The sequence below is a fragment of the Rana temporaria genome, chromosome 1 (assembly GCF_905171775.1).
Source record: "Rana temporaria chromosome 1, aRanTem1.1, whole genome shotgun sequence".
Taxonomy (NCBI): Eukaryota; Metazoa; Chordata; class Amphibia; order Anura; family Ranidae; genus Rana; species Rana temporaria.
Window position 1 is genome coordinate 179514475 of NC_053489.1, and position 254374 is coordinate 179768848.

A 254374-nucleotide genomic window follows, 5' to 3' on the forward strand; every position below is an offset into this window, starting at 1 on the left:
TGATTCGTACAAAACCGGTTTATTGATTCGAGGATGATTAGAACCCCAAACTAACTGCAAAAGCTTGCGTTGATGTATTCATAAAATATTTGAAGGGACTAAAACAGGCAAGACCCGGAAGAAATGAAGCAATTTCGGGGAGATGGGACATACGAATTGCGGTTATTTTGCCAAACCAAGACAATGGTAAATGGAACCAGGAAGACGATGTGTCAGACAATCCTTTTCAATAAGGATGGGAAATTGGCCTGGTGCAATCCTGTGTATGTTTGGGTAAGGCGAATTCCTAGGTAAGGCAACGAGGAATACCACTGGGTTTCTCCGTGAGTACGTTATGTCGAGTACGCAATGTAATAGGGGTGGGTTTAGGAGTAAAAGTGCAGAGTCTGTTGGCCAACATTTTGTTCGGTTTGTTTGCTTTAGCGTACCACTTCTGACGAGACCAGCATAAGACACGCTCAGCGATATCGGTGAGACAGATGTCCAACTCTGAGCGGGCCTGATCCAAGAGTTTATGGTTGGCAGAGGTGGGAGATTGTTTAAACTCATTTGAAAGTACTTCTAGGTGGGTCTCTAATGCCGCGTACACGAGATCATTTTTCGGCATGTAAAAAACAACGTTTTTCAGCATCTAGAAAAAACTAATTTTATTCCAACTTCATCATTAAAACGCCGTTGCCACACACCATCGTTTTAAAAAAAATGCTCTAGCAAAGCGCGGTGACGTACAACACGTACAACGGCATTAAAAAGGGGAACTTCTATGCGGATGATGCCACCCTTGGGGCTGCTTTAGCTGATTTTGTGTTAGTAAAAGACGATTCGCGCTTTTCTGTCTTTTACAGCGTGATGAATGTGCTTACTCCATTATGAACGGTAGTTTTACCAGAACGAGCGCTCCGTCTCATAACTTGCTTCTGAGCATGCGCGTGTTTTTAACGTCGTTTTAGCCTACACTCGATAATTTTTTACAACCCGAAAAACGACAGTGTTTAAAACATCGTTAAATGCAGCATGTTCGACCTGAAAAATGATGTGAAGCTAACACACGATCATTTTAAATGACATTTTTTAAAAACTTTTTTTTTTTTTTTTGCCGAAAAATTATCGTGTGTACGCGGCATTAGTCTCGCTGTTTTAAACAGCGTTCCTTTTTACGTTTCAAAGCCAGCTGTATGATGTGTCCCTTAAACGCCTTGTATGCCCCCCAGAGAGTTACAGGAGATGAGACCGAACCTGCGTTAATGTGGAAATAGTCCGTAGAGACTTTCAGAATTTCAGCTTGGCCCTCTTGGAGGGATAAGAGCGAATCATTCATCACCCAGGGCGAGTGTTGAGGTTTAGCAAGAATGGAGCGACAGAACACCAAAACAGGATCATGATCTCTCTGACCATGGTGTGGCAAGGATGGAAGTAGAAACCACAAGGGGGAGATGTTTCCTCAGCATAAACAAATGTTCTATTCTGAAGTGAGAATGATGGGGATGCGAGTAGTGTGTGTAGTCTCTACCCAGGGAATGAAATTCCCTCCAGAGGTTTACCAGATCATGGGTTTGCAGAGACCGAACAAATTTCTTGGCATCAAGGAAAGGGGCCCGCACGTTCTGAAGGGATATTTGTCCAGAGAACGGTTCTATGCCAAATTAGAGTCTTCCGCAAGAAGGAGAGTACCCTTTTGATGGTATGCTAGCAGGCTGCAGATATGGGTTAAAAAAGGTCCTGGAGCATAAGTCATAATTGTGATTTTTGTATCTTGGCTACTACCTTGCAATAATTAGTACCTACCGTCTGGATCTGCTATCTGTTTAGTGCAACTGAAAGGAACTAACTTGTGGGAGGTAATGAGCACCCCCCTTTTGCTTGGTCGGGGCATTGGCCAAGAATACCTGAGGATATTGAGAGTCAAAATATTTAGGACAAGAGGCAGTTGAAAAATGTGTCTCTTGCAGGCATGCTATATCGATCTGTTGCCTCTTGAGATATTTAAAAATGTTCACTCTTTTTCGAGGGGAGTTCATGCCCTGAACATTCAGGGACAGCCAATTTAGTATCCTCTTAAATTTAAGGAGAAAGTTGATTTGGCTCCCCCAAGCTCAAACTCCGCAGACTCGGAAAAGGGAAGGAAGGTTGAAAGGAGAAAGGGCTCAAGTGTGAGGTGAGAAAAGGAGATCATGTAGAAAAATGTACAGACACCGAATAATATTCGAAGAAAAAAAAAATCCATACAACATACAGTAGTGGGACAAAGGGCCCACTAAGGGGGGGTCGGAGATTGGTCAGGACAATCGCCCAGACCAAGTTCTGGCACAACTAGGGGAGCAGTGGCCCGACGGAACCACTCTGCATTTTTTCCATATTAAGATCATCATCATCATTACCGTATTTATCGGCGTATACCGCGCACTTTTTTTTGCCCTTAAAATCAGGGCAAAATTGTGGATGCGTGATATATGCTAATACCTGCGCCGTGTTTGAACCACTGTGCCGACATATACCGAGCGCAGTACACTCGGGTATACTCGGGCAGGCTCGGCTCCTCTCGCGGTCACGTCCTGTGCTTCCTTTACACGAGAGGAGCCGAGCCTGCACGAGTATACCCGAGTGGACTGCGCTCGGTATATGTCGGCACAGTGGTTCAAACACAGCGCGGGATTCGGCTAAGGAACACAGCAGGGAGGACACCACGATGGCCGCAGAAGAATGCCGGACCGGACAAGGCCGCCGATGGACGCCAGGCAAGACACCGACGAGGGGCATCCAAACTGTAAGTATTTATTTTTTTCCAGGAATTTTTCTTCTAGGTTGGGGGTGCGCGCTATACGCCGGGGCGCGGTATAGGAAGATAAATACGGTATATAAAAGGAAATTGGGCACATAAAACATTGAAAACATTTAAAGGCACAACTGAAAAGATAAAGAACTTCATAACCTAAACATAACTGTTATACTGAAGTCAGTCACCATTGCCCAGGCACCCACGTACGAGTGAGAATAACCGGGGCCGGGAACCAACGGAAAGCAAATAAACCTGCATTGATAACCAGATTAGGTATAGGCAATCATATCACACAGGGGAATACTTTACGTTAAATATAGCCTTGAACTCTGAAGCCCAGGTTTACTGAACCTCAGCTGTAAATGTTGGGGGTCGCAACCTGTAGCCCACTGTGGGCGGGGGCTTCCTCCAAAAGTCTTTGCCTCACAGTGCGTGCAGATGCAGTAGCATCTGCCTGCTGCCATTCCTTTTTTAAACCACATCAGACTCAACCACAGCAAGAGACTTGCTCATGATTTCATTAATTCAATAATATCGTCTCTTCTTTAGTTTCGCATCACTTGTGGTTTTCCGAATACTATTTTATATATTTATCTCTTACTTCATTTTTTTTTTCCTTCTCTTATTAGTTTACGTATCCAATTTAATTATAAACCACACCCTCCCACCCCTGTCCCCTAATGGTTTGTTCCTTCCTCTTATCCTCTTTTTTTTTTTTTTTTTCTTTTCTTTTCTTCTATTATCCTCTATTATTTTTCCAAAATATTCCTACGATGATTTAAAGTCTTTCCACTGTCTCCATCTTTTATTATATTTATTTAGTTGGCCCGCATCACTACTACATAGATATTTCATTTTAGTATAGTTTTCCACTCTTTCGAACCATTCTTTTCGAATTTTTGTACTTGGCCAGTTTTTTGGTATTAATCCTTTTGCGGCATCCTGCTGCCATTCCTGATCAAGCTCTGCACTGGTGATTCCCCAATCCTGCAGCTGAATCAACTGTAAGAGATGGTCCTGGCGCTTGCTGGACTTTATTGGGCGCCCTGAAGCCACCTTCACAATTGAACGTCTCTCCTAAGTGCAATCCTTTTTTTTTTCTTTTTTTTTTAAGTGCAATCTTAGTAGCAGCAATATCCTTGCCTGTAAATCCCTTTTGTGCAAAGCAATGATGACTGCACGTGTTTCCTTGCAGGTAACCATGGTTAACAGAGGAAGAACAATGATTTCATGCACCACCCTCCTTTTTTAAATCTTCCAGTCTGTTATTCTAACTCAATCAGCATTACAGAGTGATTTCCAGCCTTGTTCTTGTCAACACTGAAATGCAGTGGGAATGTTGTGTTTTGGGGGGATTTAAAATTACATTTTCATGGCAAAGAGGGACTTTGTAATTAATAGTATTTAATCTGATCACTCTTCATAACATTCTGGAGTATATGCAAATTGCCATCATAAAAAATAAGGCAGCAGACTTTTGTTCTCAAAACTTTTGGACAGGGCTGTAGTCCCTCAGAGCAAAAAGTCCGATCACAGAAGCAAAACAAAGGAATTTGGAGATCCAAAGGTTGAGAGCATAGAAGATTTTATTTATTCATTGATTTATTTAAGAATACATGGGGGAATTTTTTTTTATTAATATATATATTAAAAGAAAATTGCCAGAAAAATTGCCAGAGTTTTTAATGTCACGTTTAAAGCAGCATGGAATGAATTACAAACTAACTTTTTTTTTTTTTGTTGTTACTCCTTTTCATTTCTGTTTAGGCCACTGTGTTATGTGATATCATTGTCTTCCACTTCTTTAAGAAAAGGCATTACTACAGAGAGAAGAAATACAAACATGTAGAGGATTACGAGGAGTTGGTAAGAACCTTCCTTTTCATAACTTTTTTTTTTTTTTTTTTTCTTTTGACTTGATATTTGATCATACTTCTAATGATCTCATACTACCATAGAAACACTGCTCCCTAGTCATTACTACCCGAGACCCCACACTTTCTTACTGACCAAAGGCTTAGCTGATAACAGACACTGTGTTCATCAGTCCTAATATACACTCATCAGCCACTTTATTATGTACACCTGTTCAATTGTTTTGTAAAAAAAAAAATGCTAATCGGCCAATCGCATGGCATCAACTCAATGCATTTAGGCAGCTAGACATGGTGAAGACAACTTGCTGAAGTTCAAACCAAGCATCAGAATTGGGAAGAAAGGGGATTTAAGTGACTTTGAACGGAGCATTTTTGTTGGTGCCAGATGGGTATTTTAAAAACTGCTGATCTACTGGGATTTTCACGCACAACAATCTCTAGGGTTTGCAGAGAACATATCCAGTGAGTGGCAGTTGTGTGGACGAAAATGCCTTGTTGATGTCAGAGGAGAATGGGCAGACTGGTTTGAGATGATAGAAAGGCAACAGTAACTCAAATAACCATTCGTTACAACCAAGTTATGCAGAATACCATCTCCTGAGCTCACAACACATGGAACCTTGAAGCTAAAATGGGCTACAGCAGCAGAAGACCACACCCGGGTGCCACCCCTATCAGCTAAGAACAGGAAACTGAGGCTACAATTCGCGCAGGCTCACCAAAATTGGACAATAGAAGATTGGCAAAACATTGCCTGGTCTGATGAGTCTCAATTTCAGCTACGACATTCCAATTGTAGGGTCAGAATTTTGTGTAAACATGAAAGCGTGGATCCATCCTGCATTGTATCAACCGTTCAGGCTTCTGGTGGTGGTGTAAATGTGTGAGGGATATTTCTCTTCCGTTCATGGACGGACACAGCATCCTTTGACAATAGGGTTATATCCGCTTCCTTTAGGAGAGTTTAGGCAGAAAAAAAGCACTTTAAGTGTTAACACATTCCTCAGTGCAGCCCCTCCCAGGGGGCGTGGCCCTCCCGGGGTATAACCCACACCCTGCTCTAGCAGCCTCAGTTTTTTCCTGCCTAACGACAGGAGAGGTCAGGCACTTCTGGAGTCCTGTACTCTGGAGATTTTTTTTCGGTGGCTGGTCCTACAATAGGGCCTGGCAGTCTCGTCGGCCACCATTTCTAGGTGGATCCGACGGATTGTGCTTCAGGCCGATGCCCTGAAGGGGCGGGCGCCTCCCTTTCGGGTTACGACGCATTCGACCAGGGCGATCGGGGCCTCTTGGGCTTTCCGGCATCATGCCTCTGTGTTACAGGGGTGTAAGGCAGCGACCTGGTCGTCGATCCACTCTTCTTTTTTTTTTAAGTTTTACAAGGTGGATGTGAGTGCATCTTCTGATGCCTCCTTCGGCCGCAGGTGTTACAGGCGGCAGTCTATGGTTGGAGTTCCTCCGTTGAGCAACTCCGGTTTTGTTTGGGGTGTAACCTGGTTTGCTGTGTTGTTTTCCCACCCCTTGAAATTTTTTGACACTGCTTGGGGACATCCCTACTGTCAAAGGATACTGTGTCCGTCCATGAACGGAAGAGAAAATATGATTTTTGTACTCACCGTAAAATCCATTTCTCTGAGTTCATGGACGGACACAGCACCCACCCCTCTTTTGTTTGTACTGCTTGTTACAAACTGAGGCTGCTAGAGCAGGGTGTGGGTTATACCCGGGGTCCACGCCCCCTGGGAGGAGCTGCACTGAGGAATGTGTTGTTAACACTTAAAGTGCTTTTTTTCTGCCTAAACTCTCCTAAAGGAAGCGGATATAACCCTACTGTCAAAGGATGCTGTGTCCGTCCATGAACTCAGAGAAATGGATTTTACGGTGAGTACAAAAATCCGATTTTTCTTGGCATGCTTTAGCCACCTTTGTACCAATTGAGCATTGTTTAAACACCACGGCCTACCTGAGTATTGTTACTGACCATGTCCATCCCTTTATGACTACAGTGTACCCATCTTCTTATGGCTACTTCCAGCAGGATAATGCACCATCTTAAACTGATATCGTGAACATGACCATGTACTCCAATGGCCTCCACAGGCACCAGATCTCAATCCAATAGAGCACGTTTGGGATGTGATGGAATGGGAGATTTGCATCATAGATGTGCAGCCAACAAATCTGCTGCAACTGCTTGATGCTATCATGTCAGTATGGGCCAAAATCTGAGGAATGTTTCCAACACCTTGTTGAATCTATGCCCCAAGGAATAAGGCAGTTCTGAAGGTAAAAGGGGTCCAACCCATTACTTGTAAGGGTGTACCTAATAAAGTGTCTGGTGGGTGTATATTCCTATGGAGAATCATCTGGAACTGTACAGAAATATTTCATCATGCTCCCACTTGTTAGTTCTTCATAAGAACATATAAACAATGGCACAAGTACCTTAACAATGCATTCCATGCAACATGGAGAAGTCTGCTTGGGTGATGTAGCTGAATGACCATGAAACTCTACATTTTGAAATTTGGAGATAAAATCCTATTTGTTACTCTAGTGCACCCTTGTTTGCCATTACGCAAAAATTATTTTGTAGTATTTTGGCATTCTGGGAACACCATTTTGAAATCAAATAGAAGGTTTCCAGTGATTTAAATATAGCGGTTCCACCCTCAGCAGTGTCCTTCTGTCTGTTTGACATTTCACCACCCCTGACATCCTTTACTCTCCCTAGCACCGCACACACTCTCCCCTCGACCCCTCCACTGGCTGTCTTTCCTCCTGCAATCGGTCAAAAAAACAGCTAAGACCTCTGACTGACAGCTGGTCCACCCCAAGCATGAAACTGGTCAGAGGCAGCAGCTGGGGCTGCAGATATCGGGAAAGGTAAATGGAGTAAAACTCCATCTTAAATAAGAAGTGCAGTCACTCTTGGGTGGCATTATCAGAGCGCTGGTTGTTTGTACACTTGAAGTTACTATTTCAGGTCGAACTTCAGGCATGTGTTGGTAAAAAGAAAACCATTTAACCACTTCAATACCAGGCACTTACACCCCCTTCCTGCCCAAGCCAATTTTCAGCTTTCAGCGCTGTCGCTGTTTAAATGACAATTGCGTGCTCATGCTACACTGTACCCAAACAAAAATGTTATTTTGTTCCCACAAATAGAGCTTTCTTTTGTTGGTATTTGATCGCCTCTGCAGTTTTTATTTTTTGCGAAACAAATAAGAAGACCAAAAATGTTGAAAAAGTTTAGTTTAGTTTTGTTTCTGATTGCCAGGCCCCCCTAGACCAGGGAATGCCAATCCAGGGTGGTGGCCATCCTGATGGTCCTGGGTGGGAATCTGAGGGGGGCTGCGCTGATAAACTATCAGCACAGACCCCTCCCCCTTCAGGAGAGCAGCCAATCGTCTCTCCTCGCGTCTGTCAGACGCAAGTGAGGAAAAGCCAATCAGCGGCTCTTCCTGGTTACATCGTGAACGGCCGTAATTGGACACGGCTGATCACGTGGTAAAGAGTCTCCGTTGGACTGACACACCCCTGGGGGCGAGCATCGGCTTGTTAACCTGCCAACGTCATATGACGTCCGGTCAGGATAATAGAACCACTTTGCTGATGTAATTTTGCTATATGGCGGGTGGCAAGTGGTTAAGCAAGCTATACACTTAACAATGGTCCTCCAATATAAGTTGAAGTTGGCAACCAGGTAAGTATTGATAAAGTTCATCTTTATTCAGTTCAAAAGAGTACATACGTTCCAAAATAGAACCAACACTGACATGTTTCAGCCCACAAGTGCCTTAAAGGTTGATTAAGGCCCTTGTGGGCTAAAATATGTCAGTGTTGGTTCTATTTTGGAACATTAAAATGGATAAAATAATTATTGAACATACCGATTTTCTAGGTAAATACAGTGCCTTGCAAAAGTATTCGGCCCCCTTGAACTTTGCGAACTTTTGCCACATTTCAGGCTTCAAACATAAAGATATAAAACTGTAATTTTTTTTGAAGAATCAACAAGTGGGACACAATCATGAAGTGGAACGAAATTGGATATTTCAAACTTTTTTAACAAATAAAAAACTGAAAAATTGGGCGTGCAAAAATATTCAGCCCCTTTACTTTCAGTGCAGCAAACTCTCTCCAGAAGTTCAGTGAGGATCTCTGAATGATCCAATGTTGACCTAAATGACTAATGATGATAAATAGAATCCACCTGTGTGTAATCAAGTCTCTGTATAAATGCACCTGCACTGTGATAGTCTCAGAGGTCCGTTTAAAGCGCAGAGAGCATCATGAAGAACAAGGAACACACCAGGCAGGTCCGAGATACTGTTGTGGAGAAGTTTAAAGCCGGATTCGGATACAAAAAGATTTCCCAAGCTTTAAACCTCCCAAGGAGCACTGTGCAAGTGATAATATTGAAATGGAAGGAGTATCAGTCCACTGCAAATCTACGAAGACCTGGCCGTCCCTCTAAACTTTCAGCTCATACAAGGAGAAGACTGATCAGAGATCCAGCCAAGAGGCCCATGATCACTCTGGATGAACTGCAGAGATCTACAGCTGAGGTGGTAGACTCTGTCCATAGGACAACAATCAGTCGTATATCGCACAAATCTGGCCTTTATGGAAGAGTGGCAAGAAGAAAGCCATTTCTTAAAGATATCCATAAAAAGTGTTGTTTAAAGTTTGCCACAAGCCACCTGGGAGACACACCAAACATGTGGAAGAAGGTGCTGTGGTCAGATGAAACCAAAATCGAACTTTTTGGCAACAATGCAAAACGTTATGTTTGGCGTAAAAGCAACACAGATCAATCACCCTGAACACACCATCCCCACTGTGAAACATGGTGGTGGCAGCATCATGGTTTGGGCCTGCTTTTCTTCATCAGGGACAGGGAAGATGGTTAAAATTGATGGGAAGATGGATGGAGCCAAATACAGGACCATTCTGGAAGAAAACCTGATGGAGTCTGCCAAAGACCTGAGACTGGGACGGAGATTTGTCTTCCAACAAGACAATGATCCAAAACATAAGGCAAAATCTACAATGGAATGGTTCACAAATAAACATATCCAGGTGTTAGAATGGCCAAGTCAAAGTCCAATGAATCTAATCGAGAATCTGTGGAAAGAACTGAACACTGCTGTTCACAAACGCTCTCCATCCAACCTCACTGAGCTCGAGCTGTTTTGCAAGGAGGAATGGGCAAAAATGTCTCTTGATGTGCAAAACTGATAGAGACATACCCCAAGCGACTTACAGCTGTAATCGCAGCAAAAGGTGGCGCTACAAAGTATTAACTTAAGGGGGCTGAATAATCTTGCACGCCCAATTTTTCAGTTTTTTATTTGTTAAAGTTTGAAATATCCAATAAATTTCGTTCCACTTCATGATTGTGTCCCACTTGTTGTTGATTCTTCAAAAAAAATTACAGTTTTATATCTTTGTTTGAAGCCTGAAATGTGGCAAAAGGTCGCAAAGTTCAAGGGGGCCGAATACTTTCGCAAGGCACTGTATATTTCTAAAGGTGCTATTGACATGAAATGTTCACCACATGTTGGTAACAATCCATACATACACAGAAGCCAAAACCAATAGTTCAAAAATGAAGTTATGTGTAATAAACTGGAATAACACAAGAAAAAGTATTGCATACATGAAGAAAGGGAGGTGCAAAATGGCATGGGAAGCCAAGACACCAGCTGAAATCTAACTGTAATTAGAAAACAATCCTGCCCCTTGTTAGTGCAAATAATATCAGCTGGTTCAGTCTCAACTGATAGCTGTCTCTTCATAGCCACATGTTTCTTGTCAGCACGTGAACTGATCGACTGTTTGTGCTGCTTTCCCTTCTCCAGTCTGAGCACTGCTAAACAGGGACTGCTAGAGGCCAATACCAGGTCAAATTTGGGTACCTACACTGCTTGCATGTAAATAATACATTTTAAAGCTATTTTGCAGCTTATTTTATATTAAAATGATGAACTTGGTATACTTCCTTGCAATGCCATTGCACAGAGTGGCCCCGAACTTCCTCTTCTCAAGTCCACTGCTGGTGCTCCTTGCTCCTCCTCTTCTCAGTGTGTCACCATGGGAAGCCACACCTCCTGACCTGGGTTATGTGCATCTATTGACAAGCACAGTGTGGCTCGGCCCTCTCTCTGCTCAAAAGATTTGATTGACGGCAGCAGGAGCTAGTGGCACACGCTGCTGCCTCTGTGAGCAGAGAGAAAATAGCCACTGCAGACAGGCATAGCGCTGGATCGAGGTCAGGCTCAGGTGAGTATACAGGTGGGTGAGGGGATGATAAACACTGGGACATTTTTTTTTTTTTTAAATGCAGGAAATGCATTGAGGTAAATGTACATTCTTTAGAACTATTTTAATAAGATACAAATGAACTTCCTTATTTGTAGCTTTTATAGCTGCCTAGATTTATGCCTCAGATTTAAAGTATCTTGCAAAGTCACTTTTATATCATATGTAAGTTAATCACTATTTTTATTTCAGGGAAATGATGGATCACATGGATCAGACCATTGAAACAAAGTAAAGGAATGGGTCACAGTTTGGAACACAGGAGTGATTTTGAGTATTTCCTTCATTACAGCTCCTGAACAAAGCATTCCAGTTAGGGGGTCACCTTTGACCTGATCGGGTGGCAGTGGTTTTACCACCAGCCTGTGTGCACATGGTCTAATGTAATTCTGACATTTTCTAAATGGTCCAAATTGTATTTCATTATATTTGTCACTGTTTGCACTTTTTCGAATGTATTCTTAAAAAGGGCTAGATCTAAGGTTTTTACTATTTTTGTAAGCTAAAATGTGAATCTGTTTTTGGAGAGATGAGCACTTAGTTAAAAGCACTTTGTCACAATAGAAAACACCTGTGTGAGAAGACAGATGGACGCAGCCATTCTCTACTTGTCCTTAGTCCTCAGTACTGACACTGGTTTACCTTCATAGCAGATTGCCTGACTTTACTACACTGAATGTACATTATTCTGGACTTTTACTGATGTCTGAACCTTGAGTGTACCTGTTTTTACTTGATACTTTCATTAGTTTTAGCTATGCTTTGAAACAACCTTTCCATAAGCGCACCCTTACTCTCCCCATATCGTGCATACGCCTGTGTACATACATCTGATCAATAGGAGAGGAGCCACTGCCTACACCAGGCGTCGCTCTAGTCATCCAATTGCTGTTCTACAGAGAGATGGCTTCTAATTTTGGACCTTTGGAGAACAGGTCCTACATGCATAGTATCTTGTAATCCCATCAGCTTAAAGGAGGAGAAAAGCATCACCCAGCATGGTTGATGTTCTTGCACCCAGTTGTCTGCTCAACTGGTGGATGTAGGAGTAGATATAGCTACTAAATTTTTTTAAGAGTTTTTTGACATCTGCTGTCATTGACCACTAATAGAAATAATGTCACCTATTATAACATTGATTGTGGAGCAGTAAGACAACATTACTAGCCATTCAAGATTTATTTATTTTTTCAGCACCTTTTGGATGAATGAGAAATCGGCCATCGGCAGCTCTCATTATACCTGAGCCATTCTTACATCTGGTTGGATTCAGGCCCTGCTTGGTTGAGAATTTTTGGCACAGCTTTTTTTTTTTATCGACTTTTGTCAAGCCAGGTGGTGGCAACACAGCCACCAATGAAATGAATTTGGCCACTTCTACCGTAATTGGCAGAAATGTGATCTGTGTATGGCCATCTTTAGTTTTGTACGAATCGTCATTTTTTTTCTCCCTGTACTCCTCTAAAGAAGCATTGTGAAAGATTAAAACCTGTCCTTGACCACTTCTTCATTATGGGTTTTTCGGGAGTCAAAATCTGTCTCCTTGAGTGCTAAATCTATCTTATACTTTTGCAAATCTGCCAATTGCCCGTTAAGCATTGTATGTCCAAGGGTCACAAATGCAACAAGATGTTGCCAAACACGAGGCAGTTTCAATTGTGTATAATTGTGCTGCCAATATTCTTGATAAATATCTCCTTGAGTGTTCTGTTTTGATGCCTCTAATGCAGACTAAACACAATACTGCACTTGTGTTCATAGTAAGAATTATCTTTAAACTGCCCCAGGCCCAAGCACTTTGATAAAACAACAAAATATGAATGTGTGGAAACTTGCCCAGTTATGCACCTATATTGTTAAAACGTATTTATAAAGGCTGAAAATTTTTGTGGTGACCCTTTTTAATGCACCGCCATCACACCATGACAAGCCTCTGTGTACTGGTCCCCTGGTCACACGAACAATTCATGTATTGTGTCACTGGGCTATAAGGGTCTATTGCATTACTTGAATATTGGCTCAGCCAAAAATCGAATGTTGAATCATTTTCTTAAAGAAGGGAATGTCAAATGTTTACAGATATAGCCAGTAAAATAAAGAACTAAATGCTGTAATTGACATTGCACTAGATGGTATGGTGCTAATGGTAGCTGTATTTTAATAACTGAGATAATGCCAGCAAGGACCAAAGATATAACTTTATATAGTGGCAGCTCTGTGTTACAGTTACATTTATTATGTGGTATTTTCCCCTGGGGTAGGCATTTGATCACCCCTATAATGTGACAAACTTATTAACGTTGCTGTATTCTTTATAGGCCCAAGCGTATATATATAAATGTTACCATGTGTTTGCAAACGGCTCCCATCCCAACACTCACCTACACTTCTTTTCATATATTCTCTGTTCTGAAATGGCCACAACACGTTTTTATTACAAAGAATAATTTCAGGCATTTTTTGGGGGGGTGGATTAGGGAAAAGTTAACACTCTGGTTTTTAATTTTGTCTCTATGGCAGTTTTTTATTTTACTTTCTGCCCCTGTGACACCCTTACAAGAAATGGGGGGGAGTCATTTTCACGGAAACAGGAGACACAGAAAGCAATATAAATATTGTCCGAGGTCTTAACCCCACTTCTCCACTGAAGAGATTTCCCCTTACTTCCTGTCCTTGCAGAAAGTCAGGCAAAATCTTGAACAGGGACATGTACAGCAATAAAAGCTGCTGAGAGGCTCTAACCCAACCCATCTCAACATTTAACCCCAAGGGAAACCCCTAAACCAAATGTCCAGTCTTGGGGGAACCCACAGTAAAACCAGTTGATCAGGGGTCAATGAGAAAAATGGCCCTTACATTGGTAGTAAGGGCTACTACTCTTATAGATGGCTACAAAGATCATTGGTGTCATGCCGTTTGCCTTGCCATGGCATTGGCCCTTGAACCATACAGACACGGTCGGGTAGGAAGTCAGTCAGCTACAACTCCATGAACCCGTAACACCCTCGGGAGGACACAATGTTTGCACAGAACCCTGGTTGAAGAATGACTGCTCTAACCCTTCTCTGCTCTATATAAAATGAAAAAAAAAGTTTTGGTTGGAGTTTGATATCCTGAGTGTTCTTCACAATATGAAAAGGTGTACAGGCCTCCTTAAAAGTAGAAGTGACAAATGGTGATATAAAGAACTTAGAAGATTTTATATGTAAACGTTGTGTTTTTCTGTCACTATCAAGGTTACCTGTCTCCTATTGTTCAATAATTGCAATCAGTCAATGCAGATATGTAGAAAAAAAAGTCTGAATTCTGAGGGAATGATGGTTCATTTAATTGATCATGATAATCTGGTCAACTGATGATATACCACCTTCCAGAGCTCATAAGGGTATTCCATGTCATGAGCAATTGTCTCATGGACTTGGTGTATAATAAACTGTGTGGCTCCTCTCAGCTCATGTTGTTGCTATTGAGTACAGGTGACATATTTGCTGGTTTACAAGTTGTTGGTCCTCCTGCAATGCAGGTAAGGGGTGCCCTTGGTGTTGAAAACAATTTTCTGCATGTATGCACTGAGTGATTAAACAAACTTGTTGCATTTTTGTGTTGATAGCCAAAGTTTGAATACAGTGTCATCATAGTATTTATTCTTGTCACTGTATAAAAACAGATGGGAGACGTGGTAAGATTCCTATGGGACCGGTTCCTTGCATTGACAGATACAGTGTACATTGTATCAGCCATCTGCTGATCTCTACTCGTTAAGGGAAAGTATACACAAAGTCTGGAGGCTGGTGGATCACCAGTAGAGGAGGACTGCAGAACCATCAAGGAATGCATGCAATTTCATTTTATATGCCAAAAAAAATGCTCCACCGTAGTGTCCATGAGGTTTAACAGGAATGTATAATGGTTTGCACATATTTACTTGAATTATTAGCACTAAGGAAATATATTTAATAAAATACTGAAATTTTTTGATGAGCTGTCTCTTTAGCTAATCCTTATGCTCTGTGGATCCTTTATTAACTGTTTGTAAAATAGAGATTGTGTACACATAGTTAATCGGATATAAAACAGCAGGTAAAAAGCTTATAAAGTACAGTTGCCATTTAATCGTTCTATAATGTTACATAAACACTTATTTTTTAAGGAAAAATGTGTTTTGTATTCATTTTGAATTGCTGAGTGTTCCTTCTGGAGAGAAAAACTTTGATGGGGGTTGGGCTTTTAACATTTTTGTTTTGGTTTACACTTAAACTTTCTATGAACAAGACACCTGTATAGTAAGTATGACATCTAGTCAGGTATACTCTATGCCAGGGATCTCCAAACTTTCTAAATAAAGGGCCGGTTTACAGTTCTTCACACTTTAGGGGGGCTGGACTGTGGCCAGTGGGAGTAGAAAATGCCCTGTGTCAAAGGGAGGAAAAGAAAAATGCATAACACCTGTGGCAGTGGGAGGACTATTACCCCATTGTTGGTGCAAGTGGAAGGAACGGTGCCTTATGTGTCAGTGGGAGGAGTAGTGCTCCAAGGGCTGGAAAAAGGCCACAGTTTGGAGACCATTGCTCCTGCTCCATACTTTCAGCAAACCTGCAAAATGCCTTTATGTTCAGGATTCCATGTTGTATATAGTAAAAGTCCACCATACAATGGTGTTTTTGTTGTTGTTGGGTAATAGACATGTATTGAGGTGCAAACACCTTGAAGAACTAAAGCCATTGATTTAACTGTTTCTCAGAACTGTTACATTCAAGGCATGCTGTGAATTACAACTGTCACAGCTGCTTCTGCTCCAAACCAAATGCTCAAGCCATCAAATGACTGGGGTCATAACTGATGACATGTGCAGCACCAGGTCTACTGCAGATCAAACCGAGGCTAAAATTGCAGCTTCCTTGGCTATGCAACATAGATCCCAGTGTATTTCTCCTGCCAAGGAAGCCTGTGTACAACCACCTATGTACACGAATGACTGTACTTGGGTATACAGCAGTACTTCCATTTGGTAAGTCTATATATGTAATATGCCTATACCAACGTCTACCTAAGTACACCTGTGCATAGCCATTTATATATTTGGGTGGCTGTATGCAGCTCCTGGGTGGGGGAAATAGAATTTACATTGCGCATGCTCAGATTTCCATGTGCAGGAAGGCTAATGGGGAGGTCATGATATGCAGATCTGTATATTAGCTCAAAAGAAGTATGTTCAGGTGTTAGATGGTTTTTGGTAAAATAAAAAAAAATCATTTGTGTGTGTGTGTGTGTGCAGAGATCTGTAATTATAGCTGTTGTGCTAAGTGCTGTCTTCTCTGGTTTTGGATTTTGACCTTAAACCATTAGAGAAGCAGGCTAGTAATTGCATGTCCAAAATCTGGGAGGTGGCATCCATCCATTGTTCTGTATGGAGGAATATAATTCCAATACAGGGTTTTTTATTGAGATTTTCTTTTACTTCCTATTAACCACTATATTGAATACTTTGCTATATTAAATGAAAACCCTGTATGACATTATAATCATATAAAATGCCCCCAAATCATTGAGAAAAGTGTTCTTTTACAATAAAATGTGACTATTCCTGTGAACATGTGGAACTGGGGAATATGCATAGGTGATATTTACTTCTCATCATAAAGCCTTGTAAAATGGATAACTGATGTTGTTGTTTGTTTTTGTTTTACCAAAGGGGATATTGAAGTCCAAGGAGTTGTATGTGGGATGGAAAAAGGGGCTAAAATCTTTGTAATAAAATATACTTATGCTGACTGTTTGGTTTATAGTGATTTTTTTTTTTTTTTTTTTTTTTTGCATCAGATTTTTGTAATCCTGATTACGCACAGCGTTTGCTTTAACAAATGCTGGCCAAAGACTGCAGCTTTGACATCTTTAACACTGTGGTGCCAGCTCTAAATGTGAGCATCAGGGACATCATGGCAACCTGCATAACTGGATTCTACCACCAATACCTGTGCATGTGTCCAGATAACAGAATTGTGCATGGCTGAGCGGCTTGTGCAGAAGCCGGTGTCTTGCAGTGCAAATGTACATGAATCCTTATTGATCATAGTGCCACCAAACAGGTTATTTAAAGTGGAATTACAAGTTTATTTTCACTAGAATTGAATGGATTAATCAATCCCAGCATAGGTGATACCTCTGTACCATGTTGCTCTGTTGTCTACAGATCCTCTGATATTCTGGGTTTAGTTGTGGCTTTCTTACCATATGACACTGTGTATCCTGCTCGTGGACTCTGCCCCTTCCACAGCAGCTAAAGTCTATACCACTCCCCTTTGTAGTCTTTCAGACTCTGCAAATGTTGTAACTTCCTTCATCGTTGGATCAAAACGAAAAAGGGGAAAGGGGGGGAGCACTCACATTTGCCACATAAATTTAAAAGACAAAAAAAAAAAAAGAACAGTTACTTGAAAAAAACAGTAATTGATGGTCGGATTTTGGAGGCAAGACGGGAATATCAAAAATATAAATTTTATTACAAAAATAGAGCATTGACATCAATTACCATTTTTTTTTTTTCGAGTAACTGTTTTTTTTTTTTTGTCTTCCTTAACATTTCTGGTGGGGGGTGGGATTGAAAGCATCCTACTTAGCACTCAGTCCCGCGCAGTCACACCTACAGGAAGAAACCAAACCTTCCAAGTCCCGCCTCACTGATCACAGCATTATTTAAGGAAGCCCCTCGATACTAGAGCTGCACGATTCTGGCCAAAATGAGAATCACAATTTTATTGCTTAGAATGAAGATCACGATTCTCACGGCGTAAAATTTTACATTTCTACAAAAAAAAAATGGGCTAACTTTACTGGCTAGTTTTTTTTTTTTTTTTTTATTCATTAATTTTTTTCAAAAAAATTGCATTTAAAAAGACTGCTGCGCAAATACAGTGCAACATAAAATATTGCAACAACCGCCATTTTATTCTCTAGGGTCTCTACTAAAAAAAAATTATATAATGTTTGGGGGTTCTAAGTAATTTTCTAGCAAAAAAAAATATTGATTTTAACTTTAAAAGAGCGGTCAGAAAAAGGTTTGGTGTTTAAGTGGTTAAACTTCCTAATTTACATACAGAAGTTTATTCCTTTGATATACAAGTCAATGTGACACAATGTTTAGACTTAACTTTCCACTGATAAAGAATGTTTTCAAAATTTGGCAGATTGCCCAGACTTTGACTTTTGGCTGAGAGCAGAGAGGAAATTCTTTGCATACCAAAGTGCAAAGAGAAAATTATTTTCATGTCAAAGATCGTGAAACCCTGTGTCAAGAATCGCAACGGGAAAAAGATTGCGATAACGATTAGAATTCAATTCTGAACCGTGAACCGGGGAGGGGGGGTGCTGACGAAAAAAAAGTGTAATGTCTTCTCTCCTGATGCGAGATAAGCGGGTGTAATGCAAAAAAAAACGGGAGGGGGGCCAGCCGGGCCCTGGGGATCATTGGGCCCCTTACAGGTGTAATGCAAAAAAAAAAGGGAGGGGGGGGGCCAGTCGGGCCCCTTACAGGTGTAATACCTGTACCCCCCTGATGGCAGACCTGAGTGTGACCCCTCAGATCCTGCCCTGCCAGAGTCCTGCTCTCTGTGATCGGATTTGTTTACATATGAAGAAAACCTCTTCAAAACCTCCCTTAGCCCTTCTGCTGTAGTCTTGCAGTAAGCCATTATTATTTGGCATAATGCAAGACAGGAATGACACAGGAGGTGGTACGTCACACTTTCACTTTTCCCCACCTACATGAAGGCCCATAACACCCACAGTAACCCTAGGACCCACCTACTTCAATTTCCATAACTTGTACAAATGACTCCCATAGCCCGCCCTGAGCTACAGAGGCTCAAAAGATCAAGGGGAGTGTAGTATCAGCACCGGAGAAGGAAAGAAACGGGAAGTCAGAAAACATTAAAATTCAGCCAGGAGGGGTGACATCAGACACAGAAACCTGCTGTATACTGCTAACGGGGGTAAGCCCACATATAAACTGACAGTGGGGTCGTGATTCATTTACATGCACAATGCATCTGTTGTTTTGTGGAGGAAAAGCCGGAGTTCCTTCTTAAAGCTGACCCCTGCCATGGCTCAATGCTGAGATGTCTTCATCTGTTATCCTGTTTCTAGCCCTACCCTCCAGGCAGGTATGGTGGTAAGCATGGAAGGGGTCCGTTCATAAGGGGGCTCATGGTCCTCTGTAAACCAGAAATGTAAGCACCTCTAAGAACCCCACTACTGCAGCCTCCAAAATTGTGGACGAGTTAAACAGATCAGGACTCAGCTACCCAGCCACAGTCACTAATTGGGCAGCCAAAATATATTTGTGGCAATCTGGAAAGGCCATACCACCCCTGCATACATGGTTGCATCAAGGTGCTCAGTCTGTATCTGTGTGGCTTGGGACCCCAAAAGGAGGACGAAAAAATTTGGTTCAACTTTGTAAAGAAATATTTGGGCAACCACTGTGGAGAATGTCGGAATAAGTAAGTGAGCTTGGGGATCATTTTCATTTTGATCAGGTTAATGCTTCCAAACTGGGACAATAAGCTCTCCCATGCCTTCAGTTTGACCCTCACCTCTAGCAAAGCTGGAGTAAATTTAGGGGAAGGCAGTCTGAGGCCGATAAGGAACCAGTACTCCTAAATACTTGAAGGTATCTACTCACTGTAAAGGAGTAATTAGAGGAGCTGCAGTCCTGGCTGCCTGATCAATAGGGAATAATAAAGACTTGGATCAATTGACCTTGAGCCCAGTGACCATAGCAAAATAATTTAGAACCTGCAGGGACAGACCTGCATCATTCAGAAAGAGCAGCATGTCGTCTGCGTACAGGGCAACCCTCTCCTCCAGCAAGCCAATATAAAGACCCCTGACTGGTTCAATGGCTATAGCAAATAATGCAGACGAGAGAGGGCAGCCCTGCCTAGTTCTCCTGTAGAGCTTAAAGGGAGAAGAAAGACTGCCTCTCAATTGTACCGATGAAGTGCATCATGAATGAGCCATTTAATAAAAACCATAGGAAACCCCATTCTACAGAGCGTTTCCCACAGAAAAGGCCACTTATTGGTGTCAAAGGCCTTCTCTATATCTAGCGAGGCCACAGCTTGCAAACCTGTGTTGAGATGCTGCACATGTATGTTGGTGTACAATCTGCGGAGATTGACATCTTTGGCTCTATGAGGCATGAATCCCGAAAGTCTGAAGCTATCGCAGAAGCTAAGGGCGAGTAACTTCGTAAGGATTTTAAAATCATTATTTAACAAAGCAATAGGTCTATACAAGGCACAGGATTTGGGATCCTTAGGGGATTTGTAAATAAGGTTTAAATAGGCATGTTACATAGAAGCAGGTAACCTCCCCTCCATGAGGCACTGAGTGTATGGAGAAAGTAAAAAGTGGTGCCAAGAACTCGCCATGCAACCTGTAGAAGTCAATCGAAAGACCATCTGGGCCCGATGGTTTCCCAGGACAGAAGAATTAAATTGCTTTAAGGACCTCCAAAGCTGTAAAGGGCTGTACCAGCACCTCTCGCTCCCGTCCGAGAACCAACCAAGGGATCTAAAAGAGTGTTCAAAGCACTCAACTGAAAATTGGAGGGCAGAGAAGTAGAATATCTCATAGAACATCTAGGAGAGATACAATATTTTTTTTATAATGTAAAATTCTAGTCTGCATTGAATAATCTTGAACAGATTCTTTCTGTCATCTGTCTTGTACCTCTTGTCCAACACCCTTGTTAGTGACAGAAGGTGTGAGAACACAGAGTGGCGCAGGGGCAGGTGCAACAGGCAGCGCGGCTGATGTTTGTAGGCAGCAGATGACCATAGCTCACCAGGCAGGAACCAGAAAATGGAACACAGTGACACTTGATCGGCAGGCAGGAGCATAGCTAGGGCACAAGCCAAAAGGTCATCAACAGCCAGGCAGCGAGGTACAGGAACATCAGGCATACAGGCCAGGATTGGTACATAGTCGGACAGTGAGATACAGGAGCATAAGACAGGGGCGGAGTCAGAGTAAAAGTCAAAGTCACAGCAGGAAGGCAGGAATCAAGAGACTGGTCAGGGGCAAGCCAGATCATACATGTGCAGGCAGGTATCTTTAACCACTTGCCGCCCGCCAATGACAAATTGACGTCGGCAAAGTGGTTGTAGAATCCTGACTGGACGTCATATGACGTCCTCAGGATTCTCAGCCGCTGTGCGCCCCCGGGGGCGCGCATCGCGGCGATCGTTGTTGCGGGGTGTCAGTCTGACACCCCGCAACACCGATCTCGGTAAAGTCTCTCACGGAGACTCTTTACCACGTGATCAGCCGTGTCCAACCACGGCTGATCACGATGTAAACAGGAAGAGCCGTCGATGGCTCTTCCTCACTTGCGTCTGACAGACGCGAGTAGAGGAGAGCTGATCGGCGGCTCTCCTGACAAGGGGGGTTCGCGCTGATTGTTTATCAGCGCAGCCCCCCCTCGGATCGCCACATGGACCACCAGGGATGCCCACCAGGGAAGGGCAAAACAAAAAAAATGGGAAAAAAAAGTCCAAAAAATAAAAATAAAAGTCAAAAAAAAAAAAAAAAAATGCAAAAAAAAAAAAAAGATGCAAAAAAAAAAAGATGCCAATCAGTGCCCACAAATTGGCACTGACTGGCAACAAGTAAATCAGTGCCGCCCCACAGTGTCCATCAGTGACGCCCCACAGTGTCCATCAGTGCCACCTCACAGTGCCCATCAGTGCCACCCCACAGTGCCCATCTGTGCCACCCCACAGTGCCCATCTGTGCCGCCCATGAGTGCCCATCTGTGCCGCCCATGAGTGCCCAGTGCCACCCATGAGTGCCCATCAGTGCCGCCCATGAGTGCCCATCAGTGCCGCCTATGTGTGCCCATGAGTGCCGCCTATGTGTGCCCATCAGTGCCGCATACCAGCGCCGCCAATCAGTGCCACCTCATCTGTGCCCGTCAGTACTACCTTGTCGATGTCCATCAGTGCCATCTCATCTGTGCCCATCAGTGCCACCATATCAGTGCCCGTAATTGAAAGAGAAAACGTACTTATTTACAAAAAAATTACAGAAAAACATAAAAACGTAATTTTTTTCAAAATTTTCGGTCTTTTTTTAGTTGTTGCTCAAAAAAAAAAAGTCGCAGAGGTGATCAAATACCACTAAAAGAAAGCTCTATTTGTGGGTAAAAAAGGACGCCAATTTTGTTTGGGTACATTGTAGCATGACCGCGCAATTGCCATTCAAATTGCGACAGTGCTGAAAGCTGAAAATTGGCTTGGGCGGGAAGGTGTATACGTGCCCTGTATGGAAGTGGTTAAACATGAACTAGCTGAGAACCACTCAAAAATCTGTCCATGTCTTTGTCAGAATTATGAGAGTGCGCATGAACACAAGTCTTCTGGTTCCAAAGCGTACTGAGCTTCTCTTACATCAACTAATACCAAGGAAAGTATATTGCCTTTCGGGTCTCCTTTCTTTTTTTGTTTCAATCAATTTAATGGGTTTTGACAAACGTGGGTTTCATATGTAATGGTACTATCGTATGGGCTGCTGAGTGCCTGGCTGGGCAGGATGACGGATGGACCACAACAGACAGTTCTCATTTACCCTCAGGGAGAAAACCAGTCCTTGAACTTTGTATTTTTATTGAGGAAATTCAACTTGGATGGGAATAGGATAGTCATGAGATGCCCAACTGATTGCAGAAAAATATAGGGGACTAACTATATACACCCCCAATACATATACCTCCACACTTCAGCTCGAGCACAACAGACTATCTCTCCTTAACACCTCTAGCACATCACTTGCTTGCAGACTTCAAGGACCAGCTAGCACTGAGATTTAGACCTGACACTGGCACAGCCAGGCCTTAGCAAATGCCCTTTGCAGGCTGGGACCACGTGCCATTTTGGTGTAGCACCAAATGTAAATAGGTAGTCCTGGTGCTAGCTGTCAAGGTGGCTACTGAGCCCAGTATCACATCTTCAGGCCCTGCCAGTTCCCCTGGCTGCAGCTCTCCACTGCCCTTGTCACCACAGTGCACTCCACTGGCTCTGCACCCATCCCAGACTGCAATCTCCCAGTTCTCTCAGGCATGCCTCCTCAGTCCTCTCAGGCATGCCTCCCCAGTGCTCTCCTAAATGTGTGTCACTTACCAGTCCTCTTGGCTGCAACCTGTTGTTTCTCCCTGGAGACTTGACTGGCAGTGCTCTCTCTTGCTGTCCTCCCTTGCTCCTCTTGTCCAGGACACCTCCACATGTTCTTAGAGAGTCCCGTCTGCAACCGAGCCGAGGCCCAAGGTCACCCCCCCCCCCCAGACTGGGGAGCTTCCTCAAAGGCAATGACAGCCTAGCACCCCATCTCCAGCTTTTGACCCGAACAACTTCTACCCAGCTGGGTTGACCCTGGGTATTTAAGGAGGCCTGCCCCCTGCCAATCCAAGTTGGGGATTGGTCAGGGCTCCTCAGAATACCCCAGACAGCTCCACCTTTACTCTCCCTTCTTTCTGGAAGATGCTATAAAAATTATGGAAAGAGGTGGGAGGTCTTGGTGATGTTGCCTGTCAGTTGCCAGCTCTGCTCTGAGTTATTACCAACCCAGAACAAATTTACCTAATCTCACAAAACTCTAGCCAAACTACTTCTAGCACACTAGAGGGTGCTACACATAGCTAAAGAAAAAACATAAGATTAAAATGGTTGTAAAGGCTGAAGTTTATTTTACCTTCATGCAAATCCTTCTGTGTGCTGCTCCCCCCACAGGCCCCCCTAATACTCACTTGAGCTCCCTTTTAATCCAGAGATGTGCACGAGAGCCTTGGCTGTCCCAGGACTTCCTCTCTTCATTGGCTGAAACAGCAGCGGGAGCCATTGGCTCCCATTGCTGTCAATCACAGGTATATACAACATTCGTATGTAGGATGAAAGTATAAATGAGGAAGACAGATCAGGAAAAGCCCTGAATGGTTACATATTATGGAGAAAAAAAAATTGTTTATAATCATATAAGGGGGATTGGGGATTCCTGGCTGGATATCATGTCAATGTAAAAACATAAATTAATAGAGAGTAATGGGTAGGCAAGGTTAAGAGCAGCATTATATTGCAACGATGGTGTCTAAATTTGAAGACATTTTGAGTGTCATCTAAAATAGAAGTAATTTTTGGTAAACTATAGTGCCCATGCTGTGTTTCACTTCTGCAAAACTCAGGGATGGTTCTCTCCAAGCTTTCATAATAATCTGACATGTAGCCAAAAATATGAAGCATATTTATTTCCTTTCTGATTTAGTAAAACCAGAAATTGGTCTGTAAAAAGAGCATCCATGGTGAACAGATCAAAGCCTTTTTTTTAAAGAGCATTTATCAAATTATATGAGCGCAGCCATAGTGGTTAAACAATATGGCAATGTCACTATATACAGTATCTCACAAAAGTGAGTACACCCCTCACTTTTTTGTAAATATTTTATTATATCTTTTTTTTTAAAATAAATTCTTTATTTAAGTTTTTATTTTTCACAAAGATATTAATACACCAATCATAAAATAAATCTACACAACAGTTCTGTTATTTTAACCACTTTACTACCGGCCGCCGTCACCATAATCTTCTAGTTCTGGGAGGACGTCATATGACGTCCTCGCCTTCCCGAGCCACTAAGGGGCGCGCACCCGCCACGTTACTGGGAATCCGATGTGTGTGCCCGGCGGCCGCGATGTCCGCCGGCCACCCGCGATTGCCCAGTAACTGAGCAGGACCGTGGATCTCTGTGTGTAAATACAGAGATCCACGTCCTGTCAGATGCTTTGTCCCTTGTACATAGGAACACAGATCGGTCACCTCCCCCAGTCAGTCCCCTCCCCCTACAGTTAGAATCACTCACTAGGGTACACATTTAACCCCTTGATCGCCCCCTAGTGGTTAACCCCTTCCCTGCCAGTCACATTTACACAGTAATCAGTGCATATTTATAGCACTGTTCACTGTATAAATGTGAATGTTCCCAAAATAGTGTCAAAAGTGTCTGGTGTGTCCGCCGCAATATCACAGTCACGATAAAAATTGCCATTACTAGTAAAATAAAAAAATGCTATAAATCTATCCCCTATTTTGTATAACTTTTGCGCAAACCAATCAATATACGCTTATTGTGATTCTTTTTTACCAAAAATATGTAGAAGAATACGTATCAGCCAAAACTGAGGGAAAATTTTTTTTAATATATTTTTGGGGATATTTATTATAGCAAAAAGTAAAAAATATTGCTTTTTTTTCAAAATTGTCACTCTTCTTTTCTTTATAGCGAAAAAAATAGAAACCACAGAGGTGATCAAATACCACCAAAAGAAAGCTCTATTTGTGGGAGGAAAATTATTAAAATTTCATTTGGGTAAAGTGTTGCATGACTGCGCAAATGTCATTCAAATTGTGACAGCGCTGAAAGCTCAAAATGGCTTGGGCAGGAAGGGGGTGAAAGTGCCCAGTATTGAGGTAGTTAAGCATAACATCTTCTTTTCCTTAACATTAGTTCCTCTTTCACCGACAATAACAGTTTTTCAGTTCTATTTCAACTCATCATTTTAATCACACTTATATATAGGTCTACTATAGTCCCATATCTTTGTTCTATTTTTATTACCCTGTTCCCCACCCTGGTTATCCCCCAATACAAGAATATCTAAAAGTAAATATTTTATTATATCTTTTCATGTGACAACACTGATGAAATTACACTTTGCTACAATGTAATGTAGTGAGTGTACAGCTTGTATAACAGCGTAAATTTGCTGTCCCCTCAAAATAACTCAACACACAGCCATTAATATCTAAACTGCTGGCAACAAAAGTGAGTACACCCCTAAGTAAAAATGTCCAAATTGGGCCCAAAGTGTGGCCACCATTATTTTCCAGCACTGCCTTAACCCTCTTGAGCATGGAGTTCACCAGAGCTTCACAGGTTGCCACTGGAGTCCTCTTGAAGGCCGCCATCATGGAGCTGGTGGATGTTAGAGACATTGTGCTCCTCCACCTTCCATTTGAGGATGCCCCACATGTGCTCAATAGGATTTAGGTCTAGAGACATGCTTGGACAGTCCATCACCTTTACCCTCAGCTTCCTGAGGCTGGGTTCACACTACGGTTTTCCCGTCCGTCAGCCGCATACGATTTATATGAAAAACCGTATGCGGCTGAAACGGACGGGAACGTATGGAACCGCACATATGTGCGTTTTCCATTGACATTAATGTTAAAGGAAAACGTATGCGTTTGCCATACTGTTTTAAAAACGACCGCAAAACCGTGGTTGAACACGGTTTTGCGTACGTTTAAAAAACGTTTTGCCAGCAAATCGTACGCACCCGGATGCATCTGAGTGCATACGATTTGCAATGCATTGTCTATCCATACGTTTTCCCGTCCGGGCCCGTACCTTTTCAATACTGAAATCGTATGCGGCTGACGGACGGGAAAACCGTAGTGTGAACCCAGCCTTAGCAAGACAGTGATCATCTTGGAGGTGTGTTTGGGGTCGTTATGTTTGAATACTGCCCTGCGACCCAGTCTCTGAAGGGAGGGGATAATGCCAGTATGTCACAGTACATGTTGGCATTCATAATTCCCTCAATGAACGATAGCTCCCCAGTGCTGTAGCACTTATGCAGCCCCAGACCATGACACACTCACCACCATGCTTGACTGTAGGCAAGACATACTTGTCTTTGTACTCCTCATCTGGTTTTTGCCGCACCATCTAAACCAAATAAGCTTATCTTGGTCTCATCAGACATGATTGCAGTAATCCATGTCCTTATTTTGCTTGTCTTCAGCAAACTGTTTGTGGGCTTTCTTGTGCATCAACTTTAGAAGAGGCTTCCTTCTGGGATGACAGCCATGCAGACCAATTTGATTCAGTGTATGGTCTGAGCACTGACAGGCTGACCCCCCCTTCAACCTCTGCAGCAATGCTGACGGCACTGATACATCTATTTCCAAAATAAATGTCCTGTTAGACCGCTGTATGGTCTTGACCACCGTGCTGCAGCTCAGTTTCAGGGACTTGGCAATCATAGACGATAGAAACACCCAAAGTGCACCTTCCACCATGATAATAAAAGATGTGCCCTTACCGAATAACTAGACTCCACATTATAGGAGCCTAGTAAGGCATAGATTCACACAGGAAGAGAAAGATCGCCACATAGTGTAAAACCGTGGCAGGTTATTAAAATTATCCACAAGTTCAACAAAATATAGATTGAAAAGTCCTGGGTTAAAGAACCTGCAGATCAAAAACAAACAAGCATGGTGTATTGAGCATAGACCCCACCCTACTAGTTTCATCATACATGATGTCATCGGGGGTGTGGAGTCTATGTGGAGAGCCAAGCTCAAAAGGGGTTGTAAACCTTCGTATTTTTTCACCTTAACCACTTCCCGACCTCCTCATGTACATTTACGTCGGCAGAATGGCACGGACAGGCACAATCACGTACCTGTACGTCCTCTGCTAGACGTGGGTGGGGGGTCTGATCGGGACCCCCCCCCCGGTACATGCGGAGGTCGGGTCCGCTCGGGGAGCGATCCGGGACGACGGCGCGGCTATTTGTTTATAGCCGCTCCGTCGCGATCGCTCCCCGGAGCTGAAGAACGGGGAGAGCCGTATGTAAACACGGCTTCCCCGTGCTTCACTGTGGCGGCGCATCGATCGGGTGATCCCCTTTATAGGGGAGACTCGATCGATGACGTCATTCCTACAGCCACACCCCCCTACACTAGTAAACACATACACAGTGATCCCTAAATGTTACAGCGCCCCCTGTGTTTAACTCCCAAACTGCAACTGTCATTTTCACAATAAACAATGCAATTTAAATGCATTTTTTGCTGTGAAAATGACAATGGTCCAAAAAATGTGTCAAAAGTGTCCGCCATAATGTCGCAGTCACGAAAAAAAATCGATGATCGCCGCCATTACTAGTAAAAAAAATTAAAATGCAAAAAAACTATCCCCTATTTTGTAAACGCTATAAATTTTGCGCAAACCAACCGATAAACAATTATTGCGATTTTTTTTACCAAAAATAGGTAGAAGAATACGTATCGGCCTAAACTGAGGAAAAAAAAATTTTTATATATGTTTTTGGGGGATATTTATTACAGCAAAAAGTAAAAAATATTGAATTTTTTTCAAAATTGTTGCTCTATTTTTGTTTATAGCGCAAAAAATAAAAACCGCAGAGGTGATCAAATACCACCAAAAGAAAGCTCTATTTATGGGGAAAAAAGGACGCCAATTTTGTTTAGGAGCCACGTCGCACGACCGCGCAATTGTCTGTTAAAGCGACGCAGTCCCGAACTGTAAAAACCCCTTGGGTCTTTAGCCAGCATATTGGTCCGGGGCTTAAGTGGTTAATGCATCCTATGCATTAAGCTGAAAATAAACTTGTCACTCAGCAGCTCTCCCGTTTTAATTAATCTGAGCCCGTTCGTTCCCCCGCTGGAGACACGCTCTACCTCTCTGGCCGAGGTTCTCGGCTCTTGATTGTATAGATTGATAGCAGCGCAGCCATTGGCTCCCGCTTCTGTTAACCAAATCCAATGACGTGGGTTCCCGGGGGCCGGGTCCGGCATTCTGTGTCATGGATGCAAATGCTGGACTCAGGAGCGTGCCCGCACAGTAACCCCCTGAGAAAGTGCTTCTCCTAGGGGGTTTGCAGATGCCAGGAGAAGCCGCGACCGCCGCCGGGGGACCACAGAAGATGAGGTTCAGGCCCACAAACTGCACAGTGGAGGTAAGTATGATATGTTTGTTAGTTTGAAATAAAATGAGGGTTTAGTAACACTTTAATATAGGGTCCAGGGCAGAAAGAGCACAGCTGATCTAGTGCAACAATTATTGCTAAATGTGACCACCAGTAACATAAGGTGGATATCCCAACCTTATTTGAATAAAATAGGTTGTCCCGCATATGTATAATCCAAACCTCATTTGTAGAAAAAAAGATGGTCACTCATGGTATCGCATTGGATGGCCAAGCCTCGTTCTCAGTTAAAGGAAAAAAGGGCCAGGCCACGCTTGCAGTTTAACATGGCCGCAACAATGGGTAAAAAAACAGACGTCAATTTGGATAACCAAGCCTTGTTCTGGGCAGAAAAACGAACTACAAGTTAAGAACGCAAAAAGGAAACCAAGCCTCATCTCCAAAATGGAAAATCCGCTGGGTCACCCGGAATATAGATATATGAGATCACGCCAGAAAGAATTACACATCGAGCGTGTATATGCTACAGAGTCCAAAAAATAAAAACAGAAAAATATGTATATAATAAGTAAAAAACTAAGACGAGCTGTTCAAAACACATTGAAAGCAACATAAAAAGAACATAGATGGGGTAACTGTGTGTAATAAAAAATAGCGTATTTAATAAAAAAAAATATTGTCCTCTTTCCGCAAAGGGCCAACAAAAAATAAAGTATACAATTAAATAAACAACAGATAACAACCTGCATATGTCAAAAATGAATAGTATACATACTAGGAAACTATAAAAAGAGGACAATGAACATATCAAGCATTATTATTGAAAACGTTGATATCCCAGTGTTTATACCAAAAGGGCCATAAGATTTTAGTTCATAAATCCACCTAACTTCCATTTGGGAAATAACTTTTTTGGCAGACCCTCCTCTCCAATGTGGTATATATTTATTTATTGCCACAAAAGAGGTACTCGTAGAGTTCCTGTAGTGGCCCCATTCAAAATGTTTAGGAACCGTATGTTACTTATTATCTTTCCGATTTTCCTGATGTTATTGATGTGCTTATTGGCTCATATAGAAAAAGTCCTAATTGTTCATCCCACATACTGTTTGCCACATGGACATGTAATAAGGTCAACTACATTTTTAGTAGTACATGTAATGAAGTGTTTAATCGGGTATGTTTTACCTGTAGTAGTGGAAGAGAAAGTACATGTCTTACTTTCGCCATTTTTATTAATACGACACACTGCACATTTTTTACAAGGGTAAAAACCTTTTAATTGTTAAAAATATGTTAGGTGCCACACTCGCCTGTAAGGAAGGCAATCCTCTAAAGAGAACCCCTGGTTTATCAGGAAGTATGGGGCCCAAAACCTGATAATTTTTTTTAAACAGACCAATGTTTTTTTTAAAATCTTTTAAATTTTATAATGTTGTCTGGAAAAGGTTGTGAAAAATGACCACGTGAATCTTTCGACAATATTGGAATTATTTTGATCAATCAATAAAGAATTCCTGTCAAGGCTCCTAACATGACCGATCTCCTTGTCCACAGGCATAGCTGACATACTCCTCCCATTTGGCCATAAACAAATTGGCCAGACTGGGGGCAGATGTTGCCCCCAAGGCCACACCCATTTCTTGAATATAAAACTGGTCCTTGAATTAAAAATATTTATGGGTAGTGGCAAAAACAAGTAGGTCAAGAATAAACTATTTTTGTGTGTTCAACAAGTCCATCTCTCTGGACAAAAAGTGGTTAACTGCCTTTAACTCCAAATCATGAGATATGGATGTGTAGAGAGATGCAACATCGGCTGTAACCATCAACCCCTCACCATTCCATTTAATATGATCTAGTAATCGGAGAGTATCTTTTAAGTAGGAGGGTGTCTTTTTAACAACTGGTTGTAGATGGTAATCAATATACTTGCCAATCCTGGCAGTAATGGAGTCAATCCCACTAATAATGGGGCAGCCAGGAGGACAGTTAATGTCCTTGTGTATTTTATGCAAATAATACATTGTGGGAATACGGGGGGCCACCGATACCAAAAAGGCCTTTTCCTTCTTATCCAAAATTTGGGCATTGAAACCCTTATTGATACGAGTAGTTTATTCCTTTTTGTATGAAAATGTAGGATTATTATTAGTAAGTAACCCATAAGTTTCCGATTTCCCAGGATCCTAGACATCTCCTGAAGATAATCTTGTCTATAACAACAATACGGCCCCCTTTATCAGCTGGACGGATAACAAGGACCTTGTTTTCACAAAGTCCTTTGATGCCTAAATCAAAGGCTGGGTTTAAAGGGGGTCTTTTTAAATTTAGTTCATCCAAATCTCCCAAAACAAGGTCTCTAAAAATATTGATAGATGGGGGCAAAAGTCCTGGTGGATTGAACATAGAGGCATTAGTGAGGCCTGAATGTTTTATGTGACCTGTCTTAACCACTTGACCACTGGGCACGAAAACCCCCTTAATCACCAGACCAATTTTCAGCTTTCGGTGCTCTCACAATTTGAATGACAATTACTCAGTCATACAACATTGTACCCATCTGAAATTTTTGTCCTTTTTTTCACACAAATAGAGCTTTCTTTTGGTGGTATTTGATCACCTCTGCGGTTTTTATTTTTTGCGCTATAAAAGAAAAAAGACTGAAAATTCTGTAAAAATAAAAAAAAAATTCTAGTTTCTGTCATATTAGCAGGTTATTTCTCACACACATCATATGCATACTACAAATTACACCCCAAAACACATTCTGCTATTCCTCCCGAGTATGGCGATACCACATGTGTGAGACTTTTACACAGCGTGGCCACATACAGAGGCCCGACATGCAGGGAGCACCATCAGGCGTTCTGGAGCACCCAGGCCAATTTTGACATTTCTCTCCTACATGTAAAAATCATCATTTATTTGCTAAAAAATTACATAGAACCCCAAAACATTATATATGTTTTTTTTTCAAATACCCTAGAGAATACAATGGCGGTTGTTGCAACTTTTTATCTTGCACGGTATTTTCGCAGCAATTTTTTGAACGCGTGTTTTTAAAAAAAAAACTGTTTTGTGCTTAAAAAAAAAAAACAGTAAAGTTAGCCCAATGTTTTTGCATAATATGAAAGATGAAGTTACGCCGAGTAAATAGATACCCAACATGTCACCCTTCAAAATTGCACACGCCCGTGAAATTGCGCCAAACGTTGCTACTTAAAAATCCCCATAGGCGACGTATTGCAAGGTATTGGAGTATTGCGGAGTATTGGGGGGGTATTGCAGAGTATGGGGGGGTATTGCAGAGTATGGGGGGGTATTGCAGAGTATGGGGTGGTATTGCAGAGTATGGGGTGGTATTGCAGAGTATGGGGGGGTATTGCAGAGTATGGGGGGGTATTGCAGAGTATGGGGGGGGGTGGTATTGCAGAGTATGGGGGGGGGTATTGCAGAGTATGGGGGGGTATTGCAGAGTATGGGGGGGTATTGCAAAGTATGGGGGGGGTATTGCAGAGTATGGGGGGGTATTGCAGAGTATGGGGGGGGTATTGCAGAGTATGGGGTGGTATTGCAGAGTATGGGGGGGTATTGCAGAGTATGGGGGGGGGGTATTGCAGAGTATGGGGGGGGTATTGCAGAGTATGGGGGGGTATTGCAGAGTATGGGGGGGGGGTATTGTAGAGTATGGGGGGGGGGTATTGCAGAGTATGGGGGGTATTGCAGAGTATTGCACTTTACTTTACTTTATCTTTTTTTTTTTACTGCAGAGTATTGCGCAGGGATGGCTGGATCTGTGACTGCAATTGTCACAGATCCAGCCCACAGTGCGGCGGCTGCTGCTGCCGCCCGATCCCCCCCCCCCCTCTCCTCTCACACTGTACCGAACGGTACAGAGAGGAGAGGGAGGAACCGGCGTCATTACATGACGCCGGTTTGTTTACAAGTGATCGCGCCGTCATTGGACGGCGCGATCACGTGGTAAGGAGCCGCTTCCATTGGCTCCTTACCGCGATCCGTGTTGCTGCGGGTCCCGTGGACCCAGCGAGCGCCGGTGATCGCGTGTGCGCGCCCGCTCGGGCGCGCAATTCCGACTCTCTGGGAGGACGTATATTGACGCCCTCCTAGAGTTAGGGAACCGCCTTGTAGCCGTATTTCGGCTATAGGGCGGTTACCAAGTAGTTAATAGCCCTTTTAACCAGAATGGGATTGGACAAGATATATCTTTTTATATTAATTTTATGAATATATTTATGGATGTCTATGAAGGTATTGACATGGTTCATCTGTTTGGGTGGAACCAGTTTTAGACCTTTATCCAACACTAAAGTCTCCTCATGTGTAAGGACAGTCTTAGACCCCATACACACTATTAGATTTTCTGCAGATTTTTGTCTTCAGATTTACCAAAACCATATAGTATGAGGTCAAACCTTAACAGTTTCAATTTGTATGCAATTAAGCAGGCCCTTGCACTACATGGTTTTGGTAAATCTGAAAACAAAAATCTGCAGAAAATCTAATGGTGTGTATGGGGCCTTACTCAAATTGAAAATGCCTTTCCCTTTTATATCCTTCTCCTTTTTCCTTCGTAATCGCTTCCCCCCTCTAGTGCCTCTCCTTGGTTGGGCCCCATTTTTATTCCCCTGGAGTCTTTGGGAAAACCCCACTCATTTGGTGGGGAGAAGTCCTGATTATAATTGTAAGGGGGTTTGTTGTGAGTGTCTCTATCATAGGACATATAGGGATAGGGACCATGTCCTGTTCTGGATTATAGCCCCTCAAAGGAGAGTATCTATTGGCTGTGGACACTCTTTGATTTTGAGGGGTTCCATATGGTCCTCTAGGATAATAATTAGACGATCTCTCATGGGGGACGTGGGGTGTGGATTTGGTTGTTTTGAACGACCTACCTCCCCTGTTCCCACCTTTTCCCCTACCAGAATATATATGATGACCTTTACCAGATGGATGATGGTCTGTCTGAAATGAACCCTGACATGTATGGATGGTGTACCGAGCTGTATGTGTGCTACACTTAATCAATTAGTTGTTTCGGCCCTAATTTCAATAAACCACCACGGTTTTACACTATGTGGCAATCTTTCTCTTCCTTTATATTACATCCATGAGAGTAAAAAGGGAATAGAGTAACCAGCAAGGTTGGCTTTAACACCATTTTCATTTATATCCAATGGATGGATCCTCCAGGATGTGTGAATCTATGCTTTACTAGGCTCCTATAACGTGGAGTCTAGTTATCCGGTAGGGGCACATCTTTTATTATTCTGATTCACACCTATGCAGGTTGCAGTTTGCATATTGCAGGTGCATTTTGCATTTTTCAATACAAGCCTTTGATCCATTGAAGTCTCTGGAATAAAAAAAAAAGAAAAAAGTCACTGACACGTTCAATAAAATGCACAGATGTGAACTACATCCTAAGGAAACCATGTTAAATAGACTGTAGTGTGTTACCGGTATTTTAAAACGGAAAATACACAGGTGTGAACAATTGAATTTTTTTTAAAGCTGCAGTGTGCATGAGCCCTTGAACAGCAGAACCGCAGTGTAGGATATGTTTGTCCTGTGCTTTCCTATGGACTTTTACATTTTGGAATAAACGTTTTGGGATTTTATCAGAAACACTCTGTGGTCTTCGTATGGTTATGAGCTTTGGGGCTTGAATTAATGGTGTAGTGATGTATAGTTTTGTTGGGTAGTTATGATAGCCTTAGTTGCCCACAGCTATAACATTAGGAAGAGAGGATGCACTTTACAAAGTGCGACAATTTAATACCCTGAATAAAGTGTAAAAAAAAAAAAAAAATCAAATGCCTCTGCATTCTTCAAGAGATCGGATGAGATTTGAAGACAATGTTCTTTCTGATCTTCTTTCAAGATTCGAGACACCATCTTTGCAGAAATCGTTCTCATTCCCATATCCTCCATTACAATTCTGCTATCATTTGCACACTCAATTTTCGATCTGAGCATACAAGGGGGTTTGCATTCGTCCTTTGCGTTGTTGGCTGCCCACTTCTTGTCCCATCATCGACATCTTTCCACCCCTCTGTATAACTGTACAATCATATACAGCAGTAGTTGTGCATGCAATCTATATATATATAAATAAAAAAGCAAGTACAATCATATATCAGACCGCACCTATGTACAACCATTAATATCTGTGGATGGCTGTATGCAGTACATGGGCTTCCCAGGTGAGGGAAAAATCGTTGGAATTTACATTGCAATTATGCATGTTGCACTCAGTGGTGTCTTCAGTGGTATCTTCTCTGGTATTGGCGCTTGACCCCTAAACATTAGGAAAGCAGACCGGGGACTGTAATCCAATACAGGCTGTCAAAAGTCTGCAGCTTTGGCATTGTCAACAGTGTGGTGCCAACTCTGGATATGAGCATCGGGGCAATCGTGCCAACCTGCATAACTTGATTTTAGCACCTAGCATTTGTGCAAGTGTTCTGCTAATAGAATTGTGCATGGCTTAGCATCTTGTGTAGAAGCATGTGTCTTGCAGGGTGAGTGTACATGCATGTTTATTGCTCATAGTGGCACCAAGCAGGTTATTTAACCCTCCTGGCGGTATCCCCGAGCGTGACTCGGGGTTGATTTTTTCTACCAAAATCGGTATCCCCAAGTCACGCTCGGGGTAGATATGCAGAGCCTGCAGCGCGCGCTGGCTTACCTTCTCCTGGATCCAGCGATGTCACCACGCTGTGTGAGCGAGCGGGAACTAGCTCGATTCACACAGTGTCCTCCTGTGCCGTCGATCTCCGTTCCCTGCGACGTTACGACGCACGGGAGCGGAGATCGGCGCCAAATTCAAAAAAGTAAACAAACACTATACATACAGTATACTGTAATCTTATAGATTACAGTACTGTATGTAAAAAAACACACCCCCCCTTGTCCCTAGTGGTCTGCCCAGTGTTCTACATGTCATTTTATATAATAAAAACCTTTCTTTCTGCCTGAAAACTGTAGATTGTCCATAGCAACCAAAAGTGTCTTTTTATGTCAAAAATGGTTTTAGATCAGCTAGAAAACAGCAATAATAAATTATAATCACTTGCAGAATTGTGCGATAGCGATTTGCGGGGAAATTCGTCATAAAAAAAATAATAATTACAGCAACAATTCTGCAACTGAGCAAATTTCAGTGATTTTGAGTTGATTACATTATTGAATAATTTTTATTTTAATTATATTATTACTTGCTATAATTATTTATAATTATTTATTATATTATAATTAAAATTTTGTTTTTAAAAAAATGTCATACCTGGGATGCCTATTAGATTCTTGTTTGGTCAGATTTAAGTGAGTTATTCCTAAAAATCACAGGCCTACAGTATAAAACACCAAATTTCCTTGCAAATAATTGTACCGCTTTCAGCATGTTTTTTCAGAAAGAATCATACCGCCAGGGAGGTTAAAGCTGAGCCCTGCCAGGACTCAATGCCGAGAGGTCTTCAGCTGTACTCCTGTTTCAAGTGATTATGTGATCTCATCCAGATTCCTAATAATGGCCCAGCTATCTCTTTGACCCCTCTGGGATTCTTCCTCTCCTGAGACTAGGTGTCAAAAGGGAGACCCCCACAGGCCATACCTGTCTTTATAAAAAAGGCTGGGTACATCCACAAGCCACTGAAATTTACACTGTGTTATACCAGTGGAAGATGCATAAGAGCCTAGTGGTCACTAGGAAAAGCCTCTGCGCAATGCTGTATACCTTGCATAGTACATTGAAAGTATCTAATCTTGGGATGCTTTAGTGTACATACACGATCGGAAATTCAGACAAGAAAAGTTCGATGTGATCTTTTGGTCGGAAATTCCGACTGTGTGTAGGCCCCATCGGATTTTTTCTGTCGGAAATTCCGACAACAAAAATTTGAGAGCTGGTTCTCAAATATTCCGACGGGAAAAGATCGTCTGTATGCAATTCTGACCACAAAAAAACATGCATGCTTGGAATCAAGTCGACGCATGCTCGGAATCATTGAACTTAATTTTTCTCAGCACGTCGTAGTGTTGTACGCCACTGCGTTCTTGATGGTTGGAATTTTGTGTGACAGTGTGTATGCAACTCAAGTTTCAGGCAAAATTCAGTCGGAAAAAAATCCACAGTTTTGACGGAATTTCTGACCGTGTGTATGTGGCATAACTCTAGTTCCTAATGTCAAGGTTAGGCTTGCCCTTGTTTTTCTATGCCTCCCTACCATCATTGGTGATTCCTACCTTAATTATGGGTAACAGGAAGGAGCAGAGCAGGATTTTACTTCAGGAACTGATGTTGATTTTTATATAATACAGCAGCCTAATTTTTGTGGCTTTTGTAGAACTGTGAAAAATATGTTCTAACATATACACCACCTATAGATGTTTATTTCCGTTATAATGGCATAGGAAAGCTTGAGTATAAACTAGCAGCTAGTCTAAAAGGTTTTATTTTGCCTTCCTCAGTATCAACAATTTTACATAGATATGTGTACAACTTGAACTTACCTGTAAAAATGATGTTACCACGGTTCAAGTGAAACATAATATACAGCAGTACCATACAGTAGCTAGTCAAAACACAAAAGTTAGGTTATTTATTTTAATAGTGATAAATACACAGTATTTAAACATACAACTTGGTAAAATGAAATGCATAGTAAAAGATAAGCTTAATGCAAGCAAAAAGTAAACCAATAAAAAAGCTACAGTCAATTATATTTTAAAATATATACAACTTCAACCAAATTGTAGACACCTAAAACCACATCAGCATTAAACACATGGTGCAAAATTGTATTCTGTATTTTACGTATAGTTTGAAAACAGTGGTGCAACCCATACAAAAAGCATATAGAAAACATGTAAGTAAATAGATATTTTAGCAGCTATTTGTGGGTTTTATACCCTTAATACATATCCGCAGAGTTTATTTTTCCATGCAACAACAGATGTTTATTAAAGTACATATTCTGGAATCTCCAAATGTCATAACCATACTTAAATACAACAGCTATTTTGTTTATACTAATATGAATATATATATTTATCCCTTTTTATGTTTTTTTTCCCCCAATTCTTTTTTTTTTCATCTAAAATATACCAACCAGAAAAGCAAGGATTTCTGGATGTCGCAAGAATAAATCTTTGGCTTTTGGCCAAAAAACAAAAACAAACGCACGATACATCAAACATTTTATCTGTAAATAGGAGAGTAATATGTGCTCAACATCAAAAGAGCAATTTTCAGGTACAAAATGTTTTGTAATCATTTTTGTAAAAAAGCACAAAATTTGAAAATGGCTTGAAAGGATGTGGCGTTCATAAATGTTGTCTCTGCAAATGTACAATGTTTTGCAGGACCCTGGCACTGGAAGGGTTATTGGTACTTGTTACTTGAGAGTAAGGGCTGACGTATAGTAAATACACAATGCAGCTCTGCAGCCAGTTTGAAGCCTCTCCACTCACTCATAAAGCACATTACAGGTCAATACCAGCTAGTATAAAACAACTTGCCCTTTAAAAAAAATGGCATATGTGAAAAGTAGCTTTCCGCTGATCATAAACTGTGTTTATAAGGGGTTTTTAAGAAGTGTCACCTGAAATGTATTGAAAAAGAGAAAATACATGCATTAACTATTGCACTTAATTGATATGTATGAGTTACTGATCCAGAAAAAGCATATACTTATCAGGCTTTGGGATACCTAACATGCACATACTTGTTTTGGGTCATGGCTGCTCTGTTCAAAACCATTGGACAAGGCAGATAAGTATGACATTTTTATTATTTTAAAGGGAAAAAAATCTGAACCTTTAATGTTATCATGGTTGCCTCTACTGAATAATGGCATTCGTTTCTGTTGCATCTTCAATCTGTTTCTGAACATTGCTTCACTCTACAAATCAATACCTCAACGCAGACCAGGATGGAGAGTAATTGAATGTAAATAATAGCATTGCTTAAAGCGGAGCTTCACCCAAAAGGGGAAGCTTGGATTGTCTGCCTCCTCCCCCCACTCCACATCATTTGGCACCTCTTTTGACCGGTACGCGCTCCCACTTCCATCTGAGTTCGCTCCCACAACCGGGAGTTCGGCCTCTGCAGCCAGCCCAATCAGAGCGCAGCCTGCAGTAGGGAACCATCTGTGAAGCCGCAAGGCTTCACTGTCAGTTTCCCTTAGTGAATATAGCGTTGGCAGAACCCAATTAAAAAAAATCGGCTTGGTTGAAGACTTCTTCTCATCAGCAGTATATAGCAGTCTTGTAACTTCTATCTGTATCTGGTTAAAGCTTGTAGGAGGAGTTTTCATGCTCCCCTGATTGTCCTATGAGACTGCAGGACCCCTGACCCTCTGTCTGAACAGTGCTGATTGTCCCTGTGCTGATCACATGCACTCCCCCAAGAAAAATAAAACTTTCTAGCAATACACACCAAATTGAGCATGTGCAGCTTTCCCCCAAGGCTTTGTTCTATCAGCAGATAGATTGGGAACTGTGGAAAAAAGTGAGGATCAGAGAAGGCAGGATCAAACAGTCTTTTAACACAATGCAGAGAATTGACCCCTTCCACATGTTCCACAGTGAGTATAACAAGCATGCTTGCATTACAGACTGATTTTACGGCTGTGGGTTAAGTAACACTTTAAAATGCATGCGTTTCCAATATGCATAATGCAGGGCCGGATAGGTGGCAGGGTTGCCAGGAGTAGCACATGGCCACCAAACATTATAGTGCTGACTGTCAATAATACAGTTTTGTATATAAAACAATTCCAGACTCACATCCTCATCCTTGGTGTTGCTGTTCTTGCACATTCTGGGCTGTACAAGCTGAACTGAACTTTTAGCAGATTCAGAGTTTGTTTGCCTTGATCTTCTAGCTGCCAGCTCTAGCTGTATTTCTAGTGTGTGAACAAATTACCTGTCATACTCTCCATACAACATGTAAGACTATGACTTCCGATCTTATTATTGTGATACCACACTAATAAACTGGAGTAGGAGGGAGGAGGCACAAAACAATAGCCAAAAGAGGGCAGGAAGAATAATCTGCCCTGACCACAATGTCATCTCAAAATTATGCCATTAATAGAGAGACAATAAAATAAGCAGAATTTATTTACCATGTTCCACTTAAAAATGCATTAACTGCCAAAAAATAATTGTTACAAATGATTTATTTCCCAATATGCAGAAAAATGTATAATGTACAAATTATGGTCAGCTGACAACAGGGAAACATTGTTTCTTCTGTTATGGAAGGAGAAGTATAGTTTTAAATCGCTAGCAAAATATCTTCAGCTCCTAAAAAATAACAGCACTGGGAGCAGTATTAACTACTGAAATACAATTTCTTAAACGTGAATCACCTAGTTTATTCAACTGATCATTTCCATGTCAGTTCTATCTTCTCAGGTCAGAATGACTATGCCTGCAAGACCTACAAGACCTCTGAACAAGCACAGGATATTTTCCTTTATGTACAGAAATTGCCATGATGTATGAATTATACTATGGGGCCATATGAGGTATGAATTATACTATGGGGCCATATGAGGTATGAATTATACTATGGGGCCATATGATGTATGAATTATACTATGGGGCCATATGATGTATGAATTATAATATGGGGCCATATGAGGTATGAATTATAATATGGGGCCATATGATGTATGAATTATACTATGGGGCCATATGATGTATGAATTATACTATGGGGCCATATGAGGTATGAATTATAATATGGGGCCATATGATGTATGAATTATACTATGGGGCCATATGAGGTATGAATTATACTGTGGGGCCATATGAGGTATGAATTATACTGTTGGGCCATATGAGGTATGAATTATACTATGGGGCCATATGAGGTATGAATTATACTATGGGGCCATATGATGTATGAATTATACTATGGGGCCATATGATGTATGAATTATACTATGGGGCCATATGATGTATGAATTATAATATGGGGCCATATGAGGTATGAATTATACTATGGGGCCATATGAGGTATGAATTATACTATGGGGCCATATGAGGTATGAATTATACTATGGGGCTATATGATGTATGAATTATACTATGGGGCCATATGAGGTATGAATTATACTATGGGGCCATATGATGTATGAATTATACTATGGGACCATATGATGTATGAATTATACTATGGGGCCATATGATGTATGAATTATACTATGGGGCCATATGATGTATGAATTATACTGTGGGGCCATATGAGGTATGAATTATACTATGGGGCCATATGAGGTATGAATTATACTGTGGGGCCATATGAGGTATGAATTATACTGTGGGGCCATATGAGGTATGAATTATACTATGGGGCCATATGATGTATGAATTATAATATGGGGCCATATGATGTATGAATTATAATATGGGGCCATATGAGGTATGAATTATACTATGGGGCTATATGAGGTATGAATTATACTATGGGGCCATATGATGTATGAATTATAATATGGGGCCATATGAAGTATGAATTATACTGTGGGGCCATATGAGGTATGAATTATACTGTGGGGCCATATGATGTATGAATTATACTGTGGGGCCATATGATGTATGAATTATACTATGGGGCTATATGATGTATGAATTATACTATGGGGCTATATGATGTATGAATTATACTATGGGGCCATATGATGTATGAATTATAATATGGGGCCATATGAGGTATGAATTATAATATGGGGCCATATGAGTTATGAATTATACTATGGGGCTATATGATGTATGAATTATACTATGGGGCCATATGATGTATGAATTATAATATGGGGCCATATGAGGTATGAATTATAATATGGGGCCATACGAGATATGAATTATACTATGGGGCCATATGAGGTATGAATTATACTATGGGGCTATATGATGTATGAATTATACTATGGGGCCATATGAGGTATGAATTATACTATGGGGCTATATGATGTATGAATTATACTATGGGGCTATATGAGGTATGAATTATACTATGGGGCTATATGATGTATGAATTATACTATGGGGCCATATGAGGTATGAATTATACTATGGGGCCATATGAGGTATGAATTATACTATGGGGCCATATGAGGTATGAAGTATACTATGGGGACATATGATGTATAAATTATACTACCAAAGAGAAAGGGTAGAAGTGTTGCTAAAGCAAAACCCAAAAGACTTTCTACCATTTCCAAATATTCATTAGAAATACATTATTCTCTGACACAAGGTAAATGTGTCCATTGAACTTCACTTTACCTTTTCACTCAGTTTTACGGCTTCACACATATTTTACCTAAAGTGGTTGTAAACCCTTGCATATTCCCAGTGAAGTGATTGGCCAGAGATGAAAAAATCCTCCTACATCAATTATACCTCTTTATCTGCAGCAGTCTTTCCCCTACATTCATTCAAAGTGCAGAATTTACACAGGATCTCTGAGCTCTGAAAAGCAGGGGCAGAGAGCTGAAGTTACATCAGGGAGGAGAGCTCTGATAGCTGATTGGAGAGAAGGGACCCCCCCCCCCCCTTCACACATGAACAGAGCTGAGGCTGTTAATCAGCGGGAGGTCCCTCCCCTGTCACAATTGTTCTCTTGGTGTCAGGAAAACTTGTCAGAAGTGGCTCAAGCTGATAACAGAGGAATGAGGCAGCAGACAGAAATGACTCTTAGTGCACTTGAGACAAGTACACACTATGGAGGGATATGCTTTGTTCAGATTTCATGACTGATGTTTACAACCACGTTCATCAGTTTATACTTCACTCACACGTGGAAGTCAAATATACAAACTGTATTAATAATCACATTTTGGTCAATGTGTTTCCTTTTGAAATACTGACCTACAACACATGAACATATAATCTTGCCTGTCCACTCACACAATACTATAAGACATATGTTCAACAGGTTTGTTATGAATATAGTTAATTCACTACTAGCACTAAATTCTCAATGTTTTGGAGGTAGATGTGTTATATGGCAAACTATTGTCTTTTATACACAATAAGTGGCAAGGGACTTACTGCATCACTACTGAGATTGGCTTGATTCTAATGGTTTCCTGAAACCATACAAGCACTTTCGGAAGTACCAGGTCTAAACAGCTTAAAGCGGTTCTCCACCCTGAAGTGAAGTCCCGCTGATCGGAACCCTCCCCCCCTCCGGTGTCACATTTGACACCTTTCAGGGGGGAGGGGGGTGCAGATACCTGTCTAAAGACAGGTATTTGCACCCACTTCCGGCCCGGAATTCACGGGCAAAAGACGGGCATTGCGTCACATCCCGTCGCCCCCCTGTTGTGTGCTGGGAACACTCGGCTCCCAGCACGGGCGCCGCGCGACTCGCGCATGCGCCGTAGGGAACCGGGCAGTGAAGCCGCAGCGCTTCACTTCCTGGTTCCCTCAGCGTGGATGGAGGGGGGAGTAGCAGGGTGACAAGCGATCGCTCGTCAACTGCTGCGGACGCCGCTGGACTCCAGGACAGGTAAGTGTCCTAATATTAAAAGTCAGCAGCTGCAGTATTTGTAGCTGCTGGCTTTTAATAATTTTTTTTGGCGGAACATCCGCTTTAATGCAAATGCATAAAAACGTACAGTATATGAAGATGACCTTTATCCAACAAGTGCCCAATTGTAGAGGTTTGGAAAAAAGTATCAGTGAGGGCTCCAGGAGCAATGATCACTGGACTTTTCCACTTGGGATAAAGACTTTTTTAACTGAAACTTGTGTGTGGCATTTGCTCCTTATTGTTTGGTGAAACAAAAACTTCACCAGAGTTAACTTTTTTTATATATATATATAAAGAAGTGGCCTGTGTTACTTCTTTAAATAAGGCCGCGGAAATATACTGATCTGAGAGTATGAAGATCTATGTCCATTATATGTTATTTCAATGGCAGTGAGTAGTAGCAGAGTGAAGAAAAAAAATGTACAATATACACATGAATATCAACAAAAAGTACAATTTCAGGACCAAAATGTGTTAGTTTGAGAACATAGAAAATATTCAGGCTCGTCACATCATATCACTGTTCTTTTACTGTAAATTCAACTGAGAACTAATCAGTCTTCTGTGAGATTAGGGCACCCTTGGCACTCAAGTACAATATGTCATTTACTATACCATTGTTGAGCCTTTCCAGGCCAACAGGTTACACTACTGCAGCAGCACAGGCATATACACTGATCAGCCATAACATTATAACCACCCACCTAATACTGAGTAAGTGCCCTTTTGCCACCAAAACAGCCCTGACCTGTCGAGGCACGGATTCCACAAAATCTCTGAAGATATGCTATGTATCTGGCACCAAGCTGTCAGTAGCAGATCCTAAGTCGGAAGGTGGGGCCTTCGTTAATAGGACTTGTTTTTTTAGCACATCCCATAGATGTTCAATTGGATTGAGGACTGGTGAATTTGGAGGCCAAGTCAACACCTCAAACATGTTGTGTTCCTCAAACCATTCTTGAACCTTTTTGCAATGTTCACAGGGCACATTATCCTGCTGAAAGACGCCATTGCCATCAGTGAATACCGTTTCATTGGTCAACAATGTTTGGGTAGGTGGTACATGTCAAGTAACATCCACATGAATGGCAGGACCTAAAGTTTTCCAGTATAACATTGCCAAAAGCATCACACTGCCTCCATTGGCTTGCCTTCTTCCCATAGTGCATCCTGGCACCATCTTTTCCCCAGTTAAGCGAAGTGTCACCCAGTCATCCAAATGATGTAAAAGGAAATGGGATACATCAGACCAGGCCACTTTCATTGCTCTATGGTCCCGTTATGATGCCCATTGTCGGTGCTTTGGGCTGTTGACACGGGTTTTGCACAGATCAATACAATCTGGCCCTTGTCAAAGTCGCTCAAATCCTTACGCTTGCCCATCTTTTCTGCTTTCAACACATCAACTTTGACAACATGTTCACTTCCTGACTAATAATCCTATCTTTCAGATGCCATTGTAACGAGAAAACTAATGTTATTCACCTTACTAATCAGCAGTCATAACATAATGGGTGATCAGTGTATACTCTCCTGTATGTTCTGGATCGACCCCAGAATCTCTGCTTGGTTACAGAGAAATCTAATACCAAGTCTCAACTAAGTATTCATATACTCAGAAAATACTATAGCTGTAATTGGTGTTGAGCTTTAATTCATAAGCTGGGCAAATCTGCAAATCACATTTTTGTTTTTGACAACAAACATGCAGATTTGTCTACTCTGCGGAGAACCATGCAATAAAACCATGCTATGAATACTAAAACTTTACTTTGTAGGGTCACTATATAAAAACTGCAGAAAGGAAACATAAAGGTGTTGCTTACTGCAACCAACCACGTGTCATCTGGCCTTTGTACCTTACAAAATTTGCAGTGTCAGCAATTTTCCTTTGGTCATTTATACATCCTCTACTTACATGGCTAAATATGTTGTGTCCTGAGGAGGAGTAATTGTGGTTAGTATTATCGAAGAACTGATTAGGCATGTACCACCATAGCAGATTTTGTGTTAATTTGGTACCACCTGTACCTGAAGTCTATACTGTTCATATCTGTACCAACACTGTCTTCCAAGGGCTTTAGACCTAACTGTCCCTGAAAGCTATACAGTAGAGAAAGTACTGGTATATCCTCCTGTTGGGCTGTAAGGATTGCTCACAACACCAGTACACAAATCATACACATCAGGAAACCATCCAGTAATAGGAGGCACAATGCACGGAAAGCCACTATAGGGAAGACTATAACTGTACAATTTGTTGCTATAGAAGCAATGACATGGCTTGAACCAGGGAAGCCTGAGGATGGATATATTCCTCACTAGAACCTCAATTTTCAATCTGTATTTCAGCCTGCCAACACATCTGCAGCACATATCACTAAAATAAGTGGTTATAGCCCATTGCTGCTTGCTATGGAGGCTGATGTAAGTACACATGTAAGTTTGGTGTCCATATCTATTTTCTGGATCATACCTAAATATTATCTGAAATGTAATCAGGGTTCTGTATACATTTCCTGGATCATTCAGAGAAATACCTAAAAATGAATCTAAATCTTAAATAGGAAATACAAGATATCATTACAATCTTTCAAAGACTGATCTGTACACCAAATATACATTTTTAGACAGCACTTCTACAGTTACATAACTCTTTTCAAAAATTGGAGTAAAAGAAAGTTTAGGTGCGGCGTACGGCAAACAATCATTCTCCAGCCGACAGCTTTCTTGTGTAGGTCAGGTAATAAAAGCTAGCACATGCTTCTTGTAGTACTTTCCCTTTGTCCCAGCTTGTGAGAGGTATCTGCTAACCAGTACTGATTCAAAATGATTGGCACTGATCCACTAACTTATACACTAGCACTGTGATAAAACTGGCAGTACAATATATAATGAGGATAATTTGGATTTGTCACAGAACTGCATGTACCACATGATGTTCGCAGATAGTGTTGGCTGTAGTCTTGGAAATCATATTCATAGCTCCTTTTGTACTTGCGCCATGCAATTTAAATCAGTATATTAATAATGAGCTTATATACAGAATAAAGGAAGAGTGGGCTGATAAGTAAATAGTATTGGCAGCAGAAAATGCATTTGTGAATTATAAGGAAAAACATCAAGGCATGTTATAGATTCAAGAATTCCCCTAGTGGTTGCACAACCACGCTGCTGCTAGCTCTATATAAAAACTATTGGCAAAAAGCCAGGAGGATGGACAGCTGCCCTCTGACATGCGCCATTCAACATATCCAAGAGCCAACACGGATTAACTTTTAATGGCACACAAAACACTTTGGTTAGTGTTAAAATATTACTATGAAAATCCTTACAGCAATCCCTCAAAGGGCATTTCAACAAGCCTGTATCTTTCAAGAACCCCTTATGATGGGGCATAAAGTACATTAAAGTAATGTCAGACCACTGTCTGTGTACATTTTAATGTCCTGAAAGCCTTAGATATGTACACTTTATGTCGTATTTGGCATCATTATGACATGCTACAAGCCACTTTGAGTTGTTTTTTTGCAATATGTACAATACAAGCACCGTCTCTGGATCATTCTCCACTCTCCAGCAGTCACTTGAAGAATGAGCCAATAGCAAAAAATGTTAAGGTAGGACATTAAGGTCATGAGCGCATGCAGCAACATAATGTGTTCTTGAGCACATAGCATGCACATTTCATTTTATACATGATGTGTTATACACACGCCCGTCATAGATGGTATTCTCAAACCACAGCACCTCCGCTTAGGGATCCTCAGGAAAGGACTTCATCCTCCCCTACCTCTTGTAAGCCGCTATCTCTCAAGCTTTCATCGCTGCCTTGGATCCTGTGAATTAAAGACAACATTACAAAGATTCCAGAAGGTAATGCAGATTCTATATAAGCAGATTATAATGTAAAAAAGCATTCCATAACAGCCTTATTTTGCAGGAAAACAGCATGACAGATGGTACTAGTAAACATCCGATAATAAAAGTCAGGTCAGGCAAGTTAGTTGCAGATTGAGAAGCAAATTTAATAATTTAAAAAAAATATACAGTATTTAAAAAAATGAGTACACCCCTCACATTATTGTAAATATTTTATTATATCTTTTCATGTGACAACACTGAAGAAATGACACTTTGCTACAATGTAGTGAGTGTACAGCTTGTATAACAGTGTAAATTTGCTGTCCCCTCAAAATAACTCAACACACAGCCATTAATGTCTAAACTGCTGACAACAAAAGTGAGTACACCCCTCAGTGAAAATGTCAAAATTCGGCACAAAGTGTCAATAATTTTGTGGCCACCATTATTTTTCAGCACTGCCTTAACCCTCTTGTGCATGGAATTCACCAGAGCTTCACAGGTTGCCACTGGAGTCTTCTTCCACTCCTCCATGATGACATCACAGAGCTGGTGGATGTTAACCACTTGCCGACCAGCCACCGCAGTTTTACGGCCGCAGGTCGGCTCTCCTGCGTGAGATCACGTAAATCGACGTCGCGTGCGTGAACGGCGAGGGGGTGCACGTGCGCCCCCCCCGACGTTCAAGACAATCCGATTCTGGCAGCACTCATAAGTCTATTTCCCAAAGACAACCTCTGGATATGACACTGCGGATGTGCACTCAACTTTTTTGGTCGACCATGGCGAGACCTGTTCTGAATGGAACATGTCTTGGTAAACCGCTGTATGCAGCTCAGTTTCAGGATCTTGGCAAGCTTCTTATAGCCTAGACCAGTGATGGCGAACCTTTTTGAGCCCGAGTGCCCAAACCGCGACACAAGAGCAATTTATTTCTTGCAAAGTGCCAACACAGAATTAAACCTGCCAGCGTCTCTGTACAGAGGATGGGACTTATCTAAATGAGCCCTAAGGGACTAGAAATGTACGATTCTGCCAGATTCGCTCAGACTGCAGGGATTAGGAATGCATTGTGCTTAGAATGCACTGTGCAACATACACTGACCATTACACTCACCTACCTGACCAGTACACTAACCTACCTGACCATTACACTCACCTACCTGACCATTACACTCACCTACCTGACCATTACACTCACCTACCTGACCATTACACTCACCTACCTGACCATTACACTCACCTACCTGACCATTACACTCACCTACCTAACCATTACACTCACCTACCTAACCATTACACTCACCTACCTAACCATTACACTCACCTACCTAACCATTACACTCACCTACCTAACCATTACACTCACCTACCTGACCATTACACTCACCTACCTGACCATTACACTCACCTACCTGACCATTACACTCACCTACCTGACCATTACACTCACTTACCTGACCATTGCACTCACTTACCTGACCATTACACTCACCTACCTGACCATTACACTCACTTACCTGACCATTACACTCACTTACCTGACCATTACACTCAATTACCTGACCATTACACTCACTTACCTGACCATTGCACTTACTTACCTGACCATTAAACTCACTTACCTGACCATTGCACTCACCTACCTGACCATTACACTCACTTACCTGACCATTACACTCACCTACCTGACCATTGCACTCACCTACCTGACCATTACATTCACTTACCTGACCATTACACTCACCTGACCATTATACACTCACCTACCTGACCATTACACCCACCTACCTGACCATTACACTCACTTACCTGACCATTGCACTCACCTACCTGACACATGCAATGACACCAATAATGAGGCACAATGACACCAATAATGAGGCACAATGTTCCCTAATGACACCAATAATGAGGCACAATGACACCAATAATGAGGAACAATGACACCAATAATGAGGCACAATGTTTTCCAATGACACCAATAATGAGGCACAATGACACCAATAATGAGGCACAATGACACCAATGATGACAAAAAATAGGGGAGCACAATGTTTCCCAATGACACCAATAATGAGGCACAATGTTTTCCAATGACACCAATAATGAGGCAATGGCACCAATAATGAGGCACAATGTTCCCTAAGGACACCAATAATGAGGCACAATGTTCCCTAAGGACACCAATAATGAGGCACAATGACACCAATAATGAGGCAATGGCACCAATAATGAGGCACAATGTTCCCTAAGGACACCAATAATGAGGCACAATGACACCAATAATGACAAAAAATAGGGGAGCACAATGTTTCCCAATGACACCAATAATGAGGCTGAATAACACCAATGATGGGGCACAATGTTTCCCAATGACAGTAATGAGGCTGTTCTTTTTGCACAATTGATTATTTGCTGAGCTAGCGCCTGATATCTGAGAGTGGGGCAGGCTTAGGACTAACAAGATAACTGTACCATACACTGCACATTAACTCCTGTCTCCCAGTGTCTGACCTTGCTCCAGCAGCTTATTATTCCCGCCGAAAGGCTCCTCTGATTCCAGCCGTGTGTGCTCCCAGTCACGTCACCGCTGATTTGTGCGGTGTGGATGAGACAGCTTCTTTGATTGGATCAGCGTGCGTACGCACACACGCACGCACGTCACCCCCGGGAGTTTCTTCTTTGTCACTCCCACTCAGACACGTCATCAATAGCCCTAGAGAACTGTGGGAGTTGTAGTTTGGGGTGTGGTGGGGACAAATGGATTTTAGTGTGTTCTTTGAAATTTTTCATGGCGTGTGGCGTGCCCACCGAAACAGCTTGCCGTGCCGGGAGCGGCACGCGTGCCACGCGTTCGCCATCACTGGCCTAGACCATCTTTGTGTAGAGCAACAATTCTTTTTTTCAGATCCTCAGAGAGTTCTTTGCCGTGGAGGTGCCATGTTGAACTTCCAGTGACCAGTATGAGAGAGTGAGAGCGATAACACCAAATTTAACACACCTGCTACCCATTCACACCTGAGACCTTGTAACACTAACGAGTCACATGACTGCGGGGAGAGAAAATGGCTAATTGGGCCCAATTTGGACATTTTCACTGAGGGGTGTACTCACTTTTGTTGCCAGAGGTTTAGACATTAATGGCTGTGTCTTGAGTTATTAGCTGTGCACTCACTACTTTACATTGTAGCAAAGTGTCATTTCTTTAGCGTTGTCACATGAAAAGATACAATAAAATATTTACAAAAATGTGAGGGGGTGTACTCATATTTGTGAGATACTGTATATTCTATACATAGGCAGTAGCAAAAAAGATAAGAGCTCATTCACATGGAAACAAAGGTATATGCAGTGTTAGGAGCGGTTTATGTTTTGCAGAGCATCCTGTGTTAGTCAATAGGGAAACAGCTAATGTATGGACTCGCATGTGAGTTTGACAGATGTGCAGGGATAGGTTCACAGCCCTGAAAGCACCCTGACTGTGGTATGGGCCTTGAAAAAGGATTCAGAAACAAGTCAAATGCATTATACTCTTAGGCCCCGTACACACGCCAAACACATCGAGTTCCTCGTCGAGTTCAGTGTTGAAGCCGCCGAGGATCTCGGCGGGCCGACTTTTCCCATTGACTAACGAGAAAATAGAGAACATGTTCTCTTTTCGGCCCGATGAGTTCCTCGACGGGTTCCTCGCTGAAAAGTGTACACACGACCGAGTTTCTCGGCAGAATCCGGCTCCGACCGAGTTTCTCGCTGAATTCTGTCGAGAAACTCGGTCGTGTGTACGGGGCCTTAGACCTGGAGCTCCCAGATTCCCTGTTGGAATCCTTACTGCATTTTCCCACCACTCCTCTCAGCCAGTACCACAAATTGATACTGCCTCATCTGCTTAATGCAGCTCAGAGGTTAATCACGATACATTGGAAGAAGCCACAGGTCCCTACACGCACCGAGTGGATAGCCTTAGTGAATAATATCATGGCTGCAGAGGAGTGGATGGCGAAATGTAAAGACAGGTATGAGAAGTTTTACTCTCTATAGGCTACTTGGATAAACGACTCCAGTACATACAGGCCAGACGCCCAGGGGCCCTCGGAGGCAGAGGCCCCTCCTGATCGATGGGGCTGGGCTGTGGAGGTCCCGGGATCCCACTGGACGGAGAGCGGGCGAGAGGAGGAGCATTGACAAGCCTACTTCAGCTCAAGTCGGTTTACCATGCTTGCAGGTGTTTTACCTTTTACTTTTTTTTAAAACATTTTTCATTTCTATTTTTATTCAGATTTGTATTCACGTTTTATTCCTTTCCCTCTGCTCTGGTACCTTGGGTTACTTCCAGTCCCCTGTCCCTGATTGAGGGTCTGAACCCTCATCAATGGTATACCAACCAGGGGGAGACAGTAGAGGTGATTCATTGATGTTTGAATTCATATGACATGGTTGTAATATGATGTTCCTTACTCCCCTGATACGATCCCCCTGGTTTGTATGTCTCTGAGTAACTCCCCAGACGGATATAAGGGACCCAAATGAGGGCTCTCTATGTGTTGTCTTGATTACCTGTATGCTCTGTTTCATGTGTTTGTTTCTGTTTTTTTTTTTTTTGTATGTTGTTATATGCAAATATCTTTAAAATAAAGATTACATTAAAAATGCATTTTACTCCCATAGAAGAAAGCTGGGAGAAACCTAAGCGCTCAAATTGTGAATGTCCTCTGAAAATGTGAGTTGCCTGTCAGAAATGCCAATCCCCTGACTTCAATAGATTTTCAGCCAACAAGTCAGTGATTCACATTTAAGACATTAGATCAGCATGCCTGCTATACAACTAGAATTTTTAGGAGCTGACAGTCTTGGCCTTCAAATTTCACTCTGCACAAGTTTTTTTTTTTTCCTTGACTTGCTTCTAAGTTGCTTTTGATTGACTTCATGAGCTGCCTTTGAATTGCTTTTGTTTTCATACTGATTTGTATGGGGATTGTAACGGAATGACCCGGGACAAACAGAGACTTTGTGAGGATGGAGGATACTCCTGTGTCAGCGTCACTGATAACTCTTGGGTCTGAGTCCACTCTGTGCCCTTTGGGCATGGAGTGGCAAGTGAATCGTAATTCATGGATTACATGAGATTTGACATCACGGACAGTTCATATTGCAGGATCTTGAGAGACTACAAGATGTTGGTTAATTGTGACCCCAACCAGTCAATAATCTATGACTCATTTCTATGATTAGTCTAGTGACATGCTAATTGCATCAGGGCTTGGAGGACATTCCATTGTCCTTGTGTAAAGGTGTTGTAACGGACAGGTGTTAATCCCAGGTCTGCTCCCAGAACTCTAATTATGCATACTAAAGACTGCTTATGTGTGATAACCCTGTCTACAATCTATTGATGCTCAGAGGTGTCGAGCGGTATGCAGAGACGGAGTGGGTGAAGGCTTTTGTTGTTAGTAATTGAGGAATGTTTAGTAATTAGCCTTAGTGTGTGATTGGGGGGGGGGGGCAGTTTGATTGTTCCTGTAAATTCTGTGACCTGTTGTACTATATAAAAAGACTGAGAGAAATCATTAAAGTATCATTACATTTGGAACAAGTACAGAGCTGCGTGTCTCGTCTTGATTCTGGGAAAATGGGATGCCTGCTGGTCTGTCTGTGTGTCAGATGAGCTGTTGTCATGGATGGAAGGTCGTAAACGGTGGTGACCGTTACAGTGGTGGCAGCGGTGGGATAATTCCATCGCTTAAAGGACGGCGACAAGGACACAGGACGATGGAGACGCTGTATGAACGGCTGAAGCTCTCTTCCCTCAAGGACTTACTGGAGAGCCGGGGCAGATCGGCCTGCAACCGTAAGAGAAGGGACATTATCGCACAACTTGTCGAAATGGATAGAGCTGAGAGGCCCAGCGTAACAGACAGGACACCCGATGAAGAGTTTTGGGACCGGGCTGTTAGACGTGGACTGGCACAGTATGGACCTAATCCTCCACCGGAGATCATAGACCGGGTTATAGCGGCTGTGGATGCCACTTGGCTAGAGCAAAGAGGTGCTGCAGCAGCAGAAGTCACAGCAGCACCAACTGAAGAGAGGGGAGAGGTACAGATGCCAGTCACCATGGAAGTGGAGTTCCAGGGAGCCGGGGCAATTGGCCCCTCTCCCCAGCAACAAGCTGTGGTGGTAAAGCATTTACTCCCAGCTGAATCTCTGGCGGCAGGGCAGGATGATACTGGCTGCTGCACACAACTGCAGCTTGAGCTGACATCGGGGGATGGGACTGTGGTCTCCCCCCAAAGCGACCCAGCAGAAGAGCTGGCAACAGAGCAGAGCGCCACAAGCCTCTGCTCTCACCTAGCAGGAGAGGGAGTTCCTGTGGGAGTGGATGGGACTGTGGTCTCCACTCCAAGCGACCCAGCAGAAGAGCTGGCAACAGAGCAGAGTGCCACAAGCCTCTGCTCTCTACTAATGGAAGAGGGAGTTCCTGGGGCAGTGGATGGGACTGTGGTCTCCACTGACACAACCCCAGAAAATGGTGCGTCACCGAGACAGGAGGATGTCGGCTTGGCTTTGCAAGCATCAGGGGATTTTCTACCACCAGTGGATGGGACTTCAGTCTCCACTGGTATACCCCAGGGATGGGGGGCAGTTGGCCCAGATCCCCAGCAGCATGAGGAACTGAGCCCAGTCACCCTGTCTTCTCTCCAGCGGCTGAAAGGACTCCAGGGAAAAGGGCCAGTCCAGGCCTCTCCCCAGCGGCAGGCAGATTCTCTGAGAGAGACAGAGGTTGGTTGGGTGAGTAATGCTCTGTTTGGAGCCATTTATTTGGGGTACGGTATGGATACCAGCATTGGAGGACTGGATCTACTGACTGACTTCGGAGTCAACCCGTTCGGGGTCTCCTCCTGTGTCAGTCTCCCACCGAAAGGGGAGAGATGTAACGGAATGACCCGGGACAAACAGAGACTTTGTGAGGATGGAGGATACTCCTGTGTCAGCGTCACTGATAACTCTTGGGTCTGAGTCCACTCTGTGCCCTTTGGGCACGGAGTGGCAAGTGAATCGTAATTCATGGATTACATGAGATTTGACATCACGGACAGTTCATATTGCAGGATCTTGAGAGACTACAAGATGTTGGTTAATTGTGACCCCAACCAGTCAATAATCTATGACTCATTTCTATGATTAGTCTAGTGACATGCTAATTGCATCAGGGCTTGGAGGACATTCCATTGTCCTTGTGTAAAGGTGTTGTAACGGACAGGTGTTAATCCCAGGTCTGCTCCCAGAACTCTAATTATGCATACTAAAGACTGCTTATGTGTGATAACCCTGTCTACAATCTATTGATGCTCAGAGGTGTCGAGCGGTATGCAGAGACGGAGTGGGTGAAGGCTTTTGTTGTTAGTAATTGAGGAATGTTTAGTAATTAGCCTTAGTGTGTGATTGGGGGGGGGGGCAGTTTGATTGTTCCTGTAAATTCTGTGACCTGTTGTACTATATAAAAAGACTGAGAGAAATCATTAAAGTATCATTACATTTGGAACAAGTACAGAGCTGCGTGTCTCGTCTTGATTCTGGGAAAATGGGATGCCTGCTGGTCTGTCTGTGTGTCAGATGAGCTGTTGTCATGGATGGAAGGTCGTAAACGGTGGTGACCGTTACAGGGATGAAAAAGCATATTAGATGTAAATAAATCCCTGTGTATGATTCCTTAGGGTGGCAGTTTTAGTAAAGAAGGATCTATAAGAGAAGCATGCTTTTATATAAAAGAACAGCAGGCAAAACTGCAGTTTTGTGTGCCCCAGTATGCTTCATTCTGCAGTCACCTAATGTAGTTTGTGGTACTTGGAGATACAGGGAGGGAAAACGAGACAAGATAATAAGGCCCGACTAGAGATTTAAGGAGTTCTTCAATAAAAACAGTATCGGCCCAAATCTGTTCATATAGCAAAATGTTGTTTTGCCTAGAGGAGCAATATGGTTTATGAAATGGTTCAGTTGCACAGTATTGGTAAAGAAGGTCCACATATTGCTTTATTCACGTTTAACAGGTCTGAGCCATCCAGGAGATAGATCTCACACCAACTATCAAATACATTTAGGCACACCAGCCCTTCTGGCAAACTCCAGAGCTGTGGGGGTGGGCAATGCCTCGGCCGCCTTTGATTGGCCGTGCAAAGTGACAGCTTCCTGGCAGGATATTCAGGTGGGTTTGGATTAGGATCTGAACATGCCTGACCTCATCCCTACTTCAAAGTGTACACTCTTCTGCCTGTCTGGGTTTGAAGATAACGGCCAGATACAAGGCGTTTTTTATCACACAAGAAACAGTCCTGAATATAAGACACAAACTACTACAGCAACCAGTTCATTACATTGTCTTTTAAAGCCCAACTCCAGGAATTTTAAACATTCCACCCTTGCAGTGGGGTTAAATGCTTGTTATGTCTGGGGGATTGCAGAAGAGGTTGTTTCACTTACCTGATTCCTTGCTCCAGTTCTTTCCTACTCCGTCCACAGCTCCCGTCTGTGAGAGGACCCACCATCACGTACAATACAGGGACATTAAGGGCCCTTTCACACGTACGGACCGTATGTCTGCATTTTCATCCGTCCGTTGCGGATGAAAACGGGACATACATGGGTCCCTATGTGATTACGGGTGTCAGCGGATGACTATCCGCTGACACCCGTAATTTGTCCGCCTCCGCAAAGATCCGCATTTTCGGATGGAAGAAAACCCTACATACGGTCCGTGTTCATCCGATTCCCCATAGGGGAGAGCGGAGGAAAGACAGGGCGGTCCCTGCACAGTGTGCGGGGACCGCCCTGTCAGTGGGGATTTTACGGAGGACCCCCGCTGAGCTGTACGGACACACGGAGGCGGATCATTACTGATCCGCCCTGTGTGAAAGGGCCCTAACTCTGTATGGTATGCTGAGGTGGCTGGAGTATGATAAGAACCGGTCACAGCTTATAGAGCAGCTGCAGGGAAAGGATTGCAGTGCTGGAGAGATCTTGCTAGAACAAGGAATATTTATAATGTATTTACAGCCCCTAGACCTCATGATCTATTAACTTTTGCAGTGTGTGTGTGTAGGGGGGGGGGGGGGGCATTATAAGGATGGATTTTTAGATTATTCTAAAATTTGGCCTCAAGCCTAATGTGACCAGCTAGGAGGACATTCAAACTGTTGTCTATTTTGGTCCGTACAATGCAGGTAGTATGTGGTCAATCTACGCCTGTTGTTAGATCCTGTGATTCTATTTTTATACAGACCTTTTCCTCTATGAATATAAACACAGTGATATCAAATTCCCTGCTGGTAAAACATGTGAGGTGAACTAAAGGCCTTCTCTTGTACATTTATAAATTATTCATGGACCTGAAACAAGTGTTCTGAATTGACCCCAGAGCCCATTTTCAGCGAAGAAACATTTCCTTTAACATCACAGCTGTCATAAAATGTACCACAATCTAAATAAGGATCATACACCTCACATTAAGCTAGTTCTTGAGCTACCATTGAGATAAAAAAGCATATTGATCATCGGTATGGTGAAAAAAAATCCTTAAGGTTGGCAACACCAATTACAAGAAGCTCTTCTACATTCATTACAACTACTCACTGGCAGTTCTCTGCTTGGCATCACTAATGTATCCCTCAGACTTCAGGTGTATGTGCTCTTTATGATCTGGCACTTCACAGTACAAGACTAGATGTGGACAGGTAATACCTGCCTTGTGTAAGGTTGTGTGTAAGAACATCATGCAAAGCTGTGTTAGGTTAGGGCACAGGCCATCAAGTGGACAGAGAGATTGCTTTCGAAGCTTTACACAAGTTACCTTTTCCTGATATTTTGCCTGATTTGTTTTTTCTACAATGAAAAAAGAAATTAATCTGAACACTTTATTCACACTAACAATGGTTCATATTCAATATACAGTTCCTGCTATGTAAAAAGATATGTTATGCACACATGGTGGCAGCCATTTTACCTGCTGAATGTGCATTATTAATCCAATTGCTTCTCAGTAAACCAAAAGGCAGATTTATTATGAATGCTGTATTAGCTACCTCCACTAAATGCAGGTCAAAGTACAAATATCTTAAAGTGGTTCTAAAGGCAGAGGGCCAGATCCACAAAGAAGTTACGCTGGCGTATCTATTGATACGCCGCGTAACTTCTAGTTTGCTCCGGCGTATCTTTGTTTTGTATCCACAAAACAAGATACGCCTGAAGCTGGGCTAGATCCGACTGGAGTACGTCTTAGTACGCCGTCGGATCTAAGGTGCATATTTACGCTGGCCGCTAGGTGGCATTTCCGCGTTGAGTATGCAAATTAGCTAGATAAGGCGATCCACGAACGTACGTCCGGCGCATTTTTTTACGTCGTTTCCGTAAGGCTTTTTTCGGCGTATAGTTACCCCTGCTATATGAGACGTATCCTATGTTAAGTATGGACGTCGTTCCCGCGTCAAATTTTAAAAATGTTACATTGTTTGCGTAAGTCGTTCCTGAATAGGGCTTTGCGTAGAATGACGTTCACGTCGTAAGCATTGGCTTGTTGCGGGTTAATTTCGAGCATGCGCACTGGGATACCCCCACGGACTGCGCATGCGCTGTTCAGAAAAAACTTCATTTACCTCGGGTCAAGTAAAATTAACATAAAACACGCCCACATCTTTAACATTTGAATTCTGCGCCCATACGCCAGCAGATTTACGCTACGCCGCCGTAACTTTAGAGGCAAGTGCTTTGTGAATACAGCACTTGCCTCTCAAAGTTGCGGCGGCGTAGCGTTACTACGATACGCTACGCCGGAATAAAATTACGATCCGCTATGTGGATCTGGCCCAGAATGTTTTTTTTACCTTTTTGCATTAGGATAAAAAAATCTTTCTTATCCTTACCTGAGCCCCATCTCAATTCAGCGATGTGCATGAGAGCCTTGGCTCACCCTGACTCTAAATGGACTCTCCTATCTCACTGGCTGAAACAGTAGCAGGTGACATTAGCTCCTGCTGCTGTCAATAACAGCCAGTGAGCCAATGAGGAGAGGGGGGGGGGGGGGGGGCTTGAGCCGCGACTGTGTGTGAATGGATACATAGATCAGCGGCTCGGGAGCAAGCTTTCTCTGGGAGGCACTCAGCAGGAGGGAGGGGCCTGTGAAAAACGACTGCAGAGAGCAAGTAATTTCACGTTTGTTTAATTATTTGTTAAATTATTTATTTATAAAAGTCAAGCCTTTAATTTCATTCAAAAAAGTATACTTGTCATGAGTGAAATGTAGGCTGCTGATTTTGTTCTAACAAGGCTGACTTACAGGCTGCAAGTCAGAAGTCCTTATTTGCAAAGTATAGAAGCCAGAGCCAGTATTAATGCCAACGTATGAAAGCCAGGCTTGTAAAGTAAAAAAAAAAAAAAAAAAAGAACAGGACGCCTAGTAATGCCATCACTAATATAAAACTAGCTTTAATATACTAAGTAGAGGATTCACAACACACATACTCTCACCTGTCCACCTACAATATACTAAGTAGAGGATTCACAACACACATACTCTCACCTGTCCACCTACTGAGCCATTGTGTTTTCCCCTACAAAGGCCTTAATCATGTCTCCATGAACTTAGGGCCAGGTATAGACAAAAATATTGTGCTAAAGAAGAATGTTGTCAGAATTAGTCCCAGGTACTCCGGACAGTAAATGGACAGTGGGATTTCATTGATGTATAAATAGGGAGTATAACCCTTTACATTGCATTTTCTAATAAAACGAGGAAAATCTCCCATATGAGAAATATAGTGGCAGGTTTACAGGAGACCAGGCAGAAGCAAAGCTATTGCAGTAGACATCATGGCAGGTCTACAGGAGACCTTTCAGGAGCCTTGCTACTGGAGCAAATGTCAGAAGACTTGTCAGAAGGGTCTGCCATGAAAGGATAGACCTACATTAGATGATGACACCTGGCCAGGGCTAACAGGTTGTACATATATGGTAGAGGAGGAAGATTCAATAGGGAGGTGTGATTAGGGATAGTGGGGTAGGAACCTCCTTTCCTCCATAACCATCTTAATGTATTCCTCAAGGGATTTTCCAAAGAGGATCTCGCCTTCTAAGGTATTTCCAAAAGGCACCCTTTCTCCAGTAGGGTCAGCAGACCAAGTTCTAAGCCATAAAATGCTGTGCATACGCAAAGAAAGTAAGGACGTTTTGAAGAATGGCGTCTATGCAAAATAGTAGGGCTGAGGGCAAGAGCTATAATCTAGCAGAAAGATTAGGATCTCATCAGGAGAAAGTTCTCTATTGCATTCTCCTGTCCATTTTGCCATAGTCTAGGCAAATAAACAAAGTGGCAAAAGCCAGGGCTGGACGAACCAGAGCAAAGGATGTCTTCAAAAGAGTCTCTAACTTAATCCTTAAAGAAGGGAATAACCGCAATTGGAACAGCAGATTGATTATTTAGTGCAAAAATGGCCAGGCCCACAGTGGGGACAGTCCATCCTTTTTTTATTTTTCTTCCATAGGGTAGAAAAAAATGGCAGAAGAAGTGAATAACCTCTCAGGGTTAGGACACTCATTATATAAAGCCCAGTTGGCTTGGTCAAGAGTAGGGAAAGTCATTATAGGAATGTGCCTTCTTTTTTGTTTCTACTGGAATATTTAGATGCTGTGAAGAACTAATTGTATGTAACCAGAAATGAGTATGCACTGTCAATCAATAAGCCTGCTTGCATGATGGAAAGCTTTTGCAGGCGCGCTCCCGTGATACAGCGGCGGGCATAGCCGCCGACTGTATCAATCGGCCCCGCCCCCAGCGCGCTGCGTCATCGGATGTGATATTGACAGCAGCGCCAGACAATGGCTGCGCTGCTATCAATCTGTCCAGCCTAGCCAATCAACGGGCAGGCTGGGAACCAAAGAGGATCACGAGGATGCGTGCGGGACTTTCGAGGGGTGAGAAAAGTAAAACGGGGGTTCGGGGGTGCACCGTCGGATGTTTTTTCACTTTAATGCATAGGATGCATTAAGGTGAAAAAACATTTACCTTTACAACCCCTTTAATTTCTCCACTGCTATATGTGCTCCAACTTGGAGACTTTCAGATACAGAGTAAGGACCACAGTATACAGAGGATCCTTGGAAGGGCACTGCAGCTTTCTCATATATTCGCAAATGTGTACAACTAAACCCTCGGTTTCTAACGTGAATTGGGAATTTTTTGGTTTGTGATAAGAATTTATGGCTGTTGGCACCTGCGGACAGACAATGGAAGGACGCATGTTGTGTGTCTGTGAGGGAGCCCAATTCAGAGGGTGGGTGCAGTGTCAGTATCAGAGCCTTGCTCTGAACAAGAGGAAAGCTATCACCCTGAGAGAAATCTAGGTTTGGGTTTCCTCAGAGCCTGAAATGGAATTCTCAATATTTGTCCCATGGGCTCCCACTCCCAAATGCCTGTAATCTGCCATTGCCTTGTGAGGATTTTCCCCTGCAGGAACTCACAAGTTGGATGTGGATTCATGGGGTTCAGTGTGTCCAGTTTAAAGCAATTACAATAACCCATTGGCTAACCTAAATTCTGTGGCTCTGTCTTTGATGTAGGCAACAGGTAAGACACCCATCATCTTGCGTTGCTGGAGGATGATGTTCTACTTTTTTTTCTGGAACTGGAACACACTGGAACTGTAAGCACTGGTGTGAGCTATGCCATTGAAAACCATATAACCTACTTTCCATGCATTTTTGATGCAGAAAAAACGAAGTTACTTACTGGTAACGTTCTTTCCCGTAGTCTTTCAGGACAGCCACCTGAGAGACCTTGGCTCCTCCCCTCTGTTGGAAACACCGCGCCAGCCCATAAATTTCCTCCTCCCCTGCTGGTCCTCAGTTCTTTTAGAGCACCTCCAGTTGCTGGGGAGACACAAGAAAACATGATACACATCGTTAACCATATCACAATTCCTGTAAGGAAATCTTATACATACCTTTGGGTGGGTTACCCGGCTGTCCTGAAAGACTACGGGAAAGAACGTTACCAGTAAGTAACTTCGTTTTTCCCCTAATCGTCTTTCAGGACAGCCACCTGAGAGGATAACCGAGCACTTACCCTAGGGCGGGACCACAGCTTGTAAGACCTTACGTCCAAAGGTCTGATCCTTAGCTGACCAAAGATCCACCCTATAGTGTCTTACGAAGGTGGCAAAACTGGACAATGTCGCCGCTTTACAGATCTGCTCCGGCGTTGCTCCAGCTCTCTCTGCCTGTGAGGCTGTGATACCCTCTGGGATCGGTATGCCTCCTAAACTGTAAGCTTTTTCAATGGCTTCTTTTAACCATCTAGCTATAGTGCGCCTGGTAGCTCTATGTCCTTGTCTAGCTCCAGAATGCAAAATAAATAAAGAGTCCGTTTTCCTTAAAGTTTTAGTCACTTTTAAATAATGCAAGACGCATCTCCTGACGTCTAAGCTATGGAATTTCACTTCCTGTTCTCTGGAAGGGTTCGGACAAAATGAAGGTAATATAATTTCTTGTTCTCTATGGAACCTTGAGATTACTTTAGGCAGGAATCCCGGATCCAATTTAAAAATTATACGATCTGCGAAGATCTGAAAAAAGGGGGGTCTGATTGATAGGGCCTCTAACTCACAGACCCGTCTTGCAGTGGTGATTGCCACCAAAAAGACTGCTTTTAGTGTCAGCGTCTTTAGATTGCAATCTTCCAAAGGCTCAAAAGGTTTGGCTGTCAAAGCTTGTAGTACCAAGGACAGGTCCCATTTCGGGAAGACCGAGGTTTGAATAGGTCTCTGTCGGCTCAAGGATCTGAAGAATCTGACTATCCATGGGTCAGATGCTAGCCTTTCCTCTAAGAACACTGACAGTGCGGATACTTGACCTTTTAGCGTACTAAGGCTTAGTCCTTTTTCTACTCCCTTTTGTAAAAATTCTAGGACGGCCACTGAACTCTGTGTATTAAAAGAGTTTTCTGTGCACCATTTGCCAAAGCACTTCCATACCTTTTCATAAATTTTGCGTGTCTCTAACTTTCTGCTTTTCAGTAGAGTCGCAATTAAGTGGTTTGAAAAACCCTTTGCTTTCAGCAGTTGCTCCTCAGAAACCACGCGGCCAAGTTCCACTTTTCCACTTGGGGGCAATATACTGGGCCTTGGGAGAGTAGATCCTCCTGGACTGGCAACAACCAGGGGGGTTCTATAGCTAGCTCTTTCAGTAAAGAGAACCATGGTCTCTTGGGCCAGTGAGGTGCTATGAGAATCAGGTTGGTTTTCTCTGCACGCAGTTTCCGTAATACTTGTGGAATTAATACGGGTGGAGGAAAGGCATAACATGTCCTGAAAGTCCACCTTTGTGCTAAAGCATCCACTCCTATTGCTCCGTCCTCTCTGTTTAGTGAGAAGAAGGTCTTGACCTTTTTGTTCTTCTTGGATGCGAATAAATCCACTTGAGGTGTTCCCCATTTTAGTGTGATCTGCCTGAACACCTCCTGATTTAGTTCCCAGTCGCTTTCCTTCAGCTGAGGAAATCCGCTACTGTGTTTAAATCCCCTTTTAGGTGGATTGCTGATAGCGAGAGAATATTCCTTTCTCCCCATGTCAGGATTTCTTTCGCTAATGCCCACAGGGTTCCGCTCCTTGTTCCACCCTGCTTGTTTACATAGGCAATAACTGAAGCGTTGTCGGATCTTATTTGAACATGATGTCCCTTCAGTTGTCCCTGGAAGAATTGAAGTGCAAGCCCCACTGCCTTCAACTCTTTCCAATTGGAGGATCTCCTCCTCTCTTCCCCTTTCCAAATCCCTTGGGTTACTTGGGAGCCTAGATGTGCTCCCCATCCTATCCCACTTGCGTCCGTGGTAAGGATTTGGGAAATGGGAAGTGTCCACAGCCGACCTATGGTCAAGTTTTCCACCGTCCTCCACCACCAAAGGGTTCTTTTTACCTGTGTCGGTATTCGAACCTGGGTGTCTAAGGACTCCTGCCTATGGTCCCAAACCTCTAGAAGGAACACTTGCAGTGGTCGGAAATGTAAGGCTGCCCATTGAACAGCTGGGATTGCCGATGTTAGCAGCCCCAGTGTTGACATGATCTGTCTGATGGTACATGGTGAATTCACCTGAATTGCCTTTGTTTCTTTTTGGATCTTTTCTATCTTCTCTTTGGGTAGAAAAATCCTTTGCTGTACAGAGTCTATCACGTACCCCAAGTATGTTATCTGTTGTGTGGGCTTTAGATTTGATTTTTCCACATTTATTAACCACCCTAGATCTTTCAAAAAGATCTGTGTGGTCTCGAGGTTCTTTTGCAACCTCTATGGGGTTTCTGCGAACAGCAGCAGATCGTCCAGATATGCAATGATGGAAATGCCTTGGACTCGCAAGGGTGCCAGGGCTTCCGCCAGAATCTTGGTGAAGACTCTGGGTGAGGAAGAGAGGCCGAAGGGTAAGGCCTGGAATTGTAAATGTAAGGTTCTGTTTCCCGTCTCTATCGCCAATCTCAGGAACTGTTGGTGGTCCCTGTGTATTGGAACGTGTAAGTAGGCGTCCTTTAGATCTAAGGAGACCAGGAAACAGTTTGGAGGTAGTAGGGCTTTCACTGAGTAAATTGAGTCCATTCTGAACCTCTTGTAGGTTATGGATAGGTTGAGGGGTTTTAGGTTTAAGATTGGTCTGACCTTCCCCGTGGGTTTTAGTACTCCAAAAATGTGGGAGTAGAACCCAAGTCCCCTTTCTTTTTTGGGGACCTCCACTACTACCTCTTGTTTCTTGAGATCCTCCAGGGCTCTCATTAACCCTTCGGCCTTTCTTCTGTCCTTCGGAAGTTTTGTTAAATAAAACTTTTTTGGGGGTGTTCTGGAGAATTCTAGATGATAACCTTCCTTTATGATCCTCAATATGAATCGATTGGAAGTCACCTTTTCCCACTGAGGGAGGAAGTCCCCCAGTCTTCCTCCCACTGTGAGCAATCTGTCATTTCTTATCATAGGCTTGTTCAGGAGCACGAAAAATAGCTCCTGCTTTGCCTTTCCCTCTCTGGGCCCAGGGTCTTTTCTGATTGTCTACCTTGGGTGTGAAGCGGGGGCCCTTAGGTACCCAATTAAATTTGTTCTGTCTCTTTTTGGTCTGCTGTGGCTGACTCCAGGGTGCTTTGCGTTTCAGCGGAAACGCTTTTTTCTTGTCCGCTGTATGGTCCAGCACTTTTTCTAATCCCGGCCCAAAGAGCAGGTCCCCTGTGAATGGGATGCCGCATAATTTGGTTTTAGACGCGCAGTCCCCCTGCCACGTCTTTAACCATAAGGCCCTCCTGGTTGAGTTAGCTAATGCAGACGATCTAGCTGCCATCCGTACCAGTTCAGCTGAGGCGTCTGCAATATAAGCTATGCCTCTCAACAATGTGGGAAATGAGGCTAGGATTTGGTCTTTTGCCGTCTCCTCCTCAATGTGCTCCTGAATCTGGTTCAGCCAAAATTCCATGTTCCTGGCTACCACGGTGACTGCCATTGCTGGTTTTAAACTACCCAGCGTGGAGTCCCAGGACTTTTTTAGTAATGAATCCATTTTCTTATCCATTGGTTCGGATAGAATGCCCATGTCCTCAAAGGCTAGGTCTGTGTGCCTTGAAACTTGAGAAAAGGCAGCATCCAGCTTTGGCGTTTTATTCCAAATTGAGGATGGGTCATCCGAAAATGGAAATCGTCTTTTCAAAGCTTTGGAAAAGAATGGTTTCCTTTCTGGTTCCTGCCATTCTTTTTTAATTGCTTCGATCAAGACATCATGGACTGGGAAATTTTTACTTTCCTGGTCGCCTAAACCCTCATACATTTGGTCATGCAATGATAATGGTTTTTTCTCTGTTTGAATACCCAGAGTGGCATAAATAGCTTCCAATAGGTGGTCTACATCCTCCAAGGAGAGCTTGTAGCGGGAGGGCTTCCTGGAATCACCTTCCCGAGCCTCCTCCTCTGATTCCTGTGAACCGGACACTGCGCTGTCAGGTTCCTCTTCTAGCTCCTCACTAGGAACTCTTGAAGGGCCTGCACTAGTGGAAGGTCTTACTCCCGGGACTGATGTTGTTGCCTGTACAGGAGGAGCTGACTGAAGCTGCGGGATCTGGAAGTTTTCAAAAACTGTTTTGAATGACCCAAAGGTATTAGAAAGTTCTTTAACTGATGATGCCAAATCACTTTGTTCCGCAGTGTGCTCCTGTACTAACTTATCAATACAGTCGCTACAAATAGCCTTTTTCCATGACTCCCTAAGTGTGACTTTACAGGATGGACATCTTTTCTTTGTACTGTGGGTATTCTTGTCTTTGTCAGTTTTCTGAAAGACACAAGCGAAAAATATATACCCCATGATTAGTACCGTAGCCTTCCCCCTGCTCACGGCAGGTGCGCAGTGTCTTCATATGGGCTTACCACACTAGGGGCCCTATGAATCACCCTCTGACACTGAGGGGTTAACCCACCTCCCCCTCCCTATTACCCTGGGGGGTGTAGAGGGATGGTAGGCTATTTTTTAGGAGAGGGGAAATCCACCCTAGGTTCCCCTTACCTTGCTGTGGCTGGAGCTGGTCTCTGCTGGAGCAACATCTTTCCCCTCTGCTTCCGACATGTCTGTGTCACCAGCGCCGCGTGTGCTGTCTCTACAGCGTCTATGCAGCTCCCTCCAGCCATTGCCTGGCTCCGTTTTTGAGTTTCGCGCCCGGAACCGGAAGCCGCGAACCCGGAAGTACCCGCCCCCGTGCCTGAATGACGTCACCCGCCATCGGCTCCGAGCGGTCCTAGTACACAGCGTGGCTTGCGCGTCTGGAATCCCCATTCCTCCGGCAGCCACACACGCTGGTCTAGGACGCTGGCTGTAACTCCTCACACCGCACTCGGTGCATACAAAAAACCGGAGCCCCCCCCGACTTACACCTGCGCTCAGGGATGTGAGGGTGGCTCCCTTTCAGGTTAGTACCTGTCTCTTTTGTCCAGAGAGCCCCTGCTCCCTTTCAGGACCGTCTTGCCTGAGCCTCCCTTGGCTCTCCTGGCTTGTTCCTATGGTGTCTCCCCTCTGGAGGAAACACAAATAACTGAGGACCAGCAGGGGAGGAGGAAATTTATGGGCTGGCGCGGTGTTTCCAACAGAGGGGAGGAGCCAAGGTCTCTCAGGTGGCTGTCCTGAAAGACGATTAGGGGAAAAAAACACACTGGACTGCATGTGATGTGAACTGGCCCTGAATTATCCCATAGCCAGTCTTCAAAGGTCATGAGTCCCCCTGGTTGCTAAAGTCACAATGCATTTAAATTTTTTTTGTGAGGGCCAGTTCACACCATAGAAATGCAGTCCAGATGCATTTCTGCATGCTCGTTTTTTGTGCATTTTTGATGCATTCCAGTGCTTTTTTCCCCCCTTCTTCTTTTTTCTTAACTTTAAATAAGGACAAGTGTGTTCTCATGTGCGTTTTGTGCATTCCGGTGTGTTTTTGATGCATTTTACAGCGTTTCAGTACAGCATGTTCTACTTTTTTTTACTGGAACTGGAACGCACTGGAACTGCAAGCACTGGTGTGAACTATGCCATTGAAAACCATATAACATACTTTCCATGCAATCTGATGTAGAAAGAAAAAAAACACACTGGACTGCATGTGGTGTGAACTGGCCCTCAGTCTTATTAAAAAAAATATATATATATATATTTGACTGATATTTTGTCGGTACATATTTTGTTTTTTTAATTATACATTGGTATCATTTTAGGGATGCACTATTAAGCTACCATTAAGAAATATTGGATGTACATTTTCATGCTACTTTACTACCAAATCACAATGTCTCAACGAGAATCAAAGTTATGCTCACTTTTTAAGGTATCTGAATATACTACCATTGTAAAGGCCAATTCTTTCTAAGTATAAAAAACAGCAGCCACTACTGAACTAGTTGGCACACATAAAATCTACAGCCCTTTATAATTATAAATGACAAAACATTGTCATGACTGGAAAATGTTCACCTCTCTACTGAAGTGAGGGAAAGGCAGTGGCACCATACCGCTGCCGAGATTGTGCAGGAGAACATTGGAAATTTGTTGTAGCATTTTTCAGGGCTTAGATGTGGTTTCAGTAATCAGCCAGTACAGAAATATTGAAGCTGTGCCATTATAGACTTTCTTTCAAAAGGTGAATGTTCCAGAGCCATCAACTTCATCCTTATTTGAGTGCCTATTGAGTCACTGACCTGGAATGAGCATTTGTCAGAAGCTGCAGCTTTACTGGTCACATTCTAGTTCTCCATATGCTGGGGAAAGAAGCAGCTTTCCCCTCTTTTTTTTCTCTATTATCAGTACATACACAAGCATCATCATTTTCTACTAAGCCAGGTAAGAACCAAGAAAATAGCTAATGTTTTACACAAAAAAAGGTGTCTCAACAGAGAGGTAATACCTCGTACACGCGGCCGGACTTTCCGAGAAAAAAAGTCAGATGGGCTTTTTTTCCTCGGAAAGTCTGGCTGTGTGTAGCCTCCATCTGACTTTTTTTGTCGGATGTCCGACGGACCTTAGATAGAGAATGTGTTCCCTTTCTGTCCGTCAGACTTCCGACGGGCTCACAGTGGACTTTTGCATGGTCAAAAGTCCAGCCATGTGTACGAGCCATTAGGGTGCCAAAAGTTGTGTGCCTACAGGCTTCTGTAATGAAAAGCTGGCCCTGCACACAAGTAACTTCCTAGACAGTGAAGAAAATATTGTATCAGGATGATGGCCAACAACCATGCAAGTTGCCAAAGGCAAACTCTGGATTTCTATTCAGGCAAAACCATACTTCAACCTGCTACTGGGGACCTATAAACAAATGGATCACAATAATGGTCCACTTACGTTTGTAGATTTCCAGGGGAGGACAAGGATCTCTCTTCTTTCCTGCTTCCATCAAACGGATTCCCAAAAGATCGCTTCCTAAGCATCGTTTTTACCAATATCTGTGAGGGCATAATGAACATTTTAAAAGGTTTTAATACTGTAAACAGAGCTTTTCTTATCATTTTCTAATGAGCGTTATGCCACATACTATATGTACAGTATTACCCATATCAGTTACTCTCATATACTGTATTTATTGGCGTATAAAACTCACTTTATTACACTGAAAATAGAGGGTAAACTGTGCCTGCGTGTTATACGCAGGGGGCTGTGGAAAGTTTTTTTCCTGAAACTTCCCTCTAGTTAGGGTGCGTGTTATACGCCTGTGCATGTTATACGCCGATAAATATGGGAATTCAAACACAATGCTAATATACTGGCGAGGCTACGACTGAGTACAGCATCTTATTTAACATTGTACACATTTCAATAAATGATTATCAATGAATATAATTTTAAAATAGATCTAAACCCTAAGAGGCGATTCATATTTAAGCACTGCAGTAACGCACACGTAATTTCAATGCACAGTTAGGGCATTGCATGGCTATTCATTTTCAATGGTATTCTAACACATTAAAGGAATGCACTTGCATTGCATCACACAGTAACATACTACCAAGAGTCGTGGTGCGCGGCATAGAAAAAACTGTGTAGGTCTGATGTTTGGTGCGTTGATAGCCTTATTATTTATTAGGAAGAGGGCAAGGATGGAGATGGAGATGAACCCTACGTGCTTTCTCTACAATAGATATACATAGAAAGATAAAATAGGGAATAAAACAGTTGTTGCTGGTACAAAACAACTAGGTTTCAAAGAGACAATACAAAATGTAAGAGTTATGGATGTGGAGGTATGCTCAGCATATGTTGCAGGAGACCTGGAAATGTCATTGGGCTCAGTAATAAATGGACCAGCGTCTCTATACTATCATGATTGCTTTGTCAGAACTGGTAATCAAGTATGGATGACATAAGTAATCATCATGGACAGCAACCTGACATTTGCCAAAAAGGCCAGTGTTAATGTAAGGATTTGTGGGCTGCTGTTAGAAAGCTCATGTAAAGTAAACCTTCATTCAAAAATGTTTCTTTATAATTTTGGATTGAGTAGGGAAGGGTTAAAAACACATTTGTTTTGCTGTATGTGCCATTGTGGAGATTTTCCGGGGACATGATCCATGAGAGTAAAGCTGAATGTACACAAGAGCCCTTCTATAATACTGACAAAAAAACAGAAGTGTACTTCCTTTTATCTATTAGGCTGCTTTCACACTGGGGCTGCGGGCGTTGATGGTAAAACGCTGCTAGTTTTAGCAGTGCTTTACCGTCATTTTAGCTGTGCTATACGGCCGCTAGCGGCGCACCTTTAACCCCCGCTAGCGGCTGAATAAAGGGTTAAATGTGCCCGTGTATCGCCGCTGCCGGCAGCGGTGCCCATTCATTCCAATGGGCAGGAGCAGTGTATATACCGCTCCTTCACCGCCCCAGAGATGCTGCTTGCAGGATATTTTTTTAACGTTCTGCTAGCGCATCGCCCCAGTGTGAAAGCACTCAGCCTTTCACACTGCAACTGCAGGGGAGATGTTTTTAAGGCGCTTTACAGGCACTATTTTTAGCCCAAAAGTGCCTGAAAAACTTCCCAGTGTGAGCCTAGGTTCACACTGCTGCGAATTCAAAATCGCGGTAAAATGCGCGATTTTACCGCGATTTCGCCCGCAATTTAATGTAAATCGCGGCCCAAAATCGCAAAAAGTAGTGCAGGAACTACTTTTTGAAATCGCAGATGCAGCGTCGCACTGATTAGGACAGTGCCATTGCCGACAATTGCCGCCGATTTGAGATGCGATTTGACATGTCAAATCGCATCTCAAATCGTTCCAAATCGTACCCAGTGTGAACCAGGGCTGAAAGAGGTCTTATACAGAACTGGGGAAAAGAAAATAGTGCACTAGTCACTATGGGCAATAACTCTACTACTACATTTTTTTCATTATTATATAGTATTTATATAGGGCCAGTTTATGCAGCGCTTTACAACTTGAGGGTAGACAGTACAAACACAATACACTTTAATACACAAGGAATCAGAGGGCCCTGCTCATTAGTGCTTACTATCTAAGAGGGAGGGTCAAGAGATACAGGAGGTAATAACTGTGGGGGGTGTGCTGATGGAGAAAATAAATGTACAGTTGTTAGATGGGGACCAGATAGGCTTCTCTGAAGTGATGACTTATCAGGGAGATAGTCGGACAGATTGGGGTAGAGCATTCCAGAAGATAGGAGAGGCTCAGAAGAAGTCCTGGAGGAGAGCATGGGAGGGGGTGACAAGGGAGATAGAGAGCAGGAGGTCTTGGGAGGAGTGATGCCTTAACCCCTGCTGAGTGATATGAACTGTATATCAAACAAGCTGTGCAGTGTGGCCTGATTAAGGCTGGCCATACATTATACAATTTTGATTTACATTTACCAAAACCATACCTAAACACTTTCAAGATGTATGCAATCTGGCAGGCCCATGCACTACGTAGTTTAGGGTAAATCTAAAGGAAACAGGTTGGCCAAACAATATACGATTTTCTTATTCTGATGCCGCGTACACACGACTGTTTTTAATGTCATGGAAAAAAAGAAGTTTTTCTCGATGTGATTCTTGTCAAGCCTGCCTTGCATACAAAAAAATGCTCGAGCAAAGCACGGTGACGTACAACGGCACTATAAAGGGGAAGTTCCATTCGAATGGCGCTACACTTTGGGCTGATTGTGCAAATTTCCCATCTCATAACTTGCTTGTGAGCATGCACGTTTTTTTTCCCAAGTCGTTAAAGCTTACACACGACCATTTTTCACGACGAGAAAAACGACGACGTGAAAAACATAGAGAAAAAATAGGTTCTAAATTTTTAATGCCCATTTTCTCGTCTAGAAAAATGCTCTGGGGCCTACACACAATCGTTTTTAATGACCAATTTAAAAAATAGAATTTTTCTCGTCATGAAAAACGGTCGTGTGTACGCGGCATAACAGTGAACAGGAGACAATGCAAACAATAATAGCACAAAGCAGTCTGTAGACATACCACTGTAGCCAAGCTGGGGATGTGCTTTACTGAGTTCTCCACTTCTTCCTCAGTGACCTCTATCAGAGTGCAGTTCTCATCCTCACTTGGAAGAGGCTCTGCGCCATGCTTGGTGACCCATGGGTGCAGCTTAAAATAGAAAAAGATGTAGCATTTAAGCATTGTAAAAATAACACACTATAAATACTTGTAGGGCTTTAACATTTACCTGGCATGCATGCACAGAAACTTGTACATATGTTTAAGATGTATAGCTTTACCATGTTTTATTTTATTACACATGTCCAAAATACAATTTTTTTTTTATGTAATTCCTTTATTTTTCAAAAGAAAGTTACAGTCAAAAGCAAAGCTATGCAATAATAACAATATCACAGACAGATAATACAGAAAGGGTCTCATAAGCAAAGTCAGACAAACATGCCCAGCGCTGCACATTAGTTGGTCATGAAAGAAAAGACTATCACTGTTGCAAAGATAATGGACAGTGCATCACACTGGGGTGCCCAGCAAGCAATCATATGAAAGACCCAGGACATATGTACTTAAATGCAAAAACAGTATAGAAAGATATAATAAAGTTAAGGAACTTAAAATGAGAACTTTTTAAACTTAACGGGAGATAGTACTTGAAGGTCCTGTAGGGTCAATGTTTGCCTGGAGACTTCAGGGTAGATCCGAATCATGGCTCTGTCAAAGTCAATGGGGCCCCTTGACCAAGCCAACAGGATCTCTTTTTTGATAGCGAAAAAATGCACCCTACAGATCGCGTCTCGTGGTAGGTCCGAAGGAGCACGGCCATGGGAGGCGCCCTGGGACCCAGCACTCTGAGGACCTTGTCCAGCTTTAGCTCCGAAGTAGGAGGTTTGCCCAGGACCTGGTTTAAAATGGCTATCAATGTGGTGCGTAGGTCCGGGCCCATAGTAGCCTCCGGAATGCTGCGAAGTCGCAGATTATTGCGTCTACTTTAATTTTCCCCACCATCAAGCGGCAGTTGGACTTCAACACGATGGCGGCGAAAGGCCTGTTGTTCCTTCTCCAGGGTGGTGATGCGGGCATCTGTGGCACTTGTGAATGACTCCAGGTCCGTCACCTGCTTCTCAACAGTGTCCACCTGATGGCAGAGGTCATGGAGCTCCCGTGTGAGGGCATTCACAATTGAGGCAGCCATGGCCTGGAGGTCTTCTTTGGTAGGCAGTCCAGCAACAATGTCCCAGAGTGCCTACCTGACCTCACCATGCTCTCCAATGCAGGCTGTGAATCTGAGCAGGCAGGCCTGGGAATAATATAGGGGAGTGTGGCCGATCCCTGGAAAGGTGTGAGAGAGAGTCCCCAGCCGCTGCCTGTGTGCCTCTCTTACTGTTGCGAATAGTGGCGGTGCTTTCCGGAGTGTATCGCAGTGGGGCCATCTTGGCTGGAGCCATGGGAGAAGAGACAGCGTGCTGCCACAAAAAATAATGGGTGATCTCTGGTCCCCTCAGCTCCCCAGTGGCCAGTGGGCGTTTACAGTCCCCCGGCATTAAAGAAAGGCTCGCCTGATCAATCCGACGGGTGATTACCAGTCTCAGCCCCAGTCAGCATGTCCCCACGCTGCCATCAATAAGCCACCCCCCAATTGTTAGGATTTGAATGAAAACTCGAATAATGAACAACAAAAATATAATGAGGCTCCCTGCAGGTTTAAGTCATAATGCACTAGTATGCACTGCATATTAGCACATTATGACAGCCATACCTACACACAGAGCCCTGCAGCACAGTGCTGTCACAGCTCCCGAAGCTTCTATCTTCACCTGGTCTTCCTTCCAGGTTCGCGGGCACCGGTACAGCACATGTATGCCATCCCTTCAGAGCGCATGTGCCAGTGACTTCACTAGCTGTATCCCGTACAAACAGTGCAAGTTTAGGAGATATTCACTCTACCTACAGGTAAGCCTTATTATAGGCTTATCTGTAGGTACAGGTTAAAAAGTGGACCTCCACTTTAAGCTAGTCACAGATGGCTCAAGAGGGACAAGCCGAATTTCGATCCATCTATACATGGTACTGTTCGAGAGCAGTCAATCTACTGATTGACTGCTCATGAATGGGCTTGCTGGAAAGTTTTAGTTTGACCAGTGCTGCAGCCAATAGACTGCAACACTGGTCAGTGTATTCTGACAGCACAGAAGTCCAGCTGACTCAGCTGTCATAGTACAATGACACAACAGGGAGGGTCCCTGCATTCACCTCAAATGTGTGATGGGGGAATATGGCCAGGGTCATCTATCTTTATATATCGTTTTTGGTCTGTTAACTATACTATTGAAATTGTTTTATTATATCTACCGTATTTATCGGTGTATAACACGCACGGGGGTATAACACGCACCCTAACTTTAAGGGGGAAGTTTCAGGAAAAAAACGTTCCACAACCCTCTGTGTATAACACGCAGGCACAGTTTACCCTCTATTTTCAGGGTAAAAAAGTGAGTGTTATACGCCAATAAATACAGTATTTGAAAAGTGCAAAAATACTTGTTGATCTTGCCAAAAATGTTGATGTCTGATAAATTCCTGTGCTCTCAGCCTGTGATGTTCATGTGAACTACAGGATCCCACTCATCTATGTTATGGACAAGAGTACAGTGAGCGTAGAGATACCAGGACCGGAAGTACATTACTGGCAGAGTCACCATGTGGAATTAAAGGAGACAAGCCTGAAAAAAGAAAAAGAAAGCAGCCACCACATTTAAGGTAAGCTAAAATATATTAACATTTTTGGGTTTTGCTTTAAACACACAGCTAGTTTCCTTAGCAACATTTTTGACAAAAGGAAGAAATGTTTATTCTAGATGTGATACTAACCACCTCAGCTCCTTTATCTCTATGCCCCTTATCTATTCAAACGTTTACATTTCCTCAGGGGCCAATTATTTCTGCAATCATTCTTTTCTTCCTATTGTCTTGTAAAAATAATTTTAGTCTCTGAGCTATCTAAAGACATAAAAAGGTAGTTCATAGTTTTAAATAAGATAACTGTGTATAAAAATTTTTTTTTTTTTCTTCTGAGAGTTGTACTGTTTTTAATGACACTCAAATTAAATTCTGATAAAAAGCTTGGTATGTAATTTACATATGAAATAAAGGACCTTTTTAAACATTCTGTTTTTTAAATTCAATGTGATGCAAAAAAAGCAAACAAACCACAGCATAAAAAAAGTTTAAGAAATGAATCAAGAAAAAAAAAAGGAAAAATTACATTATGTGCAGAACAAAATACACTCCGTTGATCTGTACACAGAAGAACAGGTCTAACTACAATGTAACACTAACAATGTTACAACATTTTTAACAAAGAGCCTCCAAACATAATTAGCCACTTGCATTTACATAGCAGCTGTCTGCAGTTCAGCAGCAGAGAGTGGGACCAGGTGGCCAAACTGACTGTTGGTCCTGGTGACTCTGTGGAGTAAAAGCAGCTGCGGTAAGAAAAGATTATTCTAGGGTGTACCATGTACAAGTGGTTTGTTATAAGGTATACTGTTTTAGTATACTGGGATATCTGAAGTATCATTTATGAATTGGCTCACTGGTTACAGCTCAGCTTTGAAATGCATGCACACGTCAGTTGCATGTGTAATCCTCTCCTTGCTATACAGGCAGTTCCTGGGTTACAAACACGATAGGTTCTGTAGGTTTGAAAGAGAAAGTACCACTCCAAACCTCCAATCCCCTGTGATAGGTGAAGCAGGACGCAATGAAAGAGAAAGTACCGCTCTTTTATTATAGATGCGCTAAACGACAAATGTCATTACCAGTTATTCAACAACTATGTTTATTAATATAACAATTTTAACATTACATTATTTTTAATTTTCTTTAATTGAACGTAATCTTCTTTGATCAGACTGAAAATTCGACGCTGTCCCGACGTCCATACTTAACATTGCGTACGCCTCATAGAGGCAGGGGTAACGTTACGCCGAAAAAAGCCTTACGTAAACGATGTCAAAAAATGCGCCGGGCGGACGTACATTTGAGGATCGGCGTATCTAGCTAATTTGCATACTCGACGCGGAAGCACCACCTAGTGGCCAGCGTAAATATGCACCTTAGATCCGACGGCGTACTAAGACGTACATCAGTCGGATCTAGCCCAGATTCAGGCGTATCTTGTTTTGTGGATACAAAACAAAGATACGACTGCGCATCGTAGAACTTACGCGGCGTATCAATAGATACGCCGCTGTAAGTTCTTTGTGGATCTGGCCCATTAAGTATTTTTATAGAACAGGGATATGCAATTAGCGGACCTCCAGCTGTTGCAGAACTACAAGTCCATGAGGCATAGCAAGACTGACAGCCACAAGCATGACACCCAGAGGCAGAGGCATGATGGAACTTGTAGTTTTGCAACAGCTGGAGGTCCGCTAATTGCATATCCCTGTTATAGACCCTCCTTTATCCTTATTTTTACTTTTTAATGTATTTGTAGTTTAATCTTGTATTGTGTGATTTAGTTTATATTGTTTACTACACAGGTGCTTTCTGACCTTGAAGTGTGCTGGATCCAATTATGTGTCTACTTAACGTTGTGAACAATAGCTTAGATTGGTGGAGAATAATCCTATGTTCCCTTTATATACACACTTTGGTTCCTACACACTCCAGCTATGAGTAAGCATCGAATAATAATGTGAAACGTGTCAGCCATTGATCCCTGCATGTATACTTTCTGTCACTGATTGCTTTTGGATTGTTTTGGATTACTTTTTTGGATTTTATCTCCTGGAACAGAGTGCGGCAGTCCAGGATGTCTTTTCTCTCCACAGGTTCTGTAGGTTTGTTCTTAGGTTGAGTTCGTATGTAAGTTGAAACAGGTATATTTAAGTGTAAAAATGTTTAAGTTATTTGATAACATAGGGAAGGGTTAACACCCCAGTACAGTTTGTTTTGCTGTCTGTAACCCTGTTCTGAAGATTTCACCTCAGTTTCTGTCCCTGTGACAATGGGTTTTTGGACATTTTGGGTTGTTGTGGAAATAAGGATTGGTGATAAAGCTTCAGTGGAGACACCTTTTTCCCATGATAACTCTATTGGCGCGTACACACGATCATTTTTCAGCATGAAAAAAAAACTTTGTTTTTCAGGATGTTGAAAAAAACAAAATGTTTCCAACTTCATCATTAAAACGGCGTTGCCCACACACCATCGTTTTGAAAAATGATCTAGCAAAGCACGTACGACGGCACTTTAAAGGGGAAGTTGCATTCGCCTTTGGGCTGCTTTAGCTGATTATCCATTATGAACGGTAGTTTTACCAGAATGAGCGCTCCCGTCTAATAACTTCCTTCTAAACATGCGCAGGTTTTTAACATCGCTTTAGCCCACACACGATCATTTTTTACAACCCGAAAAACGACATTGTTTAAAACGACGTTAAAAAATGCAGCATGTTCAATTTTTTTTTTTTTTCGTTTTTCAGAACCTGAAAAATGATGTGAAGTCCACACACGATCATTTAAAATTACATTTTATAAAAACAACGTTTTTTTTTCATGCCGAAAAATGATCGTGTGTACGCGGCATAAAGCAGGAAAACTGCCAGAAAAGCTTTTGGTCAGGAAAACCGAACGTGTGTATGTTTCCTCGCAGTTTTCCCGACAGGAATACAGCCAGGAATCCCGTCTGGAAAATAGAGAACCTGCTCTCTATTTTCCTGTCAGGATTCCCAGCGTTTTTTTTCCCGCCAGATCTACTACTTTCCTATGGGAAACACTGCGAGGCAGTGCCGATGGAGCATACACACAGCCGGGATTCCCGACCAAAGCCTCTTGGCAGTTTTCCTGCCGGGTTCTCGGCTTTCCCCTCGGTTTTCTCTGCAGACTTTTTACCGCTGAGAAAACCGAGCGTGTGTACAGGGCTTTACAGGAGTGAATTTCCTTCCTAGGGGTAGATTTCCTCTCACTTCCTGTTTCCTCCTAGTTTGTGGGTATGAGTCGTATGTAAGTCGGATGTTTGCAACTCAGGGACTGCCTGCATATGGGATTAGGAACATGTTGCAGCACCTCTATATGAATAAATAACGGAGATGAACATTAAGCTCACCTTTATATCAGGTACAGTAAGCCTAGATTCTGGGGTTTTATCCAGCATCCTAACAATTAGATCCCTTAGGTCATCTGATATTTCTGGCCTGTTAAAAAAAAAAAAAAAGATTAGTAAAAGCTGTTGTTGAGTTTTTTAATTACTGTACAGTAACCCTGGCATGTAACATGGGCTTTGGGGATGCTTTGTAGATGCTGTAAATAACATTTAGGGGAATCCAGAAAGTCCCCAATGACAGTTTATAGTTCTGTTTGAACTACCTGCATTTAATTCAGACTAGCATTTGCACCAGTGTTGGTAATGTGCAGCAAATTCAGGTAGTGCACAGCAGTGGGCAGATTTGAAAGCCAACATTGGACTGAGTAGCAATTATGGATACGCCCACTCCCATGCACTGTCAAAAGTGGAACAGACCTGATGGGGAATTAGTCTATCAGTTCTCCATTAGCCTCCTCCCACCACTAGTATAATGCCTGGTACACACGATACGTTTTTTTATCACTCACCCCAGCAGGCTGATTGAAAAAAAAAAAAAAAAAACGGAGGAGGTCACTGTACCAACGATGATAGTACAGCGATCTCCCTGCTGTGCTAATGTACTGTGACAGGGGGATCACCCCCCCCCCCCTTCCCTAGACTATGACTAAATCGAAATTTGATGTCAAAATGAACACTGATGATGATTAACGTGGCTTCTGATTTTCCAGTTGCAAGACCAGCTTCTGTTGGACGAGGAGCAGTATACACCAGCTGAAAGTCGGCCGGTAACTGCCAAACTGACTGTTTTTGGTCAGTGAGCACCCAGCTTAGAACTCGCCAAGTGCCGATCAGTGTGACGGGCACAGCACAGTAGCCGTGGGGGGTATGGTGGGAGTGAGTGCACTAGAAAAGGAGTGTGGATATTCCTTCCTCAGTGCAGACACGGACAAATTCATATACCAGGTACATAAATTGTTTGAGTATGAAACCAATTCTCTCTATAGCCGGTCCTAGTATGTATGTATGTTATACATATGCCTCCGTCAATGCCACACCTCTATGATTAAGCCCCGGTGGGTGGGGTGAAACATGTCAGGGGCGTGGCCTGAGGAGTGACATTGATTGAGGCTTTAACATGTATTCATCCATACTAGGACTGGCTATGGGGAGCGGCGGATTCATGCTCAAATGTTCATTGCTCACTGGATGAGTTTTTTTACGCTTGCATCCCTGCCATCCTGAGTGTCAACGGGGCTCTACACCTTAGCCTAGAGCGGCACCACAAAGCACCAATGGCCTTAATATAGATACATGAATTGGCTCTCTACGATAAACTTTATGAATACCCCCGATTGTCTATGTGATGCTCACAATAACCAATCAGATCAGTTTCTACTTGTATTACTAGTATTTTCCTTACTGTTAAGTGACTACCACACTACAAACAGGACAGTGTGACTTACTGGTCTGGAATTTCCAGTGGCTGATTTTTTATCTTGACGTGGAGGGATAAAATCCTCTCATCCATAAATGGACACTGAAAACATCAAGATGTCAGTAAACATATTATGCAGCACCAATGTGATTTACAAACAGAGGCAAATACATTTATAAATATTTTAGGCTTGGAATGCGTGTTTTTATACTCCAGTTTATATACAATATAAGTTACTTACAGGGAAAGTACAGAATTGTTTTCTGTCACTGCAGTTAGAGTTAGTATTACATTGTTTACATTATTGAAAATGTGAATTTCACATTTTTACAAGCTTGCGCCTCCATATGTTTGTTATATACAGAGATTTGTAGTGTGATCAGCTCTCGGTGGCTGGAGAAATATCAGCCACACAGGGAGTGCACTGTTCCCAGTGAGTCACAGACTTGCAATGAGATGCTCCCCCCCCCCCCTGCAAGGTAAAGTCATAATGTGCTAGTATCCATCGCATACTAGCACATTATATGAAACTTACCTTAAAACGAAGCTGTCCCAGCACCGCAATGTCAGTGCTGCAGCTGCTTCTATCTTCACCCATCTTGCTTTCGGGGTTCACAGGCTCCAGCCCTGTGACTGGCCGAAGCTGCGATGACGTCACTCCCGCGGGAGCCACCGTTCACGGCCCGGATGGCCCTTCCTTCAGAGTGCATGCACCAGTGATGTCACTGGCTGCATGTAATGTAAATATCTCCTAAACGGTATAGGTTTAGGAGATATTTACACTACTATTATCAGGCATGTCCAAAGTCCAGCCCTTGGCCAATTGTGGCCCGCGTTCCGGTTTAATGCGGCCCCACTGGTAATTTGGACATGTATCTCTTTTGTAGCCCCCAACAAATCCCTGAGCATCGCATTTAGAGGCTGCATTCATGGCAATGGCGAGGCTGCATTCTTGGCAATGGCGAGGCTGCATTCATGGCAATGGCGAGGCTGCATTCATGGCAATGGCGAGGCTGCAGATGGGCACTCATTAGGCTGCATTGATGGGCACTGACCTGACTTATTTTGCTTCACAGTTCTTGATTTAAAATTTGCGTGTTATACACCAATAAATACAGTATATCCAAATAACACGCCTGAGCTCATCCTTGGACTCTTAACCACAAAGGAAAAATAATTATTGTTGGGCAGTGTATTAGTTAATTTGCATTTAATTATAATGGTTCGAAGAATGTCAGGCAAAATGGTCGGCCCTCGCGCATGTTCACTTCATTAAATCTGGCCCTCTTTGAAAAAAGTTTGGACACCCCTGACTTATATGTAAGCTTTATTATAGGCTTACCTATAGGGAAAAGCCAGTAAAGGAAGTTTACTTCCAACATTCCCACATATTAATAGATTGTTTACAGCAAGCTGATCTCTGGAAAATACGGCATACTGGGAATGCTAACTGTCACATCTGCTTGTGCGGTCAACCAAAATGTCATGCCATCGAATGACTGGTGTCATAACTGATCACATGTGCAGCTCCATGGTAGATGCAGATCAAACAGCGACTAAGATGGCAGGTTATTTGGCTGAAAAGTAGAAGGGTTTAGTTCCGCTTTAAGGTTTAGAATCCAACAGAAAGTTACCCAAAAAGACAGTTCACTCACCCACCAGCTTATGCTTCATGGCTTCTTGCCCAATCAGTTAAACTGGCTTTTATGCACATATAGGCATTGTCCAATAGAACAAAAAAAAATATTTAGCCAGTTCTTTCTGCCTTACACAACAGGCAATTCTACGAGGCTTAAAAAAAAGTGAAAAATCTTAAAGCGGAGTTCCACCAATAAAATTTACTTTGCCGTATTCATCAGCAATAAACATAAGTAAAAACATTTGATTTGGTGGCCATTGAGCTCTTCTTTTTTTTTTATAAATTCTTTATTACATTTTTTTTTGTTATTCTTATACAAGGACAATTAAACATCGCCATTGAACAGTATACATCTTTACCACAATTCTGTTCTTCTTAAACAAAGATATCTTTTCTTTACATTGACTTTTAATCAGGGCTTTTTTTCAGCAGGAACGCGGGGGAACGCAGTTCCGGCACCTCTAGCACTGAATGTATGTAATGGGGTTCAGGGTCTATTGATGCTAGCTGCTGGGGGGATTTATTGTCACTGGATGGGATATATTTTTGCGGGTCGGGGGAGTGTCTATTATTGCTAAGGTCTATTGTTGCTGGTGGGTGATCTACTGTTGCTAGGGGTGGATCTTATGTTGCTGAGGGGTCAGTTGTTGCTGGAAGGGATCTATGGTGGTCAGTTGTTGCTGGGAGGGATCTATGGGGAGGGGGTATTTTGTTGCGGGTGATCCATTGTTGCTGGGGGGGTCTACTGATGTAGGCTGCAGGGAGATCTGTTATTGCTGCTGGGGATTTTTTTTGTTGCTGGGGGATGGGTATTTTGTTGCTAGTGGTCCATTGTTGCTGGGGGGATCTATTGTTGCTGGCTGCATGGGATCTATTTTACTGCTTTTCTTGCTATCATTAACTAATTCCATACAAATTACTTAGTACCACAATCAGTGCCGATCCTGACCTCCCTGGGGCCCTAAGCAAAATGAAATGACATGTCACATTGTCAAGTTGAGAAGCTGGGGGGGGGCGCTGCCGACAGTGACATGTCACATTAAAGATTAAAGTCTTACATAAAGTGAGAAGCAGGGGGTGCTGACTTCTTACCTCTTCTCCCATGCAGCCAGTGAGTTGAGAAGCGGGGGTGAGGGGCCTAAAATGACTTCTCACCAGACGGGGCCTCTAGTAATTTGGGGGGCCCTAAGCGGCTTGCATAGTGAGCCTATAGGGCGGATCGGCCCTGACCACAATTATTACTTGGTTCTGTATTCTCTAAAAGGGGCAGCACTGAGTGTTGGGTAGGGGGTGGAACCACAGAATAGTGTAGGAGGTGGGTAGGGGGTGGAACCACAGAATAGTGTAGGAGGTAGGTAGGGGGTGGCACGGAAAGGGGGAGTTCCTGCACCTATTGTCTGAGAAAAAAGGCCCTGCTTTTAATCATTTCTAACACATAATAAGAAAACCAAAAGAAGACTAACCTCTCCTCTTCGCTGCCCCCTTTACACTAGTCTGTTATAATCTATCCTTGTTAAGATGCCAATAACCTGGGCCCTCCCCCGGTTATCACCCCCTACCTACTTCTATGCTTTAAGCCATAGAAAAAGAACAAAGAAAAGAAGAAAAGACAGGAATTGATTTATTTTTTAACTGCATACATATCTGCAGGTATTGGTCAGAAGTTACAAACTTCCTTGAGCTATCCCAAGGCCTTCATAATGTCTTCCAAGCAGTGGCAGCTGGTGCTCCAAATTATTGGGGGGTGCAAACAAACTGAAAAAAAAAAAGTAGCCACTGTGCTCAAACGCAGATACTGTGTCCATCAAACGCAGCCACTGTGCCATCAAATGCAGCCACTGTGCCCATCAATTGCCACCACTGTGCCATCAAATGCAGCCACTGTACCCATGAATTGCCGCCACTGTGCCATTAAACGCAGCTACTGTACCCATCAATTGCTGCCACTGTGCCCATCAATTGCCGCCACTGTGCACATCAATTGCCGCCACTGTGCCCATCAATTGCTGCCAGTGTGCCCATCAATTGCTGCCAGTGTGCCCATCAATTGCTGCCAGTGTGCCCATCAATTACTGCTACTGTCTCCATCAAATGCTGCCACTGTGCATCCCCCATCCGCCCGGCACTTACCTGTCTCAGTGGGGCAGCGGGTCACGGTGGCGATGTCCTCCATGCGCCTCGATGTCTTCTCCCATCCTCTCTTTCAGTCCTCTGCTATAATTCGGACGCCCCCCCGATAGGCATCCAATCACAGTGCCTGTTGTTTCAGCCAATCAGGTGACAGGTAACAGACCCGAGCACCTGATTGGCTGAGAGGCGGTTCAACGTTAGGAAAGCGAATATTCATCTGCTTTCCTAACACAACACCTTTTTGGACACCTATTAAAGCCTAAGGCTCTAATTAGGTGCTTCCAAAAAATACCCCGCTGCTGTAATTCAGGTGCCCGGCGCCCAAAAAGGGGCCGGGCACCTGAATAGGGGGTGGCAGCGGCCACCATAGATAAATGAAATGCATGAATCTATCTATGATGATAGAGAGGGAGCGGCGTCTGTGCACCCTTTATGGATGCACCGCCACTGCTTCAAAGCATTCTCGAACATAAAAAACACCTTCTAAGAATTCTCTTCTTTCATGCTAAGCAGTAGCGGCTGGTGCTCAAAATTTTTGGGGGGGGCGCAAACGAAAAAAAAAAAACAATTGCATCCTCACTGTGCCCATCAAATGCAGCCACTGTGCCATCAATTGTTACCACTGTGCCATGCCATCAAACGCAGCAACTGTGCCATGCCATCAAACGCAACCACTGTGCCTTGCCATCAAACGCAGCCACTGTGCCATGCCATCAAATGCAGTCACTGTGCCATGCCATCAAACGCAGCCACTGTGCCATCAAATGTCACCACTGCGCCATGCCATCAAACGCAGCAACTGTGCCATCAATTGTCACCACTGTGCCATGCCATCAAACGCAGTCACTGTGCCATGCCATCAAACACAGCCACTGTGCCAATTGTCACCACTGTGCCATGCCATCAAACGCAGCCACTGTGCCCATCAATTGTCACCACCGTGCCATGCCATGAAACGCAGCCACTGTGCCCATCAATTGTCGCCACTGTGCCCTTTAATAGTCACCACTGTGCCTTTTAATTGTCGCCACTATGCCAATTGTCGGCACTGTGCCCTTTAATTGTCACCACGGTTTCCTTTAATTGTCGCCACTGTGCCCTTTAATTGTCGCCACTGTGCCCATTGATGCCACTGTGCCCTTTAATTGTTGCCACTGTGCCCATTGATGCCACTGTGCCCATTGTCGCCGCTGTACCCATTGTCGCCGCTGTGCCCTGTAAAATGCCCCTTCCCCTGCCCGACATTTACCTTTCTGGGGGCCAGCCATCCTCCCTTCCACGTCCCTCAATGTCTTCTCCCGACCTCGATGACGCTTCAACCAATCAGGTTACCGGCAACCAGAACTGGTGAACCTGATTGGCTGAGACGCCTGTCAGTCTTATCCGCTGGCTCTGATAGGCACTTCCACACAGCCAACCAGCTGCCATTATTCAGGTGGCCGGCGCTCATCATCCGGCCATCTGAATAGTGGGCGGCAGCGGCGAAAATACATAGATTCATGCAATGCATGAATCTATGTATTTCAGTGGCTGTGCGAGAGCCAGAGGGGGCAGCGCTCCGGCGCCCTCTATGGACGAACCGCCACTGATGCTAAGGCTATCCTGGAAGAGACTCTCCCTCCCGACGCATGTGCATGTATGTTGGTGGCTCAAAACATTTTTTATTTACAGCGACAGCCAGGAATTACTGGCAAGTGCATGAAGGAAGGAAAGGATAGGGTGTAATACATATAACCTGTGTACTTCAATTACGTTTTCTGGGGCATGTGTAACACGCAAGTGATTAAAGGGTCACTAAAGGAATTTTTTTTTTTAGCTAAATAGCTTCCTTTAACATACTGCAGTCCTGGTTTCATGTCCTCATTGTTCGTTTTTGCTTTGATGTTGCTGTAAATCCTCTCTTTTCTGGACACTTCCTGGTTGTCTGTTTCCTGATCACCACAGTACTGGGAGATTTCTCTCTGTGGTCACTAATCAAGGAGGTGTGATTACTGTGTGTAAAACGAAACTGGATTGGTGCTGAGGAGTTTTAGACAAAGTATCACTGCTCTCTATTGGCTGACTGCCCTCTATTGGCTCTCTGTACATCAGAGAACCAGCAAACAACAGCAAAAACGAAACTACACTGCAGGCACATTATATGATTGTTTTTTATCTATTTTTAATCATTTTTAAAAGGAATCAGTTAACTATTATGTCTCTATACCCTGTAAACAGTCATTTCAGCTAAAACATTTTTTTCCTTTAGTGACCCTTTAAAGTCTATTTCCAGTGCATTTAATTATGCAAGTTGACACAAGCTGAAAAATAGCAAAATGAATACCTATGGAATGTTTGACCTTACACTCTATGTGAGATCAGTCGTTAACTTACAAGATAGTGTTCTAAAAATAAACCAGAGAAAATTGAATCATACAGTATCTGAATAAGGCCCCTTTCACACAGCCATTCTAAAGGGGTCCACGTGTCAGTTTTTCAGGCAGACCTGATCAGAAGGTCCATTCATTCCTATGGTCAGACAGGTGTAAATGTGCTTGTGTCCATTTACTCTCAACCACCCAAAGAGCAGAGCCTATGTGTCATCCACCCACATTCCCCCGATCAGTAGGGGATCTGTGAGTTGATCCGATGCAGATTGAATCTGCCCCATGTGAAAGAGGCCTAATACATACACAGTGATTTATAAAAATACATACCTGGCCAAATACAAAACAGTGCAAGGTGACTCCCATTGCCCAAACATCCAGAGCCTGTAAATAATGCAAAAAAGAAAAATGTTTTTAAAGTGTTAATGTGCCAACAATGTACACCTGCCATGCACAGCAAACTGTATCACAAGATTCTGTATCCATGGCAACTTTCCCACACCTCCTACTCAGAGCATACATGTGAATTATCTGCAGATATTAATCAAAGAAGGAGCAGTCAAGGTCACTATAAGATATAAAGCATGTGGCTTTGTAAAGCATACATCCCTTCGTTATATTGATTATATGGGTATTTTAATGCTTTGGAGGTTTTTCCATTCACTACTGATTTTACTGCAGGGTCAACTGTACCTGAAGATTTTTGCAGTATATTTTATAAAGAATCAAGCTCACCATAATCATTGCACAAATTATCACTGCTTAAATTACCATTAGCCTGTGTTATTTGAGTTTCTAGGAGGTTTCTGTTAAGAGAAGAGTATGGATCCATTTTGGTGGTGATAAATACAGATTTAGAAGAAATAAAGACTTTCAATAGTGTAAAAACTATACCAAACAAATTATATATATATATATATATATATATATATATATATATATATATATATATATATATATATATATATATATATAGCAAATCTATGCTATATTTATGTGAGTAAATCCTTACAATCCTTTTTAGGAGTCCATTAAGGGCCACAGGAAATCTCAAACTTCCAGGTTATTCTGGCTGCCTACTGCCTCCTACAGGAGGACTGGACATTTGCAAACAACATACAATGAGGTGGCAGACCAGCCCATGATATCCCCTGCTACCACCAGCACCCCCTAGGTTTGTAGCAAGCAATATTGACAGCATGATCATAAACACAGAGGGCTGGGATCCAAGTTCCTCAATGGACATGAAAAGGATTTTATGGTGCATGAAAAAATCATTTTTTTTTCTCACCCTGAGGGACAGAGGAAGTCTTAAAGGAGAAGTTTACCTTTTGATTTTTTTTTTATAAATGCACATTTTATTGCAGGTAAAAAAACGCGATTTGATATTCTTTTTGTAAGGAGCCTGCAGAACATTGCGCCCACGATCAGTAGATCACAGGTGCAATGTTAACCCCTTCTTTACCAGTGTCATTAGTACAATAACAGCGCATATTTTTATCACCGATTACTGTAATAATGTCACTGGTCCCCAAAAAAGTGTCAAAAATGTCAGTTAGGTGTCCAATTTGTCCACCGCAATGTCGCAGTACCGCTAAAAATCACTGATCGTCGCCATTACTAGTAAAAAAAAATAAAGACAATATAAAAATGCCATAAATCTATTCCCTATTTTGTAGACACTAAAACTTTTGCGCAAACCAATCAATATACGCTTATTGTGAATTCTTTTACCAAAAATATGGAGAATACATATTGGCCTAAACTGATGAAGAATTTTTTTTTTTAAATCTTCTTGGGATATTTATTATAGCAAACAGTAAAAAATATTGTTTTTTGTTTATAGCGCCAAAAATAACAAACGGCAAAATTGAACAAATACCACCAAAAGAAAGCTCTATTTGTAGGAAAAAAAGGACATAAATTTTGTTTGGGTACAATGGCCTGGTCAGAAAGTGGGTAAATCCTTCCAGTCCTTAAGTCGTTAAGCAGTACACATGGCAGCTCATAGGCTGCATGTAATAAAATAATTACTTTTGTGAGTACATGAATCATTCCATTGAAAAAACCTCCAAAAAAAACAGTAAAAATAAATAAACATCAATTAAATAATCATGTTGAAATATTGCAAAACGTCCAAAATAAAGTTGCTTTTATTTGGGACGTTTTGCAATATCTCAACATGATTATTTAATTTATGTTTTTTTATTTTTACTGTTATTTTTGGAAGTTCTTTCAATTGAATTATCCATGCATTTTTGCGAGCACTGTAATTATTTTATTACATTCATTCAAGTGTATAGCACTTTGTGTACAGCAGCTGCAATTATTATTATATTTGATTTTCCAATTTTTTTCACTTGTTTCACTTTCAGCGCGAGTATATTTCATTTTTCACAGAGGCTGCATGTGACCTGCTTTGTGTTGCATTTCTTTGGACATAGCATGTCCTAATAGGTTGCATTTGCAGGCAAGGCAGGTCAATCATGCACTTTATTGTCAAATGTTGCATGTTTCCATTCATTCACAGCTGCATGCGTTTGAACAGAAAATATAGCTTTTGAATAGATCGGCTGTGAACAGGAACCCTCACAAAACTAGGAAATAGTTGCCTGATGCTGAAAAGCCCATGAAGTTTTCACAGATCTAGTAGAGAGAGCATTCCAAGGAAAAAAAGAACCCAATCCTTAAATGATGACATGATTGAGCCACCTAGAAATATTTAAATGAGAAGCCAGGGCGCCCTTCTGGGCCCATCCAAAATGACAAAAAGAAATCAGTCTTTCTGGAGAAAAATAAAAAAAAGGAGTGTCTGAGAGATAGTCCTGCAGAGCCCAAACCACGTCCAGACAATGGAAGGAAATTTCCTTTTGATAAACCAAAGCCAGACAGAGAGAACAATGTCCTGATTAAGGTGAACGGCAGAAACTATCTTAGGTAGGAAGGAAATCCTGGGCCTTAACACCACCCTGTCTCGATGCAAGACCATAAATGGACCTTGCTACAAGTCTTTGATAAAAGATAAAACCTAATAAGTGATTGGTTTGTGTGAAAGTAATAGCGCCTACAAACTATGATATATATACTGGAATATTTATTTACATTTTTTTTATACTACTAATGGCGGAAATCAGCAACTTATAATAGGACTGCAATAGTGCGGAGAGCAATCTGACACTAGCTGGCGCTGGGGGGGGGGAACTGACTAGCTGCCACTGACATCACCAATGAAAATGTTTCCATCAATCTGCATCTGCAGTCAATCAGTGTATTCTGACAGTACGTGGTGCTGACAGAATAAAGCATTCTGGCAGGAAGGATTCCTCCATCCACCATATTAATGTATGATCAGCTTTACTCTTAGCGAGAAAATGGATGATGTGTATGCACAGGGCATCTGTAAACCTGTTCTTTTGCTCTGCATAGGTTAAAAGCACAGGTTCATTTTTAAATGCATGTATTCCTGTTTGACTGATGACATCACTAGACAGTTCCAAGCTGTATTTTAAAGAAGTACAGCCACAGCTTATTTGACTGTATTTCACTGGTGGATCACAGGAGTGCACTTTGTTCTGCACTCCTGTGACCCATTTTCAAAAGACAACGGCTGAAGTCTGCTGTCTGCTGACGTCGCAGAGCCGGTACAGGCTCGGGAAGGATCGCAACAATGAAGTAGGGATCTGCCCACATGCCTGGACCGACACCTGTCTCAGCCTCTCAGCGAACCACCAAGATCCTGAGCCAGCCACTCTCACCCTCTCCACAGCCCAGTGCTCCAGTGAGTGTGGGGGGCAGAGCGGCGAGCTGTTGACTGACAGGGAGCTGTGAGACCCAAGCGATCAGCAGTGTTTGATCACTCGGTTCTCAGTGTTAGAGCCAGCGGGGACAGAGGAAACAAATGCATTCTCATACTTCATTTTTAATAACATCAACACTGAACAACTATCACAAGATGTATTTTACATCAATATACATAAATACACTTTACACAATACAATCAACTAAGGGGTTTACCTTTCCAGAAAATATTTTGCGTGTTTCTGACAGGGTCTCAGGAGCCATGAAGGCTGGGGTTCCCACGGTGTTGGAGAGAAAAGCATCTGTTCCTTCAAACTGATTGCTGACCCCAAAATCAGCAATTTTGATGTGGCCATCTTCCCCCACTAAAAGATTGGACGGCTTGACATCCCGGTGTATAATCCTCTGATAATGCACTGCAAAGACAGTACAATGTTATTGACAGGTCATGGCAACACCAACATGGAATAATAGTACTTAGCACTGAAGTCCGCTACAAACAGCACATGGGCATTATTATGTGCCTTGTAGATCATCTGCTAATCTCTGTGCTTTACCAGGCTTGTGTTCTCAGTCAATCTGCAGAATAGGTTTAAACTGCAACCTAGATTATTTTATGTCTAGAAAGAAGCTATTTTACTATGCCAGCAGGAGCACAATGCTGTAAATCAGTGACGCCATCCAGCCATTATTTAAAGTGCTATTAAAGGAAAATCTATACTCACTTGCTCAAGATTCTTCACCTGGGGTCCCTTTGTAAGCACTCTTGGCTCCTATTTTTCTGTGTCTCGCTCATTGCACACGCTTGCTAAGAACGCAGATGTACAGGCTCGCCCCCGAGTCGGGCAGTGTGTGTCCACAGACACACATAGCGTGGCTCGGTTCTGCCACCTCTTAACAGGACTTGATTGACAGCAGCAGGAGCCAATGGCTTCCACTGCTTTCTTGGTGCCTTCAAAGAGCAAGAGAGAGAGACAGCAGAAAAATGCTACTGTCGAGCACAGAGCTGCATCGAAAGGGAAGCCAGGTAAATATTTAGGGGTCAAGCTGATACCAAAAGGATTGTTACCCTAATGCATGGAATGCATCAAGGTAAAAAAACTTTAAGCCTTTATAACCACTTTAAGGAGTCTGTAATGCTAGGTTTTCCCTAGCAGATGACTGCACTTTTCTGTTGAACCCCATCCGCATTTCATCTGCTGTGCATTAGAGATCAACACTTTAAGCTAAGGATACGCAACACTTAAAAGTATATGTAAACTTTAACAGCAATCTTTTCTTTTTGCTCTGCTGTAATTGTTTTGTTTTATATGTTTAGTAATTCACCAAAAAATATCTGTTAACTCTGCCAGAAGCCCAGTGCTTCTGCAGTGTTATCTAAAACAGTGTCATCAAGAAGTGCGTTAGGACTACAGAGCAACTTCCCTTTTTTATGGAGAAGAGGAAAAACAGAGGTGTCTGCAGCAGAAACTCAATTCCTGTCCTACAGTGACAATGCTGCACCTCTATGAATACAGTACAAAAAGTTAGCATGGTCATTCTAGGGTATATGTCTTAGAGCAGCTTCACACTGCTATGGTCCCACTGCACTGTAGGCAAAGCGTAGCTAACCTGTGGGTTTCGTTTTGGGTTATCTACGCTTTCTCATAGACTTCTATGATATCTCGTGGCTTTCTTTTCTTTTCCAATAATTTTATTGAAAATTGTACATATCAAATTTTCAAGGCAAAATATTGTTTACATGAGATAAGCATTTCCATATACAAAATGTCTCAAGATACTAGAGGTATGAGCAATATATGATATGGTATACCCTAACAAACCTCTCATCTCTCTATACGTCTACTTAATGAACTACATGAGAAACCAGTTACAAGTAAAAAAAAAAACTGACAACACTACAGAACAAAGAAACAAAAAAAAAGGGATGACCAGATTAGCGCTTTCTTGGATCCCTGTCATTCCTTTAGGCTTGAAGAAGAAGAGGAGGAATCCATACTATGTGACCTAAGTCCTCTCACTAGTCACTCAAACAGGATGTAGGGGAAGAAAATAAAAACCTGCAAGAGGAAGGAAAAAGGGGAAAGGAGAAGGGAGAGGAAAGTGAAGGGGTGGAATGTGCACCCCTGTTGTTCTCCGCTAAACTGTACTGATGTCTCACAATCCTTTGGACAGGTATTTTATCCATGGGTCCCAGACCCTATCAAAGACTGGCTGTTTATCGAGTAATATCGCTAAGAGGTGTTCATTGATCATGATCCACAACAACTTTGTTTTCACCAAGTCGAACGGGATCATGGGCACCCTCCAGGATCTAGCTACCGCTATCCTGGATGCAGTACAGATGAATTATATAAGTTTCTTTGTGTGTACTCCCTCCACTGTGCTTCCAAGTAGCACCTGCTGCTGTGATTTGATAAGGTTCACCTGGGTTAGTGAATAGATGAAATTATAGATGCAAATCCAAAAATTGCCCGACTTTAGGACATGCCCATTATATATGGTATACTGTGCCTTCTATACCACATGCCCTGAAACATATGTCGCCACTCTCACTGGTACCATATACCATCGCAGCAAAACTTTGTAATTCGCCTCGATAAGTGAGGTGTTAATGAATGATTTTGAGGCGAGTTGTGTCATTTTAACCCATTTATCTATTTCCAATGTTGCCTCTATATATCGTGTTCCCACTTGTACTTGTAAAAAAAAAATCCAACTTAGAGGACAAGATGCTGTATATTTTCGAGATGTGACCAGTATGCTTATCGAAGGACCCGCACAGATATTCCATTGGGGCGGAAGTCCTTAAATCATTTGTACGCTTTAGGGTCTTCAGGTAATGCATCTGGAAATTATGGTAAACTTCTGTGTTAGGGAGTTAATATTTTTCTAGTAGGGTTTGTTTCGATAAGATACCTTTATGGTAGCACATGTCAGCAATACGTATCAAGCCCTTGTTAGTCCACCATGCGAACTCTTGAGGATTAAGACCCGGGGTGAAGTCAGGATTACCAGCAGGGCCAGATTAAGAACATCATGGGCCTGGTTCTGAGGATTTTGGTGGGGCCTTTTAGGCTGCATTCACACCTCCGCGACAAGTAACGCCGCGTACGCGGCGTATTTTGCCGCGAATAGTGTAACTTTTTTTTTACAAATCCTTCCTATTGCTTTGTATGGCCGAACGCCAATGCTGCCTGAAAAAAAGGGTCCGGGACTTTTTTTCATGCCGCAGGTGTACGGCGTCTATGAGATGTGAACCATCTCATAGACAGCAATGGGAATTCTCCCCTCCAGCGGCACGAGCGGCCGGCGTCGGGCGTTTTGTCGCGGAGGTGTGAATGGGGTGTAATAAATAATAAATAAATGTGTGGGAATGACATGAACGCAGCCCAGCCAAGGCAAGTGACCAAAGGCACAGAACCCAGAAGGAAGACCGGGTGAAGATGGAAGTGTCCAGGCCCCGCCTAAAACATCGCAGCACTGGAGGGCTCAGTCTGAAAATGTAAGTGTACACTAATGTGCTAATATGCTGTGCATACTTGTACATTGTGGCATAACCTACCCGAGGGCCTCTAAAAAGTAGTAATGTCAGGAAAGTTTACTACCGCTTTATTATCACAGGATCCCAGGAGCCTCTCATGGGGCCCCCTACTGACCCGGTGGACGGTGGCCCTTGGGCAGTGCCTAAGTGCACAGTTGCCAACATTTAAAAAATATTTTCAGGGCCACTTTTTTATATAAGTGCTATATTTAGAGTAGCTGAGATCCCCGATGTTCCTCTATACATCATAGTAGTAATCACAAAATTAAATGAGTACTAATAATGGGACAGAACAAATATGAGAACTGATATTTCCTTTAGTTGAACTAACAAAAGTGTGTCTATTCTAGAGCTGGTAACATTGAGGATATTCAGTATAATTTTAAAGAACTGTTTTTGTGGGTAAGCGACATAGGGGAGGAGTATGGACGGTATATAAGTGGGAAGTATGTGCAGGTGAGGGAGAGGAATGTGGAGGGTCTAACAGTGGGCACTATGTACAGGAGAGGAGTACAAAGGGTACGGAAAAAAGCACTATGTACAGGAGAGGAGTGTGAAGGGTATGACAATGGGCAGTATGTACAGGAAGAGTGAGGGGGTATGACAGAGGGTAGTACGTACCAGAGAGAAGTGTGGAGGGTATGATGGGGCAGTATGTACAGGAGAGGAGTGTGGAGGATATGACAGTGGGCAGTATGTACAGGAGAGGAATGTAGACGGTATGATAGTGGGCTCTATCAGTGGCGTCACTAGGTTTGGTGTCACCTGGTGCAGTAAAACATGGTGTCACCCCCCCCCCCCGTCGGGGGGGGGGGATTAAAATGTTTTACCTCAACACTGCTGCTCTCACTTCCTAGCCTGCTTTAGGGCCCTGTCCTGTCGCTGTGGAGTGACAACAGAAGCAGGACAGAGCAGTAGACTTGGCAAGCTAGTGCATAAGGCTCTTTCCTGTCTAGCCTGCCACAATGCACTTAATGGTGTAACCCAAGGCTCAACCACGCCCCCCCCCCCCCCCACAAGGGAAGAGCACACCACATTAAATGGTGGATGTGGCCAAAGGACCATACAAAGGCATTGTTAAATACCATGAGTGCATTATGCACAGGGTTCAGAAGTACACTACATACAGAGTGCAGCATTCAGGAATGTGATACAAACAGGGTGCATACGTTTTCTATGTACAGGGCGCAAGGATCGCTATGTACAGGGTGCAGGGGTGGCTATGTACAGGGTGCAGGGGTGGTTAGGACAGGGTGCAGGGGTGGCTATGTACAGGGTGCAGGGGTGGCTATGTACAGGGTGCAGGGGTGGTTAGGACAGGGTGCAGGGGTGGCCATGTACAGGGTGCAGGGGTGGCCATGTACAGGGTGCAGGGGTGGCTATGTACAGGGTGCAGGGATGGTTAGGACAGGGTGCAGGGGTGGTTAGGACAGGGTGCAGGGGTGGCTATGTACAGGGTGCAGGGGTGGTTAGGACAGGGTGCAGGGGTGGCTATGGACAGGGTGCAGGGGTGGCTATGGACAGGATGCAAGGGTGGCTATGGACAGGGTGCAGGGGTGACTATGGACAGTGTGCATGGGTGACTATGGACAGTGTGCATGGGTGACTATGGACAGTGTGCATGGGTGACTATGTACAGGGTGCAGGGGTGGCTATGTACAGGGTGCAGGGGTGGCTATGTACAGGGTGCAGGGGTGGTTAGGACAGGGTGCAGGGGTGGCTATGTACAGGGTGCAGGGGTGATTAGGACAGGGTGCAGGGGTGGCTATGGACAGGGTGCAGGGGTGGCTATGTACAGGGTGCAGGGGTGGTTAGGACAGGGTGCAGGGGTGGCTATGGACAGGGTGCAGGGGTGGCTATGGACAGGGTGCAGGGGTGGCTATGGACAGGGTGCAGGGGTGGCTATGGACAGGGTGCAGGGGTGGTTAGGACAGGGTGCAGGGGTGGCTATGTACAGGGTACAGGGGTGGCTGTGTACAGGGTGCAGGGGTGGCTGTGTACAGGGTGCAGGGGTGGCTGTGTACAGGGTGCAGGGGTGGCTAGGGACAGGGTGCAGGGGTGGTTAGGACAGGGTGCAGGGGTGGTTAGGACAGGGTGCAGGGGTGGTTAGGACAGGGTGCAGGGGTGGCTATGAACAGGGTGCAGGGGTGGTTAGGACAGGGTGCAGGGGTGGCTATGTACAGGGTGCAGGGGTGGTTAGGACAGGGTGCAGGGGTGGCTATGTGCAGGGGTGGTTAGGACAGGGTGCAGGGGTGGTTAGGACAGGGTGCAGGGGTGGTCAGGACAGGGTGCAGGGGTGGCCATGTACAGGGTGCAGGGGTGGCTATGTACAGGGTGCAGGGATGGTTAGGACAGGGTGCAGGGGTGGTTAGGACAGGGTGCAGGGGTGGCTATGTACAGGGTGCAGGGTGGTTAGGACAGGGTGCAGGGGTGGCTATGGACAGGGTGCAGGGGTGGCTATGGACAGGGTGCAGGGGTGGCTATGGACAGTGTGCATGGGTGGCTATGTACAGGGTGCAGGGGTGGCTATGTACAGGGTGCAGGGGTGGCTATGTACAGGGTGCAGGGGTGGCTATGTACAGGGTGCAGGGGTGGCTATGTACAGGGTGCAGGGGTGGCTATGTACAGGGTGCAGGGGTGGTTAGGACAGGGTGCAGGGGTGGTTAGGACAGGGTGCAGGGGTGGTTAGGACAGGGTGCAGGGGTGGCTATGGACAGGGTGCAGGGGTGGCTATGGACAGGGTGCAGGGGTGGTTAGGACAGGGTGCAGGGTGGCTATGGACAGGGTGCAGGGGTGGCTAGGACAGGGTGCAGGGATGGTTAGGACAGGGTGCAGGGGTGGCTATGGACAGGGTGCAGGGGTGGCTATGGACAGGGTGCAGGGGTGGCTATGGACAGGGTGCAAGGGTCAAAAGTTCAGAAAGTGGACAGATGGGCTGCTGCCAAAGAGCAGCTTCAACTTACAGAGGATGTGCAGTGACAGTCTGAACACATGGGCTGTAGAAGGAGCTGCCGAGATACTGGAGCCGCCGCTGGCCGGGATACTGGAGCCGCCGCTGGCCGGGACACTGGAGCCGCCGCTGGCCGGGACACTGTAGCCGCCGCAGCAATCATCACAGCAGGGCACCATCACACGTTGATCAGCCGCCGCGCCGCCCGGGCGGAGAAACTGAAAGTACTGTGTGACGTGACTGACGTCACATCATCACAGTGCAGTGTGACAGGCAGGCACAGGCTGAGCTCTGCTGAGGCTCGCCTCGCCGCTCGCTGGTGGCTGGCTTAGGGGAGCGGAGGAAGAAGAAAAATAGTACACAGACACAGTCCAGATGGATAGACACACACTCGGCGGCGCTGGGCATGTCATCTAAAAAAAAAATAAAAAAAATAAAAAAAGTTTTTTTTTTAAATCCTTAATGTCAGGATGGTGTCACCCCTCTAGCGGGTGTCACCCGGGTGCGGGCCGCACCCCCCGCACCCCCCTAGCAACGCCTCTGGGCTCTATGTATAGGAGAGGAGTGTGGAGGGTATGACAGTGAACACTATGTATAGGAGAGGAGTGTGGAGGGTATGACAGTGAGCAGTATGTACAGGAGAGGAGTGTGGAGGGTGCGACAGTGGGCACTAAGTACAGGAGAGAAGTGTATGACAGCAGGCACTATGTACAGGAGAGGAGTGTGAAGGGTATGACAGTGGGCGCTATGTATAGGAGAGGAGTGTGGAGGGTATGACAGTGGGCACTATGTACAGGAGAGGAGTGTGTAGGGTATGACAGTGGGTACTATGTATAGGAGAGAAGTGTGGAGAGTATGACAGTGGGCACTATGTACAGGAGAGGAGTGTGGAGAGTATGACAGTGAGCACTATGTACAGTAGTGGTTAAGCGGGTCATACATGGATTGAAATTACGCCAATTATGCAGAGACCAGCCATAGTCAATCTATGTATGGGCTAGCTGGTTTTACACAAGTCAATCTATTAATCAACTTGAGTACAACCAGCCTGTTTTTTTTTCTTAAAACAATCAGTGCTGCCAGCTAAAGTTAGCAACACTGATCATTGTACGCACTGGCAGAACACAATAACACTGCAGGAGTGATTCCCCCATCCACAGGTCAGCAGGTGAGAGGGTGTGTGGGGACAGGCTGGGGAGAGATACTAGTCAGTGGCTGGGTAGGCACTGGTAGTATCAGAGCCAGATACACACAGGTTACATACGCCACGATCGTTAGAGCGAGAACAATAATTCTAGTACTAGACCTCCTCTGTAACTCTAAACATGTAACCTACAGAAATGTAAAGCATCGCTTAGGATACCAAAAAAAATTGTGCTAACTTAACTAACTAACTGTTTTTTTAATGAATGAAACATTTTTTTCCAAAAAAACATGTTGAAAAATTGCTGCGCAAATACCGTGCTAGAGCTGCACAATTAATCGTTAAAAAAATCGTGATCTCGATTCAACCCCCCTGACGATCTTCAATGCAGAGTTTGCTGATTCTTTCATATAACAAGTGGAGAGACTTTCAGCTGTCAAAAGAAAATATCTGGGCAGTCTGCCAAGTTTTTAACAGGAAACATTGTAACTGACACTTCCTTCTTAGATCAAAGGGATACACTTCTGTGTGTAAAGAACAAATCTGGGCAGTCTGCCAAGTTTGTAAACAAAATGAAACATTGTAACTAACTAACATTGTAACTAAATTTAACCACTTAAAGTCCAACACTTGTTTCTTAAGTTAAAAAGCAATATTATTTGCTAGAAAATTACTTGGAACTGCCAAACATTATATATATTTTAGCAGAGACTTTAGGGAATACACTTCAATGAATAATAAAAACCATAAAAACAAAACAGTGAAGTTAGCCCATTTTTTTTATGTTTTAATGTGAAAGATGATGTTACGCCGCAACAATCGTGAGAGAATCGTGATCCATCTTCTAAGCAAAAATATTGCAATTCTCATTTTAGCCAGAATCGTGCAGCTCATTACCCTGCAACATAAAAAGTGCAAAGACCACCATAGAGTAATTTTCTAGCAAAAAACAAATGATGATTTTTACATGTAGTAGAGAAGTGTCAGAATTGGCCTGGGTGGCAAGGGGTTAATTACCATGAGTAATATACAAATAATTATTATAAGCCCTGTGATCCTATCAGTTTGCTGCAGTGTGTCAGCTTGTATTTATATTGGCCGCTCTGAATGTAGCTTCTGACAGGCTGTGCAAGCAGGCCCGTATCTCCGGAACCATAAATGATAGCCGTCCCATATTTTAACCAGTTGTGGGGTAGCTCTTCCCATGCCTACCCCCAAATGTGGGGTTTCTGTGACCTCTGGTCATCGAGCTACAACCCCCCAAATTCGATCTTAAAAAAAAAAAATTCTTAAAATTTTTTTTGGGCAAATGGGCCTATCTTGAGAAAGGGGCCTGGAGCTGCAGCTCCATCAGCCCCATTGTTAATCCGGCCCTGATTACCAGTCAACAGAGCCAGGGGAGCATGAGAACATCAGAATGCATAAGGCTTCATCAAACTGTCCCAAGGGCTTAGTGAAAAAGATAACGTGGGGCACATTATAGTTGGTCTATCTCTTATATGTAGCCACATCAAATGACTTATCGGTTTGGTGGGATGGAGAGACGATTACATTTTTATCCAGAGTGGTTGAGCTCACAAGGAATGGAAATGGATTCCGTGGCTTTCTTTTCAATAATTTTTATTATTAAAGTTATCAAAAAGAACGTGAAAGTACAAAACAGTACAAGAACCTGTTTGGTCCTTCTCAGCATACTTCCCAGCATACTGGTTACAAATTGTAAGTAACCCATTATGTGGTCAGGTAACTGAGCTGTAAGTTACATGAGTCTTAAACAGGGTATGAATATCTAGAACACAATCACCAAAGAAAAGAAAAAACTTGCAGGAAAAAAATCAAATAGGGACAAAACCATGTCCGTGTAAGTATTGTCAGGTAATTAACATGTCCCACGGTTTTGGTGCGGTTTCAGAAGGTGCACCAAAGATACAGCGTGCAGGAGTTGAGATGCACATTCTGAAAACGCACCAAAACCTTGGGACCTCATAGAAGTCTATAAAAAAGCACAGCTAACCCACACGAAAACTGTGGGTTAGATGCGCTATAACAAAAGCACACCCTACTTAAAATAAAGGTGAAAAAAAAGCAAAGAAAAAAAAATGGAAAACTAATGCAGTTACCAAATGTAAGGGACTGGTAAGTTGTAACATATTTTGTTTTTGTTCTTGGATTTGTTTTAGTTTTACACAGTATATGAAAGGATGTGAGCCACTGTGACTCCATCTTAGGAATGAGTATCCATCTTAGATTCATCTCGTCAAGACATTATTATTCTCTCTCTGTTTTAGCCTGTTCTAAGTAACCATTTGTTTATAGAACATAGCTTGTTATTCGACCTTTAACGCTTATCTTATGTTTTGGAGTTTATAGACAGAGTTCTGTGTTAAAGACGCATTTCAATGTATTGTTATGAGAACATGTCTGCTGATAAACTTGTTGTTGTACCATAAGATGCTAAGACCATATTAGTACTTCCACCTGATGTATGACCAGGTTAATTTCTTCTGTTATCTTATTGCTTGTAGAATATTATAAAAGCCATGAATAAAGATATACCATTAGATCATTCCCTGAACTCGTCTCAGTGTGCAATTCATGGGTTCAGAAGTGATTTCACAGCGCTGCGCCTTGAGATAAGGAACAACGGGGTCCGATCGTGAGAGTACTTAACCCTTACAGTTTTGGCGTAGTATCGGCAGCATGATGGCGGCAATATTCAAGGTATGTGTTTAAATTTATTTTTACCTTACCGTGACATATTGCTCGCGATCATGTGAAGTTTTTAAATCTGTGTGGGAAAGGGAGTACGGTGTGTTTTGGAAACACACAAATAAGACTTTTAGAAAGTCTTTGCATAGTCCTAGGGGACTAAGAAAGTGTTTTGGAAACACAAAGCGTTTTTGGAAAACGCATGAAGTGTTTTGGAAACACATAGAGCGTTCCTTGGAACGCATCAAAGTCCAGGGTGACTATAAATTTTAAGGTGTATACACAAAATAGATTGGCACGTTGTTCCGATAACTCAGGTTACTTTGCTTATCTTTCTATCGCATAGAGTAATAAGATAATTTGTTTGTGATACAAAACGTAGATGTCGTTTCATAATATAGTATACCAAGCTCAGCCCGTGACAAAAAAATTGGCACTGACAAGGGACCAGTAAGGGGGGCAGAAGGGGAATCAGACTTACAAGTTACACCCCCTTCTGCATTTTTAAGGTAAAGCTGTCTAGTAAAGGGTGATCTACAGGTCAAACCCAGCAAAAAGACGAGTCTTTGCGACCATCTGTGTAATTTAGACAGAGGTCAGATAGTAAAATAAAGTGTTTTGGAAACACAAAGCGTTTTTGGAAAACGCATAACTCTGGGAGTTTACAGTTTTTACTGGGAAAACATTAAACAAAGACAGTTTTGACCTCGTAGCTCTGTTACTAAGATATTGTAAATAACACTAAAACGCCCTGGTTGTATATAGTTTGCGGATGACAGAGGGGAGCTGTTTACGGTTCAAAGGAAATGCTATTTCTTTTGTTAGGCCTAAAGCAGTTGGGAAGAACTGAGAGAAAAATCAGACCTCTGTCACTGTTCTTTTCTGTCATGTGACAAATATAAAAAAATTGGTATTTGTGTATTTGTGTAAAGGTGATATTGTATATAAAGTGATTGTTTGTAATTATGTGAGGGTACATGAGAGTCTTGTACCTCTACGAACAAAGGTGTTCTATGAGTAAATCACACTGTGAGTAAAATATGTAAAATTGCAAATGCTGATGTTAAGGGTCAATGGACCCCCAGACCAAAAAGACGGGTGAAACCCTCTGTTTACAGAAAAGCGGCCGCGGTGGCAAACGGTTAATTGCCATTCTATTTTTGTTGACAGCGGTTAAGTAGTCAATCAGTGTCTGGGGTCCGTTGGCTGACAGAAACAAAGCATTTGAAAAAGTATTGTTTATGAGTGAGGTTCCGCAGTGAATCACCTCCTCACCCCTCCTTCCGTACTTGTGAAGGGAAGGAGGAGTTTGGAATGAATTAAGAAATTGGGTTGAGCGTGCCAGAATATCAAAGGGAATTTGTGCATTTATTATTTGTATTGTTTATGGCACATAAGGTACTATGATACATTGTATATATGTATATAGAGTTGTTTGCCTTTTTGTTTTTTGTGGAAGAAGATGGGTTGAACATAGCAAAGCACTGGTTTTAACATGAGTTCAGGGTTGAAGCAGAAGAAATTCTGTCTTTGGACCCAACCTAAAAGGATGCCAAGTTTCTGGCAAAATTCCTCCAGTTCCCCTAGCCCTCAGGTGCCAGCCACAACCCATATAACAGCCCCGGAGCAAGCACGCAGACAAACACGCAGATATATCACGCAGAATATATCTCCCCGCTGTACCTTTTTCCTTTTTCACATATCTCCCCACAACCTGCTTTTTATACATAAACTTAATAGTTTTTTTTTGAAAGAGGGGAAGATAGTCCCCGCAGCTGGTCCATGCATCCCCGCAGCCAGTGCACCTACCATGGGGTAGGTCATAGAGGTTGGCTATATCGCAAACCTGCTCGTTAAATATATATTTATATGTGTCACAGTACATCACATATATCGGGAATAATCCAAACAAACCACACAGGGTGAAATATGAACACCTCCCCTGTATCCCGTACTACACCTTTCATTCGTCTATGAATGAATTTCACTCACATACCAGCAGCAGTCATCATGGATGTGTTCGTGTGTATAGGCTATCGGTCTGTTTTCCTTCGGTCCAAAACCAATGGTTAGTACGGAAAAGCGTCGGTTCAAAACCCACGCAGGCTCAGACGGGAGCACTCGTTTTTTGTAAACCTTGCATTCCATTTTTGAGATGGCACACTTTTCAAAGTAATGTTCCATTTCTTGCTGAGCATTTGTTTCTTCACTCTATTGCCCGGATGAACACATTGTTTAGCTGATATTATCCACCAGGTGGATACTATTTAGCCAGTATTCTCCCATACAGAATTCTTTTGGTTTTTGCTTTTAAAATCTCCTTTCTTTGGAATCATTTTTACCCACATGCCAAAGAAAGGGACAGAGCAAGAATACATTTTAGTCATCGTGGATATATTCTCACGATGAGTGGAAACATTCGAATCCACAAGAGATATACTCACGCAGGAAATCATTCCTGGGTAAGGGTGTCCATTGCAAATATTCCATAAATGTAATAAAATGTTGCTAGTAGTTCTTTCCGAGATCAGAATGTCCTGGTAAAGCCACAGGGTAGTTCCCATTTGAGATTCTTATGGGAAGGGCCAGGACACCCCTTATCCTAGAAAATCTTGATCAGATAAGGGAGGGAAAAATGTCAAAGATAATTGAGTCCAAGTTGAAGGAAATGTTGCTCGCACATCTCTTCTTTCTGTTCACAGAAACCAACACATCCCTTTGGACCTCCTACCACTAGAAGTCCCGGTGATCCGGACAGCCATCCTAGTGGTGAAATCCTAACCTTTGTTTGTTGGAGAATTCCCAAGCCTGGATCCATGCCAGTCGAAAAAAAAAAAAAGGTCAAAGTGGATTGTGCGAAGCAAGGCAAGACACAGCTAAAAGCTTCAGTTGCGGACATAAGAGGTGAAGCAAATGTTAATAGAGTTTTAGACAGGAGGTGAAGCAGGTGTTATAAATCCTCGAAAAGCGAATACAGCAAAAAGACTTTGTTTTCTGCTCCAGGTCCTGAGAAACCTTGGACACTCTTGGGGGTGACCATGCTTCCAGTGTTCCCCCAACGTGGATAACTAACTGTATATATCACCCAGAAGATTTAGGTGTCATGAAAGACATCTGTGGGTAAAGAACTAACTCTAGCCATGCTGAAAGCCATGCTAGAATGAAGACAGAAAATCGGTGAAGGTTTTACCGACAAAATGTTATTTTTAAAGTTTAAGTTTAAATATGCTTATGGTAGGAAATCATCATATTACAAATGTTGGATAGGTAGTAAAATCCAGGGGTACCACTAAAATTCCTTTTTAAGGCTACTCCTCTAAAATGGTACCCCACTTGTTTGTCTTACTGATGTCACATGAAAGCTTCCAGCTTGCTGGATATGTAGCAAGCTGCACCCTGGGTCCAGTAGAATTCCCCTGATAGCCGTACCTTTGAATTTCACTCCTCTCTTAAAAGGTACACCCCACGTACACCTTACAAGTGTTACTAGGAAATACTCTGATAATACTCTTATTTTCCAGATCACAGGTAGGAGTCATGCACCAGATTGGTGTTTTAGGTTAGGGAACTCCACAAGAGGGGTCCAAGCCTGTCAACACACTGCCCTTAACTTCTCAATGACAGACACCTTCACAAGTTATCTTAAACTTCTCCCACAGCACCTCTTTCTATCACACCCCTGAACTTAACTCCACGTTACTGACATTTCAGTCGCCTGTAGACAAAAGACAGGGGAGGGTGTGGCACAGTCTGATGATCCAAACTTTTATGAACAATCTCAGACCAACATACATGTTAGTGGTTAAACAGCAATGCTTTGAGTAGACAACCCAGGCCATTGATAGATTTAAAGGTTTGTGCTTTAAGTTAGGTAGTTCCACAAGAAGTCTACGACTTGCCAACATGCTGCACTTCCAGTAGCATCGCGGTATAGCTCCTTCTTCTGTACCCCAGACCCTTTATTCCTAGGCGCCAACCCACCTCTATAGTAGGCCAATTGTTGTGAGGTATGACATTCTCCGGTCTCTCTTATGAGCTAAGGAGAATTTTTCAAAGGTTGCCTTTAAACCTTTGATTATACATACATCTGTTGCAAGGATATTATCTATATTATCCTTATTTTAGAATCCCAGTGATGGTGTTAGTCAGCGGCCATGGTCCCAGTAAAGAGGGATATTAGGTGATAGTAAGAGAGGACACCTTCTTAAAACTAGTTTGTACCCCAGGTATCCTCTCAAAATGTATTAATAATATGGCCTGGGTCTGGTTCCCTTCTAGTACAGATTGGGAAATAGGTTGAATGAAGAGGCTCAATGATTACATGAGTATTATTGATGATGTACTGAAGGAAAATCCTGATGATATTTCCAAATTAAATATAGAAACTAGAGCAATCAGGAGCAATTAGAATTCCTGGCCGTTAAAAGCATAAGTGCTGCACTCACGGGCCTAGGTAATGTCACTAAGGGCTATGAGTGTTGCACTTGGGTTCATAATACATCCGTTGAGATCCCGGATTATTGTGAAATTATCTCCCAACATAGAAAGGAGGTAGACAAGCTATCACAAGAGGCCAGGGATATAGAGTCCCCCCCCCTCTTTTTCCCTTGCCCCCTCTACCATTGTAGATGGTAAAGGGGATAGGGGACAAGGAAATGAGGCAGAAGGAACTGATTGTGTATTTTTTTCTTGACTAGAGGTTTATTTTGAAAAACTGATTTTTGCACATTAACAGCCACATATCAGGGTATCTCTGTGCAAAATATTGTCATTTGGCATTTGGCCAAAAATCACGAAGGTTTTTGTAAGCACAGCCGTTGAGGAGCATAACATTTTAAATGCTTATTGAGTTTAAATCTGTGTATTAGCTGAGTAAATGTAGTGATGCTGTACATAGCCCTGTTCTATGGCATAATACAAAAAAAAATAAAAAAAAAATAAAAGGGATAACTGAATATCCCAGAACAGAACACCTCTATAAACCCTGTAGCTGCAGGACTTGAGGGAAATTAATAGTTTAATAGTACTTGGAGCACCAGTCTTATCTGATGTGCCATACCACTGCCATATACCATTTCACTTCATAGTGATGGGTTCAGCAAATATGTTTTAGCGTCCTGGTGGACGAGGACATATTCCCTTGTGGGAATCTTCTGGAAATGTATCCTTCACGGCTGATGACTAACCTGGTGGATAATATCCTCCGGGTTATGTACCTTTGGGGTCTATGCAATTATGCTCCAGACCACATTTGCAAGCCCACCTGAGAGACACACCTACACATAGATCAGCCCTGCTACAGTATGTAGTTACTCGTTGGAGGCCGGTTGTAAGGACGGGTGGAGTTTACACCCAGAAGGACACTCTGTATTCAGAGTCATTGGATCCTTTACTTGAGGTCAGTGGATATGTTTGTATACAGAGAGAGAGAGGGTTTCTTTTGGTCTCACCAAAAGGGCCAGAAGTTGTTTTACTTCGGCAGGTAAATCAATCAAGCAATAAGTTAGATTGATTGGCTGTTTTCAGCTTTAGGTTCTTGCTGAGGTAGCCATCCTAGCTTTTGAGGCTCACATGTGGAAGCGCAGGCCCTAGCCTCTAGCCCCTAGCCTCTACGGAAGAGCAGACCAGGCCCCAAGGTGGTGGCAGCGGTGGGAGCAGACCGGGCCCAGCTTTCAGTAGCCATGCCAGGCGGCTAAGGATGCTGCATAACAGCCCCGGACACTTGATGGTTCTGTGCAAACTCACAGATTCCACCTAGTTCTGGCCCAGTATAGCTGGGAAAAATAACGACTTTTAAAGGACCCCAGGACAAGAAGAACAAGTGGTCCGCAGGGGGCATCTTCAGAATATCTCTTATGTCTGTCAGCTACTCTGGCCCCTCCACGTCACCCCTGATGCTGCCACAACCCCCACTAGGCTGGCCCCTCCACAACCCTGAAGCCTGACACACGGAATGTGTCTTTAGTCACAAGCAGTTATGGCTGCCCTGGTGAATGAACATAGTCTGAGAGGGTAAAATTCACCACAGTTGGTTTTATAATATATCACTTCTTGTTTTACCTGCTACCAAAGGTGTCACCAGGGGCTGAACCTCCCTTCCGGAGGTATCAGAAATATATCCGGGTGCCCGAGTGAAGGTATCTGAATAGTACTGTGGTTGTAGCACCCAGATTTGGCCTCCTCGTTATGTTTGTAATGCAGGGGGCAATTGTAGGATTATGGCAGGTGTCCTCACCAAAAAGAACGTGGTGGAAAGCTTTGCCCTGAGGAGTTCTTTTTCCAGAAGTGTTTCAAGTCCCGGGTGTACCTCCTGAGCGATGGTGGTAGGGGATGGGAACATCATTTACCCTGGGCGGACCAACTATAAATATTACCTAAATTGTCAACACCTGTCTGCTCAAAGTTTGGGCAGATACAGAGTTATTCCAAAGGCTAGGACTGATAATGCCTTTTTGGGATTGAGCAGGAGAACAGGGTAAGGTAGTGTCACAGCATGACTATACATACATTGCTCAGCGGGGCATTTGTCCCAGGTCATTTATGACTTCCACTGTTTTTTTGTAGTTCTTTTTGTAGTTTTTTCTGTTTTAGAGTACATTGTACATTGAAAAATCAGCTATTAGAGCAGCCAGCACATACCCAAATGCCAGTACTAGTACTATGGGTACAGTGGCACTGCTAGATGGTTATTGAATCTCCAGACACATGCCACAGAGAGAGATTTGAAGATTTGGGCGGATGGGTCTGGAGTTGGTGGTATTTTTCTCCTAGTTTAAGGATATCGTGCTCATATAGAAATAGTGATCCTAATCTTTGCAGTAATACTTTACTTATGTTTTTAATGTTGCATAAGCTCAGTCGGTAGAGCATGAGACTCTTAATCTCAGGGCCATAATTGTATAAATGGAAAGGGGGCCCCGCGCCCCCCAAGGATCTAGTGCCTTATGCAATGTATCTGGAAGCTTATAAATGTGTTCAAGTGAGTTTCTAAAGACACTCCAAATGAGTAACTTGTACAGCGCTTTGAATGTATACTGAAACACCTCGAGACGCTGTATCAAATATCATCGTCTAGCCGTGTTTCACAGTAGATGTATCTTAGGTTTTTTCTGAAGGCCCGATGGTTTACGTCCATCCAAATATCTGTGAGTAGAGCGTCCCATAGCCGCGGTCCTTGGACTGCGAGTCATCGCTCCCCTTCAGAGGTGTGGCGGGACTTGGGACTTGTAGTTATTAAAAATCATGTATAAGTTGTAATTCTCTGTATTACTAGGTGTGCAGCGCTACCCCGCAGAAGCCGATCCCCCACCGTGCAGCTCTCAGCTTAGGATCCTCTTTGGAGAGGTTCAGGCCCCAGCTAGTCACTGGGACCCCTCTTTATGTCCGGATGGAGCTCTGCATGATGCGCAACTTTGGCTGGGTAGGCCACAGCGGCGAGGTCCAGGGATACGCACACCCTGAATGTGGGTACCGTACCTGGAACTCGAACCCCGCGGAAGAAGAAGGCCTCAAGCCAAGGCTGCTGCCCCGGATATGACCTCCTCCAGCATACCTAGTGAGGGGAACCACTCCTCTGGCTGCTGGGGAAGGTGAGTCCGCCAGAACCCCTCTAGCGCCAACTGCCGCCCGGGAGTGGTAACACACCCCTGGAACGCAGACTGACCTACAGGACAGTTCTGAGATGACAGCGGCCCAAAATTTAGCAAATTGTGAATGAGAGCTGAATAAGCTCTCCCCTTTTCCCACTAATTTAGCGTAGTGCCCATACTGAAAGTAAGGGGGCACTACAGGTGTATCACCCCATATATGTATATAAGATGGGTCACCATGTATATTTATGATTCATTTCATGAATCAAAGAGACGGTTGAAAGGATGTGAGCCACTGTGACTCCATCTTAGGAATAAGTATCCATCTTAGATTCATCTCGTCAAGACATTATTATTCTCTCTCTGTTTTAGCCTGTTCTAAGTAACCATTTGTTTATAGAACATAGCTTGTTATTCGACCTTTAACGCTTATCTTATGTTTTGGAGTTTATAGACAGAGTTCTGTGTTAAAGACGCATTTCAATGTATTGTTATGAGAACATGTCTGCTGATAAACTTGTTGTTGTACCATAAGATGCTAAGACCATATTAGTACTTCCACCTGATGTATGACCAGGTTAATTTCTTCTGTTATCTTATTGCTTGTAGAATATTATAAAAGCCATGAATAAAGATATACCATTAGATCATTCCCTGAACTCGTCTCAGTGTGCAATTCATGGGTTCAGAAGTGATTTCACAGCGCTGCGCCTTGAGATAAGGAACAACGGGGTCCGATCGTGAGAGTACTTAACCCTTACACTCTGGAAAAAACATACATAGTAAAAAGAGTTTTAATTTCTCTAAGAAAGAGAAATTATATTATTATAATAGTAACAAAGAAGCAAAAAAAAAATCTTACAGTACTCAATTCCTCTAATCAGATCCTGGAAGTAGAACCTCGCCTGGTCTTCTGTTAGTGGTTTTGTAGTTGGTACATCCATCACTGCCCTAGAACAAAAACACAAACATCAAAGGGTATATATTACACAAAATAAATGAACACACAGTATGGCAAATCTGAAACTTGGCTGAATTTTTCCTTTTTTTGTGTAAACGACATACTTAGGAAGCAGCAAAGACCAAAGTTTGACAAATTTCAGGCACTGCACCTACTTTTTTCAATGGTTTTCGGATGTTGTTATTAATAGCTGAACATACAGGGGGTATAGAAAATAATCATCACCTTTAAAATAATCAAATTTTGTTGTTTTGTAGCCTGAAATGACAGACACAGTTTTTTTTTTATCCAGCTGTATTTACTCAGTGCATGACTCTTGCATGACAGTGTTTTCTCTTGGCCTTTGCTTGTATGGACGTCTAGGGCAGACAGTGTGAGGTTCCTAATCAATGTACCCACATCTGTTTTGCCAATTCTTTTGGTCTGTCTTCACTGTGTTTTGCCTACTGGTTAATCCAGCCTTATTTACCACACTTTAAGCCTTGTTTGATCCTGGCTGATATGCAGGAGTTTTCTCCCGCATCTCATATCTGCGCCACCTTGTTATCCTACTTTTCCAGTGCTGACAATTCAAGTGCTGGCAAATGGAGTTTCCAACATGGCCGCTGCTGCTGAGAAGATGATCTTGTCATTGCGCACCGCTGTTTTCCGGGTTGGCGCATGCGCGTCGACATCCCTTAATGCGTCCACGGTGCGTCAGTGACGTCAGACGCTGCCACGCTGGTCTAGGACTTAAACGGTGTGATTTGCCGCTATCCTCTGCCATTTCCATGAAGGTCAGGGTAGAGACTACATCTCTCCCTCCGAGAATCCTTGAAATCCAATCATATCCTTTCCCAGGTAAGAACCTTCTTGATTTTTGTGATCTCCGCTCTGGCCTTTTTCTGATCAGAGCGGTAACTCGACTCTTCTCTACCTATTTAACTTTTTCTGATATTGTGTCCATATTTATCTCTATGCAGGGTTTCCATTTGGGAATGCAAGATATTTTCTTGCTCTGCTTACCTGGTTTCCTGTATGAACCCTGGAGAATCCAAAATGTTTACTTTTCTCTATCAGAGATAACTCCTTTCTGCTTGCCATTGATTCTTTATCAATATGCTAATGGACAGGTATATTACGTTTTGGCTTATTTAAGCCATCCCTGTATACCTATTTCATCTACAGTTACATGAATATTTTTTGCCTTATATATATATATATTTTGCTTGGCATCTTGCTAGGACTGCATCTCTCTGCACTTGCCAAATGAGTGCTTTTACAAAATTCAACTTCCTTTTGTTTTCATCTATTTAGCTTTGCACAGTATTTGGCAAGTTGCCCTGTTATATTGATTGCAGTGGCGGCTGGTGCTCAAATTGTTTGGGGGGGCGCAAACGAAAAAAAATAAAACAATTGCAGCCTCACTGGGCCCATCAATTATCACCACTGTGCCATGCCATCAAACACAGCCACTATGCCATCAATTGTCACCACTTTGCCATGCCATCAATTGTCACCACTTTGCCATGCCATCAATTGTCACCACTTTGCCATGCCATCAATTGTCACCACTGTGCCATGCCATCAATTGTCACCACTGTGCCATGCCATCAATTGTTACCACTGTGCCATCAATTGTCACCACTGTGCCACCAATTGTCACCACTGTGCCACCAATTGTCACCACTGTGCCCATCAATTGTCACCACTGTGCCATGCCATCAATTGTTACCACTGTGCCATCAATTGTCACCACTGTGCCATGCCATCAATTGTTACCACTGTGCCATGCCATCAATTGTTACCACTATGCCATCAATTGTCACCACTGTGCCATGCCATCAATTGTCACCACTTTGCCATGCCATCAATTGTCACCACTTTGCCATGCCATCAATTGTCACCACTGTGCCATCAATTGTCACCACTGTGCCATGCCATCAATTGTTACCACTGTGCCATCAATTGTCACCACTGTGCCACCAATTGTCACCACTGTGCCACCAATTGTCACCACTGTGCCACCAATTGTCACCACTGTGCCCATCAATTGTCACCACTGTGCCATGCCATCAATTGTTACCACTGTGCCATCAATTGTCTCCACTGTGCCATGCCATCAATTGTCACCACTTTGCCATGCCATCAATTGTCACCACTTTGCCATGCCATCAATTGTCACCACTTTGCCATGCCATCAATTGTCACCACTGTGCCATGCCATCAATTGTCACCACTGTGCCACCAATTGTCACCACTGTGCCACCAATTGTCACCACTGTGCCCATCAATTGTCACCACAGTGCCATGCCATCAATTGTTACCACTGTGCCATCAATTGTCACCACTGTGCCCATCAATTGTCACCACTGTGCCCATCAATTGTCACCACTGTGCCATCAATTGTTACCACTGTGCCATGCCACCAATTGTCACCACTGTGCCACCAATTGTCACCACTGTGCCCATCAATTGTCACCACAGTGCCATGCCATCAATTGTCACCACTGTGCCACCAATTGTCACCACTGTGCCACCAATTGTCACCACTGTGCCACCAATTGTCACCACTGTGCCCATCAATTGTCACCACAGTGCCATGCCATCAATTGTTACCACTGTGCCATCAATTGTCACCACTGTGCCACCAATTGTCACCACTGTGCCCATCAATTGTTACCACTGTGCCATCAATTGTTACCACTGTGCCATCAATTGTTACCACTGTGCCATCAATTGTTACCACTGTGCCATGCCACCAATTGTCACCACTGTGCCCACCAATTGTCACCACTGTGCCCATCAATTGTCACCACTGTGCCCATCAATTGTCACTGTCCAGACATCCATCCACCTCGGAGCTTTATATTATAACCTGCTGGGACTTGTAGTTCTCCATCATCTCCTGGGGCTCAGGTGCATGCAATCCACCATATTTGTTCAGTTTTTCTCACTGCTGGGACTTGTAGTCCCATAGATGGTGGATTGCATGCACCTGAGCCCCAGGAGATGATGGAGAACTACAAGTCCCAGCAGTCTAAATACAATAACAGGCTCCAAGGTGAATGGGTGGGGATCAGGCAGTGCACCGCTGTCCCCTGATGACCTAATGGGGCGATAAATCAAATCAAATCCATTTTGAACTGAATTCTGTGGCTTGGCTGGCTTACCTTAGCAGTGCTCGGGCAGTGTGAACTTCAGAGAAAGTGGGGGGGAGGAGAGGAGACTTACACAATGACAGGACTCGGAGTGAACTAAGGGGGGGAGGGGAGGGGGCCCCTTCCCTCCCCCCCTAGTTCACTCCGAGTCCTGTCAGTGTGTAAGTTCAGTGACAAGCAGAAGCAGAAGCCCCCCTCCCCCCCCCCAGTTCACTCCGAGCTCTGGCATCTAAGTTCAGTGACAACTGACAAGCAGCAGCAGCCCCCCCCCCCCCATAGTTCACTCCGAGTCCCGCCGCCACACTCCGCTCCGGATCAGCAGTGTGCACTCGCAACAGCTTCAGGCCCCCCCCCCCCACACTTCAATGTGCCGATCAGACGTCTGATCGGCACATTGAAGTGTGGGGGGGGGTACCCGAAGCTGTTGCGAGTGCACACTGCTGATCCGGAGCGGAGTGTGGCGGCGGGACTCGGAGTGAACTCCGGGTGGGGGGGGGGGGGAGAGGGGGGGCCGCCGCTGCTGCTTGTCACTGGCAGTACTAGCGCAGAGAGAAGTATTCAGCTGCGGTGGGGCTCGGTGGTGGTGGCGGGGCTGGCAGGCAATGGATGCTAGGGTGCTGCTGGTGCTGGAGTGGGGGAAGGAGCCGGTCTGTTCCTTACCTTCAATGGTTGGCGCCGCTCCTCTATGATGCCCCCACACGCGCTCCAGATATCACCAGAATACCGGAAGTGGTATAATATTAATGGCACTGCCCACTGACCTCTCCTCCGGTCCCCGCCGAGCCAATCCCATGAGAACACCATGCATTCTAGCAAATCAAATGACAGTGGGAGTGTGTGCGGGCGCACAGCTTGCGCCCTGCACACGCCCTAAACACGGGCAAATCAGCTTCCAAGCCTGCGATCAGCTGATTGCAGGCTGGGAAGCTTCCCATAGACCGCCGCATGTCCGGCGCCTGGTCACTCTTAAAGTGACATTTTTTTTAAAAAAAAATTTTTTTTTTTTTTTTTTTTTTACAGCTTGGGGGGGCGGCGCCCGAGCGCCCCCTATGGACGGGCCGCCACTGATTGATTGTCTTGTATATTTATTTGACTCAAAATACTTACCTTATTCACTCTGTTTATGCCAACATGTAACATTATATAATTTTAATGTTCAACATGAGTATTAATTTCTTCTCTTTGTTGCCGTAAGCATAATAGACACCATGATTTAATCTCCTGAAGAAGCTTTTCCGAGCGAAACATGTAGAGAAAAGTAGTATTGTCTGTTCAAATGCTATTTCAAAGGAACAATTGATATACGATTTGTCTTGGTCTCATGTTTAATAATTTTTTGTAATACATTTTTTTTCTAACTTTCATCTTAGTCGATCAGTAATTCTGGTTGTTACCCACCTGACACCTTCAAACTCCCAAGGCCTGTGACCTCTCATCCTTCTATTTTATCTTTCTAATGGGATGTGGTGTCTGATATTTGAACATACATTCTTACCCTTTTTCATGAGTCAAGATTGGAGTTTGTAGCCACATTTCCAAAAAATAAAATTTTTGTCTTACCTGTAAAATCCCTTTATTGGTGTGCATTAAGGGATACAGAAATATTCACCAGGTACATTGGGTTATACTGCTGCCTTTAGGAGATGGGACACTAGCAAACAAAAGCTGTAAGGATAGCCTAGTATTATATAACACCTCCCACTTCAAGCAAGACTCAGTATTGTAGCAAGCAATAGGGGGACTGGCTCAAAAGCACAGAGGGGAGGGACCCAGGTCTCGAAATGTACTCAGAGAAAAGGATTTTACAGGTAAGACAAAAAGAACCTCACTTCTGAAGCTGGCATCAGATGAGGCCTGAATATCCTAGTAAAACTTGACAAATATTTTAACAAAAGACCAGCTGGCAGCCTTGCAGATCTAAAAATTAAATGCCTGATGTTAAAAAGCCTAGGGAGATATTTAGTGGAGCACGCTTTGACAGGTTAAAGGTGGGACCTTGTCCTAAAACCCATAGGCTAAAATAATGAGCTTTGACATCCACCTGGAGATAGTGAAACATGAAGCAGGTTGTCCACTAGGCAGACCCTCAGAAGTGTCAAAGACAGTATCTTAAGTCGCACAGAATCGCATGACAAGGGAAATCATGTTATATTAAAGGAGTAACAAAAATTGTCTCTGGACAGCCGCACTCTGAACAAATTGTAGCCTTTATTAAAAGAAGGACTGCACTACAAGTCACAGCAAAATAAAATAAACCCTGACTTCTGACGCATTTCGCACTGAAACTAGTGCTTAGTCATAGCTAAGAAGGCAACCCTGTGAGTGAGAGTAGACAGGGGAATTTTCCAGGTAGGTTCAAAGGGCGGTTTATGGAAAACTGACAGAACCAGGTTGAGATACCATGGAGGCACTGGAGAACATTGAGGGGAAACAATGAGTGACATGAAACCCTGTACAAAGGCTTTCACTAAAGAGTAAGATGCAAGCGCCTTTTAACCACTAGGGGCCCCCAATTACCGTCCTCCGCTTCGCATGCGCAGTGATCACCCAAGTCACTGAGGCTTGGGTGATCACAGAGCCGAGTAAGGTCCCAGGTCCCAGCCTCTAACCACGTGATCAGCCGTGAGGAGAAAAAAAAGCAGATCACCGGCTTAGGTGCAAGGGACATCGGCCCCGAAGAGGAAGGAGGCACATCTGCCTCATGTGTGCCAATCTGTACCCCCTGCCAGTGCCACCTGCCAGTGTCCACAGTGCCACCTATCAATGCCCACAAGTGCCACCTATCAATGCCTAATCTTTAGTGAAAGCCTTTGTACAGGGTTTCATGTCACTCATTGTTTCCCCTCAATGTTCTCCAGTGCCTCCATGGTATCTCAGTCTGGTTCTGTCAGTTTTCCATAAACCGCCCTTTGAACCTACCTGGAAAATTCCTCTGTCTACTCTCACTCACAGGGTTGCCTTCCTCAGGGATATCACCTCTGTTTGGTTTGCAATTTAAATGGATAGACAAAAGGGAACAGACTGGTGTTTTTCATACTTCTCTATTGGTCAAGTGTCCTTTTATTATTTTAGGATATAGACTCTTTGATTGAATATACAAAAGCATTTTTTTTAATTTAGGATGGCGTAAGAGGAGGTTATAAAAGCCCTGTCATTTTTTTTTTACCACTAGTTCCATTGGGCAGATTTTCCTTCACTTTCTGTCCCCTGGTCAAAGTGAGAGGAAATGCCTATAAAGTGAGGGAATCCTTGGTTGTCACATGGTCACCAGAACCAGTGGGCTGGATTCAGGTAGAATTGCGCATTTTTTACGGAGGCGCAGGGCAAAGTTTTTGCCCTGCGCCCCCGCAAATTTGCTGCGCTGCCCTTGATTCACGGAGCAGTAGCTCCGTAAATTGCGTGGGCGCGCCGGCAAAATGCCCGGCGCAAGCGCGCAATTTAAATTGTCCCGTAGGGGGCGGGAATCATTTAAATTAGGCGCGCTCCCGCGCCGATCGTAGAGCGCATGCTCCGTCTGGAAACTTTCCCGACGTGCATTGCGGCAAATGACGTCGCAAGGACGTCATTTGCTTCAAAGTGAACGTAAATGGCGTCCAGCGCCATTCACGATTCACTTACGCAAACTACGTAAATTTCAAATTTCGCGACGCGGGAACGACGGGTATACGTAACATTGGCTGCCCCTGCTAATAGCAGGGGCAGCCTTACGCAAAAACCGCCGTACGGAAACGACGTAAATTGCGTACGCAGGGCTCGCGCAACGTTGTGAATCGGCGTTAGTATGCAATTTGCATACTATACGCTGAGCACAACGGGAACGCCACCTAGCAGCCATCGCAAGAATGCAGCCTAAGATATGCGGGCATAAGAGCCTTATGCCGCGCATATCTTAGGCTGCAGTCGGCGTAACGAGGTTCCTGAATCAGGAGCATTCGTTACGTCGGGGCAAGTAAGCAATTGCGCTGTGTAACCTATGGTTACACAGGCGCAATTGCTTCTTGAATCCAGCCCAGTGTCTGTATATTACTGTTCTATCAACCCATAATTAGGGATTTTCTTTCACTTTTGATGATAATGGTAAATCTTTTTTCTTGCTGATCACTATTGTTTATATATGAAATTTCATAACTTATATATTGTTTGATGGACATTTTATGCATTATGTGTGGGATTTAATTATCACAAGTGGCATAGTAATTTTTAAGCTCTGCATTTTTCTTTACAAGGACAAATAGAGAGGATTAATCTCCCTAATGAGAACACAGACAGCAATAAACAGCTAAAAAGTGTTCCTATCCTTCTTCACTCTATCCAAAACTGAAAATGCAAAACAAAAAAGTCAATCTACATCTGCTATTGCATCCAACACTTCCCTCTCTTCAGTTTGACAATGTATCCAAAGGTGGCACCTCCAGTGGAGTATAGTCACTCTACGACAGGAAGTGTGTTACTCTCGCTACAAATCTGAGGGAGAACGTAGATTCTGAGTCCAAGGACCACGGCTCTGGAATGCTCTACCCACGACCATCCGCTTGGAAGAAAACCATCGGGTTTTTAGGAAAAAACTGAAGACCCACCTCTTCTGAAAGAACTGTACTACTCTGGATCTTGAGGCGATTAAGTTTGCATTTGTTTGCGCTATAAAAAAGTTTCTCACTCACTCACTGCCTGGATCATTAGGTGAAAGTCAGGGAAAGAAAAGCCTAAAAAATAAAACTAATGCAGCCACCACATTAAGGCTGGGATGATGCTAGCTGCTGCCGCAGCTTGCAGAAAGGCATCTGATGTGTCCCTATTCTCCGCTTCAGGATGCCTTTCTGCGAGCTGCGGCAGCAGCTAGCATTATCCCAGCCTTAATGTGGTGGCTGCATTAGTTTTATTCAATTTAGTTTTATTCAATTTGCATAAGTGTGAACCCAGCTTAAAGGATTGGCATACTACAAGATAATAAATGTGCTTTCAGGATTAGGTTAAGTAATGCTGCACTCTGCCAAGCAAAATGAGAAAACAAAAAGAACCCAAATGCATACAAGAACCCATTCCATACAAAAAAAATACATAATCCTACTTTATCAATTCTGATCTATTCCAAATAAAACATAAAAAAAAGCTCTAATCTGAATTGATCGATGGGTGTTTTTTTTTTTTTTTTTACTATAATTTTTTTTTTTAATGTTTGTTGAAGAAAAGCTTATTCAACAGAGTGTCCATACATGTCATTCTCTATTTTCGGTTTCTTGAAAACAATTCCACTGCCACTGTTCTTCTTAGAATAATATATTATACACAAACACCAATAGAACATAACCTGGCACTGCAGAGGTTAAAGGAAGTTTTTCTATGCCTGCTATCTGTGCTGCTGTCATGGTAACAGTCACCACTAACTAAACAGACAGATCTGGTGACAGCTGTAATGTGTGGAAGTGAAATCTGCAGTGCATTCACTACATAACTCACAACACTTAATGCACCTCTTCTGTTTTATGGATAGAAAGCACATAACAGTTTTATAAGTGAAAAATCTCTGGAGATCTGCGCATATCCATATCTTCCTATTCTGCCTGAAATGACATGTGAAAAGTAGAAGAACTAAGGCCCGGATTCACGTACGAGTTACGACGGCGTATCTCCAGATACGCCGGCGTAATTCTGAGTCCGAGCCGTCGTATCTATGCGCCTGATTCTTATGCCGCGTACACACCATCACTTTATGTGATGAAAAAAAATGACGTTTTTAAAAACGTCACTTTAATTGACTGTGTGTGGGGGAAAACGTCGTTTTATGTCTTGTAAAAAACGACCAAAAAAAATTGAAGCATGCTTCAATTTTATGTGTCGTTTTTCAAAAGTGCACTTTTTACTTCACAGAAATTGACCGTGTGTAGCAAAAAACGTCGTTTTCTAAGACGTTTTTTCATCCACGCATGCCCAGAAGCTACTTATGAAGCAAGCTTCAATGGAAAACGTGGTGGAACGTAACCTCACTTTGCAAGATCATTGTGAGAAAAACGATGGTGTGTAGGCAACTTCGTCTTTGAAAACTGAAGTTTCAAAAACGTCATTTTTTACTTCACAGAAAGTGTCGTTTTTTTTCATCACATAAAGTGATGGTGTGTACGCGGCATTAGAATCAGTTACGCATAGATTTGTATTAGATCCAACCGGCGTAAGTCTCTTACGCCGTCGTATCTTAACTGCATATTTACGCTGGCCGCTAGGGGCGTGTACGCTGATTTACGCCTAGAAATATGTAAATCAGCTAGATACGTGAATTCACACCCGGCCGACGCAGTACAGATACGCCGTTTACGTTAGGCTTTTCCCCGCGTAAAATTACCCCTGCTATATGAGGCGTATATGCGGCGTACCAATGTTAAGTATGGACGTCGTTCCCGCGTCGAATTTTGAAAATTTTACGTCATTTGCGTAAGTCGTTCGCGAATAGGGCTGGGCGTCGTTCACGTCGAAAGCATTGGCTTCTTGCGTGTTAATTTAGAGCATGCGCACTGGGATACTTTTACGGACGGCGCATGCGCCGTTCGCAAAAAGCGTCATTTACGTGGGGTCACATTAAATTTATATAACACACGCCCACATCTACCACATTTGAATTTGGCGGGCTTACGCCAGCCTATTTACGCTACGCCGCCGCAACTTTGGTTTGAGAATACGGAACTTGCCTGTCAAAGTTGCGGAGGCGTAAAAGTAATTGGAAACGTTACGCCCGCACAAAGATACACGCATCTACGTGAATCTGGGCCTAAGTTTATAAATCGCCAGATTTCCTATTCCTGACCGGTCTTAAACAGGAGCTCTGAATGAGGCATTCTTGGCCCAGAGTGGCAATCTGGCAATTCTGGTATTGGCCTAAAGAGCTACAATGGCCGAGAGAGTAATTGAGCAGGTAAATACCTCTCTGGACTCCTCACTGTGAATCAGGACCATTTCAACATTTGGGGAACTGGGGGAAATTCAATAAAGCAATTGATCTACTTCTCTGGTGGTACAGCCCATTAAAAAGGCTTGCGTCAGACTCAACAAAGCCGTCAGTTTTGGCAGCTTTCCTGAACTGTGCGACAGATTCAGGTAGTTCTTAATAACATCACTTTTATAATATGCACCAAATTCTAAAATAATTAAATCCAGTTTATAGACACACTGGAGATAATGAAGACCAACTCTACATTGGTGTACAGAGACAGAGTGTTTGTCTCTATACACTGTGCATTGGGGTGGAATGTTTGCCACCACTATGCCCTTCTCTTCACACCTGTCGCTGGTTGTTAAAGATGCGGTCAAATTCACATTCAACAAGCTGCTCACAACAAATGATGTCAACAGTGGGCAGAGCCTTATGGGGAAGCTAAAGGACTAGTGTCCACATCTGTCCGCTCTCTCCTTGTGATTGACAGCAGGCAGTGAATGGATTCCTTAGCCAATAGCAGGCTGTCTAATGACTATGGATCCCCCTAATTGCCTGCTGTCAATCAAAAGGAAAGTGGACCTGATGAGGAACCAATGTCTGAATCTCCATCTGTTCACACCACTACATTAATCCCCAGCTGTTGCATTGTGTGACAGCTGCAGTGGCAGGAAGGCGACTCAGCAGTGGCGTCTGGCGCTCACTATTTTGGGGTGGTGGTGGGGCATCACAAACTAACACCAACACCCCCCTGCGTGTGGGAGACATGGACAGCAGGAATCAACCCCCCGCCCGCATGGGAGACAGGTGGTAGTGATCACCTCTCCCCTGCGGGAGACAAGGACGGCGGTAATCACCGCCCCCAAGGGAGACATTCTCCTTCGGACCGAACAGAACAGGAAGTGTGCCCTGAGACATGATTGGCCAGGGAATCCTAAGACTCCCTGGGCAATAGGAGCTTCTTGATTGGTCGGGAGGAGAATCAGGAAGACAATACCAAATATTAATTTGCTATTGTCACACAAGTGGGTGGGCTTAGGGCGCAGAGCTCTGTCCCCCGAGCCCACCCTTTTTGAAGCCTATTAGAGCCTCAGGCTCTAATCATATGGTTAAAAAAAAACATTGGTATCCATGCGCTCGGCACACCCCACATGTAGATTAGGGGGCCAGATGTATGGATGGAGGGGGGCGGCGGCCATGATTCGACATAAGTTGCACTTAAGGCAGAGTATCCATATGAACACTCCCACCTCAGTGTGCCTCCACATGACAAATTACAAATTAAATTTGGGGCAAGCACCAACATTTGCTGTGCAAAGGCATGGCGGAATTCTACAGAGCATGGCTTAGCAAAGTTTGCTTACAAGTCAAGGCTGGTTCATTTTTTATGCCAGGAATGCCAATAAATGGTATTTTCTGGATGAAAACATTTTACTAAAATCATCTGTTTAGTAGAACCCAGATCTCAAAGTTATAACTGGTCCATCAAAACCAAAAGGATAAAACGACACCAGGTCAGTGTGAATAAAAGCAACAACACTTTATTCCAATATCCACTTTCATCTAAAAAACTTGCAGACTGCATGTAGAGGTGCTGTGGTATCATGCTTGGTAAACTAAGATAGTAGACAGGATAGACTGGAGGGCTGCTGGGGATGTCCCGACCGCTGAAGATGACAACTGGGGCTAACGGCATAAACAAACTCCAAGACTCCCCCCGTAGAGTGACCGGAGGGGAACAGCCAGATAGAAAGACAGCCGCTCGCACAAGCCCAGACCCACTGCACAAGTGCAGGAGAATGGTGGTGTCATAGGCTCTCACGCACCACTACAAGCTGCAACAAGACAGGACACACAAGCTCAGGAAGGGGCAGAGCAAAATGCGTTTCTGATACCCCGCCTCTTACTTCAGGCTGACCCACCCCTCCCGGAGGGGGAGAATATGTACTATCACTCGGACATAAATAGAGCTAATCAGGGAGGGGATGGGCGAGGCCAGGGATGTCCTACCCCATGCTCAGCAGAAACATCCGCATAGCCGAAAAACAAACAGTGATCCGGATAGAGTGTGTGGGGGGGGATTGCCGACGGCAATAGTTATTTTATATATAAAGAAGAGCAATAAATGGTGTAAAAAATGGTGCGCTTCCATAGTCCTCCAATCCATCCATATCTAATGTATCAAAGAACATAAATGACCTAACAATGTTTTAAAAATATTTTGTGCAAAGAAACATATTCTAAACGATAAAAGTAAAGGATATCAGATCATGTGTTCTATGACAATTTCATCGATAGAAAAAAATAAGAAAATAGGGAAGGGGAAACACATAATACATAAGTAAAAAGCACATCACAGAAGCAACATGTGGACACTATTAATTACCATATGACTGTACAAGTGTGTGTGTACACACATGCAAATATTATATATATGTATCCAATCTGCCAATCAATGTCCTTTTCGCGCCAGGCACACACTCACGCAGGGGCCGGGAACTCCTCCCCCTTCTGGTTCTTTTTGGCGTGTCGCTCTACACACCTCTCTGTGGCACGTGCAGCCGACTTCTCCGCCAAATAACTTGACCTTAACCCCTTCTTTCTCGAACACAGTTCAACACCCCATGAAAATGACTTTCAATTCTGTTGCTAGAGGTAACAGCCTATCCCGGACGAGCCCCATGTGTAGCACCACCCCCCGCAGGAGCTGCTGGTTATATTTTGGGTGGCACGTTACCTCTATGTTCTCGCTGTCCAGGGTGAAAGGAGAGTCTGAAGAATTTCAATGTCCACACAATGCACTTCTTTTTCTTGGATTTATTTGGGAGAACTTTAGAAGAAAAGAAGGATGAGGGGTGGAAGGGTAGGTAGGTTCAAGTGCATAATCAAAGTAGGGAAACAGTCCTGTTTCCAGCATACAGTTCTTGTCGCCACTCTAGCCAGAGTGGGTATTGCTCACCCGGATAGGTCCCTATCACTGGCCTAGCAGCCGAATGGCGCACAAAGTAAAGTACAGTCTCTGCCCCAGACCTTCCTTTCTAGATGAGACACTTTGGTTCGGAATCCCATTCCACAGGATTCAGCAGCCGGATCTCTTTAGCCTTGTTTTTTAGCACTTTAGATCTGACAGGCGACACTGTCAAGCCTCTCGGTATATGGTGCATCCTTCAATTAAGTTTCCAGGCCTTCTCCCAAGGTACCAGCCTCTTGCATGGCCCTCTCCAGGATAGGTCCTCCCCTGGCTTCCTTCATCAGGTGGCTTCCTCCCGCAGGACAGACAGCACAGGATCACCTCTGCGGTACAGGCCCCAGCCAGACAACTGGGCCTAAAGGCAAAGCCGCAGTCCCGGGCCAACGTGGTCCCGGAACTAGGATTCAGGACGTGCACCTCAGGCCAGGAGGGCCACGAGGCGCAGACGGGCGACCAACAGCCCCCCCACCAATGGCGTCTGCCCCTTAAGTACCCCTCCCCAGCATGCACCGCGGGCGACCACTCCCACTGATTCCCTGCTGAGGGGGACAATCAATACACCTTGACCTTGCTGCTGCCACCCTTGGCCTGTGGTGGTAATGACACCCCCAGGCTGAGTAATGGTAGATACTCTCAACACAGCCATGGCTGGAACAGAGGCTAAATTGTCCTTAATCATTCTGGTCTGAGCCAAATAACAGCTCAGACCCCCACTAAATTTAAAGCAGCGCCTGTTCAACAGGAGCAGGGCGCTACATACATACATATATATTTATTTTTTATCAAAACTAGTGGTGCACCGAAATGAAAATTCAGTGGCCCAAACTGAAACCAAAAATTCAGGATGCACTTGATCGAAAACTGAAAACTTGCATTGAAGTCAATGGGACACAACTTTGCATTGAAGTCATTAGGGGCATTTTTGCAGTAAAGTCAAGGGGACACGATTTTTGTGCACTCATTTTCGTAGGAAGAACTAAGAACTATAGTTTTATCAAACAATGGCACGGTTATACATATGGTCACTGCCCAAACACGAGAAGGAATCTAACCTGGCAGTGTCATCTGCATTTATATACCTTTAGAGGACATCTGTAAATGTAATTTACGCTGTGCATAATTTTAGAGAAAATAGATTCTGTGTGTTCAAGTGTAAATGCATGTCAATGCAACTAAACCGAGCAAAATCTTATTTAGGGCTAGTTTACATTAGATACACCTGGTTTTAAACAGTATTAACACATATGCAAGAAAAATGAATGTAATTCAATGAGCCTAGTTTACAATATTGCAGCGCTTTCATGTGTTTTAAACAAAAGTAGAGCACGTTGCCTTTTTTCGCATGTAAATGTACTCAGAATGCACACAAATGCACTGCAAACGCATGTAAAACGCATGTAAGTGCAACTCAATTAGAAAAAAAATTGTAATGTCTAAAATGCACCCAAAATGCATTACAACTGAATGTGAATTCGCATGCGAAACCGCACTGTAAATGTGGTGATTGCAGACAAGCAGGAACATCTAAGAAAGCAATCTTGGAGACATAAAAGTTGTCTATACTTCACAGATTACTTCTCATGTGTTTATAAAAGCTAAACACAGGAGTGCCAGTGCGTAGGAACATTCATTGCAGGAATATTTAGTGTATAACTTCCTTCAGGGACAGATGGTGAAAGTTCTATGTACACTGCAGTACTACACAGTATACTGTAAAATATGAAATAAATATTTGACAGTCTGGAATTTCTTACATACACATGCACAGTTTCAAGAGTTTACAAAAAAATGTGGTATGCAAAAGACATTTCCAAAGAAAGGAAGTGAGTATTACACGTCCCCATCATGCTTTCTTCATATGATTTACTGTATATCATTTCCAGGATAGAATAAAAATCTTTTATACAACAGTCTTAAAGCGTTTGTAAACGGCAGATGTCCAAAAAGAAAACAACCTGCAAGGCAATGGCATAATGTGCTAGCATGCATCGCATGAAATACTTACCTTGGAACTTAGCCCTCCAGCGCTGTAAAGTCTTAGCTGAGAGGGTTGACATATTTCCCATGTCTGTCATCCGGGTTCGTGAGCTCCAGCTATGTGATTGGTCAGAACCACGATGACGTCACTCCCACACATGCACTGTAAGCCGGACCTTTAGAGCGCATGCGTGGATGATGTCACTGGCTGCATGCAGTGTAAATATCTCCTAAACTGTTTAGGACAGGGATATGCAATTAGCGGACCTCCAGCTGTTGCCAAACTAAAAGTCCGATCATGCATCTGCCTCTGGGTTTCATGCTTGATGCTGTCAGAGTCTCGCTATGCCTCATGGGACTTGTAGTTTGGCAACAGCTGGAGGTCCGCTAATTGCATATCCCTGGTTTAGGAGATATTCACTCTACCTACAGGTAAGCCTTATTATAGGCTTATCTGTAGGTACAATTGGTAGTAGAGTTTACTACCACTTTAAGACATAAAGGGGCAGATCCACAAAAGAATTACGCGGGCGTATCTATTGATACGTCGCGTAATTTTAAAGTTCCCACGTCGTATCTTTGTTTTGTATCTACAAAACAAGATACTGGGATCGATCCGACAGGCGTACGTCTTAGTACGCCGTCGGATCTTAGGTGCATTTTTCCGCCGGCCGCTAGGTGGCGTTTCCGTCGAATTCCACGTCGAGTATGCAAATGAGCTAGTTACGGCAAACCACGAACGTACGTCCGGCCGGCGCATTTTTTTACGTAGTTTGTGTTCGGCTTTTTCCGGCGTATAGTTAAAGCTGCTATTATGAGGTGTACTCAATGTTAAGTATGGCCGTCGTTCCCGCGTCGAATTTTGAATTTTTTACGTTGTTTGTGTAAGTCGTTCACGAATAGGAATTTGCGTAGAATGACGTCACCGTCGTAAGCATTGGCTGGTTCCGGTTTAATTTCGAGCATGCGCACTGGGATACCCCAACGGACGGCGCCTGCGCCGTTCAAAAAAATGTTGTTTACGTCGGGTCGCGACGTATTTACATAAAACACGCCCCCATTACATCCATTTGAATTCCGCGCCCTTACGCCGCCAAAGATACACTTACGGCGCAAATTCTTTGAGGATTCGAAAAAAAAAAAAGTTACGGCGGCGTAGTGTATCTTAGATACGCTGCGCCCGGCGGAAAGATGCGCGGAGGTACGTGAATCTGCTCCAAAATTACTACAATAGACTAATGTAGGTAAAACCAGCTATAATTATACCGTATGTACACACACAAATTACTGTATACTCTTGAATTTCTTTGACATCAACAAACTCCTGAGCACTTTTAAGAGTTTCTATTAACATTAGACTATGCCCTCAAATTCATACATATGAACATGTATGGTAAACTCGCCAATTAGATGGTAGCAAATCAACCTGTTTTTTGCAGGAACTCATCCAGGCACATAGGGGGAGATTTACTTAAATTTGAGCATTCAAAATCTGGTGCAGCTCTGCAAAGAAACCAATCAGCTTCCAGTTTTTATATTCAAAGCTTAAGGCTGGGTTCACACTACTACACTACTTTGATCCTACTTTGCTCTGCTACATCGGTCCTACATTTATCCTACATTGGTCCTACATCCATCCTACTTTCATGAACAGGATACTACTTTGGTCCGACTTCAATGATATTCAATGGGCTGAAGTAGGATCAATGTAGGACCAAAAGTAGTACAGGGAGCATTTTCAAAGTCGGACCGACTTGTGTAGGACGCTACAAGACGCTCTCATAGGGAAACATTGAACACAGAGCAAAGTAGGATGAAAGTAGTGTAGTAGTGTGAACCCAGCCTCAGCTGAGGTTAGAAGTTGATTGGCCATTATGCACAGCTGCACCTTATTCTGAGTGCTCCAGTTTTAGTAAATCTCCCCCATAGTATCTTCTTGCAAGGTGATCTCAATTTTGCAAGGGGTTGACTTCAAGCATATGGGCCAGTTTATGTATTCTATGCAAAATAAAGGCTAAAGGATTCAGACACATCCTGCTCCAAGCGCTCAATGCACAAAACAGTCCAGTTTTCAACAATCAGTTGTACTAGTTGGAAAATTACCCTTTTTTTGTTTTGGTAAGTATGGAATATTGCATTATTCATATTTGGTATTTTTCAGCCATAAAGTGGAGTTCTCTGCTCCTTTTCACATCATTTGCTATATCTCCTTACAGCCTGTCTAGAAAAACATTTACAGACCTCAATAGCTCAAACTGAAAATCTATGCACACTAAGCAATGACTCGTCATTATTGGATTGCCCTATCTCATGCTTCAATCACACAAAACAACCTTAATCCCCAGTTCACTGGGAATCCTTTGATTGTACATGCATATTTAAAATGATATGAAACGGTTTAAAGGCTAGAATAGTCAAAGGGTTCAGGGAACCCCGTCGACCCTGAAACACCAACACAAAGGGGTGGGTGGGAGGACTATAGCGGTACTCGATAAAGTGAATCTACTCAAACTAGAGCTATCACATAAGTAAATTTAGCAACATTTATTGGCATGATATACATAAAAATAATTATTAAGAATATTAGGATGATGGTACATTTCCAACTTTCTTGTATTTTTCGAAATGTTAGAGGTTAAATCTATTTACGGTTTAAAGGCTCAAACATTAAAATTTACATTTGCAACTGTTCTGTTTGTACTTTCCAACTTACCCTTGCTTCACTAGTTCAAACACTGAAAAACAAAAAACAGAAACACATTTTATAAATTCTATATTATAAAAGTCAAACACAGAAGAAAGATAACTGAAACAGTTGAAGCTTATGGTGCAAAAACCAAACAACAGCTAAATGAAATCTGGAACAATGCTACACGCAAACACAGCCTTACCCTCTAGAACAGGCACTCCTATCCATTTTGCCCAGGAGAAACCCTTGAAACAATTTTTAGGTCTCAGGGAACCCATGAATAAACCTTAATCAGAATTACAGCTCACAGTACATTAGCATGGTCAGTAGGCTGTAGATATATTAAAGGAGAAGTCAAGTGTGGGCTTCTCCTCTGGGTCACAGGAGTGCAATTCGTTTTGCACTCCTGTGACCAGTTTTCAGCGGAGAGCGGTCTGAATTCTGCTCTCCGCTGACATGACTGCCATCAGTCGAGGCAGCGCTTCATCCCGACTTCCTAAGCCTGGATCTGCCAGCTGCCTTGATTGATGGCAGTCTCAGCGTTCAGCCGAGACAGCCGCTACCCGACCCTCCAAAGCTCAGCGCTCCAATGAGCGTGGAGAAGCAGAGACGCTGACTGACAGTCAACAGCTCTCCTCACGGGGATCTGTGAAAACCAAGCCATCAGCGATGTTCGGTGGCTCGGTTCTCAGTGCAGAGACGGCGGGAGACAGCTGCAGCATCGGTCTGATGTTGCATCCACATAGGCAAGTATGAATCAAAAATAAAAATAAAACCCATACTTTTAATCTAGTTGTCAATGCTCTTGTCAGTAGAGAATATATTTTTGTGGATGTGGTTATTTTGGCCAATTTATTATTCATATTCAAATGCTAGAGTCTGTTGTGGGAAGGTAGAGGGAAATACAGTTGGTTCCTTTTTTTTTACTTTTCTACTACTACTACGTTTCCTTTTTATTTTTAGATTATCCAATAGATTCCACTTTCCCCTGTATTTCTAATGAACCGGTAGAACTTGTTTGTTTCCATAAGTCAAGTTGGTGGCATGCCAGGGAAATTCTGAAGAGGTAATTCAGATGGATTCAGAGTCAACATCATCCTACCAATACAGAACCCATTATCGATGGCCTATTGTATCCCATGACAAAACTAATAAAAGAATTGCATGCAGTTTAAAAACTGAAGTTAATTATTTTCAATCACAATCCTTTATCATTTGCAGAGCCTTAGCTGAGAAGCCTTGTTTTGTAAAGTGTATACTGGTGCATCTCAAATTTGAATATCATCAAAAAGTTTATCAATTTTAGTAAATCAATTCAAAATTTTATACAGATACGTTAATCACAGAGCGATATATTTTTCTTTTGAGAATTATGGCTTACAGCTAGTGAAAACCCCAAATTCTGTATTTTAGAAAATTTGAATATTACATAAGAAGAATAAAAAATATATTTTCTTTAATACAGAAATGATGGCTTACGGAAAGGTATGTACAGTATAGTATGCACTTAATACTTGGTCGGGGCTCCATTTGCATAAATTACTACATCAATGCGGCGTGACATGGAGGTGATCAGCCTGTGGCACTGCTGAGGTGTTATGAAAGCCCAAGTTGCTTAGTGGCCTTCAGCTCATCTGCATTGTTGGGTCTGGTGTCGCATCTTCCTCTTGACAATACCCCACAAATTCTCTATGAGGTTTAGGTCAGGCAAGTTTGCTGGCCAATCAAGCACAGTGATACCATGATCATTAAACCAGGTATTGGTCTTTTTGGTGTGGGCAGATGTCATGTTCTGCCAGAAAATTAAATAAGCATCTCCATAAAGCTGGTTAGCAGAGGGAAGTATGAAGTGCTCTAGAATTTCCTGGTAGAGGGCTGCGCTGACTTTGGACTTGATAAAACACAGTGGACCAACACCAGCAGATAACTTGGGGACGCACAGAATCCAAGTTGCATGAGGTCCAGTGTGAAGTCTCCAGTCAGTGATGATTTGGGGAGCCATGTCATCTGCTGGTACTGGTCCACTGTGTTTTATCAAGTTCAAAGTTAGTGCAGCCTTCTAGCAGGAAATTCTAGAGCACTTCAGCCTTTTCTTTGCAGATAGCTGCCATAACCCCGGTATTTTCTTCAACGGCGGGCGGTCCTCTTTTAGATAAAAGTGGTCTACATGGTGGATTCGACACGAGATCACTTATCGGCGACGGAAGAGTTGCCCCCCTCCTGCCACGTTCTGGTCGTCTCCGCCGCTTACCGGAGCCTTTGGTATCGGCGGAGACGAGTGAGGGAAAGATGGCCGCCACTCGGCTCCATAACATTGGATGATGAAAGCGACATCAAACGTCACTGGTCTTGAAGGGGATTTTTTTTTTTTAAAAGCCATTTTTTTTTATTGCATTTAAGCGTAAATGTGAGATCAGAGGTCTTTTTAACCCCAGATCTCACATTAACCACTTGCCCACCGCACTATAGCCGCATTGATGGCATTGTGCGGCTCAATAACTCTGGGAGGGCGTACATTGACGTCCTCCCAGAGTCTCGCTCCCGGGAACTTCTGAGCTCGCCAGGTTCACGGGACCCAGTGTAGCACGGATCGCGGTAAAGGGCCAATGACAGCGGCCCTTTACCATGTGATCGCTCCATCCAATGACGGAGCGGTCACAAATGTAAACAAACCGGGGTAATCAGGAGTTCAATGCTCTCCTCACACCGATACAGCGTGAGAGGAGAGCATTGTATGCAAACTGTGAGTCATAAAATTACATATAGTCATATGCCCAGCAGTGCCCAACAGTGCTACATCAGTGCCAAACAGTGCTACATCAGTGCCACCTCTGTGCGAATCAGTGCCACCAGAGCCACACCCGTCCAACCAGAGGCACACCAGTGCCACCTGTGCCCATCAGTGCTCATCTGAACCTTTGCAGTGCCACCTGTGTCCACCAGTGCCACTTCTGTGCTAATCAGTGCCACCAGAGCCACACCAGTGCTCACCTGTACCATCAGTGCCACTACACAGTACAATCAGTGCCACTACAGTGCCAATTGGTGCCACTACTGTGTCAATCAGTGCCACCTGTGCCACTACCATGCCATCAGTTCAACTCATTTGTACCACTACAGTGCCACATAGTGCACATCAGTACTCTGCAGTGCAGCCTCACCAGTATGGCAAAAACATTTTTTACCAGCGAGGAGGCCTACCAGCATCAAAGCATGAGCAATGAGAGCAACGGGGAGCTCTCTGAGTCTCAGTCCGATTCGGCCTATGAACCTTTGAAAAGCAGTGGGTCTGATACAGAATCGGAAGAGGAACGTGTGCCTGTGAAAAAAAGGCGTTCTGGCATGGAGCAGCAGCCCACTACCAGGGCCGTCCACCTCGAGCGCAGTGCTGTCCACCTCGAGCACAGTGCCACTGCAACAAAGGCCAAGCTCCAGTAGGGTGTCATCTCAGCCCCAAAGGGATAGGGGCCATGCCAGCCTTCCCTTTGCCCTTCAAAACCCCTTGTGACTTCCCCCTAATTCCAGAGCAGCAAACATCCCCCCTTTCACCACCCAGCCCGGTGTCCAGGTAAACACAGATGATTTTGCCATGCTTGATTTTTTTCATTTGATTTTCACTGAAGACTTACTATCGTCCATTGTGGCCCAGTGCAACCTCTACGCACAGCAGTACATAGTAAGCAACCCTGGTTGTATTTACGCCCATCCCTTTGAGTGGAGAGAACTTACTGTAGAGGAATTCAAAATTTTCTTAGGCCTAACTTTTAATATGGGACTCACAAAAAAAAAAACGAATTGTACTCTTATTGGTCTACCAACCCCATCCACCACATGCCACTCTTCTCATCCCTGATCAAGATACCTTATAATTATGCGGTTCCTCCACTATAATGACAACACCCAGTGCCCTCCCCGAAATGACTCTTTTGACAAACTATTTAAAATTCTGCCACTCCTAAATTATTTCTCTGAAAAATTCTCCCAGTTATATACCCCCCAACAGAATATCTCTGTGGATGAGTCCCTCATAAAATTGTGAGGCAGGCTGGGCATCAGTTTATCCCCAGCAAAAGGGCCCGATATGGGGTTAAAATGTACAAACTTTGTGACCGAGCAACGGGGTACATCTACGCCTTCCTGGAGTACAAAGTGAAGGACTCCAAACTGTATCCCCCTGAATGCACAGAGTATATTGGAGCCAGCGGAAGAGTTGTCTGGGAGCTTGTCTATCAACTCCTTGGAAAGGGATACCATCTTTATGTGGATAATTTTTATATAAGCTTGCCCCTTTTCCGCAATCTTCACCGGAGGGACACCCCAGCATCAGTAAGAGCCAATAGAAAGGGCTTCTTGCAAAAACTCGTCAATGAAAGGCTACAATGATGGGAGATGGCATCTTTGCGGAACCAGGAGCTATTGGCTGTCAAGTGGAGGGACAGACGAAATTTGAGGCCCACTGGGTTTGCCTTTCTATTGCAAGTTTCCAAGTTGCCAATGTGTTTTGGGTATACCAAAAGTGCACATGTGGCACCAAAACACTGAACTGTGAGTATACCCGGAGTCTGCCTGTTACTGAAAATCGTGTCAGTTTTTTTCAGTGAGGTGGCTTTTAGACCTCATATTTTTATGCATTCTTTATTTAGAAAAGACATTTACATAAGAAAGAGATGTCAATACAACAGACAAGAAACAGTTGACAAGCATATGCAAATTATACACAGAGATTATTACAAAGAACAACCTTGTGAACAGTGCACAAGAATGGATGTAAGCAGTAATGGTACATTCTCCTGGCCCCCAAAGTGAGTCCTCAGGTGCAAATACCAGGCTGATGTTTGGGCCAGTCACAGGTATACTCATCTTTAAAAAGACTCTGTAGTAATGAGACACAACATGTATCAGGCTCATATGAGGTAGACCCAGATAAGCCAGACTAGAGGATAATAACCTGAATGTAACACATTCGCTGATTAATATTCAGGCATGAAAAAGAACAGAAAGACAGGAGAGAAGTGTAAAAGAGGAGGGGGAGAAAATGGATACGGGGCCTGCATTGGGCAGGGGGAAGCACTGAATCAAAAGGTAGCTAAAGGGCCCTTATATGAAAGGAGATCAAAGAGGTACAATCTGATATTAGTAAGCGGGGGGGGAGTAGATTGGCCGGTATTAGCCAGTTCAACAGAAACTGTCCGACTCTCAGCCAGTGTGTACGGCAGTCTGCCTGGCTTCTGTTGAATGGCCATGCTGGAAAAACAGCGGCCAATCGGCATCTGATCAGCGCTCGCAGCCAATGGCAGTGAGTGCTGGACCACTATGTTCTGGGGGGCAGATCCCCTGTCAGAACACAATAGCTCAGCAGGGAGATCACTGTACTAACATCATATAATTAGCAAAGTGAGCACCTTAGTTTTTTTTTTTCATTCAGCACACTGGATTGAACGAAACAGAAACTTAACATGTGTACCAGGCATTGCAATTAAGTTTCAGTGCTTTTCACTAAGTTGCTACAGAATTTTTATGTGCAGTCATGCTCCAATCATTGCCACATCTGTTGTTCTGTCACTGGTTTACAATGCAACAGAATGGTAATAGCATTATGTAATGTTGGAGAAAACATCTTCCACTAAAATGTTTTATAAACAGGCTATGCAGAGCAGTTAGAATCAGCATGGCTGTGAATATTACACTGCATATGCCAGAACTGTATATACAGTATACACTGTGCTGGTCTCAAAACTACCTACAAGAGGGGGTCACTAATGAATTTCTACAGACTAGAGTAGGAATAATTATCACATTTGTGGTGGCATGGATTAGGAATCTTTTAATAAGTTCAGGTAACAGCAGAGCAATAGAAGCTTATACCAATAGCTATAAGAAATATCACATTTTCACCATAAAAGATTTTATAGAGCTAAACCTAAGTAGTTCTATCAAGTGACAGATCCACCAGAAGTAACAAATCCACCAGAGCACAGAATTCGATAAATTAACGCACAGACTGCATATTGGGTTTAGTGGGAGGCCCTGGCTTCCTCTAGGGTGGTCAGATCCCTGTTGAGCCTTCTACTGTTTTATGCATGGAAGGGGATTGTGATGCAGTGGAAGGCTGCCACTGGCCCCCACCTTGACTTTTTGGAAGTCTCTAATCAACTTGGTGGTCCCTCTCTATAAAGATACGTACCAATCTATGGGCTGCCCCAAAAAGTTTAACAAGATTTGGATTAGCTCTACCACGTAAGCTGTCCCCTTTTCCTTACCTGCACCTTCATTGGTCTTTTAGGACCTCAGTGATATGAACTGTTAATTGATAGGTATCGAATTTTTCCATTCTTTTTGTCACTTGGTGCTCCCCATATCTAATGTTATTTAATGTGCTAGGACATTTTCACCCTTTTGTTTATTTTCTTATAAATCTGGGTAACTATGAGCAAGGTTGAAGTGCTCTATAAGTGGTATTTAGCCTTTTGTGTTTGTTTTTGGTTGTCTAGTGCTTTATTGTAAACCTTGAGCCAGGGTATGCCCAATAAGCTCAGTTTTTGTATTTTTATGCTTAACATACAAATAAAAAGAAATGAAAATGAATGCACAGACAGTTTGAAAAAAAATAATAATAGATTCTATACCCATGTATAGATGGTCCTCGCTGGGGTCATCCAGTACCTAACAAAAAAAGAGAAAGAGTTGTGATGGCTGCAGAGGATAAAAGGTAACAATATATATATATAATTAAAGTAGTAATAAACCCACAACGTTTTGTTTTTAGCAATCCTGCTCCTTGAAATGTTCTAGTCACGGCACCATGACTCACATTTGGAGCACTTGTCCACTTATAACTCATTTTTGGGACAAAATACTTCACTTCTACTGTGATTTAGTTGGGAGCAAAATTGTTAATTCTCCTCTCATTACTGTGCCTTCGATGATGCCTGGATCCTATAAACAAAATAAAAAAAAAGTCTTCTCCGACACTTCTTAAATTCTGCATGTACTGTTATTGCCCGGGCATTGCGAAAACCGCTACCCTCGAACTTTGTGGCTTGGGCCTGTGAAATGGGCTCTATTGGTCATCTAGAAAGGTTGATCTCTTGGGACAGATTAAACTGATGAGTATAGGACATGACGGACAAACTGCTCGGTATGTTGACTGAGGCGCTGAGGTTGCAGGAGCTCCCACATTCCCTGAGTGAGGCAGTGGTGGTGGTGATCCCTAAGCTAGGTAAGGACCCGACCTTATGCTCCTCGTACCACCCCATCTCACTGATAAACGTTGATGCGAAACTCCTGGCCAAGGTCTTGGCCAGGAGACTAAACACGGTCATAACTGCTTTGGTACATCCAGACCAAACGGGGTTCATGCCGGGGAGGGGAACGGACATTATTATTAGAAGGCTTTTCACACATATGGACAGGGGACGGCCGGAGTCGGCGGGAGTGGTGGCATCCCTTGATGCCGAAAAAGCCTTTGATTCAGTGGAATGGGAGTTCCGGTGGGGTGTCCTTAGGTGGTTCGGCTTTGGGCCGAATTTTATGAGATGGTTGAAGATGCTTTACGCTGATCCCAGGGCCAGGGTCCGCACAAATGGCGTACTCTCCGAAACTTTCCCCTTGGGCCAGGGCACTCATCAGGGCTGTCCGCTATCACTGGGACTATTTGCTCTGGCGGCCGAGCCCCTTGCCATCGCCCTGAGGTGGGGGTCAGGGGCATAGCAGTGGGGGATATAGAGGAGAAGGTGTCCCTTAATGCGGACGACACCCTATTGACCTATTTGAGGTATTTGTCTTTTTCTCGGGAATCCGCATAAACTGGGGCAAGTCCGTTCTCTTCCCATTGCACCCCTCGCTTCCAAGGGTGGATACTGGTACCCCTCTTCAGTGGGTGGGCGACTTCACCTATCTAGGCATTCGGATTAGTAACACCACACATGAATTTATAGAGAGGAATGTGCAGCCTCTCCTTACTCATCTTGCTGTCAAGTGCACAGCCTGGCACACCCTCCCGCTGACTCCAGTTGGCAGGGTGAACCTGCTCAAAATGGTGTTCCTCCCTAAGTTCTTATATTTCTTTCGCAATACCCCTTCCCACATTCCCAGATCCTTCTTTAGACGATTGGAGGGGGTGCTGACCTCTTTCATCTGGGCCGGGAGGCCACCCCGGGTGGCGAGACAGATACTATATCTCCCCTTATTGGGAGGTGGGCTGGCTCTCCCAAATTTTCTATTGTATTATTGGGCAGCTGTCCTAGTTATGGTACGCTGGTGGTTCTCCCAGCCCAGACAGAATCTGGCGGTGAGACTTGAGGCGGCCATACTTACCCCTCACAGAATGGCCAGCATATACCCACATCTGGATCCGAACTGTCCCAGATGTGGGATCGAAGTGGGGACCTTCTGGCACATGGTTTGGGATTGCCCAAAGCTCAGGCCGTATTGGGTGGGGGTAGCAGAGAGGCTTAGCGACATAGGAGGGAGCAAGGTACCGCTGGACCGAATGGTGCTCCTCCTGAGTCATTTGGGTGAGGTGGAGGGAGACAGATATACTAAGCTATGTAGTACATTCTCACTGTTTTATGCTAGGAGGGAGATAATGCTACGGTAGAAGTCGGTGGGACCCCCCACCCTTGGTTCCTGGAGGAAGGCGGTGGACTCGGCCTTTCCCCTTTACAAACTCACATATGAGAGTAGGCCGTGACCTGCTAAATACAATAAGGTCTGGTCGGCTTGGGTGGATGCGTCGCATGGCTGGGGGGCCGGGGGGGTGGGGGACAGAGATGGACCCCCCCCCCCCTGCCCTGCATGGGGGCCTGTTGCGCCACCTGATTCTGCCGACTGTTGAGTTACTTTTACCTTGCGTTTAGGTACATGAGGATTTAGCGCGGGGGTTATGGTTGTTTACCCTAGTGTACTCGAGGGAGGGCTCTAATTGGGACTGCGCCTGGTAGTTATCAGTTGAGGTATGTCAGGGCAAAAGAGCCATGGGCCAGATTCACAGAGCAGATACGACGGCGTATCTCCTGATACGCAGTCGTATCTGTTGTTCTATCTATGCGACCGATTCATAGAATCAGTTACGCATAGATAGCCATAAGATCCGACAGGTGTAATTGTTTTACACTGTCGGATCTTAAGATGCAATACCACGGCCGCCGCTGGGGGGGGGTTTGCGTCGTAAACCAGCGTTGGGTATGCAAATTAGGAGTTACGGCGATTCCCGGTGGTTTTTTCGCGTTCGCTACGTCGCCGCTAGTCTAGTTTCCCATCGCAAAGTTAGTAGTTTTTTTTGGTGCCTTAACTTTACACAGCAATCGTATTGCTGTATAAAGTATGGCCGTCGTTCCCGCGTCGAAATTTAAAAAATAACGTCGTTTGCGTAAGCCGTCCGGGAATACGGAATTACGCTACGCGCGTCGCCGTTCGAAAAAATGACGTCACTTCGCGCAAAGCACGGCGGGAGTTCGGAAACGGAGCATGCGTGGTAGGTCCGGCGCGGGAGCGCGCCTAATTTAAATGGCACACGCCCATTTAAATTGGCCCGCCTTGCACCGGAGGCCGCTGGCGTAGGTTTTCATCGCAAGTGCTTGGTGAATCAGGCACTTGCGATGAAAAATTAATCTACGTGAATCTGGCCCCATGAACTTGTACCTTGTTTGTTTATTTTACTTTATTTTTATTTATTTTATGCAAATGCTGGGAATGCTTATTTCTGACTGTAAAAACCTGATTGTCGACTACTGCATATCTTGTAATGCTGTTTTGTTAATAAAAACACCTTTCTGTTATACCTTGACCTGATCGGTCTGGAATCACTTTCGACATTCCTCTAAATTTGCCTCCCATCTGTGACCTCCGTGGCATAATATTTGTTATGCATCATAGATGCCTGATTTTGTTTCCCTTCACAGTGCTTGGGTCCCTCTCCATTCCCCCCCCCCTTCTTTTTTCCTTCTCTTTTCTCCCCTAATTCGTGCTTCTCTTGGTTACTGGGTTTTTATTATGTCATCTAGTCTTGAATACGCTTTTCTAGTTATAACCAAATAACTATTATTTAAATACCCTTGGGAGGGATTCACTATTGTTTTTGATGTTGACAACCCTCCCTCAATGAATATCCTCCAAGGTCTTCTATGTTGCCGATACAGTTAAAACTTCACTCCATGCAAATGTTGGATGATCACTTATGTCCCCCTTACTACGGTGGATATGCTCCCTTGTTTTCTACCTATCAGGAAATCACCAAGTTGTACTCCTATTTGCCTTATGTACTAGTATACATGACTTACGGTTACTGTTATATATGCTGTACTGAATATGGATCTTATCTTGAACCTCTTGAACTTTCTGGGCCAGATTCATATACAATTGCGGCGGCGTAACGCATCGCATTTACGTTACACCGCCGCAAGTTTTACGGGTAAGTGCTTGATTCACAAAGCACTTGCCTGTAAACTTGCGGCGGCGTAGCGTAAATCCGTCCGGCGCAAGCCCGCCTAATTTAAATGGGGCGTGTATCAATTAAATTAGGCGCGTTCCCGCGCCGAACGTACTGCGCATGCTCCGTTTTGAAATTTCCCGCCATGCTTTGCTCGAAATGACGTCGCACCGACGTAATTTTTTGAATGGCGACGTGTGTTACGTCCTTTCCTATTCACGGACGACTTACGCAAAAAAATAAATTTAAAATTCGACGCGGGAACGACGGCCATACTTTAACATGGCAAGTCTAAATATAAGCCATGAAATAGCAGCCGTAGGTATACGCCGGGAAAAGCCGACTAGCGACGACGTAAGAGAATTCGACGAACGCGCGTACCTTCGTGGATCGCCGTAAACAGCTAATTAGCATACCCAACGCGGAAAACGACGCAAACTCCACCCAGCGGGCGCCGAAGTATTACACCTACGATCCGAAGGCGTACAAAGCCGTACGCCTGTCGGATCGAAGCCAGAAGCAGTCGTATCTTGGTTTGAGGATTTAAACTAAAGATACGCCGCGGCAAATTTGAAAAATACCCCGGAGTATCAGTAGATACGCCGGCGTATTTCTACTGTGAATCTGGCCCTCTGTTTTTTCATACGTATTTGTGCGCAAATAAAAATCAATAAACAAAGATTAACCAGTTCCCGACCCCCGCATGTACATATACGTCCACAATATGGCACGTACAGGCACATGGGCGTACACGTACGTCCTCGCCTATTAGCGGGTGGGGGGTCCGATCGGGACCCCCCCCGCTACATGCGGAGGTCGGGTCCGCTCGGGGAGCGATCCGGGACCACGGCGCGGCTATTTGTTTATAGCCGCTCCGTCGCGATCGCTCCCCGGAGCTGAAGAACGGGGAGAGCCGTGTGTAAACACGGCTTCCCCGTCCTTCACTATGGCGGCGCATCGATCGCGTCATTCCCTTTATAGGGAAGACACGATCGATGACGTCATTCCTACAGCCACACCCCCAAACAGTTGTAAACACATACTAGGTGCACCCTAACTCCTACAGCGCCACCTGTGGTTAACTCCCAAACTGCAACTGTCATTTTCACAATAAAGAATGCAATTTAAATGCATTTTTTGCTGTGAAAATGACAATGGTCCCAAAAATGTGTCAAAATTGTCCGAAGTGTCCGCCATAATGTCGCAGTCACGAAAAAAATTGCTGATCGCCGCCATTAGTAGTAAAAAAAAAAAAATTAATAAAAATGCAATAAAACTATCCCCTATTTTGTAAACACTATAAATTTTGCGCAAACCAATCGATAAACGCTTATTGCGATTTTTTTTACTAAAAATAGGTAGAAGAATACGTATCGGCCTAAACTGAGGAAAAAAAATGTTTTTATATATGTTTTTGGGGGATATTTATTACAGCAAAAAGTAAAAAATATTGCATTTTTTTAAAAATTGTCGCTCTATTTTTGTTTATAGCGCAAAAACTAAAAACCGCAGATGTGATCAAATACCACCAAAAGAAAGCTCTATTTGTGGGGAAAAAAGGACGCCAATTTTGTTTGGGAGCCACGTCGCACGACCGCGCAATTGTCTGTTAAAGCGACGCAGTCCCGAACTGTAAAAACACCTTGGGTCTTTAGGCTGCATATTGGTCCGGGGCTTAACTGGTTAAACATACATTTTATAATCACTATGGTTGAAAACAAACATTGATTTTACCCCACTACCCATTTGAAAATCGAATGAACATTATTTAAGTGAAAAAAAAAAATATATATATACTAAATGTATGGCCAGCTTTACATCTGGACAGGCCAAAGTGTGCCTTTAACGCACAATGTCCCTTTCCAGTTTTTTTAAACTGGTTGCAATGCAGGCACATTCATCGGAATGTTCCCTTGAATTCCCTAGTAGCACACATGTTGGAATTAAACGAGTTAACTCAAATTGCACCTTTTTAGGATGCCTTTATTTTAGGTTTCAATAATTTTTATTGAAGTTTGACCAAAATTTTACAAAACAAGGTAGAAAATTCTCGGCTTGACATTGCATGGTATACAACACAGTCAGGGAGTTAAACATTACACATCCTATAGGGCTCAAAGGATTCCCCCCATATAGCATTCATAGATCACTTGCTATTCCTAACAAAAGTTGTAAGCATCAGACCTGTAATCCGATCCGCCATGCCCACAACCCAAGGTTTTCCCTCAATCTAAAATCGTAATGCACTTGCTTCCCACTTGGACGAACCAGTTCCCCATCAAACTCTCCGGGGGAGTCAGGCTCCTCTCACAGCGCGGAAGCCTCCCGTATCATCCCAAGTCAGCAATGGTTCACCGAGGATAAGAAAGACATCAAAACCCAACAATGCCAGGGTTGAGATCTGGCAAGTAAAAACAATAAAAAAAAAAAAAAAAAAAAGAAACAAGATTCAAGGGGGGTATAACAGTAAATAGAATAGGTAAAGAAGAAAGAAAAGGAAAGACGAAAGAGATACAAGAGGGAGGGAGCTACGGCACCATAACCAAAAGATCTATCGCCAGTGTGTATGGTTAACTGGGGTCGTTCGTTAGATATCCAATCCAAGGATCCCATACTTTATGAAATTGTTTCATTTTGTCTTGTACCATAGCCTCTCATTTAAAATGAGCCACGACAGTTTATGTCTCAGCTGATCGAATGGCAGAGCAGCAGACCTCCAGTTCCTGGCTATAGTTATTTAACTCGAAATAAAGATAAACGTAAGAAGCCGCCTTTGGGACTTAGAGGCCTCCAACACCCCGCCACCCAGCAGCGCATGTCTTGCCGACTTTTTCAGGTTAAGGGTATAAATAAGATTGTACACCCTGATCCAAAATCTCCTGACTCTAGGGCAGGTCCACCAAATGTGAAAGGTGGAACCCTCCTGGCCACAGCCTCTAAAACACTTAGGAGAGGCACCAGGTACAAAAGTGGCCAACCTGACTGGTACCATATACCATCTTAATAAAACCTGAGGCCCCGTACACACGACCAAACATGTATGCTGAAACTGGTCCGCGGACCAGTTTCAGCATACATGTTTGGTCGTGTGTAGGCGCGAGCGGGCCGATTTCCAGCAAACATTTGCCCGCCGGGCCTTTTCCCAGCAGACAAATATTCCTGGACGTGTTTTAAAACCGTCCGCTGGAATCCTGCCCGCTCGGACATGTACGGTCGTCAGTACAGACCTACCGTACATGTCCGAGCGCCCGCTGTCCCTCGCATGCGTCGAATGAGTTTGACGCATGCGTGGAAGCATTTAAATGGCAGGCCCGCCCACGTCGCTGTGTCATCGCCGCGGCCACGCCCTGCGTATTGTTTACGCGCTGACTTCTGTACGATGGTTAGTACAGCCATCGTACAGAAGCCCTCGGGCAGACATGTACGGTGAAAACGGTCCGACGGACCGGTTTCATCGTACAGGTTTGCTCGTTAGTACCCGACCTTATAGTTAGCCTCTATATTAGAGGTATTAATAAGCGATCGAGAAGCAGCCCCCGATATATTAAGCCATTCCTCAAGGTCAAGAGTGACTTGGAGGTCTCTTTCCCATTGAAGCATATAACTTATTTTTTTCGAAACATGCATCAAAATCGTATAAATGGCTGAAATGTGGCCTCGAATTTTGTCATATTGACTACTTAAATGTTCCATAGGTGTTAACTTCAGTAAGTCGCCCTTGCGAGCTATGGTTCATAAAAAGTGGCTCATTTGAATATACCTAAAGCGCTCGGTGGATGGCATTTGGTATTTATCTACTAGAAATTGCTCAGATAACACGCCCCTATGATCGCACAGATCTGCTATGTGTATGAGGCCTTTATTTGTCCACCAAGCGAAAGCTAAAGGAGTAAGGCACGGGGTGAAGTCCCTATTTTTCAAAAGCGGTGCTTTTTTGTGTTCTGGAGAGTCTATCCCAGACTTCTAGAGAGAACGAGAGGGTAGGACATAAAATAACCGGTCTATCTTTCATTGGGAGCCACATCAAATGAGATATTAAATCCGTGAAACCTAGAAAGATGGGCCAACTGGGCCGCATAGAAATACTTCTGTAAATCAGGCAGACCAAGTCCCCCTTTACACTTTGGAGTGTACATCGTACTTTTCAGCCTCAGAAAATGGCTTCAAGATGGCATGCAGATTGGGAAGGGAAGTGAATGGAGACGTCACGGTTAACAGGAGGTCATCAGCAAATAAAAGGCATTTATGTTCACAATCTCCGCAAACTATCACCCGTACATCCAGATTCGTACGAATCCTAATGGCCAGTGGCTCTATTGCTAGGACAAACAATAGCGGGGATAAAGGGCAGCCCTGCCTAGTGCCCCTCCTAATGATAAACGATTGGGAGGAATACCCTCTAAGCATCAATGAGGCCGATGAGGTATCATACAGCGTTCGAAGGAGGGAAAGAAAGTGCTCGCCAAAGCGACCCAAAGCGCTAAATAGATAATCCCAGGAGAGGGAATCAAACGCCTTCTGAATATCCAACGAAAGCAACATCCCTTGTCTGGGACCCTTGCGGTCCCAGTCAGACTGTACTGCAGAGATTAAATGTATTAACCTGCGAGTCGCCTGTCCTGGAGGCAACTTTAAGTCGAGTTGTAAGTTGCTCAAAGTCACGCTGATGTCGTGCTGAAGTCGCCTGCAAATCACCTTGCAAAGCGCTGTAAGTCGGGTTGCCCCTGTGTGAACCGGCACTGATTGTTCTCTGCTGAGTTTAAAGTGTAGGTTCACCCAAAAAATCTATTTTTAACATTAGATTGAGGCTAATTAAGGGGAGCAGAAACGGGTATTTTTTTTAAAATCAATGCCGTACTTACCGTTTTAGAGATAGATGTTCTCCCGCCGCTGCCGGGTATGGGCTGCGGGACTGGGCGTTCCTATTTAATTGACAGCCTTCAGACCGTCGCATACAGCGCGTCACGAGTTTCCGAAAGTAGCCGAACGTCGGTGCGCAGGCGCCGTATAGAGCCGCACCGACGGTCGGCTTCTTTCGGCAACTGGTGACGCATTGTATGCGACCGTCGGAAGGCTGTCAATCAAATAGGAACGCCCAGTCCCGAAGATCATACCCGGAAGCGGGGGGAGAACATCTATCTCTAAAACGGTAAGTACGGCATTGATTTTAAAAAAAAATACCTGTTTCTGCTCCCCTTAATTAGCCTAAATCTAATGTTAAATTTTTTTTTCGGGTAAACTCCCGCTTTAAGTAACTCAGCATGTGATTGGACAGTATACAAGAAGCAGCACAAATAGTTAATTTGTCTGTTACTCTACTCTCTCCTATCATCACGTTCTTTGTTAGCACAGGAGCGCTAGATAGGAACTGATTGAGCTACTTTTCCCTGTTCAAGTCTGAGCTCTGCTATACAGGGCATTTTAGAGTGATGGCAAGTCCTTTTTCAACCATTTACATTTGCCTGGAATTCAGCTTTAACCCAGTTTGTTGAAGAAAAATACAACCATTTTAAATAAGACTGTCATAACTTAATTTTCCCCTTTGACTCCTTTTGAAAGAATAATATTAGAGCCCCCCCCCCCCCCCCAAAAGGGCTTAATTTCTGATATCTATACAATTCTGAATACCTATCCAATTCAAGCCTGTGGTAAACACTCATATATGTTCAAGTGGGAAAGGATTCTGAGTGAAGAACTCTCCTTAGAAGCGTGGTGGGTGGTCTGGTCTCAGGCAGGCAAGAGCTCCCTCTGCATCTTTATGCTTTATACAAAATACTCAACTTTTGACACCTGATGTCCTCCATGCTACTTATACCACCATGATAAAGTCACACTATATCATGTTTATTGGAGCTGCCCAGGAATCACCAATCATTTTGTTTACATGTGTACCACACTATGTGCTTTCTGAAATAATATACACTATGGCCCGGATTCACAAAACACTTACGCCGACGTATCTTGAGATACGCCGCGTAAGTGTAAATATGCGCCTTCGTATCTGTGCGCCGTGCCCACAAAACTAGATACGCCTGAAAATAGGCTTCATCCGACCGACGTAACTTTCCTACGCCGGCGTATCGTGGGCGCATATTTACGCTGGCCGCAAGTGGTGCTCCCATTGATTTCCTATTCACATATGCAAATGAGGGAGATACGCAGATTCACGAACGTACTTGCGCCTGGCGCATAATATACGCAGTTTGCGTAAGACGTACGTCCGGCGTAAAGTTATGCCCCATAAAGCAGGTGTAAGTCAGCAGCATCCATGCAAATGGCTGCACCAGGGAACACAGCCGTCGTATTTTACGTCGTTTACGTAGTACGTGAATATGGCTAGGCGTAGGTTACGTTCACGTCGTAGGCAGTGATTCGACGTATCTTAGGGAGTAGTTCCAACGTGATTCTGAGCATGCGCACTGGGATGCGTCCATGGGACGGCGCATGCGCCGTTCGTTTTAAGTACTTGTATGGCGCTCGGCCCATCATTTACATGGGGTCACGCCTCATTAGCATGGCTCACGCCCACTTCCACCTACGCCGGCTTACGCAGAGGAAACCCAGCGCAGTTTGGGCAGTGGAGGCTTTGTGAATTCGGTGCGTGCCTCTCTGCGCTGCATCGGCGCAGCGTATATTAGATACGCTACGCTGGCATAAATATGCGCCGATGTATGTGAATCCGGGCCTATGTCTATACTTATTTTCTATAATCTTTGATAAAAAAGTTACTGATGAAAAAAAAAAAAAGACTGTCATAACGTAAAATTATGACATGACATATGTAGCTATAAATACTATATACATATTAATATATGAATACACGTGTACAGTATGTGCTGTAAACATTTATGAAAAAAAAATGTTCTTTATCCCTGCTAAACACTTTTAAAATATATAATGGTCCTGCTCAGGGTTTCAACAATGTCTTTTTGATGAATCAAAATAGAATGTACTGTTAGTCATTCCACGCACTTGTCAAACCCAGTAACAATGGAAAAAAAAAGGCCTTTGTGAATCATTATAAGGACGGCTCAACCATTCAGCAATAATATATTATACCAGGACAGTCTGTTCTTGGAGTTCCTTTCAATCACTTGTTTGTATTGTATTCCAACTCTGCAGCAGGGTATGAAGCCTGTGTGCGAGAATGTACTATATCTGGCTTCTTGTAGTCATATGAGTAGCGGCTGACACATCCTCAGCTGTGTGCTGGATGTATCTTTTATCAGTGATCGGAAATGTTTACACAAGGGTAAATTAGCCCCAGTCAGGAAAACATTCTCTTAGGCCTCGTACACACGACCGAGTTTCTCCGCAAAAACCAGCAAGAAACTTGCTGGGAGATATTTTTTTGCCGAGGAAACCGGTCGTGTGTACATTTCGTCTTACAGGTTACAGTACTGTATGTAAAAAAAACACACCCCCTTTGTCCCTAGTGGTCTGCCCAGTGTTCTGCATGTACTTTTATAAAATAAAAACTGTTCTTTCTGCCTGAAAACTGTAGATTGTCCATAGCAACCAAAAGTGTCCCTTTATGTCAAAAGTGGTTTTAGAGCAGCTAGAAAACAGCGATAAAAAATTAGAATCACTTGCAGAATTGAGCGATAGCGATTTGTGGGGAAACTCGTCATAAAAAAATAAAAGTAATGACAGCGACAATTCTGCAACTGGGCAAATTTCAGTGATTTTGAGTTGATTACATTATTGAATAATTTTTATTATAATTACATTATCATTTGTTATAATTATTTATAGTTCTTTATTAAATTATAATTTATGATTTTATTTTTCAAACTTTATCATACCCCAGATGTCTACTAGACTCTTGTTTGGACAGATTTAAGTGAGTTATTCCGAAGAATTACAGGCCTACAATGTAAAACGCCAAATTTCCATGCAAAATAATTGTACCGCTTTCAGCACCTAAAATCTGAAATAATCATACCGGCAAGGAGGTTAAACGTGGCTGGGGGCGGAGGTGGTTTTACATGCAATTAATGTCAATGTCTACGTGAGTAGTAGCACAAAAATTTGGCTCAATAAATCTGTAGGTTGCACTATGGAATGTATGCTTATCTTTTACATGTGATTAGTGTACATGGTAGAGTGGCGGTGCAAACATTACATCTCTGCTGGTGTGCTTGGAAGTTCCTAAGTGCCATTGATTACCCTGCTGCCGAGGCTTACCATATGACTCCAAAATTGTGGATGGATAATTGCTGTTAAACATGCTCATATAAGACCACCTATAATTTGGGGTCTCATTATTCAGTAAGAAACTGCAGCAGTTGGTGGTGGTATATTCACTTGGTTGCACATCTACATTCACAAACAGAAAGCATTTGGCAGAATTTAATTGGTGGTGGAACCCACCTTCACACAATCATTTATTCATCCATTTTGGACATTTACATTATTGGTGGTGAACATTTATTTTGTCTATGTTTATTGATTTGAAGAGGATTACTTATTAGGTACACCTATGCAATAGCCATGTTCCCATATCAATTGATGGGATATTGGTTTGAAGCTTGTATTATCACTTGTATACATTGTGTGACATTTTATTATTAATTAGTGAGATTGTCATAGTGATTTAAAGGACACAGCTCAACAATTTATATTTACATTTGTCAAGCACTAGTATTAAAGCGAATGTCCGCCTGAAAAAAAATATTAAAAGCCAGCAGCTACAAATAGTGCAGCTGCTGACTTTTAATATTAGGGCACTTACCTGTCCTGGAGTCCAGCGCCGTCGGCAGCAGAGGACGAGCGATCGCTCGTCACTCTGCTGCCCCCACCGCCATCCTCAGTGAGGGAACCAGGAAGTGAAGCGCTGCGGCTTCACTGCCCGATTCCCTACGGCGCAGCGCCGTCCTCACTGGTTCCAATTGTGTTCTGGGAGTTGAGTGTTTCCCAGAACACAACGGGCGAGAAGTGACGTACTACCCGCAGAGAGGACTCCCGGCACCCCCCTCCCCCCTGAAAGGTGTCAAATGTGACACCGGAGGGGGGAGGGTTTCTTATGAGCGGAAGTTCCACTATAGGGTGGAGCTCCGCTTTAAGCGTTTTCATGAGTGTGGCTGTAGATTTTTAGTTTTTCAGTTTTTTTTTTTGTGTTTTGAGGTTGTGCACTAAGCATAGTTTGTTTCGTCACTTGGCTAAATGATGGTGTGTCTGGGCCACCTAAAAATTGTGGAACGAGAACTCAGGACACCTTTTCTAGGCCCATCGGAATTTACATCGGAAGGTAAACCAGAACAGCCTGGACCACATCTAGACAATTGAGAAAAAAAACTCCTCTGGGAAACTAGAGCCAGACACAAGGATGGAAGTACAATGTCTTTGAAGGAAAGAGGGAGTCAACAACACCTTACTTATGCAGAACCAAAAAAAGAGAGATTTGGAAGCTAAAAGGTCTCTGGAACAAAATGTCAAGTGCAGAAATGTGGTCTATTTTGTTACTTAGAGCCAAAATGTTGGTCTTGGCCAAACTGCAGGAAAGAAAGTATTTGCCCTACAGTGAAGGCCCTTCGACTCACATTAAGCAAAGTACTCATTTGTCCATGACATTCAATGATTGACTTTGTGGGGAGTGGACTTTATAGTTTTCAGCATAGGAATAACACTGGGGCAGGACCCTAAGGGAGGGTCCAGGGGTCTTGCTCTGGGAGAATCAGAGGATTAGGCGAGTATATCTCGGCCTTTCCAACCCCTAGACCAAAACGAGCGGTTAACCAAAAAAACGATTTTCCCTGAATTCAGCTTTAAAACCTAGACTTCAACAGCCATGTCATTAGGATTTAAACATAGCCTCTTAATGTAAATAATAAGCGAAAAGTTATAGTACCATCATCCTGGACATCAATTTTGAATAGAATAAGGGCTAAGGGGACCCCGGAGGCCCAAAAGACCAAAACAATAGGGGCAAGGGGACTTTATCGGTACTAGATAAGAAAAAAGTAGAATGGAAAAATAGTAAGGATAAAATATATAAATCAGTTTATTTAACATAGTATCAAAAAAACGGGACACACATAATTATAAAATACATCAAAAACAGCAATGTAAAACGATGGACATATTGTACGACCAACCGTCCAGGTCACCGGGATGGAATAGACCCTAAAAGAAGGGTGGCGGTGAAAATAAGTAAAAATAGGAGAAGGGAGAAGAGGAAGAAGAAAGGGAGAGTAAATAGTGAATAGTGGATCCTCCACCGTCCCCTTTCCACTTTCCTTTCCCTCCCTTCCCCTCCTCTTCCCACCCCCCCTCCCTCCTTCCCCTTTCCTCCCCCCCCTTTTTATCCCCTTTTATTCTCTATCCCTACTTTTTTTCTTTCTTCTTCCTCTTCTCTCTTTTTTTTTTTCTCCTATTTTTCCTCCCCCCCTCCCTACCTTTTCCCCATCCTTCCGTTCACCTTCTCTCCCATTCTTTCCTTTCTCTTTTTGGGATTTCAAGGTGCTTGTCACTCATTTCCAACGTAGCATTTGTGGTGCTTCGCACCATCACCTCAGTGGCACATTCACTTCACAAGTACTTTATTGCATAGTTCAGCTCCACTGACGATATATTTATATACAGCCATAACAAGTCTACCTCAGTAGTTGCCCCCCCCCCCTGGTCGCCGTGTGAGAGTGCTCTCCGCGGTTGGCTTTTGGCTCCCTAGCGAGTGGTTGTTCTCTGTACAGGTAAGCCACACAGCATTTGTTTCCCCTAAATACCTTCTTTATATATTGTTGATACTTGAATATTTGTTTGCTTGGTTTTTACATATCTATCCATATGTGTATAGCCTGTGATGCCAACAATTATGTATCATCTTTTAGAATTCTACTGACGAAGCAACTGTGTTGCGAAACTAGTAGAGATCCTGATTTGTATGACCCCCTTCTTTTCACCGCCACCCTTCATTTAGGGTCTATTCCATCTCGGTGACCTGGACGGTTGGTCGTACAATATGTCCATCGTTTTACATTGCTGTTTTTGATGTATTTTATAATTATGTGTGTCCCCTGTTTTTTGATACTATGTTAAATAAACTGATTTATATCTTTTATCTTTACTATTTTTCCATTCTACTTTTTTCTTATCTAGTACCGATATAGTCCCCTTGCCCTTATTGTTTTGGGCCTCCGGGGTCCCCTTAGCCCTTATTCAGCCATGTCATTAGAGCTAGTGACTGAAAAGCAAGGAGTTAAATTGGTCCTTGGGAAAGCAGATCCAGATGACCTGCAAGCAGTCTTACATGGTAAGTGTACCACACAATGCTGGGCCAATGAGCACCACCAGAATGCCCTCCATCCCAATCCTGCAAAGCAGTCAAAGATTTCAGGGTAGAAAAGGCATAGATTAGACTGTACTGAGCCAATAGTATATCCACTGCTTATGTGAGCTGATCCTATAACCTGCATACAAACCTATCCAGTTGGTGGTTAAATCTGAAGGCAAGGAGGTCCACATTTAGTGCCCCTGACCTGCAACACAAGTCTTGGAACAAAGTAGCACTTTCATTAGTCCAGACGCTAGAACAGGAGACAGGTTTTGCTCTACCTCTTGTTCCTCCATGATGACTGATGCATGCCACTGCTGTGACGTTGTCTGACTAGAACTGGATAAGGCCCCCCCCCCCCCCCAAGCCCAACAGTCTAGTTTCTGTCATCAGGATCTTTCCCTCACATTAGAGCTTGATCCAAAAGCCACCAAGACAGAGACAGCCTGGTCCTTGGTGTTAAATGAATCGGTTTGTCCAGAGACCAGATCAATTTGCTCCACTCTGGAGCTGCTGTAAAAACGTCCAGAAACGTCCAGTGTACATGAGGCCTAAAAGCTGTGATCATAGTTACATGAAACCTATATGACAGATGTTTTTGCAAGGCCATACTTTAGAGATATGTATATATATATATAGATATAGATATAGATATATACGTATACATATACATCTATCTATAGATCGATAGATCTGTAGATATCTATCTATATATATAAAAACTAACTATGTCAGAACATTGGTCTGTGCTAGCAACAAACATTACAAAACATGCTGCCTGCACATTCTGTCCGATATTGCTCTGTATTTTTTGACAGGCCACAATGATAATGAGAAGGTTAAAATAAACACATGACTTGTGCCTGTAGGAAGAACTAAGTGATGGGGAGTATTTTATGGCCATAGTATACACAGCTCTCTTTTCAAACCAAGATAATCAGGCTTCACTTATTCAGACTTTGCATAGAGCTCATCCAGTTTGCATGTTTCCAAGGGAACCGGTGCAGAATCTGCAGTAGTATTCTCAAAAGCATTCATAATTAACCCCCAAAAGCCATGCAGCGCTGCAGGCGCAACGTATGCACTACAAATCCAATTCATAGAAAGAAGAGCAATGGGAATGTATGTACACCAAAATACCTAAACTCTGACATTTCATTACAGTTGTATTGTCATCATTACCATTGTCTGTTATGTTGCACCAAATATATATAGATTTTTAAAGGTATTAAAATGTATCAAACCTATAGACCCAAAATCTGGGTCAAAACATGATAAAACAGTGCTAAGGTTGGATGAAGTCCAAAATCACATAAATAAATAAATAAATGATGAAAGTCCCAGAGTGGTTCGTCAGAACACAGTTTAGAAAGTGGCAAGTGTTTCTAGGGTTGGAATAGTAGTGCACCCTACACCAGCTCCCAATCTTCACCACAAAAGTGAGGCACACTGACGCATTTCGTCACTTCCGACTTCAACAGAGGGCCCCCGCTGCCCTCTGTTGAAGTCGGACATTACTGCCACATAAGGCACTTAGGGTATACAAAATATGGAATCGATGTTGCACCAAATATTAACACAAGCAGAGTTACAACCTTCAGAAGATTTCTGATCCGAATTACATTTGGTGTCCCTACATCTGTTATGCCTCGTACACACGACCGGGTTTTCCCACAGGAAAACTGCGAGGAGAGCTTTTGGCCGGGAATCCTGGCCGTGTGTATGCTCCCTCGCAGGTTTTCCGATGGGAAAACTGCCAAACCCGCCAGCAAAAAAAAAAAAGAGAACCAGCTCTCTTTTTTCCTGTCGGGATTCCTGACTGACTTTTTCCCGATGAGATATCTCTACCTGGATCAGGATAATAGCTAACATGCTAGATTTAGTAACAAGGATTCTTTCTCCTTTAAGTTTAGGCCGTCCAAAAAAATGAAACAGAATTGCCAATTGTTGCTATAGTTTATCTTTTTTTATTTCTAGCTTAAAAAATGAGAACATTCATAAGGGATCTGCACCATCAATGCGCAAATACTTCTGTTCCTCCCCAGCACATCCATAATTTACAATATTTAACAGGGCTCCAACCCCAGAACACTACTTTGCTTACTTGCGGATTCTCTCAGCTGGTGGTTCTAAGTGAAATTATATGGTTTTCTGAGGTCATGCCTACAGCAAAGCATTCATAATTAACCCCAAAAGCCTCCTATGCTGCAGCAGCAACAAGCTTTTAATTAAAGTAGCTACAGCTCCAAATAGTGAGTATAAATTCTAGGCCAAAGTCCTGTCCTATAGTGCCTATTTAAAAAATCCAATTAAACTGCCATACATAATTAGCAAATCTATTAAAAATACACATATAAAGAACAAGTGGCTGCTTTACAGTTCTCTATATCAAATTCCACAGCAATCTTGAAACTGACAGTCTTAAACTATATAAGGATTACCTAGGCTAGCAATTAAACTAAATATGCTATATCTGAACTGCAGCTAAATACAAAGTTGAAATACATACAATGATAATTTCCTTACCTGCCAAAGGTTTTGTGAGTTTGTTTTTTGGAATCCTTGTAATTCACCTACCTGTCATGCAGTATAGCCAGATCAGTGACACCAATATTTTAGGAATAGGATTTGTACTTCCTGTGTGACCTGCCTATTTTATAATGAATCTGCAGCATAATGATGAAGATTTAAAGTGGTTGTAAACCCTTACTTATACCCAGTGAAGTGACTGGCCTCGGGTGATACACAGAGATTAAACAAATCCTCCTACATAAGTTTTACCTGTCTATTATCAGTCTTCTCTACCTCTGTTCAAAGACCCGAATTTATAAAGCTTGTCTGAGGAGACAGGAAAAGGGGGATGAGAGCTGCATCTACACTCTGCACAGCTCAGTGAGGAGAGCTGATTGGTGGGATAAGAGCTGCATCTACACTCTGCACAGCTCAGTGAGGAGAGCTGATTGGTGGGAAGGGACACACCCCCTTCACACAGCATACAGCAACATAGCTAAGGCAGTGAATCGGCTGGAGATCCCTCCCCTGTCACCATTTTTCTCTTTGTGTCAGGAAAACTTTTCAGAATTGATTTATTCCGATAGCAGAGAAATGAAGCAGCAGACATAAATTACACTTGGTGCTCTTAATTGAGACAATTACACACTATAGAGGGATTTGCTTTGTTCATACTTCATGTCGGAGGTTAATGTCCAGTAAGCAGGAAGGTGATGTAAGCAGTTGCAAAGTTTGAATTGTGAGAATTGCAAATCCTTTGACAGGTAAAACAGATTTAAATGTTTCACGGTTTGCATATAACAATTTTTTCTTTGGATTTTGTTTGCCTGGATGTCACTGCAGATAGATAATCAAAGGCCAACTCCACCGTGTGCAAAAAATAAAAAAAAATTACCCACGATTAATAAAAATTTGAATTTATTAGTTATTTGCACCCCTGACGTAAAGCGATGCGCAAACTGTTGGCGCTATATAAATCCTGTATAATAATAATAATAATTTGAGCCTGCACAGCATTGCAGTCATACTCAAGGTACAAACCCTCAGTTACAGGGCTGAAGGAAGTATCAATGAACTACAAGTGCGGTGATGCAGTGATGTTCTGTCGTAGTGGCAGATAGGACTGCCAGTTTCTTTTATCCACAGAATCCTGTGAATGCCTCAACTGTGCAGGTGGAGCCACACTCAGCTGCACCAAATTCAGATGTCAGCAGTCGAGGTGAGAAGAATCTATGGATTCTGTAAGGGCGGAATGACAGTTTGGGGGGTGGGAGGCTGCAGACTGGACCATGTTGCATATTACACCCTAAATATGGTGATCCCCGCTTTTCAAGCATTTGTAATGGAAAAGACCCAGACTTTACCCCAAACTTTACTCTCCCATCAAAAGCATGTCTCAGAAACAATTATTTTAACTTGTTCCTGTAGCAAAAAAAAAAAAAAAAAAATGTTTTTATTATTGCCTATTATGTCATCACCAGGCTTGTACAATTTTTTGCAGAGGCAGCTGCTGGAAAAAGGGATCAGCACGGTGCCCTAGCTCACTTGCTTTTGAGTAAGGCAAGCCCCCCAAACTACATATCCCAAGAGCTTCTTCTCTACACATGGAAGCTCTTGGGAGTCAAGCGACTAGAATAGTTTTGCTGTAAAATAAATCAATTCATGTGGAGAAGGACAAAGAGGGGCAGGGATAGGTGGTATATGGTAGTTCAGCAGGAACAACTCCTGAGGGGGTAGCAGGTAGGCTGACGACACTGCTTGGAATTTCAGTGCAGCAGTGGCAATCTTAATTCTCATTTTCTGCAACTGCAGCATTTTAAAGGGAGAAAATTGAGGAAAAGTGCATGGATTGCAGAACTGTGGAGAATATTTGTTTTTTTACTTCAAGTATTTACTTTAACAACAACAGCGAATATTGGCTGGACCGCAGCTGCTTATGACTAATCAAACAGGACATAAAACCCTCAACCCTCAATTACCTCAACCAACTTGACAACGTTTGGATGGTCCAGCTTTTTCAGAATAGCTATTTCCTGGTAAACTCGCTCGATGGGACCTTTGATCTGAGAGCCATCATTGGCCGTTTTTGCTCCTCGGGGAGGTGGGCGACCTGAAAAATGACCAGGAGAGGTTTTAGAAAGATGAAAAATGCATTGCCTGTCTTATAGATACACTGCAGTCAAAACTAAAAATGAAGTCCAGATGTGCATAGGAGGGATTTCGTTTTTTCCATGCATAGTAAAAGTATGCAAGCCCACCCTACCCAGTTATCAGTAATCTTGTGATCTGAGAATCCCCTTCTCCAGAAGAAATATTCTTAAACCCTCATGCTGCAGGCTCTTTTTGTCTCTCACATACAGAAAGCTTCATATGTTAAAACATATTTCCACCCAAAAATTGAACTTCCGCTTTTTAGATTCCTCCCCCCCCTCCGGTGGCACATTTGGCACCTTTCAGGTGATGGGGGAGGAGATACCTGTGTATTCCAGGTATTTGCTCCCACTTCTGGGCATAGATAGTCGCAGTATCCGCCGCAAGCCCGTCCTCTGTCCCCTTCGCTGTTCTGGGAGACACACAGGTCCCAGAAGACAGCAGGGACTAGTGGGATCGCACAGCTTCACTTCTGGATTCCCTTACCGAAGAAGGTGGCGCCTCCACCTGAGGGACAGATTGGTTTTCGGTGCTGACATCGCGGGCGCCCTGGACAGGTAAGTGTCCATATATTAAAAGTCAGCAACTGACTGACTTTTAAAAAAGTCGTTAACCAGTTAAGACCCGGACCAATATGCAGGTTGAGGACCTTGCCCCTTTTTGCGATTCCACACTGCGTCGCTTGAACTGACAATTGCGCGGTCGTGCGACGTGGCTCCCGAACAAAATTGGCGTCCTTTTTTTCCCACAAATAGCTTTCTTTTGGTGGTATTTGTTCACCTTGTTCAAAATGCAATACTTTTTTTCCTCAGTTTAGGCCGATACGTATTCTTCTACCTATTTTTGGTAAAAAAAAATATTGCAATAAGCGTTTATCCATTGGTTTGCGCAAAATTTATAGCGTTTACAAAATAGGGGATAGTTTTATGGCATTTTTATTAATATTTTTTTTTTTACTACGAATGGCGGCGATCAGCGATTTTTTTCGTGACTGAAACATTATGGTGGACACATCGGACACTTTTGACACATTTTTGGGACCATTGTCATTTTCACAGCGAAAAGTCCTATAAAAATGCACCGATTACTGTGAAAATTACAATGGCAGTGAATGGGTTAACCACTAGGGGGCGCTGTAGGGGTTAAGTGTGACCTAATGTGTGTTTCTTACTGCCACAGAGAAGAACGGGGAAGGTTTCTTTACACTCATCTCTCCCCGTTCTTCAGCTCCTGTGACCCGATCGCGGCGAGCGTGACCCACGGCTGGGCTCTTAAAGAGGACGTATATATACGTCCATATGCCCAGCCGTACCATTCTGTCGACGTATATAGTCGTGGAACGGTCCTTAAGTGGTTAATGAGTCTCACACCCCCACTCAAAGTCCAACCTGCCTTGGAAGAGTGAATGTAACTGGTGAGCAGCAAGTAATTAAGCCACACGGCACAGGCTTCAGGAAACACACCCATCTCCCATAAGAGGAGCTGTGTAAATTCTGGCTGTACCAGATCTTACCAAGATATATGTTGTGAAATGTCTGACTTTAGCAGTTTCTTGGATTGTATTAGCAGTTCACTGCTTAGCTTCAATTACTGCCTTGAGCTGCTTTTTAAAGCAATTATAAAAGGTAAAAAAAATAAAAAATAACAAAAAACATGTCTATACTTACCTGGACCCCCGAACCTTCTCGGGTCCCCCATCGGTGCTACTGTGCCCTCCTCTCTGTCCAGTGGCCCCATGGAAAGCCGCTTCTCATGGGGGCACTCATGCGTGCCCGCTCCCGAGCCCTGCTGCTGCGTGTATGGACACAGACAGCAAGACTTGGCCCGCCTCCGCTACTGGCTTTAATTGATAGCACTGGGAGTTAATGGCTCCTTGTGCCCCAGCAAAGCCAGTGAGACCTGGAAGTAAGGGGAGAGAAGAGCTGCAGACGTGCACATTGCTGGATCAAACAAGGGCTTAGCTGAGTAAAAAGGAGGGGAGGGTGGATGCTGATTGGGTGGGTTCTGATGCCTAAACTTTTTTTTTACCTTAAAGTGATTGTAAAGGCAGTTTTTTAATCTTAATGCATTCTATGCATTAAGATAAAACACCTGTGTGCAGCATGCCCCCCTCAGCCTCCCTAATGCGTAACTAAGCCCCATCTAGATCGAGCGATGTTGCAGAAGCGTCTCGGCTGCCATTGACTCCCCTCCTCATTGGCTGAGACAGCAGCACAGTGCCATTGGTTCCCACTGCTGTCAATCAAAATCAGTCAGCCAATAAGGAGAGAAGGGGGGTGGGGTCGGGCTGCGGCTCCGTGTCTGAATGGACACAGGGAGCTGTGGCTCAGGTTGGGTGCCCCCACAGCAAGGGGGGACCAGAGTATAGGAGGATCTGGTTTGCTCTGTGCAAAACCACAACACAGGGCAAGAAAGTATAACATGTTTGTTATTGTTAACTAAAAAAAAACCCCACACAACAATACTTTAGTGTCACTTTAATGCAAGGAATGCATTAAAGGGGTTGTAAAGGATTTTTTTCCCCCCTAAATAGCTTAATTTACCTTAGTGCAGTCCTCCTTCACTTACCCTATCCTTCGATTTTGCTTTTAAATGTCCTTATTTCTTCTGAGAAATGCTCACTTCCTGTTCTTCTGTCTGTAACTACACACCGTAATGCAAGGCTTTCTCCCTGGTGTGGAGAAAGCCTCTTGAGGTGGGAGGGGGGGAGTAGGCAAGTCAGGACACTCTACTTTGCAGATAGAGAAAGGAGCTGTGTGTTAGTGGGCGTCCTGACACTCCTGCTCGCCCCCTCCCCCCTCAAGAGGCTTTCTCCACACCAGGAAGAAAGCCTCACATTACTGTGTGTAGTTACAGACAGAAGAACAGGAAGTGAGAATTTCTCAGAAGAAATAAGGACATTTAAAAGCAAAATAGAAGAATTTTTTCCTTTACAACCCCCTTTAAAGTGGAGTTCCGATGAAAAAAAAAAAATGAAAAGTCAACATACTGCAGCTGCTGACTTTTAATATATGGACACTTACCTGTCTTGGGCGCCCGCGATGTTGGCACCCGAAGCCGATCTGTCCCTCGGCTCTCGGGTGGAGGCGGCGCCATCTTGGGTGAGGGAATCAGAAAGTGAAGCCTTGCAGCTTCACTTCCTGGTTCCCTACTGCACATGCACAAGTTGCGCTGCATGATCCCACTGGTCCCTACTGTCTTCTGGGACCTGTGTGTCTCCCAAAAGTCTGTGGGGGGGACGGAGTAGGCGCTGGACGTGGCGTAGGTGCCCGGAAGTGGGAGAAAATTCCTGGATTACACAGGTATCTGCTCCCCCCTCCCCTTGAAAGGTGCCAAATGTGACACCGGAGGGGGGGGGGGGAGATCCCGAAAAGTTCCATTTTTGGGTGGGACTCCGCTTTAAGGTAAAAAATGTTTAGGCTTTAGAACCACGTTTAATATTAACAGGCCACGGGTTTAAATATTTATAACTTTACATAAATGGGGGGAATGTTTTTAAAACTGGGTCAGACAGAATATGAAGCATCTGTTCATAGTAACCAATCAGCTACTATTGTTAGCTTGTTCAAATAAGCTTTGAAATGAAAAGAAATAAGCTGATTGGATGCCATGCCCAGCTGCTCCATATTCTGGCTCCTCCAGTCTTAGTCGATTATCCTCATTGAATAGCTACAGGAATAAGAGATCTGCATATCTATTAGCTCCCTTACTCAGGGAACTGTATGTTCCTCAAGAGAACCAAAGAAATTCCAAACTCAACTTACCGGCCAGATGCAAGCAGCAACCCCGAGGGGTTTTGTTTGCACACATTTGCAAATACATGTATAACCTACAGAGCCCCGTCAAGGCATCCCATTATTTTCTGTAGTCCTAACTAAATAATGGATGGACAGACACAGGGGCACAAAGGATTATGGTATACAACATTTAAAGTAACTTTTGCAGCAAGAGGGGAGGGGGTGGGCACTGACACAGAAGCAGACAGACAGGGAGGGGAGAGGGGAGGAGGACAGAAGAAGACACAGGAGAGCTGCAGATAGTGGCGGCTGACAGAGGCACGTAAACTGATCACAGTGTCGGGGCTCAGCTGCCATGATATACCATGGTCAGTTTACAAGGGGGGAGAGCAAAAACTGGCACAAGCAATGTGCTGTAGAACAGGCTTTAAAGGAACAGGATCAATATATTTTTTTAAAATTTAACAAACACTTTAAGTACTGTATCAGGCCATAAGAACATATCATCATATACATTTACTAATGCGTTGGAAAATCCATGTGGAACAACCCAAAAGCTGCAAAGAATCTTCATGCGTGTAAGAGCAAACTAAGTCCATATCTAATTGGTACTAACACCCTTATGCACTTAACTCTATTCTGTTGATATGCATGTTTATGCAAATACACTGAAGATAAAATGTGCAACACGCAGAGAGCTACTAAAAGCATCTATTTTATCTTATTAGTGCCTTTTCTCACAAAGGTCTAAATAAGGAACTACATGGCAATTTTGCAATTATGCGCTATTTAGAAAAAACTGAACAGGAAGCCTTGCAGACACCCCAGCAATCTTAGAGATGTGGTGTGGGTCTGTGTATAATGATGCTGAATTTCTTGTGAAATGAACCAACTGCCTTTACTACAGAACAAGCAGGCAGCCAGTGCAGTCACACTGATGTGTATACTGTGACCCAGGAATGTATTGAAGCATCTGGATTAATATTACAGCTAGACAACCAGCATTTTCAACGGGCTCTAAACATCTGAAACTCACGTGGAAATCCAGCTTGCCTCATTAATTTCTTCTTGGAAAGAACCTTCATTGCCTAGAATACAAAAGAAGACAGAAAAATAAGTGAATTACAAAAGTTTAGGATATATTTCAAATCAAAATAGTTTCAATATGCATTTTTATCAGAATGTAAATAAAATACATTTATTTATTACAGATAGTTATTTAGTGCTGTCAATTTACACAGCACTTTACATATATATTATACATTCACATCAGTTAAAAATAATGATCCCTATGGAGAGCCCTAGTCTTAGATATTCACACGAGTCATAATATTTTTGGCTATGTTGCACCGTTTAGATATGTATTGTAAATGCTAATATCACATGTTTATCAAAAAACATGTGATATTAGGACAAAAAAAAACCCCCCACACAACTGCAAATTGATCTTGCAACAGTGGCAGATATCAAAACGATTCTTCAGGAACTGCTGTAAGTTTTATTGTGCTTCATCATTCACTTAAATTGTTACTAAACACACATTGGGGGTTATTTACTAAAGGCAAATCCACTTTGCACTACAAGTGCAGTCGCTGTAGATCCGAGGGGGACATGCAAGGAAAATAAAAAACAGCATTTTAGCTTGTACATGATTGGATAATAAAATCAGCAGAGCTTCCCCTCATTTCAGATCTACCGTTCAGATTTTAAACGACTGCACTTCCAAGTGCACTTTTAGTGCAAAGTGGATTTGCCTTTCGTAAATAACCCCCACTGTTTAATTTACATGATCTCTTCTCTTTCTGTATGTGGATGATGGCACTGTAATTATTTAAATTTAAAAGCCCTCTAAGTACCTTCTTTCCTAATTGATAAACATCTATTACATGACCAGCTCTTTCCAAGCCTGTCTGGAGGGAAACAGTGGCAGGAGGAGCTTCTAGTCCTCTGCTGCTGGTCGCTTATTGCAATTTTGTTTACGAAAAATATGTAGAAGAATACGTATCGGCCTAAAATGAGGGAAAAAAAATGATTTTTTTAATATATTTTTGGGGGATATTTATTATAGCAAAAAGTAAAAAATGTTGAATTGTTTTCAAAATTGTCGCTCTATTTTTGTTTATAGCACAAAAAATAAAAACCGCAGAGGTGATCAAATACCACCAAAAGAAAGCTCTATTTGTGGGGAAAAAAGGACGTCAATTTTGTTTGGGAGCCACGTCGCACGACCGTGCAAATCTCAATTCAAGCGACGCAGTGCCGAATCGCAAAAAGTGGCCTGGTCCTTTAGCTACAAAATGGTCCGGGGCTTAAAGCGGGGGTTCACCCTAAAAAAAAAATTCTAACATTACATTGAGCTGACTTCTGACAGTATGCTGATCTTTTTTTTTTTTTTTTTGTACATACCGTTTTATCGCTATTTTACCCCCCAGCTTCCGGGTAGTGAATCCCGCGGGACTGGGCGTTCCTATTCACAGGCTAAGTGATTGACGTATGACCAAAAGCTTCCCACCGGCGCGTCACGAGTTGCCGAAAGAAGCCGAACGTCCGTGCGCAGGCGCTGTATAGCGCCGTATAGACCCGACTCGCAGTCCTGCTTCGTTCGGCAACTCGTGACACGCCGTATGCGCCGGTGGGAAGCTTTTGGTCATACGTCAATCACTTAGCCTGTGAATAGGAACGCCAAGTCCCGCGGGATTCACTACCCGGAAGCCGGGGGTAAAATAGCGATAAAACGGTATGTACGAAAAAAAAAAAAGATCAGCGTACTGTCAGTGTCAGAAGTCAGCTCAATGTAATGTTAGAATTTTTTTTTTAGGGTGAACCCCCTGCTTTAAGTGGTTAAACTTAAGTGTATCTAAAGCCAAGATTTGTGACAGGGGTACCACCCTGAGTATTCCCGAATAAATATTAACTTTGAGGCCTTGTACTCACGGCAGGACATGTCCGATGAAAACGGTCTGCAGACCGTTTCCATCGGACATGTCTGGCCGGGGACTGCCCGGGGACTTCTGTTCGATGGCTATACACACCATCGAACAGAAGTCCGCGCGTAAACAATACGCGGGGCGTGTCCGCGGTGTCGCCGCGTCGATGACGCGGTGTCGCCGCGACAATGACGCGGCGACGTGGGCGGCCCGCCTTTAAAATGCTTCCACGCATGCGTCGAAGTCATTCGACGCATGCGAGGGATGGCGGGCGGCAGGACATGTACGGTAGGTCTGTACAGACGACCGTACATGTCCGGGCGGACAGGTTTCCAGCGGACTGTTTTAAAGCAATGCCAGGAAACAGTTGTCCGCTGGAAACCTGTCCGATCCGCCCGAAAATGGTCCGTCCGGGCCAACACACGGCCAAACATGTCTGCTGAAACTGGTCTGCGGACCAGTTTCAGCAGACATGTTTGGTCGTGAGTACGGGGCCTGATAGTTACAAAAATACTCCACACACTTCTTCCTTTACCATTAAAAAAAAGACAAAATAGCTTACAGACACTAGATGCCCCACTAAATCATATCCTCCTATTGGGGAAAACTGCATGGCAACAATGAAAGAAGTCCAGAGGGGTGTGGCCCAGCCCCCTCATCCATGTGTCAGAGGCAGATGACAAAAAACACACATAAACACTGGCGTGCAGCGTCCTACTCCCCGGCCACCATCTCCATGAATGGTACAGGAATAAGCGCGGAACAGCATCTTGCGGAAAACAAAGCAAGCCTGTTCCAATATGTGCAAATGTAAAATAGTATATACAAATCCACAAAGCTTGGCGTAACGTAATTTCGCGCTATGCACGTCGGGAAAATGACGTCACGAGCATGCGCAGTACGGCCGGCGCGGGAGCGCGCCTCATTTAAATGGGAATCGCCCCCATTTGAAGAGGAACGCCTTGCGACGGCGGAATTTAAGTTACACAGCCCAAAATTTCTAGGTAAGTGCTTTGTGGATCGGGCACTTGGGTAGAAATTTTACGGCAGTGTAACTTAAATGGAAAAATTTACGTTAGGCACGATCTTTGTGGATTTGGCCTTATGTCTTTTAGTTGAGATATATTTTGAAGAATTGGGACACGTGTGTTAATGTTTGAGGAAAGACGGATTTGCTTAGACCCCTTTCACACTGGGTCGCTTTGCAGGCACTATAACGCTAAAAATAGCACCTGCAAAGCAACCTAAAACAGCTGCCGCTGCGATGCGCTAGCAAGACGGTAAAAAAAAATCCTGCTAGCAGCATCTTTGGAGCGGGGAAGGAGCGGTGTGTATACCGCACCTCCAGCGCTCCTGGCCATTGAAATCAATGGGCACCTCGGCTATACTGCCGGCAAAGTGCCTCTGCAGAGGCGCTTTGCTGTGGTTTTTAACCCTTTCTCGGGCCTAGCGGGGGGTAAAACCGAAGTTGACGGTAAATAGTGGTGCTTTACGGTCGATGCTGCCCCCACCCCAGTGTAAAAAGGGGCCTAACTGCAGGATCCAACTAGATTACACCAGGAACAGATCTTTAAAAACTTCATTCATAAATGCAGAGCCTGTTGAACAGATTTATTGACAAATCGTTGGATATTCATAGCTCGTTCAACACCAACTTTCCTGTGGGGTTTTGAATAATAAAAAAAAAATGGGGAGGACGGCAGGCCCTAGGGGTAATTAGTGAAGAACATTGTCCAGTTTTTTGGAAAGAAGGGCATGTGTCTTGTATTTATGTCACGCAAAATATTTATTCATACAATAAATATATTTCTGATTAATTTGAAACATTAAAAAATGGTGTTCGTGTTAATAGGCAAGTGTGTTTAAAAAAGTATATGTGTAAATATGCACACAATATACATATTATGCACTGTGTGTGAGTATAATATATATAATAGGCATTCGCTTACATAGTATGTGTTGTCATCTTCATTATATGCCAGCTTCACCACTCCGTAGGAGCCCTGCAAAAATAGAAAATAGAAAATCGAACCCAACTGAAAATAATGAACAAATAACTTTTCATTGAAAGCTTGCAATGTAATATTGTGCGGTAAGGTGCACTGGCAGCGCATTCATTTTGAGATGGCTGGAAGTGCACTTTACCACAAGAAAAAGGGAACTGCACTTTTTTTTTTAAATGCCTGGCATGTACATTGTGTTTTGCTCCAGCATGGATGCATTGTTGGCTTCTAGAATATCACACTGAGGCCTCGTACACACGACGGGACATGTCCGATGAAAACGGTCCGTGGACCGCTTTCATCGGACATGTCCGCTGCCGGATTTTGGTCTGATGGCTGTACACACCATCAGACCAAATTTCCCGCGGACAGCGAACGCGGTGACGTGGCGTTGCCGCGACGATGACGCGGCGACGTGCGCAACCCTGGAAGGTCAATGCTTCCATGCATGCGTCGAATCACTTCAACGCATGCGAGGGCTTTCGGCCGAGCAGACGACCGAACATGTCCGACGGACAGGCTTCCAGCGGACATGTTTCTTAGCATGCCAAGAAATATTTGTCCGCTGGAAACCTGTCCGATCCGCCGGAAAATTGTCCGGTCGGCCGTACACACAAACGAACATGTCCGCGGAAACTGGTCCGACGGACCAGTTTCAGCAGACATGTTCGGTCGTGTGTACGAGGCCTTAGGTGTAATTAAAAATGAATGGCACTGCAAAACATCACACATTAACGCAGCACAAAAGATGTGAATGGGCCCTCCAACTTATTTCCAAACAGAAGTTGTGGTTGCAGACCTTCTACCAAAAATGATACGGTCAATGACACAAATGAAGATCCAAAGTTTCCCCTTCACCTGCTGCATATATGTTCCAAGTCTCCGACTCGGGAAGTGCTGAAGCCACAGACAGCCGGAAAACTAGGTGTCAACAATGGTAGCCTCCATATTTGTCTCAGCACTGCAAACAGATTTGATATTTTTCCTTATACTGCCACAAAAATACAAGACTTTTTAGTTGCTGCCGTTGTGGCAGACCTATAGCTAGGTACACATGGGCTGAAAATCGTCCAGTTCAGTAGGAGCCAGACGACTTTCAGTCAGTGTGCACAGCCATCTCTTCTACAGAAGCCGGTCCAACCATTGGCTTTTGTCAAAGGGACATGATGGAAAACCAGCATCCAATCAGTGCTTGCAGCCAATAGCTGCAAGCACTGATCTGTGAATTCTGACAGAGGCCTCCCAGAATTCAATCGAACAGCAGGGGAGATTGCTGAACCAATATCGCATATATCGTAATAAGGAATATCGCTTATTTCCATGTGTACCTAGCTTAAAGAGGGGGTTCACCCCCAAAACATTTTTTAACATTACATTCAGCCGAGTTGTGATAATGACATTAGGCTGTTTTTTTTAATTTCCTTTGCCGTACATACCGTTTTATCTATATCTTCAGCGTGGCTTCCGGGTATGTAATCTGCGGGACTGGGCGTTCCTAATTGATTGACATGCTTCCGACCGGCGCATACAGCGCGTCACGAGTTGCCGAAAAAAGCCGGACTGCGAGTCGGCTCTATACGGCGCCTGTGCACCGACGTTCGGCTTCTTTCGGCAACTCGTGACGCGCTGTATGCGCCGGTCGGAAGCATGTCAATCAATTAGGACCTCCCAGTCCCGCAGATTACATACCCGGAAGCCGCGGTGAAGATATGGATAAAACGGTATGTACAGCAAGGAAATAAAAAAAAAAAAAACAGCCTAATGTCATTATCACAACTCGGCTGAATGTAATGTTAAAAAATTTTTTTGGGGTGAACCCCCGCTTTAAGGAACACAATACTCCAAAACAAAACAATTTGAAGTGCATGCACTTAATAGGTTAAAAAAATACAACTTTTTCTTTCATTATATCTATACTGTATAGCGAGTGTGATAGGATTTGTAGTCCAAAATTTTCTACTGTGGCAGTTTGTTTTTACTGGATTTTATTGCTGCTTGTGGCTTGTCTTTACTTTAAGGGTGTGATCACACACATACCCACACCTATGACAACAAGATAAGTTGATTAAAATGAAATGCAATTATTGATCCACCTAGGTCATAAATGTATATATAGATGGCAATAAAGTAGTGTTGAAATGCTGCCAAAGGGAAGGAAGGAATGACATCAACACTTGTGGGTGAGGGGTACCTGAAGGCATAGGATATTTTCTGTAGAATCTGAGCCTGAAAAAACATTCTCAAAAAGTCTCTGAAGTTTAGTAAAATAAACAAAAATGCAGAAGCAGAAGTTGTAAACCGCAGATGTTAAAAAAAAAAAGAAAAGCCTGGAAGGCAAAGGCATAATGTGCTAGTATGCAAGGTATACTAGCACACTATAAAATGCTCAGCTTGGAACAAAGCCCTTCAGTGCACCAATGAGAGGGCTGACATGTTTCCTCTGTCTTTCGGGTTCGCGAGCTCCGGCTATGTGATTGGCCAGAGCCACGATGACGTCAGAACATGCTAGGTTTAAATTTGAGCATTATTATCCATATGTTCTAAGGCCAATTTAAAAAAGGACATATTTTTGAGTTTGCCTACATGTGACAAACGTTATTCTTTCCCTTAATTTCTACAGTGAAGCACACTAGTGCCAGAGGCCTGATCTAGTATTAAACATAGGCCTGTTAATGTATCTGGATGTTTACCATTTTTCCTTCTTTTATTTTAAATGTAATGCTAGCAATGAGATGGAAAGAGAAATGGAGTGGGTTGGATTTACAAACCACAAAGCATGTCATTGTGCCAATAAGTACAGTACTTACCTATAGATCAATGTTTTCACAATACTCCAAAACTCAGTTCACCCTTTTACAAATTTGCCAGAACTCTGGGAATTTACTATTAGAATTTTGAATGAAAACTTGTACGAACATTCTTAGGACAATTCTCAGTACATTCATATGACGTTCTAAAGGAGTTCAAGATTTTGTTTGCTTTTAACATTTGATTTTGGAATGAATGGACTTTACTAAAAAAAAAAAAAAAAAACACATAGGGCTAGATTCTCGTAGAATGGTGTATCTCTGCGGCGGCGTAACATATCCGATTTACGTTACGCCGCCGCAACTTAGACGGGCAAGTGCTGTATTCTCAAAGCATTTGCTCCGTAAGTTGCAGCGGCGTAGCGTAAATCGGCCGGCGTAAGCCCGCCTAATTCAAATTTGGATCAGGGGGGCGTGTTTTATGTAAATGTACTGTGGCCCTGACGTGATTGACGTTTTTCCCGAACGGCGCATGCGCCGTCCGTGGAATTTCCCAGTGTACATTGCTCCAAAGTACACCGCAAGGACGTCATTGGTTTCGACGTGAACGTAAATGACGTCCAGCAAACAACGTAACTTTTTCAAATTTCGACGCGGGAACGACGGCCATACTTAACATTATTACGCCGCACTTACGCCACCATATAGCAGGGGCAACTATACGCCGGGAAAAGCCTAACGTAAACGGCGTAACTTTATTGCGTCGGCCGGGCGTATGTTAGGGAATTTGCGTATCTACCTAATTTGCATACTCGACGTGGAATTCGACGGAAGCGCCACCTAGCGGCCAGCCTAAAAATGCAGTTACGATCCGACGGCGTAAGAGACTTACGCCTGTCGGATCTAACAGATATCTATGCGTAACTGATTCTAAGAATCAGGCGCATAGATACGACCGGCCGGACGCAGAGATACGACGGCGTATCTGGAGATACGCTGTCGTATCTCCTCTAAGAATCTGGGCCATACACTATTAGAAACTGACACATTTGAGAAAAAATTTCCATCTTGCTCCTTCAAATTTTCTTGTAACTGAATTTGAAAATGAACAAGCTTTCTTACAATGTTCTTACCATGAAAACCATTGAAAGAAATTATAATACTGTATATATAGTATACTAATTATACCCAGCTATAGCGAATTTACAATATGGCCTTCAGAGGAAATTCAATATTTTTTTTTTTTTATGGCCCCTTTGTTTGTTTTAGTAAAATGATAAAGGTTAGGAGTGCTCAGGGACACAAAGCAACCACACGATCTTTGCAAATGAATCACAAACAAGTCTATGGAGAGTTTTAAGTTTCAAGACCTCAGTCTAGTCTCATATTTTCAAATGGTCACAGAAATCCTTGGTGGCATCATTTTACTTTATAAAGGACTGTACATAGAGTGTGAATTGGATTAACATACACTGTATATGTACAAATGAATACTTAGAAGCAAATGCACTCACCTTTCCAATTTCATCTTTTAGCTTATACTGGTTGAGCTGGACACAGTCCTTGAAAGAGAGAAAGACAAATACCTAGTAATTACAGGGATGTAAGAATGCATTCTTCTTTAGTTGTTAGATGTCATTCTGCTGTACATATAAAAGGTTGTCCCAGATTCAGACCACTGCGTAAATATAACTATTTATATTCCTTCCTTTAGAGTCTTGTGCCGTAAACGATGGCTCCCCCCTGCGCATGCAGGGGAGTGACGTCATCATGCTCCAGCCAGACACACAGCCTGAAGCTGCGGACCCTTAAGGAAGATGGGTGAAGATGGAGGGGGACTCCAATGGTGACAGCCCATTGCAAATGCCTAATTTTCAGGCAAATTTCACATAATGTGCTAGTGGCATTATGGCTTTACCATGTAGATCAGAAGAAAAAAAGTCACCCAGCGGTTTACTACCACTTTAAAGATAAAGTATCACTTGAACACAACGGTCTCTTGCATATTGCTGCTAAAGACGCTGTGGCCCAGATTCTGAAAGGGCTTACGACGGCACAACGCAATGTGCGCCGTCGTAAGTCCTAATCTGGGCCGTCGTATCTATGCGACTGATTCTTAGAATCAGTTATGCATAGATAACCATTAGATCCGACAAGCGTAAGGCTCTTACGCTGTCGGATCTTAAATGCAATTTTTTTTTTCGCCGCTAGGTGTCGCCTCCGTCGTTTTCCCGATCGAGTATGCAAATTAGCAAAATACGCGAATTCCCGAACGTATTGCGGCTTCCGGGTAGGGAATCCCGCAGGAGTGGGCGTTCCTATTGACATGCCAATTGATTGACATGCTAAACGACGGCGCACACAGCGCGTCACGACTTCCTGAAGGAAGCTTGGGTCGGCTCGGCTCTATTCGGGGCCTGCGCACCGGTGCTGAATAGAGCCGAGCCGACCCGAGCTTCTTTCGGGAAATCGTGACGCGCTGTGTGCGTCTTCGTTTAGCATGTCAATCAATTGGCATGTCAATAGGAACGCCCACTGCCGCGGGATTCCCTACCCGGAAGCCGTGGTGAATTCTAAGGCTAAACGCTATCTACGGCAAAAAAAAAAAAAGGTCAGTGTCATTTTATTTGCAGAACTGGGCTGGATGTAGTGTATAGATCAGTAATACAATACAGGAATCTGTATTACATCAATATTTTTACATACATACGCCATACTCCCTTGATTAAAATAAAGTTTGGAGAATTTCTGCGCATATAGTAGGCATCTGTGATGTTCATACATCAGTACATGGTGCAAGTACCCTAAATATGACCCATGCTGAAATATCTACAGCAGGGGTATCCAACCCACGGTCCAACACAGAACTGTAAACCTTCAGCTATCAATGTTCACATCTGGAGGAATGCCGTGTTTGGCATGGCACCCACGGTGGTGGATGGCACAGGCTAGTAGGGTGCCCAGTAGGGTGCCCAGTAGGGTACTAGTAATGTTTGAAAGGATGCAGGGTTTGCAGTAGCACTGCGGCACATGCAGAGACTCCTGCTAGCTGGCCCCAGCCAAGAAAATGCCGCATGGGGGGTGCTGGGGTGGGCTGCACCCCCACCCACAGCTCCACACCCTCAACTCCCCCTCTATCCTTGAAACCAGGGCTGTGGAGTCGGTAGATAAATGTTCCGACTCCGACTCCTCTGTATTAATATGCGAATGTATTTTATACATTCCTTGAGGGAAAGAAACGCAACCTACCACCAGTGTCATCTTAAGAGCATTATAGGCCCCCGGGCAATACAGTGCACTGGGGCCCTGTCTACACAATTACGCACGAGAATTACTGACAAAAATCATAACATTTATTGGCAGAACCACATTTTTTACTGCCAGTGCAAAAAAAGTACCTAAAATTACAGTTTTCAGTGCCCAACAATGCAAATGTCAGTATTTAAACTATAAACATATAGCTAGTGCTATTAGAAATGTGTTTAAGTTAAACAAAAGTAAAAAAAAAAAATGTATTCATTGACATGAAGGTCAGGTTACTATAACCCAGCCAGCACAGAGTTTCCTCTTACATCAGAGTCTGCAGGATTCCCCCTTACAGTGAAAGGGAACTCTTATGTAAAGAGGAACGTTGCAGATCATGATCTAAGGGGGGAACTCCGATGTGGAGGGGGGCTATGGTGACCAGAGACAACCTTATATCAGAGTCCACTGCTTTCTCTTTCCCACTTACATCAGGGTTCGCAGACTGAGTTCCCCCTTGCATTGTAAGGGGGAATCCTGCAGACTCTGATGTGGGGGGGGTACTCTGGTGACCAGAGACCACCTTCCTTAGATTAAATACACTAAGGTAAGGGGGGTCACTAATATAGGAGGGGGAACCTTTATATCAGTGCCCCCTTACATTTTTGCATTCACTCCCCCCTTACATCAGCAACCCCCCGCACTCGTGGAGGACCGGATCTTCTCTGTGATTTCCGCGAACTGGGCATGGGCAGTTCTAACCCGTCACTCTCCATAATTTTTTACTGGGGTTGCTGGGCAGCCGGTGGGGCCCCCCAGGCAAGCTGGGCCCCCGGGCAACTTCCCAGCGTGCCCAATGGAAAAGATGGCCCTGCCTACCACAGGACTACTGGCTGGGAAGCCAACAGTCTACTGTATTGCACAGTTTAAGCAAAAGACAAACACAATGAAAACAAAGTTTTATAAAAAAAAAAATATTAATCAATCAAGTGGCTGGATAGTAGCAGCAGGCATAAACATCAGGAACAGGATCTTTACCAGTTCAAAAATACAAACCACATTATTTGGTTGTTTTAGAACAAAAACAAAGCTTATCTATAATGAACCAAAAACAAAATCTGTAAAACCTAGAAATGTAGTTCTAGGCTTAGCAAATGCAAATAAATGCAATGTAGAGTTCTAAGGAAGAGAATTGCCTCTGCCAGATCCTCTTTCATAGAGGCTCTTAAGTCAGACTTTATTATTTTTAGGGCTGAAAATAATCTTTCGACACTGACTTGGGTGGGTGGCATTGCAGTAACTATTCTGGCCACATCACTAACGATCTCTGGATAAACAAGGATGGCTTCTTCAACAGTAAGTTTTGATGAGCGATCATACTTTTCAACTTCTTTTAGTGCTTTATAAAACTCCTGTTGGAATTTTTTTTTTAATTCCAATCTAAATTTAGTAGGAGTCGGAGTCGGTGCATTGTTTGCCGACTCCGACTCCAGGTACCCAAAATTTCCCCCGACTCTGACTCCTCGACTCCGACTCCACAGCCCTGCTTGAAACCGTGCCTAGCAGTCTCCCATTCCTGCACTTTACACACATTGCCTTAACCCACAGCACATAGTTGAAATCCAATCATATGGCCAAATTTTTTCTGCTCGTCAGCTATCCTTAGGCGCTTTTGAATTGCAGGCAGAATCACTCATTCAATTGTGGCATAATGAACCATGCGCGTTTGGGTGCCATTCATTCTTAATGGCAACTCAAATGTGGCACAATTTTGCTTGAATGTCACATGACAGAATCACGTGGTAAAATGCATTATGCAAAGTTTGTCGCCTAAAAAGGAGGAGGAGTTTTTTTTAGCTTTGTGTGATGTGTTTTGCCACGATTGGTGTGTGACAACTGTGGCAAAATTGTATCGCATTTGTGGTGCCATTAAGAATGAATGCCACCCAAACATGCACGGTGTGTTTTGATACGATTGCATTACAATTTGGAATTGCAGGCAGGATCGTGCATGGGGCCTTATTGTTATTTATATATTTTTTTTAATGTGCGACCCAAGACTTCTTCCGAAGTGGCCCAGGAAAGTCAAAAAGTTGGACACCCCAAATTTAGAGAGAAGGTAAGTGAGCAGAGTTAGACCTGGTTCACACCTATGCAGGTTGCATTTTGCATATTCCAGGTACATTTTTCAGTACACGTTTTTGATCCATTGAAGTCTATGGAACCAAAAACCAGAAAAAGTCCCTGGCCCTTTCCATAAAATGCACAGATGTGAAGGTGACCCATAGGAGACCATGTTAAATGGACTGTAGTGTGTTTCTGCAACATTGAAAACGCACTAAAAAATGCATAGGTGTGAACCAGGCCTTAGGCTGGATTCACACCTATGCATTTTTAGTGCTTTTTGCATTTTGCAGATTTGCACTACAGAACATGTTCCATAGGAAACCATGTTAAATGGACTGTAGTGCAAATCTGCAAAATGCAAAAAGCGCTCAAAATGCATAGGTCTGAATCTAGTCTTAAAGTATCACTAAAGGCAAATTTTTTTTTTTGGTAGTCTTGGAGTGGAGAGGAATAGGAACGTTTGTCAGGTTTTATGCCCCTTTCACACTTGTGCGACTTCAAAGTCACGCGATTTCATGGCCGCGATTTCAATGAATGCCTGTGAAAGTGGCATCAAAATCGGACCAAAGTAGTGCAGGAACTACTTTGAAAATTTTTTTTCCATTTTACTAGGCACGACTTAAAGTCGTGCCAGTATGAATGGTAGTCATTGAAAATCATGGAGAATGACTTGTCATACGATTTTGCAGTCAAAAATCGTGGGACAAGTCGTATAAGTGTGAAAGGGGACTTACTGATGTTTGTGCCCCCATGAGTGAGATTCATCCTCTCTACTCTTCCTGTTTATCGTTAAAAAAGAAAGTAAAATAAAATCCCAAATTTTGGGTTGCCTTCAGAACAGTAGTAGAGGGGAAATCTTCCAACGAGGACACTTGTTCTAATGACCAAGTGACACCCCAGGATTCCCTCACTTTGGAGGAATTACCTTTTACTTCCTGTTTTGGCTATGGGCCAGAATGTGAAGGAAAATCTCCCCAATGGGACACAGATGGCAAAAAACTTAAAGGGGTTTTAACTAGGGTTGTCCCGATACCGATACTAGTATCGGTATCGGGACCGATACTGAGCATTTGCGCGAGTACTTGTACTCGCGCAAATGCTCCCGATGCTTCACCTCTAAAAGGGGGCGGAGAGCGGTCGGAGAGGAGACCAAGAGGAGACTGAGGGGGCAGAGAGGAAGACGGAGAGGAGGCGGAGAGGAAGGCGGAGAGGAAGGCGGAGAGGAGGCGGAGAGCAGAGCAGTCCTCGGGTATGTAAAACATGCCACTGGAGGAGAGCTGCTCCCGCTGCCGTCGTCTAGTTGTTCGGCGTTCAGGGAACATAACAGCTTTCATTTGAATAGCTGTGTGTTGCCTGCCGCGCGTCGTCATATATAGCCCCTCCCCCTTGTCCGGATTGGACGGGTGATCTGTCTATCAAAGTGCCCGGACAAGGGGAAGGGGCTATATATGACGACGCGCAGCGGGGAACACACAGCTATTCAAATGAAAGCTGTGATGTTCCCCGAGCGCCGAACAACTAGATGGCGGGGGGGAGACCTACACAAAGCTGAATTTGGGAGACACAAGGCTGCATTTGGGGGGAGACACAAGGCTGCATTTGGGGGGAGACACAAGGCTGCATTTGGGGGGAGACACAAGGCTACATTTGGGGGGGAGACACAATGCTACATTTGGGGGGAGACACAAGGCTGCATTTGGGGGGGAGACACAAGGCTGCATTTGGGGGGAGACACAAGGCTGCATTTGGGGGGAGACACAAGGCTGCATTTGGGGGGAGACACAAGGCTGCATTTGGGGGGAGACACAAGGCTGCATTTGGGGGGAGACACAAGGCTGCATTTTGGGGACACATGGCTGCATTTTTAAAAAAAAGTATCGGTAATGGGTATCGGCGAGTACATGAAAAAAAGTATTGGTACTTGTACTCGGTCCTAAAAAAGTGGTATCGGGACATCCCTAGTTTTAACCCTCCCTTACTCTATCCAAAAATGTAAAAAAATGTTTTGCCTTTATTGACACTTTAAAGTGATATTAAAGGTTCAAGTTTTATTTTTTTTAAATAACAAACATATCATACCCTCTTCTGTTGTCCTACGGCAGCTCTCGCGGCTCCTCCCTGCATTAGATAACCCCCTCTTGGAAGCTCTTTCCCCCGAGAGGGTTACCTTGCGGGCGCGCTCCTGTGTCATACACTCAGTGTCCATAGACGCCGAGTGTATGACTCGGCCCCGCCCCTCAGGGGCCGCGTCATTGGATTTGATTGACAGCAGCAGGAGCCAATGGCTGCGCTGCTATCAATCTATCCAATGAAGAGCCAAGAAGCCGCGGAGAGAGCAACGCGGGATCGCGCCCACGGAAATTTAGGGCTCAGGTAAGTAAAATGGGGGGGGGGGGCTGGGGGGCCGGACATAGCATAGGATGCATTAAGGTGAAAAAACACGAGGGTTTACAACCCCTTTAAAGCCCAACCTCAGCCAAAGCCTTTTATTATGGTTTGTAAAAGGCAGGGAAGGGTTAAAGCTCCAGGTTTTTTATTTCCGAATGTTTCCATACTGGGAATATTTTCCCTCACTTTCTCTCAGGAACGGAAAGTGATGATACATCACTCCATCACGGATAGAGGCAAAATCAAAAAACATTTGTAGTAGTGTGAAGGGATGAAAATCTGTTATTGCTGTTCATGCCGCCCTTCTGTCTGAGAGACAGCCACAACCACTATATTTTATACAGATGTCACAAGGACAGGAAGTAGGGAAAAATCTCTCCAATGGGGCCACAGATATCTTCATACCCAGTTTTAAAATGTCACAATAGCAATGACCAGCTTCAGCTTACAAATCCTTAGATGTGGTAGCTGCAAGCTGCATCTTAATTTTTAATTTTTTGTTTGGATTTTTTCCCCCTCTGTTTTCACTTGGTGGTCTGGCTAGTAAACCACCTCCCGTATTTGATCCAGGGAAAATCCGATTGCCTCTCGTGATCAGGAAGGATTTTTTTTCCCCTGCTGTAGCAAATTGGAGCATGCTCTGCTGGGGTTTTTGCCTTCCTCTGGATGAACTGTGGGTATAGAATTGGGTATATGGGATTGTATGATATTTTTTAAAAAAATTTTATGGTTGAACTAGATCAGTGGTTCTCAACCTTGGGGTCGGGACCCCCTTGGGGGTCAAATAATGATTTGCCAGGGGTCACCGAATCCTGGGCTGTTTCTGGAGCCCGCGGCCACCCACTGAGCAACTCATTAAGTTCACGACATGACTGGGGGGCAGAGACTAGAGGTCAGCTGACGTGAGGAATGTGAAGTGGGAGAGGCTGGAGGAGACCCTATCTCCTGATTTTGGCATAGGTGTCACTGCTACGAGACACCACAAAGTCGGAGACACCGTGAATCCAGTGAATAACACTACCTGTGATTAGAGTTGCCATTAAAAGTCCTCACTACAGTTCTCAGATCAGCAGATGACCTTGATCAAGAGCACCTATGTTGACTGATCAGAACTCCCCACCAGCAGTACCACTATTTTCATTAACCCACCCCCACCAAGGAGTAAGAGAAGGAATAAAAGTAGAGAATACATGGAAGGGAGAGAAAAAGAGGGGGAGGAACAAAGAAAAAGGGAGTGAAAGGCTAGAGAGAGGGATGGGGGAAAGAAAGGAGAACAAAGAGAAAGAGTATTACATCCTCAAATGGTCCATAAGGGTTTTATTACTGTACGAGTGGATAGGGGTACAAATGACTTGTCTTGCCTTGGGTGCTGACAACCCACGCTACAAAAATTAATTTTACTGTTAGGGGTCCCCACAACTTGGGAAATTTTACCAAGGGGTCACGGCACTAGAAAGGTTGAGAACCACTGAACTAGATGGACTTGTGTCTGTTTTCAACCTAACTATGTAACTATATTGCAGTACCCCACCCTGGATGAAGGAGGAAGGGGGGCACTGTTGGACAGCAGCATTGCCAGTCTGGGGGGAGGGGAGTGTTAGATGTACTAGCAAATTTAAATACACTAATAAACTGAAGCCAAACCCCAGCTAATTAATACATTATAAGAAGTCACAGCAAGCAATTTTATTCCTTTTGGTATAAAGGTTTTACATAAATAAATAAAAGCTGATCATGTCAAAATGTTTGTCTCATTTCTAAAACTGATAAATTCTGCTGGAGAGAAATCCTTAAATATTCCCTACCTGGAAACCCGTAATGTTAACACGGTGAGACTCTATTGTTGGTCTCCGTGGCAAACGTGGAGATGATTGCGGTGATGTCACAGGAGAATATGGAAGAGATGGATAAATATATCGTCCATTTGTGTCTAAGTTATCAGTTGGCGACTGAGCAGATGGGGAACGTTCTTGAAGTGAAAGTTTTCTATTGGTCATGTTGAGTTTTGCTCTCTGATCTTTACTGTCCTTTGGAAGCCCTTCAATGTCACCTTTCATACATCCACTTTCAGTAAGTCTATGAAGATCTGGTTCATCTTTGCAGCCCTCTTTGATCTCCCCATCCTGGTGGTCTGTCTGTCCATTCTGGCCATGCTCCCTCTCAGATAGGCTGGAATCATATTCTGTAACCACGATAACAGATTCCATTCCTAACTCTAAACTCAGTGCTGAAAAGCTACAAACAATGTGAGGCTGATTTGTCGTTTCATGGTCATCTTGCAGTATGGACCTCTCAGAAGAAGTCCTCTTGGACACGCATGATGACATGGTGTATGACCCAGCTGCGTGGACTTGCCTAATGTGCTCCCATTGGAACCTGCAAAAACAGTAAATACAAATATAAAGTCTGCAATTAAATCAAAAAGTACAGAAATGTGGGCAGCAAAATTGTATAATTCAAGAGGTTGGAAATCAGTCACGAAAAATTTGGAAAGGCAATTAACAACCACTACAAAGCCACTGTGATTACAATAATATATCAAGTTTTTCTGGGACAGCGCAAAACCAAAAGGTGGCTGACTTGACTAAATCTGGCAAAATATGCAGCATATATTTTGGAATGCCCCAAAAAAACGAAGACCAAAAACATTCAATAATTTCTGCACATAGCCGATGATGCATTACGATAACCATCTGCTGTCACCAGTACACAACTATACACAAGGATATCTGAACAATCAGATTCTGGAACATCCTGTCTTCACATGACATGTACAAGCTCTTTTCAAACCAATTGCTCATAAGCTGCTCATATGTTTTCTATGATTCTATGAAAAGACGACCAATAATATTGTGCCTTTAAGACAGGCCCATTCTAACATCTCTCATGCCCCGTACACACACAGTCGTTTTATGTGATGAAAAAAAATGACGTTTTTAAAAACGTCACTTTAATTGACCGTGTGTGGGGGAAAACGTTGTTTTATGTCTTCTAAAAAACGATCAAAAAAAATTGAAGCATGCTTCAATTTTATGTGTCGTTTTTCAAAACGTCAACTTTTACTTCACAGAAATTGACCGTGTGTAGCAAAAAACGTTGTTTAAAACGAAGTTTTTTCACCCGCGCATGCCCAGAAGCTACTTATGAAGCGAGCTTCAATGGAAAAACGTGGTGGAACGTAACCTCGCTTTGCTAGAACATTGTGAGAAAAACGATGGTGTGTAGACAACTTCGTCTTTGAAAATTGAAGTTTCAAAAACGTCATTTTTTACTTCACAGAAAATGTCGTTTTTTTTGCATCACATAAAGTGATGGTGTGTACGGGGCATTAGGGAAAGATGGATTGGACAAGAAAGCCAATGTGACAGTTCTAGTTACCTATCAAATCAGCAGAATCTAGATGCTGTGGAATCTGATCCAAAGGATCTACAGAAAGGACCCCAAAAGTTTAATTTGATAAGGGCTTTGCTGGCACTTCAGCAGCGGTGCCCATTAATTTCAATGGGCAGGAGCGTTTTAGGAGCGATGTATACACTGCTTCTAAACCGCCCCAAAGATGCCGATTGCAGGACTTTTTTTTTTGTGTATGTCTCGCAAGCGCACCGCTCCAGTGTGAAAGCACTCAGGCTTTCACACTGGAGTTACAGAAAAGGCGCTATTTTTAGCGCTAAAACGCCTCCAAAGCACCTCAGTGTGGGCGTAGCCTTAAAGAAATCTGTTGGTTTCTGAACACTAGATATGTACATACTTGTTACAAAAGTCACATTGTAACTGAGTTCTGAGCTATGAATAGGGGTGTGGTTAAGAGAAGAGCTGGGCGGGGTTTGAACTGAGAGCAAAGCTGTGTTGTGATGCTTATGAGTGGGAGGTACAGACCGGGAGTCTGACACTCCCAAGATGCGTCCTTTACACTGGCGCAGAACTACAATAGGGAAGTTACAAGACCGGTGGCTGTATGGATAAAGGGAACAGCAGCCATTGGTCTTACAGAACGGAAATCATAGGGAAGGAGGCCTGCGATTCAAATAATGCACATTAATTTTCTTATGAACTACAGCCTGAGGAAACAAATGGAGTACATGTGTGCTCAAGGTAGGAGCACCAACAGCGCCTGCCCCCCCCCCCCCCGCCTCATGTGAATGAGTATAGGGTAAAACAAAATAACAGTGTAGTGTTACAAAAAAAAACAAGAGACGGTTTTTGAGAAGTCCCCTATTAAAAATGAAGAATGTCCCCCATCGAAGCTCCAACGTGAATGGCGATGTCTTCTTTCTCTGGTTTCTCCACCACCGCTGACCCACTGAAAATAAAAAAAACTCCTCCTTCGATTCAGGCTCCCACCATTCTGTGAGCTCCGGTGTCCGACAGACAGTTCTTATATAGCTATGGGGCGTAGCCATACGGTGATGTCATCCTGAGACCCCCCATCCCCTTGTGACATCACAGACCCGGGCATGATGGGCCCGTGACAACACAAGGGGGCAGGGTCTCATGGTGACGTCACTGTGTAGCCATGCCCCATAGCTATATAAGAACTGTTAGACACCAGAGCTCACAGAATGGTGGGAGCTAGCATCGGAGGAGTGTTTTTTTTTTATTCAGCAGGTCATCAGCGGCGGCAGAGGAAGAAGACATCGGCTGAGCAGCTGAAGAAAGAAGACTTAGGTGGAGTAACCAGAGAAAGAAGACATCGGTGAAGTAACCAGAGAAAGAAGACATCGGTGAAGTAACCAGAGAAAGAAGACATCGGTGGAGTAACCAGAGAAAGAAGACATCGGTGAAGTAACCAGAGAAAGAACACATCGGTGGAGTAACCAGAGAAAGAAGACATCGGTGGAGTAACCAGAGAAAGAAGACATCGGTGAAGTAACCAGAGAAAGAACACATCGGTGGAGTAACCAGAGAAAGAAGACATCGGTGAAGTAACCAGAGAAAGAACACATCGGTGGAGTAACCAGAGAAAGAAGACATCGGTGGAGTAACCAGAGAAAGAAGACATCGGTGGAGTAACCAGAGAAAGAAGACATCGGTGAAGAAGACATCGGCAGAGTAAGAAGAAATCAACGGCAAAAGAAGACAGACAATGTGATTGATGTTTGAGCTACGACGAAGGACATTCTTTATTTTTAATAAAGAACTTGTCAAAAACTTGTTTTTCTGGGGGCTTTTTCCCACCAGAAAACACAAATAACACCCTTTGTGTGCGTGGACACATAGGATAACATGCAGGGGAGTTTACTGGCTGCAGAAAAAAAACCTGAAGCCAAAAACAGCAGCTGTAAAACATCCAGTGTGCATGAGGCCCTAGTTCTCTGAGCAAAGAACTCAGTACACTTGTTACATGAATAAATCAGGAAATTCTGCATAGAGATCATGAGGGGGTTGAATCGAGATCAAGATTTTTTTTAACGATTAATCATGCAGCTCTACTTTCTATGGGGGCATATGAGCAGGCTCTCTCCTAAGCCGCAGCTCGACCCCACTGCCCATCCTCCACTCACAGGATTTGATTGACAGCAGCAGGAGCCAATGGCTCCCACTGCTGCACGAACATCCTGTGAGAAGAGAAAGACAGGGGAGATGAACTGCAGCAAGGCACAGTACTGGATCAATACAAGTGTTTGGGGGCAATACATTAATGTTAAAGAACTTTTACAAACCACTTAAAAGAAAAGCTCAAGATTCAAATCACCACAGCCCTCTAAAAGAGCATGAAAGGAGATATGCAAACTCTGATATCTCTGCATTTAGTATCTCTATGTACAGCACTATCTGTTTCAATACGTTTTTATTAAAGTTGTACTAAACCCAAAAGCAAACATTTATTATATTGCAGCTTACCATTCTTATATGTGATGGCTGTATTAGTTTTCTTTTTTAAAGCGGGAGTTCACCCATTTAAAAAAAAAAAAAAAATCTCCCCTTAGCTTCCTGCTCGTTCGGTCTAGGGGAATCGGCTATTTATATTAAAATAGGTGCAGTACTTACCCGTTTTCGGGCTGCATCTTCTTCCGTCGCTTCCGGGTATGGGTCTTCGGGAGCGGGCGTTCCTTCTTGATTGACATTCTTCCGAGAGGCTTCCGACGGTCGCATCCATCGCGTCACTCGTAGCCGAAAGAAGCCGAACGTCGGTGCGGCTCTATACTGCGCCTGCGCACCGACGTTCGGCTTCTTTCGGAAAATCGTGACGCGATGGATGCGACCGTCGGAAGCCTCTCGGAAACCTGTCAATCAAGAAGGAACGCCCATTCCCGAAGCCCATACCCGGAAGCGACGGAGAGGATGCGTCTCGTAAACGGGTAAGTACTGCACATATTTTAACATAAATAGCCGATTCCCCTAGTAATAACGAGCAGGAATCTAAGGGGGAAAAGTGCCCTCTAAGGGTGAACCCCCGCTTTAAGCTTTCTTTCTTCTATTTTCACCTGGTGCTCCAGCCAGCAAGGCTATTACAACAGAATGTATCAGTTACAGAGACCATTTAACGCTGTTAGGGGCGGTTACAATGATCAGCTTTTATTTATGTATGCAAAAAGCTTTATCTTAAAAAGGAAAAGCCGTTTGCTGTAACTGATTATAAAGTGTGAGCTGCAGTTTGCCTTCAATTTGTTAGTACATCTAACACTCCCATCCCCTCAGACCGACAATGCTGCTGTCCAAAGGTGCACCCTGTGCTCCTTCATGCAGAGTGGAGGTACTCCAATACAGGATCTGTGTTACTGGTCAGATCACCAGGTTAAAACAGCTGCAATATATAACATTTAGACCCCTTTCACACTGAAGCGTTTTAGCGTTAAAAATAGCGCTATTAAAACGCTCTCCATGCATCTCAATGGACCATTTCACGCCGAGTCCTGCAAGCAGCATCTTTGGAGCAGCTTTTGGGCACTGAAAAAAACGCTCCAAAAACGCCCCTCTCCTTTAAAATGAATTGAAAGTGCTGTAAAAACTCCTTACCCTTTCACACTGAGGCATTGTACTGGCGGAGCGTTGAGAAAAGTCCTGCAAGCAGCATCTTTGGAGCAGCTTTTGGGCGCTGAAAAAACGCTCCAAAAACGCCCCTCTCTATTGAAATGAATTGAAAGCGCTGTAAAAACGCCTTACCCTTTCACACTGAGGCACTGCAAAACCGCACTAAAACGTTAGGGTCTTAGCGGTGCTTTACCAGCACATTGGGATTGCAGATGAGGCTTCGCTCGAAAAATGCTTGAATAACGCTCGAAAAACGATTGAATAACGCTCGAAAAACGCTCCAGTGTGAAAGGGGCCTTATGGTTTTGGGTAGAATATCTTTTTAAAGTTATTTCAAAAAGTACAAAACGTAGAGAAATCACTTCATCCCACAGAAATATACACTATAATGTATAACCAAGACATGAGGATGAGGAACACACACACAAAAAAAAAAAACGCAACGTGAAAAATTGTATATACTGTAATACAGGTATGCACAGTGAGCAGCCAGCTGTGAAGCCATAGCCGGCTGCTCACAGTAAATATGCCAGTGCCAGGAACCCAAAAGAGAGGTGAAGAACTGGCCCAGGTGAGGATTGTGCTGGATCCTTGGACAGGTGAACGTCTGTATATTAAGGCTTAATTTCCAATGGCGTTTTTACAGCCACTTTTCTGAGCGTTTTTTACAGCTTAAAAACGCCTGTCCATGTTATTCTATGGCATCATGCCCACATAGGCATTTTTGAGCTGCAAATGGCATAGGCGTTTTTGAGCTGTAAAAAAAATGCGGGACCAGGGCGTTCTGTGGCTCCAGCAATAGAGCTGTAAAAACGCCAGACATTAAAAAACGCTCAAAAAACGCTACCGTGGCGTTTTTGAGCTCCAGCTCACAAAAAAAAAAAAAAAAAAAACATGGACAGGTGTTTTTAACCACTTGCTACTTGCTTACTGGGCACATAAACCCCCTTCGTTCCCAGGCGAAAATTCTGGTTCCGGCACTGCGTTGCTTTAACTGACATTTGCGCGGTCGTGTGACGTGGCTCCCAAACAAAACTGACGTCCTTTTTTTCCCCACAAATAGAGCTTTATTTTGGTGGTATTTGATCACCTCTGCGGTTTTTATTTTTTGCGCTATAAACAAAAAAAGAGTGACAAATATCCCAATTATTAAAAAAAAAAAAACGTTTTTTTTTTCTCAGTTAAGGCCGATACGTATTTTTGTAAAAAAACAAAAAAAATCGCAATAAGCGACTGGTTTGCGCAAAAGTTATAGCGCCTACAAAATAGGGGACAGAATTATGATTTTTTTTTATTATTTTTTTTTTTACTAGTAATGGCGGCGATCTGCGATTTTTATTTGGACTGCGATATTGCGACGGACGTATCGGACACTTTTGACACAAATTTGGGACCATTCACATTTATACAGCGATCAGAGCTATAAAAATGCACTAATTACTGTATAAATGTGACTGGCAGGGAAGGGGTTAACACTAGGGGGTGAGGAAGGGGTTAAATGTGTATCCTGGGTGTGTTCTAACTGTGTGGGGGGTGACTGGGGGAGGTGACCGATGCTGTGTCCCTATGAACAAGGGACACAGATCGGTCTCCTCTCCTCTGACAGCACGTGGAGCTCTGTGTTTACACACAGAGCTCCACGTCCCTGCTGTCACCTGCCGTGTCACCGACGATCGCGTGTACCCGGCGGACATCGCGGCCGCCAGGTACACGCATCGGCTTCCCAGAGATGCGCCGGGACAGTGCTTACCCGCTGCGCGCCCCCCAGAGGCGCGCGCGGGTAATGCACTTTAAATGATGTCCAGTTGGCACCTGAGAGCCGCGCTGTTGACGTCTTTTGTCAATAGTGCGGGTCTCAAGTGGTTAAGCTGTAAAAAAGGCAAAAAAAATGGCTGTAAAAACGCCAGTGGAAATGAAGCCTAAGGCTTCATTTCCATGGATGTTTTTACAGCCACTTTTCTGAGTGTTTTTTGCAGCTTAAAAACGGCTCTCCATGTTAGTCTATGGCCTCATGCCCACCATGACGTTTTTGATCTGTAGATGGCTGAGTCGTTTTTAAGCTGCAAAAAAACCCCAGGACCAGTGCGTTCTGAAGCTCCAGAGTAGAGCTGTAAAAACGCCAGACGTTAAAAAACGCTCAAAAACACTACTGCGGCGTTTTTGAGCTACAGCCACTAAAGAGAGTGGCTGTAAAATATGAATAACAAAAAATTTTCTTCCACTTATGGTTAATGTTTGGCTGAAGCCATTTATTATCAATCAACTGTGTTTACTCTTTTTAACCACGTCAGCCCTGGAAGAATTTACCCCCTTCCTGACCAGAGCACTTTTTGCGATTCGGCACTGCGTCAGTTTAACTGACAACTGCGCGGTCGTGCGACGTGGCACCCCAACAAAATTGATGTCCTTATTTCCCCACAAAAAGAGCTTTTGTTTGGTGGTGTTTATTATTTTTTGCGCTATAAACAAAAGAACAGTGACAATTTTGAAAAAAAAAACACAATATTTTTTACTTTTTGATTTAATAAATATCACTTTTTTAAAAAAAAGAAATTTCCTCAGTTTAGGCCGATATGTATTCTTCTACATATTTTTGGTATAAAAAAAAAATATTGCAATAAGCGTATATTGATTGGTTTGCACAAAAGTTATATCATTTGCCTTGTTGACTCTCCAAATGTAGTGTTTGTTTGTGGCTAAAAAGCTCAATTTTGGTCTCATCACTCCAAATGACTTTGTGCCAGAAGGTTTGAGGCTTGTCTCTGTGCGGTTTGGCGTATTGTAAGTGGGATACTTTGTGGCATTTGAATAGTAATGTCTTTCTTCTGGCGACTCGAACATGCATCCCATCTTTCTTCAAGTGTCTCCTTATTGTGCACCAACACCACATATTTTCAGAGAATCCTGTATTTCACCTGAAGTTATTTGTGGGGTTTTCTTTGCATCCCAAACAATTTTCCTTGCAGTTGTGGCTGAAAATTTAGTCTACCTGACCGTGGTTTGGTTTCAATAGAATCCCTCATTTTCAACTTCTTGATTAGAGTTTGAACACTGCTGATTGGCATTCTCAATTTCTTGGATATCTTTTTATATCCCTTTCCTGTTTTATACAGTTCAACTACCTTTTTCCGCAGATCCTTTGATAATTCTTTTGCTTTCCCCATGACTCACAATCCAGAAACGTTAGTGCAGCACTGGATGAAAGATGCAAGGGTCTGTCAGAAGTCCAGAAACTCATTGACCTTTTATACACACACACACACACTCACTCACATTAATTACAAGCAAATAGATCACAGGTGAGGATGGTTACCTTTAATAGCCATTCAAATCCCTTCATATCAATGTGTGTGCATGTCACCAGGCCAAAATCACCAGGGTAAACTTTTGATCAGGGTCATTTGGGTAGTTTCTGTTGCCATTATGATTTAAAAAGAGTAAACATAGTTTATTTATAATAAATGGCTTTAGCCAAACGCAAACCATGAGTGAAAGAAAAAAGTATTCTCTGAAAAAATGGCCAAGAAATTATAAATTGTGCCAGGGTATGTAAACTTATGAGCACAACTGTACATGCCGATTCCCTAGACGAATGTGATTTTATTTATTTTTTTACATAGATGCCTACATGTTTGCATAGAGGTAAGGCTGGTTTGGAAATAAAAATGATATTAAAATATAACCCTCCCTTACTCAATACAAAATGAAAAAGAAAACAAAAGTTTTGCCTATAGTTACACTTTAAGGGGACGTTTGATGTAAGCACTGCTTCATAGAGTTTGTCTTAAAACTAAAGTACTCTTTAAAGTGAAGATAAAGTCTTGTTTTTTTTTCCCTATAAAAATAATGTTATACTTACCTGCTTTGTTGCAGTGGGTTGGCACAGAGCAGTCCTGATCCTCCTTTTCTCGGTTCCCTCTTCTGTGATGCTGGCCCCTCCCCCCTGTTCAGTGCCCCCACAACAAGCAGATTGCTATGGGGGCACTGGAGCCGAGTCACAGCTCCCTGTGTCCATTTAGACACGGAGCCCTGACCCAGCTCCGGCCCCTCTCTCCCCTGATTGACTAGCTAGCTTTAATTGACAGCAACCAATGGTGCTGCTGCTATGTCTCAGCCAATCAGGAGGACAATCTTGGACGGTTAAGACACTCCTGGACATCACCAGACAGAGAGGGACCTCAGGTAAATATTAGGGGTTGCTGTGGCGGCTGCTGCATATAGAAGGCTTTTTATCTTAATGCATATAATGCATTAGGATAAAAGACCTTCTGCCTTTACAACTCCTTTAAAGTGGTTAAGCCACTCTAACCTGTATACACCATCAGCACTGCCTCCTATTGTAGTATCCCCCTCTGTGTGTGATTTATAAAAACAAATGCTCCAAATACCTAATTTCACTGCCAAGATTGCGATCACATGTGTGGCCAGCTTTCTCCTTTCCTCCTCTGAGAGATGCAGTGGGTGGGGCTGAGATTGCCTGCTGATGTCAGTCTGAAGGGCAGGAGGAGAGAGCTGGCTGGTCATGTGATCGCAATCTCGGCTCTTAAATTAGGTATTTACAGCGTTTATTACAGGGGGCCAAATCACACAGGACAAGCACTGCCACATATAACATGCTAAGGAGTTAACAAACCATTTAACTTAAATACAGTACTGTATGCTGTTACAATGTTTTAAAAGCCCATACAATGTTTTGAAAGAACTCCATTTCATTTAATGGCAATATCAAGATAAACTCTTTTGTGCTATTTAGTAGTGATATCCCAAGTAGTTGGGGATTTAAAATGTACTCTATACTGGCCCAGGGTAACAACAGTTATTCACTGTGTGTAGGTAACACCTTAATGGTGCAAAAGTTGTACAGGATGTAGTCTTTTCTTTCACATCCCTTTATGATAATACTTAATGCAAATGAATTCCGCCTGAATAACAATGAATGGAGAAATCATTCCAAGGCACAAAACACAACTATAGTTCACCTAGCAGCTTCAAAGTGTTAATTAACACTGCAGAAACAGAATCCAGTGGAAGATGAAAAGTGGCACACTTACCTCACTCTCCTTCAACAAAGCATTCACCTTGCTAATGCAGCTATCTATCTGAGCTTACGTATGATAAAAATGGTCTACTACAAAGGGCTGCAAGTAATCTTTTACTAGCTCTTCACTGTCTTTCTTTATGTCTTGGCTATCTACACAGTACATTAAGGGTGATCTCTGTGAAAAGATTAATATAAAATATGAATTATTTTTATGTATAAAATTATTATGGCTTACAGCTAGTGAAAACCCCAAATTCAGCATCTCAGAAAAACTAGAATATTACATAAGACCAATAAAAGGATTTTTAATACAGAAATGTTGGCTTACTGAAAAGTATATCCATGTACAGTGTTGTATGCACTCAATACTTGGTCGGGACTCCTTTCGCATGAATCACTGCATCAATGCGGCATGGCATGGAGGGAATCAGCCTGTGGCACTGCTAAGGTGTTATGGAAGCCCAGGTTGCTTTGATATCGGCCTTCAGCTTGCCTGCATTGTTGGGTCTGGTGTCTCTAATCTTCCTCTTGACAATATTCCACAGTTTCTCTATAGGGTTTAGGTCAGGCTAGTTTGCTGGCCAATCAAGCACAGTGATACCATGATCAGTAAACCAGGTATTGGTACTTTTGGCAGTGTGGGCAGGTGCCAAGTTCTACTGGAAAACCAAATCAGCATCTCCGTAAAGCTGGTCAGCATTCAGGGAAGTATGACGTGCTCTAGAATTTCCTGGCAGAGGGCTGTGCTGACTTTGGACTTGATAAAACACAGTGGGCCAACACCAGCAGATGACATGGCTCCCCAAATCATCACTGACTGTGGAAACTTTACAACATCATGAAACTTGAATTCTGTGCTTCTCCACTCTTCCTCCAGACTCTGCACTCTTGATTTCCAAATAAAATGCAAAATTTACCTTCATCCAAAAAGAGGACATTGGACCACTGAGCAACAGTTCAGTCCTTTTTCTCCTTAGCCCAGGTAAGACACTTCTGACGCTTCAGGAGGGGCTTGACACAAGGAATGCGACAGTTGTAGCCCATGTCCTGGATACGTCTGTGTGTGTGTGTGTGGTTGCTCTTAAAGCACTAGTCCAGCCGTAGTCCACTCCGCCCACAAATTTTTGAATGGCCTTTGCTTCACAATCCACCACACTTATTCCTTCCACTCAACTTTTCATTAATATGCTTGGATACAGCATCCTGTGAACAGCCAGCTTCTTTAGCAATGTTCTTTTTTGACTTATGCCCCGTACACACTATCCGAATATCATACGACAGATTGTACGACTTTTTTCGCTTACTAGTCGCAAGTAGAAATTAAATAGGTTATTAAAGTCACGAAAATTCTCGTACGACAAAAAAAATAAAAACATTTGGAAGTGATGTCATGTGTTGTAATGTATTTGTATTGTATTTTCGGACGACAACCGTACTGACTAAACGGAAATGGTATGATCTGGTAAAAATTTTCATGCATGTCCGATAAAATAATATCGGTTGAACTGTCATGATCGGCTCTCGAAAGCTTTGTACTAACGATCCGATTATGGTATGATTCTTCCTCAGACGACATTTTTCGTACGATATTCGGAACGTGTGTATGGGGCATTACCCTTCTGGACAACTGTCAAGTCAACAGACTCAGAGACCATTTAAAGGCCTTTAGGCCTCGTACACACGACCGAGGAACTCGACGGGCGAAACACATTGTTTTGCTCCTCGAGTTCCTTGTTAGGCTGTCGAGGAACTCGACGAGCCAATTTTCTCCATTCCCGTCAAGGAAATAGAGAACATGCTCTCTTTTTGGCTCGTTGAGTTTCTCGACAGTTTCCTCAACGAAAATGTACACACGACCGGTTTCCTCGGCAAAAAAATATCTCCCAGCAAGTTTCTTGCTGGTTTTTGCCGAGAAACTTGGTCGTGTGTACGAGGCCTTACAGGTGTTTTGCGTTAATTAGCTGATTAGATTGTGAGACCATGAGTCTACAATATTGAACTACACTTACAATATTCTAATTATCTGAGATGCTGAATTTTGGGTCTTCACTAGCTGTAAGCCATAATCATCAAAATTAAAAGAAATAAATGCTTGAAAAAAAAAAAAAAAAAAAAGTAAAAGATAACTTCCTACTCACCTTCCCCTCCTTCCCTTGATACCCCTTTATGTTAATTTTGATTTTATAATATAATATAAGATAATGAGACATAATCCCTTGTTTACAGCATGATCCCGTTGGGGTAAACAGGGATTGCTAGTTACTTGTTTAAGCATCTGACCACTATCCAACTGGACTAAGGCCCTATATGGTTACTGTTTAGTAAAATGATAATTTGAAGCCTACCCAGGCACACTGTTGAACACAAAGTATGACTAAGAAACTGTTGTATTGTTATGACTCTTATTTGTGCTTTATTGTGTATCTTTGAAAAATACAATAAAAAACATTTGAAAAGAAATAAATGCTTGAAATATATCACTCTGTGTGTAATGAATCTATATAATATGCGAGTTTCACTTTTTGAATTACTGAAATAAATTAACTTTTTGATGATATTCTAATTATTTTAGATGTACCTGAGCCAATGTAATCCCTGGTTCAAGCACTAAACTCACTCTGAGCCCTCTACAGCTGTGCACATACATCCCTTGAAGCATGGGCAGAAAAGGCACATGGTAAGAACCCTTATTCCTACTCTGAAGCAGTATAACAAGGCTAGCGGTAAAAAAAAAAAAGGAGATGGTTTTCTGACTTTAGCACATATTTAGGCTGGGTTCACACTTATACGGTTCACACCTGTACTCACATAGCATGAGAATGTGACCGGCTCTCAATGGAGCCGGTTCACATATCTCCGTGGCGGCTGCGTGGCGCACTGCACAGAAACACTGTGCATCTTTGGCTCCGTTTCAGGGCAGACTTCAGGCAGATTCGTCCCTGAAATGGAAAACCGGGACGCACAGCATTCTTGTTGGATCCACGGCCGGTTTAGGTGTGACCCGAGCCTTAATGTTTCCTGGGCAGCCCTGTACGGCATTCTCAAATATGGAAAAGAACAAGCAAAAAAATAAATAAAATAATATAAAAGAAAGGGTTGCAAGATCTACAGGATAGACTTAAAGATAGAACTTCCGCCCTATTTCACTCACAGTTACAAAACCAATTCTATAGCCAAAGCAGGACGATCTGATCTATCTTATGTGGAACAGCTGCAGCTACATAGAAATGTCTCACATAATTGTTAAAAGAAGAAGTAGGAGCAAAAAGAAAAGCGAACAACAGTTTCTTACTGAAATGGGACAGACAAAATTAGTGCCGGCACAGTTGTTGCAGTTTCTTGTCACTGCTAATCTATTATTCCATGATGATGTACATTTTGTTTCCCCTGAAAAGTGCATCACTTCATAGCTCCTTCGCTGGCTGTTTTAGGATTGCTGCCAAATAGAAAAATAAACATGTTTCCATTAACTGCAGAGTTTGTTCCCTTGAATCCATCAAGGATCCAAAAGCACTTCTGGCTAAGACTGCTTATAAAAAAAGTGTAAGAGCTATAAACTAAACAGGGCAAATGAGAGGAATTCTAGAGCAGATTTACTACTAAATATTTATATTTTTAACCACTTGCCGACCGCCGCACGAACATTTACATCGCCAGAATGGCACGGACAGGCAAACGGGCGTATATATATGTCCCTTTAAATTTGCCGCCATTTAGGTGCACGCGTGCCCCTGCCGCGAGCTCCGTGACCGTGCCCGCGGACTCGATGTCCACCAGTGTCCCGCGATTGTGTCACGGAGCAGCGGAATTGGAGATGCCTATTTAAACAAGGCATCTCCCTGTTCTGCCTAGTGACAGGACACTGATCGTCTGCTCCCTCTCATCGGGATCAGTGTCGTGTCACATGTAGCCCAGCCCCCACACAGTTACAATCACTCCCTAGGACACACTTAACCCCTCCCTCGCCAGTGCCATTTATACAGTAATCAGTCCCAAAATAGCGTCAAAAGTGTCCGATGTCTCCGCCATAATGTCGCAGTCACGATAAAAAAAAAAAAAACGCAGATCGCCGCCATTACTAGTAAAACATTTATTTTATAAAAATGGCATAAAACGATCCCCTATTTTGTAGACGCTATAACTTTTGCGCAAACCAATCAATAAATGCTTATTGCAAATTATTTTTACCAAAAATATGTAGACGAATACGTATCGGCCTAAACTGAGGAAAAAATGTGCACGACCGCGCAATTTTCAGTTAAAGCGACGCAGTGCCGAATCGCAAAAAGTGGTCCGGTCATTTGGCAGCCAAATCCTCTGGGGCTGAAGTGGTTAACAAAAGTACAAAAGTGATTTCAAATGTTGTTTTAGAAATAATCCAATGCTAAAAAAAAAGAGCGTATAAAATTGTTAAAACAGTTAATTAAATTACAAGCATTTAAAGCGGTAGTGAAGTCTTAAAAAAAAAAAACTGCCCCCGCATGTTAAAGTGGTTGTATGCCTCTTTAGCACATTTATACCTACAAGTAAGCCTATAATCAGGCTTACTTGTAGGTAAAATGAATATCTCCTAAACCTGTACGGTTTAGGAGATATTTACTACTGCTTCAAGTATGCATGGCATACAAGCACATTATGACAGACTTACCTGTAAAATGGATCCCTCCAACATCGCTCTGTCACCGCTGCCAGGGCTTCCATCTCTACCCAGTCTTCCTTCCGGGTTCAAAGGGCTCCAGCCGATGGAATGGCTGAGCCACGATGTCACTCCCACACATGAGTCGCAAAACCACACAGCGTTTTGGACTGACAACACATTTAGTGTGACATCAATTCAGAGAGCTGTGTGCATGTGACGGTGACCTCACTGGCTGAAAAACGTATGAATATTTCCTAAACGTTGCACATTTAGGAGATATTCATTGTACCTACAGGTAAGCTTTACTATATGCTTACCTGTAGGTACAACTCGCCAAGCGGAGTTTACTACCGCTTCAATTTGAGAAAAATTCAATGCAGATACAACATTGGTCTTATTCAATATAAAGTTGCACAGAACAATGACAGCTCAGTAAAATATAGCAACCTGATTTCACTGGAATCAGATCAATAAAAGATTAAAGTGAAGCCCAAGGCAAACTGCTAATTACACAGATGAAATTATATATATATATATATATATATATATATATATAAAGATGGGTTCTCAGCTGCTTGGAGATTCATAAAGAGCTGGATTACAAAAATCTTAAGCCTCGTACACACGACCGAGAAACTCGACGGGCGAAACACATCGTTTTCCTCGTCGAGTTCCTTGTCAGGCTGTCAAGGATCTCGGCGAGCCAAATATCCCCATTCTCGTCAAGGAAAAAGAAGACATGCTCTCTAATTGGCTCGGCGAGATCCTCGACAGTTTCCTCGTCGAAAAGTGTACACACGACCGGTTTCCTCAGCAAAAAAAAAAAAAACAGCAAGTGTATACAAGGCTTTATGGCCAGCTTTACTGAAGTGGGCACAAATAAACCACTCCAAATTGTGTTCCCTATAGTCTATCACAAGGTTGACAATACTCATCAAAAGAACATGAAATGTGCATTAACTGAAACATTTAAAGGTTCTTATTCCATTAATTCATGAGATGATAAACAGTATAATGCAACATTTCTCATGCCACAGAGCTCTTTATTTATCAGGCACAGATACACAAAGTCATTACCGTTACCATACAAGTTAACAGTTTCATTTAATTCCATTGGTTTCACCTTCACTTACTTCAGTCTAAAGAATCCAACTGTAGACGATAGCTTGTCAGATAAGCTGTCAAAGGTGAAACGCTAAATTATTTTTTGAATGCATTCTGTTATGCAAGTTGAAACAGCTCACTCTACCTAATCTCCTGTCACTCTAGAAATTGCTTAGATATATTGAAAAATAGACCCCAAATAACACCCAACTATTGTGACTACACCATTTATTTCTGTTCTACTTGCCAAAAAGACAAACTGGCCATGTACTGACCTACATCGGTGTTAAATGGTTTATCTCAACCCTTTATCTGCTACATCTGCAAGAGAGTTATGTTGAAAAACACAGATTGACGGGATCAACAGGTGAAGATAAAAAGAAAGCCTAGAAAAGAAAATGAATCCAGCCATTATGTCTACCAATTAGTAAGCTGGAATATAGTAAAATGTTTGTGTTTGAGGAGGTCCGGGGAAAAAAAAATTAAAAGCCAGCAGCTACACATACTGCAGCTGCTGGCTTTTAATAAATGGACACTTACCTGTCCAGCGATGTCGGCAGTAGGGTTCCTGGCATGAAGCCGAAAGGCTACACTGCCGTCGCCATTGCGGGTAAGGGAACCCGGCAGTGTAGCCTTTCGGCTTCATGCCGGGAACCCTACTGCACATGCGTGAGGCCCCGCTTCTCTCTCCTATTAGCCCGGCGGCCAGGGGAGGAGGAGGAGGGAGCCCCGCAGTGACGTCACTGCCGCGGCCGGTGTCCTGCCGAAAATGTTGCCCCAGCGAATTTGGACCCCCCCGTACTGCGCAGGCACGGCGCTTGCGCAGTACAAACCTCAACCGAGCCTATGAAAATAGACGAACATGTAGAGCTGAGAGTCAGCTCTACGCGGCACATGCGCAATGACTATCACGCATATGCCGCACACTCCCGATGCTAGTGCTACTCTGCAAGTAGCGAGGGTGATTTTAACAATAAAGTACACGTCTTAGCGGGGTGTGTTGATGGGCGTAAAATTCGCCCATCTGACTTAAATGTGCAAATCCGCCCATCAACACGCCCCGCTAAGACGTGTACTTTATTGTTAAAATCACCCCCACTACTTGCAGAGTAGCAATAGCATCGGGAGCGTGCGGACATATGCCATTGTCATATGCGCAGTGTAGTGTTCGGCTATTTTCGGAAACTAGGCACCGCACCTGCGCAGTAAAAGGGGGTCCATATCCGTCGGGCAGAACTTATTCGGCAGAACACCGGACTCCCGGAAGTGGGAAAGGATTCCGGTCAAAGACAGGTATCCTGTCCCCCCTCCCCCCCGAAAGCTGCCAATTGAGGCACCGGAGGGGGGAGGAATCCGCTGAGTGGAAGTTCCACTTTAGGGTGGAGCTCCGCTTTAAGCTTGTGTCTAAGATGCTCAGACTTGCCTCGATACCTGTCTTGTAGCTAAATGTCATACACATACAGTCTTACAGAGGTCAGTGACCTTATGTCTGTAATCCAATTCAGTATGGCAGAATTAAGCTACTAGGAGAAAAAAAGGCAAGTTCACCTTTTCCAGAAAATAGCCTATGCAGTAAAAGGACTCAGTAGATATTAAAAACTGTGCCGCTTTTTAAAGGGTTAAAGCAGGGGTGGCCAACCAGTGGCCCGCGGAGTCCTCTGATGTGGCCCGCGACCTCCTGCTCTGGGATGGAATAGAATACTGTTATTAAAGGTAAGTTTATTACTAAAATCAGTGTATAAATGGGCATATCTCTTCTGCAGTGGTTACTGGGCTGCTTTCAAACTGATCCCCAGGTGCAGAGCAGTGCACCTGCGGGTTACCTACACTAAGCCTTAGGCCCTTTTCACACAGTCAATCCAACCCAATTGGACCCTCCATTCACCTCTAAGGCCGCGTACACACGGTCGGTCCAAACCGATAAAAACAGCCTGAAGTCCAGTTTCATCGGTCCAAACCGACCGTGTGTATGGCCCATCGGTCTGTTGTCCTTCGGTCAAAAATTTTAGAACTTGCTTTAAAATCGAACCGATGGACCGCTGCCCGATAGGTCCAAACCGATAGTTAGTACACAAAAGCATCGGTTCAAAACCCGCGCATGCTCAGAATCAAGTCGATGCATGCTTGGAAGCATTGAACTTTGTTTTTTTCAGCACGTTGTATGTTTTACGTCACTGTGTTCTGACCCGATCGGTTTTTGAACTGATGGTGTGTACGCACATCAGACCATCAGGCCTCTTTAGCGGTGAACCGTTGAAAACGGTCCGTCGGACCATTCTCATCGGTTTGGATCGACTGTGTGTGCGCGGCCTAAGGAGTAGCAGATGTATATGAACTTGTGTCCTACCTCCAATCCGATCCACAAAAAAAAAAAAAGTAGAGTGGGCTGCCATCCACCCGCTCCACTCATTGTGGCCCACGACCGGTTACCAAGTCCCTTAACTGGCCATCGCTCCTCAAAAGGTTGGGCATCCCTGGGTTAAAGGGTCACTAAAGGAAAAAAAATGTTTTGCTGAAATGACTGTTTACAGGGTATAGAGACATAATAGTTAACTGATTCCTTTTAAAAATGATTAAAAATAGATAAAGGAAGCTATTTAGCGAAAAAAAAAATTCCTTTAGTGACCCTTTAAGTAGTTTTAACATACTGCTTCGTAAAATGCGAATCTGTTGGGACAATGGAAATAGGCAAATCAGTAGGAATAATGTAGTAAAGTGAAACAATATTGCTGGGTCAATTTTTGTAATGAATAGCGTATGAACCGTTAAAATCCTAGTCTTTGCTGTCTGTGTCCTGTTGGGGAGATTTTCCCTTACGTCATCACCCTGAAATGGAAAAAGAAGTGACATCTACAGAGAAAGGGGAATTTCCCTTTTAGACAAGGTGTCCCATGTAAGATTTCCTCGATATTTCTGTTCTGATGAAAACTTAAAAAGTTGTATTTACCTTAACTTTCTATATCTGTGACAATGATGAAAATACAAATGTAGGGACACAGACTGCAATATAAATGTGGTGGGGATTCATCTTCTCATACTCTAACGTTTTGGCTCAGAGTTTCATTTAGTTACCAATGAACAAAACAATGCATTTTAAGGAATCCTCCCCCTGCTTACTTCAATTATCTCTACAAGGCCATAGTGACACAGAAGATGTCTGCTCCAACTCTGAATACAATTTTCCAAACTATATAAAGTAATCTTCAACAGTCATTGTACCTTATGTCAGAAATAGACTCTGTTTTTACATCCAGATCCCGTGCACAGAAATGCCCAACTACAGTGTAATGAAACGTCTAACATCCCATTAACAACCTGACTTAAGCTGAACATAAACTAGTACATTTTCAAACAAACATTCATATGAACATCTGCATGAAAAATTTCAACAGTACATTCAATGACATAACAAATGTCCTTCGAAGGTACTGCACAAACCATTTGCTTCTAACATTTGATACGGCAATGAATGGACATTCCTAAAGTGTTCCTAAACCCACAATGGGGTTATCATCTGCATTGCGTAAAAAGGCTGTCTGATCCTGTCCAGTTAGGTTTGTATTGCTAGAGAGGCTTTTCTTTCTTGGGAGAGTGCATGTGATCAGAACAGGGCAGGGATGGACTGGCCATAGGGACTACAGGGAGTTTCCCGGTGGGCCGATGGCTCAGTGGGCCGTTTTTTTAAAACAGAGATGCTGCTTGGAGGACTTTTTGTAGCGCCCTGGCAGCGCCCCAGTGTGAAAGCACTCAGGCTTTCACACTGGGACTGCAGCGGAAGCGCTTTTCAGTCGCTTTACATGCGCTATTTTTAGCCCAAAAGCGCCTAAAAAATGCCTCAGTGTAAAAAGGGGTCCTACACTTACCCCCTCTCTTTTACACTCATTCTCTTTTTCTTACACTCACCCCCCTCTCTCTCTTTCTCACCCTCTCATGATATACTATAATGGATGTAGGGGCCTTTTGGTGGGCGTGATTTTTCAGGGGGGTGGGGGCAGCATTTTATTGAATTAAAGTGGGCCGGTCTGGATGAAGTCCAGGGCCAAATTTTTGTCCCAGTCCAGCCCTGGAACAGGGCCAATCAGCACTGTCCAGACAAAGGGTGAGGGGGTCCTGCTGTCTCATAGGACAATCAGGGGAGAATGAAAACTCCTCCTACAAGCTTTAACCAGACACTGATAGAAATCAAAACAGTGCTATATACTGCTGATGAGAAAAGGTATTTAGCAGTTTATATTTATTAAAACGATTGCATTTCCATGTTCTGTGTACTGTGGGAGACCAGATATAGTGAATGCCGGGTCCTGGGTTTAGTAACACTTTAACAAAAAAACAAAAAACCCAAGGGCTCGGGGAAGAGCAGCAGACAGAGTGGTTACATAATTGCTCAAAAATGCAGTAAAAAAAAAAAAAGTTTTTATGTTGCATGTTCTTCCACAATTTTGTCATATGACAACCAAAATTTTTAATGTATTTTATTAGGATTTTATGTGATACACCAACACAAAGTGGCACATAATTGTGAAAGGGAAGGAAAAGGATAAAATGTTTTTTTCATTTTTTTTTTACAAATAAATATCTGAAGTGTGGCGTGCATTTGTATCCAGTCCCCTTTGCTCTGATACCCCTAACTAAAATCTAGTGGAACCAATTGCCTTTCGAAGTAAAAAAATTAGTAAATAGAATCCACCTGTGTGTAATTTAATCTCAGTATAAATACAGCTGTTCTGTGGAGCCCGCAGAGGTTTTTTAGAGAACCTTAGTGAACAAACAGTATCATTAGGGAAAAAGGTGCTCTGGTCAGATAAGACGAAAATTTTACTTTTTGGCCTAAAAGTAAACCGCGTAGCGGAAAACTAACACTGCACATCACCCATTCAGCAGGGACAGGGAGCTGGTCAGTGTTGATGGGAAGATGGATGGAGCCAAATACAGGGCAATCTTAGAAGGAAACATGTGAGGCCGCGTACACACGATCAGTCCATCCGACGAGAATGGTCCGTCGGACCGTTCTCATCGGTTAACCGATGAAGCTGACTGATGGTCTGATGTGCCTACACACCATCAGTTAAAAAATCGATCGAGTCCAACGCGGTGACGTAAAACACAATGATGTGCAGAGAAAAATTAAGTTCAATGCTTCCAAGCATGCATCGACTTGATTCTGAGCACGCGCGGGTTTGGAACCAATGCTTTTGCGTACTAACCATCGGTTTTGACCTATCGGTTAGGCATCCATCGGTTCAATGTTAAAGCAAGTTCTCTTTTTTTGGACTGAAGAACAACTGACCGATGGGGCCCACACACGGTCGGTTTGGACCGATGAAACTGAACTTCAGTCCGTTTTCATCGGTTTTGTCCGATCGTGTGTACAGGGCCTGAGAGTCTGCAAAAGACTTGAGACTTGGGCGGAGGTTCACCTTCCAGCAGGACACCGACCCTAAACATACAGCCACAATGGAATGGTTTAGATCAAAGTCCAGACATAAATCCAATTAAGAATCTGTGGCAAGACTTGAAAATTGCTGTTTACAGACGTTCTCCATCCAATCTGACAGAGCTTGAGCTATTTTGCAGAGAATAATGGGTAAAAATGTCACACTCTAGATGTGCAAAGCTGGTAGAGACATCCCCAAAAAGACTTGCAGCTGTAATTGCAGCGAAAGGCGGTTCTACAAAGTATTGTCTCAGGGGGCTGAATACAAATGCACGCCACACTTTTCAAATATCTATTTGTAAACATTTTTGAAACCATTTAGCATTTTCCTTCCACTTTACAATTATTTGCCACTTTGTGTTGGTCTATCACATAAAATTACAATAGAATACATTTACGTTTTTGGTTGTAACATGACAAAATGTAGAAAAGGCACTGTACATTGGGTAAGCATTGCCCTTAAGTGTTTGACATGTCCTAATGTTTACGTCAAAGATCAAGATAAGCCTATGTGTCCATGTACACATAAGCTTTTATCAGAATTAAGAAGCAGCTGAGTTTAGGGGCAGTTAAACACCCCTGTTTTGCCACGTACACACGCTCGGAATTTCCGACAACAAATGTTCGATGGGAGCTTGTTGTTGGAAATTCCAACTGCGTGTAGGTTCCATCGGACATTTGCTGTCGAAATTTGACAGCAAAAATTTAGGAGCTGGTTCTTACATTTTCCAACAAAACTTGTTGTCGGAATTTCCGAGCATGTGTACAGAATTCCGACGCACAAAATTCCATGCATGCTCGGAATCAAGCAGAAGAGCCACACTGGCTACTGAACTTAATTTTTCTCGGCTTGTCGTACGTGTTGTACGTCACCGCGTTCTTGGCGTTCTCAATTTCCGACAACATTTGTGTGACCGTGTGCATGCAAGACAAGTTTGAGCCAACATCCATCGGAAAAAAATCCACGGTTTTGTTGTCGGAATGTCCAATCGTCTGTACGCGGCATTTGAATGCAGAAGAATCACGTTCAGGAAAGGAAGGTTTTGGCATAATAAAAGCAAACGTTGCAAGATCCCGCTTTTTTTGCCGTGTTTACCATTTTTCTGCTGCCAGGAGAGTTATGTTTAGCGGTGGCCGGTGTACATTTAGCCTTAAGGTGTATCTAAACCCAAAACTTTTTTAGGCTTCTTTTCATTTTATTTTTACCTGGTAATTCGGAGGGTAACACACTTCCTGTCTTAGGGCGTCTCCACTCCATGGAGGAGCAAGAAAAGCCACCTGTGGAGAGGGTAGCATTACATGTACTGGCAAATTTATATGGACATGACTAATAAAATTAAAGCTGGACTTCAGCTAACACTTTTTAGGCAGTTACAGCAAGGATTTGGTTTGTCTCAACCCCCTAACAGCCTGTTTTCCTTGACAGCTTGGTCTGTTAAAGTTGAAAAATAACAGAAAACGAAGGCAGCTACCACATTTAAAGCAGAACTGAACCCTCCTATCCTTTACATCATGACGAGAAAAATGCCATTTTTAAAAATGGTCGTGAAAAACGATTGTGTGTATGCTCCAGAGCATTTTTCTAGACGAGAAAAATGTCCCAAAAAATTTTAGAACCTGCTCTATTTTTTCTTGTCGTCCTTTTTCACGTCGTGAAAAACGATCGTGTGTACGCTTTAACGAGGGGGAAAAAAACGCGCATGCCCAGAAGCAAGTTATGAGAGGGGAGCACTCGTTCTGGTAAAAATAGCGTTCGTACTGGAGATAACACATTCGTAACTGACTGAAAAGCACGAAGACTGAAAAGTGCGAATTGTCTCTCACAAAACTTCATTAACACGAGGATCAGCAAATGCAGCCCAAAGGGTGGCGCCATTCGAATGGAACTTCCCCTGTATAGTGCCGCTGTATGTCACCGCGCTTTGCTCGATCGTTTTTTCTTCATGTGTATGCAAGGCAGGCTTGAGAGGAAACGAAAAATCGCGTTGAGAAAAAATTATTTTTTTCCATGACATGAAAAACGATCGTGTGTACGCGGCATTAGCCTCTGTTGTATCTGCAGTTGCCATGATTCTATACATGTGATCAGTTATGGCACCAGCCATTCAATGGCTTGACATTTCACCTGACAAAATAAGCCACTGTAACAGTTATCATTCACAGCATGCCTTGGGAAACCCTTAAATTGGTTGTCAAATATGAAATATAAACAAAGCATATCCCTCTATAGCGTTTACTTGTCTCAATTAGGAGCACTAATGCCGCGTACACACGAACGTTTTTCGGGTTGTAATATATATTTTTTTTTTATGTCATTAAAAACGATCGTTTTTCATGATGTAAAAAATGGCAATTAAAAATTTCGAACATGCTCTAATTTTTCACAACGTTTTTAACGTTGTAAAAAATGGTCGTGTGTGGGCTTTAACGACATTAAAAAAACGCGCATGCTCAGAAGTTATGAGACAGAATCGCTCGTTCTGGTAAAACTAGCGTTCGTAATGGAGTAAGCACATTCATCACGCTGTAACAGACTGAAAAGCGCAAATCGTCTTTTACTAACACGGAATCAGCTAAAGCAGCCCCAAGGGTGGCGCCATCTGAATGGAACTTCCCCTTTATAGTGCCGTCGTACGCGTTGTACGTCACCGCGCTTTGATAGAGCATTTTTTTTTTCGCGATCGTGTGTAGGCAAGGCCGTTTTAATGATCGGGTTGAAAAAAACATTGTTTTTTCTAGACCATTAAACACGTAATTTTTTTACAACCCGAAAGACGGTCGTGTGTACGCGGCATAAGTGTCATTTCTGTCTGAGTTTTTCTTACTCTGCTATCTGCATGATTCACTTCTGACAAGTTTTCCTGATACCAAGAGAAAAATGGTGACAGGGGAGGGAGCTCCAGCAGATTGACAGCCTCCATTATGTTTCTGTGTGCAGGGGGCATATCTCTTCCCTCCAATCAAGTCTCAGAGCTCTCCTCATTGAGCTCTGCAGAGTGTAACTTTAGCTCTCTGCTCCGTTTTTTTTTTCAGCTTAGACAAGCTGTATAAATTCTGAACTTTGAAGGGATGTAGAGAAGACTGCAGATAGGCAGGTACAACTTATGTAGGAGGATTTGTTCAATCTCTGTGTATATGTAAGGGTTTATAAATCACTTTAAATTGATGGGTTAAGTCCCGCTTTAAGGATCAGTAAGCAGGAATATAATAAATGTTTGCTTTTGGGTTTAGAAACACTTTTTTCACTTCTGAATAGAAGTATACTTTCTATCTTTATTCTAATCCTGTTACAATTAGTTGATATGCCTTCGACATGGTAAATAATAAAAGGGGAGAGAATGTTGTTATCATATTTTAGTTTTTACTACTGGCCAAACAACACATTGGGGTTGATCTACTAAAGGCAAATCCACTTTGCACTACAAGTGCACTTGGAAGTGAAGTGGCTGTAGGTCTGAGGGGAAGTTCTGAAATGAAGGGAAGCTCTGCTGATTTTTTCATACAAACATGTACAAGCAAAAATGCTATTTTTTATTTTCTTGCATGTCCCCTCAGATCTACAGTGACTGCACTTCCAAGTGCACATGTAGTGCAAAGTGGATTTGCCTTTAGTAAATAAAACCCCATTATCTTTGTATCTGAGTGAATGGCATCACAGCACACTAACGTGCATAATGTGTTGCCACTCATTATTGCAACACAATAGTTGGAATGCAGCCTAAATAAGGTGTAAAATCACAAACTAAAGATAAATGTAAGAAACAGACTACAGTATATCTGACTCAATCAATTTACAAATTATGCTAACTCGATCATCTGAATCAGCCCATTCATCCTTCTGCATGCACTGCAGAGACAGCAAAAACTTGACAGCTTTTGGAATAAGCTTACTTATCAGAAGCTGAAAATGCAATTTCTTGGGCCATACAAAATTTCTATTTATTCGGCAACCAAAACTAAACAAACCTTGCCAAAAATCTATGAATGACCTTTTAAAGCAATATTGGCTGATAGGTACTATGGGCCAGATCCACAGCCCCGCAGCGCAACGTAACTTAACAGATTTAAAGCGGGAGTTCACCCAATGATCTTTTTTTTCTCTCTTTTCCCCTTAGATTCCTGCTTGTTTTGTCTAGGGGAATCGGCTAGTTGTTTTAAAATATGAGCAGTACTTACCGTTTTCGAGATGCATCTTCTCCGTCGCTTCCGGGTATGGGTCTTCGGGAGCGGGCGTTCCTTCTTGATTGACAGTCTTCCGAGAGGCTTCCGACGGTCGCATCCATCGCGTCACTAGTAGCCGAAAGAAGCCGAACATCGGTGCGGCTCTATACTGCGCCTGCGCACCGACGTTCGGCTTCTTTCGGAAAATCGTGACGCTATGGATGCGACCGTCGGAAGCCTCTCGGAAGACTGTCAATCAAAATAGGAACGCCCAGTCCCGCAGCCCATACCCGGAAGCGGCGGAGAAGATGCATCTCGTAAACGGTAAGTACGGCTCATATTTTAAAACAACTAGCCGATTCCCCTAGACAAAACGAGCATCCATCTAAGGGGAAAATGTGTCATGTACGGGTGAACCCCCGCTTTAAGTTACACTGCCGCAAATTTCCTGAGTTAGGTATCGATCCACAACACACTTACCTGGAAATTTGCGGCGGTGTAACTCAAATCCGTCCGGCGCAAGGCGCTCCTAATCTAATAGGGCGAGCCCCATTTAAATTAGGCGCGCTCCCGCGCCGGACGTACTGCGCATGCTTGTGACGCAAATTTCCCGACGTGCTTTGCGCGACGTGACGTCATTTTTTGATCGGCGTGGCGCGTAGCGTATTTCCGTATTCCCGTACGGCTTACGCAATCGACGTAAAATTAAAAAATTTGACGCTGGAAGGACGCCCATACTTTGCACAGCAGTACGCCTGCTGTGTAAAAGTAGGGCTGCTTTACAAAAGTGTAACTAAGCGATGGGAAACTAACGTAGCGGCGACGTAGCGAACGCGAAAAAGCTTTGAGGATCGACGTTACTCCTCATTAGCATACCCAACGCGTAATTTCGACGATGAATGCCCCCAGCGGCGGTCGCGGTACTGCATCTTAAGATCCGGCAGTGTAAAACTATTACACCTGCCGGATCTTCTGTCTATCTCTTGGAAACTGATTCTGTGGATCAGTTCCAAAGATAGAAACAGGGATACGCAGGCGGAACAGTAGATCCGCCTGCGTATCTCTTTTGAGGATCTGGCCCTATGTAACCAAGAAAAGCGAATTTATTAATCCCAAAAAAGTCAAAATAACTTTAAAAAATGTAATATAAAAAAAAAAAAAACATAAACTTAACCAATCTCGCCAAAAATCTATGGATGACCCTTTAATGCAATGTAGGCTAATATGTACTATATAACCAAGAAATTGGAATTAATTAATCCAAAAAAACCTTGAACAATCAGAATTGCTAAACAAATCACAAAAAATAATGCTCCTCGTCTAGAAGACTTGACTAAGCTGGCTTGGACTTATCTCAAAAGATAAAGTGAATGTAAACCCGATTCATGAAATTTGAGCTGAGCACATAGATATCTAGTGTTTTCTTATCTCTCTTCAAATAACTAAGTCCCGTAGCTGTCTCTTGCTCCATGACTCGGTTATCAGCCTGATAAATTCGCACACGTTCTGAGGGATGGGAGATAGAAGTGTGTGTCGGGGGAGGTTGCTATAAATAAATTAGTGGTCCCCTTGCTGTCTAAGAGCAGACCTCTGTACATTCCTTTCTCCCTTTGCCTATGAGGCGAGGGGGTGTGTGCCTTTCCTCCAATCAGCTGTCTTGGCTGCATGCCTAGACTTCGGTGCAGTGTTAACCAGGAAGAGAAAAGAAAGAGAAAAGGGCTGAAATACTTTTTAGGAAGAAACTGTTGCTCCTGTGCTGGCTCCGTAACCAAAAGACTAGGAATTTGGTCAAAAGTGCCAATATGAACTTTGACTCTGAACTCACCAGAGCTCTATGCCTCTCTTGTGACAGGCCAGCATACAACCGTTTAAGCACAAAGTCAGTAATAATGAAACGCATCAGGGCACAATTTAGCAGCAACCATAAGTGACCTGCCGGATTGGCCTGGTGTGGTAAAATACCACCTTACATGGAGGGATCGCTGAGAGACTTTGTGAGATGCGTTTTTTTCCCAGTGCCTATTGCTTGAATGCAGAGTACTTTACATGATTGCTATTTATCAATCTTTGTGTATCGATTTTTTTATTTAATAAAATTGCATGTTTTTATGATACTGCACTATTAGAGCACCTTTTGATATTTATATAACATCCGGGAAAACATGTCTGGAGGAGATTGGAAGAGGAGGAAGAGGAGAACAGAGTAGGCCAGTTGGATTTAACTACAAGTTTTCAAAGCGCTATATGCTGATCTGTCACAAAAGAGGCATAGAGCTCTGGGGAGTGACCGTCTGCTGGGGAGTGGTGAAGCACATGAACACTAGTGTGGCACTATTGAAGAGTATTGTATCCATACAAGCACTGTGTATTAGAGACTTATTCTTTGTTGTCCATGCGGCTTTACAGCGGGATTAGACTTGATATACTATTCATAAATATTTTTTGCACAGACTGGGCACTGGACAGTTTTACTGGAGTTCAGCTTCAAGTTTGGCACTCGAAATTGTCATATTACATTGAGTCTAGATTCTGTAATACAAGTACTTTGTCTTGTCCCTCAGTTGCCTAGTATCTGTGATGTTGGACTCACTACCTTGGATTACCCTTTCTTGGACTCTTGAATATTCTTTAGGTTTGGTTTCTGCCTTCTCTTGTGCGCTTTTCCCAGCTCATCTGTTTTACTGAAGCTTTATTAATTTTTCTTTGGTACTTGCACCTCGTGTCTTATCTGTCGCTTTTATGCTTTCCTTGGTATTTCATTATTTGTTACCTACCTCTGTACATCCATTTCTAAACTGCTTTTGTAATTACCATGCTTCACCTTGTAAATCTAAGGGGGCAGATCCACGGAGATCTGCACCCGCGCAGCGTATCAGAGATACGCTACGCCGCCGTAACTTACCCGGCTTTAGTTCGAATCCATAAAGATTTTGCGCCGTAAGTTACGGCGGTGTAGTCTTTCTCTGGCGGCGTAACGGCGCGTAATTCAAATCGGCGATTAGGGGGCGTTTCATTTAAATGAAGCGCGTCCCCGTGCCGAATGAACAGCGCATGCGCCGTCCCTAAATTTCCCGCCGTGCATTGCACTAAATGACGTCGCAAGGACGTAATTTTTTTTAACATGGACGTGAATTACGTCCATCCCGATTCACGGACGACTTACGCAAAAAAAAAAAAAATTCAAAATAAATGCGGGAACGACAGCCATACTTAACATGGCAAGTCTAACTATACGCCACGAAACAGCAGCTTTAACTATACGCCGGAAAAAGCCGACTAGAGACGACGTAAAAGAATCCGACGGCCGCTCGTACGTTCGTGGATCGTCGGAAATAGCTAATTTGCATACTCGACGCGGAAAACGACGTGAACGCCACCCAGCGGACGTCGAAAAACTGCATCTTAGATCCGAAGGCGTACAAAGCCGTACGCCTGTCGGATCTAACCCCTTTGCCGTCGTATCTTGTTTTGAGGATTTAAAAACAACGATATGACGCAGGAAATTTGAAAGTACGCCGGCGTATCAGTAGATACGCCGGCGTACTCTCTCTGTGGATCTGCCCCACTGTGTTCCTTGCTTGCTTGTACTACCACAATTCTATCTGTTGCTATAACTCATGCTGATCTACCCTGCCCTGCTGGGTACTTCTCTAGTAAACTCCAGTTTCTGTTTTCTTGTCTATAACAGTTTCCGGGATACTGACAGCATCCTGCAGCTCAAATCAACCCTAATAATTAGAGGCTTTGGTGAAGACCCCAAGGTCCTGCACCATGATGAAAGCTTTTCATCACCTACTGGTGAATGATGTTCAACCGTTATCTCCCTTGGTCTCTACCCGTTTTTGATATTGTTGTGCTCCTGACTAATCCCCTGGCTATCACCTATGTTCTTGCAAGCCACCACCTATGGCTCTATAACCCTCCAACTTTCCCTCGACATTGCTACCAGTGACTGAATATGCTTTTGTTTGTCGTTTCTGACCCTGGCTCTTACTTGCAATTGCTTAATTGGCTTCTGTTCTGACCAAATTAGTCTTGTGAGTTTGTATAAAAGTTGCACAGATTTTCAAAGAGAATATTTTTTGGGGCAGTCAGTGAAGTAAATCGTTTTACATACTCTATAAAATGCAGCAAAAATATATTTGGTGCTATGAACATCCTTTCTTACAGCACAAAAAATGATTGAACTCCTAGCTAATGATATAGCCTATCCCTCATTAAACACTGAAACTGTGTACATTCTTTGAGATAAGGGAAGCCGAAGAAATTGTGACATCCATCGTACAGCTGACCCTTGGCTTCTCTCGTTACTGTATCCATTGTCCTCTTTTATCCTCTGGCTCATTAAAAGCAAACTTACAGCGTGACATGAATTCAGATTTCGGAGATGAACGCATAAGAATTCACAGCTCCTCGCACTTACAAGAAGCTCATCTCTGGCGAGAAGGGAAAAGGTTCACATCAAATACAGAAATGCTCACTGTTAGAGCCCACATCTTAACCTGTTCACTGTCGGAGAGAACTAGATGAAAATGAAACAAGATGAGGAATGCTTTATGTATCTCCAATGCAATTATGATACTGAAGACAATGAAACAATAATTGCAGCGTGATTATATACATATCAGCAAAGCATACAAATGCAGAAATTGTTGTTTATTATCACCTTCAATTAAAGACATGTACCTGCAAAGGTATGCATCAAAACACCTGGTTTTTAACCAGTCAGGTTTTTTGCCGACTAGCATGAAAGTGTGCTGGGAAACTTTTTTATTTCTCATATACAGAGTGGATATAAAAAGTCTACACACCCCTGTTAAAATGTCAGGTTTATGTGATGTAAAAAAATGAGACAAAGATAAATAATTTCAGAACTTTTTCCACCTTTTTTTGTTTAATTAAAAGTTTTTATTGTGCCAATTGTCATACATCACAGGTTACAAACATCCCAGTACCCTACAAGAAACTGACCAGGCATGTCCTTACAGCAGCGCGCTGTCTGGTGGCTTTGCACTGGAAGCGGTCTGCCCCTCCCCCCCCCCCTGAGGCCCTATATGCCAGAATAAAAGATGTGGAAATGATGGAGAAGATGACGGCCAGAATGCTAGACAGACTGGGGGCCCACGACAAGGTCTGGGAGCTTTGGCACCGCCGAGAGGAGATAACCTGATCAGGTAGTTGAGCTGCACGGGTGATTTCCCTCCCCATTCCCTTCCCCTCTACTCCCCTTTCCCCCTCCCCCCTTCTTCTTCTTTTTACTGTTTCTTATCTTTCCTTCTTTTTTTTTTTTTTTTCTTTTCCTCTTCTTTTCATCTCCTGTGAACCTACTGGTGATACGAAAATGTTCACTAGTATAACATTGCACTGAAAGGTTTGTCTAGTTCTTAGCACTTAACTAGCTCTTGTAGCTGATACTCCGTACGAAAAGTTCGCTACTACATGAGTGGACACATAACTGGTTGAGTAGACATTAGACATTGTCCAGTATGTTAATGACCATTCCTCTAGATATTGTTATCGAGATTGATCCTACATGTATACGTGTATTGAAAATTTTCTGAATAAAACTGTTATTGGAAAAAAATAAAAATAAAAATATTAGCAGGTATGTGATTCACAAAAAAGGACCAAAATAATGAATCAAAGGCACAACATGAAATTAAACAACATACCTTATAAAAATGAGGAAAATGTTCCGGTATTAAAATAATACCGCCATAAACTCATGGCCTAAAACTTAGTAGGTTTAGGATTATACATTCACAAAAGGCTGTGGATGGTGAGTTATTATCAGAAGACACATACTGTAGTTGCCGACCGCCTCACGGCGAAATACGTAGGCAGAATGGCATGGGCAGGTAGAGTAATATATATATATATATATGTTACTCTCCTCCCGCGGGTGTGGAGCACGACCCCCCCCCCCCCCCCCGGTGCCCGAGGTGGTCGGTATCATTACAGGAGCGATCCGTCCTGAGGAGGATGCCACTGATTCATGGCCACCCCCTCACGATCGCTCCTGACAAATGGAATGCTTCCTCTGCTTCTGTAAGTGTAAACAGAAGCAGAGGAAGTGATGTCACTCTCCTCGTGTCGGTCTTTTGGTCCGGCGCTGAGGAGAGAAGACATCTCACAGTAAGTTGCACCAACACTACACTGACACTAGTACACATAGGCACACTTTTCACCCCCTGCACCCCCCCCCCCCAAATCACAGTGTCACAGTTTGCTGTGTTCATTTATTTACTGATCACAGCATTTGGTGTCATTTGTGATTGTAAAAAGTGTTAGGGCAATTAGTGTTAGGCCCCTTTAGGTCCAGGGTACCCCCCTAACAAAGGTTTAACCCCTTGATCGCCCCCCAGGTAACCCTTTTACCCCAGTGTCACTAAGCGATCGTTTTTCTAATCGCCGTATTAGTGTCGTGGTGACGATAGTTAGCCTATTAGTTATTTAGGTTCACGTCAGATTTATATACTACCTAATAAAACTTGTAACCCCCTGATTTCCCCCTAGTTACCCCATTCACCAGTGATCACTGTATAAGTGTCACTGGTGACGCTAGTTAGCCAGTTGGCTATTTAGGTTCACCGCCAGGTTTTTATATAGTGTCAGGTGAATGAATGAATGAATGACTTGTATAGCGCTACACATGTGAACTGAATCGCCTCTAGGCACTTTTTGCAGCCAGTGTCTTCCTGGCTGGTGCGGTCATTTTACCCCGTAGGATCTTGACACACTTGGGACACACAGTCGTACACACATATATACATATATATACTGGGACAATTTGGGCCATGGTCCAATTAACCTACCAGCATGTCTTTGGAGGAAACCGGAGTACCCGGAGGAAACCCACGCAGACACAGGGAGAACATGCAAACTCCAAGCAGATGGTGTCGTGGTCGGGATTCGAACCAGCGACAATTTTGCTGCTAGGTGAAAGTGATAACCACTACACCACTGTGCTGCCCTATATATTACCTGATAAAGGTTTTAACCCCCTGATTGCCCCCTAGTTAACCCTTTCACCAGTGATCACTGTATAAGTGTTACGGGTGACGCTGGTTAGTTTTTTTTTAGCATCAGAGCACCCGCCATTTATTACCCTGATCGCCCGACGGGTGATATTATTTAGGTTTTAGGGTCAGTTAGGGTCTGCGTCGCCCCACGCAGTGTCAGGTTAGTGCCAGTAGCGCTAACACCCACACACGCAGCATACACCTCCCTTAGTGGTATAATATCTGAACAGATCAATATCTGATCAGATCCATACTAGCGTCCCCAGCAGTTTAGGGTTCCCAAAAACGCATTGTTAGCGGTATCAGCCCAGATACCTGCTAGCACCTGCGTTTTGCCCCTCCGTCCAGCCCAGCCCACCCAAGTGCAGTATCGATCATTCACTGTCACTTACAAAACACTAAACACATCACTGTAGTGTCCGCAGAGTCAGGCCTAATCCCTGCGATCGCCAACAGTTTTTTTGGTAGCGTTTTACTCAGTCGCTGACAGTCAGGTGCTTTTTTACCTGTGAATCTTACTAGTTGTACCAGTAAATTTAGAGCCCAAAATGGCAAATCGAAGGTACACGTTTCTGAGCATGACAGATAGTGAAGAGGAGGTCACTCATCTGTCAGATTCAGGCTCAGAATACGATCCTGTAGATGACAGCGGCTCCATGACAGATAGCTCCGACGACGAAGTTGTGGTCCCTGCCAAGGTCAGGCGTACCCGACCCCATTCTTTTTCTTCTGTTGTTGAGGTGCAAGAACTGCAGGGCTCTCGTATGGAGCAGAGAAGTACTAGTGCCGATCATCCTTCTGATGAACTGGCAAGCACCAGTGGCCTAGTAAACCCTGTTCATACATCCAGCACTGCAGTAACACTTGGTGACGTGGCGAGTCCCATAAATGCAGTTCAAGCTGGCGAGGTGGCAAGCACAAGTAGTGTCTCGCTGCCACCAAGAAGAAGACAAAGACACCCCCGTCGTGCCCATCGTGTCTTTCCTGCAGAATTCACCAATCCTGATTGGGTTCCCACCACTTCTGCAGCACCCGTACTCCCCCCATTGACTGGCCAACCCGGAATTCGGGTGGAAACAGTTGGTTTTACAGCACTTGATTTTCATTCGCTGTTTTTCACAGAAGATCTCTATAGATCTATTGTGGACCAAAGCAATTTGTATGCTGGTCAATACATCGCCGCTAATCCCCAGTCCTCCCTTGCCAGGAAAAGGAAACCAATTACGGTTTCCGAATTTAAGACCTTTCTGGGCCTTTCCCTCGACATGGGCATAGTTAAATTGAGTGAGCTGCGGTTATATTGGTCCATTGACCCAGTTTACCATGTGCCCATGTTCTCTGCCTCCGTGACCAGGGCACGATACGAGCAGATCTTGCGATTCATGCATTTCAACAACAATGAACTTTGTTGTCCTCGTGGAGACCCTGAATTTGATCGGCTCTGCAAAATTCAGCCCCTCGTAAACAACTTCAACCAACGTTTTGCAGCCTTGTATACTTCCCATCAAGTTGTCTGCATTGACGAGTCCCTCATTAAATTTTCTGGCCGCTTGTCTTTCAAACAGTACCTTCCCACCAAGTGTGCCAGATATGGGGTCAAGATGTATAAGCTCTGTGACAGGGCCACAGGCTATACATATAGTTTTATGGTTAACGAGGGAAGAGATAGTCGCGTAGAGCCGGAGAACTAACTAGATTACATAGGGACCGCTGGCAAGATAGTGTGGTACTTGGTGTCACCCTTATTCGGAATGGGGTAACACTAGTATGTGGACAATTATTACACGAGCGTGCCACTTTTTTGATCATCAAATTGGTGGCACCGTGCGACCTAATCGCCGCGGGTAACCCCAGTGGCTTGTGGATTCCTGTCTTAGGCTGGGGGAAGAGAGCCTGCTCAAGGTGTAATAATTTGCTCGCTGTGAAGTGGAGGGATAATAAGAATGTTTTCGTTCTTTCCTCCCTTCACGACAGTCCAAATTCATACACTGGTGTTGTGGAGAAACCCCTCTGTGTCCACGAATATAACCAAAATATGGGAGGGGTAGACCTCAACAAACAAATGTTGGCGCCGTACCTAGTTGCCAGTAAGACCAGACGCTGGTACAAAAAAGTGTCTGTATACTAATTTCAATTGGCTTTGCTGAATGCTCATGTGCTATACAGAGCTTGAGTACGGACTGGATCTTTTCTTAAATTCCAGGAAGATATTGTACGAGCCGTCCTGTATCCAGGCGGTGCTGCACCTCACTTAGTATCACTTACTTTGCAGGGTTTGGGCCCTTTCACACGGGCGGACCATTCAGATCCGCCTGTCAGTTTTTCAGGCGGACCTGAACGCTCCATACATCTCTATCAGCGGTGACATGTTCACGGACATCCGATCCGACCCGCTCCGCTAAATCCAGATGGATGGAAAGCCTAATTTCCATCCGTCTGCCGGATCGGATGAAAACGGACAGATGGTCCGTTTTCATCCGTCCCCCCATAGAGGAAAGCGGAGATTTGACAGGTCGGTTTCTGCACAGTGTGCAGAGACGGACTAGCCATCCGCCAGCTCAGTGGAGATCAACGGAGCGATTCCCACTGAGCAAGCGGGTGTCTAAAAACGGATCCGCCCATGTGAAAGGGCCTTTTTTGTTGCCGTCCCAACTTTTTTGAGAAGTGTTAATGCCATCAATTTCAAAATTACCTTATTTTTTCCTAAAATAGTACATTTTCTCACTTTAAACATTTGATATGCTTTCTATTTTCTATTGTGAATAAAATATTGGTTTATGAGCTTTGCAAATCATTGCATTCCATTTTTATGTCGATTTTACAGTGTCCCAACCTGATTACCTAACAATACCAAGAAGGTCATGCAGACAATGAAAAGAAGATCTGCATCATTTTTTGTTTTTTTCTGGTAGTGAGCAATACGGGCCTTACAATGAGATCCCACACAATCACTGAAGAACACTGTCAATAACCTAAATATCCTATTCAAATCAATTTTTTTTTTTACTCGTGATCCAAATGAACTAGAACAAGCTGCCGGTGCAAAGCTCATTTGAATTTTTTTGTGGCAAATATGTGGCTTTATAAAAAACCAAAACACTCAGCTCTTTTGTTGATAGACTGATAAACACATTTTCAGTTTTAACAAGCAGGATTAATCTGACATATGCTACGTTAGTTGGCAGAGGAACAAATGAGAACAAATGCAGTTATCAGCCCACGCAGTGCAAACAGCTTCCCACACCGTTGCTTTCAATCCTCCTGGTTCCAGGTAAGCAAGACATCCCTGACGCATATCCAGCTTGAATGGAGATAGCTTCCCACAGTAATAAAAGGAGGTATTAAGAAGTTGATTGATAAAACCAAAGGGGGAAAAAAAAAAAGAACAGCTACCTTTAAAAGCCAGTCAAATACCAGATTGTAATTTCACACCTGCACTTGGGTGAATGATAAATTGATATTGATTGGCTGCAACTAGATTGGCAAAGGCCAGATGACAGGTCCATGTCCTCTCAGTTTATGCACAGCAGCCATAGACACTCTGCTCTTTGGGAGGCCAGGAGTAAACGGACACCACCGTCAGTTTACACCAGTCTGCCCTCCAATACAATTTGCCTAGATGGAGAGGGATGGTTTACCTTTTTCTTAGTGGACTGGATCGGATTGGAGGAAGGTGAGTGTATATGAACACAAGTCTGTTTACACCCGCCGCCTAATAGAGCTTGTGGTGGTCGGACCCCGTGCGACCTTAAAGATTGCTGGTTTACGCCAGATTTTGGAGAGAAAGACACTTTGATTGCACAGCTGTGTGTTTTGGCTATTTTTTTTGAAAATCGTTTTTATTTTAATTGCAACAACACAAAGACATACAAAACGTACAATAGCACAGCCAACATCTGGCTTAAAACCCAGCAAGGACCCGCGCAGGGGTCACAAGGTAGAAGTACAGAACCAAGACATGTTAGAGAATTAGCGACTGCCACAACAAACTAACATTAATAAGGCGGTCCAGCTCATGCTCCAGGGGCAGGATGATAGTGGATAGGGTCACCTAAGTCGTGTTTTGGCTATTTAGTTCTGACCTGACCATGGCTCAGAGCCCCACCCCACAGACAGGAAGTCTGTGCCTGGGAGTCACGTGGACTCCCATTCCTCTGAGAGGAGTCAGAGGCTGCATGTGTGCAGGAGGCAGATGTCATTGGTGATTAAGCAGCAAGGCGCTGATCAGGAGAAAGCTAGGAGAGAGCTTAACTCTAGGAAACTCTGTTTGTTCTGAGGAGCAGACTTAAAGGGGTTGTAAAGGAAAACATTGTTTTTCATAATAAGCATCCTTTACCTGCAGACATTCCTCTTTTCACTTCCTCATTGTTTGTTTTTGCTCAGAAGTTGCTCTATTTCTTCTCTGTTCTGTTCACTTTCTCCTTGTCTGATTTTACTGACCACCGTGAAGGGAGGGTTTACTGCGGTCAGTGACGTGCTCGCCCCCTCCTGGGAATTACATCTGTGCGGCAGGAAGCTCTCTACGCGTTAGAGACTTCAAGGAGATGTGAATTACTGGGTGTGCCGCAATGCATACTGGGAAATGTAGTTCTTACATGAATGAGCGCCGCAAACCAGGAAGTGAATGAAAGAACAGAAACTAGAACGCCAGAGGTGATATAAATGAAGGAATTTAATAGGTATTTACTCGTTTTTTAACAGAATCATTACACTATTCTGTCTACCTCGCAGAAATGAATTTTAGGCAAAAATTATTTTTCCTTTACAACTCCTTTAAGGCCTAGGCTACAGGCCTGAAACAGCCGGATAGCAAGAATGAAAGCCAGGAGGCTAAATTGTTGAGTATGCAAGATACAGTAATGGTGGAACCCCCTGTGACGGCTACTGATATATTTGTGAACTTTTTGTGCTTTTAAATAAAAGTGGGCTACCAGGCCCTTAAAAATTCAGTTCTGGACTGGCGCACTTACCCCAATCTTACAAAGTGAATGTAGGGTCTGATAGAAAAACCGACAGGCAGACCTAATCATACACTTCATATGAAAGTGGTCTTATGCTTTGGCTTCAAGTTTTAGAAGAACCTCTATATATTTCAAAGTAATGTTTAAGTAATCTGATCACCAAAATGAACCCGATTCAGCAGAACATAACAAAGTTCTATACAATCCTCATTACATCCAAGCCATAGTTTAGCTTTCAAAAGAAGCTATGAAGAACTAATCACGCCATTTTATATATTTTAAAGTCCATTTTTTTTTACTTTTTACACACACAGAACCACCTAGGGGAGAGAAAATAGGTAATTAGCATTCCTGGGTGTTGGATGACGATGTTTGGGTGTGGAAGGGAAGTCGCACACATTCCCTGTTTTCCCTGGGTGGCAATGGGGATGATTTCAGAAGTGTGTATATATGTAGGGATTAGAGGCGATGGTATGTGTGTGTAGAGGTGGGTATAAGCTTGTGTTCTGTGTCCCCCGGGTGACAGTGGGGGTGGTTCTAGAGGTGCATGCAGTAACAGCAATATACTGTAGTCTGGATCCATTGTTTTGATATGGGCACTGTGGATGGTGGGTTGGGGTGATATCATGTGTTGTACTGTATGTGGTTTTGTTTGGGGATGAGAATACCTGAAGTTGTGTTTGTTTTTTGTGTGTATATGTGTGGCAGTTGAGTTGCCGGTAAGTTAGGTGTGTTCATAGTGTTGAGTCTTCAGGGGGTGAGGTGAATGATTATTATTAGGAGAGGGAGACCTGACCACATATTTATATAGCTGTAGTGGTATTATTTTGGTTGGTTTGGAGTGTGGTGTCATCCAGTTATTACATTTATTTTAAGGCAGATGGTTAGAACATCGATTGAGTAGGAATGTCTGCTCTATTCAAACTCACATACGATTATTGTGGCTTATAGGTACCTTACATGGTTATAAGGTTGGATAGATTACTATTACCACTCTTAACCTATTGGTATTCCAATCTGGGAGATTCCAGAGTACTGTTTTTGTTGTAAGATCTGAATCCCCTTATAATGTAGAAAATTCAAGTCTTAGGGGAATTTGTGTTATTATAATTTTCCATTCTCTTCATCCCCTTTTTGTTCTAAGGTCATTTGGTATTATTTTATGTCTGACAGTCTACTTAAGATAACATTGTGCATCCTCCCTCTTTCTTGTAATGTATGGCTGGAGGAAATATCCCTCTCTTAATTATGGTTTCATCTTGTACTTAACCACTTCCATACAGGGCACTTACGCACCTTCCCGCCCAAGCCAATTTTCAGCTTCCAGCACTGTCGCACTTTGAATGGAAATTGCGCGGTCATGCTACACTGTACCCAAACAAAATTGGCGTCCTTTTTTCCCCACTAAAAGAGCTTTCTTTTGGTGGTATTTGATCACCTCTGCGATTTTTTTTTTTGCGCAACAACTAAAAAAAAGACTGAACATTTTGAAAAAAATTACGTTTTTTTTTTTTTGTAAATAAGTAAGTTTTCTCTTTCAATTACGGGCACTGATATGGCGGCACTGATGGGCACAGATGAGATGGCACTGATGGACATCGATGAGGTAGTACTGACGGGCACAGATGAGGTGGCACTGATTAGCGGCGCTGGTATGCGACACTGATGGGCTCTCATAGGCGGCACTGACGGGCACACATAGGCGGCACTGATGGGCACTCATGGGCGGCACTGATGGGCACTCATGGGCGGCACTGATGGGCACTCATGGGCGGCACTGATGGGCACTCATGGGCGGCACTGATGGGCGGCACTGTGGGGTGGCACAGATGGGCACTGTGGGGTGGCACAGATGGGCACTGTGAGGCGGCACTGATGGACACTGTGGGGCGGCACTGATGGACACTGTGGGGCGGCACCGATTTACTTTTGTTGCCAGTCAGTGCCCATTTGTGGGCACTGATTGGCATCTTTTTTTTTTTCAGCCTTTTTTTTTTTAGACTTTTTTTTTCTTCTTTGCAGACTTTTTTTGGCCCCCCCTTTTTTTTTTCATCCCTGGAGGTCCATGTGGCGATCCGAGGGGGGGCTACGCTGATAAACAATCAGTGCGAACCCCCCCTGTCAGGAGAGCCGCCGATCGGCTCTCCTCTACTCGCGTCTGTCAGACGCGAGTGAGGAAGAGCCATCAACGGCTCTTCCTGTTTACATCGTGATCAGCCGTGGTTGGACACGGCTGATCACGTGGTAAAGAGTCTCCGTGAGAGACTCTTTACCAAGATCGGTGTTGCGGGGTGTCAGACTGACACCCTGCAACAACGATCGCCGCGATGTGCGCCCCTCAGAATCCTGAGGACGTCATATGACGTCCAGTCAGGATTCTAAAACCACTTTGCCGCCGTCAATCTGTCATTGGCGGGCGGCAAGTGGTTAAGGAAACCTACATGGTAAAGGAGTTAATTTTTTTTTTTTTATTCATGACCTCAACTGGTCATTGTCGAGGATGTTCATTTCCTACTACCTTATCCCAACAGCTTCTACTGTGGGGTGTCCCTGCACGTGCCACAAACCCCCCATAGTGGATTCCTAATGAGGAAAGGCTTGCATTCAGTCAGTAAAATTATTATATAAATATGGAAATATATTTCTCTTTTTATGATTATTAGATTGTACTTTCCCCCTGAAACCCTTCTTAGTGGGCTCGCCCCTCAAAACGCATTGATTCCAATGGGGATCCCATATACATGGATGCTGTGATAAATAAAGTGTGATACGATATCTGTAGCATAGTTCAGTCACATATAATGTCAGGGATTTTACAGAGCAAAAAAAATAATCTATTTTATCGGAACTTCTTTATGTATAGTTTAATTGGTTTGTTAATAAATTTTGCAAAAATAATTTTATTTTGTTAGCACCCTTAGCTTGGGTTCACACTATTGCGAACAGACATTGCATGTGATTCGCAACGCATTGCTGTGCAGATCACATGCGATGTCTGTGCAATGCGAATTCAGTCATACAGTTTTTATGGCTGAACTCAATGCTGCAGCTGCAGGAACCTTTTTTTCCCCCGAATTTACAGTTTACACTGCGAACTTGGGCCCAATTAGCCATTTTCCCTCCACGGTGTCATGTGACTTGTTAGTGTTACAAGGACTCAGGCGTGTTAAACTTGATGTTATCGCTCTCACTCTCTCATACTGTTCACTGGAAGTTCAACATGGTACCTCTCATGGCAAAGAACTCTCTGAGGATCTGAAAAAAATAATCGTTGCTCTACACAAAGATGGCCTAGGCTATAAGAAGATTGCCAAGACACTGAAACTGAACTGCAGCGTGGTGGCCGAGACCATACAGCGGTTTAACAGGACAGGTTCCACTCAGAACAGGCCTCGCCATGGTCAACCAAAGAAGCTGAGTGCATGTGCTCAGCATCATATTCAGGGGTTGTCTTTGGGAAATAGACGTATAAGTGCTGCCAGCATTGCTGCAGAGGTTGAAGGGGTGGGGGTCAGCCTGTCAGTGCTCAGACCATACGAAGCACACTGCATCAAATTGGTCTGCATGGCTGTTGTCCCAGAAGGAATCCGCTTCTAAAGATGATGCACAAGAAAGCCTGCAAACAGTTTGCTGAAGACAAGCAGACTAAGGACATGAATTACTGGAACCATTTCCTGTGGTCTGATGAGTGAGACCATGGTAAACTTATTTGGTTCAGATGGTGTCAAGCGTGTGTGGCAGCAACCAGGTGAGTGCGTCTTACCTACAGTCAAGCATGGTGGTGGGAGTGTAAGGCCCCTTTCACATTGAGGAGTTTTTCAGGCGGTAAAGCGCTGAAAATAGCGCTGCTATCCCGCCTGAAAAACTCCTGCACTGCAGACTCAATGTGAAAGCCCGAGGGCTTTCACACTGAGGCGATGCGCTGGCGGGAGACAAAAAAATCTCCTGTCAGCAGCATCTTTGGAGCGGTGAGAGGAGCGGCATGTATACCGCTCCTTCACCGCTCCTTCCCATTGAAAACAATGGGAACCGCGGCAATACCGCCCGCAATGCGCCTCTATAGAGGCGCATTGCGGGCGGTATTAACTCTTTATCGGCCGCTAGCGGGGGTTAATACCGCACCGCTAGCGGCCGAATCCCGTGGTAATCCCGGCGGTATAGCGCCGCTATATTTAGCGGCGTTATACCGCAACCGCAGCTCCTGCCTCAGTCTGAAAGGGGCCTTATGGTCTGGGGCTGCATGAGGCTTCCGGCACTGGGGAGCTACAGTTAATGAATGCCAACATGTACTGTGACATTGTAACAGGCGCTCTCTGTCGCCGTATTGCGTTCCACGCTGGAGCACATGCGGCAACCGCGCGATCAGGTCATCGCCCGGTGCGGCGTGCGTTCCAGCCTGGAACACGGAAGTGAGTCGAATCAGTGATAGATGCACTGCACATGTCTTCCCCCTATAAAGAGGACAGCATGCATAGTACACGCTGTCCTAATATTGTCAGCCGTAGCCGGCTTGGCTACAAACAAGGAACAGCTACTATCTATCCCTAAAACTGGAAAATGTCCCACACCTGGATCTTTGCTGGCAAGCTTACTACAGTTGCTGCGGACACCCCAATATATCCCCCACCAGGAGACCCTACACTACAGAATCCCAAGGCTGCTGCATTATTTGCTTACTGGATAACACTCATCCCTGCAGACGGATAAGTACTATTACTACGTTACAATTATTGCTGTACAATTACCCCGTTCACATATACCTTCTTCTAAGTACTGTATTTGAATCTGCCTTTACTTTATACTACAGTACTGTTTGGGATTACTTCGTGTGCTTTAGCTGACTACTGTGCAATGTCTTAAAGGAATATACACTTTGGAACCATCTGAGCTATAGTTGCCTCTCTCAAAGTATATGCCAATTGCATACAGTATTTTCATATGCTACGTGCTTGACATTCGTTGTTACCTGTGTACGGGCTTCCGCTCTTAAATACTGAACATGTTCGTTATACCTTTTTTTTGGCTAAGCTTAGAAGGTATGTTGCAATACCTCCTCCCTTAGTAGCCCAATGCATTCCTTTTATGTAAAGTGATATGATGTAAAGAACCCCCAAACTCCTGTTCTCTGATTGGAGCGACGCCTGGGGTCCAGTACGGATAATCACTTGCATAGAGAAGTGCATTGGAATCTTAAGTACAGTTGTGCTCATTCATCTTTATTGTAATCTTTCTACGCTAAGGGTTGGACGCATTTCGCGATACCTCCACCCTTAGTAGCTCAACGCATTCCTATATGTGAGAGAGATGATGTAGTGAACCCCCAAACTCCTGTTCTCTGATTGGAGTGATGCCTTGGACCCAATACTGAAATCTCACATAGAGAGGTGCATTGAAATCTTTTGCTAACCGCAGTTGTGGTTCACTTCCTTCACCGTAGTTGGTGACAGACATATTGAAGCAGAGACTGGGCCGCAGGGCAGGGCACTACAGGAGAGTCAGGACGCTCTCTATGTTGCAGATATAGAAAGGAGCTGTGTGTTAGTGGACGTCCTGACTTACTTGTAGTCCAAGGGAGGGGGCGAACATGACACTCCACACCAGGGAGAAAGCGTTGCATTACTGTGTGGAGTTACAGACAGAAGAGGAAGTGAGGATTGCTCAGAAGAAATAAGGACATTTAAAAGCAAAGTCGAAGAATGAGGCAAGTGAAGGAGGACTGCACTAAGGTAAAGGAAGCTATATAGGAAAATAAAGTGTACCTTTACAACCCCTTTAATGGCTGCGTGTTGAGCTATTTTGAGGGGACAGCAAATTTACACTGTTATACAAGCTGTACACTCACTACTTTACATTGCAGCAAAACACAAAAGGGAATGGCCCTACTATAATGCATCTGTGTAGAAAAATTTCACTGAATGAAAGTGACACATCCGTACAGCCCCAACAAAACTTGCTGTATTCTGTGTAATATATTTATCTCCTATGATCATAAGTGCCATCTAGTGGCTATTATCTGGTATTTATTTTTAAATACCTCAATCAGGAAAAAAAACACATTATGGAATTTGAGAAGTGTGTCACATTCGTTCAGTGAACTTTGTAACTATACATAGACCCCTAAGTGACCTTAAATGCACTAAACTTGAAAACATCTGCTGAGCATAATGTATGTATGCTGAAATTGACGTGTTCACTATGCCTACACAGTGTGATATGACCACCACCCTGCTTCTCCACCTTGTCCAATCAGAGAACACTTTGCATGCATTCAGAAAATGTAAAGCATTCTCTAAATGGCACACATGCTTAGTGACCAAACTCTTGTGTTCACAATGCAGCAGTTTGGCATAGGACCACCGGGAAGCAATTGGAGATCACTGAAGTAGTGGTGCTTACCTCAGTGATTTCCCGCTTCCAGGGGCACAGCCAAGTATGGTATATAAATAGCAACATTGGCCTTAGAGATCGAGAAATGTCTTACTGCCTGCGATTAGCGCTGTGTAGTGCCGACTTCCTGGCGGGCTCTTCACGTGCGGGTTGTGAACACGCCTGAGCTCATCCTTACTGTGTACATGTACTGATAAGATAACAGGAGAGTTCAGGGGCAGCTGAAAAAAACACCCAACTTCTCCTAAATGTCTGTTTACCAGCAGCAATGTACATGAAGCCTAAAGCCCTGTACACACGATCGGTTTGTCTGATGAAAACAGACCGATGGACCGTTTTCATCGGACAAACCGATCGTGTGTGGGCCCCATCGGTTTGTTTTCCATCGGTGAAAAAAAATAGAACATGTTATAAAATTTTCCTATGGATAAAAAAAGAAAATAGAAAAAAAACGATCGTCTGTGTGGAAGTCCATCGTTCAAAAATCCATGCATGCTCAGAATCAAGTCAACGCATGCTCGGAAGCATTGAACTTCATTTTTCTCAGCACGTCGTAGTGTTTTACGTCACCGCGTTGGACATGATCGGATATTAGACTGATGGTGTGTAGGCAAGACTGATGAAAGTCAGCTTCATCGGATATCCGACGAAAAAAATCCATCGGATTAGATTCCATCAGATATCCGATCGTGTGTACAGGGCTTAAAGGGGTTGTAAAGGTTCGTTTTTTATTTTCTAAATAAGTTACTTTAAGCTAGTGCATTGTTGGTTCACTAACCTTTTCCTTCGATTCCCCTTCTAAATGTTTTTTTTCTTTGTTTTCTTTGTCTGAATTTCTCACTTCCTGTTCCTCCTCAGTAAGCTGTTCTAAATGACTTTCCACCACTCGGATGATGGTGGAAAGTTTACTGAGGAGAAACAGGAAGTGAGAAATTCAAACAAAGAAAAAAATCATTTAGAAGGGAAATCGAAGGAAAAGGTAAGTGAACCAACTATGCACTAGCTTAAAGGAACCAATTTTGAGAATAAAAGACAAATCTTTACAACCCCTTTAAGACCCCTTTGACACTGAAAAACGCCTCCCCTGCAGTCCCAATGTGAAAGCCAGAGTGTCTTCACACTGGGGCACTGCGCTGGCAGGACGTTAAAAAAAGTTATGCAAGCAGCATATTGCCAAAGCGCCTGCAAAGCGATTCGACAGCGTGCTACACGGGAGCATTTAACCCTTTATTCGGCCGCTAGTGGGGATTAAAAGCGCACCGCTAAAACACAGGTAAAGTGCCCGCTAAAACTAGCAGAGTTTTACTATCAACGCCCACCCACCCCAGTGTGAAAGCAGCCTTAAAGGGGTTGTAAAGGTACAATTTAGCTTCCTTTACCTTAGTGCCGTCCTCCTTCACTTACCTCATCCTTCCATTTTGCTTTTAAATGTCCTTATTTCTACTGAGAAATCCTCACTTCCTGTTCTTCTGTCTGTAACTCACCACTGTAATGCAAGGCTTTCTCCCTGGTGTGGAGTGTCATGCTCGCCCCCTCCCTTGGACTACAGGAGAGTCGGGACGCTCTCTACGTTGCAGATAGAGAAAAGGAGCTGTGTTTTAGTGGGTGTTCTGACCCTCTTGTGGTCCAAGGGAGGGGGGCGAGCACGTCACTCCACACCAGGGAGAAAGCCTCGCATTACTGTGTGGAGTTACAGACAGAAGAACAGGAAGTGAGGATTTCTCAGAAGAAATAAGGACATTTAAAAGCAAAATGGAAGGATGAGGTAAGTGAAGAGGACTGCACTAAGGTAAAGGAAGCTATTTAGGGGGAAAAAAATTGTACCTTTACAACCCCTTAAATGTCAGGGCTTTATGTAAACAGTCAAAAAACCAAAAGGTACTGGATATTACTTCCCCCCGAGGCCCTGCAGACTTGTCAGAGTACATTCGACAAACCTTCTTATCCTAGCATTAATTTGACAAATATCTACATCACATTGTTCCAAGCCAATTACCCTGCCATGACACACCACTTCAAGACCTCTTCTGAGACTGGAAAAAAAGACCCATATCATAGTCAGGACAATAATGCTGGCCGTAGATGGGTAGAATGTCGAAGGAAAATTCTTAAGAATGTTAAGAATGTTCGTTCCTTTAGTGGGTCAAACGAACTTTGTTTTTGTTCGCGGTGACGAGAAAATTCAAAGTAGAGGGATGAAAAAAAATTCTGTGGCAAACAAAATTTCTAACGGTGTATGAACTTTTCACTTGGTAAAGGCCATTCATTTCAAAATGAATCTTATAAGCCAGGGTTTTTACAAATTTGCTTGGAATCTAGGAGCCAGCTAAAAAAGTTAGGAGCCAGAAAACGCGCCCCGTCCCGACGAGCTTGCGTGCAGAAGCGAACACATACGTGAGCAGCGCCCGCATATGTAAACGGTGTTCAAACCACACATGTAAGGTATCGCCGCGATTGGTAGAGTGAGAGCAATAATTCTAGCCCTAGTCCTCCTCTGTAACTCAAAACATGCAACCTGTAGATTTTTTTAAACGTCGCCTATGAAGATTTTAAAGGGTAAAAGTTTGTCGGCATTCCACGAGCGGCCGCAATCTTGAAGCGTGACATGTTGGGTATGAATTTACTCGGCGTAACATTATCTTTCATAATATTAAAAAAAATGGGGATAACTTTACTGTTGTCTTATTTTTTAATTAAAAAAAGTGTAATTTTTTCCCAAAAAAGTGCACTTGTAAGACCGCTGCGCAAATACGGCGTGACAGAAAGTATTGCAACGATTGCCATTTTATTCTCTAGGGTGTTAGGATAAAAAATATATATAATGTTTGGCGGTTCTAATTAGAGGGAAGAAGATGGCAGTGAAAATAGTGAAAAATTACATTAGAATTGCTGTTTAACTTGCAATGCTTAACTTGTAATACCAACGGCCACCACCAGATGGCGCCAGCTTACACATCTGGTGGTAATAACTTGTAATACCAACGGCTCACCACCAGATGGTGCCAGCTCACAAACAAAAAAAAACATTTTTTTTTGCCCCCCTTCCAAGCCAAGTCGCCAGGACCCTATTTCTAGTCGCCATGGCGACCTAGCGCCCGGGATTTGTTGAGCCCTGTTATAAGCAAACAAAATAATTTGAATGACATTCAAATGTTCTGAGAATGCTCTAAGAAGTTTCATAAGAATTATCCTACACACCATGGTTCACACTGAATGTAGTTTTCAAGTTGTGTGACTTCATTTGAAATCGCACAATTTCAAAGCCGCATGTCAGTGTGACTTCAGGTGCAACTTGACTGACATCTGTGTGACATCAAGCACAGATGTCTATGGAAGTCGCACGTGAAATTGCCAAAAATAATGCAGGAACTACTTTTTAAAATTGGTGTGGCGCTGCAAAGTCGGTGTCACACCAATTTTAAGGTTCCATTGGCAACAATAGGGTGCGACTTGTTATGTGATTTGGACCTGGCACTGATGTGAACGGGGGCTAAAACTTTTCCTACCAATGTTTGTCCAAAATTCTATCCAACTATGGCCAGTGTTACAGGGATCAATATAATTATATTACCTAAACTGCTGTATTTTCTCTGCACTCTCCCAGTACAGGTTCCTTCGCATATTCTACAGCAAGGGTCTCAAACTGGTGGCCCTCCAGCTGTTGTAAAACTACAAGTCCCATCATGCCTCTGCCTGTGGGAGTCATGCTGGTAACTGTCATTCTTGCAATGCCTCATTGGACTTGTAGTTTTGCAACAGCTGGAGGGCCGCCAGTTTGAGACGCCTGTAAACAGTCTCTCCAAACCAAAATACTAAAATTCATATGGGGATTGATCAGATCTAGGGCTGCCAGACAAAAGCCTTGTACACACGGTCAGATTACAGGATGAATTTTCATCAGTTTTTTGTTGGATGATAGTCTGAAATCAAAAGTGAAGAGGGTACTCACCATCAGAAAATTTTTGGACGACAGAATTCAACGTCAGAAGTGATGTTATGTGTTGAATTGTTTTGTATGTGTTCTTTCATTGCTGATAGGGTTGTCCCGATACCGAGCATTTGCCTGAGTACTTGTACTCGGGCAAATGCTCCGATGCTTCACCCGATACCTGGACAGTCATGGTGATCAGTGCGGTGGGGGAGTTGCAAGCACCGCTGACTGTCCTTGTATCCTCCTCCATTCCCCCTCCATTCTGCTGCTGTCCCCCTCCGTGCTGACATCTTTTTCCATGCTGCCGCCGTGTTCCCCCTCCTTGCTGCCGCCGTGTCCCCCCCTCCTTGCTGCCGCCATCATGCCCCCCTCCTTGCTGCCGCCATCATGCCCCCCTCCTTGCTGCCGCCGTCATGCCCCCCTCCTTGCTGCTGCCGTGTCCCCCCATGCTGCAGTCATGTCCCCCTCAGTCCTGCCGCCGTGTCCCCCCTCCGATCTGCCGCCGTCATGCCCCCCTCCTTGCTGCCGCCGTCATGCCCCCTCAATCTGTCAGGATGGAGAGCGGCGGTAGGAGCCGGTAAACCCGGCTCCTACCATTTCCGAATGTACAGAGTCGGTGATCACTGACTCTGTACATTCACATTACAATGTTTCAGTTTATGAAACTGGCTGGCTTCTCTCTTTTCCAGCGCAGCTGAGGCTGTAGAGAAAGGGACTGGGGAATTTGTGTTCCTAGTCCCTTTCAATGTCTCAGAGGGGAGATGTCAGAAGTCTGTTAAGACCCCTGATATCTCACCAAAGACCCCCCCCCCCAACAGGGCTGATAAAAAAAAAAAAAAAGGAATTGCAATAAATAATAAAAAAATGAATTGTAAAAAATAAATAATTAAATAAAAAACACACTCACACTATACATTTCCCCTCACCCCCCTTAAAAAAAATAAAGCATTGTAAAAAAAATTTTTTTTAACAAATTGTAAAAAGAAAAAATTGTAAAAACAAATAAATAAAAAAAAAATAAAAAAACTACTTACACATGTGCCACTGTCACATGAGATTTAAAAAAAGTATCGGTAATCGGTATCGGCGAGTACTTGATAAAAAGTATCGGTACTTGTACTCGGTCCTAAAAAAGTGGTATCGGGACAACCCTAATTGCTGACCATGCCTAGTCTTGCGCTTTAGATTTTTTTGGGCAGAAAACCGTACTAATGAAAAAGTAAATCGGACGTTGAGGTCACATCAGACAAAGATTTTGGAGCCTGCACATCCAGGATTTGTCGGACGAAAAATTCGTAATTGGTGGTCTAAAGCAGCATACTAACCATCAGAAAATCGGCAGATCGTTCATCGGACGAAATATAACTTCAGATTTTCTGACTGTGTGTACAGGCCTTAAGTCGTACTAACAGGGAAGAGCTGTAAGAACATTTGGCCACAGGCCAGTAACATGATTGGGTACACAAAGAGCATCTTTGAGGGTCAGAGAGGCTCAGAAGTAAAGATGGGCAGAGGCTCATCAATCTGTAAAAAGCTGCGCCTAAAAATTGTCGAATAATTTCAGAAAAATGTTTAACAAAAAGTTGAAAACACTTTAAATATATAATCTACAGTACGTCATTAAAAGATTCTGGAGCCACCTGGAGAAAGGGAAAAGATCGACAAGCAATATTGGATGCCTGTGATCTTTGTCAGACGATACTCCTTAAAAATCTATATTGTGACGTGCCATCATAGCACCTTAAAATTTCCTGTACTGTAAAATCTGGGAACATTGGATTACACACTACCTACCAACAGACTTTTATCACTAGGGGGCCCTTTCACACGGGGCTGATCAGTAATGATCCGCCTCCGTATGTCCGTAAAGCTCAGCGGGGATCCTCCGTAAAATTCCAGCTGAGCCGTCGGCTGACAGGGCGGTCCCCGCACACTGTGCAGGGACCGCCCTGTCTTTCCTCCGCTCTCCCCTATGGGGGGATCGGATGAACACGGACCGTATGTCCGTGTTCATCCGATCCGCCAGAAAAATAGGATTTTCTTCCGTCCGAAAAAACTGAGCTTTGCGGAGGCGGGTGATTACGGGTGTCAGCGGATGGTCATCCGCTGACACCCGCAACCACATAGGGACCAATGTATGTCCCATTTTCATCCGCAACGGATGGATGAAAATGCGGACATACGGTCCGCACATATGAAAGGGGCCTATCTCCTCCGAATTTGAACCTCTTCGCCTTGATCTATATCTCGCTCTTCTGATCCCCCCTACCTCTGTTTGCTTTGCCTCCGTTTGCCAATCCTCACCAAAACCCTGCCGTCTTCTTGTTCATTCTTGTAATTTCCCCCTATATTTCCCAGTTTATCCACCAAACCTACAATCCTGCCTCCCACAATTGCCTATGCCCCAGCTCTTGGCTGGAGTACAGAGAGTGGGGCATGTCTGTGCTGGGTAGCTGTAATAAATGTCAGGGTTCTCTCCCATTGAGCAGTGGATGGCAGTGGGCGAATTTAAAAGCTGTCATTGGACTGAATAGTCGCTATCAATCTGCACACTGCCAAGGGCTGTCAATTACAGGCAAGGCAAATCTAGCAATGTTAACGTGACTGGCGCAGAGGATAGGGAGGGAACCTACAGAAGTAATGTTCAGTGTGGGTCAGTTTCTGACAGGTACATGAATCTGGTGCAAACACCAACAATTTCAGTGCTGAGGCCTTTTCTTTGAATTCCCTCCATTATATCTTATGTATTTCCAAGGTAATTACGTGTCTTGTTAGGTCTGTTTTGCATATGATTGAACTGGTTGTGCCCTGTAAGCGTTTTGATTAATTCTGTTCATGAACATGAAATTAAGAATTGTAAATGTGCTTAAAAGACCTGCAGGGAAAATACAGTTTAGTAAGGGGTATGAAAACTGAAAAGCTATTTACCTGTTTTTTCCTTCTGATTTTTAGCATAATTGTCAGAAAAAATAATATAGCATAGTTTTTGGCTAGTAGCAGAGAATGAGCCATCATCCTCCTTTGGGCTTCATTCACACCTGAGCATTTTTCCGTGCGTTTCTATGCGCGTTTTTTGTACAACTTTTTAAAGCACTTTTTGAGCTTTGGCAAAAAAAATTTTTACTAGAAAAATATCATGTTTCATAATTTTCTGCTATGTTTTCCATTCTTTTTTTACTTTGTTTGTAAGAGGTTAAGGGTTAGGATTAGGAGTTAAAGTTTATAGTTATGGGCTAATTTAATTATAATTTGTTTACTTATTATTATTTTTTATTTTACCAACCTAATCGTTCTCTTCGTTCTTCTCAAGATCTCCTGCTCTCTAGCCCTCGTCACCTCCTCCTATGTTCGCCGCCAGGACTTTCCAGAGCCTCACCACTCCTATGGAACTTCTTACCCCAATCTGTCCGATTATCTCCTACTCTATTAGCTTTAAGATGATCCCTAAAAACCCTCCTCTTCAGAGAAGCCTATCCTATCCACACCTATTTTAATTTTCTCTAACTGATCATCCCCCACAGCTACTACCCTTTGTTCCACTTGACCCGTCCTTCTAGATTGTAAGCTCTAAGGAGCAGGGCCCTCTGATTCCTCATTGAATTGTAACTGTACTGTGTGCCCCCATGTTCTAAAGTCTATTCCAGGCTCGTAAGCTCATTGCACAAAAGTGGTTATCACCACATCTACCTACTGTAGCAGAATGGAAACTACAAGTAAGGGAAACTTTAATTAAGGAAAAGTATACTCTCCTACATAGAGGCTGTTTAGGGAAATATACAAAAATATGGAGAAGGTGGTTTGATATTTTGGAGATATGACGAGAAAGGAGAGGTTGGATGAGGGAGAGATGGGGGTGGGGGGAGTGAGTGTAGGGGGACCGAGGGGGTGGGGGTTGTGTTTTTTTCCCCCTCTAAATACGGGCTGGGTTGTATGTTGTTTTTATATAAAAGAAATAAAACAATGATTTGATTAAAAAAATATATATATAAATCCTGTATAATAATAATAATAATAATAATAATAATAATATTTTGTTAGGTTAGGGGTTGGAGGTTAATATTAGTGTTAGGATTAGGAGTTAATGTTAGGGTTAGGATTATTATTAGGGTTACCATTAGGGATTCATTTTAAGGTTAGGGGTTGGGCTTAGTGGTTTTTATTTTATTTTTTATTATGATGATTATTATTTATGTATTCATTTAATTATTATTGTTTATTTTTATTTAATTACTGCATCTGAGCAGAAAACCGATTGAAAATTTGCAGCAAAACGTGCCAAAACGCTTGATTCAAGCATTTCCATGCTTTTTAAATATAACGCTTCAAAAACGCACTCATCTGCCTGAATCCAGCTACAAAAAAAGCACCAGACATTTTTTGAGCTTTAGGCATTTGGCTTCAGGCTACTTTTCTTTGAGATGTGAACCATCTCCATGGAGAATAATACATTTTCTGCCGGTGTTCTGGAGTTTCAAGCTACAAAACGCTAAGGTGTGCCTGCACCCAATAGCCATTGCACACAATCTGATTCCATGGCACTGGAAATTCTTCCCCTACTTACAAAATATCTTGATCTTTAAAGTGGTTGTAAGCCACTACAGCAGTGGTCTCAAAGTACCGGCCCGCGGGCCATTTGCGGCCCGCGGACCAGTTATAAATGGCCCGCAGGCAGGGTGGAAGTGGGGGGAGCAAAGAGGGAAAAAAAATATTATTTCTTTTTTGTGAGCTAGCGCCATCTGGTGGTGAGCCATTGGTATTACAAGTTATTACCCCCAGATGTGAGCTGGCGCCATCTGGTGGTGGCCGTTGGTATTACAAGTTAAGCATTACAAGATAAACAGCAATTCTAATGTCATTTTACACTATTTTCACTGTCATCTTCTTCCCTCTAATTAGAACCCCCAAACATTATATATATTTTTTATCCTAACACCCTAGAGAATAAAATGGCGATCGTTGCAATACTTTCTGTTACGCCGTATTTGCGCAGCGGTCTTACAAGCGCACTTTTTTGAGAAAAAATTACACTTTTTTTAATAAAAAAATAAGACAACAGTAAAGTTATCCCCATTTTTTTTTAATATTATGAAAGATAATGTTACGCCGAGTAAATTCATACCCAACATGTCACGCTTCAAAATTGCGTCCGCTTGTGGAATGCCAACAAACTTTTTTACCCTTTAAAATCTTCATAGGCGACGATTAAAAAAATCTACAGGTTGCATGTTTTAAGTTACAGAGGAGGTCTAGGGCTAGAATTATTGCTCTCGCTCTACCAATCGCGGCGATACCTCACATGTGTGGTTTGAACACCGTTTACATATGCGGGCGCTGCTCGCGTATGTATTCGCTTCTGCGCGCAAGCTCGTCGGGACGGGGTGCGTTTTCTGGCTCCTAACTTTTTTAGCTGGCTCTTAGATTCCAAGCAAATTTGTCAAACCCTGACTTACACCAGTGCTGGTGGTAATAATGCGCTCGCTGACACCAGTGCTGGGGGTTAATAATGTGTTCGCTGACACCAGTACTGTTTTTGAAGTTTGAAAGTTTGCATGCGGCCCCCCATGGCATATGAAAACTTGTCTTGTGGCCCTCAGGTAATTTGAGTTTGAGACCCCTGCACTACAGGTAAGCCTATGTTAAAGTTTACCTGTAGCTACCCAGGATATCTCACTAAGACTGCACAGTTTAGGAGATATCTCCTGTCCCCTGGCACATGCGCACTAAAGCAAACTGAAGCAATGGTACGTATGTGCCATTACTTCAGTCCATGTGCCATAACCGGCGGCTTCCACACGCATGCACTGGAGTGACGTCATCGCGGCTCCGACCAATCACAGTGCCAGTGCCACGATACCCGGAAGTAACCCCCGGGAGAGATGTCACCACCGGGGGGGGCGGGCGAGGACCGCTGTGGGGGCTTCGATCTAAGGTAAGTAATTCATAATGATCTAGTATGTTATGCATACTAGCTCATTATGCCTTTGTCTAGCAGGGTTTTTTTTTCTTTAGATCGGGTTTACAACCACTTAAACCCTATGACATGTCCCAGAAACTGAAATAAAATCGAATGACTTTGAATTTGCGTACAATGTCCATGTGCATTGTCAACAGGATCCCACGGTATTAAGACAACTCTGTTGCAAAAGCAACACATACTGTATATACAAGGGCCAGTGTGGCTATTTTGTAAAAACGAATGAATAGGGCAGTTTTGCCCACAGATGGATATTGCACTCAATCATTATAAATATGATTTTCCATCGTAGAACCGGCTCCTGCTGCTCTCAATCAAATCCTGTGAGGAGGGAGTGGGGGCAGGGCCTAGCGTATTGTGCATGTGTATCAATAGACGCACACAGATTGGCTTGGGAGTGAGCCCACAGGTGTGCCACCATAGGAAGGGACTTCCTATGGGGCACACAGAAAAGAAGAGGAGCTAAGAGCTCCAATGGGGGACCTCAGAAGAAAGTTGTGTCTTTGGATATACTTTAAAGTGCATTTCCATACACGGCATGCGATTTGGCGTGAGGAATTGCGATAAAAGGCAACAGGTCTGCATTTTAGTGCAGCCATAGGCTATGTTGCAGGAAATAATTGTGTCCTTGTGGTAACAGACGTTTTACAATGCAGGAAAACATTTGTCACTGCATACTGTGTGAGTGAGGCTGAATTCACACTGATTTGCGAAAAAATGCAGTAAAAATGGATGAACATTTCCATCCCTTTTATGCGTGTTTTAACACACGCTGACTTGTGTTGATCTGCGGTTTAGCGCACTTATATAATAAAGGTCAATGCACAGGCACATAAAAACGCATACATGTGTGAATTCAGACTATCTGGTGGCAGGCTATAAAAACAACACAACCACACATTCACCTGCCCCAATGCCCCCCCCCCCCCCTCCACGGCCCATGGAAATATTTTCTTCAATAAAACCAGTCTTTGGTGTCAAAACGGTTGGGGACTGCTGCTATATAGTATTATGCCCCGTACACACGGGTGACTTTTTCCATCGGAAATTCCGACCGTGTGTATGCCCCATCGGAAATTCTGAGGAAATCCGTCCAAGTTTAGATAGAGAACACGTTCTCTTTTATTCCGTCGGAATTCTGATGTGATTTTGGTCGGACAAAGGTCCGATCGTGTGTACAGGGCTTGAGAAGCACATTAGTCCACCAGTCTGCTATCAGGGTTAAAACTCAGTGCGGCACAAAAAAAAGATCAACAAGTCCATGAATTTCTTATATGAAGGTGTGTGGGATAACCGCTAATAATTACAGATTAGAAGAGATCTTGCAGTCACTGTGCCCACTGCCGGACTGAACTTCACAGCTGCACATGCTCAGATTCCCACATTAAACACACAGTTAGTCTAATAAAAAAGTACCAAATCCCAGTTTGATTCAGTAAGAATTCTTCTATACTTTAAGGAGATTCATAACAAACATTAGCTTGTAAAAAGCGTCTAGCTACATGTCAAAGCCACCCTAGGATTTTCTTAATTCCTCCACCTAATATTTAGCTTGTTGAAGATTACAGTATGCACTAATGAAAACACTGGTGGATAATAGGATCTCTCTGTGTCTAGATGTTATGTACAAATAATCATTTGGAGAATGCCATCTGACAGACGATTTTTACACTAATACATTAGTAAATCCTGTATAATATTAATAAAAATCTAATGTCCTTCAAAGTCTCAAAAAATAATCCAGCTATCCAGAATACACAATTTGTATAATGTTTATATTTTGCGGATTATTTCAAAATAATGAAGGATATTTCCGGTCTGTGTTGCTTATAATAAATCTGGTTTCAGCTACCGATTTCCTACTGCAAGTTGGAAACAAAGAATCCCATTACTGCTGACACTACTGACCCATTGAAGAGCTAAATATCCCTCCACAGTTCTATCATCTCCTGAGATCACACATCTAGGAGCACCTTGACAGTTCAACAGGTCAGCTAGAAATATCTTCAGAAGATATCAGTTCCCAGCCTTGTGTACATTGCCTGTACCAACCTTATCACTAATGGAAAATGTACAGACCTTGTCAGAAGGAGGTTCCCAGCGCTTTCTAGCTCATTTTTCCTCTCCTGTTTGTTCTGGATCTATTTCTGCAGTTCACATTCCTATTATAGCTCTTCCTGTGAGCTTGCTCCCCCCACCCAGACGGCACGGGTTTCAGCAATGTTGCAGCATCTGCTTGGATCTTCCCCGTTAGCCCTCGCACAGGACACCCAGCCCCATCAGCATCACCCACCTCTAGCACGCTGCCAGCTCCTAGCAACCGATAACCTGGCCAGCAAAGTTCACAGTGATAATACTGCGAGGAGTGTGCGAGCGATCTCCACGTATCCCACAATCCTAGTGGATGTATCTGTGCAGCTTTCCGGGATTTAAAAAGAAAATCTTCACAAGTCCTGTGCGTTTACCTGTGTTTAGGTGCGTTCAGTAAAGCTGAGAAAACAGAATTATGTGTGTCCAGGGGCAGATTAGACACTCTGATTACATCTGAACACATGGAAATGCATGGAAACATGAGAACATTTAAAGTGGAGGTTCACCCAAAAACCTTTTTTTTTAACATTAGATTGAGGCTCGTTTTGTGAAGGGGAATCGGGTGTTTTTTTTTACAATCGAAGCCGTACTTACCGTTTTAGAGATGCATCTTCTCCGCCTCTTCCGGGTATGGGCTGCAGGACTGGGCGTTCCTACTTGATTGACAGGCTTCCGACAGGCTTCCGACGGTCGCATACATCGCGTCACGATTTTCCGAAAGTAGCCGAACGTCGGTGCGCAGGCGTCGTATAGAGCCGCACCGACGTTCGGCTCTTTCGGCTACTCGTGACGCGATGTATGCGACCGTCGGAAGCCTGTCAATCATATAGGAACGCCCAGTCCCGAAGACCATACCCGGAAGCGGCGGAGAAGAGCTATCTCTAAAACGGTAAGTACTGCTTCGATTTTAAAAAAACTACCCGATTCCCCTTGACAAAATGAGCATCAATCTAAGGTTAAAAAACATTTTTCGGGTGAACTCCCGCTTTAAACACAGGAGAATGTGGTCTGGGAAGCATAAAGTTTGTTAGGCCTGTGTTCACACCTATTCCCGTGTGACATCACGCACATAAGTAGGCGCATTTTACGTATGTTACTATGCAGCTCATTATAACAATCCCATTTCATTCAATTGGCTACTAATTGTGCGACAAGTAATCACAATTTAAATATTTTTTAACACACGCCACCCTAAAAAACACGTTGGGGGGACTTTATCAAGTCTGGGCCAGCTGTGCATATCAACCAATCAGCTTATATCCTTCATTTTCAAAGCTTAAAGGGGTTGTAAAGGTAAAAAAAAAAAAATTCCCTAAACAGCTTCCTTTACCTTAGTGCAGTCCTCCTTCACTTACCTCATCCTTCCATTTTGCTTTTAAATGTCCTTATTTCTTCTGAGAAATCCTCACTTCCTGTTCTTCTGTCTGTAACTCCACACAGTAATGTGAGGCTTTCTCCCTGGTGTGGAGAAAGCCTCTTGAGGGGGAAGGGGCGAGCAGGAGAGTCAGGACACTCTCTACTTTGCAGATAGAGAAAGGAGCTGTGTGTTAGTGGGCATCCTGACACTCCTGCTCGCCCCCTCCCCCCTCAAGAGGCTTTCTCCACACCAAGGAGAAAGCGTCCCATTACGATGTGTAGTTACAGACAGAAGAACAGGAAGTGAGGATTTCTCAGAAGAAATAAGGACATTTAAAAGCAAAATGGAAGGATGAGGTAAGTGAAGGAGAACTGCACTAAGGTAAAGGAAGCTATTTAGGGGGGGAAAAATTACCTTTACAACCCCTTTAAAGTGGAACTTTAATGAAATAAAATAATTGTGCACATACAGGATTTTTAAAGTGTTTCCAAAGCCATTTTTTTTTTATTAAAATAATAAATACTCACCCACTATGTGCAATGGTATTGTACAGGGCAGCCCAAACCTACTCTTTTGGGGTTCCCTGCCAGTGATCCTCTTCTGGGTCTGCCCCCATAGCAAGCCACTTGCTATTAGGGCAGAGTCATAGGCTTGCTTCAAAGCTGCGGTGTGTGTGTCTAGAGACAAACACAGCGCTGCTCAGCTCTGTCCCTCCTCCACTCTGCTCACAGGATTTGCTTGACAGCAGCAGGAGCCAGTGACTCTTGCTGCTGCCCGATTTTCCTGTGGGAAGAGAAAGACAGAGGAGAAGAACTACAGCTGGGCACCGCACTGGATCGATACAGGACTCAACTCAAGTAAGTGTTTGTTGGGGGACAGCGAGTAGCAAAAACCTTTTTTTTACCTAAATGCAGAAAATGCAAAATGGTAAAAAAAAGTAATAGTTTTAGAACCACTTTAATGCAGAAGAAACATACCTTGACTCTTCTGCATTAAAGTTGCTTACCTGCCTGTCCACACTGTACACTGAGATGCAAATACAGCTCACTGTACAGTGCAGGGGTAGTGATACCTGGAAGCTTCCGGGCTGAAGATGTCAGCGGTCAGCAGGGAGGTCCAGGACATCACAGCCTTAGAGAAAAGGTAAGTAAAGCTCAGCTATAAAGAGGACCTTCAAGCAAAAGTACTGCTAATCCTTCCTCCCACCCCTAACACTTTTGAGTTTTTTTTTTTTGTTTTAGTTTTTTTTACAGGAAGCCAGTATCTATACAAGTTCCGGCTTCCTCAATTCCCGCCTGGGTGAGAATAACACCATTTGTCCTGTCCCCACTTCCTTGGCGGTCCCAGGAGGCTGCAGGACCAGTCTTACTGCGCCACACGTTTGTGTGCATGCTCAGTGGTAAGCCAAGCTGTTATTCATCAGAAAATCACAGCCATCTCCCAAATACAAGATGGTGTTTTCCCGGGGGCCCCCAACTCTAAGCACCTGTTTTTTAAGTCACCGGCTGCAGTATTTGTAGCTGCGGACTCTTAAAGTGATTATAAAGGCAGAAGGTTTATCTTAATGTAGTCTATGCATTAAGATAAAAAGCCGTCTGTGTGCAGCAGCTCCCCTCTGCACCCCCCCCCCTCCAACACTTACCTGAGACCACTCTCTATCCAGCGATGTCCACGTGAGTAAATTGGCCATCCGGGACTCTCCCTGATTTGCGGAGACACAGCAGTGGCGCCATTGGCTCCTGCTGCTGTTAATTAAACTCAGTTGGCCAATCAGGAGAGATGGGGTGGGGCCAAACCGCAGCTCCGTGTCTGAATGGATACACGGAGCTGCAGCTCAGCTCGGGTGCCCCCATAGCAAGCTGCTTGCTTTCAGGTCACTCAATAGGAAGGAGAGACCAGGAACTCCAGCCAGAGACCCGAAAAAAAGAGGGATCTGGGCTGCTCTGTGGTGGCCAGTGGGAAGAATGTCCTCCTAAAATTGGCAGTCAATGGGAAGAATGTCCTCCTTACATTGGTGGTCAGGGAGAATGCCTCTTTACATTGGTGGCCAGTAGGAGGAATCTCTGCCTTACACTAGCGGTCGGGGGAAGAATGTCCTCCTTACACTGACGGTCGGGGGAAGAATGTCCTCCTTACACTGACGGTCGGGGGAAGAATGTCCTCCTTACACTGACGGTCGGGGGAAGAATGTCCTCCTTACACTAGCGGTCGGGGGAAGAATGTCCTCCTTACACTGACGGTCGGGGGAAGAATGTCCTCCTTACACTGACGGTCGGGGGAAGAATGTCCTCCTTACACTGACGGTCGGGGGAAGAATGTCCTCCTTACACTGACGGTCGGGGGAAGAATGTCCTCCTTACACTGACGGTCGGGGGAAGAATGTCCTCCTTACACTAGCAGTCGGGGGAAGAATGTCCTCCTTACACTGACGGTCGGGGGAAGAATGTCCTCCTTACACTGACGGTCGGGGGAAGAATGTCCTCCTTACACTAGCGGTCGGGGGAAGAATGTCCTCCTTACACTAGCGGTCGGGGGAAGAATGTCCTCCTTACACTGACGGTCGGGGGAAGAATGTCCTCCTTACACTGACGGTCGGGGGAAGAATGTCCTCCTTACACTGGCGGTCGGGGGAAGAATGTCCTCCTTACATTGGTGGTCAGTAGGAAGAATGCCCTCCTTGCATTGATGGTCAGTAGGAAGAATGCCCTCCTTGCATTGATGGTCAGTAGGAAGAATGCCCTCCTTACATTGATGGTCAGTAGGAAGAATGCCCTCCTTGCATTGATGGTCAGTAGGAAGAATGCCCTCCTTGCATTGATGGTCAGTAGGAAGAATGCCCTCCTTACATTGATGGTCAGTAGGAAGAATGCCCTCCTTACATTGATGGTCAGTAGGAAGAATGTCCTCCTTACATTGGTGGTCAGTGGGAAGAATGCCCTACTTACATTGGTGGTCAGCAGGAAGAATGCCCTCCTTACATTGGTGGTCAGTAGGAAGAATGCCCTCCTTACATTGGTGGTTAGTAGGAAGAATGCCCTCGTTACACTGGCGGGCAGTGGGGAAAATGTCCTCTTTACACTGGTGGGCAGTGGGAGGAATGCCCATTCTATGGTGGTCATTAGGAAGAATCCATTCTTGAAGTTCATTGGTATCATGCCACCGACTCTGCCAAGTGGCATTGTCCCTGGAACCTTGCAGACCCCACCTGATGAGAGCTCAGATAACCCCTATCAAGCTCTGGGACTCAGAAGTCTGGATGAGAATGGCTGCCAATAAAAGCAAGCAACAATAGCATCTTACGAATGTTGTGTGACAAGCAGCGTATAGGTGCCAATACAGATCACATACAAGCATCACAAGCAACTGTCATCATGGCATTAAGCGATTTCCTTTGTGACCAATAAAGAAATGGCAGTGAATCTTTCACCACACAACAGCCATATCAATGGTAACACAAGACTGGAGGCTGCCAGATGTCTGAGCACCCCTGTCCTCCTCAGTGATCCATGTGCCCATGTATACATGTCATGGTGCTCCTCATCTGGCAGCCTAGGAGGATGTGATGATGGGCAGGGTCAGTGCTCGGTCCATGCCGTGTGATGGACTAGTCTGGGCTCTTACCTGCCTCCCAGATGACTGGCAGCGGCTCGGAGAGAAGAACAGACAGTGGCAGGGCAGCGGTTCCAGCAGTTCATGAGAGTCGCCGCCGGATTGGCCGGCCCACACTTCCCCCATTGTGCCGTCCGGCCATCCTCTCCCCGCTCATAGAGTGTCTGTGAATGGCCCAGATGTGCGCGCATGTAAGAACCCCTCTGATTGGCCCAATCACTCTGTTTGGAGGCGAGGTGGGCGGTTAACTCTGCACTTGCTGCTGACTGATGCTCCTCTGGTCCGAGCAGAGACATGAGGATGAGCGATCCTCATGTATTGGAGGCACAGCACTGTGTTCACACGACAGAAATAAAACATTACAAAGTACAAGGAAAAGGCTCACCGAGTCACCCCAATACACACCCTATATCTACAATGTATATACTGTATTCCTAAAATATGTATATCACACAGTTCTCCACACACAGATAACCTTATATATTAAATAATCTTAGCAACGGTCTGCTCTTGTTATGTTATACAAATCCTAACCTTACCTCATAATGGACGTCAACATGGCAGTTTACATGAGGTGAGGGTTTCCCTCGTTTTCAGGAAAACAAAAAATTGTATCTTTCTTACCTCATAATTTGCCTTTCCTGGCGCCAATCCATGGCAAAACACAGAAGGGAAAAAAGGGAACTCTTACCTCATGTGTGCTGCCATGCTGGCGCCAGGAAAAAGTTTTATCTTGCAAAAACATGGCTGCTGCCTGCCATGGAAAAATGCATTTAAAATTACCTTAATATAACTTATGTGAGAATAACAAATACAAGCTTCGTAGATGAGGTGTAAGCAGAAAACACCAAATTCTGTTACATAACAAGTGGAAACCTTCAATCTAGACAAAGCTGTTCATCGATACTGTAAGGTGACCAGATTTTTTAAATGAAATCCGGGGACATATTTTTTTTTTTTCCTACTAGTAATGTCGGCAATCAGCAACTCTCTGCCCATCGCCGCCTCCGCTCGCCTCACAGACTGTCAAGTCTTAGCCCCCATTCACACCTAGGCGTTTTGTCGCCTGTAGTGTGACGCCGCAGCAGCCCCGAGACGCTGGAGGGATGAAAACACATTGCCCTCTATGGAGATGGTTCACATCTCCACGCCGAACGCCTGCCGCCTGAAAAAAAAGTCCCGGACCTTTTTTTCAGGCGGCTTTTGGCGTTCGGCATAGGAGATGTGAACCATCTCCATAGAGGGGGTGAGGCTGCATTCACAATCGCTGCGTTTTGTCGCCGCAAATCGCGGTACAAAACGCCACAATTTGCGGGACAAAACGCCGCGATTTTGTACGCCTAGGTGTGAATGCAGCCTTACACTTCGGGCCCCAGCTACTACTGGGTGGGGAGTGGAGGAAGATCACTCCACCAGGGAAGGCAAGGAGATAAACAGGTAGGCGGCTGGCTGGCACTTGCGCCAAGGCAGAAGAACATGCAAACAGAGCTAAATAGGCATGCACCCGAAACTGAAGATATATTTCCTTTCCGACCAGCAGTTGATCATCAGAAAAAAAAAAAAGCCAATGTAAAACTTCAGCGTGACTTGCAAATAGCTTCTGTATCATAGACATCATTGCAAGTTGCTGTGGAGTGACTTGTCTCTGGGCAGCCTGCCAAGTGTGAGAAAAGAATACAATGTTTCTACTTATCAATGAACTGAACTCTGTGTAGAAGTTCTCAGTTTAACCATTTAAACACGAAGGCCCGGATTCACATACATTGGCGCATCTTTCTGCCGGTGTAGCGCATCTCATATGCGCTACGCCGACGTAACACAGAGAAGCAAGAACAGTATTCACAAAGCACTCGCTCCCTACGTTGCGCCGGCGTAACGTAAATTTGTCGGCGTAAGCCCGCCTAATTCAAAGTAGGTGGAAGGTGGGCGTGATACATGTAAAATGAAGCGTGACCTCATGCAAATGAATGGCCGAACGAACGGCGCATGCGCCATCCCGTGGACGCTCCCAGTGCGCATGCTCAGAATCACGTCGGAACGAACGCCTAAGATACGTCGAATCACTGAACGTAACCTACGCCCAGCCCTATTCACGTAGTACTACATAAACGACGTAAAATACGACGGCTGTTCCGTCGTCCATAACTTTGCATGGGATGCGCCTCCTATAGGTGGATTAACTTTACGCCGGACAGACGCCTTACATAAACGGCGTACAGTGAGGAAAATAAGTATTTGAACACCCTGCTATTTTTCAAGTTCTCATGGAGGGGTCTGAAATTGTCATCGTAGGTGCATGTCCACTGTGAGAGACATAATCAAAAAAAAAAATTCCAGAAATCACAATTTATGATTTTTTAACTATTTATCTACTTGCCAACCGCCCACCGTCGTTATACGTCCTCACTTTAAAGATGAATATCTCGGTAACGGCAGCAGCTGCTGCCACAATCGAGATATTCATCTCTTCTGTGGGCGGCCGTGTAAACGATAATGGCGGTCTCCGCGGCGGATTCGTCGCAAGATCGCCGTTATCGGTGGCGGGAGAGGGGCCCCCCTCCCGCCGCTCTCCCGCGCCCTCCGCCGCTTACCGTAGCCGTCGGTAGCGGTGGAGGGGATCGCGACTGTTCGCTAGCTGAGCGGGGACGAGACTGAAGGAAAAATCTCCTTTCACCCGTCCCCATAGCTCTGCTGGGCGGAAGTGACGTCAAAACGTCAGTCCCGCCCAGCCTCTTAAAGAAACATTTTTTTTTTTGTCATTTGAAAAAATGACATTTCCAAATTTTTTCTTTTTTTTTTTGCATTTAAGCCTAAATATGACCCCAGATCTCATATTTAAGAGGACGTGTCATGCTTTTTTCTATTACAAGGGATGTTTACATTCCTTGTAATAGGAATAAAAGTGATAATTTTTTTTTTTTTTTCAGTGTTAAAAATTGTAAAATAAATAAAAATAAATGCGAAAGCCCCCAAATTTTTTTTTTAAAGCGCCCCGTCCCGACGAGCTCGCGCGTAGAAGCGAACGTATACGTGAGTAGCGCCCGCATATGAAAACGGTATTCAAACCACACAAGTGAGGTATCGCCGCGATCGTTAGAGCGAGAGCAATAATTATAGCCCTAGGCCTACTCTGTAACTCAAAAAATGCAACCTGTAGAATTTTTTAAACGTCGCCTATCAAGATTTTTAAGGGTAAAAGTTTGACGCCATGCCACGAGCGGGCGCAATTTTTAAGCGTGACATGTTGGGTATCATTTTACTCGGCGTAACATTATCTTTCACAATATATAAAAAAATTGGGCCAAATTTATTGTTGTCTTATTTTTTAATTTAAAATTAAAAACGGTGTTCAAATACTTATTTTCATCACTGTATATCACTGCGACGGACGCAAGTACGTTCGTGAATCGGCGTATCTCAGTCATTTGCATATTCTACGCGTAAATCAATGGGAGCGCCCCTTGCGGCCAGCGTAAATATGCGCCCAGGATACGACGGCGTAGGACACTTACGTCGGTCGGAGGAAGCAAAATTTCAGGCGTATCTTGCATTAAGAATCCGTCGCATAGATACGACGGCGCATCTGTGCACTTACGCAGCGTATCTCGAGATACGCCGCATAAGTGTTACGTGAATCCAGGCCAATATCTTTTCTGACACTTGTTGCTTACAAGTAAAAATATATATAAAATATAACTCAGGAGGGAATAAATCACTTAGAAACCCCAAACATTATATATTTTTTTTTAGCAGACACCCTAGAGAATAAAATAGCAGTTGTTGCAATATTTTATGTCACACGGTATTTGCGCATCGGTCTTTCAAACGCAATTTTTGGGGGAAATATCCACTTTAATTAATAAAAAAAAAAACTAAACAGCAAAGCTAGCCCTTTTTTTTTTTTTTTTTGGTCCAAAAGTTTTGATTCCCTGTTTTTGTGCCTGCTTCCCGATTCCCTTACCGAAGATGGCGGGGGCAGCACCCGAGGGAGAGATCGGCTTCGGGTGCCGACATCGCGGGCGCCCAGGACAGGTAAGTGTCCATATATTAAAAGTCAGCAGCTGCAGTATTTGTAGCTGCTGACTTTTAATATATTTTTTTCAGCGGAACTCCGCTGCTTTCACACTGGAGCGGGCAAGCGTTGACGGTAAAACGCTGCTACTTTTAGCGGCGCTTTACCATAATTTTAGCGGCGCTATTCGGCTGCTAGTGGGGCGCATATAACCCAGCTAGCGGCCTATGAAGAGGTTATATGCGCCCGTGTAGCACCGCTGCAGAATCGCTTTGCAGACGCTTCGGCAGCAGTGCCCATTAATTTCTATGGGCAGGAGTGGTGGAGGAGCGGTATACACCGCTCCAAAGATGCTGCTTGCAGGACTTTTTTTAACGTCCTGCCAGCGCACTGCCTCAGTGTGAAAGCACTCGGGCGTTCACACTGAGACTGCAGGGGAGACGTTTTGCAGGCACTTTACAGGTGCCATTTTTAGCCCAAAAGCGCTTGAAAAACACCCCAGTGTGAAAGGGGTCCAACTGTTAGATTTTATACGATGAAGGGGGAAAAAAAAGAAAAAAAGAAAACCGGCCTAACATATCGGCCCAAAATAAATAAAAAATAAATAAAATTTGGCATCATATAATCGCCCATCGGCCGCGGCAATTTTTAAATATCGGCATCAGCCAGAGAAAAACCCATATCGGTTGACCTCGAGTTTTGAATCACTTAGCCTTGTTTGCACGTTGGAGGTGTGGCATTTTGGCTGCAATTCTTCCACCATTTCTGGCCAGTAGATGGGTGTATCTGGGTTCCACTGTTTTCTACTGGTTTTGTGCTGATGGCACTGCTGGACATCCTCCGATGTTGAAGGGAAGTATGATGTCTTTCATCTACCGCATGAAGTTTCCTTGGCGGACCACTGCATCTACAGTCCTCAACGTTGCCTGATTTTTCTTCGAAAGAGCATTAAGAGCACATCGCAGTAATCCTAGTAATCTTTGACTGGGAGTAGGGTTGCCACCTCATCCCTTTAAAAAGGAACACATATTAATTACACAGGTTCTGTGGCTAATTAAGGAGGTAATTAGACTCATTTGGTGCCTTTCCTGCATTAAATTAACCTCAGAACCAGTGTAATTCATATGTGTTCCTTTTTAAAGGGATGAGGTGGCAACTCTACCTGGGAGAGACCTTGTTGATGCTGTGCCCAGTCTTGCCATGGGGTATGACCTGTAACATGAAATGGTCTTCCATAACCTCACCTCAGTAGCAGAGTTTGAAGTTTTTTTTTTTTTAATGGCTTAAGTAATAAATAGAGTCAGGGACCACAAAAACATAATTTGGAGAAGTTTATTGACGTCACAGTGATAATCAGAAGCCTTCCAATTGCATCATTTAGTATAGGTAGGCTGTAGCTGAAACGTGATCAGAGCATCATTTTGATATCAGTTATTCCTGGACTTAGAGACTTGTACATCTAAGATAGGGTAGAGGTACAAAAGTGCCAATGGAACAGAAAGTGATGCTACTTTTTTCAGCGGTTTCTCATTTCAAACTATGTTGGCACTGCAGAAGTTTAATAAAAGTACCAACTTCCCCTTAACTTACCACATAATTTAGCTTTTATGAGTAAGCACCACCTAGTGGAGCAAATACATTTTTCTGAGTTGTAAAGAAGCAGAGCAAAAAGGCACATTAAGGCCCTATGCACATTTGATATCCCTCCTAGATGTATAACGGGTTTAGGCGCATCAATCGCTTAACGGTTAATGAATTTTAATAGCCAGAATAAAAATGTATTCTGACCACTGAAATGAATGAAAGCTCCAATGCTAAACGTGCCTAGCGTCAATGCATGTTTAGACGTGTGTACATACATTAACAGACATCTAGTGTTTTTTTCCTACTCAAATGCCGCTGCTCCTAGATGCGCTGACAGTGGGCCAGATTCAAGAAGCAATTGCGCCCGTGTAACCATAGGTTACACGGCGCAATTGCTTACTTGCTCCGGCGTAGCGAATGCTCCTGATTCAGGAACATCGCTACGCCGACTGCAGCCTAAAATCTGCGTGGCATAAGGCTCTTATGCCACGCAGATTTTAGGCTGCATTCTAGCGATGACTGCTACGGGGCGCTCCCATTGTGATCTGTGTATAGTATGCAAATTGCATACTAACACCATTTCACAACGTTGCACGAGCCCAGCGTACGCAAATTACGTAGTTTGCGTACGTCGGGTTTCGCGTAACGTTACACATCCTAATAGCAGGCGCAGCCAATGCTATAGGATAGCAACGTTCCCGCGTTGCGACGTTCAAATTTTACGTTGTTTGCGTAAATGGATCGTGAATGGCGCTGGACGCCATTCACGTTCACTTTGAAGCAAATGACGTCCTTGCGACGTCATTTGCCGCAATGCATGTCGGGAAAGTTTCCCGATGGCGCATGCGCTTTAAGATCGGCGCGGGAACGCGCCTAATTTAAATGATTCCCGCCCCCGGCGGGATCATTTACATTGCGCGCGCTTACGCCGGGCAATTTTGCCGGCGCGCCCTCGCAATTTACGGAGCTACTGCTCCGTGAATCGAGGGCAGCGCAAAATATTTGTGCATGGACACATAGGGGGCTGTTTAGAGGCAGAAAAAAAATATCAAATGCCCCTAGGAGCAGAGCTAATAACGTGCATGATGCCCTACTGGGTTCACACATTGTACAGAGAAGAAGTAAAGCAGTAAAGGCCCCATTCACACTTGGCGATTTGTAATCTCAGGTGGAATTGGCAAAAAACATGCCTTTAATCTCTTGGCGCCGAGCGTACACAAATATGCGGCCTCTCTGCGCCGAGGGGCCCTATATTTGCATGCAATAGTGCAACTCGAGCTGTGCCGAGACCGTGTGCTCTGCACACTCCCAGCACAATTACGGCCAGCTAACGGAAAGCTCCCGCTCACTGCTTGTGATTAAAAGCTTTCCAATCGTGTGACCTCCGTCACAGCCAGTCACATCGGTCACATGATCGTAAGTCCGCCCTGCCTCCCAACATTCTAAATGCCTTAAGGGGCCGGCAGACACCAGCTCCAAGGGGTTAAAAATTGCAAGAAGCTGGTCATCCAAAAAAGGAGCAGGAGCTTATTTTGAGTAGGGATGAGATCCGGCGTGTTTGCACACTCCACGTGCAGAGCCCGCCAGGAAGTCTGCACGGCGCTGCGCTAACCAGAGGCATGGAGACATTTCCTAATCTCTGCAGCCGAGCATCGGGACATTGTCTCCCTGCCTGTGATTAGTGCAGCACCGTGCAGACTTCGTTCTCTTTGTTCTTCTCAAGATCTCCTGCTCTCTCGCTCTCTCATCACCTGCTCCCATGCTCGTCTCCAGGACTTTTCCAGAGCCTCTCCAAGCCTATGGAACTCCTTACCCCAATCTGTCCAGCTATCTCCTTCTCTATTAGCTTTTAGAGGATCCCTGAAAACCCTCCTCTTCAGAGAAGCCTATCCTACCCGCACCTAACAACTGTATTTTCATTTTTGTCCATCTGATCATCCCCCACAGCTACTACCCTTTGTTCTACTTGACCCTCCCTTCTATACTGTAAGCTTTAACAAGCAGGGCCCTCTGATCCCTCCTGTATTGAATTGTATTGTGACCGTACTGTCTTCCCTGATGTAAAGCGCTGCACAATTTGTTGGCGCTATATAAATCCTGTATAATAATAATAATATCTGTATTGTTTGAAATAGATATGATGTTCTACTTATTTTGCAGGCAGGCTCTTTAGTGAAGAGGACATGCAATTTCTTGTCTGCAATAAAATTAACTGCTTGCTCAGTCTTCTATAGAATATATACTGAGCTGTGCATACACTGCTCAGTTTATATTCTGGCACAGTGCTGCACACGCTCAGGAGTGATGTAATTCCACACCTACCAATCAGGACGGCTGAAGACTGGAACCTGGAAAGAAGCCGGGGTGAATATGCCAGCGAGGGACCGCATGGGCGTTGGACCTTTTAAGCTTATTTTTTTGTTTAGTTCCACTTTAGCATTTAAAAATTACATGGCGTTTAGAGAAAGTGGAAGTCTAGTGGATGCTTAAAAGCTATGCTTAAAATGGTTGTAAAAGGCTTAAGGTTTTTGTACCTTCATGCAAGCTATACATGAAGGTAAACAAAAAACCTAAGCTCGATCTCCTTCCTGTGATGTGCAGGAGAGCCTCAATTCTCCTGGGTCTCTCCCTCCTCATTGGCTGAGATGCAGCAACATGAGCCATTGGCTCCCGTTGCTGTCAAAGTCAGTAGGCCAATGAGGAGAGAGAAGGTACAGGGCCCAGCCACGGCCCTGTGTCTGAATAGACACACAGAGCAGCGGCTCAGCTCAGGTTACCCCATAGCAAGCTGCTTGCTGTGGGGGCACTCGGCAGAAGGGAGGGGCCAGGAGCACTGGTGAGGGACCCGAGAAGAGGAGCATCTGGGCTGCTCTGTGCAAAACCAAAACAAGACTTTAATATCACTTTAAGAAATGTATTATATACAGTACTTCATAAGATGTTACTCAGTGTGAACATTATATGAAGCTTATTGTACTACTAAGTTTTTGTCTAGAGTCACTGTGCAAACAAATATACTGTACTGTCCTACATATGAATAAAGACTATATTACAAATTTCATTTTTTGTGTAATTTATGGGACATGCTAGCTGTGGCAGCCCATCCATAAGGGGTACACCAGCCAATCAGGAAGCAGGTCTGAAGACCCCATTGGCCGAGAGGAGAAGCAATCGTATTTTAAGACTGCAGGCATGAATACAAAGACCATCAATGGATGGCAGGATGGAAGGGCTGAGTTACAGGCAAGGATACCTAGCAAATCAAAGAATATACAAGATATTCTTCAGGAAGGGGGCATTCTTACATACGTTCAACGATTGCTCCAACCAGGCACAAGCAAAGAGTGGGTTGTGATACAAACTAAGCAAAAGATAGACTAGGGTCATTAATGAAGCATTTACTGTATGATGCTTTTCTATCAGTTTTGATAACAGTACTGACACATGGACAAATGCAAGAAGTACTACTGCTAGCTATGGCTGAAATAGATTCTTAAATAATTCCCACTAGTTTGCAGATTAGGAAACTGACCATAATAAAGACCAATACCAAGTTGGTGTACATAAAGACAACAGTGCTCAGCATGGGGCATTTTGTGTTGGAAAGGTGCCAGGAATGTGACCACTTCTGCACAGGGCTCGTGTTTGCTAGCATGCCAGTGTCTAACCGCTTCCTACCAACTAATATTATTATTATTTTACAGGATTTATATAGCGCCAACAGTTTGCGCAGTGCTTTACAACATCAGGGAAGACAGTACAGTTACAATACAATACAGGAGGGATCAGAGGGCCCTGCTCATTAGAGCTTACAATCTAGAAGGAATGGTCAAGTGGAACAAAGGGTAGTAGATGTGGGGGGTGATCAGATAGACAAAATTAAAATACAGTTGTTAGATGTGGGTAATGACTTATCCGTAATCATATGGGCAGTGCCCATATATGAGAGATGATGAGTCACACAGGATGTGGATCTGATGAGTATCTAGTCTGAGTTCCCCACCAGATTTCACCCGCCTATTGTCACAGGGAAGCAAGACTTAATTGGGAACTAGTCTCTCCAGATCTCCTCTAGTTCATCAGGCTCCACACACCCCAATTCTAAACTTCTTGAGAATATGCCTGTCTGTGCGATGTGGGCACAGGTCAGGAATTTAAAGTGGAGTTCCACCCATAAATATAACATTACATCAGTAGTTTTAAAAAAATGTCATTAGTCCTTTAAGAATTTTTTTTTTTTTTAGATGCCTTCAAAGTGTTGTTGCTAGGCAGAATAGTTAATCTTCCCACTTCCTGCACCTAGGTGCTTAAGCTTCCTAACCTACACCGCACAGACTCATGGGAATGTAGTGGGTGTAACTTTCCAGGAGTCTGTGCACTCCCCAGTCTCGAAGAATCATGTGACTTGGACAGTACACTGCTTGTGCAGCACTGAGCATGTGCAAGGCTGAAATCCAGGAAGTCATACAGTCTGGCTTCATGATGCCCACACTTAAGATGGCCCCAGTCAATTTCTATTTTATAAAGTGTCTAAATGCTGTAACAACCTAACAAAACTGACCATAGTTTACAGACTAACTTTACTAGAATACATTAAGCTTGTGTATTACAGGGGTATTTATATTTAAAAAGTGAAATTGTGGCCGGAACTCCGCTTTAACTCAGTAATGCAGATCTGGATGGGGTGTCTGGTATGGACATTCCGACCCCAGTGCATCCACCTCCTAAGACATTTCATGTACGTGTTCCAGAGTGTCAACAGCACTCTTTTTGAATTCCCCCTATGATGTGCTAAGAAAAACCGCACAACCGACACAAATTTAATGATATGGTGGGTTAGCAAAGGGGCACCCAAAGTCCATGCTGTTGGGGTGGCACCTTGCAGCAAAATGGCCAACATATCAGTTTTATTCCGGATACACGGCTGATATAATGTTTGTTTTAATTATAGTTTTTGAACCTACATGTTAACATGTTGATCATTAGTCCCAGTTTGTTTTGTAATATTGTTTAAAGTATGCACTGAAGTATATGCTTTCTAAATCCTTGGTTTTGTGGATGGAGGAATCTGTTTCTAAACAGAATAGCTGACCTGAATACATATGTTTAGAGCGTAAAGTACAGCAAGCCCACTTGTACCACAAAATTATATACAAACGTTAATCAGAACACTGCATTTCTGTTACGTGATCGTCTCCCACTTAGAGAACACATTTATTAGAACCAACATTTCTGGTGCTCTTAACATGTCACTGTTTCCAAACTTTCTGCATTCATACTGTTCAAAACATCTCAACTTAATTCTCAATAAAAAATCTCTGGATTGTGCATACGTTATAAGCACATTAACATGAATTGCAGCCAAGTACAGTACTTTTATCTCCATTGCCAGACTATAAACAGCTTTCCGTAGCATGACCCTCCAGCAAATTTTCCATGGACAATAAAGACAGCGATTAAACATTGGCATGCTTTATTTGCAGTATTCTTATGAAATATCTCTGGAATTTTTCCATGAGCCTGAGCAGATTTTACTTAGTGATCATTACAATTAGGGTTGTCCCGATACCACTTTTTTAGGACCGAGTACAAGTACCGATACTTTTTTTCAAGTAGTCGCCGATACCGAATACCGATACTTTTTTTAAATGTGTCCCCAAATGCAGCCATGTCCCCCCCATATGCAGCCATGTCCCCCACATATGCAGCCATGTCCCTCTAGCCATGTCCCTCACATATGCAGCAATGTCCCTCACATATGCAGCAATGTCCCTCACATATGCAGCAATGTCCCTCTAGCCATGTCCCTCACATATGCAGCAATGTCCCTCTAGCCATGTCCCTCACATATGCAGCAATGTCCCTCTAGCCATGTCCCTCGATGCGGCGGCACGATGCGGCGGGGGGGGGGAGGGGGGGAAGTATTCTATTTAGGTATCGGGGGTATTTGCGCGAGTACGAGTACTCCCGCAAATACTCGGTATCGGTCCCGATACCGATACTGGTATCGGTATCTGGACAACCCTAATTACAATAAATGCCTTTGTGAGGGGAACAGTAACAGATTATGTATCTTTAGGCATTAGGTGATACTGTGACACATGTGGAAAACAAGAAAACTCATCATGACCACCAAAAATAGTCTCACCTGTAAATCCTCAGTGGGCTAATAATTAGACCAGCCCTTCCCAACCAGCGTTCCTCCAGAGCAGCCTCTTCCAATGATTTTAAAGTGGAGGAACCCTTGAAATAACTTTTTGGCTTCAGGGAACCCCTGCTGATAATTATTATTATATTTACAGGAACTACTCGCAACCTCTGGAGAAAACCTAGGGAACCATAGAACCCTGGTGAAAAAACCCGGCGGAACCCTTGAGGAAGGAGCAATTTCTGCCTCTCACATAAGTCCTCACCAACACCAAATGATCTTTCTAACTTTTTGTAAGAGGGGGTTCCTATTACTCACCACAAAATGTAAGAAACATTCTTTTTATTGACCACCCAAGTAAGGAGCATTCTTATTGGCCACAAATCTAATAAGCATTCATTTTATTGAGCACATTTATAAGGAGCAAGGACTACTAAACTGATGTACACTTAGGGTCCTTTCAGACGTCCTTTCAGTTTGTCCTGTCCGCTCCGTCGGCTCAGCGGGGATCGCCGCTGAGCTCTCGGCGGATAGGGCGGTCCCCGCACACAGTGCAGGGACCGCCCTATCTCAGCTCCGCTCTGCCCTATGGGGAACCGGATGCAGACGGACCGTCTGTCTGTCTGCATCAGTTCCGTTCCGCCGGACGGAAGAAAAATAGGGTTTTCTTCCGTCCGAAAACCGGATCCCGATGGACGCGGACGCTAGCGGATGCTCCATCCGCTAACGGATGCGTTCCCATAGGGATTCATTACAAGTCCATTAACGGACTTGTAATGAACGGACAGGCGGAACGGACATGTGAAAGGGGCCTTAGCTGTAGCTATAGTAACTGTTTTAAGTCTCAGGGTTTCCTGAGACCGAAAAGTTATTTCAGGGGTTCCCTGTTAAGAAATCTGAACTAGACAAACTGCCGACATCTTAATCCTGACCCCTGAACTTTAGGAATCAGTATTAAGTAACACAGAGTTCAGAGGTCAGGATTAAGAGTTTGTGGAATTATATTACATAGCCACCTATTTGGGGAAAATAATCAGTTGCCGCAGACAAAAAAAAAAAGACAATGAACTGAAAGAGAACAAACAACTAACCTAAGGCTAGCCATACATTAAGCAATATTTTCTTTCCTTTAACATGGGTTAAAGGAAAGAAAATCGCTTGATTCCCCCATCAAGATCACTGATTGTATTGATGGGTGAATCCCTCCCACTGCGATATTGTATTCTGACAGTGGGAGATTTCTCCGCTGTCAAAATAAAATGAGAACTGCTGCCGGCTACAGCTAGCAGCAGTATTAGTACGAAAAAACCTGACAGGGTGGTTGTACTGAAGTTGATCAAAAGATTGCCCAGTACAACCAGCCTACCCATAGATGGACCGAAATTAGTCTGGTTCCTGCTGAACCATCTGAATTTCAATCAGTCTATGGCCAGCTTAACACAGCTAAATAACCAAGTTACACCAGTGGACAGAATAAAACTTGTCCTACCCTAGGCCCGACTATCTCAACTTTCCAGAATTATTTAGGCGGCATTCATACCCAAGGCTTCGTTCACATCTAAGCGTACTGCAGCGACAATACCGTTTCTCTCATGACTGTCCATAAAAATTGGCATTGCAAACGTGAGAGTCTGTAATCGAGGACAGAATTACACAATTCTGCCCACGATTCCAAAACACTAATGCCGTGTACACGACCGTTTTTAATGGTCTAGAAAAAACAAAGTTTTTTTCAACCCGATTATTGTTAAGCCGGCCTTGACTACACACGATCGTGAAAAAAAAATGCTGTAGCAAAGCGCGGTGACGTACAACACGTACGACGGCACTATAAAGGGGAAGTACCATTCGGATGGCGCCACCCATGGGGCTGCTTTTACTGATTTTGTGTTAGTAAAAGTTTGGTGAGAGACGATTTGCGCTTTTCAGTCTTCGTGCTTTTCAGTCTATTACAGTGTGACGAATGTGCCATCTCCATTACGAACGCTAGTTTTACCAGAATGAGCGTTCCGTCTCATGACTTTCTTCTGAGCATGCAGGTTTTTTTTCCACGTCATTAAAGCCCACACACGACCATTTTTTACAACGTTAACGACGCAAAAATTAAGAGTGTGTTCTAAATTTTTAATGCCCATTTTTAACGTCGCAAAAAATGCTCTGGAGCCCACACACAATCGTTTTTAATGCCATTAAAAAAAAATGTAATTTTTTACAACGCGAAAAACGGTTGTGTGTACGCGGCATTAGGTGTAAACGGAGCCTTAGCTTTGCTAAATATTTCTCTGGCCCGATCACCAGTGTGTCTAATTGTAGGCAGAGTGCTCCAGTAGTATCATTTTTGAACCGACGATTGTGCACTGGGATGAGTTGGAACCTGTGCACTGTGAGATCTACCATGCCTGACTTCTGGGGACAGACCCCAGTTTAAATGGGAGCTAAACCAGGGAAAACAGGGACAAATTATGTTTTTCGTTCAGTGGTAAATTTAGAGCGATTGCTGCATTACTAGTCACCGACTGGACTTTTTCAAGTTCACTAGTGGTGTTGATTGGAGCTCAAGGATCATTAAAGGAGAAACACAGCCAAAGCTTTTTTTATGTTATGCTTCTCCTATGGATCACAAGAGTGACATTCATTCTGCACTCCTATGTGCCGTCTGACATCACAGAGCCGGTGCAGGCTCTGAAAATATCCTGACCATATGGCAAAAATTCACCCAGAACCCTGGACCAGCCTCTCAGCGAGCCGGTTTCCACCCCCTCCACAGCCTGGCACTCCAGGGAGGGACAGGGCAGAGAGCCAGAGATTTAGTCCCAGCTCTCTGCACAAAGCAGAGAGAACTGAGTGATCAGGGTGTTTGATCGCCCAGGAAGAAAGATATGGACAGCCGCACTCCAATTTCTTAAAAAAGGCGTGCCCTTTATTGGGTAAAGGAAAAATGCACTACAAGTATCAGCACACAGTGGGAAAAACAGCTGACGCGTTTCGCATTGGATATCAATGCTTAGTCATAGTATCTCGGACCTATCTGGTGTGTTCCTTGTTCTTCATGATGCTCTCTGCGCTTTAAACGGACCTCTGAGACTATCACAGTGCAGGTGCATTTATACAGAGACTTGATTACACACAGGTGGATTCTATTTATCATCATTCGTCATTTAGGTCAACATTGGATCATTCAGAGATCCTCACTGAACTTCTGGAGAGAGTTTGCTGCACTGAAAGTAAAGGGGCTGAATAATTTTGCACGCCAAATTTTTCAGTTTTTTTATTTGTTAAAAAAGTTTGAAATATCCAATAAATTTCGTTCCACTTCATGATTGTGTCCCACTTGTTGTTGATTCTTAAAAAAAAAATTACAGTTTTATATTTTTATGTTTGAAGCCTGAAATGTGGCAAAAGGTCGCAAAGTTCAAGGGGGCCGAATACTTTCGCAAGGCACTGTATGATCCCAAAATCAAAATGATTATTATACAATGATGGTAATTTTTTTTTATATCAGTATTTTATAAAGAAGAAATAGTTTACAGCAGTGTATTTATGTATTAGTGGAATATGTGCTTTGTTTCTTACTATGCTGTAAATGAGTTATTGCCTGATGTTACTGGCTTTATTACGAAGCCCCCCTCCCCCAAAAACATAAAACCTTAAAACTGTGAAGCATCAGACAAGCACAACCCAATCTGACATAAGAACCAAGCATTCCGTGTTATTAAATGATAAATCACATTAGTCTGTGCTAATCCCTGGGATTGCCAGATGTTGTGTTTAGTTGATTAATTGTAATGCCATTTTGTGCCAGTCTGGAATTACTTGATCACCAGAAAACATCAGGTTCACTTCTTATGTAAATACCTTAACAGAAAGCATAAATTAAAAAATTCTAAATCATTTACAAAGCAAAATTTAAAGTGTAAATTCACATTTGTCATAGCTAAAGTATCCAAATATGTTTTTGAAAGCTCATCTAAATTATATTTATTAAAATTACCTATTATGCTGTTTTTTTCTGAGGTTTTAGGGTTACATTTTCAAAAATGGCTGTAGATGACATCATAGTTTGTACTCTTAACTGTCTTGTTACGAAGAGACAGGGCTCTGCTGCAGTATGTACACAATACATAAGGTTTTTAAAAAAAAGACTATCTAGACCCAAAAACAAACCTGTACCAGTCCCTAGATGTGTTTGGCTTCATTAGCTTTTTTTTAGATCTGCTTCATTAGTTTGTTTTTAACTTTAATATTACCTTGTAATCTGGTGAAAAAAAAACACTTCCTGTCCCTGGGTGGCTGCGCTCACTTCTTCACGGTATCTATGGAGGAAGCCATAGTTGCTGCCACACAGGTTTGAATTCAAAGACATGTCTTCCTTTCTTCCATGTATATTACATGAATGGGTGGTTATTGGATTAGTAGTCTACAAAAGAAAAAGAAGATTTTCTGTATGTCCTCAAATGTTTTCAGCCTGAAAAAAGAAAACAAACACAGCCACCACATATAAGGGCTGGTAACCTGCAGAATATAACATTTTTATTCTAGAGTTTTAGTCAGTCAAACCAGATCTTTTTTGCACCAAGAAAACCCTTTAGCTCACTGGAAACTTCTGAAATCATTTTCACATATACAACTCATGGTATATTCGCACAGTGAGTTTTTAATATATTGATTAATAAAATAAATTCATATTTTTTGAGAAATTTTGATTTTTTTTTTCCCCTGCAAACATTAAGGACCGGTTTACACCAGAATAGCATGCAGGAAAGGAACATTCCGTGCGCATCTCCCGCACCACACTCAAAACTCACTGCCTTCGCCGTCTGCTGCGATTGCCAATATAACGTTAACAGCACTCTAAACGCAGTGCATTTGCAGGCACCAAATCACATAAAACTGCAGTGCCAAGCAATTTGGTGCTGCAAGGTTTTCAAAAGGAGTACATGCACTACTTTCCGATGCAGTTTAAGCCCATTCAAATGAATAGGCTGTAAAATGGTACTGCATGGGAATTGCACAGATAGGCATGCTTCATTCCTGTGCGATTCAAGTGTAAACCAACCCTTATTCAATGGCAAACACATAGCTGTATTTGTGTTTAGTGGCTAAAAATACTGCCATTTATTCTTTACTGCTCTGCAGAAAGCAAAAAAAGTTAAATAGAGAAAATCGGGTACCATATATTTTTCTATTGCGTTGATGTTTAGAGTTTATGATTGCAGTATAATGAAAAGGGGAGTTCTGCACCCATTATGTGTTACTTATCTTTCATCTTTAGGCCAGCACAGGACTAAAAAAAGATTATAAAATAAATGAATAAAAGAGAAGGTAGATGGGGGGACCAGGATGACGAATTCTCTATTGGGGGGGGGGGGGGGGGGTAGTAGACATCACGTAAATGGAATTACTCCTATTATTGTCTGTGAGCCAAGTCAATATCGTTGTTTTTATTATTACCATCATAACAATGGGAATAATTATTTTTATTTGCTGTCCAGTAACCCACCATACCATTATTTATTGCCATTCTGGTCCCCTGTCTAGCCTCCTAAAGGCTAAATTCACCTTCTATGTTACACCTGTATTTTAGGTGTAATATGTCCAGCACCCCCACCTCACTCTCCTGTGACAGCAGGCAGGGAATCTTCTCCCTAAAGCCACTGTCATATTTTAAATATGGCATGGCTGTGCAGGGCGCCACCATGGCAGACAGATTGTAGTTTTCAATGAACTATGAATGCACCGTTCATCACCCTTGTAGTTCATGGACACTGCTTGCAGCGCAGTAACTGTCTATATATGGAGGAACAGGCAGAGATCTGTCAACAGGGTCTACAGGAGCTTGACATTGCACCCACAATGCACTGATGGGTGTAGTGCTTTGCAGTCTCCAGTGTAAAAAAAAAAAAAAAATAATAATAATAATAATAATAAATGCACTTTTTTTTACCTTCAAAATAATAGGCTTTAAAGGCAGCTTTAATAGTAAATGCACATGTGCAGCCCAAGGAAAAAAAATCAGTACAAACCTACAGTCAGTAGGATGTGCCCCTTGTGCTAATGCCTCTTTTAGGTGAAATACTCCTCCGTACATGCCTCCTCCCTCCCCTCGTAATTTTCTAGTGCAGCAAGGATTAGGAGAACGAAGGAGCCGTCACAGGCTCTCATCAAGCGAGCCTGACTATCCCTCCCCTTTCCGCCCAGCTGTTCCATTCATAGAAGGCATACTAAATCGCCTATGAATGAAAAGCAGGCGTGTGATTGATAGGTCCGCTCCCGATCAACCAGGGAATCTACTTGGGGGGGGGGGGGGGAGAGATTTCCTCTCATTTCTTATTTGGCTATGGGACTGGAAGTGAAGAGACATCTCCCAAAATGAGTAACAGATGGCAAACAGAACCAGACAGACAGGGCTGAATGTATGAGAAAGTCTCCCTTTGGTCGAACATCTCCATGCAATCCCTTGGACCGATGGTTAGTGGCAACCTCAGCCTGGACTCCCTCCAGGCCACGCTACCCAGGATAAAACCAGACAGCGGTTAAAACCCTACCCTATTAAAAAATTGAAAAAAAAAAGTTTGCGCTGTTAGTTATAGGGAGGGGTGCTCAGAGAGAACATAATGGATTCATTAACTCCGATTACCCACTTCACAGGGGCGTTGACAGCTACAACCACCTAGCTCTGATGCTTTCAGGTTGAGCATTATAGTGTGTGGTGAGAGCAGCTGCATCCTTGCTGTAGGCTTTACACACTGTCCCTGCTTCCTGGTTACTTTTTCTGCTAGGTCAACCTCCTGGGAAGGGGTTAGGGGGAGTCACTGTTTTCCCTGCTTTTGTTTTGGTCTGTCCATTTACTACTCTTTTCCCGATTCCTCGCCTCACTCTGTTCAGCCACCTCCAACGGCAGAACCCTGAATAAGAAACCCAGAGTTACCACTTACAAGTTCCTCTTTCTATAGCTTCCACAGCACATGTCCAAGCCACCTACCAATCAGTTCTCCACAGATAGAGAGACCTTTTTTTTAATAATTAATTGTTCTCCCTTCTGTAAGCCTGCATTCACACCCAAACAGGGTAACTTTAACGTTTTTTCAGGCCTTTTTTTGCATGTGTAGCACGCGTCAAGAGTCAGTTTTCTGGGCTGGGCAAAAAGAGGAGGAGAGACAATTTGCAGGTGTAAAAAACAGTTCACAGTAGCTCCCACTGGATTCTGTAGGACCAAAAACATCCAAATATGCTCAGAAAAGCTCATGTTGATTTTTAAGCATAGGGCATAGAGCAGGGGTGCCCAACCTTTTGAAGCGCAAGGGCCACTTAAAGCGGATGTGCCATGGGAACAAAATATTAAAAGTCAGCAGCTACAAATACTGCAGCTGCTGACTTTTAATATTAGGACACTTACCTGTCCTGGAGTCCAGCGCCGATCGCAGCAGAGCACGAGCGATCGCTCGTCACTCTGCTGCTCCCCCCGCCATCCACGCTGAGGGAACCAGGAAGTGAAGCGCTGCGGCTTCACTGCCCGGTTCCCTACGGCGCATGCGCGAGTCGCGCTGCGCCCGCCGATTGGCTCACACACTGTGTGCTGGGAGCCGAGTGTTCCCAGCACACAACGGGCGACAGACGGGATGTGACGGAATGCCCGTCTTTCGCCCGTAGCGTGTAGCCGGAAGTGGGTGCAAATACCTGTCTTTAGACAGGTGTCTGCACCCCCCTCCCCCCTGAAAGGTGTCAAATGTGACACCGGAGGGGGGGAGGGTTCCGATCAGCGGGACTCCACTTTAGGGTGGAGGACCGCTTTAAGCGACTTGGTTACCGGTCGGGGGCCACAATGAGCGAAGCAGGTGGATAATGGCAGTCCACTCTACTACTCTTTTTTTTTTTTTTGCGGATTTGATTGGAGGTAGGCATTTGTAAACAGACACAAGTCCATTTACATCTTTCATTCCTTAGATTTGATCGGACTGACCGTGTGAAAAGGGCCTAAGGCTGCTTTCACACTGATGAACAGTTGTTAACCCACATCAAGGATGCTGCACACTTCACATTTGGCTTTCCTGCACTTTGCCATAGACTTCTGTTATATCCTGTAGATGTGGTGCACTTTCAGAAATCACACCAAACTCACAGGTAATTGAAGTCTATGGCTCAGTGCAGGTCACCCGCAGGTGCACTTCTCTGCACCTGTGGATCAGTTTGAAAGCAGCCCAGTAACCACTGCAGAACAGATATGCCCATATATACACTGATTTTTTTTAGTAATAAACTTACTTTTAATAACAGTATTCTATTTTATTCCATCCCAGAGCAGGAGGTCGCGGGCCACATCAGAGGGCTCCGCGGGTCACTGGTTGAGCACCCCTGGCATAGAGAGTAGGGTAACTAAAAATACCAATGTGAACAGGGATAAATTAGAAAGAATGGAAGTCTGCATGTTGAGAAAAGTCAGGCATAGGGAAACCAGCAGAAACACATAATATATATAATCCTCCTGAGCTCTAAAATGTCACTCCACAACATAAATCGGTGTCAGGACCATTCAGGTAAGTACTCACCGAGGCCGAGATGCTGAGGGCGGCTCACCTTTGCGACCCTGTGCAGACCACTCCCAGCTGTCCAAGACTGGACTCTTTTCCTGCAACAGCAGATGAGCCCACGATTTGATCTGCCCTGTTAGCAAATTGATGGCAGAGAATCGTCAAGGTCCAATCCGGGTCAAGCAGGTCTGGGTATACAGGTTTCCAAGGTTCTCTCACAGGGTAAAGCTGACAACGAACCAGCAATTAGCAAAGGGGAAGGGGCTGGCTTAAATAGGCCGCACTGGCCACTGATTGGTCCAAAGTAACATGGGTTCAGAACCAGGCTCCAAGGGACAGCAAGCAAAGTAATACTTGAGCAGTGGCTCAGAGGCAAAGAGCTGGACTCACAATGGACAGGTCCCAGGTTCAATTCCACCCAGAGCCAACTGGGGAAATGTGACCGTAAAGGGCAGTGCCCTGACAATCGGATGTTTTTTTTATGCTTTGTTTTTGATGCATTAGCCATTAGCCATGCAACAGCATATGGAAACACCCATTCACCTGATTGGGCTTTCCTACATGCAACAAATGCTTCAAAGTAGCTCAAGTACCTTAGCGTGTGTTGTAAATGGCATCCATTATTGCTCCCGTCTCTT

The 254374-nt window shown here is 43.5% G+C and overlaps 2 protein-coding genes across 4 annotated transcripts in view; one reads left to right on the plus strand and one right to left on the minus strand.

Moving 5' to 3' along the window:
• Positions 1–15136, plus strand: part of P2RX4 (purinergic receptor P2X 4) — a 66623-nt gene extending 51487 nt beyond the window's left edge. Inside the window, exons 11-12 of the mRNA XM_040346812.1 lie at positions 4544–4642; positions 11173–15136. Coding sequence (XP_040202746.1) covers positions 4544–4642; positions 11173–11205 — 132 coding nt within the window. The 3' untranslated portion in view covers positions 11206–15136. The remainder of the gene's footprint in view (positions 1–4543; positions 4643–11172) is intronic.
• A 29843-nt stretch (positions 15137–44979) lies between these two features.
• On the minus strand, positions 44980–233640 carry CAMKK2 (calcium/calmodulin dependent protein kinase kinase 2). Of its 3 annotated transcripts, XM_040346832.1 has the most exons (17): positions 233477–233640; positions 172587–173157; positions 164538–164585; positions 160223–160276; positions 156383–156434; positions 151438–151568; positions 131873–131909; positions 125271–125292; positions 107449–107537; positions 88867–89066; positions 85183–85236; positions 78746–78819; positions 77304–77391; positions 71214–71342; positions 68093–68193; positions 57056–57087; positions 44980–47183 (listed from the first exon to the last, which is right to left on the minus strand). In XM_040346832.1, the coding sequence occupies exons 1-17, from the start codon at positions 233548–233550 to the stop codon at positions 47158–47160; spliced, it is 1782 nt and encodes a 593-aa protein (XP_040202766.1). In that variant the 5' UTR covers positions 233551–233640; the 3' UTR covers positions 44980–47157. The 3 variants fall into 3 exon arrangements, with proteins under 3 accessions (XP_040202766.1, XP_040202758.1, XP_040202776.1); XM_040346824.1 differs by lacking the exon at positions 57056–57087; XM_040346842.1 differs by lacking the exons at positions 57056–57087; positions 233477–233640 and adding an exon at positions 228487–228710.
• Positions 233641–254374: the final 20734 nt, after the last annotated feature.

Excerpts from the sequence above, each read along its gene's own strand:
- CAMKK2 (XM_040346824.1), bottom strand. The coding sequence starts at position 233,550 with ATGAACTGCTGGAACCGCTGCCCTGCCACTGTCTGTTCTTCTCTCCGA. Across the intron at positions 131,910-151,437 it reads ACGTTGTCAAGTTGGTTGAG|GTACTGGATGACCCCAGCGA; the intron begins GTAATTGAGGGT and ends TTTTTTTGTTAG. Across the intron at positions 85,237-88,866 it reads GCAAAATATTTTCTGGAAAG|GCTCTGGATGTTTGGGCAAT; the intron begins GTAAACCCCTTA and ends CATTATTTACAG.